Source organism: Castor canadensis, chromosome 9, assembly GCF_047511655.1.
Source record: "Castor canadensis chromosome 9, mCasCan1.hap1v2, whole genome shotgun sequence".
Taxonomy (NCBI): domain Eukaryota; kingdom Metazoa; phylum Chordata; class Mammalia; order Rodentia; family Castoridae; genus Castor; species Castor canadensis.
Window position 1 is genome coordinate 95,002,640 of NC_133394.1, and position 281,645 is coordinate 95,284,284.

Sequence of the window (281,645 nt, forward strand, 5' to 3'; positions counted from 1 at the left end):
CCAGCAGAAAGATTTAAAACATATTCTCAGCTCTGTACCTTGTTAATGATAATTTGATCTGGTCCATTACCACAACACATTTCAGTTCCATCTCAAATTCAAATATCTCTAGATAACAGTTTATAAAAAGTACTAAATCATGCTGGTCCATGCTACTAAAAGTGTGCCATAATTTAAATAAAAGCTCTATTTTCTAACATCTTGCTGTGTTGGAGAAGCAAATAATACATGGATTTTAGTAGCATCAAATTTAAAGAAACTTAGATTTAAGGGTATGCAGAGGTGTTAGAATAAAACAAACCTGACTTCCAATTTAGCTAGTCCACTCATTATTTGCCAAACAACTGTGGCCAGTTTTTTAATCTTGCTGCGTCTTAGTTAATTCATGTGTAAAGTGAGAATACCACAATTCTATAGGATCACAGTGACAACTGAATGAGAAAAACAAGAAGATGCCCAGAATGATGCCTGCCACATAGAAGATGCTCAGCAAATGTCAGTTTCTTCTCTTCTAACCTGACACATCACACTTATCTCTTACTGAGTAAGAGAACCACATTTCCTTTTAAAAGCTTACCAACCAAAAACTAAAGCTACATTAACATAACAGATTTCTTAAAGTTTATATCTAGCTCATTTTTTCAATTAGAGAAGCTTTCTTTTTTTATTCCTAATAATTCTATTCACATTTGTATGTTGAAAATTATTTTAACCATTGATTTGTGTGATGAATTGAGTATCATTTTAATACTATCTCCTGAATTAAAGGAATTTAGAGTTTGAAAAACAGATTTGGAGAAAAAGGCTACTTATGAAAACAGGCATTTTTTTATGAACTAGGGAAGACTAAGATCAGCCAAACTTAAATATGGAACAGAAAAATCAAATATAAATATTTACTTGTAGTCATATATTTTTCTGTTAAATTTGTGAAACAAAAATACTTATATAACTATTTGTTGAATTTATAAAGCAAAAGTATGTATATACCTATTTTCTTTGTTAGATTTTTTTCTAACAACACTTAGACATTGTTTTCTACAATGTTTATAATAAGAGATATTTTTGGAGTGATTATGTACTGTTAGTTAAAGTATTTCATTCTAAGTAAAGATGACAGGAAATGAGATCATTTGGCAGAAAATAATTTGCTGTTAGAAATGATGGTATTAGTGCTTGTGCTAATTGTACCTTGGGAAAAATGAGACCTACACCAAGCAATTAAGTGAAGTGACTAGACAAAGGTTCAGAAATGATAAGTCAAGGTGGTATGATTTTACAGTGAAAATTTTCTTTTGTCCTTAAATGTTCCTTCATTGTTTTGATGTATTGATTGTATAGATGTGGTTTGTAAAATCCGAGTTGAGATGAAAATCAGCAATTTGAAGAAAGTGGTGGCTTAAGTGGAAAAACAGATCTTATGTTATAATTTCTACATTTTGTTTCTTGTAACTTTCCCTTTTATAATTTTTCATTTTCTTCTGAGTTTTTATTTTAAAATAAAAGTTTCACCTTAACTATTTCTTCTCTCTACTCTTGCCTTACAAATTATTGAAGTTTTCATAGCAAAATTTGATCCAAATACAAATTCCACCTTAATGGAGTCCATGGTACCTTGTGAGACTACTTTTGGATTTCTACCTCACTGACTAGACTGGAAATTCCACAGTCAGGGACAACATCAACCTTATTTACACTGGCTGCCAACCTCTAGCACAGGTGCTTTATAAACATTTATTGAATGAAGGCACAAATTTCCCAGTTCTCACAACCTCTTCAACCAAAAGAAATATTAACAAAAGGAAGTGGAATTGTTTATCTTTTGTTTGTTTCTTTTTTCCCTTGGGAACAATTATTTTATTGAAACAAATCCAAGGGGATTTAGTATGGAAAGTACAGTCTTAGTTCATACTCTAATTTAGTAATGGTGGACAGATAAAATAGTAACCACAACAGCCAGGATATAGTTTCCTCCCTTGGTGAATTAACTATCCAATTTCTTCCAGGGCTAGGTAAGAGATAATGTGGTAGGATCCATTAAGATAACAGATGGAAAACAGCATTCATAGGCTACAAGTAAATAGGGCCCACTCCTGGAAAAAGGTTATAAGGCTTCCTTCTTCCCAGAATCCACATTTCACAGACCATGCAGCCCAGGGAGTGAACATGAATGATGTTAGAGTTAGTCTAATGAGCACAGTTGACTATGATTACACTGAACAGATTAACTTTCCTTTTAGGTATGTTCTCAAGTGTTTCTTAAGCCTTTCTATTTTAACCATTTAATTCTGCAAAAATATTATGAAAGCTATGCATCTTATGCTCACCCCCAAATCCAGGTAAGCCCAAAGGTATAAAGTTGTGCATAGAGTTTCCTGGTCTCGTGAAAGGAGTAATTTAGAGGTAAAATACTTAAAAATAATGTTAATGTTGAGTTTGCCATTCTTAAGACATATTCACTGAAGAAGAATTGGTATCCCACTCTTTCTGCATATGTCCCAGACAGAAACTTCAGAAAAATATTTTTCAAGTTTTCAAGACTAGAAATGGAGATGAATAGGAAGCCCTCTGAAAAGGAGGAAGAGAATGTTCATATTATATAAAGTCAAGATTCAAATAACCTTTCCTTTTCTCATCATCCATAGGCATAAACTCAAATCTATCAAGAAAAGATAAACAGTGAGAACTGCTTTCAACTGACGAAGACTCTTCAGTGATCTGCTGAAAACCAGTGCAATGGGAAAAGGTGGCAGAGGGTACAGGTGAAATTTTAGTCCTACTTAACTCCCTTCAGTTCCCTCAAATAGATAGCTAATTCAAGAAAAAAATATATAATCACATTCACATAAACAAAATAAGAAAATAACTCAGATTGTGTATGTACTTAGAGATGTGTGCCAGTCTCTCAGTCCCCCAAATTTATTGCAAAAAATAAAGGTTGTAAAATCTTTCTCACTTTAAATTGGTGCCCCATATTATCTGATTTCCAAATTTGAGCCTCTTTGGTGCTTAGGTGGTTAATTCTTCCATTTAGCATGATTTACTATTTGTCACAACTCATCTACAATATATCTTTCTTGACTCTACCACATTACTTATTATAATAAATCCCTCCTCGTGGTTCCTAAACCAGGAAGGAGGAAATCACTGTCCACAGGCTGTAGTGGAGTTTTGAAACAAAGAAAAATCTCTCTACTCCGAAGCTGACAGATGAATTTGCCGTGTACTTCCTTTGCCCTAATAGTGAGAGGCAGACCTGGAAAACACCACTGGCACCATTCCTTAGAAAGTTGGAGATAAAAGCAAAACAGAAAGGGTAGGGAAGAGATGGGTAAGAAATAATATATACTCAGCCAGAAAAACAAAACTATGAAAGTACACTGTTAAGAAACAAACGGAAATAAAGTAGGTGTTAGAGAGTCAAGGTTAATGAGAATTAAAATTGCACGTTGCTTTTCTGGGTTTGACCTACTTAGACTTTAGCAATGGGTCCAGAGAGTTGTCACTTAAGAATAGTTGTACTAACAGGATCATATTACTGAGCATATTACAAAGCATATCATGTTTTATTTCTTGTAATATTCATAACAATCCTTTATTTTTGTATTGTTCATTCTCATAAGTTTATTACTAGATGAGAAAACAAATGCAGAGAGGTTGAGTAACTTCCAGTAAGAAGTTTATGTACCAAAAAGAGGAGGCAGAGTTAAGATTAAACTTAAACAGGGAGTCCAGACACTCCACACTGCCTCAGAAAGTTTCTCTCATATATCTGTAAGTCTCACAGACTTTGTTTAGAACACATTTCTTTGTTCCTCCTAACCTCTTCTGCCTGGTAGGATGTAGAAGGCTGAAAAAGAAGATCTTGATTCAGTTGCAGGGGGGAGCATCCTAATCCAGCAAAAGGACCAGTCCCACCTCCTGTTGAGGCCTTGGGTTTTACATGTTCAAAATAAGGGCATTTATCTATAAGTCTCTTCTGACTGTTTTATTATTCTCTGAAGTTTAGTGTGTGTGAAATAGATGGAGAACTTCCTCTGGAAACCATGACCACTGTGTGATGGGAGAGGACACTTGCCCAACACTTAGATTTAGAAAAACTGTAAGGGAATTTGTATTTGTCCTTGAATGTGGCTTACTAAAAAATTGTCATTGACAAAGTTCTCCATCCACTGAGAGGAGAAGGTCATGGCCTTAACGCTGTAAGAGGCACTAATGAGAGGCCATAAAGTGGTAATATTGACCATCATATGTTGCCCCTGTCTCCCAGAAATGGAGGAAATATTTCCTGTGCTCTTCTCTTGCCAGACACCAGCTTCCTCTTACTTGGTTTCCTTGTGACTCTTAGATAAGCTGTAACTGTTTGACTCCTTGTTGTGAAACATATAATGTGGTTGGAGTAGGAAAATACTTAAGAAGAAAAAAAGAATATCCACCGAGTTTCTCCAACTTAAGGGATATTGCTTGAAAATATATGTAAAAAGGCTTCAGTTTACTATCACTGATCCACTCATCAGATATTTCCGGGGTACTTTCTAGATACCAAATAGTTTTCCATCTTGAGAAATGTTAGTGAATACCATGAACAGAAATGCTCCATCCTTAGAAAGTGTCTTAGGTGAATAACTGTTATGGAAGTAAAAAAAAATGTAAAATGTCAGGTGGTGAGAAAGTGACCAAATAAGGCATTGGGAATTGGAAGATGCCTCCTTGAAAGATAGCCATTGAGTTGAGAATTGAGTGATCTAGAAATTGGCTTAGTGACTCTGTGGGGTATATTCCAGGCAAAGGGACCATCAGAGTGAACAGTTAGAGATGGTGCATGTCTGCCATATTTGAGGAACAATTAGGAGGCTAGTTAGGGTAAAGCAAGAGAACTAACACAAAGGAAGACTGAGAGTAAGGAGCCACATCAGATAGGCGTTGTGGTTGTTTGTAGGATTTGGGCTTCCACCTTGGGTGGAGGCCATTATATTGTCTTAAGAAAATTGGTGACATGATCTGATGTCTGGTTGCTAGGGGAAAAGAGTTGGCAGGGAGCAGGGAGACAGGCGACAGAAGAAAGCCAGAGTGACCAGTGAGGAGGCATGGTGGAAATTCAGGAGAGGGATTATAAATGCCCACACTGGACCAGTGTGGAAACTGGTGGTCAGATTCTGGGTTATTGAAGGTAGACACTGGATGTGGGGTGTGAGAAAAAGAAAAAAGTCATGGATGGTGAAACCTTTAGATGTGAGCAATTGGAAGGATGGCATGTCTGTCACTGTAGACTCTTGAAAAAGTATTTCAGCTGAAGTTGCAGTATCATTTTGGAGCTCTTCAAATAGGTCCCATGGTTGTGTGAAGTGGAGCTATGGCTGATGGCACAAATAATCAGGAGGCAGAAAAAGGATAGAGGGCAGGGGTACATTAATATCTGTTGTATACAAGTCACAAGATAGTTCATTTATTTCTCACCATGCTTATATATTTGGTGCTATCTCCATTTTACAATTGAGGGTACAAACTCTGAGTATAGCTATCACAGACAATTAGCAAAGAGCTGGACTCACATCTAAATTCAAGTCCCAGGACTCATTTACCTCAAAGCCTGGACATTTTCCCCTCTGCAAAGTAGGCCATGTTGGGAACGGAGTGTGGCCCAACTCTTAAAACCTGTAATTCAATAAGATTCCTTGAACTTAAAGTATAAAGGTATGAGGAAAAGCTTATGATGGGTCTAACGTTTCCATTGTCTGTGGTTTGTAATCAGTTTGTCAAATGGGTGAAGTGGGAGCAATATATCTATCTAAGGCTTTGCAGTCACAAAACCCTCAAAGCTATTCTTCAGTGTTATTACTAAATAAGGTCATACTCCAGTCACAGAGATGTCCCGATTAGATTGAAAACAAAAGATACCTACCATTCATTTTGAACATTTATCCCATCCTCCACACAGTCTGAATGTACTATGATGTATGAATATTGTTACTAATATAAATATATCACAGAATATTCATGAAATCGAAAAGTGTTCACTTGTTAAATATAGACAGTTAATTTATTTTTAAAAACTCATAGTTTTGTTTCAACATTTTTCCTTCTCCTTCTTGTTCTTAATCCTATTCTTCATGTTCTCCTCTTCTTTCTTCTTCTCCTGTCTTTCTTCCTTCTGCTCTTCTTCTTCAACATACTGGTATTCTAAAAAGAAGAAAGAAAGAAAGAAGAAGAAAAAGGAAGAGAGCGATTCAGGCCCTCTTTGAGTCCCACAGCACAAAGTCATTACCTTCTTTCATAAACAGACTCTAGTGAGGTAAGGGAGAATGAAATTCTGGAAAAAAAAAAACAAACATTTTTTCTTTCTTCTGATAAGTAAGGGTCCCAGATATAGGTCTTTACACTACACCTGAATTCCATACTGGGTGTACTTGGGATCTTACAGCCTGGTAAGGTAATGTATAATAAGCCCCTAATCCTATCTAGGTAGCAAGGTAGAAAGATTTCTAAATTGGAAAAGACTCAAACAAAGAATCCTTCTGCCATTCAGCACATTGGGATATATACATGTGCTGACCACAAACCTTACCTTGTGGTCAAAAAGCAGCAACTTCATTCTCTCACACACAGAACAATTGCCAACAGGTAGGACTGGGAAAGTTTCAGGAAATGCAGCCAGGATGTTGTCCTGTTTCTCAGCTTTCCTCATTTCTCTAGAATGGGATTAGTTCACTGCTTATTTTCTCTCTGTTTGTATGTTTGCCTGTCGCATTGAAACACCTGCATTTGTCATTTGCTGGATCTTTCTCCTGCTTCATCTTCATTGGAATGTCCAAAGCTTCTTCAAAGTCAGGAGTTCCAGATTAAAATAAATGTGCTTCTGCTTCCATTCACAGTGTCAGAGTGAAGTGACCTTGTTCTACTTTTCCTCAGTTAATGAACACCATGCCTTGAGGACTCCAGCATGCCTCAGCAACACAGCTGCACAGAGGGAGTGGACAGTTTGTCTTACTGTCTGTTTGGGGTAAGGAAAGGTGAAAGGAGGAGATGAAAAGGGAACATATTTTTAAGGTAGGAAAGGAAAGAAAGGAGAGCGAGAAAGGCAACATATGCCTGGGGTTCCTTGAGTCAGTTTAGGGACAGCATTAGGACCCTCCTGTTTTTCTCCCCCAAAAGCAGACATTTGCCCAATGTGGAAGTCTGTTAAAATGGTCACATCAAAATATCTTTGGATATTTGGATATTCCAGCACTCAAGAGGGTGAGGCTGAAGGATCACTAGCTTGAGGCTAGCCTGGGCTACATGCATATATCTTTGCAATGTGTAGCAATATACGTGCAATAGTACACACTTCGCACAATATAAAACATGTCATCTTATCTGTTTTTAAATGTATAGTTCAGTAATATCACATGCATTTACATTGTCGTGCAACCAGGAACATCATCCATCACCAGAACTCTTAGTACCAATGTTTAAATTAAAATTTTCTTGGTTCATGTTGAAACTCCAACACTTAGCATACCCACTTAATGTCTGAAGCTTCAGCTCAAACATTTCAATGGCAACTTAAAAAACAAAATAAATAGGGTTGTTATAAGGATGAAATAACATTTGTAAAATGAGTAGTATAGTGATAAATAATAGTAGTCATTGTTATTATTATGATTTCCTGGAATTCTGACCACTATTCTTGCTCCATGAACAACATGATCCCAAATCTTCCTAGTGTCACTCCATACAGCTGCTTCCCTCACTCTTAGGCCCTTAGCAAACATTCCTATTGAACCATCGATTTCCCTCAACAGTTTCATTTATTAATTTTTAGAATTGTGTGTCACCTTTTGTGGCAGTGAAATGGGTCCAGAAAAAAAATTGCAGCTGCCACAACAATCGAGGACCAGGTCTTTAGCACCACTTGGATCCAAAACATTCGAACTGCCAAGGTACCTTCAAATGCTCTGAGTGGACAGAGCCTGGCACAGGCAGGGTCTGGGAGCCGGTCATGGGCACAGTTTTGCCATGACAGACTCCAATAAAGTCAGACTCAAAGAATTTCTTTCCTTGCACACATGTCCTTTCTTGTGAGAGCAGTGTCTGAACCAGTAGAGAGGCAAGGAGAGCACGATCAACCATCTCCCCTAGCTCCAGCCCCCTTCAGGTCTAGTCCCCCTTTTTGCTGTGCCTGAGCTCTTTATCATGACTGTCAGGCTTATTTAGGAGGAGATTTTTAAGATAAGTTAAGTTTAAAAGGTGCCTGTGAGGGTTATAATTTATATCTGTGGAACCAGTCTAACTTAGCACACATACACTTTCAAATATTACCCTCCCACCCTCCCTTCTTTTCTTCCTTTTCTCCCTCCTTTTTTTTCTTTCCTGCTCCTTTCCTCTCTCCCTCCTTAACACTTGTAATTTCTAATTATAAATATAATTTGCTTTCAGTGTAGAAAATTTGGGAAGTAAAGAAAAAACTTAGAAGGAAAGAAGAATTATCTATAATCCCACCACCCAGAGATAAAGAATTATATGTTTATTTGTGCATATATTTTGAAATTGACATTATACATCTAATTTCATATTTGATGGATTTCACTTTCCATTCTTGTCTGCATTTGCTATCAGTCAGTAAGGCCTCTACTTGATGACTTTTAACTTCTGTGATTCACAACTCCTTCCTTGTTTGGGATTCTTCCCTTTCTGAGCCCCACTGTGCTAGGCTGAGTCCTGCTTTCTCTGGCCCAAGATCACCATAGAAAGCCTTTGACTGGCAGGGCTTCCCTAGCTTTAATCTGTAGTTGCCTACCTTTTGCCAAAGTCTTCAGGACATAATTTATACTCCTTCCCCCAGATAAAAGTCCTTCTGCATTTGACCCCTTCTGATCTCTCCAAACTCCGCACTGGGTCTGTCTTCCCCTACTTCCATCATTGACTTCAGTCTTTCAATTCTCGACTCCCAGAGTCCTGTTGCACTCCATCTGAAACACCATTCTTCTATTCCTCCCTTTTTGTCCTCAGCAACAGTACTGATCCTTTGAAAGCTCCAGACAGCACCACCTTCTTAACATTGCGCTCAACTGCCCCAGATCCACGCTCCCTCCTACTGTGAGCCATGCTCCTAGTGGGATGCATTGTCAGGCTTCACAGTGCATCAGAACCACGGAAAGGTTTATGAGACACAATCTCTGAACTCCACTCCCACAGCATCTGTTTCAGGAGGTCCAGACCCCCCCAAAAAACCTGCTTTTCTATCAAGTGTGGGGTGATGCTGATGAAGCTTCTCTAGGGACAGAATTTAAGAACACTGTTTTAACTTAGTGTGTTGTTTCACAAATGACTTCTCATGTTTCTTTCTCCCTTCAGATAGTGACCTCTGTGTAACAGGGTGTGAATTGAGTTCCACAAGCCTCCTATAAGGGGAATAGATGAAAAATTCTTCTGAGAGCTGTGGGGATAACTCAGTTGTAGGGTGCTTGCATTGCATGTGCAAGAGACTCTGGGTTGGGTCCCAAGTACTGCAAAAAATAACAAAAAAAATAAGTAATAAAAGTTTTTAAATCACCTGAATAGAGGAACTGTACCAGGAGTCCTCTGGACTAGCAACCATCCCCAGTCAGCTTCCTTTTTTGGGCTCAGCTCCAATCTCAGATTCCTGACAAATGACTCAGAATAAAGTCCTGTGCAATATCACCGCTGTCATGCTCCAGGAGTCATGGGTATGAGCCCCTTGACCACGTATGGAATTTCCCAAGGATCTGAGAAATCTCCCTTTAAGTCCCCTTTCTTCAATCAATTTTCCATCACAGATGTCTCAAGAAAAGGAGTAACAAGGCAACTGTTTTCGCATAAATTATCAACTGCCTAAATGTGTCTCTTTAACTTTGTGTTCAGGAGAAAGAGAGAGAGACAGTGAGGGAGGAAGGGGGGAGGGAGGGAGGGAGGAAGGAAAGAAGGAAAGGGAAGCTATAGGATGTTTGTCTTAAAGTTTTAGGAAAATTTTTGTTGGTTTTTTTTTTGTTGTTGTTGTTATTATCATTTGTTTGAGAAAGGGCCTTGCTATATTGCACAGGCTAGCCTGAAACTCTTCGTCCTCCTGCCTGAACCTCCCGAGTGCTGGGCTTATAGGTCTGTGCCACCAATACCCAGCTCTTGGTAAATATTTTTTACATGAAAATTATTTGTGTCTGGTAGAGTGTAGGACATGAGAAATGCAGAACTCTATGTTAAGGAAAATAAAATGTCATAGAAAGAAAAGCCCCTCTAAGCATGACCTAATAGAAGCTTTTTATGGGAAAAATTTCTGTTCTGTCCACTACCCCACTAACCACATCTGCTTTCATACACTGCAAGTCCACCTAAAAGGAAATCCACCAAATTTAGGAAAACGACCACTTATTCAACTTCCCATAAACATGAAGCCAGGAACCAAAGTACTGCTTCCTTCAAAAGTTCTGGTTTCATTTTCACATATTAAACTTCTAGGTGTTAAGGCAGTCTTTTAAAATGCACTGCAGTTAGTATATCAGTAATTTCTGCAAAAAGTATTAATAGCTTTTATAGTAACAATTTCTATAGTATAGCAAATGAAAGAACTCATGCTGGCTCCATGTTTTTGAAGAACCCTGAAAAAGAAATTTCAATTGCTTAGGCAATCTTGGAAGTTTAGAAGTTAACTCTTCTGTACTATAAAAGACTAAACAAGCCAGGTGTCAGTGTTCATATCTATAATACAAGCTATTCAGAAGGTGAAAATCAATAGGATCATGGATCGTGGTTTGAGGCTAGCCTAGACAAAAAGTTAGAGATACCCTGTCTCAAAAAAGAAATGGGGTATGGTGTCTCCTAGCTATAATCCTAGTTATGCAGGAGGCATAGGACAGTCCCAGGCTGTCCCAGGCAAAAAGTGATACCCTCCATAAAAAATAACTAAAGCAAAAAGGATCAGAGGCATGGTTCAGGTGGTGAAGTGCGTGCCTAGCAAGCACAAAGCCCTAGTTCAAACTTCAGTATCACCAAAAAGAAAAGAAAGCAAGATGGGAATAATCCAGCTCCCCCATCCGTGTCTTCTATTAATTTCTTAAAATTGTTAGCTAGTCTTTATGGCGCCCCCAGTTTTGATCCTTTTCTTCATTAACACCATAATCATCAGGGCACAAATGACTTAAAACTTAAGGATATGAATGCAGCTAAAAACTAACAATTTAGAATTACACGCCTCATGGAACAATTACTGGAAGATGCATAGATATTTAACCATCAGAAAACAAACAGAGCCAAAAGAACAAAGTTCAACTAATTTCTGTGTAAAACAATATGAAGTATGGAGATGAAGCCAACACTGCTCCTCCTCTCCTGAAACAGACAGGAGGACAAGATTTACCTTGAATTACTTAAATGACTTCTACTCGACTTGTAACCTCTTACTAAACCTGCGTGGCAATTCAATAACCAATAAATAAAAACTCGGGAGTTCTAGCCTGTCACTCTAGCAGAAAGTGGGTAATATTAGCTCTCAGCCAAAAATAAAAATAAAAACACACTCTTATTAGCATTATTCAAACCTGACTGACCCAAAAAAGAGACCCTAAAAAGTTGACATAGAGGTGATATGACAGTTACCAAAGTAAAAAATAAATCATCTCTATGTAAAGCAACAAAACCATTTTTTTGAAGTTTTAGAGATTTAATTTTACTATATTAATTTACCAAAATATACAAGAGATTAAAAAATTCCATGAATTTACCTGAAACATAACCATGGCAGTGTTTTCTTTCATATTTAATGTTTTTTTGTTCTCTCTTGGGTTTTCTTGGCAGTACTGAGATTTGAACTCAGGACCTCATGCTTGCTAGGCAGTCACTCTACCACTTGAGCCACTCCACCAACCCTTTTTCTGATGGTTATTTTTAAGATAGGATCTCACTTTATACTCAGGCGGGCCTGGACCACAGCTCTCCTATTTTTGTTTCCTGAGTAGCTGGGATGACAGGTGTGCACCATGCATGGCCATTTGTTGGGAAGGGGTCTTCTGAACTTTTTGCCCTGGCTGGCCTTAAATTATGATCTTCCCAATCTCTGCCCCCAAGTAGCTAGAATTACAGGCTTTAGTGACAGCACCTGGTCCATCTTTAATTTTCTTAAAAGGGATCTTGTGATTAATTTGCTCTTTATCATATTTCCTTCATTCATCCATTGAATTAATATTTATTGAGTGTCCCTTAAATACTGAGTGTGGTGTTAGGTACAGATGAATTCTTGTTAAAATTTGCCAATGCCTTCCACTAAAATTTCTTAATAAAAATATCTAAATATTGAATTAGAAAATATTTGTAATATCAACATTACATTAAACACGAACCTCACATTCAGAGTGTACAAAATATTAGTTCGGTCTGGAAATTATACAAATAATAACAAGCTTCTCTTGTTGCCCAATCAAAAGCAATCACATATCATTGCTATTTAAAACTCTGATATCCAGATTGAGGAGAGGAGAGGGTTGTAGACAATATTCTTTCTGTGCTTTGATTTAGCTTTGTTGACTTCAAAAAGATTAAAAGCACATTCAAGATTCATGTTCATGCTTCATAGAACAGAAAAAAAATAATAAACCTATAAATATTGGGTCTCAAATAGTCATGTCCAGGCCCTACAGGCACACTTGACAGAGGTATGTTTCTTAAAGGGTTAGCATCACCATTCACCTCGTACATGAACTTAATTTTCCCCTATCCATTCCTCTCCCTGTCAGTAATTGATTCACATGGTGTTGGGATGTCAATAGGTTGCACTTATTGTGTGGAAAAGAAAGGGTAGGTCACTCCTCTTGCTTCCTTCCAGAGCATGAATCATAGCGTTTAATAGAATGTAGGCAACTTGTGATGATGAATGAAGACATGAAATAGGAAAGGTTGCAGGCTTCCATACCCTAAGCACCAGATTGGGGCACCCTGATCCTGGCGTTACAAGGCATTACATCAGAGTGTACAAGAAACCGCAGGTTCAATGTGGGCAGCAGCCTGAAACACCAGCTTTCATGGCTATAAAGTAAATGAAAATATTGCTTTCATTGTCCATTAAAATAAACAAGGAAAAGTTACCAAGTAGAAAATATTTCTTGAATCTATAAATTAAACAGATGCTTTGAAGAGAATATCATGCTTGTGCAACCATCAGCTCTCTGCAGTGCCACTGGAGATACTTTGCTGCAAGGAGAACTGGCCAACTGTGTTCCCTCACCATGATCTCCCCTGTGGTCTCTCATGGTCTTCCCTGTGGTCTCTTCTGCTCATTCCCAACAACTCCACTGTCATTGGAATACTTGCTATTAAAATCCCCAGGCCACTTCAATTCCATGATTCTCTTCTAGAGCCCAGGGCCCTCGTTTTCTCTTGTCCTTTCCCTTTCTTCAGTCTGCCTTTTTTTTTATCTTGGCAATACTGGAGTTTGAACTCAGGGCTTTGTACTTGCTAGGCTGGTACTTTACAGCTTGAGCCAAGCCTCCAGCCCTTTTTGCTTTGGCTATTTTGGAGATAGACTCTTGCTTTTTGCCCAGGTTGGCCTGAGCCACAGCCTTTTATTTTATGCTTCCTGCCATATCTGGGATAACAGGTACATGTCACCATGCTGGGCTTTTTTCCATTGAAATGTGATCTCACAGAATTTTTGGACCTGGCTGGCCTAGAATCACAATTCTCCCAATCTCAGCCTCCTAAAACCTTGGGATAACAGGTGTTCACCACTGTGCCCAGCTATTGGTTGAGATGGGGTCTTGCAAACTACAATCCTCCTGTTCTCACCTTCCTGAATAGCTAGGATTACAGGCTGGTTTGTCTTTTATTATATGATATAAATGATTTTCTAAAGGTTAAATATTCCTTCTAATAGAAAAATGTGTGCTATGAAGGGGAGCAAGTCCTAAATCAAAGGAAATTTCAGGCATCAGTTAGTGGGTGGAAATTATTTTTGTCATGGGCATTCCTAGTTCTCCTACAGTAACAGGATATAGAGGATTACATATTTCAATGACTTATAAAACCATTTCTAGAATGACCCTGACCACATGAGTCAGACTGAGCTCACTCTTTTTCCATAAAAAAGTGATTTTCAAATTCCAAAATGAACTGTCAGTACCAGATGGCACTATACACACTGTAGAACTTACTACGTGGATCTGAACCTAGACAGATAAAATTCTATTCTTGGAAATGTAAAAACCTCATTTGATCCTGATAGGTCTTACTTTCTTCATCTATGAAATGAGAATCTGGGGTGGTTATATCAGAGGATATTTGACAATGTGTTTTCTATGTGCCAATAACAAAGCCTTGTGCTTTCCATGTATTAAATCATTTTAGTGTCACAACAACCCTATGTCAGTACTATTATTATACCCATTTAAGATGAGCACACTGAGGTAGAAAAGGTTATGCAGTTCATCAAAGGTCCCACAGGTTGTAAATAGAACAAGATTTAAATTCTGATACCAAATTCCAGATTCTGCATTCTTACTCACATGCCATAGCTACAAAGCACTTCCAGGACTAAGAACCAGGTTGCTCTCATTCATCCATCATGGAGATCTGACATGACAGCATTAGCCCATGAAGCTAAGTAAGGCTCTAAACATTTAAAAAGATGTTATTAGCATAAGAACCAAGCTATATGTCAAGATCAACAGCTGTAGGGAAGTCTTCCCCAGTAATCTGGCTTGGATTTTGGATCTTATCTAAGAACCAACTTAATCATTTGATCCTTATTTTTCTTTCATTGAGAGATCTAGGTCACTTTTTCACAAAAAGCATTTGTAAATTATTTTATTCAATTTCTCTAAAGTGCTTTCATGTAGTTTAACCTGACCACATCAGAGAACTGGGCTCTGAGCACTTGCTTAGCTGCTAACTGCTCTAGACCTGGAAAACACTCAATTGGCCTAGAGGCCTGGATATCAGATCCTTCATCTACTAAAGTAGAAGGTTAGTTTCATCTTCATCATTCCTTTCTACCATTATCCTAGTGATGAATTTACATATGGAACCTCAATAGAGCTGGACTCCTTTGAGAGAGCTATACAACTAAATGTCATAACCTTTAAAATTCCTCAAATCACCCACAAAAAAGTTGAGGTTTCTCAAAGTATAGATATACCAATGCCATGGTCTGCCTTGCTTTTGTATCATCTCTATATATAAAATAGAAAAAGGTTAAATTTGTATATTTCAGAATTTAAGTTCAAATTTCTGATAAGTATGTATTTGTTTTAAAATCAATACATCCTTCAAATATAAAAACTGCTAATGAATTAAGCCAAATGTGTTGTTCTAAAGGATAACCAAGCATTGCCAGCCAAGTTTTTGTTAATCTCTAACTGCATTCAATCTAAACTTGGTATTTACTTGAGCTACCACATCAGGTCACCTTGACTTCAGTTTACTGGTGTGTCATTTTCATGTTTTGCCCCTTGGCTCAGAGATAAAGCTTAGAGGAAAAAAACCCCAAAGAAATAAAAAAGAGAAAGATTACAGTAGGTCTTGTAAAGGTTAGCTAAATTAATCCACAGAATGGATATAAGTATAATGAGGAAATAATCATCTCATTATCTTCAATTTTGAGCAATTGCTAAGAGTACAAATAATGTGATTCCAGGAAGAGTTTTTATGAATCATTTATTGGTGGTTCTGAAATGGATTTTCAAAATAGATTCACCTCAGTGGGCACTGTATTGTTTGAGCTTCATCCTTAAAGGGGAAAATCATCAGCATTCCTCAGATAATAACCGGTTTTGATCAGGATCCATCAAAAGGGAAGATAATGCCAGATATGTGTCATGGGAGACTTGAGATGCTTCTATTTGGTAATAACACTCATCCCTAGCATTCTCCCTCAGGTTAACCTGATCCTATTATTGGTGTTAATCTTGGGCAGCCACTGAATCTGCCAAACCTATCATTACTCACATCTCTTTCTACCTTGAGCTAGGTACCCAGAGTGACACTGACATATTGAGCAGTTTTCTCTTTAGAAACTAAGCATACCTACAAAGTAACCTACTCTTTAAACTTTGTACATCACATTTTCTGAAAAAATACACAATTCTCCTTTCTTCTCTTGTCACCACTATATCATAATAATTTGATAGGATTGTCATGATGATCCTCAAGAGAAAACAATGCTGGATAAAAATAGAGCTGGGTGTTGTAGAATGCACCTGTAGTTCGAGGTAATGGGGAAGATTACTTTAGTCCAAGAGTTCCAGGTTTGCCTAGGCAACATAGCAAGACATGTCTCAAAATTTAGAAAAAGAAAGAAATAAACAAAAGGTTTCAGATACTTAGGCAACATGCAGCAACGTGCAATAAAATATGAGTACATAGAATAAAAATCCCAGATCATTCATCCTCTGTGTGACTTTGACAAGGTTTAAAGTCTCATCTCTTCACATTCTCATACATAAAATGGGGCTGTTTTAAGAATTGAATGAGACAGTATAGGTAAAAACATCTAGCACAGCACTAGCTCTACTACACATGAATATAATTTCAGTCAACATGGAAATAAAAAATGAACTACATGTATGGAAAGTCGAGTCTCATATAGGCAACCTCATTCTGAATTTACGAAAAAAAAAGCATGGGATTAAATTGGGAAGATGAAAATTGGTTCACTGTACAAATTATATAAGAAGAAAATAAGCAAACAAAAAAATATGGGCACAGTTTATTTTTGTGCTGCTTTATTCAGCACTACAAACAATAGTGATAAAAGCATACACTGTATGATCAAACAATGCTGTCTCTCAATCCTGAGAGTGACATACTTTTCACTGGTGTGACCTTCAGCAGGTAATTTCACAATGGATTCTCCAGTTTTTTGTGTGCAAATTTGGAATAATTTTAACTTCCTTGAAAGACTAAGTGATCTGATGAATGCGTGTGGAGCAACTAACCTCCATAGGCACTGAATAAAGAGTGCAATTATCATCACTATTGTTCATGAGAGAATTACTCTTGGTTGCTTATTTTAACAACCAAATCAAATTAAATCATAAGTTAGCATCCAAGGAATGAAGAGTAGCCATGAGCAGTTCCAAGCAATTTACGTTATTTGGAAATAAGATATTTGCAGTTTGCCAGGAAGTTGCTAAAGAAAACAACCCTACATGGAGAACAACATCCTCTTATTTCACACGTTATTGGCACCGCCATGAGACAGCATTTTTTATGATGATTTAGAAAGCTTGTCCTGAATGTGAGAACAAAAACACTGTCATTTTGAATTAGGTGTGTCCAAAGTTCTGCTAGAATTCTGTTATAGAAAATGTAGAAAGTCATGACTTATCCTCTTTGACACTATGAGTTTAACCTTAAAGGTTAACAATGGGCTAGATTTTTTTGCTTCCTTCTTCTCTTTTTTATTTTTTTTAAGATTTCAATATTTACTTTAGTATCATAGGCATTATCACGTATTTTATCGTATATCATTCTAAAAACTCTATGTGACAGACATTATTACACTCTTTCATTGACATCAACTATTCGAGGGCTAGGAGCTTCCATGGGAAAAGATGAAGTACATACTACCCCAGATGTGAGCCTTTCTCCTGTCAGATGGGCAGCTGTGAACCATCATTGGTCAGTGCTTTTAGTAGCTTGCAATGAGTTTACCACCTTGGGAAAGGGGATAGGATGCATACCAAAAGAGTCTACTATATCCCCATTTTGCAGGGACAGGGAGAACAAACACAGATTAAAAATTCAAGTTTTACCATGTTTTATATAGCAAGGAGTGAGAAACCAGATTCTGAAGCAGACTGCCTGAATCTAAGTCAAGTACTCTTTCTACCATACCACTGGTTTACCAAAGGATACTAGAAGGACAGCTCTGAATTTACATATACCTTTTCTGAAGTGGCAAGTTAGAAGAATGACTTCATTTAGTGAATTAGTCACTGCAAAATTAGCAGTTTCTTTCATATTCCCTACATTTATCCCTTCTTGACATTAGCTGATGCCCCCATCACTGTTGTTTTCCGGGAAGGGGGACAAATCCCCGGGTAATCTACCTGTCATTCATAATTGCATGCACATTGATTTTAAGTCTTCTCCTAAATTCATTCCAATCTTAAGTCCTGCCCATGGAATCTGACCTCACAGAGAAATTTTTATCTCGTTGGAATGGTCAAGTTTAGTGCTTTCCCATGTAAAGCCTGATATTAAATAGACCTGTTCTCATATGGCATAGTCCTATAGATCCAGGCTAGGTGACATCTACAGTCAGCACTTCAGGTGTGGCTATCATGAGGCATCACAATGTTAGAATCACCAGCATCTCAATTCCTCTTTTTTTAATCTTAAGTGCAACATCACAGGCTAGCAAAGGCCTATAACATCACAGGTTTTCCCTTTCCTTCTTTCATTTCTCCTTCCTTCCCACCTTCCTTTCTTAACAGTTGCTTAGGATCTCATATGTGCCCATTCATGTTGGAACTACAGCACTTTCAGCTAGCTGAACTTCCTGTTTAGAAGTAGTAAGAAAAAAAGAGGGGATAAGGAGGGATGGAATAAGGAAATCCTAAATGTCAACTATCATTGTATTAGTGGGTCTGTCTGAGAGAACCACAGGGAAAAGGGAGCTGGAAAGAGAATGATAGAGTGTGAAAACTATTGAAACACATTACATTTATGTTTGAAGATAATATAACACAATGTACTATAAGCTGTTAAATAATAGGAGGGCAGGGTGATGTAGAGTAAGTCATAGAGGGGGTTAACCTGATAAAAGCATGATATATACATATCTGAAATACCAAGGTGAAACCCCCTTGAATATTCAATATACACTTTAAAAAATGAATGGCAAGAAGATAAAACAGGTCCTGTCTAGGGAAGGGTGTCAGTGAGCAGGAAGCAAAAGGAGAGGGTGATGGAGGGTCAATAGGGTCAATATATTTAGTATTTTTTCATGAAAATAGAACAATGAAACACGTTACAATTGTTCTAAGAAACAGGGGAGGGAGAATGAGGGAGAACAATGGAGGGGGTCAATCGAATTAAGATATATTGTAAGCATATATATAAATACTGTAATGCATTCTTCCTGTACAACTATTTTATGCTAATTTTTAGAAAGTAGGCTTCTCAAAAAGTCACATGAATTGAATGAGTAAATCTCAAAAAAAGAAAAAAGTGTCAATCATCAGAAAGCATTCCCTGCAGAGAGGGGAATCATCATAAAATTCAGGGTTCTTCAGAGGTGAAGCAGGAGAAAGAAAGAAGAGGAGTAGGAAGTAGCATTTTAAGTGCTTTTTTAAACTGGGCACTGCAGCAATTATTTTGCATGATCGTTATCTCAATTTAATCCTCTCACATTGCAAGTTGGTGAGTTTCCAAGTCACTCAGAATAAAAAACTGCTTCCTTTTGTCATATCCATCCAAACTCAAGAGTAGTTCAACCTGGCATTTAAGACACCTTTGAGTCCTAGCTGACCCTTCCTGGTGGCCAGCTAGCAATGAAACATCATTACACTTATGAGCTTAAGAATCAGAATGGTTTTATCTTTGTATAGTTGAATAGCATGTAGAGCTTGATTTGTGGCTGGTGAGGTAATGATAGAAAATGTACTATTTATTTCTGTATTTATTGATTCTACTGGAAGGTACATCAGGTATGAAATCTGAAAATGTGAATTCAATGAGATCATAAATAGCTCTGAATGCCTTGTGAAAATGGAGTGTAGATTTCATCAGAAGCCATGGAATGTCCGTGGAGGCAAGATCACGGCCTAACTGTTCTCTCTTCAGGAATTTCACTTTATCTAAGGCTATAAGGGAGTGGGGTATAAAAACAGGCTTGCAAGAGACTTCATAAATGCAAAAGATGATTCTAACATGTCATTAGCTATTATCAAGCAACTGGCTAGCAGAAAAGTGGAGAGTAGGGCAGAGGACAGCATTCAGAATATGAGATTCAAATCTTTATTTTGGTTTAAAAATAATAATAATGCACATAGTTTGCCATAGTCATTCTGAGGATAAGCGATGCACTATATGGCAAACACAACAGTGCCTAACTCATACCATCCAGCTGGTCTCAATTATGCCATAGGTGGAATGGTGTTGTCCAAATCCAAGGAACGGTGGGATCCAAACCCATAGGTGGAATGGTGGGGTCCAAACCCAAAGAAATGCGCCCCTTTCTCTGCTCAACTATATCCTCACCAAACACTTTGTTGGATTAATTATTTTAAAGTTCACTATTTAACAACAGTATAGGCCAGTGAGAGAGAAAAACGCAGCTTCTGTTCTCACAAAGTACATTGTTCAGTAGACTCCACATTCATCCCTTCTGTAAGATTATGACTGTCAAAGCCTGTCGACCTGCATTTCCTGAGCAGGTCCACAGCATTTCTCTATCCATTGATCTACACTGGTGAAAGTCAAAGGCATCAAAATAGTTTATGTGAGTGTCGCTGCAGCTTACAATGGATTGAGACCTGGCAGGCCTCTAAAATGAAGCAGAATGTATTGTGCAACAAGTATTTATTCAGTAGCAACTCTATTCTAGATGATGGGGATTACAATTTTGGAAATAGTAGACATATTTACATTCTAGAAGGAGCGATGTTTTTTAAACAAGTCATTAAAATATCATGTGAAATACCACAGATTTCATGAATAGGTTTCCCTCTCTCTTCCCCACCCTCATAGTACAAAAAGCACAGCATAACCCAAGCACACTATAAATGTTAAATGTGCTTGTAGAGTTGCACAGTTTCCACAGTATCTTATGGATACTGGATCCACCAGTCACTAGAATTATTAACATTGTCTATATTCAATCTTTCTATACATCTCCACATAAAAACACCTTTGGACCATTTCTGACAAATGGACTAATCTTCGAAACATTTGCGATGTCACATGATGAGTATCTTCCTTGGTAGGTCAGGCTCACCTGTTCTCAGGTGTTGTGTGTGGATATAACAAACCAAGACTAAAGATCCTGATACCCTTCCTCTGCCTGCCAAAAATCTTTTCCTGGCATCTGGCTATGTGAGTGGAAGAAAGCCATTTGGTCCTAGATACGTTCATCTAAGAAATAAAGAACTTGAGTCAAAAGAGATAGAAAATTCAGATTTACTTACCATGTTATTTCCAAACTTTGATTGAACATATGGTTGATGACACTGCTGGGGATAATGCACATCTCCAGAATTAGTTATTTTGGGGAGCAAGTAAACAAATAGTGTCACTATTAATTAATGTGCAGATTGTTTGATATGCACAGATAAAGGACTGGGTTGAGTATTACACAGTTTAAGTATGAAAAATGTCTTGTTATTCTTTTCCTTTCATTGTCCCTCCCTCCCTCTTGCTGTCTCTTGATTAATAAAATGACTTATCCCTAAAAATTCAACTATGAGACAAAAGATTTTCTCACTATTACATTTTATGAAAGTATCAATTATTTTGATGGGAAAAGGGAGTCTAACATAATCTTTTGTGAAATGCCTCTAAGAAATTTTTTTAATTTCCTCACATTTTAAAAGTTTCATTGCTTTTAGAAAGATTAAAGTCATAATACTTATTATTAGATAAGATGTCTAAATGAAATATGAAAGGGATTGAATTTTGCCTTGGTTAAGTCCCTAGTAGATTTTTAAATTTTTTAAACTTCATTTTAAATAATGAGGCCAAGCATCGAGTGGAATGTTGTGCAAGATACTATGCTGTGGCTTACAGCTAATATTTTACTAAAGTTATGCAATAATGCTGTGAGGGAAGTATTGGCTTATTAACAGCATCAGCATTTACCTTATAGCTCAATTCTTCTTCCTCTACTCGTTTCTTTCTTTGACTTCCGGAATACTACACCTTCCTGATTTTCCTCTTCTCTTATCATCCTTCTGCTGATTCCTCCTAGACCTCTAAATTTCCAGACCTCAAGCCTTGGAACTCAGATGTTTTCCCTTCTCCATCTGTACTTGCTTCTTGTGGCTTCAAAAAATCTTCAATATGTGACAACTCCCACATTTATATGTCTAGCCAGCTCCCCACTGCAGACTCCAGAATAGACAATTCAACTGGCTCCTTGATATCTCAGTTGGGCAGCAATAGGAATCTCAAACTCATTTTGTCCAAAGTCTATCTATTCCTCCCCAAGAGTTTTCCATTTTAGTAAATGGCAGCTCCATCTTTCAGATCACTTAATCTGAAAACTGTTGTGATATCCTTAGCTCCTCTGTAGTTCCCATGTCCTCCTGACTTCCATTCAATCTGTTTCAGCCACATTAATTTTTTTCCCCTACTCCAACCAGAGAAGTTCCTACCTCAAATCCTCTGAACTAGCTCTTGTCCCTGAGGATAGTCTTCTGTCAGATAATTGAATGCCTCCTTTCTTCTCCCTCCCTTGGATCTTTTCAGTGAAGATGTCCTGACCATTCTATTTACATTCTTAACTCTGAGCATCCTCAGCTCCCCATCTCTGCTTGCAGCAGGTACTCCCTCCCACCTTCCCTGCTTTCATTTATTCTTTGATACTTATAAACATTTGACATACTATATATTTCACTTTCTCATTGGTTTGTTACTTGACCCTTCACATCCTCCCTTTCTCCTTCACACACACACACTAGAATATAAACTTAACAAGGGTGAAGGTATGTGTCATCTTCTTCACTACTGTAATGTAGTTCTTATCTGTTGAATGAATCCTTACTTCACAGTTGAAGCAACTGCAGCTCAAATTTTGGCCTTGGTATACAGGGTGTGAATAATGGAGCTTAGATTAAAGCCCAGTTCTGTCTGTTTTCACACTCCCCAACCTTGTCCTGTAGGCATCATTTTGCCTTTAATATCTGCTTCTCATCTATCTATCTAGCTATCTAGCTACCTATCTGTCTACCTACCTGACACCAGACTTCAGTATCCAACCACTACCTTGACCTTTCACTTGGGAAACAATATGAAATAATCTCAACTGTGACTTGTCCAACATCAAATATTCATTTTCATTGACAGACCAACAGTTTTTCACTTTTTATAAGCAGCCTCTGAGAACTAGGGGCTGTCATGGTTCTTCCTTTAGAAATGTTAGGTTCTCTGCTTTAGGAAAAGGAAAGGACAGAACCAGACCTCCTTTCTCATGGGCCCAGGGGATATGGTGCTTCACTTGCCCTCCTGCCATCACAGCAGGACTGTGCATGCTTCATGCCCTACTTTTACAAGATGACTTGTTTGCACATTCTTAATGCTTCAAGGAAGTAGTCATATGCAAGTTAAATTCCAGGAAGAAAGATCTATGAACTATAGAATATTTGAGTAATAGGTTTCATCAGTGTTTGAAATAAATCTTCCTCTTTCTCTAATTAAGATATATGGAACAGTCTACATCTATTTTTTATTATGACTAAAGACTCTATATGGTAAAAACAAAAACATGAATGTAAAAGTTGGATGAATGATAAAAGCCTGTGCGTGTTATATGGATTTTTTAAATATGTAGAATAATTCTTTAAGAGTTGCACACATACTTAAGTCATCCTAATTAAGTTAATAAATCGAAGAGACATAATTCCTCATAGGGAATTGTAGTTTAAAGCATGTCTTTGGGGCAGAATGCTTGGGATTTAACTCCTAGTTTCACTGCCTACTTTTATGTAATCTTGGGGGAGTTCCTTAATCTCTCTGCATTCAGTTGCTAATCCACAAAATTGAAATTAAAAAAGCACCTTCTTGGAGTGTTGTGAGGAATTGTATGCTAAATAGGTGAAGTGGTAAGCAAGTGTTTCTATAATTGTCATGGGTCTTAATCTCCATGTGTACAAAGTAACTGGAAAAGTGGGTCGATGATGTCATGAAGGGGCTGTGTAAATGTGGCAGGAGAGTGCTTCAGAACATACATTCTAAAGTCAAATATCGCTGAGCTGAAAACTCATTTCTCAAAAGTACCATTGATGCCAACTTGAGCAACCTCTTATCCTTTCCATATCTTCTTTCTCAATCTAAAAAAGGGCCAGTAATACAATACCTACCTCATAATATGATAAAGAATTAACTTTGGAGAGAATGAAGTTGAAACCTGACAAGCCTTCAGATCGAATCTGCTCCACAATTATATAACTAAATATATATAACTAAACTACCAAATTAAACATTCAGTCCAAAGAATTGTCTGATGCATGTAGCCATGTGTTATCACCCTGTTTAAAACAACAACAACAAAAGGCTTTAAACTTTCTATTTTGTGCAACTCTGCTTTGTCATTCCAGGCCCGAATGAGGTGAAGTACTTAGGATTCTGATCACAATTGGAATTCAAGAATTCTTGGTAGTCTGGCAGACTTGTTCCTCAAATGTAGTCAGAAAACTCATTTCCTTTTTTACAATGACGTAAATATGGTTCAGTGTCCGGCCAAGAAAACAAAATGTTGTTTAGGTGAATAGCTATGCCACTAGTGTCACAGTTACTCACCTAAACATGAAAATGCATATTTTGGAATAGCTTAAGCAATTGATGGGAATCAGAAAGGTCAGGCTTTCCACTGAGTGGATCTGATCCTTAGAAATCTTACTAATTTTTTTAATCTTCTCTAATTTTTTTCATCATAACTTTAGTGTATATATTCCTCTGTGACATCTGTGGGGTCAGGACAGAGGCAGCAGAGCACCACCTCCCCACCTCCAGGGCTGGAACTCCACCTCTGCGTTTCTCAAAGTTTCCTTTTCTTCCTCTGTAAAATGAGGAAATAGTAGTAGTTCAAACTCAGATAGGAGCTAGAAAGATTGAATTTTATAGCCCTTAGCCAAAATCAGGCCATGGAATAAATATCAATATTGGTAGTTAATATTATGAAAGTTGTCAGAGGCCTAATTTATCTTCTTCTTAAATAAACAATCTAACAATTTTTTGGTAAACTATAATCTAAATAAACATAATGTTCCAAACTAAATCCTTAAATCCCCACTAGAGTTCTCTATTACAGTTTTCTATTTAAAAATGATCATAGTCAGAACTTTTTTATTAGCATACATTAATAATATATTTAATAATGTAAAGAATAGAAAGAACAAATTTTTAAAAAAGATACAAGATAACTGATCCTTGTACATTTTTGTATAGTTTCAAACTCTCTCTCCCCTGACCAAAACTTTTTATCATTTCCTTGTTCAATGAAATTGCATTTTACTTATACACTTACCTAAGGATTCTCTGGTGGTTTATTTATTGTGTGTGAGTAGCCAACTAGTCCAGCTGACAGATGTCAGGTAAAAATATCAAGTAGTTCTGATTAGAATCCCAGATGCTCAGCTTACTGTTTGTATCCAGAGTACTAGATTATCTTTTCAGTCCAAGTTATTTTATTGATAAAAATATGACTAATAATCTCTGCCTACAATATTGGAGTGAAAATTAAATAAAACCACATACAATATCAGCACATTGACTAGTCCAAAGAAAGTTCTTCAAACATATTTGAATATTCACCCTCTCTGTAACCTTTGCTCTACTCTAACTTCAAAACTCAGTAATGTAGACATCACCATATATGCTTATAATTGCTCACATCAGTCAAATGCTTTTGAGTTTACAAATTGTTTGCATTTATATCATTGGAAACTGAGGTCCTGAGAACTTGTTTTTTTCAAAGTTACTGAGGCATATTGCTGAGACGGAGCCCAGTTCTTCATGTGAAGGATGTATCTCATTTTCTGGTTCAGTGTCACCCACTCCCTGAAGAACTTTTGCTAAAATGAATTGTGAGGGTAACTAATTTGAGAGCTGCATTTTTGGTTTTGAATGCTGCAGAGTGGAAGCACATGTTTTGTTAAGTCAAGACCTGCAGCTCATGATGGAACAATCACAGATAATTATACACAAGTCAGACATGGGGTAAGTTATTCTCCAAGAATAGGTAACCTGGTAGACTGGATAAAAGCTAGTGGAAAATATGTTTATCCTGAGAAGGAAGACTGCTTGATTCTCCTGTAAATGCCAGATGAAACCCTTCAGATGCAGTGACTGGCTTGTGATCCATTTAGGACTGGTTTTATAAATTTAATTTGTTAAATGGGGAAAAAAAAGGAAAACAAAGTTTCAAAAGAAATTGTAGAAGAACATCATTTGTGCTTTCCTACTCTAGTCCTTTCTTTATCAGAGTACATCTTCCACCCAGTTCTTGTAACATGTGCTTTGTTACAAACAGCTTGCTTATTTTGAGTGCTATAAAGCATTGTGGGATATGAAACATCATGGGGGTATGGTGGTACATGCCTGTAATCCCAACACTACAGAGACTGAGTCAGGAGGATCATGAGTTTGAGGCCAGCCTGGGCTACAAGGCAAGGCCCTATCTCAAAAAAAAAAAAAAAAAAAAAAACCAAGCATCTGCTAAAATGCAAATTCTCGTGATTTAGTCTGTTTTATTTATAAATCCAGATTAGTCCAGAGTCGTAGCTGGCACATTGTAGGAGCTCATTATAGATTGTTTTAATGAGCAAATTCTATGACTTCACATAGAAATCCCAGCCAGTCATGATCTGGCCCTTAGTCTGAACATCTACTAAGAGTAATTGACCGGGTGTTATCTGTCTCACCTCATCTCTCTATGTGGACTATAAACGTCTAGGGTAAGGCTCAGAATATTCAGCAATGCATTATATGGACTACATGGTAGCTTCTCATTAGAAATTATTTTTGTCTAAATTATCAGTCATTTTTATAAACATAATTGCTATCTAAATGAATCTGGACAATTTAGTTCACACACAGTGGCAGAGGTAACATTTTCTTTTGGAAAATCCTGAATGACAGTATCCTAGTCTGAAATCCGGCCAACAGAATGTTGATTTGGATAAAAAAGCAGAATCTGAAAGCAAAGGTGGTGGAGGGTTTGAGGAGCAACCCAAACCCAGGGTCTCTCCCAGGGTCAGGGAGAGGTCTCCCCACAGAGAAATCACCTTCTAGCACTCTCATTGCTAGAATATCTTTCTTTTCTACTCAGCTCCTTCTTTATTCTATATTTAATGAGTTAATTAGTTTTTAAACAAAAATATTTACAGGAAACTGACAATGTAACCTCTTAGCAAGAAAAATTATAATTAAAAAATATAAGAATTTCCCTATTGGTTTTGAGTAAATTTCTGCTTTAGTTTCCTGTGTTTGTTTTTCCAGTGATTGCCTTTCTCTTAGAAGAGGCCCAACCAACACCTGCCATGATTATTGTGACCACATCTTCAGAACCAGCGTACCTGGTCATAGGTAAGCACAGATAAGAGCTAGAGGGTTTTAAGTTGGAATGCCCCAGAAGACAGAAGATAACATGTTTACCACATTTGTAGAACAGCAGGCAGCTAGCCATTTCCAGGGCATCATCTCATTGAGTAACCAGACCACTAAATGTCAAAACCATACATGTTTTTCTTGTCTTCTATTTTCCAGTTAATTGTAAACTCCAGAAGACCAAGGACTTTGTGAGGATCCCCAGCACCTAGGTCTGTGTCTAACGTAGAGTAAGCTGCAGTTGTAGATACTGGGAGTCAAAACTATTTGTTGAATTAAATGCATTTTGTCGCAATCCTTATAATAATGTTAATAATGATGTAGTTAAGAGTACCCAAAAGTGGAAATAAGGGCCTTAACCGTCACCAACAATGCACTTGGAATGAGTAAAGCTCTCTAAACATCTCTTTGCTCATCAAAAAACTAAGACACATAGGGTAGGTTACTTTTTAAGGTCCTTCTACTTGTAAAATGCTATTTCTTGCTCTCTTCACTTACAGTCATGTTATGCATCTTCCCTTGGTGTGTGCAAACTTTGGTCATTGATTGGAACTCTGCTTCCAGAAAAAATTAAGTGGCAGAGTTCAATAAAGAACCAGAGCCTGTCACTGAATTCCTACTTGTATAGAGAACACTAGTCCAGGACATTTGAGAAGAATTGTCTAGCTCATGAGGAGTAAATTCTTATTCTTCTACAATGTATTTCTCAAGCCATGACTGTGTCAAAAAGACCACACTCACCAACCAGTCCAATAAAAGAAAAACTCTTAGGATGAACATTTTCTGCCAAGAAGCTTCCTGAATGGGAAAAAAATAATATGATTGTTTTGGGGGTGGAGGGATGGAACCACCCAGTAGAAGACCATGCTGGTGGAAGCATATATCCATTCCTATAGCATAGCAGATGGAATTTAGAGGGTCTGTAAGTAACACCTGGAAACACCTGCTGACCATCTATGAGCTCCTGTAGGATGAAGAGACTAGTTCTCCTGCTGCAGAACACTTGTTTTTTCTGGATGCTTTATTTTAATGGAACTTAACTTCTTAATGGCCACTAGCACTTCTGCCCCTAGTTTTAGATGGCAATTACCATTCCCTCAGTAAACCCTGGCCACTCTGAGATGAGTGAAAAAGGGTGAGGGAAAAGGAATGAAATGTCAATTAAACTGTCTATCATTCTCATTTTCACTCTCTCCCTGTCTTGCATCTTATACCTTGGCCTTTTTATGAAATGAATGTCCCATGGCACTACTTTACAGGAAAATTGGAAACTAGACTCTAAAATAAGCTAATGTCATTTTTACTTCTTGCCAAGAGAAAACTAGGAACTATTTGGCACAAAGAAGTTATCTTTAGGAATTATTTTTCATGCTATATTTGCATAAAATTGTCATGGGCCCAACTTTCTATAGAAAGAGGAAAACAACATGACCTTGTGTCTGTTGGCATCCTGTTGCCCTTTGCAGCCAATGTCAGGCTGTTTCTCCTCTTGCTTCATCTCTACTCCTCTTAGTGGACTAAAAAGGCAGGTCTGAGGCTACAAATGATTACATTCAATTTCGTATGTGCTACGAGTGAAAAGGCTGAATTGCAAAACAAAACTTCATTTGGCAAATATTTCAGTTTGTTGAGTCATAAGCCTGACAAGTAGCTACAGCCCATGAAGCAGCATTTTCTGAATCAGTGCATGTGAGAAAGACGTGGAAGTTAAAGGTTCATTCAGCTCATCAGCATTGGGCACATCCTTTTGACTCCACAGACTTATTCTGGGATGTAGATTCCTCTACTTAAACCAAAGGCATCAATTTCTATAAATTCAGTATAATTCTCAGGCCTTCAGGACCGTATTCCAATACATATTATCAATAGCACCTGGTGCTATTGAGCACTTCTGCTCAAACTGTGAAGTGTCCCACCAGGAAATGACAGTAACTGCAGCCTATTAATTCATGAGCAATTTGATGCCTCTTACGTGATAAGTACAAGTTGAGAAATGAATTTCCTGTTGCTGAAATTCCCAATACCTTAGAAATTCTTCAGTGAAGAAATACAAGTTTATTCTTTGCATTAGTAATAGAAGACAACATTTTCATAAGACCAATCAACTTAAGTGGCGTGACACATGTCAGCAGAGTGGGTTAGGTTCCTAAACCATAAAATGCTGGCTCTGGCTCCTGAGGCAGTTTTTCAGCCATTGAGGAACCAAGATAAGCAAGGCCATGATGCTTCATTTTTCCTAGTCATGTCCTATTTTTCTGTGTTATTATAAAATTATTTTAAATAAAATGTTATTCCAGTAATTGCCCAAGAAACCATACTTGAGAGAAATACGCACTTACACCTTGGGTGTAGATATCCCCTCTATAAATCTTGAACACTGAAATTGTACTCCAATCCCTAATTCCCTCCCTCAAATGTCATCCCACCATCCCCAGTTCTTTAGGTACTTACTGAGTTGTAAGCACTATACTGTGGAAGGTATAAGAAGAACAATTACACATAGAAAGAAAACTTTTTTAAAAAGATAATAAAATACAAATAATAATAACTTATTTTTACAACTCAGTCCTTTGACTTTTTCTCCTAAGACTCCCTCCCCAATCTCTTCTTCCTAGTCTAACACTCTCCCATTTTATCCCCTCCTCCTCCGCCTCCTTCTTCTCCTTCTCCTCTTCTTCCTTTTTCTTCTGGTGTTATTAGTGTTTTTACTCAGAGCTTTGTACTTGTGAGACAGACACTCTACTGCTTGAACCATACCTCCAGTGCTTCTTTTCCTATTCTTGATTACTTATTTTAACTCCTAGATATACTCTTTAAAACAGGGGTCATTTTTAGTCCTTTCCTTTGCCCCTAAATTCTGACCCGCAGCCTGGGTAAGATGTGTCTCCTCAGCCATGCTGTGAGATCCCTGACAGAAGGAACTGTCTCATCTGTGACACCCAGAGCCCTATTCACATTACTGATGCTTAGCATGTGCTTGCAGAGTTGATAAACTGAACATAAGTGGAGTCCCCAGAACATTGTCCATATTGAGGATGATAGGGAACAACAAAGTCCTTGTTCCCCATGACCTAAATGTTTGTCTCACAAATAGCTGAACAAAGTATAAAAACATAAGGTGGGAATGACTTGGGAGTTCAAAATGGTTTCTGGGCCTTATTTTACCATCTTGGCCATACATTTCTCTTACTATTGCAATTCACAGTTTCTGACTTGAAATTCACCCAGTTGATCATTTCTTGAAAGTTGCTTGTGGAATTTCAGACCCCTTCCTCCTACTCTTTACTTCCAAAGCCTGTTTGTCTTTTGAACCCCTTTGCTTTCTAGTAGTTCCCTCCCTTTGACCACATTACCTACCTTTCATCTCTAAATCTCCTATACCAAATCACATAGGAGTAAAAGAAAATAGGGAGCTATGCTGGTGCTGATGGGAAGTGTTTACATGCAAGATGATTAGATCTTTCACCTTATTTGATTAATGATTTTATTACCATGTTAAAGGGTATCTGTTTCCCCTTGTCACCTCAGCCTTTATGAATATAATCCAGGAAGAAAAAGAAGACTTTTTAATGTTTTTATTAGTTTGTAATAGTTGCACAGGTTTCAGTTGTGACATTTCCACATGTGCATATGATGTACGCTATTTGTCACCTACACATTTTTCAGAGTAAACAATACCATCACTGCCCTTCAAAGAATCTCAAATTTCCTTGTAGGCTATAAACTGATAATTGAAGAAGGAGGAGGAAGAACAGAAGGAAGAAAAGGAAGGGGAAGAGGAGGGAAAAGTTAGGGAGAAAGGAAGAGGAAGAAGGAGAAAGAGGAAGAAGAAAAGAAGGAAGAGGATGAGAAAGAGAAGAAAGAAGGGGAGAAGGGAAGGAGGAGGAAAAAGTATGTATAAATATGGCAATACTTATACATACATACCCTTTCTTTATAAAGTGCTAAACAGGAAATAACATAATATTCCTATTCAAGTCTTTGGAAACACCTTTCCATTCCTGAGCTACCCCAAGGAGTAAGACTATACTTGTGTGACTAAGTATGGGGACTGAGATTAACTGTCTAGAGGATGTAGCACCTAGAATAATAAATGAGTGCAACAAAGATCAAAAAAAAAAAAAAACCTGCTTTTCCCCTCTAATCTCAGAAAGTAAGTTTTTGTTAGTTTTAAAATAACTACTTGATCTCTGCTTCCGAGCAGTATGCATTCAGAAACTTGAGGTCTACTTTATTTTTTAACATATCTGGATTTGTTTTGCTTTTGAATGTTTAGTTTAACAAACAGGAAATTCAAACACTGGGCTGTTGCAATAATGGACATGTGTAGCTACTGGCCTGTGGCAGCCACAGAATAAATTTTTGATGAATGACTATATAGTGAGGCTTTAATCACCAAATGACAGGATCATTTTCAATATAATTCACTAAAAGAGCTTGTACATAACAGGCTGTATACCTGATGCACATCCCCCTTGTCAATGAGGGTTTTATATGTATGCTGACAGTTATGGGGTTTGAACTCAAGGTCTTGTGCTTGCCAGGCAGGTGATCTACCACTTGAGCCACAACCCCAGCCATAATGTAGGACTGCCATTGACCTTTTCTCTGTCATAGTGGTAGTGAATAAGATGCTTTTACCATATAATATGACTCCATCATGTCCAAGAACAGAAAGAATGAACTCAATAGAAAGAAAATTTATTAAAGTAAAAATGAAACACAAAATTCTTTAGTATTTTCAGAAATACTAAGTAAAAGATGTGAAATTAAGTCCATAAAGTTGGATTCCAAGCTCCTATGGTGTGGAAAAGGTAACACAGATGGAGTGCTGACAGGACTGTCTCAAGGCTGGGTCATATGGCTCCAAATTAGTACAGTGCTGGAGAAACTCAAGTGCTAAGGAACCAACTGAGTCTATTCACAAGGTTTTCTATTCAAAAGAAAATGTTTTCCTTTGTTATAAGGCTTATGTCGTGAATTAGGTTTTATTTCCCCAGAACCACCTTTGTCTTTACTGAAAGCACCATTACCCTGAAGTCACGGTTCAACTCAGTGAAGCAGAAATGTGTTTCCTCCTTTAGGATTTAATCTTCTGAGTAGCTGTTATTCAGTGATCATATGACAGGGCTCCAGACCTCGGGAATTTAAATAGGTCAGTAGGGCATTAGGGAAGTAGGCCATCCTGGCTGCATTCCTGTAAGAACAGGTCTGCAGAATTTACTGCTGTTTCCTCCAGGCACAGGTGACAGTTTATGAGTACTCCTATGTGCAACTAGATGCCATGGTAAATTTTAGTAGCAAAGCTCTATCTTGATGGAGCTGAACAGCTGAGAACACTAAGCAAGGGGCTTTCAGGGTGCAATGTATTTATTGCTCTCCCTCAGTGCACAGATAACTGAACAACAGGTTGGCCAGGCAAGGCTTAGGCTCAAATCTACATGGTGATGGCCTTGCCAAATGTGGAGGGATACTTTACAGAGCTATGCTATGTTTTGTGCTCCCTGTATCCTTTGTACTCTCTTACCATCGAGGAAGTTGTTGGGTCTAAAGAAAAAGATGTCGAAGGGCTAGCATTTCTTTTTTCTTTCCTTTCCTTTTTTGGCAAAAGCTTAAAGCAATTCTGGAGAGGAGAGTGTCTTTGGGTAGAAAGAGATCTGAGAATGGGAGAGAAGATGCATTAGCTAAGACATAAACATCTGGCTTTGCACTAGGAATGAGGAATCCAAACCCCTCTTGTCAGGTCCCCAGAGAAGTGACAGGACTCTGGGAAAACAACTGTATTTTATACATAGGTATGTTAGGCCCAAGATCTGGAATTTCCTACCGGCAAAGATTTCTCAACTCTGAGCATGGGGTATTACAGCTTTCTGTACTCCAAGAATGTAGCCCTGCACTTCAATGGATAGTGTGAGCCCACTTTAGGGGTAGCAAGACCAGAGGGATGCTCTCCAAATGTTTCCTTTGTATCCTGGGGGCTTAGAAGTCTGTGGGAAGTAAGGTGGTAGAAACCAAGAAGCCCATGAATAACTGAAACTGAGTATCATATTATTCTAGTGGAATAGGGAATAAAGGTCAAATTTGATTTAACTTTTGGAAAAAAAGGAATGTAAATTTTTCCATGAAGTCTAGTTTTTAGTGTAAGATTCATATTAAGTACACAAAACTTGAGAGCACAAAGGGACCTTAGGTCGAAAAATTGTTTGAAAGATGGGACAGAGATAGAGATGAAGTGTTTCATCAAGGGTGAGTCAGAAACCCAGAATTTAAACATATACTACAGATTTTTCTGTGGTCTTTAATCTTAAATATAATAGACATTTGATGGAGAAGATGACCCTGCATTCTCTCACAAAATATATCCCATTAACCCATGTATGCTTTTACGACTCAAAGATGGGTAAAATTGTCTGTAACAAATGTGTCAGGAAAAGGCTGCACTCCAGATACATATGTGTGAGCAGAGGAGATTCTACCACCCGCAGTTTTCAAGCCTCAATAAACAATTCATTTATGTAAACTAATGTCCATTTAGACAAAATTTTATCCCCAAATAAAGGTTTGGATCATCAGTGGTAATACGTGCAAGTCTTATTTGACCTATAGGATTATGACAATGCAAAATCATCCATCAAAAGACAAAACAATAGAAGGGTGTTTATGTGTCATGAAGTTAATGGAAAACTGGAAATTTGCCATTTTTTTCATATTTTAAACATTGGACAAATTTTCTGGTGTGTTTTCCTGAAAACAAAGGTTATTCATGCAATAATCTGAATCTAATTCTGAGACAACTATATGAAAAAAGTAAAAGAATCCCTTAAAATTGTTACAGAAGAAAATGGGAAGTGTGAAGAAAAGTTATTGGACCATTGCTAATAGTATGAAGCACCTAGAGTTTCATCTTCAGAAACCCCTATTGAGTCATTTACTTTGCAAAAATCAAAATACTTACAATTCACTGTTCCTTCATCTTTTCCACTGGCCTTTACTCCTCTGTTCCATTTTGTTTCTGCCAAGCTTAGACTCATGGGCAATCAGTTTAGAGTCTTCCTTGTCCTTTTTCCTTTAATTAACCTTTCTGTCAATGCCCTAACTCCAGGTTAATTCACCTGCAACTTGACCACCTGACTATGGATGGAGAAGAACACAAAACCGTGCTAACTGCTTTCTTTTTAAATTTATGACCACTAATCTCAGGGGCCCCTCAGGGAAACCTTCTCTTTTCTCTTTATTGCTCCAACACTGGGTCTGTACTTTCTCACACAGCCTAGGGATTGTGATTCCTATTTCACTGAATGAACAGAAGCCATCAGAAGAGAAATTGGTTCAGCTGCCACCACATCTACCCACATGCTTGTTTCTGAATCCACATGTTCATTACAACTAATCAATTACTTTCTAGGGCCAGCCCTTCAACCTCTTTGTGGAATCCTTTCCTCTTTCAGCATTCAAGGCCCTCAATGCAGCAATTGACTTTCTTCCTTTGGTTTTGCTAACCTTCCTCTCAATAGGGCTAAGCTGTCCAATTCTGTGGCCACTCACACATGTGGCTATTTAAATTTCAATTAACTCTAATTAAATCAAATGAAAAATTCAGTTCTTCCATCACACTAGCCACAGTTCAAGTGTTCAATATCCATAGGTGATAAGGAACTACTCAATAGGAGAGCACAATTATAGATGTCAGAACATCTGGAGTATTATTACACCTACACATACATTCTGTAATCTAGTATCTTAAAAAACAAATGAAAACAGAAAGCTCCTTTGGCAACTCTTCTATCTCTACTTCTGTGCAGCATAATGCTTCAAAAGAGGGTCTATATGTATGTGCTGTCTTGCCTTTTTCTTCTCTTTTAGCTCACTTTATTAAGTCTTTCATTCTCACTATTCCTTATAAACATTTTTTGTCAAAGTCACCAAAGACCTTTTTGCCCATTTCAATATCAGTATCAGTCCTAATGTTAATCAACTAGAAACACTGTTTCTACTCCTCTGCTTTACTCAATCTTCATCACTTCATTCTGTTCTCTGTGCTAATAACCCCCTTCAGAGAGGTCTCCTTACAGCACTAGTAAAAAAAACGGAATAAATAACAATTCCCTAGGACTCTCTATTCCTCATACCTTCCCGTGGTATTTGAACTACAAATGTCCTCACTTGGGCAACACTTGATTTTTTTCCAAATGAACCAATGAAGCCATCAAGATTAAATAAACATTTTACAACCAGCTAATAAAGCTATCAAAGAAATGTCATACTTCCTTATTGTCTCCATTTCCCTCTTTCTCTTATTACCTACAAACCAACCTGATCTGTTATTACTCGCCCCAACTGTGTTTTTTATTCTAATGTTCACACTCAGTCTTTTGGGCTTTCATTTCTGTGCATTTCTTATGTAGAGCAGGTGGTAAACTACTTTCTTCTCTCAAATGTAAAAATAGGTACTTCTCTTATTAAAAGTAGGTATAAGCATCTGTCTGATTCATTATGTATTCTGTTGTATTCATTCCTGAGTTCATATAATAAAATGTGTATTTCTTAACTATAAGTGATTTTCCTTATTCCTACTTACAGACAGGGTATTGTATTGACTTCAATTTGATTATATGTGCACAGAGATTATATTACTTCTACATTTCATTCTTACATAGTAGGAAATAATGAAAAATGTTTATTACAACAGGGAGAAGTTTAGCTCTTATGGTTGAAGAAAACTGTTATTGAGGATTTTTGCATCGATGTTCATTAAGGACATTGGCCTGCAGTTCTACTTTATGGAGGTGTCTTTGTCTGGTTTTGGGATAAGTGTAATACTAGCTGCATAAAATGAGTTAGGCAGTTTTCCTTCCCTTTCTATTTCATGGAACAGTTTAAGGAAGGTTGGTATTAGTTCTTCTTTAAAGGTCTGATAGAATACAGCTGAGAATCCATCAGGACCTAGACTTTTCTTTTTTGGGAGACTCTTTATTGCTGCTTCAATTTCATTTTGTGTTATAGATCTATTAAGGTGAATCCTCTTGGTTCAGTTTTGGATGGTCATAAGAATCTAGAAATCTGTCCATTTCTTCAAGATTTTCAAATTTATTAGAATATAGTTTCTCAAAGTAGCCTCTCATGATTTCCTGGATTTCCGTGATGTTTGTTGTTATCTCCCTTTTTGCATTTCTGATTTTACTGATCTGGGTTTTTTCTCTCCTCATTTTAGTCAGGTTTGCCAGGAGTCAGTCAATTTTATTTATTTTTTGAAAGTACCAGCTTTTTGTTTCACTGATTCTTTGTATGGCTTCTTTTGTTTCTATTTCATTGATTTTGGCCCTTATTTTTATTATTTCTCTCCTTCTGTGTGTTTCGGGATTTGCTTGTTTTTGTTTTTCTACGAGTTTAAGATGTAGCATCAGGTCACTGATTTGAGATCTTTCTGTCCTTTTAATATATGCACTCACCAATAAAATAATGGCAAACTGAATCCAACAAACATCAGAAAGATCATTCACCACAACCAAGTCGGATTCATCCCAGGGATGCAGGGGTGGTTTAATATACGCAAATCTATAAATGTAATACAGCACATTAATAGAAGCAAAGACAAAAACCACTTGATCATCTCAATAAATGCAGAAAAAGCCTTCCACAAGATCCAAAACCACTTCATGATAAAAGCTCTACAAAAACTAGGACTAGAAGGGAAATACCTCAACATTATAAAAGCTATACATGACAAACATACAGCCAACATCATACTTAACAGTGGAAAACTGAAACCATTTCCCCTAAAATCAGGAACAAGACAAGGGTGCCCACTATCCCCACTCCTATTCAACATAGTATTGGAATTCCTAGCCAGAGCAATTAGGCAAGAAGAAGAAATAAAAGGAATACAAATAGGTAAAGAAACTGTCAAGTTATCCCTATTTGCAGATGATATGATCTTATATCTTAAAGACCCAAAAAACTCTATCCAAAAACTCCTAGACACCATACACAGCTATACCAAGGTGGCAAGATACAAAATAAACTTACAGAAATCATTAGCTTTTCTATACACCAATAACGAACAAACTGAGAAAGAATATATGGAAACAATTCCATTTTACAATAGCCTCAAAAAAAAATCAAATACCTAGGAGTAAACTTAATAAAGGATGTGAATGACCTTTACAAGGAGAACTACAAACCCCTGAAGAAAGAGATCGAGGAAGACTACAGAAGGTGTAGAGATCTCCCGTGCTCATGGATTGGTAGAATCAACATAGGAAAAATGGCTATACTACCAAAAGCAATCTACTTATTTAATGGAATTCCCATCAAAATCCCAGTGAAATTCATCACAAAGATTAAAAAAATCTACCCTAAAGTTCATTTGGAAACACAAGAGACTATGAATAGCCAAGGCAATACTCAGCAAAAAGAGCAATGCTGGAGGTATCACAATACCCAACTTCAAACTATACTACAAAGTAGTAGCAATAAAAACAGCATGGTATGGGCACAAAAACAGACATGAAGACCAGTGGAACAGAATAGAGGACCCAGATATGAATCCACACAACTATGCCCACCTTATTTTTGACAAAGGTGCCAAAAATGTACAATGGAGAAAAAAACAGCCTCTTCAACAAATGTTGCCAGGAAAAGTGGTTATCCATCTGCAAGAAACAGAAACTAGATCCATGTTTATCACCCTATACTAGAATCAACTCAAAATGGATTAAGGACCTTAATATCAGACCTGAAACTTTGAAGTTAGTATAGGAAAGAGCAGGGAATACTCTGGAAGTAATAGGTATAGGCAAGGACTTCCTCAATAGAATGCCAGTAGCTCAGCAACTAAGAGAAAGGATGGACAAATGGGACTTCGTAAAATTAAAAAGCTTCTGCACAATAAAAGAAATGGTCTGTAAACTGAAGAGGCCACCCACAGAATGGGAGAAAATATTTGCCAGCTACACATCAGACAAAGGACTGAAAACCAGAATATACAGGGAACTCAAAAAACTAAACTCTCCCAAAATTAATGAACCAATAATGAAATGGGAAAGTGAGCTAAATAGAACTTTCTCAAAAGAAGAAATTCAAATGGCCAAAAAACAAGTGAAAAAATGCTCACCATCTCTAGCCATAAAGGAAATGCAAATCAAAACCACACTAAGATTCCACCTCACCCCTGTTAGAATAGCCATCATCAAAAACATCACTAACAACAGGTGTTGGCAAGGATGTGGGGGAAAAGGAACCCTCATACACTGCTGGTGAAAATGCAAGCTAGTGCAACCACTCTGGAAAAAAATATGGAGGCTTCTTAAAAATCTGAACATAGATCTGCCATATGATCCACTAATCCCACTCCTGGGGATATACCCAAAGGAATGCAACACAGGTTATTCCAGAGGCATCTGTACATACATGTTTATTGCAGCACTATTCACAATAGCCAAGTTATGGAGAAACAGCCAAGATGCCCCACTACAGAGGAATGGATTAAGAAAACGTGGTATTTATACACAATGGAATTTTACTCAGCCATGAAGAAGAATGAAATCTTGTCATTCGCAAGTAAATGGATGGAACTGGAGAATATCATTCTGAGTGAGGTTAGCCAGGCTCAGAAGACCAAAAATCATATGTTCTCTCTCATATGTGGACTTTAGATCTTTAAGGGGAGAGCACATATGGAAGGTATGGGGATAGGTAGAAAACACAAAACATGAAAGTGTTTGATGACCCCACTGCAGGGGAGCTAATACAGTAACCTTAAAGCGACAGAGGTCAATATGGGAAGGGGATCAGGAACTAGTGAAGAGTTCAGGTAGAGATGAATCCATTCAGATTGTAATATGCTTGCGCATGGAAGCAATGCTAGGAATCTCTCTGTATAGCTCTCCTTATCTCAACTAGCAAAAACTCTTTGCCTTTCTTATTAGTGCTTATGTCTTTTCTTCAACAAAATTAGAGATAAAGGCAGAACAGGTTCTGCCTAGAAGCAGGGGGAGGGAGGGGGCAATGGGAAGAAATGGCCCACACAATGTATGCACATGTGAATAAATGAATAAAAAACTTAGAAAAGAAATAACAATCCAAAAAAATAAAAAATAAACTTGCTTTAGCCAGTGGGGGAAAAAAAGAAAATTGTTATAACAAAACTCCTTTGTCAAACACATAAGGAGCAGAAACTCCCAAAAATAATGATGCTGGCAACAGAACAATTTTAGTACAGGGATGTGAAGTGATTCTCATTCCTCCTCCTTTTAAACAATGGACTACTTCAATATATTTTGGCTTCCAAAGCATTAATAGAAATACCTATTAAATTGCCCTTCTTGTACAAGAATTTTTTTAAAGGGAAATGTTAATCATAATTAGATTCCTTAAAAGTACATCAATGAATATATGATGGAGAAAAGACAGCCTCTTCAACAAAAACTGCTGGGAAAACTGGTTAGCAATCTGCAAAAAACTGAAACTAGACTCATGTTTATCACCCTATACCAGTATTAACTCAAAATGGATCAAGGACCTTAATATCAGACCACAAACTCTAAAGTTGGTACAGGAAAGAGTAGGAAATACTCTGGAATTAATAGGTATAGGCAAGAATTTTCTCAATGGAACCCCAGCAACTCAGCAACTAAGAGATAGCATACATAAATGGGACTTCATAAAAATAAAAAGCTTCTGCTCAACAAAAGAAATGGTCTCTAAACTAAAGAGACCACCCATAGAGTGGGAGAAAATATTTGCCAGCTACACATCAGACAAAGGACTGATGACCAGAATATATAGGGAACTCAAAAAACTAAATTCTCCCAAAATTAATGAACCAATAAAGAAGTGCGCAAGTGAACTAAACAGAACTTTCTCAAAAGAAGAAATTCAAATGGCCAAAAAACACATGAAAAAAATGCTCACCATCCCTAGCAATAAAGGAAATGCAAATCAAAACCACACTAAGATTCCACCTCACCCCTGTTAGAATAGCCATCATTAGCAACACCACTAACAAGTATTGGTGAGGATGTGGGGAAAAAGGAACCCTCTTACACGGCTGGTGGGAAAGTAAACTAGTACAACCACTCTGGAAAAAAATTTGGAGGCTTCTTAAAAATCTAAACATTGATCTACCATATGATCCAGCAATACCACTCTTTGGGATATACCTAAAAGAATGTGACACACGTTACTCCAGAGGCACCTGCACACCCATGTTTATTGCAGCTCTATTCACAATAGCCAAGTTATGGAAACAGCCAAGATGCCCCACTACTGACGAATGGATTAAGAAAATGTGGTATTTATACACAATGGAATTTTATGCAGCCATGAAGAACGAAATGTTGTCATTCGCAGGTAAATGGATGAAATTGGAGAACATCATTCTGAGTAAGGTTAGCCTAGCCCAAAAGACCAAAATTCGTATGTTCTCCCTCATATGCGGACATTAGATCAAGGGCAAACACAACAAGGGAATTGGACTTTGATCACATGATAAAGCAAGAACACACAAGGAAAGTATGAGGATAGGTAAGACACCCAAAAAACTAGATAGCATTTGTTGCCCTCAACGCAGAGAAACTAAAGCAGATACTTTAAAGCAACTGAGGCCAATAGGAGAAGGGGACCAGGAACTAGAGAAAAGGTTAGTTCGAGAAGAATTAACTTAGAAGGTAACACACATGTACAGGAAATCAATGCATGTCAACTCCCTGTATAGCTATTCTTATTTCAACTAACATTGTTCCTTCCTATTATTGCTTATACTCTCTCTCTAACAAAATTAGAATAGTTTCTGCCTGGTATTGAGGGAGAAGGAGGGGGTGGGGGGGAAGGGGAAAGAAATGACCCAAACAATGTATGCACATACGAATAAATAAAAATTAAATATTAAAATAAAAAAATCAAAGTATGTCAATGAAATTTTAAGCCTCATTGAATTCTCTGAAATAAATTCAATTCTTCATCTTTTTATAGAAGCCTATAATTTAAGAGACTTGATCTTTTATGAGCATTAAGTATATGAGCTCATAGTATAACTTTAAAAGGGGCTACCACACACAGTCATATTGTTTCTCTGCTGATTTTAGGGTTTAATTTCTGCTGTTAGTGAAGTTACTCCATGGGCGTTCTTAAATTTCAATATCAAATATACAGAAAATGCTCATGTGGTGGAATTGTCTTTGCTTCCCATACAGTAACTCAATACTGCAGACATGAAAGCAAACGTCACCTAAAGAGCACTGCAAAATAGCAACTTTTCAAGTTTTAACATTGTAAATATGACAGTGTCCACCAAACAAAATATACAAACTAAGCCCCAGATTGTAGATTAAGACGTATGCTTATAAAAACGGTATTAGTTGAGGGCCTTGCATTATGGGGAGTATATAGCAGCCAATCTCAAAATGTATTGAAACAAACATTTGTGTAAGATAATCTCAAAGGTATCTGAGTTTCACAGCATGTGAAAATATAAATTTGTTTATCATCAAGTAGATCGTGTATTTTGTCTTTGTTCATACATATGAGCGTTTCCCACAGATGTCAGCAATATTTGTGCCTGTATTCTAGCATGAGTCACAGAGCTCTGCATTAAAGTTACTTGGATGTGTACCTGGCCTCATTGTAGCACACATATGCTCAGTAAGCAAATATTAATTGAGCACCTTCTGGATATTAGGTGAGTATGGAAATAAACATGAGGAACTTTGACCCTATACGCATGAAGCTGTCTGATCTCGAAACATGTCTTTCATCAGTGTTCCCCTATATGATGGTTTCATGTAACACTTGGCACAAATTAGCAAAAGGTAAGAATAAGCACAGTTATGAAGGCAACAACACACGTGGAATTTGCAGCTGGATCCACCAGATCTGTCACAGCCCTGGAGCCTGAGGACCTTGGGTTTTTTATTGTTTTGTCTTATTTTTTCCAATTTGTCATAAATATAAAAAAAATTGGAGTAGGTACTGAAAAATTCCACCTCCTTCTCTGAAAGACATTAAAATAAGTAGAGAGTAGGGCATTGGTAACTTATACTTGTAATCTTACCTATTTGGCAGGGGGAGATCTGGAAGATCACAATTCCAAGACAACTCTGGATAACAAGTTCAAATGACCTCATCTCAACCAACAGCTAGGCTTGATGGTATATTGCTGTCAACCCAAACTACGCAGGACGCTGAGATTGTGGTTCCAGGCCAGCCTGGGCAAAAATATTTGCAAGACTCCATCTCAACAGTAAAAAAAGGTTGGGTGTGGTAGCAAATTCACTGGGATGACAGGAAGCTTAAAATAGGAGGATTGTGATCCAGATTGTCCTGGGCAAAAAGTGAGAACTTATCTCCAAAATAGCCAAAGCCAAAAGCCAAAAGGGCTAGAGCCTGGCTCAAGTGGTAGAAGCCCTGAGTTCAAACTCCAGTACAGCTGGAAAACAAATGGAGTAGAACATTGTAAGTCATCTCTGAATCCTCCTGTATCTCCTCTAATTTCCTTTGAAATAAGTGTTGATGCCACCTTTCCTCTTCACCTACTGCTGGTAATCACTCTCAGCAGATGAGCTCAGAGCCTGTCCATTGCTTTCTCCCTGCTGATCTTTTAAATTAGCTTTAAGAGGAGATAAGAGGGACACCCCATGGCTCTGGAGACCTTCATTTTGGAGAGTGCTTTGGGTTCTGCCAGCTGATCTCTGATAGCCTTCCATGGCCCCTTCATTCCTAAAATCAACTCATGTAACAGTCTCCAAACCCTATCAAAAACTTTTTCCTAAAATATCATTTGAGGTTCTCACCACCTATATAGTGGTAAGTGCAACTGCTCTCAGCATTTGAGAAACTCCTAGAGGACAGTGAATCTTCATAGTGATTAAAATAGATAAGATGAGTCTGTATACAGATCCAGTACTTTTCTTCTTTTTTCTTTGTATGACTTCTCAGGAACACTTGGCCTTGGTGTCTCTACCCCTAGTCTCAAATGTCTTTCTTCCCCCCATTCCTGCCATTATACAGTTCTGATCACACTATATCCTCTGTGACTACACTATCTCAGTTAATTCTTCAGAATCTTCTCTCTTTTCCATTTAAAACCAAAAACTTGCTGTACTTCAGGTTTCTAGCTTGGAGTTTTTCTATATTCATCGAATGTTCCTTACTCAAATAACCATCTGTTTACTAATAACTCCAAGACTTCTCCTCTGAGTTAACAGCTCAGAAGAGATGTTTACAGCTGTTATCTACTTTCTTCTGGATATACTTACTCATTTTTATGGCTTATGACTCCCCCCAACTAAGTAAATCCAAAACTAATGCATCCTTGGTTCCAGATATCCACTTTTGTTAATAGAACCACCAGCTACTTCATTGTGCAAGAGTACTGGAATATCTCTTCAACATGTCCCTCCCTCTTAACCCCCAAATCTTACCAACAACCAAGACTTTCCACTGATATTTTACTTGTCCATATACCAACCATCTCTTTCTTGGATTGCTAAAAAAATATCAGTAGTGCCTTAAGTCCTGCTGTACTACCATTCTCCACACTTCAGGCAAAAATGATCTTTCTAAAACATAAAACAGATCATTTTTATTTCTCATCTTAAAATTCTATAATGGCTTTCCATTTGTTTTGAGGATACAGACTAGATTTAAGTTTGAAGTTACAAAGCCTTCCATTAACAAGACCTACAATGTGCTCCATCTTCTACCACACTGCCCACTTATGTTCTAAGATCTAGCCATATCAAACATCCTTCAGTTCTTAAAAGTGACATGTTTTCTGTGGCATGTGGACTTCCTTCCTGTTCATTTAAAAATCCAGTAGTTACCATAAGCATGCCCCATGACCCAGAAATTCTACTCTGGATAAATGTACAGTAGAAATGCATTTTTCCAACGAAAGACCCAATTAATTATGAGAGGGTTTTGTCCTTTCAAATTAATTAAAAGCAAATATATTAAGACTTTAAAATAATTGTTACCAGATAAAAGCTATCTGGACCTCTCTATACTACTTTTTGCAATTTCCTACAAATGTTAAAAATGTAAAACTGTAATAGCTGGTGATACAAATATTACCTAGCAACATCCAGTTGGCAACTGAGTGTATGAAAGATAATGAATTATTGATAAGAGGTCTTCAGTGTTACCTTATAGTTTAAAACAATTCCTTTAAATGAATGATTCAAGTTATATTTATTGAAACATAAAAATCAAAAAGATAAGAGCTGAACTATCAGAATAACCACTTTTTTCATAGATCTCAGTGTACCTAGAGGTTCATAAATTAGGAAACGTTAATGACAATTCAAGCATGACAGTATTTTAAAGATAAATAAGGATTGCAGAAAAAAGAATGTATAGAGGAATGCATTGGAGAGGAAGGAATGAACTTCTCAGGGGCACGTGGCAGATTAGGGGCTCGATTGTCCAGAATGGAATTCAACATCAGCCATCAACATGAGTACACATCCACCATATTTCTTGGTCCCTCCTCTCTTCACTCCTGTCTCCTTCTTGTCCAGCTCTCCCCATTTGTCCAGTCAGCCCATCAGTCACACAGTCACACTTTGTAAGTGAAAAGTTTTATTAGCCATAATGGTCCACTCAGAAGTCCTACAGGTTTCTGAGATCTTTGATGCGCTCTGTAAACCTGCTCACACCCAACACATCCTCATCTGGGCACATAATATCATTACCCACCGAGCTGCCAAAATCAAGAGCCAAGAATTTATCTTCAATTCTTCTCTTTCCCTGCCACTTGATCCAATAACAAATCCTCTTTCTTTTACTTTCAAAACACATCTCAAACTTGTCTACTTTCCTCCATCTTCCATGCACCTACATATGTCAAATATCATCTTCCTATATGGATTACTAGAGAAGTTTTCTAGTAGTTTCCTTGCTTCCACTCCATATGACAGCTAGGCTGATCTTTTTTTTTTTAAAAAAAAATCAAATCACATTGCCACTCTGCATAAAAACCTCCAAGTTCCCATTTTACCTAGAATAAAATACAGACTCCTTACCCTGTCCCCTCAGGGTTCTCAAGCTCTGATCCAGTTCTGATCCAGCCCCTCTCTCAGATGTCACTGGCTCTGCCCCCACTGCCCATGTTTTTTTTCTGATACAAGAAGCTGCATTCTAATTTAGGATCTTGTGCTCTGACTGAATGCTGTCCCCAGAGCTTCAAGTCACAGCTGGAGATCATCACCAAAGGAAGTATTTTCTGAATACCCAAGCTAAATTAATCTCTAGATGAAATAATTACTGTGTTTGGTACTTTTTTATTTTTTTATTTATTTATGTATTTATTTATTTGATAAAGGGTCTCTCTGTGTAACCCAGGCTGGCTTCAAACTTTCCGTGTACCCCAAGCTTGCTTTGAATTCATGATCTTCCTGCTTCAGCCTCTTAAGTACTAGGATTACAGACCTGCACCACCACACCCAGCTACTGTGTTCTGTGTTCATTTATTTACTGTCCTCTTCAATCCCATTGAGTGGGGACAACTGATTCTCCTGGTGCCTAGAACAGTCTGGCACATGATAGACTCTTAAAAGAATTCATTGGCGAATTTTTGTCCTTATTTTTTACCAAGATGACTAAAATATGAGGAAAAAAGTTTATAAAACTAAGGTTCTTGGGTTTGGGGGCATAGTTCAAGTGACAGAGTGCTTGCCTAGCAATCATGAGCTCCTGGGCTTAATCCCCAGTAGCACAAGGGAAAATAAAAAGCAAAAAACTGTATTCTTAAGGGGAATTGAACAATTCTAGATTCAAACATTCAACATGAAATGAAATAAGGAGAAGGATGTAGCCAATGAATGACATCCATGCAAGTCATGTGCAGTCTGAGTTTAATGAAGGCGTCTATTGATTTTTGGTTAGCATAATTTCTATGCAAACATTTTTTGCTTGCTTTTATTATAATGAGTATTATTTTCCATTGACACTATTACATAGAGTATTATCTATGCTCTACAGAGAATTACCATATTATACTTGAGCTAGAAAAAATGAGATCAAAGCATTTCTCACTTGGTAACTGCTGCCATGCTGCCCAACTTCTTCCAATTGCAGTAGGTCTATTTCCATCTGAGGTATCAAAACTTGTTTTTACTTTAAAAAGAGACCCCTAGAGAAGGAGAGGGGGAGATTTAAGTAACCATTCATTAAACTTTGCATACAAATAATGAATGTATATTATAAATGGATTTGTGACCAAGATGCACCTTAGGACTAAGGAATTTCACTTTCTGGTTTTTAAATGGGTATTTTTATGAGTCATATACATGAAAAGACTTCATTATATACTTGTAAGACTCCATTCAAGGTGATGAGTCAAAATATTTTTGTTTTGTTTTTTGAGGAGAGGTTTCTGTTGACTAAGATGTTGACCTGTTTCTATTAAAATGAATAGCAACTTTGTTACCTCATTAGCCAATTCAAATAAAAGAATAATAGACTCTATCTAATACCACTCTGTGTGACCATCAGGAAAGAATTTGGTTATCATGTTAAAATCTCCTCTGAGAATATAAGGATGTGTATTGAAAGCTGTTGAAAATGGGGGTTGGGAGATTATGGAATAAGGGAGAATAATGAAAGGGGTTGAATGGACCAAAGTAAAGTATATCCATAGTGAGCACACACTGAGACACTCCTTTGAACATCAATTTAAATATTAATAACAAAAAACAGGATTGTACAATAGGTACATTGAGTGGGGGATAATTAGTGAGGGATGGAGGGTGAATGAAGGAGATTAAAGTGATGGCATACATAGATGGATTTCATATACCTATTGGAAACAGATCTAAAAATCCTCTTGCAGTTGCTTTAAGTGGGGTGGGGGGTGCTTTAAGGGGGTCGATGGGGGCAATGTAACTAATGCACAGTGTAAGTCTAACAGAATTATCACTATGAATCCCACCCCTTGTATAATGAATATATCCTTAAAAAAATTACAAAAAAAATACCCAAAGAGGGGAAAAAAAATCTCCTCTGAGCTGTTTTATCAGCCACAGGGGTCTGATCACCTGTTATTGAAGAATTCCAAGCAGATTGTTCTTCATCTAGAAAAGCTACTGGAATTTATTTAAAACATTACCTGAGCCATAAGTATAGTAAAATAGAAAGCAGGCATCTTCTGTTTGTCTGAAATAACTATTTGTTTGGAACACAAATATATCTTCCTCATCTAGTCTCAACCTTGGGCTAAATTATGACCCAAAAGTCTAGTAAAAACAGATCTGTTCTCTCTAGGATTTCTGATTTGCTGGCAGAAGTTTTATTTCTACAGTTCCTGCTTCAGAAAAGAGAAAATGCTTCTGGAGTATGAAGTAATAATGAGAATCCAAGCAGGGCAAAATGTTATAATGGTGCCAGATGTATTGCTTCATGCCTATAATCCCAGCCCTCCAGAGACTGAAACAGGAGGATCAAGAGTCCAAGGCTAACATAAGCTACATAGGAGGATCCTGTCAACAAAGAAACAAACAGGAAATTATAATGGAAAAAATTCCCAACCCAAGGATCAGGAACCTGGATTCTAACCCTATATAACTTTTTGGGATATCAAATTACAGAGTATAAAACAAGCATAGGGATCTTATAGGTTCCATCTAGCTCTAAAGAGAGAAAGAAGATAGAAGGGAGGAAAGAAGGAAGGAAGGAAGGAAGGAAGGAAGGAAGGAAGGAAGGAAGGAAGGAAGGAAGGAAGGAAGGAAGAAAGGAAGGGAGGGAGGGAGGGAGGAAGGGAGGGAAGGAGGAAGGGTCACTACAGTAGAGCTTTCCTTGGGCAGAAGATGATTAAAATTCTCTCTGCACTGAGTTATCAGAGGAATAATGGAAGAATGAAGACATTTTGTTATTAAGCAGGATCTCACAAAGAATTCTCTGATGATTGTTGGTTTTGACTGAGGCTGAAAACCATTAAAATGCTATTTGTCAAATGTGATTTCAACACAGAAAGTGGTAAATTTGCACAAGATAGCTAAATGAGCTGCTTCCAATTCAGTTCAGCACAAGCATTATTTATTGCCACTCTAATTTGTGGGGAGCAATAATTTGACCTTGGACAGCACCACAGAGACCTGTGTTTCTCAATATTGTGAATTTATTTCTACAACTAGGAACAGCAATACACACAGTAGTATACACAGAGCTCTTTCTCAGGGCACTTGTTCATAATCTACACATGCCAATTCAGAATATTTGAGCCAACTGTACTTTCTTCAAATCCTCACTACCCTTATGTGCTTAGATGTGTGTGGAGTAAGAGAACTAGTTCATGTAGACAGGAACTCTTTACACCAAGTTTCAATTAACTGAAAAGAAAAAAAAAAGCGAGGACAATCTAAAAGGAAACCGCAGCCACAGACAAAGAAGAGACTTTGAACTGTCCAGACCTCAGAGACCAGCTCGAAGCTCAAATGTCTGAAATCTGGGACAGCATGGAACTCCCTTGACAATGAGGTTGGAGTTTTGCAGCATACACAATATTCTCCAATGCATGCTTGGCTTAACATACGTATACAAATTCAAGAACTCTTCCTTTTTATTTTTTCTTTTTCATGTCACCCTGTTTTCTGCCAGTGCTTGCCCACCGTGGCACCTTCTATACCAATTCTAGCTGTTCCCATAGCACTGCCACCAGATATTACCGCCTAAGTGCAAAGAAGGTCTCAGCTCCTTGTGCTACCATGCCACACACAGGGAATGGCTGCATGGCTTTCGCATATGTGATTCTCTTTGCTTGGAATGTTCTTCACCCAGATATACATGTGCTCCTTCCCTCACATCTCTCCAGTCTCACCTCGACTCTGCCATAATCATAGAGACCTCTCTGTCCCCTTTTATATGATTTTTGGATGGGTTTCACCATATTACCCAAGATGGTCTCAAACCTGTGGGCTCAAATGACTCTACAGTCTCAGCCTACCAAGCACCTGGGACTACAGAAGTACACCACCACGCGCGACTCTCCTTCCCCTTATTTAATTGGCATTCCACTACGGAGCTCCATCCACTTTTTTATAGTCATCTTTTCAGTTCTGCTAATCCCTTCACATATATAGTCATCTAAGTACATTCATTCATTTCTATTTTTTGCTTGTATCTGTGACTAGAATTCAAACCCCATGAGAGTGAGGACTTTTACTTGTTCCTTGTTGCATCCCAGCTCCTACAATATGTCTGGTATAGAAGGAGGTACTTGAAATGTGTTTATTTAATGCATGAGTTATGTATACTCAATGCATTTGAGCATCCTTACAAGTAAGTCAAAATATTGGACAGATGGAGAAAGAGTCATGGCCATATTCTATCACTGGATTTTTCCCCTTCTATCTTTTCCAGAGGCATGGCAATAGCCTCCTCTCAGGAAAACAATTATAGACTGTGGGCAACGTGGAGCTGGAAGTTCCTTAGATTCTGGAGATGACCATAAACCTATAATTTTCTCAGAGGGTATGTTTATGCAACATGTTTTACACATTTAATTGTCCTGAGAACAAAGCAGTGGCTAAAGTTTAGAATGGAACCTTGATGAGGATGTAGCTAATATATATAGTAACCTCTTTCCCTTCTCCCCTTTCTTAAAAAATCATTTCCAACATTTGATTTCATTAATTTGACTGAACTTGTCAGGTTCAAGAAGGTTGCTTACACTTTCAAAGTAATTGTTTTAAAATCTAACAATTATTATTTCCTTCCTAAACTTACTCTTTCTTCTCCAACATAATTAACTAGAAACATTGTCCTTGACTGCCCCCTCTAACCTCCAGTTACTAACCAATACTGAAGTCCTAATGATTTTTGTCCTTATAATATTTCTTAATTTTCCCCTTTCAATTTATTTCTGCTATCTTTTAGATAATTTGATAATTAATTAATTAATAATTAAATATTTCACCTGCAAGCTGGTGATATGGATGATGCCTAAAGATGTTATAGATGCTATCTACATCCTACAGATGCTATCTAAAGCCAGGCATGGTGGTGCACCTGTGATCCCAGCTACTCAGAAAGCAGAGATCCTGAGGATTTTGATTTCAGAACAGCCTGAGGAAGAAGTTAGCAAGACCCTTTCTCAACCAAGAAGCCAGTCAGTTGTCATGGACCTGTAATCCCAACTATGCAGGAGGCATAGGCAGGAAGATCACAGTCCAAGGCTGGCCCCAGGCAAAAACATGAGGACATATTGGGGGGAGGTGAAAGATGCTATTTAAATACACATCTCCTAAGGTGAGGGTTTTGGAAGTTTGCCACCCTTCCTGATCCTTTTCCCTGTGGATCAGAAAGCAGAATTTGCAGGACTCTCTCTCCTACTTGAACAACATATTCCTTTTTTAAACAACAATTTCACCACCTAGACCTGCCCCTTCAGCCCCTTCCAAATTGCTGCTTTATTGTTATATATAGGGAATTTTTTATGGTTCTGGAATTTGAAATTAGGCTTCATACCTGCTAAGCAGGCACTCTACTGCTTGAGCCACTACACCAGCCCTATATAAGGGAAGTTTGCATGGAGAATCTTATACCTCAAAAGAAAGTAACTTTGAAGTTCTGAAGATGATATTGAAGAAAGCCAACTTGTAGTCTGTTCACCATCCAAATGTCCTTCAGAGAAAGTACCAGGTCCTAACCCCACCAATTCTGTAACAGCAGTCATGGAAATGAAAATGAAAGAAATGTATCTTTCTTTTTCAGTCTCATGTCTACCTCATCATTCATTTGCCAAAATTTTAAACATTTTTATGAATAATTTGGCATCTTTTGATTGTCTTCTTTTCTTCTAAACCTAGCAAAGTGCCAACTTGATGTCTTGAACTGAAATGTCTAGATCTTGGCTTGCAGAGTTTCCAGAAATCTGCTAAAAGGCCCTCCTGAAAGAAGACATGAGGCCCCAGGTGAGGATTTCCTATGCTCTAAGAACTCAGAATAACATACTTATAACATGAACTGCTTGAAGGCTAGGAGTGGAACCTATGGACCCCTTTAGCCACACAAGGGAAATATTCCTGCCCTAAGGTTTGAATAGTTCCACCTTATTTCAAAGGCATCATTAGGTCAACAGCAGGCTTGGTCATGGCCTACCACAGAGACAATGATCATGGTTTGTTTTCTTTTGTTTTTGTTTTTGGGGCTTTGTTTCCCCTTCCTAGGTCAACAGATGACAATATAAAGAAGATAAGATTAAATTACATGAGAGTAAAGGAATTGATTCAAAAAAATCAAAACTGAGATATCATTTTTAACAGAAAGCCATTAACATTTAAAGAATGATAATCATGGCCATTCACAAAGCATTAGGATATAGATGTTATCATTATATTGATTTTGATAGTGAAGAAAGTTCAAATAACTTTCCCAAAGTCAAGTAGCCTATAAGTAGTGGAGCCTGGATTTAACCCTGAGCCTATAAGCTGAACCATTTTTACCAGGGTTTCTCAAAATGTTTTCTGTAGGAAAGAGCTCTAGTAAAAAAAAAAAAAAAGTGTCTAAAAAGCTTATTTGAAAATACTAAATATTTCTCTTTATTGATTAAAGTAAATAAAATGTATTTAATTTTTTTTAAATGCATCCAGAGTCATATAAATTACTTTAATTCATGGCAATTTCCCATGAAGACTGTCAAATAAAGGTTTTTAAGGGACTTGTTTACCTTAGAATTACACAGACATTCACAAACGTACTACAGCATGGCACGCTTTTCTGTGTAATCCTTGACCCCAGCAAACACACATTGCATAAATGTCTGCTCACCATGATGGCAGAGGACAAGACCTTGGTCTCCCTTCACATCCTCTCTGGCTCCAGACACTGCCTATTATAGAGAAGCTTGTTCCATATTTTCCAAGTGAGTCACAAAATAGAAACTCTTTGTCATGAGTCTCTAAACATCTATGACTGATTTGAATGTGGTCTTTGGTTTCCCTTGACATTATCATTTAGATGAGTATCCCTCAAAAGTCCATGTGTTGAAGGCTCCTTCTCCCAGGCATGTGCTACAGACCTGCAGGAGGTGGGATCTAATGGGAGATCTTTAGGTCATTGAACTGTGTCCCCCCAAAGAGATTGCTAGATCCTAGTCTCTTCCTCTTCCTCTTCCTTTTTTACTTCCTCACTTGTGATGTAAGTTTGCTTAGCCACAGGCTTGGGCCATAATATGTTACCCTTGCCAGAGGCCTGATGCAATGGGACCACCTGATCTCAATCTAGAGCCTTTATAATTATAAACCAAAATAAAACTTTTCTTCCTGTAAGTTAATTACCTCAGGTATTTCCTTATAGTAACATGAAGCTGACTGGTACACCAGGCAAAAAGATCCTCCAGGATAGGCCTATCAAAGTCAGTATGCATGATCACTAAGAAAAGTGCTAAACATGGGTTAGAACTGCTTTATAGCTTCCTAAAAATGAAAAACTAAAATTGCAGTACACCAAGCCCAACTAACTACCCTCTGAGGTCAGCCAAAGTAGGCAACAGTAAAAAACTAGTGAGTTCATAGAAATAAATGATCATCTTAAAATAAGAAAAAGGAGAAAGTCAGCAAATGTAATCACCCATTTAAAGAGACAACAATTTTTAGGTGTGAGTTCTTGCATCCTTTAATTTAGAAACTGCAGAGCACATACTGATTCCTATGAGTTCTGTGCATTTGGACAAATGTACACCTCTCCTTACTTTAATTTCCTTGTATAAAAATGAGATAATAAAAGTTCCATTCAAAAAGATTATTGTGAGAATTAAGCAAGATAATGCATTTAAGGTGCTGAACTCAGAGTCAGCACCCAGGAAACACTCATTAAAGTTGGCTATTATTAAAGCAGTCAAAGCAGTTGTGCTGGACTCAGTTCTACATGGCTTTAGGCAAATCATTTCTTCCTTCCAGGAGCTTATTCGCTAGCCTTGAGAGTTCCTAGATACGTAGCCTACAGAAAACAATGGGAAGGTGGTGGCCTCATTAAATGGAAACAGTATCAGAAGGTGATAGCCTGTCCCAACCTGACTCACAAGTTCTGACAGAAACAGGGTGAGTACCCATTTCCAGTCTCACCAGTATTAAAAGCATTTAACTGAAAAACAAATTAGAGTTCTCTGAACAAAGCAAGTCTTGGCACTAATCAGGAAAAGAATTTTCTTCGTCATTGTACTGTTTACCACCTTAGGATCAATGTAGAAGTATCTACAAATGAATGAAAAAGCAATAACTAAAATGTAGTAGCTCTTACTGTAGAATTTCTGGGCTAAACACTTGATATACATCCTAGTTGATACTCATCTCAATCTAATGATGTGAGCACTATTTTTACACTAATTTTCCAAACAAGAAAATAGATCCTTAGAGAGCAAAGAACCAAGCTGGGGTCACATGTCTAGTCAGTATGTTGTGCTTTGATCTTTGTCTAAGTGCTTTGATCTAATTCTGGGGAGTCCAATTCTATAGCCACTATTGTTAATTTTTTTAGTTTTATGTTTTTGAACTCATGGCTTCATGCCTGCTAGGCAGGTGCTCTACCACTTGAGCCACTCCAGCCCTGGAGCCACTACTTTTAAATCATTTAAACCCACTGCCCTGCTGAAATAATCCATTCTAAGTGGCCTACTTAGAGATGTATATACATTTTATATATACATGGGATCCAAATATATGCATGTACACGTGATGTATACACAGGTTTTCAATAGCCCAAATGCTATCTTTTAGACAAGGGTATACTGCCATCTTTCACCAACATTTTGCCCACATTGCATGGGTTTCTAGGTATCAGAAACTCGTGTGTTACTTGAATGATGTCAACTGTATATTTCATTACTTAAAAAGAAATCCTACCTGCGTATGACCTGTTCATGAGTCTTCCTAATCCCCGAGTTAAAATAATTCCCAAATACCATAATCTATGCTTTCCTCTAAACCAATAATAATCCTACCATTCAATCCTCTTTATAGTGAGGGACAGCAATGAGATTCAAGCATCCAAAGCCAAATAAATGCCAAGTGGGGAGATTATGTAATAACGTAATCAGTTCGTTATGCCAAAAGTAATGAAATCAGCCTAGAATTTAACTCTCCTGAAACCAGGGGCCTTGCAACTAACAAGTTGGTTAGCTATTTGGTCTGACATTATACATGTCTTGCCTTTTGGTAGATATTCTTTTTACTCTGAAAAGAATCCACTTTTACTTCACGTAGATGTAGCACTTCTGCCTTGTGTATATGAAGAAATTAAGAGAAAATCTTACAACTTGAGAATAAAGAAATAATACTAAGATACTTAAGAAAATTTAAAACAAAAATGTTAATGCAAAATAGGGGCCACAACCAAATGACTACACAAATTATTTTAGCACTTCTTATGTAAGCCAGTAATTTTCTAAGTTGATGCTACTTGTGTTACAAGCCCCACTTAGAACTGCTAACATTAATCTATGTCTGCATTGGAATGGATGCAAATGACGATACTTACTAACAGTGCTTTCTAATCTCTATTAGAAATCTCTATCTAATCTGAGATTAGATTAATCGCAGATTAATCTCTATTACAGCTCTTGGATGGGATGGATGGAAGTAAGGAAACTGAGGCAAGGAGCAAAAGGAGTTGCAGCAACTTTGCCTAAGGTCACAGCTGCTAGTGGCAGTCTTGACCCAAACCTGGAACATGTGGCTCTAAACTCTGAGCTCTGACTCGGTGTTACTCCCCACAGGTTAGCTTCAAGCCCAAGGCAATTCTTAGTCATAAAGAGCCTTCACTGAGGAAATTCAGGCCCTCAATTTCCTTTCAGGAAAGATTTCAAGAGCTCCTGAGCCTAAGAATGACTGGAAAGACACCAAGTAACTAGCCTAATCTGAGTCTGTCAGAATGGACAGACTTCACAGTGCTACCTCCTACCAAGAAAGGACCAGGCCAAGGCACCTCCTAGAGGGGCTGTTAAGTCCAAACAGTCCTCTGCCCTGCAATGTTCACATCTCAGGAGAGATGGGTCTTTGGTATACATGAGGCCCCTCACCCTACCCAATGTTGGCCCTATAGACAAAGTCTCACATCCAGTGACTGATGGCAACCGAAGGTAGAGAGCCATAGTTCTCTACAGTCCAGAAAATCACATTCTAAAGTTCCTTACTGGCAGCTGTTCTTGATTCTCACTTCCCTCACCTTGCCTCAAATGATTCAAGTATTTCATTTTCAAGAAATTTTAGTATTACACATCGGTTTTGTTTTTTCAAACTGAGAAATGAGTTGTCTATAAAGTTAATCAGTCAACCCACAAAAAACGAGCCAAACAAGTTCCCGTGGTCCTGTGCACTCGTGCACTGCTCTGACTCAGACACATGATGACCAGTGTCCCTCAGCTAGAGACTGAGGCTGACGTGACCAATGAATTTCAGGTTCTGACAACAAACCAATCCCCACACTTTCTCTGTGTATGCCAGGTAGTGTCAGTTCATGAGGTGACCTGCCAACACCACTTGATGCATTCACAATGAGCAGGAAGGTGATTGCCAAAGTAACTAAAGGTATAAAAATGAGAAAATTGATAAATGTTATTAATACAAGGACAGGGCCATGCTGTGTAGCCTATGTTGCCCTTCAGGTTCTTGTGCCTCAGTTTCCAGAGTGCCACCATGCCCAGCTCCACAATTAGAATTTTCTCTTCTGAGAATGAATTATGACTGATCTAAGTCCACCATGATAATCCTGTTTTGCCACTGATTGGTTTAAGGATTCACCTGAAATTTTTTTCTCCATTAGTTGACATGGATGTCTACAAGGTACGCTCCTGGGAAAGTCTTCCTTCCCTGATAACATAGAGACATATGAGAGGTACATGATCTTTCTACTAAGGACATTGTCCAGTGAAGGCATGGTCCTTGGAGTTAAGACAGCTAACTTGTAACCAGGATGAATGACATTGTCCATGTGATAGGATCATAAGAGCCTAGATAACATGGTTAAGCTGCTGATCCACTCTTAGAACCATGACTTCCTGTTATGTGAGATCATAATAAACAATTACTTATGCAAATAAGCAAAGCACTTTATCCTATGCTCAAAGAAAACCAACAGGAAAGGCTGAGATTTCAAACCCAGATGTATCTGACTCAAAAGCAACTAACTAGTCCATTATGCCAGGCTTAAAGAATTAAAAAACTAAGAAGGCAAGAAATGGATATTCAATATCCTGGCTACCTCACTTGAAAGGTATCCTGGCACACTATTACAATGAATATCCCTGTGACATATACTGATAAGCCCCAGATTTTTCCAGAAGTTTCTGCTTCTATGCCCAAAGTCAAGATCAATTGTAGAGCAACTAGGAATAGACCAGAGAAAGTTAGCCATGATCCACAGAAGACATTTTGGTTTCAAGATGCTTTAGGAATTCAAATCCAAATGGCAGAGGCACCAACAGTTCTTGATAGTTTTCAATAGGAACAAACACTACCCAAATGAGCATTCTTGATTTTTGGTTATGCAAAATAACTGCCTTTTAAAACTTTCCAAAGCAATTTTGTGATTGCATTCCCATTATTTCAAATATTTTAACAGTTTCTTTTTCCTGGTAAAATTTTGATCATCTTACTCTAAAAGCAGACATACACATTTCTTACAAGTCAAAATTAATTTAAGAAGTGTAGAACAGGGCAAGAGATGAGGCTCCTGGAGAAAGGAATGACATTCTCCTCTCATGGATTAAAATGACTGTGAACCCAGGAGAAAAGAAAATACTTAGGGATGGGAAGGAGGAGAGGAAGTACTTTCATGAAAAGGTTTTTCCTAGGCCTGGGTGCTGATAGAAGCAGAAAGGAGAAAACAAGTGTCTTAGAATCAGTGACAGTTCCATTTAGACCCTGGCAACACAGTGTGATCCAAGCCACATGGACTTTATCTAATGGTGAAAATGCAGGACCTCAGGCCCTATCCCAGAGCAACAGGATCAAAACAACAAGTTAGCAAGACTCCAGGTGATTCTGATGCACACTGCAGTGCAATTTGAGAAACAAGGATTTAGAGCAATGTTTCTTTGCTTTGGCTACACTTTGGATTTTCTGCAGAGTTTTAAAAACCCGGTGATACCTGGCTCAAGCCCAGAACTTCTGATTTAATTGTGTAGGGGTTCATTTGAAGCACTGAGGTCTTTTAAAGTTTGGTAAGAGATTACAGTATGCAGCCAAGGCTGAGAACCACAGAATTAATGGGTCAGCAGAAGAGAGTCCAGCTTATTTTTTCTCCTCAGGGGGATGTTTGTAAATTTCTCTTTTAGACTTGAAGCCATGAGAACCTAACTCTTTATGATCACATGTGAAACTTTCAACAACAGGTCATGGAATTCTGAGTTCTATAATAGATATTTCCTTACAAATATATGTGTGAAATACATTTTTGTAAACAAGAACAATTTTCATGTTTTTAAAATATCTGTCATACACTGTCCATGATTTCTACTCATCACATAAACTCCACAAAGAAGGTATTTTTATCCCTCTTTCACAGATTTGGACACTGAGGTAAAGAGATGTTAAGGTATTTTATAAGGTGGCATATTTGGGAAACATTGCTGTCAGGATTTGAGGACAGATATTTTTGTCTCCGAAGTTAAAATGTTTTCCCCTGACCTAACACTTCCATATAAACACAAATTGTTTTTAAATTTCACCAAATTTATCAAGGCACTAAATACATGAGAACAACGATCTTGCAAAGCAAAGATTTATTTGATACAATCTCCCCTCACTTACCTACCTTACACATTATGAAGCTGATTCAGATTTTTCTCAAGGAGTATCATCCAAGCCCTCACATGCATGCATTTTAAGGCAAATAACTAGTTATTTACTTCACCTCCTTTCTCCCCATTGCCCACTATCTGTACCTTACCCCAGAGTCTTTCACAAAGTGAAATTCAATTGAAATGAAATAAAAGGGTTATTGGCCAAACTGAAATCACTTGGGTTTTTTTTTTCCATGTAAGTATAATCAGCTTTCCAATTTCCTGAGCCAAAGGAAGTAATTAAAGAATAATCAAAACATTAATGCTCTGTATTAATTTAGTGAGTCTTATGTGGTTAATTCTACCAGTAGGAGCATGTAGCTACCCAGTAAGATGCTCCTATATGCTGCTCTCATACCATTTAAGAATATTTACTCTGAGAGCGTAACTCAAGTGGCAAGCAAACATGAGGCCCTGAGTTCAAACCTCACACCACCCACCCCTCCCAAAAAAAGACAAAAAAGAATGACATTTTCTCTTCATAGGGAATGCCCCATTGGGAATTTTTGGAGGGACTTCTTTTTGAACATTTATTAACAGTGTACCACAGCATGTTCTTCTGTAGTGTCAGAACACCCTCCATTCTCTATGTCAAAGAACTGAGTCTGCCTTATATGAATCGGAAGCTAACAAAAATGGCAAGGATGGGATAAGAAGTTTCAAAAACATCCTGTGAAATACACAGATGCGCAAGCATGTAAGAGAGTCCATCAGTTGTTTATTTCACATGCAAATATTTTGTTCTAATACAAAGTGACAAGCTTTATGGGACATGCTCTATATGCATTATTCCACTGAATCCTCACAGAAACTTTTACTTAGATGATTCTATTAATTTCATTTTTGCAAGTGGAGATGCTGAGGCAGGAAAGGATAAGTGCCTTGCATAAAGCCACATGGTTAGTAACTGATGGAAGAATTCAATGGCTACATCCTCAGTCCAGAGCCTGTGTTTTTACCACAATGCTGCCACCTATCGATTGGATGAAGTATAACTGCTATAAGTACACCATTAAAATGGAAAGTCCTGGACAAGCCTGAGCAGCCTCTGTTCTCTCCATTCCCCTCCACAACACAACAGTGATTTTCCTTTAGGGAAATACCATTGTTAATATCAGGCAGTAACTATGTTTGAGTGTTCTGATTCACCTCTAATTCAAGGCAAAAGTCATTCAGCATATCTTCACGCCCTTTGCAAGAATGGCCAATTTATCTTGGTTCAATCTGAACAAAGATCTGGAAATATCATTGTTGTTTGTGAGAAGGAACACAATGTTTTTACCATGGAAATGGACAAGGAGGCATGTAACCTAGTTGCTGTCAGTGGCCATCTTTTTTTTTTTTCTTTTTCTTTTTTTCTTTCATGGTACCGGGGTTGAACTCAGGCCTTGCACTTGCTAAGCAGGTGCTCTACTTGAGTCATGCCCCCAGTTCTTTTTGCTTTAATTGTTTTTAGTTGTTTACTTTTCATCTCTCAATTTTTCCTGGGTGATCTTCCTACCTCTGCCCCCATGTAGCTAAGATTAGATATGTACCACCTCATCTACCTTGTTCTTTGAGAGAAAGACTTGATAACTTTTGTGCCTGGGCTGGCTTCTAACTACAGTCCTCCATCTCTGACCTGCAAGTAGTTAGTGGTAGTCATCTTTGTGACTCTGAAGTGATAACCAGGCTAAGGATAAAGCCAGAATGAAGAGTGAGACCCAAGATCTTGATGAAAACATGTCTGATGCTGTATCTTTATAAAGTGGATTTTCACTTTTAGGTGTCAAAAAATCTACATTATTGCCTAATTCTCATTGAATGGGGTTTCCTGAATCTGGAAGCTCCTGATATATAGATACCAATACTGTATATTTTATTTTCTGCATATTTAATTTTGCTCTGTGTCATTTTGAATGAAGAGTTTATTTCCTACTTGCTATAATTTTAATGAGGGCTTCATTGTGAACACCTTTCTGAAGATAAAGATATAAAATTGTCTCTAGCACCGTGCAGTGTTCAGATAACATTTCTGCACCTCATCTAGATTTCATAATTTAAACTTTACCAGAAACGATTAAAATGAATAAAGGCACTCACACTCATAGTGAGTCAATTACAATTCACCCACTTGTGTAACTGTATGAATACAACTTATGTCAAATTCAAGGAAAATAAGCTTCATTTCCTGAGCATTTGGTGGAAATGTTACCAGTCATTTCTACTAAGAGTAGGAAATTACATTGAGAAGCAAAACATGACCAAACTGATATCTTCTCATTCTAAACCAATTCCTCCAAGAAGTTTTCCTTGAGAATTCAGAAAATTATGTATGTGTAGCATTACTCAATCTTTCCTCTAGCCTTTCCTCTGAATGGTGGCAGAATTGGCTCCCCTGTACTGGATGTGATACTTCACGACACCTCTTATCATCAGAAAGACCCCTTTCCAACTCAAATTCCAATTGCATCTCCATATGTTTCCTGTTGGTGTCCACTTGTCTTTCTGCTAATTCCCGGATGGTCGTTGTATCAGCTGTACTCAAGTTAGGAGGAAATTCCAAAATACCAAAATGCCTGTAAAAGAAAATAGAAGAAGTGTCCCAGACAAAAACTGGTTACCATCTCTCCATGGGCAGTTCTATGATAAAAATATGATTTAAATGAGAAATTAATCCATTTGTATATATGAATACACGTATATTAAAATTTATTGAGGGAAGAAAAAGTTTGTTAGGCATTTTTTTAAAGTTCTGGTTGTCCTATTTCTTTTCTGAAGGAAAGCACATTGGAAATTGAGGAAAATTAGGAGAGAAAGTATTGTACAAGTTAAGAAAATTAAGCTAGAAGCCTAGATTATGATAAGTCAACCTTAAATTATTTGTTGGAATTCATTTCCAGAAAGAGCTGTTTTGCTCTTCCAATTAACATAGCTGAGTTAAATTTAAATTACTAATAGACAAATTAAAGAACTTGTCAATGCTCTCCACCAGGACCTCACCTGTGGTTGAAGAAGTTAGTGTGTATGACTCACTGCAGGGAGAAAAAGAACAAGGACACCATGGAGAGGGGTCACCTTAATGTCACTAAGAGGACATTAGAAAGAATTTACACAATCTGGGCTTGTATTAGGGAATTGGGGGAAGATTTAGCAAGCAAGGCTTGCTCTGGATTGAATGTTGTCAGGAAGTAATGTAATTATATGATTGGGTCTTCCATATCTTATCTGGAAGGAGGAAAGACTAAACTGAAGTGAAACTATCATAGTAAAGAAACAGTAGTGAATCTCCTTAACCAGGATGGAGTGAAGGGTCATTTTTGTGGCTTACACAATGTTCGTGTTTTGTCAGTGTCCAGACATGGTTATGGAGTGCTCCTTTTTATGTCCTGATCCATCATGGTCACAGAGTGGCCTTGTCTGATATCAATGTTCTATGAAATTATTTATTTCAAGAGGAAAGCATTAAGTCTTAGTAGGAGTGCCAGGCCAACTCCTAGATATCAAGGGCAGCTTTCTCCTTATCAAAAGCATGCAGGTCTTTCAGTCTAATCATACAAGGCAAATATTCTCACCAAACAAAGAAGACCCAAAAGGCTTATGAGAATAAATTTCTCATATTCCTCATACAAATTTGGATTAAAAACTTTAGATTTTATCAATACAAGGCTTCAAAATTAGCTAAACAAATTTTCTTTATGCTAAAAAAAAACCTGAACAGAATTTTTCAGTCCACAAATACCCAAACTAAAAATGTTTACAAAATGTGGGTTATATAGATGTACATATTTTGATGTGTACACTAAAACCCTCCATGAACCTTTTCAAAACAATTTGGCAATAGAAGCCAAAATGTATAAAAAGATACAGGTGTTTTAAGTTAGAAACACTGGTCTTGAAATTTTATCCTATGTATATATTCTTCAAAAAGAGAAAAATTGGGGTTGGGGTTTTAGTTCAATGATATAGAGCTTCCTGGGATGAGGAGAGAGAGAGAGAGAGAGAGAGAGAGAGAGAGAGAGAGAGAGAGAGAGAGAGAGTAATAATATGCTTAAGGTGTTACTCTCAGATTATACACAGTAATGAAAATTTGTTAGCATCCAATAGCAGAAACATTAATTTGCATCTAAATCTCCTAAGTCATAACTTACATAACCATTAATAGAGTTGTAATAGTTCATCAAAGTTGTCCGGTTCTAAATCAAATGGGTCTTTATACCTACGCATTTATTGGTCACTAGGTGTAGGCAGAAGGACATGACCTTGGGTAAGTGACTACATTTTGGCCAGTAGCTGAGAGGTCTGAAAACTGGAGCAGTTGCTGCTGAAACTGAGGCAGCAAGGGAGAATCGGGGTGGAGAACTCCACAAACACTGCTGCCTACCACAGCACTGCAGGACCCACTCACATTCATACAGGGAGCAGCTCTTCCAGCGTTCTATTAGTCTGTCTTCCAGAGGAAACTTAAGAAAGTTCAGTGGGAAAAACACAGTACCTGCCATTGCAACACGTATTGGAACTGCAAGTGATTATCTCTCTTTGTCATTACCCATTGCAGACACCTTTTCTCTTCAACACATCTCTGCTCACTTTAGAGACTTTCCTGGTGGCATGAGATGGAAACTATCCTGGAACTGCGTAAAGCCCTGATTGCCATACCATTCTCAAGCCAGGATGGCTGCACTTGCCAATTCACCATCAAAATCTTCAAGAGAGTGCTAAGAAGCAGCAACATGGATCATATGAGTAGGATCCACCGGCATGAGATCCCACATAACAACCTAATCAGAGGCCATTCACTAGTATCACCTTCTTCTTCAGGAGCCAAGCCATTAAATGAAATACGACAGGGTATGCTTTCATGTCTTTTAGACCCTTAAGAGTGGCACTAATTTCTACCACCCCTCCTGTAGGATAGTACTTTTTGTGTAAGTGGGGTATGTGGATTGGAGGACTATAGCCTCCAAGTGGCCTTTCCCACTTTGCCACTAGTGCTCTTGTAGTATTTCTGCTAACTCTCAAGTATGCCTAACTGAATTCTATATTTGGAAACAGAGGACTGATTCTCAAGTGAGTCAACTCATGGGTTCCAATACTTGATAACAGGCTTAAGTCTGCAAACTGAGCAAAGCATCAAGATTTTTTACTGGTGCAATTGCATGTAGCCTCCTCATCACCAGCCCTGGTTCTTCTGGGTGTCCCCTTTTTTTGTGTCCTGTGGACATACTATATCCTCTTAACCATCACCACAATTCCTGGCAGGTCAGGATCTTACAGCTGCTACTCTGATCTTGCTGTTCATGATATTAATCATATTGACTGGTTCCTGGTGGTTAAGTGACACCAGATGACCTCATGCATCAGCTCAGGAGCAGGTGAGACACACTGTTGAACTTGGTGTCACTGGTGCCAATCTCACCAGCGCATTGATTGGGACTTCCCATGGGACATAATATCTAATGGGGACTGCAGTCTTGTGCTCTGTATATACTGCAGTATGTCGCTCTCTTGGCTCCCTGTTTTTTTATTTTAAAAGTTTCATTGAGATTTAATATACATATGATAAATTAGCAAATTCATGAATACAATTTAGCCAATTTGACAAATTTTTACAGTTGTATAAACATCACAAATATAGACCATGTCACTCACTCCCGAAAGTTCCATTGTGCCCCTATTACCCAGTCCCCTCACATCACCCTCAGCTTCTGAAAGCCATTTTTCTGTTTTCTATTACTACAATTCAGTTTTTCTAGAATTTCTTATTATTTCTTTGGAGTCTTAAAATCATTGTCCTCTGGGCATGGCTTCTGTTACTATGAATAATTTTTTGAGATTCGTTCATGAGAGTAAATCAGTGGTCTACTGTTTGTGAGAATCAGCAGTTTACTTTCATATTGTTAATGAGCCTTACACGAAGTGGGTATGCCACAATTTTTTTAGCCATTCAGTAATTTTTGTACGTTTGAGTTGTTTCCATCTGGGAAATACTATGAATAAAGCTTTTATGAGCATTTTCATCCGTTTGTATAAATGTTTTCATTTTGCTTTTTATGAAAAGATAGATCAGCAGAGTGGAATCTGAAATCATCATTGCTCGTGGCCCTGTGAACTCTAAATGCAAAGACTCTACTGTTTCTGGGCCAAAATAAAGGCCACAGACAGGGTGATCACATATGCTAGTTTGTTTACGATAGCTCAGACTTCCACCTTGTGACATAATTGTTGGTAGCATCCCCTTTCACTCTCCACAGTGTCGCTATTTGGGATGATGAATTATATAGTCCTCTGGGTCTTGGGTATCTTTGCCAAGCCTGGAGGCTCCCAGGTATTTAGCACCTCCCCCTTGCTGAAAGCACTGAGCGGGGATGAGACATAGCTACTCCAGGATTCACTGACTCTGTCTTATTGATAGTCTAGGAAAACATCTCCTCTCATCTCCTCACATGCCCCAAAGCTCTACTCTCCCTTTCTTCTCCTCTTCTCCAACACAATCTTTTCAATGTCTTAGGTTCCAGGAAAGCAAAAACCTGCACCAGTGCTACCTCTAGTAACTTCTATTTTCTACCACTCCTTAGACAAAGGAGCTGGACTCTAAGAAAGAAAACCATGAAGAAATATAAGTATCCCAACAGATTACAATATTTGTAGGGCAAATGTGGTAGCCATGTTTGTATGATAGTCTATTACCAGTGATTGGTCATCAAACTGAGAAAGAAGAATAATAAATCATTTCATGGATTTACCACATGAAACCACAATGAAACAGACTCCTTCAAACTTTTATGGTTTTTTTTTTTACATCCCCAAGACATCCCACCATTTTTCTGACTAATGGGCTCAATTCAGTAATTGAACCCATTTGCCCTACTGCCTATCTGCAATATAACCTTGGACCTCTTATTGAATCTTACTAATCTTGAGTGATAATGATATCTACCTGATTGATTGTAAGAATTAAATGAAGACAGTGTAATAAAGTACAGTAAGTTTCATCATCCTCAACAAATTTGTGATAGAGGAAAATGGATCTGCTATGAGACAAAATGGCTTAGTGATGTGTACACATGAGCTTGTTCAGTACATTCCCTTGGAATCTGAAGCACAGTAGGTGCCCTATAAACATGCTTTAAATTGATTATAATTATGCATGTATAGTTTTAGAAATAAAGAATTTTTTGTTGCTAGGATTAGAACCCAGGGCCTTACACATGCTACAAAAGTACTCTTCTACTGAGATACATCCCTGTTTTTTAAGAAAGGTCATATTGTATAGTTCCAGCTGAACTTGAACTCATGATCCTCCTGCTTCTGCCTCCCAAGTGCTGAGATTACAGGCACGTGCCACCACAGCCAGCTGGAAATAAGGATTTTGATCAATATCATTCTCCTTGTTTTATCTCTGAACAGCATAGGAGCAACTGCTCTCAACAATGAAGGGGAGATGGCTCTGTGTTGGAGGATGCAGTTTTCTATTTCTATTATACTCTATTTTTATTCTATTCTATTTTATTTACTTTGTTTTATTTTATTTCAATCTTCATATGGTTTCTAACACTCCTGTATTTGCCATCCCAGTCTCCTACCTACAGGTTGGAGAATTAAGTTGATTACTAATTTCTCTTTATTTGTCATAAATCAAAAGAACATGTACTCATGTATATAGATGGAAAAATCGACCTGTTGAAACTATTCCAGGAATGGGGTAGGGGTTGAATTTAACTATGTTATATTGTAAGAACTTTTGTAAATGCCACAATGTACCCCAAGTACAACAGTAATATGATAATTTTTAAAATGAAAAAAAAAGAATGTGGTGAAAAAATCAGTAGTATGGGCAGCAAAGTTAGTTGCTTCATCATTAGATCAGATGGAAGCTTGTGAAGCCCAGGACCTCAACTGTGTTATAGCACAGCCAGCTGGACCTCTGCAGCTTTCCCCTTTCTGTGTTTGTTGACAACTTTCACCCAGCTGAAGGTGCAGCTGTAGTCATCAAAGCCTGCCAGTTTCTGTCACTAGTGGGTGCTACAGTCCAAGGTCTACAATGAAGCTGGCCTGAAGCTACAGTGCATTATACCACATTGCATTTTTCTAGATTGTACTCTAACATATTGAATACATTAATTTATATGGCATTTATTGGATTGCCTTAGAGAAAGTGTTCTTTATTTACTATATCATTTATGCTGATAGTTATTTTTTTAAATAAAAAGTGATTGGAATTGCTTACACACAATAGTGTAAGCAAGAACATCATACTTGAGAGATAAAATTCTATTTCACATATGCAAATTAATCAAAGAAATACTGCTCAAAGTAGGTCCTCTGATTACCCCTAGTTGAATTGTGTGCTTATTTAAAACACTGTTCCTTAAATGACTTGAAGCCTCACAAATCAGGGCTCCTGTGAGGTTCTGGTGGGAATCTCCATTTTTAATAAGCATCCCATATGGTGTATTCAAGTTTTAGAACTACTATTCTACCTCTCGCCCTGCCTCAGTGCAGTTTTACTATTTTTAGTGTCTTTTCTCTATGTAGGTATTACTGAATTAACTCAGTCAACTTTTTAGTACATGGGATGTGGTGGTGCATGCCTGTCATCCTAGCTATGTGGGAGACATAAGGAAGAGGATTGTGGATGGATGGAGGCAAGGCCAGGCAAAAATACAGGACCCCATCTAAAAAATTATCAAAGCATAAATGGCTGGGGCTGTAGCTCAAGGGGTAGAGCACCTGCCTAGCAAGGGTGAGACCCTGAATTCCAATGCCAGTACCAAAAACATGTTTTTCTTTGGTATAGGTGCTTCTATGAAGTCATAACCACTTGTAGAAGATAGAAAGTGTCAGTGCTAGATGTAAAAGCAATGCTCATCTAGCAAGAATGAGATTCCCATTCATCACTGTCTAGTCCTTTTAGGCTAAAAGTTCCCCCTAATATAATATTTGTCTAAAATGTTTCCTATGTATGACTAGAAAGTACTCATCTTTATGTCTTGGGGCCTTCAGAAGAGCTTCATTCCATGTTTGGTAAATTGCAAAATAAGTCAGTTATTAGCAAAAACACTTCCATCTTTAATAGAGAATCTAATAATATGAAGACTGATTAAAATAAAACTTAATGTCATATCCTTTACCTAGCAATATATCTTAAAATAAATATTCATCTAATCAATCAACAATTATTTGTGAATATCCACTATATTCCAGGCACCACTGTAATCACTAACATTACAGCTCTGTCTTCATAGAGTTTATATTCTAGTGAAGTAAAAGAGCAGTAAGTTTTATGCAGAAAATAAGGCAAGGAAGGGAGACAGACAGTGGTGGGGTAGGGCTGCAACTTAAGTGAGCAGCCAGGGAAGGAATCTCAGACAGCTGTAAGTGACAATTAACTTGAGATAAGCCATGTGCATGTCTCATATGGGGACAGATATACAGGGCAAATGGAACAGTACTGCAAGCACCCAGAGAAACGACACGGACTAGTGCAGTCTGAGCAATAGGGACAGTCCTAGAAAATGTGATCAGCTGTGTGGTGAGGAGCCAGACTGCAGAGCCCGAGGGACCTTGACTTTTGCTCTGTGAAATAGAAAGCCACTTGAACTTTTTTAAAGCAGCATGAATGAATGATAGAACTTGTATTTTAAAGAACTATTTTGGCAATAGTGCTGAGAACAGACTGTGTGAGAGTTACAAAATAGAAGCAGGAGAATAATCATTAAGTTTTTCAAACAATGCTGTCTCTAATCAGGTGATATTGCAGAAGTGTTAGACACTGGACCATCCTAAGCCAGGTGCCAGTGACTTACACCTGTAATCCTAGCTACTTGGGAAGCTGAGATCAGGAGGATCACGGTTCAAGGCCAGCCAGTCAAAACTCATCCAGTGGAGCATTTAAGATTTTTGCATTTCACTCTATATAAATTATAATTCAAAAAGAGAAAAAAATTGTTCACACAAAAATATTGAATTCTAATAAAGTTAATTGTTCTGGGGTGAAGTAAACAGATTTCTGTAATTGGCTTTGAAAGAGATCGAAAATGAGGTGACTTGAGCCAGGCATGGTGGCACATGCCTGTACTTGTAATCCCAGCATTCAGGAAGCTGAAGCAGGAGCATCTGGAGTTCAAGGCCAGCCTGGGCTACATAACCAGACTCTGTCTCAAAAAAAAAAAGATGATAACTTGATGTAGAATGGATAGATAGAAGGATGGATAGGTCTATGATTTTTTTAAGTATAATTGTGCAATTCCAAAGTATATTGGTGTTACTATAAAAGTCTTTTTACTTTTCTATATATTTGAAAAAGGTTGTAATAAGCTCTTTAAAAAGCCAACTTCTACTTTATATGCTAAAGCTTCAGTCTAAGATGTAAGACCCATGGGACCAAGGGCTTTATTTTCTTGCACACTGCTTTGACACTAACATATGTAACACAACATGTTGGAACAAAATTCATGAAAGAGTGGGGTGTCCCCATGACAGGGCCCCTCTGGAGAGTGTCGCTCTGGACTTGTCCAGGCTGAGCCTCCAGCAGTTCACCAGTGACATTTGTGTGTTCCCCCTCTCTGACACTGGTTCTCACTGTGGTTTCCACTCATGGATTTCTACTCCAGTAAATAAAAATTTCATCACAAAGAGTCACAAATTTGGGGGATAGCAGTTTGCCCAGTGACCTCACTTCTGTAATGGATCTAAGCAGTTGTTGATTTTCTCAGTCTGTGTGACTTTTTGTTTGTTGTTAGGACAGAGTGACAAATTCTAATCTCCTTGCATGCCAGACTGGAAACCAGGAGCTGGGACTTCATTCCTTGGATTCCCAACTGAGACTTGTGACTGAAAAGGACTGCTGAGGCAGCGGAAGGGCTTAACTTCACCAGGAAGTACTCTCTGAAATCTTCATGAGCAGTGCCATGTGAGCCTTTGGCAATGTGACTAAGAGAAGCAGAAATCTCTCTTCATGGATGTATGTGCACTTTGGCCCCTCTGGGGACTGATAGTTTTAAAAACCTAGGATAAAACACCTCAGCCTCAGGCTTGGACATCAGCCTTCCCATAAAGAACACAGAAGCAGTGAAAGTGATGGAGCAAAGTGGGGGTAGGGAAAAGACTACAGAAATACTTGGTGAAAATCTCTATGAGATTCTAGAAGCTTTTGGAAGAGAGTTTCTGGGTGTTGAGTTCTGGTATTAGATAGTTAAGGGACAAATGCCAGTGAAATGTGGACATCACCATTCACCAGCTACAGCCACATTTCACCCCCACAGGAACGTCCACATCTCCTTTTACAGTGTTTTCTAGTTTAAGACAAATAGGGCAAAGAAACAGGAATGTGGCAATTCTTCATGGTAACAAAGAAGGTATACTGAAGTTTTTAATGTGAGGATCTGTGACTGTCAGTTCTCAGATAATAACATGTTTAGAAAGAACAGATGTAAGTCCTAGAACGTATGGCTTCAACACCTTAAGGCACAGGTTCCTGCAGCTTCAGGTTCTCCAACTTCGGAAAAGAATGGCAAAGAAGCTGGACTCTCATGGTGAGAGACTGGGCAGAAACAAGGAGACCTTCTGGTAAGACTGCATCTTGGAAAGAAATCTTGAGTTCCAACTTCGAGCTCAGCCTTCTGCAAGCAAAGGTGGCCAAGGAACCTTTGCTGGACACACACAGCTAACTGCTGGCACAATGAATGCACTGGGTTCCCACCTCCTATCCCTGCTGTCTTCTTTACCTACTTAATCTTTCTGAGGTGGGTTTCAGAGCGTGGGGAAACTAGTAGGGCGAATGTGGATTGAGTTCATGTATGAAATTGGGAAAGGCAAGAGGAGATGCTCTCCAAAATAATCTTCCTCCACTCCTTTCTACCTCATGCCCTGACTTTTAGGAAATAACAGCAGTCCCTAGAAGATGCTGCAGTAATTAAAACAGTGTTCTTCCTTTTTCATGTTGCCCTTAACAACTACAGTATCTGAAAAATAATTAAATTCAAAGCTCTTAATTGTATGCAACACCCTAATAATATACATATCCCAACATAAAATCATAGTCTTTTGTGTGTGCATTTATCTTTGTATTTCTATACATATGTGTATAGATGTGTATGTGTATATGTTGGAAAGAAGGAAGAATAAAACTGGTAAGTACCCCAGGCATAATAATACCAGTAACACTTCTATGTGCTTACTCTGTGAAAGGGTAAAGGCTTCCTTCACAAAGTCACTATGATTGCTCATTTAATCCTCACAACAAACCTGTGAAGCAAGGATTACTATTTTCATCTTTATCCTTGTTCCTCAGATTAAGAAACAAAGACACAGAAAAGTCAGGAGTGGAGACAAGATTTCTATTGAGACTGTGAATGGTATGATCCCAGGGCTGCTGGGCCTCTCCCCAGAGTCCATTTAAAAGGCACCAGACAGGCGAGATGACCTGCTTCTGCAAATCAACTTGATTCTGCTGATAATGCTGGAAAACATTTTTCTACAGTAGCTTCCTTGTTTAGATTTTTGCTTGTAGGAACATGCTGGGAGGTGGGAACTTTTGCCTGCAGGATAGAAAATGACAGATTGAGGGAATGGAATGTCACATTTCCAGACATGTCTAGGGGTGGGGGGATATTTAGAACATTGACTTTCTTCAACTCCTTCCCTCCTTCCTTTTAACTATTCCTTTCCAACATACCTTTTCTCACTGACAGGCTTCTACATAGTCCAAGATCAAAAGAAAATACCACTCCCCTAAACACATACACACACACACACACACACACACACACACACACACTTTTTCTGCTAAACTTTAAGTCTGCTGGGCACTGTAAGGACTACTGAGATGCATTTGTTAGCCAGTGGTCAGTCTTACAGGGTGAGTGCACTTAAAATACTAAAGAGAAGGTAGATCTGACACCATGCAGTTCAAGGAACTGTCTTGACCTCAGCAGTGATTATGTAATGATATCAGTAGTCATCATTTAGTGAGAGTCTACTATTGGTAGGACAGGATCAGAAGATCTCACAAATCCACAAAATATACCTGTGTAGCATTAATGCCTGATTTACAGCAAGGTAACTGAGGCTTCTACATGCCTCTCTTGCTGTCCTCATTTTGGCTACACTTGTTTTATCTGCATCTTTCAGTTTTTGTTCCTTCTTGACACACATCTTTTGCACAGGCCATTTCTTCTGACTGCAGTGGTTTTCCTCCCATTCAACTTATCATACAGTTTAGAACTTACTTCAGCGTATGGTTATACATTCATCAGTTTCATTTTAAAATAAAATCTGTCTCCCAGTTGGTACTCTAAGGTCCACAAGAGCAGAAATAATAGGTACCTTTTTGTGACTATCACATCCTGAGAAATTAGTACAATACCAGGGACAGATTGCATTAACTACTTTGACCAAATTGGCAGAGCTAAGGGTCAAACCCAATTCTGACTAAGTGCAAAGCCTGACCTCTTTGTATTGTGTCATGATGCCGCCAACATATTCCTATTACTTTAGGAAAAGAAATGAAACCCTATAAAGCAATGCCAAGAAGACAGAAACCGGCGAATGACAACACCATGGTAATTGCAAAACATGGGCCTTGCACTGAGTGATATTGCAAGGTTTTTTTGCCTTTCAAACTTGTGGATATGCTCTATCTACCTGCCTTCTATCATATCTATCTAGAAATCTACACTATTGGCTTTCACCACTTCTTCACACACACACACACACACACACATACTTAATTTCAGCTCCCCTCAGTCAATGTCTGTCAGAGGGAGAGAGAGAGAGAGAGCGTTATAAGAGAGCTTTCTGCTTTTTGGAAAAAAATTTAACTGGTATTTGAGTAACAATGAAAGAAAAAAATCTTCAGACTGGATTTTATTTTAAATATTGCTTCCATTGTTCACAGTCCACTTTCATTTCTCCTTTAGCTCCATCTCTCAGTTATAACTCTGAAGTTCAATCCTAAAAACATAAATTTTTAGGATTTATGTTTTAGGAAACATAGTTTTTGCCATACCAGTTGCCACTTACTGAGCACCCACATGAACAAGGCAGGGAGTGCCTCACTTATATCTCCTTCTATACTATGACTCCCATTAGAATTCTCTATCCACGCCTTCATTTTATAAGTAGGAAGCTTAGGCTCTGAACACTTGAGTAACTAAGGTAGCAGATCCAGCATGGAGCAGAGCCAGAATTCAAATCACACTTTGATTCTTGTCTCTAGTATTCTTTCTGACACAGCACAAAAATAGTTAAAACATTTAAACTCAATTTAAAAGACTTCAAGTTGAATAAACTGATAGAGTAAGAAAACTAGTCATCTCCAATAGAAGAGACCCTTGAACCATATGAATTCACTAAGGACAAATGTCAAGATACTTTTCCTTCTCTTCATTATCCCTCTCAATTAAACTTTCTCCCCCTTTCTCACTTCCCTACATGAAGAAAAGTAGTGGTATCTGACTAAATAGTTACCTGGAAAATATCTAAGAAAATGATTCTGTATTATCCCTTAGACGAAAGATATTTTTTAATGTATTGAGTGCCTAACCTTATGCCATTATACTTTATAAATGTTAACTCACTTATAACAAAGCATAGACTATTATTCACATTTTGCAGGTGAGGGAAACTTGGATAGGTTTAAAACTCAGGGTGGAGTTACAAGTTCTTCCTTTCTCTTAAGGGCAATAATTCATCCGTGTGTATATGTCAATCTCCAGCTAAATGCTGATGACATCTAAATCTCATCTTCCAGGTCCTCCTCATCTCTTTGTTCCTAACCAGCAATTCTTATTTATGGACTTCACTATACTCTTCAGAATTGCTGATGACTCCAGAACTTTTGTTTATATGAATAATAAATGTTTACCATACTAGAAATTAAAACTGAGAAAAGTTCCTAACACTTATATATTAATTTATTTTAAAAATTAATAAAATCATTATGTTAATCTTATATTTTCCAAAAACTATATTTTCCAAAACAAACAATGTACTAAAAAAAGCCCATTGTTTTACAGTTTAAAAATCTCTCTAAACCAGGCACCAATGGCTCACACCTGTAGAAACTTGGGGGTTGGGGTGGGCAGAGATCAGGACCATCAGAGTTTCAGGCCAGCCCAGGCAAAAAGTTCACCAAACTCCATCTTAACCAATAGCTGGTCATGCCTGTCATCCCAAACTATGCAGGAAACTAAGATGAGGAGGATTGGGGTTCTAGGCTATCCAGGGCAAAAAAATGTTTGTGAGACCCCATCTCATTGGGGGAAAAGGCTGAGCATGGTAGCATGCATGTCATCCCAGCTATGGTGGGAAGCCTTAAATAAGGGAATCGCAGTCCAGGCCAGACTGGGAAAAAAAACAAGACTCTTATCTCCAAAATAACCAGAGCCCTGGAGGCATGGCTCAACTATACAGTGCCTGCCAGGCAAGAGCAAGCTTTGAGTTCAAACCCCAGTACTGCCAAACTAAAAGAAAGAAAAGAAATTAAAAACAGAACTATCATATGGCCCAGTGATCCCAGTGATACTTCCTCAGGGATATATTCAAATGAAGTGAAATCACAGCTTTCCTGTAAATATACCTGCACTCCCATGTTCATCACAGCATTATTTACAAAAGTCAAAATTTGAAGTAATCTAAATATGAGTTGACGGATGAATGGATAAAGAAAATGCCACACACACAAAATATGAGGGCTGAATACGGCCTTGAAAAAAAAGAGATAAACATGGACAAACCTGGAGTACAGTATGTTAAGTGAAATAAGCTAGACACAAAAAGAAAAATATTGCATGGTCTCACTTATATGTGAAATCTAAAAACAAAAAAAAAAGATCAAAATACAAAGAATAAAGTAATGGTTGTCAAGAGGAAAGAGATAGGGAGGTGTAAGTTAAAATATACAAAGTAACAGATAAGTAAACTGAGCAAGTCAAGCAATTGAATGTACAGAACAGTGAGGAAGCTGGTCTTCTCCCTTGGCCATTCTATTGTTGAAAAATACACTAAAATAAGAAACTATCTGTTGAAGAAGAAAAAATGCTTTGGAAATGGAAATTATTTTTATCACTTCTCAATTAATACAATTATTTTTCATTGTTCAAATTGCAGTAATAGCTGTGTGGTACTTATTCTCACTAAGACAAATCATATCCTAACTCAAAAGTCAATTCAGCCCTGCAATATAACTTCAAAAGGATGGGACTTCAAAAAATATCCATCAACCATCTAAATGTTTTAAATGACTTGTACCTCAATAATAGCTTTGTTTTAATTAAAGTTTTGGGAAGATTTTAAAGGACATTTCTTCTCCTTTATCTTGTTTTATCAACAAAGATTTTTTTAAATTCAGAGTTTTGAAGTCTCTGCTGTCATAGAAAAGCAATTATATGTTCCTTAATGGAAACAGAAAGTGATGTTTATTCTTCACATTGTGAATAAAATCTCATTGGGACTTTTTCAAGAAAATTAAATCTATGACAGTTGCTATAATTTATTAAAATCTTTGTGGCAAAAATTCCCAATTGTAAAATATATTTATTGTAAGGTTTACACATTGGAAAAATAATTTATCACGTGGTCTCATTGTGAAAGCCAGGTTTCCTCATCGAGGTCATTTCCCAGTTGGGTTCTTACTGGATGTCCTCTCATTGACCACAGTTAGTCTGCTTTCCTTTTCACTTCCCATAGTGCCTGGACTTCAATCCCAGCCTCAGAAATGGAATGAGGTGTAAGTTTATGAACCAAGTTGACAAGAGATACCCATGGCATTTGGATCACATGGTGTTAAAATAGGCGTTGTTTGTTCTTCAGGTTTTTATTTTTTAAGTTTTAATGATCTCTGAATATTTCTGAAGAGTGATTTCATGGTTTTTGGAAATGATAACTCAAATCTCTTTCTTTCCTATTCTATTTCTATGTGTGATTAGAACACATTCTAATCCATGTACCTCTCTTATTTCTCAGTTAGTAATATCCTTGTGTACATAGACATTTCTGTGTATGTAAAAATACACCAGATGTATCAGTTAGCTTCTGCTATGCATCACCCCAAAATTTAGTGGCTTCAAATAACAGCCATTAATGTGATTGAGCATTCCATTAGACTGACAATTTGGACTGTGCACAGATGGGCAGTTTTGTTGCTGTTCTGAGCTAGACTTGTTTATGGGTCTTTAACCAGCAGCAGGTTGGCCCAAAGTTCTCTATATTTAAATGTCAGCTGAGGTAGAAGTGCAATGGGGTCTAGAGTCCTTATCATTTCAAAGTTCATATGATCGTTTGAAAGTTTAAGAGCAATGAAAGGGTAAAGTCAGTACATAAGAGATTTTCAAGCTTTTCTTTGCTACTGACTTGTTGGCCAAAGCAGGTCACATGGTCAAGCCCAGTGTAAGTAAATCCTTTTAAAAGAAATACAGAGGCAATACCAGAGTCAATCCAGCACTCACTTCAACAACCAAGAAAAATTTCTCCCCTGGACCTGAAGCCATCAATTGTTATGTTGCTGGCCTAGAAGAGTTTTCCAATGAGAAAGCTTTATGGTGAAGTCACTAAATATACACTTAAATATTATTGGTATTCTATAGTGAGCAATTATTCATGATATTATAAGGTAAGAATAGTCAAAAAAATTGAGAAAAAATAATGATCAGACTTATCAGCCAGATCTTAAATTGTGCTACAAAACTTATAATACAGAATTAATGCCAGTATAGATCAGAGAACAGAATGTAAATTCTAGAGATATATTAAAAATATGTAGGCTAGAGGTGAAGATAATCAACATACATTACTGCACATATAGAAATGCCACAATGAAACCCATTACTATATATAGTATTTTGAAAGTAAAAATAGTTTCACAACTCATTTAATGGCAACTAGTAATCACAAAATTTCTCTGTGTAGGTTACACATTCTTTAGATGAGTCTGCACATTAGCACAGACTACTTACAAGTTTTTACATTAGCTACTGTCATTTTTCTTAAGGTCAATCAAAGATAACCTAGAATTTGAGCCATATGTTCAACAAAATTATCATATACTAAATCAGAGCTGGTTTATCACCAGTATTTATAAAACCAGGCCTAGGGAAAGTACTAGGTGAGGATATATGCATGGTCTTAATAGGGCAAATGTTTAGCCTGTCCTGATTATTATAAAATCAGAATGGCAAGAATATTCACAGTTACTATATATAATTTAATATACACCAAAATAAAAGAAATGATATTCTACAACTATATATTCACACATTTTTATCTAAGAAATAGTTTGCATCTTATTCATCACAAGTAAGTCTTTGTTTTCTCTCTTAAAATTCCTCAGTTTTTCTTTGTCACATCAATACACATACACACAAACAACACACTTCATACATGACACCTGCATCAGCATAGGGCTGTACACACATCTATGTCAATTTTTTTCAGTAGAACAAATTTGGCAGGACACAAATATAAAAATATGTAGGTTCTTAGTAATTGATAAAAGTGTCATTTCAAATCAGGAACCACTATGACCATTTATTTATTCATTACATATTTATTATCATCATTATTTATTAACAAACCATGGCAATGTTTCTGGAATTTCTGACAAGGGCCTGGCATTGTTCTAGGCACTGAGGATCGGGCAGCTAGCTCAGAAAATAAATGCAGTTATATAGTAATAATTGCCATAAGCCAGTAACATAGGGGGCTGTAACAGAGAAAGATTGGATGCTTTCTTCAAAATAGAACAGTCATGGGAAAGGCCTCCCTGAGGAGGTAATATTTCAAGAAAATCAGCACAATGAAAAGAAATCTGCTACATCCAAAGCAAAGCTTTCTTGGTAGGGATAATGCCATGAACAAAGGCAGTGAGATAGAACTAAGCTTATTCTGTTCCAAGAGCAGAATTCAAACCCAGGCAGCAATTACAGACTTAGTATCAGGGAAACAGAGTATCAGACAAAGTAGGGATGAGCCAGGCCAGGCCTTGGTAAGGAGTTCACATTTATTTTATTCCAGATATATGGGGAAACTACTAGAAAAGCTCGTAGCAAAGGTAATTACACTGATATGATCTGAATATTGTTTGTAAAAGATTATATCAGCTGGGCATGGTGGTACATGCCTGAAATTCCAGCTACCTGAGAAGCAGAGAATGAAGAATCTAGAGTTCAAGTTCACCCCAGGCAAAAAGTTAGAGACCCTATCTCAAAAACAAAAGGACTTAGGACATGGTTCAAACATTAGAGTGATTGCCTAGCATGTGCAGCGCCCTGGGTTCAATCCCAGTATGGGCAAATAAATAAATAAATTATATATATATATATATGTACATACAATGCTGGTTGGAGGTGAAGAATGAACTATAGTGTGACAGGGAGATCAGTTATAGGAGGCTATTTGTTCTGTTCAAACAAGAGATGATGCTGTGTAGATGTAGGATGGTAGCAAAGAAAATACAACCCCATGACTTGCTAATCTACATGGAAAGATGAAAAGAAAGGAATCAAGAGAGCCATTAAACATTCATGCAACCTGTCCATCACTGTGCTAAACTTAGGGTATGAACAGAGAATAAGATAAATATAGTCCTTGCCCTCACAGGGAGTTTGTAGCTTACAATTATTTAATAAATGTGACCTGACTGATAGACTAATAGTTCACAAAAATTACATTAGATTTAAATTTCATAGCTTTTAACATAATAAAGTCCAGATGGGTTAAAGTGTTTAATTTAATGAATAAATAACATCTAAATACTAGAAGAAAAATACATGTTTACTTATCTAAGGATGGAAAAGCTTTTGTAAAACTGAAGTACAACTGATTAGGAAAAGTAATAAATTTTAGCATTAAAATTTGAAATTTTTACACCAAAAATACCAAAAACAAGACTAAGAGGTGAACAAAAAGTCTAGGAAGTAAAGTCACAGCATAAATGATGAAGAGCTGATGTACTTCATATATAAAGACACCTGATAAATCAACAAGAAAAAGAGCAAAGAGTACAAAAAGCAGAAGTACAAGGTAAGTGTAAAGAAGGAGCTCAAGCTCACAGGTAATCAATAATATACACACTTAAAATACCATAGCAAGTTTCTTTTTTTTAATTTTTCAAGTTGATAAATGTTTAAAAGAAGCATAGTAACTTATGTTAGTTGCTTGGAAGTATAAATGTGACAAATTTTTGTTTTGTTTTTGTGGGGTTTTTTGCTTTTGTTTTTTTATTTTGCTTTCCCTGTTTTAAAACAGGGTCTCCCTCTGTAGCCCAGGCTGGCCTTGAACTCAGGAACCTCCTGATTCAGCTTTTCTAGTGCTGGAATTACAGGTGAGGACCATCATACTTACCTTGACAAAAATTTTTGGGGGACTGAGTTTTTAAAAATGCACATTCCTTTTCATCTGGCAACTTCTCTTTTTATTAGTATATATTAATTGAACAGAGGTTCCATTTTGATATACCCATACATGTCTATAATGTACTTTAATCAAATTCACTTCCTCTGTTACTCTTGCTCCTCCCCCCTCCCCCCTTTAAACTATTTTAACAGGTTTCATTATTCTATTTCCATATGTGTGTATAAAACACTGATCACTACCCCTCCCTTTACTGTCTCCTTTTGCCCTCTCCTTCTCCTACCCACAAACAGCTGGCATTTTACACTCATCATTTGCTTTGTTTTTTAAGTCTAAAATTTGCATATGAGAGAAAAATTTGATACTTGTGTTCCTGAGTCTGACTTATTTTGCTTTAACATGATGATCTCTAGTTCCATCCATATTCCTGCAAATGACATAATTTCATTCTTCTTTAAGGCTGAACAATACTCCATTGTGTATAAATACCTCATTTCCTTTACCCATCCATCAACTGATGAGCACCTGGCTTATTCCATAGTTTGGTTATTGTGAATCATGCTGCTATAAACATGGGTGTGCAAGTACCTCAATGGTACGATAACTTACAGTCCTTCACTTTTTAACATACATCTAAACTAATTGTGGATATTGCAGTTATATATAAACATTTATTGCAGTATTGTTCAGCAACATAACTTTCTCATAATAAGGAGCTGATTAAATAAACATTGGTCTATACATATGGTGCAGCTAGTTAAAATCATATTGCAGAAAGAAACCTGACTTGACATATGGTAAATTGTTCACAGCATCTTTGATGTCATAAAGTAGGTTATAAAACAATAAACTGAATATAACAGCATTTTTGTAGATTTCCATAGGGAAAATATGTTAACAATGATTTTCACCAAAGTGATTATAATAGTTATATTTGAGAGATAAACTTGTAAGTTTTTCTCAACATTTCTGTGGTCTTTGGATTTTTCATATTGCACATGTGGAGTTATATACTTTTTATATTGCAAAATAAAATTTTACATGTTTACAAAACTATAAAACATTTTAAAAAACCCACTAAGCCTCTAAGTAAAGCCAACCAGTTGAAGGCATTAATCAGTATAAAGCCTTCAAAGATGGCTTCAGATAAAAAATGCAAAACAATATTGCTCTGATAGTGATAATAAACAAATTAGACCTTGAGCTACAGAGCATGGGGCTGGAGCACTGATCTGAGCAAGATAGTCTGGAACCCAGGAGCTGTAAACACTGCAGGTCTTCTTAGTCATCATCCAAAGGTCGGTCCATGACAGCCACCACACACCAGGGATTTTGGGCCAATGTGGAAACAGAGCTCATACACATAATGCCAGGTCACACCTGTTCTTTTTTATTATTATTATTGTTGTTGTTGTGCTGGGTGGGGGTATATTGTGGCATTTATAAAAGTTCTTACAATGTATCAAACATATCATACTTGAACTCACCTCCCCCATTGGTCTCCTTCATCCCCTTCCCCCCCACACACACACCTGTTCTTATATTTTACAAAAGTGTTGAACTGAGGCCAATAGGAAAAGGGGACCAGGAACTAGAGAAAAGGTTAGATCAAAAAAGAATTAACATAGAAGGTAACACACATGCACAGGAAATCAATGTGAGTCAACTCCCTGTATAGCTATCCTTATCTCAACCAGCAAAAACCCTTGTTCCTTCCTATTATTGCTTATACTCTCTCTACAACAAAATTAGAGATAAGGGCAAAATAGTTTCTGCTGGTCATTGAGGGGGTGGGGGGAGAGGGAGGGGGCAGAGTGGGTGGTAAGGGAGGGGGTGGGGGCAGGGGGGAGAAATGACCCAAGCCTTGTATGCACATATGAATAATAAAAGAAAAAAAAAGTGTTGATTGTGATCTAGTAAGCCCCTTTCTCCAAAGAATGACAAATCTCATCGTTCCTGGTCTTCAGACACCACAGGTTAAATAAACTGACCTCTTGCAAATGCAGAAGCCTCTCTCATACAGGTGACCTGTAATTGTAGAATCCTGGTCAGTCATTCTATTAATCCTGTGTTTGAACCCAGAGGGCACCAAAAATCAACTGACTGCGGAACTCAGTGGGAATCATACTGAATTCCTTAAGGTATGTACTGTGTTACCCTTGAAAAACAACTTATTTTTTTTAAATAGGTAATTTCTTTAAATAGGAAACAGGGAAGTACCAATGGCATTAAAAATGTGTGAGTGTGTGCATAAGTAAAATCACTTTGTATTCCCACAGCATCTGTCCTCTGGCAGTCACTTTTGGCGTTCCTTTGCCATTAAAGATACTAAGAAAAAGCAGAATTTCCACATCCGGTGCAGCAGAGTAACAACGTAGTCTTTTGTTATACTCGTTTTTCAAACTTTGATGTCCGCCTGATTCTTCTGTGGAGCTAATACAAAGTACAGCTGGCTGAGTACCTGCCCCAGATCTCCTAAACCCCAGTCTCCCGGGTGGTCATGCCCAGGGGCGAGCGGGTTTTGCAAGCTGCCTGGGTGGTTCTGGCGCACCCTGGGGTGCGAACTCCCTGCTCTGGGTGCAAAGGTGCTGGCAGCGAGACGGGGTGGCAAAAGACCAAGGAAAAGAAGAATCAAGTCTCAAGTTGAAAGATAGGTTTTTCTAAAGACCTGAGCAATGGCGTTTAGTCCTAATTGGTATCATTTCTCACAGGGAGTCCAGTGGATTCGGAATCACAGAATCGAGGTGAGAGGTGCAAGTTCGTGGTTAAAGTGTTACCGAGATTGTCAGGGATCATCTCACCAAGTGTGTCAGGGAGCAAGGAGTGCAGCCATCACAGGCTCCTAAGAAAGTAAACACTCCCAACATGCACTGAGGCGCTGGGAGGGGCTGGGTTTCTCTCACTTGCCTGCGGAGGTGAGCAGGAGTAATAATTTACAGCCGCTTGGGGTTGCTAATGGTGCGCGGGCCGCTGCAGGCGCGGAGCCCCAGGTGCGCCGCGGGAGCGCGCGCAGCACTCCGCCCCGCAGGCGAGCGGCGGGACAGGGGAACGGCGGGGCAGGCGAGTGGCCCGCGTGGGTGAGTGACTCTCACAGCCCCAGGACGGAGAGGCGGAGAGCAGCCTTTCCTGTGTAAGACTCAGCCCGGGATTCTTCGATCCGCAGCCAGATCAACCCAAGAACTGCTCACCGTGTGAAAACCAGGTGAAATTGGGAGCAGGGGAAAGAACCCCGCTAATCCATGTCTGGGGTGAGGTTAAGGGCAAGTTATTAGAAAGCAGAATCCATAAGCAGCAAAGGCAAATGGGTGTGTGTATCAGAGCAGCCTGAACCTGAGGTCGTACTTTTCCCTTTTCCTGACTAAGATAAACTTGTGGAGTGCATGGGATGGGGGTTGAGGGAGAGTAGGGAGAGAGAGGGGAGAAGGGCTTTGACTAAATGTGGCCACCCCCTCCTCACTTCCTCACGGGAAATGGCTCCATGAAGCTTTTACCTGGATGTGCTTGGATCTTACCCTTGCAAAGACAGACATTCCCCTTTCTCGCCTTGTGTTGAGTCATCAGATCAGAAAGATCTTTTTAATTGAGGAAATCGACTTTTTGTTTCCACAAAGCAACAGAGACCACCCTCAAATAATTGAAAAGGATTTTAGATATAATTTAAGGCCTCCCCAAACAAGGAAAGCATAATCATAAATAATCAAATAGGGGTCCGTGAGCTGCGAATACAAATCCTGAAGCAGGAGAATCATATGTTCAAATCTTGGCTCTGTCACTTACTAGGTTGCCCCTTCAGAAGTTACTTAGCATATCTAAATCTCAAAGTTCCGTCATCTCTAAAACAAGCATCAACAATACTTTGTGCCAAATAGGGCTTTGCTGGGAATTAAACACACAGCAGGTGTTCCATAAATGGTACCTCCTATTACCATGAAGAAATAGGCAGCTCTGCCAAAGGAGCAGTGTCAGGGAGGGTGAGCTGAACTGAGCTGAGCTGAGGTGGGCAGACCAGACAGTGTGGGGTGCTGGAATCCAGCTGGTTTCCAGACAGTGGGTCCAAAACATCCAGCAGATGGGCATCCAGCATTTCTCTGAGTAGCATGAAATGACCTGGCTTCTTGCCACTTTTCAAATACACAGATGGCATGGTAGCAAATTTAAACTTATCTGCTACCCAGTCAAATATATTTTGGAAAATTCATTTGTATTTCTTCAAAGAAAATAAAATTTTATAGTTGGAGATTTACACACTATCTCATGCTGTGGATCCCATGGCGTTTAAGTTTCATAAGAGAGACTGCATTTGAATGACTTTCATCAAATTAAGCCATCTAGTCCACTACACTGTAACACACTGAATTGGTTCTATTTAAGTGATGTTGACTTTCATTTGTGCTCCTGAACAAGAAACCTAAGAGAATCTTAGGCGTATTTTCAGTCATTACCTCTTAAGTGTCTTAAATTGCAGGAAAAGTGGCTTTAATTTTATGAGGTTCACTTAAAAGGCACTTTTGTAAATATTGCTAACTTTGGCGAGGGACAAGTTTAGTAGCTAGGATCAGTAATTTCCACTGAAGTCATTTTATCTTTTTATTAATATGACATATTTAAATGGCTCAAAGCTGACTGTAACTTAAGATCATCATTGTTTTAAAAATAATCTTTTAAAACAAGGACTATTTTTTCCAAGTTACACAGTTTAAATTCTCCATTGTACTTATCATTAGGTATTGACTGAGAATTGTGGGTAGAATTCTAAAGCAAAACTAATTGAACTTTACTATATACTGTTCTGTGGGGGGTCTAACAGTGTCTAGTGCACTTTAGCTTATAAAATAATTAATTATTAATTATTAAAATATCAATTTAAAATTAATTAGAGTACCAGTATTTACTAAACATTTTTCAGATTTTATGCTGAATATATATCTTCAAACTCAAATCAAATTATTTGATTCGATATTTCTTAATAGGATATGTCTATATAACAAACAGTAGCCCCAAATGTGATACATCTATTTAACCATATTTAATATTGAGGTTAATCTATTTAATCACATAACTAGGTAAAACTTCCTAAACTAGGAATACATGCAAGTTTTTCTCCATTCCTAATGTATAACATTATGATAAACTACTGTTTTCCTCAGTGAGAGAAAAATAGCCATCAATGATTAAGAAAACAGTAACTTTCCAGTTACATTCTAAGTAGTGTAACATATATGGCAGATGTATTTAACATGTCATTGAAAGTTTTATATTTGACCTTTGTTTTAATTTCCTGAAATGTTTGACTCCCAACCACTACAAAAAAAGTGTCCTAAAATAAGGAACATCCTGTAATTTAACCTAAAAAGAAACCCACTACCAACAGCCCATTTTATTGTGTAGATTCATTGCTTGCAATTTAGATGGGAAATTTAGAGTTGCTAGAGATGCATGGACTTTATATGGAAGTTTAAATTTTAAAACATAATTCTAATGTAGCCCTACTGAAAACAGATTATGAGAAAGGACTTCTTAGTACTTTCTTTCTTTTCTAAAGTGAAGGGTTAGAGAACAGTTCTGATGCAAAAATTAATCTAGATCTTTCAAACTACCAACTATAATGATTTTCTCACTTTCATAGCATAAGCTCAAGTGTAAAACTAGTCAGTACCACTGCTTTCAGAGGGTGACCATAGAGCTTTCTCCTCTTTACATCATGAGAGTGTTATCTTAGTAGCTTGGTTGGTTGAAGGCCAACTTCTGCATCATCACCCAGAGCCTAGTAAAAGGAACACAGAAAACATTGGTTCTGATTTTTTTCCTCAGTACTGGAGATCGAACTCAAGACCTTGAGTTTAACAAGTGCTCTACCACTTAACCCAAAAGCTCCAGTCCCTTTGCTTCTACCACTGCCTTCTGAGTAGCTGGCATTATTGGCTGTGCTACCATACCTGGCCAAAATATGAACAGGAAAAATGAGTCATGACCTTTGTGTAGTCAGCTTTTAGAATTGCTTCTTGGAAACTTGGAGCCCTTCTGCTGCACCGCAGCAGCAATTGCAGAAAATTCTCTTGGCAGACTAAGCAGCTCCCTTGCAGACCGAGTAGGGACAAGATGCCTTAAGACCTAAAGTGGCTTGATACCAGTTTTCTTCTCCTACTCCTGCTTTCCTTACTTCCCTGAGGACACTCTGGACAGAACAAAGTGCATTACATTAGCACCATGCAAATGTCCAATGGCATATTAGAGATCTGGCATTTCAAATGAGATTGCACTTGAACTGAGAGCAATGACATGCTTGCATAGAAATCTGGTTATTTGATCCATGCCCTGTTTAATCCTGCCATAAATTTAAGAATTGAAATAAATTTTTATTTGTATCTCAAGAATTTCTAGCTGCAACCAATACTGCTTAATAAAGTGGTAGTTTATACTCCAATTCTCTGCCAACTCTGCAAATGAGGCATTCTTCAGAAAAAACGTGGACTCAAGTGTTTCTCAGAAACTATACCTCTATTAATTCTTTTCTTTTCTTTTCAAAGTGGATAGTAGATCGAATTGTATATAGCTTATAGCTTTGTCTCATTCCCCTTAAATGATGTAATTGCTTCTGTCTCTACTCTTCCCTATCCCAGGTTCCAGCTCAGAGACTTGAGAAAACAGCCTTATTTTAGGGCTAAATACATGTTTTTTAACTTTCCTTTGTTCTTCAGACTGTACCAATGTTTTCGTTTAAAAAAAACATGTTTATAGACCTTCATATGATCTTACATTAAAATACACACTTCGTATGTCAATGTGATACTTTCCTCAGGTTTTTTTTTTAACTTCTGATTGTTTAGTTAGTTATTGTGGATACATGTGTGATGTATGATATATCCTATATGTATGATTTAGAAAGAACATATGAAATAAAAAAGGAAATCAGCATTCATGTACATTTATTGTTTTTTATTGTTATTTATTTATGTCACTTTTATTGTTAATATTTTAGAATTTCCCTGTATAGTGAATACATTTGACATTTTATCAATTTTTCATGTCCATACTTGCATATACTTACTCACTCTAGAAGATAGAAAGTGAAATAACAATAATTCTATCATAAAGGCTCTAGGAGTCAATTAAGTAAAATGAAACATGGTTAGACAAGAGGCAGAAATCAATTAGAAAGCTGCAAATAATTTGCTACAAGAGTTAGATGCTACAGAAAGTCTGGGAAATTAGGAGCTGTTTTCTTTTTTATTTAAATAAATATTTGTTTATTAGTACTAGTAAATTAATCATTTTCTATTAATATTAATGAATCAATAATTTGTTTACTATTAATATTAATATTTGTTTCATTTGTAAAATCCTGACCACTGTGATACCTCACGTCAGGAGACCTCAGGAACAAGGGACTAGAGATTAATGTATAGGCTAAACTTCCTGTGCCTAACACAGCTGCAGGTGCAGAGAAGGAACTCAATAAATATTTGCTAGATATACAAAGGAGTGAGCCAAGTTTTCCACTTTTAAATCAGTAACCATTTAATTAATCCATGGTTAGGCTCAGGAAGGTGTTTTGAATGACTGACCCATTTGAGTTTTTTGGGCTTGAATTCACCTTCTATCCACAAGCTTCATTTGTTCACAAGGTAACTAAGAAATCCAGGCAAACCACAAATGTGGGAGTACAGAGCTGTGGAAGGTGAACCACTGATGCACTATTTTTTCTTAGGTCCCAGCATCAGTGCCCACACACTGGTGTCTTCCTGTCTCTGAAGGCTCTAGATCCCATCTGCCTGCTATGAACCATTCTCCCTTCCTGGGCTTCTGCATTCTTTGCTCTGCTCTGTCCAGAACTTTAGCACTGTTCATTTTTCTAGGACTTTAATACTGACCTGTCAAGTTTCCTATCTCTTTAACTTCATTCTATCTAGAGACAATCAGAAAGTAAATTACCAAACTTATTAAATAAGTCCTCTTATTGTATGTACAATCTAAGTCAACAAACTTCTGCCCCAGGGCCTGGTAGTTGCTTATGTGATTCATCCTCCAAGCAAAGTACCTGTTTGTAGCAACCATCCTCCTCCTCAAGTCAGTTTATCCATTCTACCTAAAGAACTGAATATCTAAAATAAGACCTCACGGTTTCTGGACTTGTATTTTTTCCTTTTTTTCTTTTTCATAAGTCTTCTTCTTTTCTCCCATTCATGACCTCTATTGTTTTCCACCTAATGCTTTGAGAAAACTAATGCAGACTCTTAAGTCTATCAAGTCTTTGTAAGATTGTCACAAAAACCAGGTTTAGTATGCCATGAATAATAGTGAATGGCAATGGGGAAATAGGAAGGAGAACTACTTGAATTCATAGATCTATGCCTTACTTTGGAAATTATTAATACCAATGAGTCTTTTACCAAATAGTTTTCTTACTTTTTAGGTCTTTGAACTGTCTGAATATTTTTAGTCAGTGTTTAGATCAGACACACTCAATATTATTTTCTATCCATTTAACAATGAACAAAATTTTTATCTTCTGTTCATTTTCTTTCATTGAACTCCATTCAACTATTTTCCTTCCTAAGGTCAGAGAATAATGCAAGGGCATTCTTTGACAGTCTTTTACCTCCTCCTGCAGTCTCCTAAAGCTGGCTATGATTTGCTTTAGCGTAGATCATGGTTTGAAAATTGTTCACTCTCTTTAATGATATTTTTTATTTTTTGTAAATATAAAGAGAGAGAAAAATAAAGAGAGGAAACCTAATGGATCTGATGCAATGAATCTTCATCCCATTTGCCAATTTTCATTTCCTAGGAAACTTCCATGGGTGGTTCTTCAATTCCAAATATCTCTGCTGTTTGTTGAGGACTTGCTGCCTGGTTCACAGATGGCACCTTCTCCCTGTGTCCTCACGTAGGGGGAGGGGTAAGGCAGCTCTCTAGGTCTTGAACTCGGGTTATATTTTAAAAGTACGGTCAGTAGGAGTTACGTTTTTATTACAATTTGCTTATGGTGAAGGAGGAAAACTCAAGACCAAGACTTAGTTTTAGTGCCTAGTTGGGTAGATGGAAAAAATTGTGGACAAGAGAAACCTGGAGCATGAAGAGGAAGCCAGTGTTTCTGATTCAGACATATCTATCTTGAGTGTGAAACATCTCAGTAGAGAATACAGAGGGAGCAACATGAGTCTGGGAAACACCAAAGGGGCTGAGTAGATTAACAGATGCATTTATTTACCTGGAAGAAAGTATAGAAAGAGAAGAGAGGATGGAATGAACTCAAACAAGCCAGCATGTAGGCATCAGATAGAGGACACTAAAATGTTGAAGTATGTGAGACAGGAAGAAAATAGAGCAAAGCCATTGCTGCTTTGTATCAAAAGCCCCAAGAAGAAAGTGTTTCAAGAGGAAAGAAAAGTCAATCTCATTGAATGCTGCTGACAAAGTGAGGCAGAGACAATGAACTATTTGGCAAAGTATAGGGCATTGAAATATGGAAAAAGAGGTGCAAGGGAAGGGTAAAGTAAAGGAATAAGTATAAATAATTGAGATCCAGGAACAGGAAGGTAGCATTTGGGCTCCAGGGTCATGACTAGGGGATCTTAGTATGGGGCATCTACAACCCTTTTTGTGGGTTATAAGACTGGCAAAAATTGAAGCAAAGTTCAGATTTTAGAATCTAGTGTAAGCGCTGTGTAACTGGCCATCACAGATCAAATCTTGTGCATGTGAAACTGGGATGCTTCGTGCTCGTAGAACCTGCTGTGTCTGTCCTGGGACAGCTTAACCTGCCCAGGTTGCTTCTGACCTGTAGATTATGTTGGCTAAGCTTTCATCTCCTTGGCGTGAGTCTCACATGTGTCCTCCTGAGACACACACCTACCACCAATGTGTTGTCAAACAGGGTGACATTCCCAGCTAGAACAGCAGCATTCCTTGAGCAAGAGATAGAAGCAGAAAAGGAAATTGGAATAAACAGGTAATGGCAATAGTGGAACATAGAATCACAGTAGTGCAGATCAAAAGGCTGTGGGGAGATTTAAAGAGTGTCCACCTGAGTGGGGACTGGAGGACATACAGATCTGGACCTGCAGTGCTGAGGGTCTTTTGATCAAGGGGAACTGATGAGAGGAGATTCAATGGTATGAAATTTCATTAGACTACGAACCTGGGGTTGAAGAAATGCTTCAATTTTGAGTATGCAAAGATAGGTTCAAGTGCACCTGCAGAACGTGGTCTACATTTACTAAGATCCCAGGAAAGTTTAGGGCTAAGAAGGTGATGTGATGGTAAGAATGATGAAAGCATAAAAGGAAACTCCAGTCAAGCATCAAGCTTAGAACCTAATGCAAGATGCATGGTGAAGTTAACAAAGCAGTCTAAGGATAAAAAGATGTATCAGGGATTTCATGGCAGTAGCAGAATAGCTTTTATTTTTTTCCCTCCTTGTATCCTACATAATTAGAATATTATAACATCTTCCATTTATCATACCCAATCAAGATAACCTAATTTTAAAATAAGAGAATATCTTATACATACCCTTTTTTTTTTTCAAGTAAACTGAACTTTTCTCTCCAGCCTACCTTTTTCTTCTGACCATATCACTTATGGTTCTATAGGCTTGGAGCAATAATAATTAAATATTGAATTTCCGAAAAATAGAACATGAAAATACTATGTTTAATGCTTCATCTCACACCCTAATGCCATTTGTATGAACTCATAAAAGAGGAGGTTATTCATGTCCAACCACAGTTTCCAGCGCCTGAAGGAGAATGGGAGGATAGTATAAAATCCTTAATCAACCCTTCGAGTCACAGCTTGATTTTCACTACCTGGAATCTTGAAGTTGCACTCACCTGACAAGGACAGGGTCCTGCCATTTGGGTTAAGTTGCTGCAATAGAAAAAACAATATGACCCCTTACACAGATTCATGCAGGAGGAAACTCTTTCTAGAAATACATAAAAAACAGACTTAGCAAATTTCTCAATGCTTCCTTGCCTTGAGCTACTGTATCTGTAGTTTTTCAATTTACCCAATACATTTTTCTTTTTTGCTCACACATGAGATATTACCTCAAGACTCCCCAAATCATTCTTATTCATTACAGATACAACAAAATATTCAACTTAAATAAACTAATTTACAAATACATTCCAGGAACAAATCATTAATACTATTCTAATGTTTAGGGGATCCTCAGACCATCTTGAAAAGGGACAAAAGATGACTATGATGGCTCACCAGTACCCTTCTTGGATCTTCATCAATGACAGGATGTTTATAACCAGGTAATCATATATCTATGCTCTGTGTTATCTGATTCACCAGTCATTTGCAGAATATACCTTTCAGAGTTTCCTAAGCATGGTATATGATCAACAATATCAATAGAATTAAGTCACCAGATAAGATACTGCATAATGCCAGGCACAGTGGCTCATGCCTAGAATCCTAGCTAGTCAGAGGTAGATATCTGGAGGATTGCAGTTTGTAACCACCGAAGGTAAAAAGTTAGTAAGACCCCATCTCAACCAATAACTGGGTTGATGGTATGCACCTGTCATCCCAGCCACTCAGGAAACATAAATAGGAGGATTGTGGTCCAAGCCAGCTTGAACGTAAATACAAGACCCTGTCCCAAATATAACTAAAGTCAAAAGGGCTGGGGGGCTGGGGCGTGGCTCAAGTGGTATATTACTTCCTAGCAAGCATAAGTTCCTGAGTTCAAACCCCAGTACCACCACCACCAAAAAAAAAGCTACATTTCTGTTACAATAATTGGAACAGTTACAAAGAGCAAGATTACATGAAGGATCTAAGGCTGCTCGTAAAACACACACCTCGCTTCTCCCTTTCTTGCCCTTCATGACACATTATTTTTACTGCTCTTTCTTGACATTAGGTTATGTCATGTATGGCTAACATCCATAAGTGTGGTCTTGTACACAATAAATAACATCTTCTTTTGCATTGGGGAATAATAGAGCAGGGATTTAAAACCTGAAGTAAAGATGAGAGTGTCCAGGTATGGTGGTGCAATATTGTAATTCCAGGCAGAGATCACAAGGATGGTGGTTCAAGGCCAGCCTGAGCAAAAGTTACTGAGACCCCCATTACAACCAACAAGAAGGGCCTGGTGATGCACTTGTAATCCCAGCTAAGAAGGAGGCATAGATAGGAGAATTGGAATCTGAGGCCAGCCCAAGCAAAAATTCAAGACCCTGTCCAAAAATTAACTAAAGCAAAAAAATGGATGGGAGCATGGGTTCAGTGGTACAGTGCCTGCTTAGCAAGCACAAGGCCCTTTTTCATACCCTAGTACTGAAAATAAATAAAAAAGATGAGAACTAAATCAGGCTGAGCTAGAGCAGAAGCTGAGGATATGATAAAATAGTAAAAAATTAAGTAAGTACTAAAACATGACCCAAGCCATAGAGGGAGTGGGAAATGAAATAAAGCCAAATACAGACAGAAGTGGGAGTAGGTGGTGCAGTAGGAAAGCAGAAGGAGACAGAGATGCTCAACGATGAACTAAAGCCACAGCTGGAGGATAAGAGTGAAATGTAAGGGCGGGAGGAAGCCAACAAAAAACACTTAAAGAGCAGAGCAATAGAGGGAATGAATATAATCAAAGTATTTATGTATGTGTGGAATTACCACAACGAAACCTCTCATTTTGTACAATTAATATACCCAAATAAAAATAATAGAAAAACAGACTTAGAGATGGAGGATTCTTTATCCTTCCTCACATATTTACTGACTGCTCACTGGAGACAGGTTCTGTCCTAAACCTTCAGCATTCAGCAATGAACCAAAGAAAACCCTTCCTTATATCCTAAAGTGTGGGGTAGAGGATACAGTCAATATAAAATATAAATGCTGAAAAGTGAAGAATAAAAATAAAAGAGGTGGGAGTAAATGATACTGAACGTAGAGGGAGTAGAAACGGTTCCAGTCTGGGCTTCAAATAAGATGTCCAAGGAAGACCTCAGTGAAGAGATAGGAAAAACCTGCAGTTTGTGGCTTTGAACATTCCAAGCGAAGAGGACAGCAAGTTCATAGTCTTGAAGCAAGTCCATATGTGTGAGCATTGACTAGCCCACTGTAGAGGAAGTAAACAGACAGTAGGGAAAGGTGAGATCAGAGACAAAATGTGGGCAAAACATGCAGAGTTTGGAGACAGACAGTCACAGCATTAGAAAAGAATGCACTAAATCATTTACTTATTTTCCTGCCTCTCAGCTCTGCTTGACTCAGTTCAGCTCACAGAATTCTGATTCCTGATACTAGGAAGTTGCTACACTACCCCTGGGGTGTCATTTGCAATCTGAGGTTACAATCCGTTTTGTTCATTCTACTTCAGCTGTGTTATAGAAATTCTTTGTCTTCTCGATTCCCAAGGAAGCCAGGGCCTTTCTCACTCTCATCTTTAGACCTTCCTTTAATCCATTGGAATCCACTCTGTATAGACACCAGCCATCCCCAATTGCAATTATTAGTTCCCTGACTGCAGTTGCTCACATCTCCATGTACCAGGGCTTCTCTCCCCTAACAAAACCCCAGGAAAAAATGTAGTGGAGGAGCCCTGTGCCCTTCCTAGTTTCCTCTCATACCTTGAATCTTTACTTTCTCTAGGACAGCTTTGTCTTCCACTTGTGTAGAACTACTGGTTCTGTTCTAGATAGATGTACATCTATCTCATTTGTAGCCATGACCAGCCAATGGTAACTTCTCATCGTGGATCACCACATTCCCTTCCTTTGCTCACCTGTGTAATACATGAGCTTAGGTCTTGCTTTTCACTGCAGTAGACATCTATCTATCCATAAGCTAGAGGTCACTAAGTTATCTCGTCATTTCACAGTATTAATAAGTTTCCCAGTTGCAATACCTCACTTTTCCTGTGAAATCCTCCCTGAGCCTCAGCAAGCTCTTAACTAGCCCCTGTTAATTACTTGTTTATTTGTTATTTTAAAATATTTATTCCCTAATTATAAAAGTAAAATTATTTTATAAATTATTCTATTTTACATTAGTATGTTACATATATTTATGTAATTATAAAAACTGAGAAAAATTTTAAAACATATAAATTGAAAGAATAAAAAGTATCCCTACCAAACACTCAGAAAAACATGCACTGCTTAATTTTTAGTATATTCCTCACCTTGCAAAGATTCTGTTTTGCAAAGCTGTGATCACACTATCTTCTTTTACAGACCTGGCATTATATTGCAAATATTTCCTCATAAAATTAAAAAAGTCTTCCTAAAATGATTTAATTGATGTAGTAGCATTCAATGATGTAGAAATGCCATACTGTAATCATTCCCTTAATTTTATTCTTCAAGATGTCTCCAGTGTTTTTAATAAACAAGGCTAATTCAGAGAAGTATCCCTGGATCAAAGTACACAAGTAAATGTAGCGTTTTTACCACAAATAAGCTTCCCAAAAAAGCTAGATGAGTTTACTTCCCCACCAGCAGCTGGAAGCCTCCTGGCCTCTCGTGCTAGTGCAGATGCTCAGTTCTCCTGGGTAGAATGTAAACCCTTTAAGGGTAAGTCCTAAGTATCTTTGGCATGTTGTTTCTGAAAGTGGAGCACCAGGATGATTTTGGTGTATGAGATGATTTTAATTGAAACACGGATGATCATTTTTTTATTCAAAGACTTACGTAAAGTATTAGGAAAATATAATAAATACATACAATCTTTGATTTCACAAATATTATTGCTTAGGACAAATGAAACATATTTAAATGAAGTGAATTAGAAAATTATTAAAAATAGATAATACTCTGAATTATGAAAGCAATACACAAATAATTAAATAGCATGGTTATAGCCTTCAGCCAGAATACATTAATTTTTCTTACAGATAACTTTAAAATATGATATAAAAACCTCTATATACATATTTATTTATTTGTTTATTTTTTGGCAGTACTGAGGTTTAAATTCAGAGCCTTGCACTTTCTATGCAGGTACTCTACACAACCCTAGCCCTTTATTGAGTTTAGTTATTTTTCAGAGAGCGTCCTGCATTTTTTTGCCCAGGGCCAGCCTCAAGACTATGATCCTCCTACTTATGGCCTCCCACATAGCAGGAATTACAGGCATATGTTGTTGTACTAGAGGTACACTGTGACACTTACAAAAATTCTTATAATATATCATAGTTGAATTCACCCCCTTCATCACTGGGTCAAATTCTTGCTCACAGTACAGGCACTGGACTCCACCCCAGAACTAATCAGGTGATTCTGATGTGTACTGAAGTCTGAAAACTGCTCAGAGGAGGAAAGGGTCTGAGAACTTCTGACTTCCTGACATAAACAAAACTCCTGGAACCAAAGTAAATCTCTGCAAAACTGTTACCAGAAACAGCAATACCACTGGCCACGGATGATACCACATATGACTTAAGAAGTTTTTCAGCCGCCTGTCTGCAGTAGGCCCCGTGGCAAATAAAACAGAAATTATCAACCCAGTAATAGGTTTTAGTTTTTCTACACATAAGTACATTTAAGTAACAGAAATTTACATTACAATAGCTTCTACGTAGTTGAAATTTTGGTTTCAGCACATTTCTTGAGAATGTACATTTTTCAGTACAATAAAAAGTCTTGTATATCAAGGACACTGTGGGCCAGACAGCACTCATTTCTAACTAATAAATGAGAATTCTCTAAGGCCAGAAACTTCCTGGCTAAAGGGTGTTGGCATATATTAGCTTCACACTCAAATGAGTACGGTTCCATTGCCTGGAGGCATCACTGTTTGCTGCTTCACGTGGCAAATATTCTGAACTAGAAAATGGTTCTGTCTGGTTGCTTTCAAAGTACTTTCATTTCAGGCTGAAATCAGGTGAGGTAATGCCAGCCTTGTATTTAGAAAACAAAAACAAAACAGAAAAAGAAGTTCAAATCCAGTTTCAAATGTAGCTCAGATTTCATTCTCAGAACCTGTCAGACTTTTTTCTGTTACTTAGGAACCTGATATAAAAACTCTTGCAGACTATGACTCTTTTAATAGCAGCTCAAAAGGCACATGTGCATTCCCGTCCTTGGTAAATATGTTTAATTAGTATGATGTAATAAATTTTAGCAAAAAGTGCATTATTCCAAATAGTTTCTTTTTCTAAGGGTGTTGGTTAGCACCCTTTGCTGAAACAAAAGAACCAGCCACCTACACCTCCAACACAAATTAAACACAAAGAGCCAGTGTTCCTGAAGCTGCCTACTACCTGGCCCATAGAGCCAGAGGACATTGTTTGCCCAGGAGTCCAGGGTCTTCCCTGATCAAAGGAATAAGAACACTGAACCCCTCAGCCAGCCCAGAAAGTAGGTTTATAAAGAGACAGTATCTTGACACCATAGAATATCTGACTTTAACAAAAGTTAAGAAGGCCTCTCTGACATTTTATAAGGAGTCAAGAGTTTAAAGTAAGAGGCAAAGGATTTGAAACATGTGCTTAGAATCATCTCCTTTAAAAGTTAGATTTTTTTTTCTACATTGAAGATTGTTCTTAAAAAAAATCACATTATTCTTAGCTGATGATCTAGTGAAAATAAGAGAAATTATTATAAAAATTGGATGATTCATCTGTCACTATATCATGAAAAGGTCAGTAGCATCACCCTCAGATATGTGAAAAAGGATATTTATTAAGCTTTCTTTATTTCCAATATTTCCAATAAACATGTATTATCAATCATCATTGAGCATATCAATACAATAATCTGTTATTCTCAGTAAAATTTATCTACTGAACAATTTCCTATTTTATCACTTAACTTGGTTTAGAGCAGTAAGGCCTTTCCAAGATACACTGAAAATGTTTCCATAGAAAGTCTGTTGAAATCAAAATTCAAAGACTACAGCAGTATGGAATTTACTTGAATTTCTGGGTGTGTTAGTTAACACTGGTGGAAGGTCCTCTCCTCACTCGCAAAGTAGATCAGGATTCAATTTTCTTATTTTATTCCCTAAACAAATGATTTGAGAGCATGCCATGAGCCAGAAGCTGTACTAGAAGAGCAGCTAGAATATTCAATTTTGAGCAAAGAAGAGATGAGGCTCCTTCTTTTGTAGTTCAAAGCATGCAGATCTCAGCCTTGGACCTCCGGCAGAATTACCTGGAGGGCTTGTTAAAATGCGGAGCTCTGGGCCCTTCCTCAGAGTTTCTAAGTCAGCAGGTTTGGTAGGGTGAGTATTTGTATGTCTAAATTCCCAGTGCTGTGGGTGCTGCTGGTCTGGGCATCCCACTTTGAGAACTATAGGTCAAAGGCCTGAGACAAACTGAGGTGAATGTTCTAGGGGAAACAAACCTAGCTCCGGGAAAGAATACAGACCCGATTCTCCCTAGAACCTACCTTTGCACTGAGATCTGAATGCGGAGGGAGCCAACAAGTTTCAGGGGAGTGAATGGAAAAGAACAGAGCTTCAGCAAGTTAAAGTGCTGAGGTGATAAGTTGTAGGACATGAGAAAGCCTTTCTTTAAAGGAGGCTGAAAAGCAAGTCAAGAGAAGGACTAGTAGAAGTATACCTGCTGTGTTAAAGACTTGGGGTTTTATCCCAAGAGCAATGGAAAGACATTTAAGGTTGTTAATCAAAGTACCTGATACGATCAAACATATTCTCCAGATATAGTTTGGGCAATAGATGGAGGACACTCAGAAAAAAATAAGGCTGCTAAGTAATGATAATATTGTATATTATATATGTCATAAAAAATGAAGAGAATCAGTGGCCAAAGTCATAGAAGCATCACTGAACAGCAAAGCAAGAGTCAGTGGATGTAAGAGGCTGTGTGTCAGGAAGGCTCCTGTCTGTAGCTCATGCTCACCTCCATAGCTGTGAGACTCACTGGGCGTCTGCTATGTTTCACACCCTCCAGGACCAACACTGGTGAAAGATTCCCCGCCGGGTAGACTGGAAGGCCTATCAGTAAATAAGTGAAAGACTTCATTAAATAGACTACATGGATTATTTTCTCCTCCCTAGGAAACACGAGCATCAGACTCTGAAGCTATCTATTGTCCAGAAGAGCTATCTATTTTCAAGAAGCACAAAAGTCCCTATCTGTTTATACACATAGGCTCTTGTTTTACAGCAAACTTGTATCTGCTCCAGCAATGCCTCGTGATATATGGCACACCTATGTTTGTTTTGCGATTGGCCTTTTAAAAAAATCTGTAAGGCTTATAGTAGAAAAACATGAAATGTAAGAGTAAAACAGGGATAAATGAGAAGCAGGACTCAGGTATGAGCTAGGTTCCAGCCTAATTGCTCCATTCTTTTTGTCTCTGTGTTCAGCCTAACAGCATGCCATCAGCTCCACTTCCAAAATCCAACTGTTTTAAACCACCCAGTGGAAGCTGCCATTATCTCTTGCCTGGACAACTGTAATAGCCCACCTCCTCAGGCTGCCTGCTTTCATTCCCTGCCCCTGAGGTACATTCTCTCTCAGCAGCTAGAACGTCTCTCTCCCACATAAATCACACGTAAATCTCTTTATGCTGCCTGAACCCTTCCAGGGTTGCCTGTTGTACTCAGAATAAGATCCAAACTCCTTACCATAGTTTCTCAGGCCTAGAGGATCTCATTTCCAACCACTCTTTTCTTTTTCTTCTCCTTCAAACATGCCAAACTGGGTCCTACATACAAGACTTGACATATGCATTTCCTGCCTGAAGACTGTCCTGATTGTTCCTAGGGCTGGCACCTTCCCAATACTGAGGTCACAGTTTAATATTTTGGACTTCCTGACCACTTTCTCCAAAATGTTCTATTCCAAAACACCATAACACATAATCCTATTTTATTATTCTCATAAAACTTTTCCTTTATTTGTTCTTTTGCTTTCTTTCATTGTCTTCTACTAGAAAATAAGTCTCACCATGGTCAGAGCCTAGTGGTTTTGTACACTGCTGTACCCTCAGCATGTATTACATCATCTGTTACATAGTAATCCCTCAATAAAGTTTTATTGAATACAAATGCATATAGAAATAACCAACCTCAAAGAATTCAGTCAAGATTTTAATATGATTTCACATGTGTCCCCTGAGCTATCATCTTCATATCAAGGGACAAGATAATTAGCTACAAAACATTTCTCTCTAATTAAATGTAAATACAAATTTCTAGATTGATTTTAAGTCATCATTTTAAGTTCTAATTAGAAGGATCACATATTTTAACCTGTAATCTGCCAGTAGAAAGGCTTCCCCTTTCGTAAAAGAATAATGTCTCCTAGATTTTCAGTGCCCTAAGATGTAAAAGAGTGAATCTCCAGGTGTGGTTCCAGGGCTAGCACTAGGGGACCTGGCAGAAATGCAAATTCTCAGGGCCTACCCTCGACCTCTCTGTAGGCCTCTTTGGGGATGCAGCTCAGCAATCTGTTTCCATCAGCGTTTTGGGTGATTGTAATGCTGGTTCAAGTTTAAGAACCACTTATCTAATGTGCTGCTGATTTGCCTTTCATGTTGTCCATGAAACCCAGATATTTCTTCAACTTTCAAGCAGGGTTTTCTCAATCACTGTTTCTCAATCTGTTCCCCCCAAGGCAAACAGCTACAATAAAAATCAACCTGACATTGTTAAAAGTTTCAGGTCTCTAGATTAGTATCAAAATAAAAAACTGTTACTGATTTGTGAACAGCGGGAGGGTATGGAACCAGCCTTCTTCTATGGGTCTCAGGCCAAGGGAGGAGATGTTTGAGAATAGCCTTCCCTCTCTTTCCTGTCCACTTGCCGCATAAGTTGCCCCAACTGGGAAGTCACCTGCTTATGGAGACAAAAAATGAGGTCTGATAGGGAAGCAGCTCATTGCAGCTGCCAACTGGAACAACAGGTTGTCCACTTAAACTTGTTTTTTTTTTTTTAATTTTTATATTTTTATTATTCATATGTGCATACAATGCTTGGGTCATTTCTCCCCCCTGCCCCTACCCCCTCCCTTACCACCCACCCCGCCCCCTCCCTCTCCTCCCACCCCAGAAACTATTTTACCCTTATCTCTAATTTTGTTGAAGAGAGAGTATAAGCATAATAGGAAGGAACAAGGGTTTTTGCTGGTTGAGATAAGGATAGCTATACAGGGAGTTGACTCACATTAATTTCCTGTGCATGTGTGCTACCTTCTAGGTTAATTCTTCTTGATCTAAACTTTTCTCTAGTTCCTGGTCCCCTTCTCCTATTGGCCTCAGTTGCTTTTAATGTATCTGCTTTAGTTTCTCTGCATTGAGGGCAACAAATGCTAGCTAATTTTTTAGGTGTTTTACCTATCCTCACACCTCCCTTGTGTGCTCTCGCTTTTATCATGTGCTCATAGTCCAATCCCCTTGTTGTGTTTGCCCTTGATCTAATGTCCACATATGAGGGAGAACATACGATTTTTGGTCTTTTGAGCCAGGCTAACCTCACTCAGAATGATGTTCTCCAATTCCATCCATTTACCAGCGAATGATAACATTTCGTTCTTCTTCATGGCTACATAGAATTCCATTGTGTATAGATACCACATTTTCTTGATCCATTCGTCAGTAGTGGGGCATCTTAGCTGTTTCCATAACTTGGCTATTGTGAATAGTGCCACAATAAACATGGATGTGCAAGTGCCTCTGGAGTAACCTGTGTCACAGTCTTTTGGGTATATCCCCAAGAGTGGTATTGCTGGATCAAATGGTACATCAATGTCTAGCTTTTTAAGTAGCCTCCAAATTTTTTTCCAGAGTGGTTGTACTAGTTTACATTCCCACCAACAGTGTAAGAAGGTTCCTTTTTCCCCGCATCCTCGCCAACACCTGTTGTTGGTGGTGTTGCTGATGATGGCTATTCTAACAGGGGTGAGATGGAATCTTAGTGTGGTTTTAATTTGCATTTCCTTTATTGCTAGAGATGGTGAGCATTTTTTCATGTGTTTTTTGGCCATTTGAATTTCTTCTTTTGAGAAAATTCTGTTTAGTTCACTTGCCCATTTCTTTATTGGTTCATTAGTTTTGGGAGAATTTAGTTTTTTAAGTTCCCTGTATATTCTGGTTATCAGTCCTTTGTCTGATGTGTAGCTGACAAATATTTTCTCCCACTCTGTGGGTGTTCTCTTCAGTTTAGAGACCATTTCTTTTGATGAACTGAAGCTTTTTAGTTTTATGAGGTCCCATTTATCTATGCTATGTCTTAGTTGCTGTGCTGCTGGGGTTCCGTTGAGAAAGTTCTTACTATGCCTACTAACTCCTTAAATTTGTTTTTAAAGTTTTGGGAGCCAAGCATGAAGAGAAAGGAGAAGGTGAGCGCCTCCTCTCTTCTCAGGTAGGAAAACATGCTAGGGCACAGCATACCAAATATTGATGTTTACCTTTATAAAGAGATCCTCTTAAAAATAGTCAGAGCCAGGTATGGTGGCACACACATACACTCCCAGGATCAGGGAAGCAAAGGAAAGAAAAATCACAAATTCAAGCCTAGCCTGGGCCGCATAGCAAGACCCTATCTCAAAAAAACAAAGCAAAATGGTCAAACTAACAAACAAAAAGTCATATATCAGAACTAGGACACATTTCTGGTTTCTTTAGATGCATTAGCGTTAAAACAATTGTGCCATCCTCCTTTGCCTCCCCCTTTTAATCCTTCCCATGCCTTATCATTATCTAGTGACCCTAGAGCACGTGCTCAAATTGGGGAGTTTGCATAGTTAACACATTTTGAGCGTTTTCTTGGTTTTGTGTCTGCTGACTAGACATCACCACTGCAAATTCCTTTTTAATATTGTGGCATCATTCCTTAATCTTTAATCCCTTTGCTCTTATTTGAATCCCAAGAGTTGAGGATCTGAGAGAAGCTGAGACTTCTATTAATGAAGGGTGGTTTTGTGTTGTGAATAAGACAAGTATGGATTTAATTACCTCATTGATTACATAACTAATAGATTGAGTGAAACTCCTGGGTGCGTTTTTTTTTTTATCGGCAGTCAGCATTGAAGGATTAAGATCTAAGGACAACTCTTGTAAGAGCAGAGCAATAAATCAACCCACCAACCCCAGCAGTAATTCATGATACTCTAGCAGAGTTGTTGGAAAAGTGGGAAACTTTTCCTCTTCAAAAAGGACAGAGCCTTTGGTGCATGTGCCCCTCCTCAGCACTGTGAGGTCAGGAGAGTTAGGTACAATGTGGAGCTCCTTGAAAATAATATTAAGGTTTGCATTCTTACTTTGGCCAGAATAGCCCTCCTCTCCTCCACCTTCTCAGTGTTTAGATTGGGAAACTAATCCCTTTGTTCGCAATGGAAAAGTGAAAAATCTACTTCCCTAGCTGAGCAAGGTCTCTATGCACAGGTTGAAAGGCACTGTTCTTTCTTCATCAGTTGAGCCAGGACAAAGGAAAGAAGACCTGGCACCATTGTTGCTTATGGAAGAAGAGCTGTGAACCTTCACAATCTTAATTCCAGGATTCAAGTAGTGAAGGAGAAAGTGGGCTCAGAAAATTCAGCCACTGCTTGCAGACTTCAGTAATATGAAATGAAGATTTGTCTTGGCAAATGAATTAACCATAAGGCTTTTCTTATTCTTTTCTATTGTCCTCACACTTCCTAACTCCACCTTCCAAAAACAAACAATAGTCTATACTGAGTTTTGTGGATGTTAAATTATGAAAAAAATCATGACTACATTGCATACTCATTATGTAATTCGGAAAGTATACAGCATTATAACACATAAGTTAAAAATCATACACTTAATCCCAGAAAATAATCAATTTGTTACCTTTACATGTTTAATTCAGTTATTTTATAAAAACATAAAGTTTCAAATTCAGTTTTTGAGCCTAACATGAAATTGTTAAATAATTTAATTGCTAAAATTTAACATTATGAACAAAGTCAACTGGTAAAAGAAAGCTAAATATGCAACAGAACAAGTGAGCGTTTTTATTTTGCCTCAGTTTTTCATCTGTCAAAGAGATTCTCTCAAGTGTTTCCGGTCCCTACTCTTAAACACGGCAACACATGCAGCAGTTATTCCTGATGCTCAGCCAGCCATGTTGCAGTTCAGCGGTTGCCTGACTTAAACATTTTCCAACAAGTCTCCAAGAGGCAGGAGTAACACAAACCCAGGAAGTGCAGCCAAGTGTGGTCAACGGCCAAATGTGCCTTTGGCAGCTAAATTGGGTTGTGTTTTCCCCTGAAGTTTATTTGTGTCACATGGCAGACTTTGAAGTTAGTGTCAGGTTACAGCATGTGACAGTATTTGTACTTTGCCTGTATTGGGTCCACATTATAAGAGTCAAGAATTGGACAGAATTCTTTAGTTTCCAGGGAAGGAGTAGGATATCCACTTAATTATACTGTAATCATAAAAGCAAGGGGAAGCACTCTAATTACAACTAATATCTGACATTCATGTACCAATGGATATGAGGCATAATTCACTCGCACTCATCATCTTGCCCCATGCCCATGTTTATTAAAGTTTTACAAAATCAAATAAAAAGAGTTTCTTCTGGCTAGCTAAATAGCCTGATAAGATGGAGGAACTCATTTCTTGTTAAATCCATTACTCACGGTAAACATCATGACGTGGATAATTCCCATCTGCTGAGCAGCTGCAATTCAGGTCACAAAGTACAAAGTACACCTAAGCGTTTTACAGGTAACTCTGGATCTGCTATTGCTCTCTAAAGCTGAGCTGGAACCTTAACAAACAAGTGCCCTGAGACCTCCTCTGTGGCCTTCCCCACACCTGCCACCCCCTGGAGGGGTCAAAGAGAGTTAGCTCTGTTTCAGAGGCTGTGATGGAGAATTCTAGGCATCCATCAGAATCTACTAGGATCTTCTCCGTGCCCTGCCAGTGTCAGAGTGCCAGCTTCTATCCTGGAGAAGCTGTTGGTCCTGTGTTTAGTTAAAAGTTCAGGTTAAATGGAAGTTTGGCATTACTCAGTTTAAAACACCTCAGTAAAAGCCCCACCCATCTGATAAAGTGTGTGATGCTGTTTAAAACAAATCCTTATTGTATATTGTGATGTGATACTTTGTGCTTCTCCTGCCCTCCCCCGTCAAAAAAGATCTTTTCTTAGAAGATCAGTGTCTTATAGCTCACCTATAAAGTATGCTTGAACCTTGTGTCTATTTCTTGGACCTTGCTGTGGTCTCTAGATATCCCTAGTTTATAAACAGAGAAGACTGGATGTGGAAGCCATTTCTTGGAAACCATTTAAAAACTTTGTTAGGGTAATTGAGCAACCTGTGCTAAGAAGCTGGTCTACACTGGGTAAGAACTCTTTAGAGGCTAAGGGAGACAGAGGCATATTTTTTTTTCCTTTATTAGGAGGTGGCTCTTTTAAATAGACTGAAAATTCTGTTAGAATAACTACTGACAGGTCATGTCACAGTATATATTGAATCAGTGTCCCCTTTCCTGACAAGGAAAAGCCTTGATAATATTTTGAGTCTCCTAAACCATAAATCCCTATACTGTAGTTATTTGAGGTCCCTTATAGACTTTAGATCCTTGCTTATACATGGAACACTTAATCATCTTTCTGTGGAACACCAGCCTTGTTCCTGCCTCTCTACCCTAGATTGCTGCTGCAATGGTTTCACCCACCTCACTACTTCCGTCTCGTCTCGTGCTGAAATTCATATTCAACTCTCTACCTAATGGGCCTTAATATCATCCTGTCTTACTCTTACCTAGAACCTTCAGTGGCTACCCATAACCTGCAGAGTGAATTCTAAGGTTCTCAAGTTATGCATAGTGCTCACTCTCATCTTTCCTGATTTTACATGTAGTACTGTTAGAATCACAACTCTCCAAGTTTTCTGACAGAAATGATGGCATGTCCTTCTTTGTGTTGTTTCTCTTGCAAGTTCACCATAGGTATCTTAAAGCTCTTATCCACCTTCCACATATGATTTAGGGTTCCAGACTGTGCTCACGTAGTGATCCTGGTGTGTATGAATGACCATTCATGAGGCCTTCTGTTAGCAAGGACAATTTGAATCAGTCAACAGACACAAATGACCAATTGGACAGCTCCTTGTGGGCCAGGTTGCCAACCAATCAAGTTAGCATGTTGCAAGCTGACATTTTGTTCCTATTTGATATTAGATCCATTAGTTTATCAGGTGCATAATCTTTTTTCACCATATTCCTTCTTATATGCATCAAAACTCATACTGCACAGTGAGTTCTGGGTTGCACCTCTAAAAGAGGAGCATAAACTTGATTAATCATCTTCAAAAGTATCTCTGGTAAGAGACACACAATTAAAAGGCTCACTTTTGGAATTTGTTCACCATTGCTATAGTTCTAAATTTTCCTTCCTGACCTCTTACTTCACCTTACACCATTAACTTACCTAATCTTATTTCAATACTTGAGTTTACTGAACTCTAAACTTCCATGCTCCAAAATTCATCAAGGTGCCACAATAATCAGAAAGATCCTGTTCCTAGTGAGAAAGAGGTAGAAGACTTCGGTGGTATCCAGTTACCCTGTGTTACACAATACAGAATGGATTGGCAGGCTTTCTCTGCTAAGGGCCAGATTATAAATATTTTAGGCTTTGTGGACCATGCAGTTGTTGTCACAAACACTCAGCTCTGCTTTTATAAAAGGAAAGCAGCTATAAACAATAAGCAAACAAATTAGTACGAGTAGACTCCAATAAAACTTTATTTACAAAACAGGCAGTCCAAGACCACAAATGTCAACTCCCTGGGTCACTTGGAGCCTTATTTCAGTAGATTTATCAGACTCTGTTCAGGTACAGAAACATTTTCCAACTTTAGAAGGTCCTGGAGTAAAAACATTGAAGGTTACTTGTACTATATTGTGTAATTCAATTTTATCAGCGACAGAAGCTGAGGGAATAAGATTATAGAGAGCTTCATTTGCTTTCATAATAGCTCTCCCAGCTCAGCATATCAGGAATTGCATCCCAAATGAACCCGAAATTTCTATGTGGTGCTCTGGCCCTCAGTTTTGAGAGCTATAACAGTGCTCTCTGGCTCTTTATCAGTAGTACAGTTTTTAGGAAAATATCCCATAGTCATGAACTCAAGGAAACAAAATCAGTGCACCCAATGATATTTAGAACAGAAATATTCATTATTGTTAAATCTTTAGAATGACCCATTTGGGAAATAGAACAATGGCAGAGAAGACTTCTATAGAATCTTTTTCTATGGAAGTTGTGTGGTATTTATTTTCCTTGGAAATGCGTACATGTAAAATTGCAAGTGAGAAAAGTCCAGCATATTTACATGATATCAAACATATAAAGTCAATATATGGAAATCCTGTCATTTAATATTCATTCAGTTTTTATCAAATACGAGCCTACTATGAATAAATTTCTGCTCTAAGCACAGGGAACATAGTGGTGAATAAAATTGGCCAAACTTCCTACCCTACCCTCGTGAAGCCACAAGTCCAATGAGAAGGAGATAGAGATTTGAGGATCAAGGGGATTCTTGCCATTGAAATACTTGAATTTTCATGTCATGAGATTTTTGATCACAGAAATGCTGGTGTGAAATTGTTTTTCTCCCTTTGTTATTGGTTATTAGGAAGAGAATTTTCAGATAATTTCATTCAACCATAATCTATTGAGCTCCTGCTATGTACAAAATATTCTAGAAGGCACAGATGTAGTATGAATAGAACCTGTAAATATCCCTACCCATGGAGCTGCATTCTAGTGGAGAAAACAGAACACAAAGATAAATAAGCAAAATTTGTAAAAGGTTAGATAATGACTCGGGGCAGAAGTAAAGTAGGAAAGCAAGATACGAAATGTTGGAAGAAGGCAAACTTTTAGATTTGGTGGTCAAGAAAGACTCTATGAAGCCAGGCCAGGCACGGTGGCATATTCCTGTAATACCAGCATTCCCACGCAGAGGCTGAGACATGATGATAGTAGAGAGAACAGCCTGGGCTACATAGCAAGTTCCAAGCCAGACTGAACTGTTCCAAAACAACAACAACAACAAAGACTTAACAGAAGACAGACTCCTTGAAAAGGTGGCTTTATAAAGAATAAGCTAGCAAGGAGATGGTGAGAGGAGGGGGTCATTCTGAATGGAGAGACTGCAGGTTTAAAGGCCTGAGGTGGGAGTATGTCTAGAGGTGGGAGTATGTCTAGAATATTAAAGGAAAATCAAGAAGGTCTCAATGTGGTAAGTGAAGGAAGGAGTAGTAGAGAATGACATGGAAGAGGTGACAGAAAACCAGCTCACATCTATCCCTTTACGTCCTTGCAAAAACCTTGGATTGTATTCTGTATAAAAGGATGGCTTTGGAGAGATCGGAGCAAAGGAGAGAGATGGTTACGGTTGCATTAATACAATTCCTGCAGTTAAGAACACACAACAGATACAGGGAGGCCATTGCAGCAATCCAACTGAGAGACACTATGTATCTCCAGATGTGAGCAGAGAGAGGACAGAGGTGTGGCAGGAACTAGTGCTCCTGCTGCCAGAGCCCACCTGCCCGTAAGGGTGAGGTTCCTCAGGAGTAACGACCATTCCTTAACCATTGCTGTAACAGTGTCAGGTACCTGCTAGGTGCTTAATTCAGGTTGTTTAAATGTTATAGAACGAAACGAAAAAATGTAAAATCAAATTGGCTTTGTGGCTGCCCCCTGCTCCAGCATGCTCTCCATACCACTCTCATCCTCAATCACCTTCCCTGCTCTGGTTTTGATATATGAATTAGCATCTTCAGTGTTTATTGATATTATAAGTCTGCTTTGATTGTCAGTGACCTACCTTAAGTTTAAGTGACAGCATAATAAAGATTCCATCAAATCATTCTATCACATATTTTTATGCACTGAAAGTGTTATTACTGTCTTTTTTTTTTTTTGTCTTTCTTTTTTTGGTGCTGGGATCAAACCCAGGGCCTCGCATATGCTAGGCAAGCATGTACCACCGAGCTACATCCCAGCCCTATTATTGCCTTTTAATAGTAACTGATTATAACTGGATGTGATATTTATTTTTCAGGGAACAACTTAATACTTTATTGAAGACCTATAACATATTTTATGAGAACCAGAAAAATCTGCATATTTTATATGGACAGGTAAGCCCCTGAAATACTTTGCCTCAGAAAAAAGTTCTATAAACATGCAGAAGAGTGACTTAGAGTCTATAATTTAGCTACGTAAGAGGTCTGGGAAAAACAGGTAAATCTTTAACTTGATTCTGTTATTCTGTTTGTTTTTAGACTACAGCACAAAATACTAGGCCTAGAACACATGTGATTTTGTAGGCATTTTTGATATTAAAAAAATTTTAAAAATAACTGCAATGACCTATTTACTTTCCATATTAAAAATGGAGAGTTTCTCAAACAATGGAGAATGATTTGAACAGCAATTTCATTAGAATGCTATCATAACTTTCTTACAAATGCACCGGGATTAATATAGAAGAGTATTTGTTGTGACATTTTTTGTAATGGAGGAAATGTGATGATATCTTAAGTCTCTACACATTAGGGATTAGTCAAACAAATCATGATGTACCTGTAACATCAAGTTTGGTTTGGTTGTTAAAATGGATCAGTTAAATTCCAATGAATGTGCACTACACCAAAATAAAAACAGATTTTAAAATGTTAAAGAAACAGTTCAGGTAATTCTGAGTCCAGAAAGCATTTTTAAGGATGCAGATGGTTTGTTACTATATACTGACCTTAGCATTCCATTTTTATTCTTTTTGTTTCTCTTTTTTAAGTGAAATGTTTCTTTCTCCACAGGTCCCTTTACTCAGTCTTATATTCTGATGGGGTTCATTTTACATATTTACATTATCTTTCTGGCCCCAGAGAACATTAGATTTTTCTACCCCTGATTTATCCTCAAGTTTGATGGTACATCATAGAATTTAGGCCACCATAATCTGGCTTAAATTTACAATTTGAAAAGAAAATTTACAAAGCTCTCTAGCCTTTACGACAGAGTTTAAATGATTTAGCTCAATTGTGCATTTTAATTACTTCACAAATTTAATAATATTAAAGAAAATAAGCTCTTTATAAAGAAATGTCCCTACTTTAAAAACATTTCAGGCTTACTAGCCAAAGAAATAAGAAGCAATAATACTTATTGAGCACCTATTGATTTCATTCTTAAAAGTTAGGGATTATTATAATGTCCACTTTTCAGAAAATGAAGCCTAGGCTTAAAGGTGGTCAGCAGCTTGTCCAAGATCACACAGCTAGGAAGCAGCAGAGCCAGAATTTAAAAACAGTTCTGTCTCTTTCCAGAGTCAGGAGTTCTCCTTGTGTTCTCAAATAAGAATTGAGTTATTTATGGTGTGTAACAGTCAATTTTTCATAGGAACAGGAGTTGGTAGATTTTATATTAATTGACCAATTGGTTAGTTTCTATATTTCCAAAGCTTCTAAAACAATAGTACATTACTAACAGAACAGGTGTTTTAGGTATAAAAGAGAAAAATAGATTAGAAAATAAACTCTGTAGCAATATGTTTTATTAATATTTTTGTTAATATTTCTTTATATATATTCACTTGCTCATTTTTCTTTGCATGGTAGTTCCTTCTTGTGTTATACTATTTCTAATTTAAAATTCTTAAAATGCTATTCATTTTTCACAGATATTATTCATATATATATATATCATTTTATAGTCTTTTCCCTTACACTATTTTACTTACTCTGCATAACTTTTTAAGTTAAATTCGTTCTGTTTACTCTTTTAGAAATGAATATACAGCCTCTCAGTCTCTCAATAGCTGTTTGTTCAAATTTCTAGTTCAGTTCAGTTTTTACATCTGCTTTAATTTTTTTATACCCAGAGAATCCATGCTGTTAATGATACACTATATTACCAAATATATATATTATTTGTCATCAACTAATAATCTCAGTTTACAATCAGTTTTACTGACTGAGAGGGTGGTGAAGTAAAGTCATCTGTTCCACTGCAGTCAGTGGTAGCAGCCCATTTCCAAGAGTAGATTTTGGAGTCATTGTGCCATCCAGTATTGGAACGCTCCCAGTTCAAGCTCCCTTTCTGCCTCCACCAAGGTTGCTTTTAACCTGAATCAACCTAGGAAGGACAGTGTCCATCACATTCAGTTCTTCCATGGAGCAGCTGCAAATGAGTCCTACCTTTGCTCCCAGGGCTGGTCCCACTGTCTAACCATATCCAGGCCAAGGAGTCCTGACCTACCTCCTCTTCCACAAATGAAAGCTTCACTTTTTATCCTGACTCTATGGTGGAGAAGCAGGTGTTGAGGTGAGTCAGTCCACATTTCCTCTGTGCTCGCCCTTCAGGACGTGACTGCTTGTGGCCTGGAGCAAATTATTAATGCTCTGAGCAGCCACTGGAGCATTCATTACTCAGCAGCTATGGGAAGCACCTATTTTGCAGCCAGTGCTGAGCTGAGCCTGGGAAGCAGAAAGGGTTGAGGATAGCTGGTAGTGGTGTTGGGCAAATGGTTTTTGCCTGGCAAGGGAGAAAGTCGTCTGATGGAGCTTTTCAAAATACAAAGTTCCCAAGCTGGGCAGGGGCTCTACCTGTAATCCCTGCACTCAGGAGGCTGAGGCAGGAAGATCCTAGAGTTCCAGACCACACTGGGATACATAATAATACCCTATTTGAAAAGCAACAATAAAATACAATGTTCCCTCCCACTGAGTCCTGATATCTGCTGTAAATTGTGGGGGCTGAAATAAAGGGAGGTGGATTTGGGGAAATGCATTTCAAAAAATCTTTCCCAATTATATCTCACCTTCCTCATCCCCTCTCACATCACCATTGCCCAACCTGCTATCCCGGGTACACTTGTTCTTTCATAATAAATCCGCCTTAATTTAAAACAATTAAAGCATTAAAATTCCACTTTATCCAAGAATCAGTTCAGAAAACATTTTAACATACTCCACCCTCTTGTGGACATGCCATTGTCATTTTGACTTACTTTGCCAGGTACAGCTGCTTTCAGAAATAAAAGAATGTTTCAAAAATCAGAATTATTTTGCAGAAAATTGAGAAGTCAAATGGTCCCCCAAGAGAATTTTTTGGCCCATTAGGATTTCTTATAGACTTAATTTCCTCATCTTCAGTTAAAGCATTTACCTTTTATAAATAATTTTTAAAAATGAGAATTATTGGTTTCTTTCTTAGACTGAAGATGGGAAACTAATTGTTGAAGGAATATTGGACATTTCCTGGGGAGTAAAACGGCCTATACAGCTGAAAATACAAGATGAGAAGCAAATCTCTTGTTTTACTCTGTCAAAGTCACCCGATGCCTTTTCCAGCAAAGGGTAAGCTGTCTTTCATGCTTTTAAGTCTTTCAATGATCTTCATATCTACTTTTAGTGTGTGTGGTCTTAAAGGGAGCTTAAGCTTGTTATGTACAGCTCAATCTCACGTGATTCCTCCAGCAACTCCAGGAATTAGTTATTCAGAAACCAGGGCTCTTTGAAGTGAGGCAGTTTGTGCAAGGTGCCCAACTTCTGTGCAGAACCACAATGGACCTTCATTCTGTGGGCTTTCAAGCCTGTGTTTCTTGACCCCCCTCTGCTGTATGCTTTCTCTTGCAAGACTGCATTGCTTCATTGAAAAAGACAATTGTAAAGGCCGTATTTGGTTAGCTCTGGCCTGGTCTCCCAATAAAAAGGAGGATAAATTTTAAAATTCTCCTCTTTGGAACAAAGTACTCTTCCTGTTTTCTGGAAGGAATGATAAATTATGCTCTATCTGTTTGTCCTGAACCTGTTCAACAGAGCACAATAAAGTACATTTGAAGCTGAATAAGAATACAAAACAGTTCCCTGCATTGGTTTATGCAATTGTACCTTTAATAACTCTGTTGTGTTGATTTTTGTCATTGCTATTTATAATTTTTAGAAAAATGAGATAACATTTCCAGTAGAAATTACAAAAATTCCTTCCTTCCTTCCTTCCTTCCTTCCTTCCTTCCTTCCTTCCTTCCTTCCTTCCTTCCTCCTTCCTCTATTCCTTCATTCCTTCCTTCTTCCTTTTTGGTTCTTAGCTTTGTAACTCATCTCCCTTTTTATATACCTTGAAATGCTAAGCCTTCTCTTCACACCTTTCATCCTCATTACTGGATGAGTTAGGGTTCCATCAGAGGTGAGAATGGAGAAATAGCTGATAGGATAATTTGCCCTATCTGATCTTTGACCACAACTAAAGAAAACTAGTTGTCACCTCAAGAGAAGTCTGCTCTTTTTTTGGAGAAAATATTTAGGCCCACCATGACTTTCTCAAATATTATGCTCCAGCAATACTGAACATTTTGAATTCCCTAATCACATCACATCATCCAGTGTCTTGCTCACTTAGCTTAGCCTGGAAGTTGGCATGCTTTTCAACACCCATTTGCCTGACTCTTCTAACCATTCTTCAGATTCAGGTCAGGTCACACATTCTCCCAAAAGCTTTTCATGATCCCTCAGTCCATACTAGGTACATTGACCACTTTTCTATATCACCTCTGGAGTATGCAGTTCATTGCATTTTTACACGTGTATCTCCCCATCTACAGTGTCATCTTCTGGATGGTAGAGAACACTCCTTGAATCATCTTTGCATCCAGGTGCCCAGCAAAAAGAGGGGGCTAAATATATAGCACCAAATGAGGTCCCCAGAGACCTGTGCTTAAATTACCTTCTCTTTGGGTGACAGCCGTCTCCTCCACTTCTGACTAGTCTTCCATCCAAGCCACAGATTACCAGTGGGCAAAAGGTTCAGTGCTTATAAAAGAGCAGAAGTTGGGGGAAGAGGGAACCACAGTCTTAGGCAGCCTCATAATGTCCTATATCTTTACCTTCAAGTATTAGATGACTGAGTGAGCCCATTATTTAAATAACTAGGAGCATCATTTAAAAGTAGTGACTGAGCTCTGATTATATATATATATAGGTAGATAGATAGATAGATAGATAGATAGATATACACACACACACACATATGATTCACAAAATTATCTAGCATATATCACATTACCTAATAATTCATGGCAAAGTTCTCTGAGCAGCTAGCTCCTTTTGATGTATTTTAACTTTTTTGATTCATGAAAATTTAATAAGTGTGAAGATTTGATGTCTTGTGTAGTGAATGTGCCGAGATAGAAGTATATGGTGTGTACTCAGCTGTAGGAAGTGCTGCAATCGTGTGTCTTTCAGCTTACCCTTTGACAAGACCATAAGACTTGTCATAATAGCTTGTTTTAATTACATTAGAAATGAGTCACACCAAGGAAGTATAGGCTGATGGGAGTGGTAGAAGCTTAAAAATAAACCACTTTATTTGAGCTCTAAGCACTTGTAATTGTTTATGGAAATGATTCTATGGGCACTTTGATCTCTCATATCTGGTCAAATGTTTTCTCTTGGAAACTTTTCATTAACATAAAACCCAGCCTCATTAAGGTTGTTTGCTTGCATTCTTTTTCATTTCTGTTTTAAATATCCTTCCGAAGTCAGCACTGGCATGTTATGGACAAGTCATGGCAGAATGAGGAAAAGAGTAGAAACTGGACAGGTGCACATTTGAATAACATCAATAGTGGATTTTTTTTCTTAAAATATGGATGAGGAAATGACTGCATTCTATTTGTCTATCAAATTTCTACCTCCATTTTATTTTGCAACTCATTTAGAAGACTCCCTAGAGGTTAAATTTGCAAATGGTATACATCCTGTCACTCTATTTGGTCAGAGCAACACAGGCAGTCCTGCATTTGGGCAAGTTAAACTATTTGATACTAAAGTTCCAACCAGTTCTCTCTTGAAGGCTCTGGGTAAACTGCCCTTATGCTTAGCCAAGTTCACAGCTCTGTGGAGTGGCCCTCAAATTACACAATCCAGATCTAAAAAGTAGTTGTCTTTAGTTGTAGATGGTAGAAAGGAAAAGAGACCAAACACTGACTACATTGAGCCATGTGTGAGCCCCTCATTTGTCTGACAGTTCTAAACTATAAGAAATTGGAGGAGAGCAACTGTCAAGTTTGCCAGAGTCATCAAGAGTTTGTGCTGTGCATCAGTGGTCTGGCATTCATGGGAACTCTCATATTCCTTCAGATTAATAGCATCAAGTTGCTTTACCTGTTTGCTTTCTACTTTTCATTGGTATTCTGTTTTTTCTATTGCTTACCCCTCTTCTAGAATAATTAACATGTCTCCTTTTTTATTATAATTCTGCTATAAGTTGGGGAATGCATAATTTTATACACTGTAACAATAATTAGATCCTGAACTAGGACTCGAATATTCTCCTTTGAGTTATTACATAGAGTTTCTGGACTTTATGACATTCATTTTGACTGGCTATATTATAGATAGTAAAACTTGCTAGAAATTTTCTTGTTAACAAATATATTAAGATCATGCTATCTACTTCTTACAGGGATTGTGAAAATCAAATGATATAATAACTGTAAAAGACCTCAAAAGAATTGAAAGATCAAGAGAAAAAAATGATGTTTTTGCACTTTCACTACCTTTTCCCACCATCAGTAACATTTGAGTAAAGTTAGTGTCACAAATTCTCAAATAGTGAATATTTTTTGTTCATAGACTCTTAATGGGACTAAGGCTGTTCCCATAAATACTAGTCTCCATTTGCCTAAAGAGACCCAGGCATGCCTTGGACTCCCCACTGTGCCTGACCAATTGTGACACAAATACAGATGATAGAGATTATGATGTAGTGAAGATGAGGGTGATTGTGATGTTTTTAGATACATATTTTATTACTTTTCAGGAGAATGACGCGTTGGGGGGAATTTGATGATCTTTATCGTATTAGTGAACTGGACAAGACCCAGATTCCAGTGTCTGAAACAAGGAATTCCCGGGAAGGTCAGTATCAAATCTTATTAATGTACAGCATGACTCCAAAATGCTTGCATCTTTCACACCACTATTCCATAAACTCTTGGTTTACATACATACTTCTCAGGAAATTCCAAGGAATGTAGTGTCATAAGTCATTATAGTGCTGATGGGATAGTTCAAAACTTTACTCTGAACAGTATGTTGATTATTAAGCTGGTCACTTAGCTTTATTAGATTAGGGAGAGCTAATGGTTTGGATAAAGTTTGCATGTATAAAATTATTCAATATTTTCCCAAGAACTAGGATAATATATTATTCTCATTAGCTTCATCTGTTAGATCAAGCCCCTTAGACCTAATTCCACATCTTTGTAGAAGGTGAACATTTTAGTTAAATAACAATGCTGCTCAGAAAGAGACAGGTATGCTGCAGTTACTTTTCTATTGGTAGTTATTTCATCGTTTTAAAGACAAATCAACTTAAATATCAAGTGCTCTTACATCAAACTTAACCACCCAATGGAAAAGACCAGTTCCTGTAACATGTGACATTAGTGTTTGTAATAATGATGCTGATATATGATACTGTTAGCAGTAATATGATGATTGTTATGACTTGACACTGTTAAGTTAAATGCCAAGAATTATACTTTATATTTTGCATGGATTTTGTTTCATGTATGGACATGTATAGAGATCTAGGGGGAACTGATGGCTGAAGCTGGGGCGAGGGTGACAGGGATCATGCACCTGACTGGGGCTGTGACATTCCCAAGCCAACTTACAATTGATCAAGGGAATCCTGTCGGCATTACCTTCATCATCTTATCAATTGCTTCCAATGTTTAGTTTTCGTTTTTATTTTCAAACCATTCTCAATTCTCCCTCCTCTACTGTCTCCATAAGAGTGTAGATCCTATGACATACCTGATATTCCTTCCAGAATTCTCTTATTTTTATCTTATAGGATCTTGACATCTTGTTATACACAGACCTCTCCAATTATCCCTTTGAAAATACCCATTAAGCCCAAAGGAACCCCAATATCTTAGCACCAAAGACACCATAAAAATCCATTTCTATTTAAATACCTGTGCTAGAGAAAAATGAAAGAGTTCCTACCTATTTTGTGGTGCTGTAATTACAATAGGAAATCATTTAAAATTCCAAAGTAAGATAGAACACAGATGCACCAGGTGGCCCCATTCTTGCATAAGATGATGCTTAGTTGAGGAAATCAGAGAAAGTGCAGAAAGCAGTTTTGAATCTTTATCTTAGGTAGAAATACATTGCAGCTTTAGACAGTGCCATAGAAACACTTTACCCACCCAATAGATATCAAGTCAGTCCAATGTTATACTATGATTTTATATTCTAAAATCTGCTATAGAAATTAGAATAACACAATAACCAAATTTTGATTAGTAGATTAAGGATCATCGTTGAACCCATAGTAAAAAAATATTGGATAATGGTCAATTAAAGGGAAAAGTTATATGATGTACCTGGAATGTTCTGAAAAGAATATATTGTGAATGGTCTCTGTGTCTATTACAGTTCACACTGTCCACAGCATATTACTACTTTTGCTTTTATAAAAGTTAGGAACAAAATCTTGAGGCTCGACATACCATATGAATGGCTTCTCAAGAATCTTTCTATAATCTTGTAGGGAAACTAAGGCCCAATGTCCATTTTCTCAAGAAAAATTCAGTAAACTTAGAATCAAGGTAAAATAAGGATCCAGCCCTGATTCCCTCACGTACAAGTACTGTGTTCACAGCAAAGCCCTTAAATTCACTGTGCTTTTTTATTTTACCTATATGAGTTCACACTGGTAGAGTATCAGGTTTCTTCCAGCTCTTAACATTCTGAAATTATTCATTGTCCCCATAAATTAAGATTGAAAGAATGCTCAAACCCCAAACATGTGATCATTTTGATCATTTCCTATGAGATATAATTTACTGGCAAAATTTTCTGTTCAGTCAATCCCAGGCAACATTTAGCAAGTAAATATATAGCCAAGCAGTAGACTACAATGCTTTTAAACAGCCAGTAAAAAAGCAATATTCCTAAAATTAGTGAAAACATACCACCCTACTTAATATGCGAGGAGATAGGCAGCCAAATTTTATAGGTTTATAATCTTTATTCTTCCCAGATTATGTATCTTATCACAGCAGCACTCTGAAGCCATACCGAGATGAAGAACCAGGATCCCCATTACTCTACAGAACCATGAGTGAAGCAGCTCTGGTGAGAAAAAGGGTAAAACCTCCAACGATGGACAGAAAAGACAGGCGGAACCATAGGGCCTCCATTAATGGGCACTTCTATAACCACGAAGTGAGTTACAATTCCACCAATGTGACTTAAAGTAATGTTGTCTATTGTACTAATGATACCACTCAATTCAACTCACAGTTAAAAAATAGTCATGATAAAAACGGTAGTAATATGACAAGCACTGATGGGTCACATCCTATGTGCTTAAAGCTAGTAAGCTGTGTATCTTAAATAGATTTTTAGAAGATTTTTTAAGACAGATTCTTGCAATGTAGCCATGATAGTCTGGAACTGGCTGTGTAACCCAGGCTAGCCTAAATCTGTTGATTCTCTTGCCTCAGCCTCCCCCAAGTACTGCATTGAAGGCATGTGCCACCACACCTGGCTTTAAATAGATTTTAATGAATTATCTCATTAATCACTAACACCATCCTATGTGTAGGTGCCATTATCTTTCTCTTTACATATGAGTTGAGGTTCATAGAGGTTAAGCAATTTGTCTTAGGTCACCAGATTAGAACCCAGAATCCAAGTTATTAACTGGAGTGATGGATGAACTCCACCTGAGTGGCAAGCACTGGAAATACACGGATGAATCGGTTGATACCTCTGCCAGCTGGGAGCACAAAACTTGGGCAGGGAAACCAACACAGCAACAAGTAACATCAGAATAAATTAAGGGCTGCAGTAGAGGATGGTTTGAAGGACGTGTGAACTTTAACATTTAACTTAGAAATTTTTTTGACAATACTGGAGTTTGAACTCAGGGCCTCATGCTTGCTAGGCAAACACTCTGCCACTTGAGCCACACCGCCAGCCCAAACTTTAACATATAAATAAAAAGAAAAAGTCAACCAAAGTCTATTTATTTCAGTAAATTGAACTTCTCCTTTTCCATGTTCCCTTTTAGGTCTTGGAGCCATACACAATATTTTATTATTCATATGTGCATACAGGCTTGGTTCATTTCTCCCCCCTGCCCCCACCCCCTCCCTTACCACCCACTCCACCCCCTCCCTCTCCCCCCACCTCAATACCAGCAGAAACTATTTTGCCCTTATTTCTAATTTTGTTGAAGACAGAGTATAAGCAATAATAGGAAGGAACAAGGGTTTTTGCTGGTTGAGATAAGGATAGCTTTACAGGGCATTGACTCACATTGATTTCCTGTGCGTGTGTGTTACCTTCTAGTTAATTCTTTTTGATCTCACCTTTTCTCTAGTTCCTGGTCCCCTTTTCCTATTGGCCTCAGTTGCTTTTAAGGTATCTGCTTTAGTTTCTCTGCGTTAAGGGCAACAAATGCTAGCTAGTTTTTTAGGTGTCTTACCTATCCTCACACCTCCCTTGTGTGCTCTCACTTTTATCATGTGCTCAAAGTCCAATCCCATTGTTGTGTTTGCCCTTGATCTAATGTCCACATATGAGGGAGAACATACGATTTTTGGTCTTTTGGGCCAGGCAAACCTCACTCAGAATGATGTTCTCCAATTCCATCCATTTACAGCAAATGATAACATTTCATTCTTCTTCATGGCTGCATAAAATTCCATTGTGTATAGATACCACATTTTCTTAATCCATTCGTCAGTGGTGGGGCATCTTGGCTGTTTCTATAACTTGGCTATTGTGAATAGTGCCACAATAAACATGGGTGTGCAGGTGCCTCTGGAGTAACCTGTGTCACAGTCTTTTGGGTATATCCCCAAGAGTGGTATTGCTGGATCAAATGGTAGATTGATGTCTAGCTTTTTAAGTAGCCTCCAAATTTTTTTCCAGAGTGGTTGTACTCATTTACATTCCCACCAACAGTGTAAGAGGGTTCCTTTTTCCCTGCATCCTCGCCAACACCTGTTGTTGGTGGTGTTGCTGATGATGGCTATTCTAACAGGGGTGAGATGGAATCTTAGTGTGGTTTTAATTTGCATTTCCTTTATTGCTAGAGATGGTGAGCATTTTTTCATGTGTTTTTTGGCCATTTGAATTTCTTCTTTTGAGAAAGTTCTGTTCAGTTCACTTGTCCATTCCTTTATTGGTTCATTAGTTTTGGGAGAATTTAGTTTTTTAAGTTCCCTGTATATTCTGGTTATCAGTCCTTTGTCTGATGTATAATTGGCAAATATTTTCTCCCACTCTGTGGGTGTTCTCTTCAGTTTAGAGACCATTTCTTTTGATGAACAGAAGCTTTTTAGTTTTATGAAGTCACATTTATCTATGCTATCTCTTAGTTGCTGTGCTGCTGGGGTTTCGTTGAGAAAGTTCTTACCTATACCTACTAACTCCAGAGTATTTCCTACTCTTTCCTGTATCACCTTTAGAGTTTGGGGTCTGATATTAAGATCCTTGATCCATTTTGAGTTAATCTTGATATAAGGTGATATACATGGATCTAGTTTCAGTTTTTTGCAGACTGCTAACCAGTTTTCCCAGCAGTTTTTGTTGAAGAGGCTGCTATTTCTCCATTGTATATTTTTAGCTCCTTTGTCAAAGACAAGTTGGTTATAGTTGTTTGGCTTCATATCTGGGTCCTCTATTCTGTTCCACTAGTCTGTTTTTGTGCCAGTACCATGCTGTTTTTATTGCTACTGCTTTGTAATATAGTTTGAAATCAGGTATTGTGATACCTCCTGCATTGTTCTTTTGACTGAGTATTGCCTTGGCTATTCGTGGCCTCTTGTGTTTCCATATAAATATCACACAAGGTTTTTCAATCTCTTTAATGAATGTCATTGGAATTTTGATGGGGATCGCATTAAACATGTAGATTACTTTTGGGAGTATCGACATTTTTACTATGTTGATTCTACCAATCCATGAGCATGGGAGATCTCTCCACTTTCTATAGTCTTCCTCAATCTCTTTCTTCAGAAGTGTATAGTTTTCCTTATAGAGGTCTTTCCCATCTTTTGTTAGGTTTACACCTAGGTATTTGATTTTTTTTGAGGCTATTGTAAATGGAATTGTTTTCATACATTCTTTTTCAGTTTGCTCATTGTTATTGTATAGAAATGCTAATGATTTTTCCATGTTGATTTTATATCCTGCTACCTTGCTATAGCTATTGACGATGTCTAGAAGCTTCTGAGTAGAATTTTTTGGGTCTTTAAGGTATAGATCATGTCGTCTGCAAATAGGGATATTTTGACAGTTTCTTTACCTATTTGTATTCCTTTTATTCCTTCTTCTTGCCTAATTGCTCTGGCTAGGAATTCTAGTACTATGTTGAATAGGAGTGGAGATAGTGGGCATCCTTGTCTGGTTCCTGATTTTAGAGGGAATGGTTTCAGTTTTTCTCTGTTATAATGCTGGCTGTAGGTTTGTCATATATAGCTTTTATAATGTTGAGGTACTTTCCTTCTGTTCCTAGTTTTCTTAGAGCTTTTATCATGAAATGGTGTTGGATCTTATCAAAGGCTTTTTCTGCATCTATTGAGATGATCAAGTGGTTTTTGTCTTTGCTTCTGTTAATGTGGTTTATTACGTTTATTGATTTTCATATGTTGAACCACCCCTGCATCCCTGGGATGAAGCTTCCTTGGTCGTGGTGAATAATCTTTTTGATGTGTTGTTGAATTCAGTTTGCCATTATTTTGTTGAGGATTTTTGTATCAATGTTCATTAAGGAGATTGGCCTATAATTCTCCTTTTTGGAGGTGTCTTTGCCTGGTTTTGGGATAAGTGTAATACTGGCTTCATAAAATGTGTTTGGCAGTTTTCCTTCCCTTTCTATTTCATGGAACAGTTTAAGGAGGGTTGGTATCAGTTCTTCTTTAAAGGTCTGATAGAATTCAGCAGAGAATCCATCAGGTCCTGGACTTTTCTTTTTGGGGAGACTCTTGATTGCTGCTTCAATTTCATTTTGTGTTATAGGTCTATTCAGGTGATTAATTTCCTCTTGGTTCAGTTTTGGATGATCATATGTATCTAGAAATCTGTCCATTTCTTTTAGATTTTCAAATTTATTTGAATATAGGTTCTCAAAGTAGTCTCTGACGATTTCCTGGACTTCCATGGTGTTTGTTGTTATCTCCCCTTTTGCATACCTGATTCTACTAATTTGGGTTTTTTCTCTCCTCATTTTAGTCAGGTTTGCCAGGGTTCTATCGATCTTGTTTATTTTTTCAAAGAACCAACTTTTTGCTTCATTAATTCTTTGTATGGTTTTTTTGGTTTCTATTTTGTTGATTTCAGCTCTTATTTTTATTATTTCTCTCCTTCTATTTGTTTTGGGATTTGCTTGTTCTTGTTTTTCTAGGAGTTTGAGATGTATCATTAGGTCATTGATTTGGGATCTTTCAGTCTTTTTAATATATGCACTCATGGCTATAAACTTTCCTCTCAGGACTGCCTTACCTGTGTCCCATAGGTTCCGGTAGGTTGTGTTTTCATTTTCATTGACTTCCAGGAACTTTTTAATTTCCTCTTTTATTGCATCGATGATCCATTCTTCATTAAGTAATGAGTTATTTAGTTTCCAGCTGTTTGCATGTTTTTTGTCTTTACTTTTGTTGTTGAGTTCTACTTTTACTGCATTGTGGTCAGATAGTATGCACGGTATTATTTCTATTTTCTTATATTTGCTGAGGCTTGCTTTGTGCCCTAGGATATGATCTATTTTGGAGAAAGTTCCATGGGCTGCTGAGAAGAATGTATATTGTGTACAGGTTGGATGAAATGTTCTGTAGACATCTACTAGGTCCATTTGATCTATTGCGTATTTTAGATCTTGGATTTCTTTATTGATTTTTTGTTTGGATGACCTATGTATTGATGATAATGGGGTGTTAAAGTCTCCCACAACCACTGTGTTGGTGTTTATATATGCTTTTAGATCTTTCAGGGTATGTTTGATGAAATTGGGTGCGTTGACATTGGGTGCATACAGATTGATGATTATTATTTCCTTTTGGTCTATTTCCCTTTTTATTAGTATGGAATGTCCTTCTTTATCTCGTTTGATCAATGTAGGTTTGAAGTCTACTTTGTCAGAGATAAGTATTGCTCCTCCTGCCTGTTTTCGAGGGCCATTGGCTTGGTAAATCTTCTTCCAGCCTTTCATCCTTAGCCTATGTTTATTTCTGTTGGTGAGATGGGTCTCCTGTAAGCAACAAATTGTTGGATCTTCCTTTTTAATCCATTTCATCAAGCGGTATTTTTGATGGGTGAATTAATTCCATTAACATTAAGTGTTAGTACTGATAGGTATGTGGTGATTCCTGCCATTTAGTTGTCTTAGTTGTTTAAAGGTTTGATTGTGTGTACCTAAGTTGAGGTTACTCTCTACTGTCTTGCTTTTTCTTATCCTGTGGTTTGGTGCTGCCTGTCTTTTCATGGTTAAGTTGGGTTTCACTTTCTGTGTGCAGAATCCCTTGAAGAATCCTTTGTAGGGGGGTGGCTTTGTGGTCACATATTGTTTTAGTTTCTGCTTATCATGGAAGACTTTTATTGCTCCATCTATTTTGAATGATACTTTTGCTGGGTAGAGTATCCTGAGGTTGAAGTTATTTTCATTCAGTGCCCGGAAGATCTCACCCCACGCTCTTCTTGCTTTTAATGTTTCTGTTGAGAAGTCTGCTGTGATTTTGATGGGTTTACCTTTGTATGTTACTTGTTTTTTCTCTCTTACAGCCTTCAATATTCTTTCCTTAGTTTCTGAACTTGTTGTTTTAATGATGATATGTCGTGGAGTAGTTCTATTTTGATCTGGTCTGTTTGGTGTCCTGGAGGTCTCTTGCATCTGTATGGGAATATCTTTCTCTAGATTTGGGAAATTTTCTGTTATTATTTTGTTAAATATATTATGCATTCCCTTTGCTTGCACCTCTTCTCCTTCTTCGATGCCCATGATTCTCAAGTTTGGTCTTTTGATGGAGTCGGTGAATTCTTGCATTTTCTTTTCACAGGTCTTGATTTGTTTAATTAATAGTTCTTCGGTTTTTCCTTTAATTTCCATTTCATCTTCAACTTATGAGATTCTGTCTTCTGTTTGTTCTATTCTGATGGATTGGCCTTCCGTTTTGTTTTGCAATTCTGTTTTGTTCTTTTTTCTGAGGTTTTCCGTATCCTTGCTGTTTTCCTCTTTAATGTTGTCTATTTTTGTCCTGAGTTCATTTATCTGTTTATTAATTGTGTTCTCTCTTTCACTTTGGTGTTTATACAGTGCTTCTATGGTTTCCTTTATTTCTTCTTTTGCTTTTTCAAATTCTCTATTTTTGTTGTCTTGGAATTTCTTGAGTGTCTCCTGTACATTTTGGTTGCCCCTATCCAGTATCAACTCTATAAAATTCTCAATGAGTACTTGTAGTATGTCTTCTTTTAAATTATTCTTGTGGGCTTCATTGGGACCTTTGGCATAGTTTATCTTCATTTTGTTGGAGTCTGGATCTGAGTACCTGTTTTCTTCATTCCCCTCTAGCTCCTGTACTAATTTTTTGCTGTGGGGAAACTGGTTTTCCTGTTTTTTCTGTCTTCCCGTCATTGTCTTTGGTGGTGTTACTGTCCCTGTATTGTGTGCAATTAAGTATTTTCTAGCTTGTAATAATAACAATGGTAATATTTAGAATGGAAGGGTGAGCTGAGATGGAAAGCAAGAAGTTAAAGAAATGGGAAAAACAAATATACAGACTGGAAGGAGAAAACAGAACAAGGTATCAGACAAGAAGATTGCAAAGGTATAAACAGGGAGCTTTAGTGTACTAATCGACAGTAAGCTGAACAGACATTAGAGAAACAGAGAGAGGATTGAAAATCAAAAATAAAAAAAATAAAAGTAAGAATAAAAATAAAAAATAAGTAAATGAAAGAAAAATCTATTTGTAAAAATGTATTAAAATAAAATGAAAAAATAGGAAATTTTAAAAAAACCAAAAAACCAAAAAACCTCCAAGTTCAAATGCAGTGAAGTCTCAGTCTCCAATCCTGGAGATGGTGCCTCAGATGTTGTTCTGTAGTTGTCTCATCAAAGGGGACGCATAAAGTAGAACAAAACTACACACACCTGCACAAAAAAAACCCCACCTAGTGTCACAAGTTCAAATGCCATACAGTTTCAGTAAGTTTTTCAGCTTGCAGGTGTAATTCGGTTGTTCTCTCATCAAAGGTAGGGAGAAAAAGAGAAAAAAAAAAGAGTCTGGAGACAGTTCTGAGAATGGAATCTGCAGCTGTGGCTTGCCTGCCTGCTGCTGTCAGTCTGCTGTTGCTGGAGGCGTTATTTATGCAGATCTCTGGGGTGAGCTTAGTACTTACCTGGCCCTGCAGGCTTTGTTTACTCAGAGTTCTCCTGTATGCAAGCCTCTGCTACAGGCTTTCCCCTTTCCAAGCACTGGGAAAGGTGATACTGCACCCGCATTGTCAGGCCTGCATGTTTATTTATAGTTCATGTGGAAGGTGGGTCTTCCCCTCTCTCCTGTGCAGTTGTCCTCCCACCTCCGCTTTCACAAGCTTTCCTGCTCCTGATTACTGGGTGGTGCTGCTGCTCCTGCCAGCCGCCATGTTTGTTTACCGTTCATGTGGGAAGTGGGTCTTCCCTCCTCTCCTGTGGAGTTTTCCTCCCTCCACCACTCTCACAAGCTTCCCTGCTCCTGGTTGCTGGCGGCCCGGGGTCCCTCCTTGTTTCTCCATTTAATGTGAAGTGGAGATTCTCTGCACCGGCTACAGGTGTGGAAGGTCAAAGTTATGCCTTTTCTCAGTGATTATGCCTGCAAAATGTGTCTCCATTGTCTCTCCAAGATTTCACTACAGGAGGCTCGCTTTCGGCTTCCTCCCTCTAGCCTCCATCTTGGAATCCCTACACACAAAATTTTAAACAAGTGTGGTTGTAGTTTGAAAAACATTTGCATTCTGATTTTTCACTAATATTTGTAAAAATTATATGTGCCTTTCCATAATAATAGTAAAACATTTCACTTTGAAGGCAAGAAATATATCATCATATCTTCTTTTCCAAAATTCAAGTATTTTTCATGTCCTGTGCTTTAGCAATCATTCATATATTCATTTAACAAATACTTAGGAAACATTTACACTATATTCTGAGCCCTTTAATAAAAATACTCGTTTCTCTGTGGGCTTTTTCTTGCAGGGTTTTCTATATTACACCTTCTTTTCCACCCTTGGGAAGGTATCAGTACTGAGCCTTTGGAGCCTGGTGGAGAGAAATTTCCCTTCTCAATTCTTTGTCCAAATTGCATATTCTTTCTAGTTCAAGAATTATCCTCCTGGCTAAGAAATAGCATTGGCAGGCCCTGCAGAGATACAGCTTCCTCTCTTTGGAATTATGCTACAGGTCATCATCTTGTAGGCTCATTTGATTTACAGAAGGAGATGCACATATTGCTCCAGATTAATGGATTCCAAGTAGATCACTTGTGCTGAGAATGAAAATGGCACTAAATTGGCCCCGTGGAACAGTGGTTAAATGATTGGGCTCTCAAGTTTGACAAACTGATTCAAATTCTTGCTGAGCAAAGTTAAAAAGTCATTCAATCCATGGTCTTAGTTTCTTCATCCTTCCTACTTTAATTTCATTGATGGGATTAAATGAGATGAAGTGGGTCAGACATTGAGTACTGTACCTGCACAAAGGAAGAACTTGGTTTATGTGAGCTGTGTTGTTGATTGAAAGAGATTAAGCTGAGATTATAGATATCTGATACAAGTGTCATTTACTACAATTTAATAACTATCAGGAAACAATACAAATACAAACTGAAAACCAAACCCAAAGCACTCTCTCAATGAGCGTGCACTGATGGACATAGAAGAATTTCAGTTAATGTTTTATAAGTTCCTGTGTTTGTAAAATACATTTCACTATGAAATCCCTTGATAATGCCAGTATTGGTTGGCTATAGAGAACACCATACTGAAGGCTTACTGTGATTTTGGAGATATGTTATGATGAATATGACTTGACTAGTGGTATATTTCTATCCATGTAGCAATAAATGATTTTATAACAGGGTTCTAGTGCATGTTTTGGCCAACATCACTGATCTAAAGGATGGGATTTTAAAGAACAACTGTGAGAGTTGGAGGTGGGTGTGGCTCAAGTGATAGAGTACCTGCCTAGCAAGTATAAGGTGTTGAGTTTAAACCCCAGTGCTGCCAAAACAACAATAGAAAGAAAAAATGTGGCTCTGAAAAACATGATTTCAAATTCATTGTACCTTGGCACTTTAGAAGAGCTCTTAGAGAGCATCTGGTTCTACTCTCTTATTTTATAGATGAAATCATTGGGTGCTCAAGATGCTAAGTGAGTTGATAAAACTGCAATTAGTGGATTCTAGAACCTAGTGTATTCTGAATCCTAATCTAGTACTATTCTTACACTCCAGGAAGTCTTCATATAAACGACATGAAGCTACATGTCTAAAACGCTCTCACCTCACCTGAGTACAGGATGAACATATGACTCTCCAGGTCTCCAGAGAGCCCATAAGCTCATTAGGGTCACAGAGTGACTCGGCCATGCCTTAATATGTCCACAAAAATTGAATATTTTCATATTTATAAAAATTTATCCCTGGCATGCTCCATCTATCTTCCCAGAAGCCTTGTTTGCATATCCAGATTTTTTACCCAGCAAAGTGCCATGCATATATACATATATTAAATATTTTATATTTAATATAATAAAGTATATTGAATAATGTATAATAATTAATACATTGATTTTTTTTTCCCTCATCTCTCTGTTTGGGGTTCAATGAGGTCTAACATTCAATTGAGCCACCCCCAAAACCACCCGTATCCACATCTGAACTCACCACATTTCTACCAGGTCTTAGAACACTTGGATATTCCACATATATAAATGAAACATAAGGAAGCAAACCTTTAATTAATACTCTTTTTGTTTTTAAATATACAACTTAACACATTCTTTCTTACTTTCTGCTATTTAATGAGTAAACCCTTTGCCCTTTTTTATGTTCTGGCACATATACAGTTGTATTTCCTCCAAGATGAGTGTCAGAAGGTATGCATATACCATCAGTTACCTACTTCTGAGTTTCAATATTGTTTCTTTTTTAATGTTTGAATATATAACACTTGTATCATAGAATCTAAAATTAATTTTGCTCTTTATTGCCCTGAAGATTAATTTAGTTAATATTATAAAGGATTTAGAATAGTTTTTGCTACATAGGACTATGTTAAATCAATAATTATTTGAGAATCTTAGGATATCCTTTGAAGTAGTGTCATCATTTATATATTCTGCCTACTTTAGGTTCAAGATATTGATTACTGTTAGTTTGATAAAATCTGAAGAACTTATATGACTTTCTTCTTTTCAGACATCAATTTTCACCCCAGCCTTTGGATCAGAAACTAAGGTCAGAATAAATAGTAACATGAAAACTGAAGAAGTAATAAAACAACTTCTCCAAAAATTTAAGGTAATCTTTTTTTTACTAAACTGTGCTGTAAAAATCTTGAAATATTTTAACTGTAGAGACATAAATGAACTCTTCTGAAAAAAAATGAAGACTTAAATTTAAGTTATATGTACAGTTCAGAAGGACTCTTTCCTCCAGAAAATTTGTGTTTGGTTGACTTAGAAAACATCAAATAAAAACAAATAATTATGTTTGTTATTTTTTTCCATTGATAGATTGAGAACAGTCCTCAGGATTTTGCTCTTTACATTATTTTTGCATCAGGAGGTAAGAAAACTTGATCACTCTTTGTATCCAACTCCAGTGTGTTACAGTTTTTTGTGTATGGGGAAAAGAGCATTTTACTTTATTCTGTGAAAAAAGGAAAAAAGGCAGGGAGGGAAGGAAAGGTAGGAAAAAGGGAAAGAGTTTTTGTTGTTGGTAGAGATGGTTGGTTCTGGGGACGAAACCAAGGACCTTGTGCATGCAAATCACACACTCTACTCCTGAGCTCCAGCCTCGGCCCTATAGGAAATGATTTTAGAGTATTATTTATATCCCACAATATCAGAGAAAAATAACCTAAGAATGAAGTATCCTCATCAAAGAGTTCATAATGCTTTTGGCCAAGCATTAAGTTATCTTAATGGAGATCTGAACCCTCAGGAATCCATGGAGGGGTCTCGAGGAGCTGTTGGGTACTCATGTCTGTTACCTCTGTACTTCTTTGGTCTGGCTTTCCCTTCTTACACCAGCTTTTGTGGGAGTTATCACTACATAACAGTTTCTCTCTGGCTTTGTTATTGCCACTTTCTTACTCAGCACAGAGTCTAAGGCATTGGAGGAGTGTTATCTCTTCCACAGTAGAGAACTGGGTTCAGAACTTGGTGAACAATCTTGAAATATGCATTTTCAGTAATAATTCCAGATGATAATGAAGCAAAAAGCTCTGTGATATCAAGAATGGATCAAACTGAGGCTATAAAACCAAGTTAACATTAGACCTAGAGGTCAGAAGAGGATTCTGGTGGGTTAAGAAGTGCAGCTTAACCATCAGAGTTCCCTGTTGGTTCAGAAAGGGCCGAGGAGTTAAAACAGTAAGCAGGCTCTGTGGAAACAGGAAAGGATAATGTCACTCTAATTGTGGGAAAGCCAAGTTTTTTCATTCTAGACCCCCTCTTGACTTTTTTACCTGGGATAAATCCAGGGATGAGAACAGTTTTGACTATTCTTATTTGAGGAAGGAAGGAAGAGGAGGGAAGAATGAGGAAAGAAGATGAATGTAAAAACACTGTTTTTTATTTCGTGCTTCATTTTGATAAAAATGAAATCCTAGATGTGAAACAACATCGACAGGAAGCTAAAAGTACTTTTGAGGTGTGGGTATTTATTATAACTTTTAGAAATTTAAAGTTCTGGGAATATACCAATTTTTCTTTCTCTATTTCATTTTCATGGCTGAATGGATGAAGCACACAGATAAATGAAATAATAAAAATATTGAACTCAAAAGCATTTTCTATCTATGTTAAGGACTAGCCACAAATTCAATGTGAGAAAAGAGAGAAAGGAAAAATTTAAGATAATTACAAGGTTTTGTTCTAAACAACTGGAAAGATGGAATTATATTAACTGAGCTTGGAAATAAATATTTGTTATATGAGTGACTGAATAAATGAAAGAAAAATTATGAAGACTTGATGTGTTTTGCCTTATAAAAGGCATAAATAGGACTGGAGATTTTTGTAAACAATCTAGTCATCAGCAAGGTTGAATTCTTTGAAATATCAAGTCAAATCTTATGGTATATTAATAGAAAGAAGTTCACTTATAGTTTAAAGATTTTATTTCAATTTACAGTGATTTCCCCCTTAACAGAAGTCTTGCTTTCCGTTGTTTCAATTACCTGAAGCCAACCTGAGTCCAAAAATATTAAATGGAAAATATCAAATTAGTGTGTGTTCCTGAAATAAACAATTCATAAGTTTTAAGTTGTGTGCTATTCTGAGCAGAATGATGAACTCTTGTATCATCACTTGCTATCTAAGCCAGGAGGTGAATCATCCCTTTGTCTATGGTACCCACATTGGATACACCTAGTAGCCTCTTGTTTATTTGATCAAATGCTGAGGTACTGTCGTGTTGATGTTCTAATAACCCTTCTTTTGCTTAATAGTGGTCCCAAAGTACAAAAGTAGTGATCCTGACAATTTTATTAGGATATGTTGCTATATGTTCTATTTAATTATTGTTAGTGTCTTACTGTGTCTAGTTTATAAATTAAACTTTATCATAGGTATGTATAAATAGAAAAAAACATAGCATACATTGCAGCACTGGGGTAATGGAAACCCTGCCCATTGATAAGGGGAGACTACTGTATTCTTTTGAGTGCACCCTGTTGTTGGTTCTTTGGGGGTCTTATTGCTTCCAAAATGAGGTAAAGATAGAAAATAAATGGGAAAATAATCTTTCTTATTTTTCTCTAAGATGAACTGCTTACTGTGGTCAATTCTTATTTATTTGCAGAGCAGAGACGCCTAAAGAAGACAGATGTTCCACTCCTGCAGAGGCTTCTACAAGGACCTTCCAAAAATAATGCCCGCCTTTTCCTCATGGATAAAGATGCAGAAGAAATTAGCAGAGATGTAAGGATAACATCACCCTGAATCTGACTTTGAATCTTCCTGCCTGAATTAGCAACTCTCACATAAATTTTTTCTGCTTTCTTTTTTGTTTTTCTCTTTCTCAGGTGGCTCAATACATTAACTTTCATTTTACTTTCTTGGAATCCATTCTTCAAAAGTTAAATGAAGAAGAGAAAAGAGATATTCAAAGAACAATAACAAAGTAAGTCAAGAGTATACACCTGGACACTTGGACCTTCAATTGGTTCAATGCACAAAATGTGTCCAATTTTTAACCCTCTTCTTCTCCTTATTTTCAGGTTCAATACTGAGAAGGCCATTATATTAAAATATCTTCAAAGTAAACAGTTAGTAAGAACAGAGACAACAGTTTAGCAATACATCTCCATTGCTAAAACATTACAACATAGAGTGTTTACTATTTCATGAATACCTTAGATCTGTACTTGCATTCAAATATATAATGACCTTGAATCTGTAGAAAATTGAATGCCGAAAAGGCTTATTTCTCTTAGTGAGGAAGCTAACTAGGGTTCACAGTTGGACTGAAAATGACATTGAACCTAGTCTCAGTAACTGAAATAAACTTGGTTACTGTGTATTCCAAGAATCTTTACAGTAAAGCATGCAATGATCGTGAATTTAAGTGGCCTTTTCCAATACCATGCAGTTTAAACTTCTTGTAGCTTGAACTCTCAAGACAACCAGAACATCACTGATGGACTCAGAAATGTCTGGAAGTAAAAGCTTCCAGTTAATGAAGTAAACTAGAAGCACATTCTTACACCATCAAAGAACTTATGGAGATAGTGTTCCACAGCTTCTTGAACTCTGGCATTTTCATAAAATTTAGAAATATATTTATATGGGTTTATGACTTTTGACTCTGTGACATCAGAGCTATCTGTCCTTCAGAAAGGAAAAAATTTTGGACTCTGTTAAGAAATCTTAATCCCAGTTTTCCCAGTGTGGGCTTTTCTTTTTTCCCTCCTCTCTGTTTACTGATGACTTTCAAAACTATTTTTAAGCTGTTTTAAAAGTAAATTGAGCTCATTTTCTTTATTTTTCAGACAGCTGTATCACAGAGACTTAATGCATGGACTAGTTAAGACAAGTCTTGGCCACACATACCTATTTGTTAGTGAATAATTACAGTGGATAAACCTGAGTGCCATAGCTGAACCAGGCAGGGTGTCAGGACCTCTTCCCTTGGAGCATCCTTGTCATTCTACAAGATGCTCTCCAGGTATTTGCAGGCCTGCTCAACTCATTTGAAAAAAATACTGAGTGACTTCATTTATTAACTCTGTATTAATTTGGTTTTATAGAACAGCCTTCCATTCCCTAAACTGCATTCTCTAAATTGTATTCCTCAGCAGCATTATACTAAATTGTTTGGTTGTATTACCTATACTAAGGAATAAGGATGTATATAATAAACCCAGTTAGAAGATTAATTATTAACATTAAAATGTGAAGCATTTTCAAGATAAAGGTATTAACTTCTCAGTATCACCAAAACCTAAGCACAATGGAAGCAAAAGTAAAGTGTATTCTTTTTGTGCTAGGAAATCTCTCTTACTGAGTAAAAAGAGGCTTGCATATTTATCCTTCACCGATTGATTAATAAGAAAATTATTTCATTTTACTAAACTAAGGCAAATGTAATAATAGTTAAAATTCAGAATACTTATAAAAAACTCTAAGGTAATATCAAGTACCTTCCAGAAGCAAAAAAACAATCTTTAGTATATTGGAAGTCTGAAAAATGGCAAAGAAATGTACCAAGGTTTGCATAGAGGACAAAAAAAGTAACCGGTATGAAAAAAAAAATTACAGAAGAAGAAATGGAAATGACTACTAAGTATATGAAAAAAAGCTCTATGGACAGTAATAGATACACTGTGATTGATGATATTAACCTGCGTGCAATCAGTCGACAGAAACCATTCACTAATTTAAGTGGGAAAAGTGTAGTGCAAAGAATTATTATGCACTAATAAAAAATTTAAAAATTTTAAAACCAAAGAATTATTAAGCTATCATAGAACAGTAACAATGAAGATTTAAAGAGAACTTTAAAGGGTATTCTGAAGCTGAGGAAGAGAATCCTAGAAGTAAAAACCATGGACTGGGGATTTCAGCATTCATGGAGGAAGGTATGGCCTCAGCCTACTGGGTGGCGATTTACTGGGATGTCCAGGCCAAAGCATGACCACATTTGCCAAGCAAACTGGAGAGGGGACAAGCTGATGTGCTCAAAGTGCTGGGGTTTTGTTAAAGGCAGGCACAAAGAAGGACTTGAGGATGTTGCTCCAGATTGAAATGGGAACTGGAGGGGGCTCTTTTCCAGGAACTTGGTATAACTGTGTATCGTGTGGACTAGTGAACCCTTGAGGCTGTGCAAGACAAGGGTCAGGCAACAGGCTAACTAGATGGGTAGCCCCTTCAGTACTCATATCTGTGCGTGTAAGCCAAGATGAGCAGAAGATACACACAACAGCAATTTGAAAAAAGCTAAGGGACAGGCCTGAGCTGTGCTCCAGGTTAGACTACACTGTCCAAATCAAAAGCTAGAGAAGTAGGTGGACAAACCACACTTGACAGGTAACTAGCACTGGGGAATCCAGTCTGGGCAAAGTAGTAGAGGAAAAAAATCCTATCTCTGGGAGCCCAGCCAGCCAGCTCCCAGAAATCAGTGAAGACCCCTTCCTTCTGTGATGTTTCTCCAGCGCCCTCTGCTGGCAGAGCATATTACTCAACCTGTCAAGGAAACTTTAAGGGCCTGTATTCATTTTCATAGAGAAGCAACAAACTGAATTTGGAGCCAATAGACAATAAAGTAATGACTATCATGTCAACACAACGAAAAGCCTATTATAAAAGATTAAAACGTATTAACTATTCAACAAATCACAATAAACCACTCCAACACCTAGTAGAAAAAGAAATGGGCAGTAATTTTTCTTGAAGACAAGTTAGTAGTAAGTTCATCCTATAATTGTATTTTTATGATCATATCATATGAAAATAATAAGAGATACAAAGACATTCTGCAAAGATATTTATTATGTTATTTATTGTGACAAAAGGAAGTAAAAAACCTAAATGTTCAATGAAAAGAAACAGATTAATTTTACTCAGAGGATGTTATATAGTCATTAGAAATATGTTCGCAAGTAAGTTTTAATTATTGGGCTAAATTCTCCTTAAATGTCTAAATAAGAATATATGTATACATATGCAAAATATTTATTATCCATATGATATGTACTAGTGTATGTATACACTAATATTTGCACATATACACAAAAATGTGTTAAATGTGGTTATGTGTGGATTGTGGAATTATGGGTGATTCATGTTTTTCTAATTTCTCCATATTTATTAAATGTCATATAATTAATTAAATAAGGGACTAAAAGTTGTGATTTGGGGGGAGGAGGGAGCAATGGAAATACAATGGAGGGGTGAACTTGTTCAAGGTAGACTGTACACATTTAGGGAATTATCACAATGAAATCCCCTCATATTATTAATGTATGCTAATTTAAAAATAAGATTAAAAAAGAAAAGTTGTAATTTGAAAGTTGTCAACAAAAAGTAGCAAGTAGATGCACAAAAATTTTCAAACTAATTATTCAAAGGTACATTAACATAGTTCTGTGAGAGTTTTAATGTATACCCATAAAGTCTTTGATTCTTTTCCTTTCAAAAGATGGAGCTTATTCGTCCTCACCTGAAAATGGACTGGACTTGATGATTTCTTTTTATTCTATTTTTATTGAAAAACAGTAATATGTTTGGAGGATTCCTTGTGATATTGTATGTATGCATTGTGGAATAATTAAATCAAGCTAATTAATAGATCTATCACCTCATGTCCTATTTATGATTAGAATATTTAAAACAATTCTTTTAGCAATTAGTGACTTTTAACAAATAGAGGAGAGCAAAAGGGAACATGCAACTTTGGAGATTAGGTTATAGATGTTTACAGTGGTTTCCTCCTTGCTTGCTGTCTCTTAAATCACTTTACTCAGGGGAAGCCAACTGCCATGGCCTGAGAATCCCTGGTGAAAGGCCTTGCAATGAGGCACTGAGAGCTTCTACCTAATACAAGCAGGCACTTGGGGAATCCCATCAACAGATACATGAGTGGGCCATCTTGGAAGTGGATTTTCTAGCTTCATTCAAGCCTTCGGATGATTGGAGCCTTAATTCTTTTTTTAAAAAACTGTTCTTTTTGCTTGGGGCTTGTGTGTGTGTGTGTGTGTGTGTGTGTGTGTGTGTGTGTGTGTGTGGTACTGGGGTTTGAACTCAGGACCTGCTAGGCAGATGCTCTACCACTTGAACCACGCCACCAGCCCCCTGTCTAATTCTTGACCAAAGCTTTGTGAGAAACCCTGAGCCAGAAAATCCAGTACAGCCTCTCCTGGATTCCTGATCCTCAGAAACTGCAAGAGAAGAAACATTTGCTGTGTTATGCTGCTAAATTTTAGGGTAACTTGTTACACAGCATTAGATAACTAATATAATTTCTGGAGCAAGAAATCTGTCTGTTTTAGTTATTTTTGCATAATATGAGACCATAAACTTTTGTCATAAAACATGTTTTCCTTGTTTTAGGTGGTCCAAATATTTCATTACCAGTCATATATTGATTAAAATTAAACTCTAGATGATATATTGTGCTTACTAATGGTAGAGAACCCATTACTCTCATGTCTGTGTACCTTTTGGACATTATATTATGTTGTGTACAGAATGTGCTCAATAAAAGTCAGTTGGATAAAGGAATTATAGTGGGTAAGTTCTCTGAAATATTTTTATAAAATCTCTGTATATGTGCCTCATTTTTCACAAGTCTGATTCAGTAGCTAAAGAAATATAGAAACAGCTGTATGGTTTTCCTTAGCATGAAACTATATTTTAGTATCTCATTACTCTATGAAATACTCATAGACAGTGTTATATATTAATTGAAACTCTAGACTGTGGGATCTGCTTTGGGGCTGTTCACACTGGTTTCACGAACTGAAGAAGAGTCATGAAAGTGGCAGTTGACAAAGTGGAAAAGATAGCAGGTGTAACTATTAGGTTATGGTATATATATGGGAAATAAATGAGGAATGGGGACAGCAAAATCCTTTAATGGCACCCATTTGTACCCTAAATTAATAGTATTTAATATCAGTTAGATTGAGCCACTAGAAATTAGCAATATTTGATCTACAAAACCTGCAATTTTGTGTGGTTCTAATATCATTCACCATTTGATACACACTAAGTACTTTACATATATAATTCATTTAATGCTCATTATAATCCCACAAAGAAATTCTCTTTTTGATGTTGCTGGGATTTGAACTCAGGACCTCATGGTGGCTTAACAGGTGTTCTCACTGATTGAGCCACTCCACCAGCCCAGAAATTATTCTTTCAGCTTCATTTTATAGGTGAAGAAAATAAGCCGTGAAAAGGTTAGGAGATTTGCTAAAGTCTTAAACTGAAGAAATAGGTCAGATTTGAATGTATGGTTCTAGAATCCATGCTCTTAACAGCCATCCATGATGGGGATGTTATGAACATGATTTCTGGGGGATTGGTTCCAGGACCGTATTCACACATCAAAATCTGTGGCTGCTCAAATCCCTTATATAAAATGAAGGAAGGAGTATTTGCATATAATCTAATCTTCCATGCACTTTAAATCATCTCTAGGTTACCTATAATAACTAATACAATGTACATGCTATGTAAATGGTTGTTATACTATATTATTTAGGGAATAATGACATGGACATGTCATTATAGGAATAATGACATGTTTACTACAATCATAATTTTTCCTCAAATATTTTTGTTCTGTGGTTGGTTGTATGCATAAATGTGAAACCACAGACAAGGAGGTCAAACCATATCTACTTCATTAGATGGTTGTGAGAATTCCATAAATAACACATGTAACAGCTGGCACTTTGCACACAAGAGGTTGGTGTGACAAATAGTATCTGTTAAATTAAAACATATGCCCCCACCAACTATTGCAGCCTTCCACTAAGTCTTGCTGGCCACAACTACTCATCCTTACCTTAAAACCAGCCATATGGATCACGCCCATTTCCTAAAGCACCCTCAGCACTTCTCTGTCTGGTGAAGTCATTCCTACTTTCTAGTCAAGGGCAGAAGTCACTTTGCCAATGACCATTCCTGGTCTCTGTGACAATGTGTCATCTCAAATCCCTGTGTACCACAATCTCAGCTCTGCTCTTGTGACACCAGAAATTTGAAATTTGCCTTTTATTATAGTTTGTTATGTTCTTATACCTTCTATAAATTGATTTGCAGTATCAAGCACAGCTTATTGAATGCATGACGCCAGCAAATATTTGTTGGATTTCATTTACTAATGTGTATGAGCATGTTGAAATCACTAGAGCAAGAAAAAAACCAATTATTTAAAGTCAAGTAAAGAGCATTATAATGAGAATTAAAAATTTTGTATTTCTCCAATCAAAATATTTTACTTATTTAGTAAGTACTAAAATATTACTGTCTTTTTATTGCCCAAAAGAATCTAGAAAAATTAAAAATAAGTCCAAATTTTAAGTTCTTTATGTCACTTATGGCAGAATTTCTAAGGAAAAACCTCCTGATCATTTAATCCTCAAATTAATAATAATAGATAAATTATGAGCCCTCAGTGCCATCAACAGCATGTATATAAGGGAAAGAATGGAGGCCAAGCAGTTATGAATAACTTTATTATAAAGCATATCTAATTCAGCTCATCAATAATCATTTTCAGTAGTGGTACAGGCAGAGTTCCAATCGTCCTTGGGGTCTCTTTCCCTGTGGAAGCCCAACAGCCAGTTCTGAGCAAGATGAGGCAGCCGATACCTCTACCTTGGGCTTTTGAAAGCCCTAATGCACTTGAAAAGTGAGAGCTTATGGAGAGAAGGGGAATGCGTGCAGGTTGTCTGAGAGTCAATAAGTAGCTGGCTTAGTAGGAAAGGAGAGACTTAGTGTAGACTGTCTGGACAATGTTCTTGCATAACACTGTGAGCAGCTAAAAAATTATTTTACAGAGTTTCATTTTCAATATTAGATGTGTGTTTCATTATTCATGAAAAATAAATGCTGATCCCAGCAAAGATCTTACACCAGTGCTTTCTGGGATCATTTAGTCTTCTAAGAGAGACTGACACTTCTTCATCAGTTTGGACCCCTAGGGAAAAAAAACAAATATGCTTACCAGAGAGAGAGAATAATCTTAACAATTATGATCCCCAAATAGAAAAATTTTCATGACTTCTGTGTTGTGTGTTTGAGATAGGCTCTGCTAATCCATTTCCTCAAGGTGTTAGGCTTTCCCACTGGCCTAGTACCTTAGCTTAAAGACTCAACTAAGTCTAAGTCCTCTCCCATTTTTAGAACCCCAGATTTGGAATAAATATTTGCTTCCTCCTCACGAAAATGTTGGACTCTCTCACTGCATAATAAAAACAGATAAGCAGCATCTCATTTAATTTTGAAACTAGTCTACACTGATCCCCACCACTGCAGTCTAAAATACCGGGACTCGAGAACAGGCTGCCAGCACTGAATCAGAGAAACTATCCTGATGCACAAACTCCCATAGCCAAGTCCCTCAGTATTACCCAGTGTTCACCTGTATGGTTTTGTTCAAATAAAAATCATTTGTGGAAGCCCAGATAGGTAGATAAATGCAAACTTGTCTTTAGTTAAAATGGAAATAAGACCCTAGAATACTACTGCTATGGCATGTACACACACACACACCCCACTTGAGGGACAGCTGACTGACATTCCTAAGAGCCTCTGGGATTCTGTGAAAAATGGTTAGAAGTCTATTAATTGAGTCTTTCCTCCCACTCAGACAGTCCCACAGTAAATCATTCAGGCAGATTAGAATCTAGTTAGGCTTGTTTTTTTAAATGCCTCTGGAGTTTAAGATATCTTTGCTTCTTTGGTTTTCTTTACTTTTCATGGGAAATTTTCCCATAAGCTTAATCCAAGACCCTCAAATTTAACCTCGTTCATTTATCTCCAAACCTAATAGCAATGGCAGTCTTCCATATCACTCTTTTCTGGCCTCATTTATTGTATAATTCCTAGGTAAATTTCTAATTGATATGGTAACAAATACTGAAAAGATGTTTCTAGCTAAGGTAAGGTAGGGAAAAGAATTCTAGGAAACATATTTTTCTTTTCTGCAATGGTGGAGCTTGAACTCAGAACCTCGTGCATGCTCTTTAAAACTGAGCTACACTTTTAACAAACCTTTTAACAATGAAGAAGGCCCTAAATGAAACGAGAACAGTGATAATAACTGCACAGCTGGAGATAGGGCCCACACAAGACATTTTTATATAAAACAGGGACTCATATGATGGGATGTGGAAAGCAACAAAGAAGGAACAAAGATACTCCTGACACTGAGCCCAAATTTTCCCCTCTTTGACTTTGTAATGTTGGTCCTGCTGGGAGACTGGTAACATGTCACCCAGCCTAGGATTTTGGAAAACATTACCAGTTTACCCTTCTGAATCCCTGGAAACACTGTTTTTAAACCTCTCTCCATTCTGTATACTCTCCAAGCATGACAATTTACTGATATCTTTTTAAAATGTGTTTCTCATCTCTTCTGAAATAAGTGGAATACCAGTAAAAAGTACAGAGAATAAAATCTTAACAGTGCTTTAGTTTTTTAAGCATTGTTTTTGGCTGCTGCCAAACCCAGGTTTCAAACTTCTCACAGATTCTTGAATCCACAATAGTCTTTCAATAAATTCATCTTGACTTAGCCAGAATTTAATCCTATTATTTACAAGTAAAGAACTCTTACTTACATATCAACAGAAGACTATGTGAATATATGGACAAAATAATCTTTAAAAATATAAAGACTGAAAAAGTTATCTGTTCTAAAGAAATATGTGCATACATTCATAAGACAAGCATAAAAAGAAAATGTAGCCCAAAAAAACTAAAAATTTCAAGGGAAAACACAGCATAGGATAATAGAAATAGTCTAACTTACCCAGGATTATAATGAAAAGAAACCCCACAAGGACAGCCACTAGTCAGTCTAAAAATCACTCAATCCAAGCTGAAAATGAAGCCAAATGACTTTTCAAAATATTGCTTTAAGATGCTAGAATTGGGCTGGATTTGGTGGCACATGCTGGTAATCTCAGCAATGCAGGAGGCACAGGTAGGAGGACCATAGTAAGGCTCACCCACACAAAGGTCCCAGACCTTACAAAAAGCAGCCTGTCAGACCTGCTAGGCAGGAAGCATAAGCAGGAAGATCACAGTAAGGCCAGTCTGGTCATGTAAGCAAGACAAAGAGAGAGAGATGAAGAGAGAATAGCGGGGGAATACCTCAAGTGGTAGAGCACCTGCACAGCAAATACAAGACCTGCAGTTCAAACCCCAGTACTTCCAATGGAAAAAAAAAGTAGAATATTTTATTATAGAAACTGTGTAATAAAAACCTGAACATTTTTAATGGTGTGATAAAAGTAGGTGTTTTGTGTTTTACTTATCAACATGACAGTAAAAACAATTAAAAACTCAAAAAAGGATATAGTAAGAAATCATAGTTCCAACATAACAAACTAAAAAGATATAGCATGACTTTATGTGGGTGTTAGTAGGTTAAAAGCAACAAAGCTTCATTTAATTTTGGTATCAATAGTATTTTCTTTTGAGAGAGCGTTAAGAGGATAAGTCATTGACCAGGTTAATCCATTTATGGTGCTGTTGTAAATAGTATTCCATGAAAAAATGCTCACTATCTCTAGCCATAAAGGAAATGCAAATCAAAACCACATTAAGATTCCACCTCACCCCTGTTAGAATAGCCATCATCAAAAACACCAACAACAGGTGTTGTGGGGAAAAAGGAACCTCATACACTGCTGGTGAAAATGCAAGCTAGTGCAACCACTGTGAAAAAAAACTTGGAGGCTTCTTAAAAATCTAAACATAGATCTGCCATATGATCCAGCAATCCCACTCCTGGGGATATACCCAAAGGAATGCAACATAGGTTACTCCAGAGGCACCTGCACACCCATGTTTATTGCAGCACTATTCACAATAGCCAAGTTATGGAAACAACCAAGATGCCCCACTACTGAAGAATGGATCAAGAAAATGTGATATTTATACACAATGGAATTTTACTCAGCCATGAAGAAGAATGAAATCTTATCATTTGGAGGTAAATGGATGGAACTGGAGAACATCATTCTGAGCAAGGTTAGCCAGACTCAGAAAACCAAAAATCATATGTTCTCCCTCATATGCAGTCTTTAGATCTAGGGCAAACACAGCAATGTTGTTGTACTTGGGTTACATGACAAGGAGAGAACACATACGGGAAGTATGGGGTTAGATAGAAAACCCAAAACATGAAAGCATTTGAAGTTCCCACTCCAGAGGAACTAATAAAGAAACCTTAAAGCGACAGAGGTCAACATGAGAAGGGGATCAGGAACCAGTGTAAAGATCAGTTAGAGATGAATCAACCTAGGTTGTAACACATTTACATGGAAGCAATGCTAGGAATCTCTCTATATAGCTGTCCTTAACTAGCAAAAATGCTTCATCTTTCTTATTATTGCTTATTTCTACTCTTCAACGGAACTGGAGAAAAGCGCAGAACATGTTCTGCCTGGAAGCAAGGGGGGAGGGGAGGGGGGGGCGGCAGGGGAGAGAAGTTACCCAATGTATGCACATGTGAATAAATGAATAATAATAAAAAAAAATCTTAATACTGATTCTCTCTTGGAAGTGGGAATGTACCCTTTACCTCTATTCAAACTTTTATTTTGACCCATTACATAGTTGTCAAAATTATGTAATTTATCAAAAGAAACTAATAATCCAGAATGACCTGGCCAACTTAAATTTATATTATCACCTTTCTTAATCTGATCATTTTCTCCTTCAGAAATTCATCCCACAATTGTGGTAATCTTTGTAGAAGACTCTCCGAGCAGTAGGGACTCATCTTAAGTATGGGCTATTAATCCAACAGACCTTTTCATGTGAAGTTGTATGAATTCACAGCTAATACAAAAACTTCATCTTTTTTTCTTGTTAAATTTCATGTGTTGTTTTTCAACTATCATTTCAGCCTGTCCAAACTTCTGTTAATTCAAGTTTACTTTGTTCTCTTCTCATATTTTATCAATTGGTAGATAGTTAAGGCCATAATTATCATTCCTCACAGGGAATTTTCTGTGAGTAGACTAGAGAATTTTTGTGAATAGAATTTTCTTCTTGAGCCTGCTAATGACTGCAATACACATTGCTTCCTGAAATGTGTAATGCCTCTTCCTCAGACGATTCAAATTCATCCTGGTAGAGGGGTAAACAGGCTATACACTATAGGAAACAGACTGAAAGCCCACTTTATTTCTTCTTTTTCCTTATTACTCTTACCAACATTCAGACATGACTTTGATTCTCCTAAGAGCTCTCCTTCATTATGGGCTTGCTTCTTAAAATATGTCTTCTGTCTTGTCTAAAACTTGCTTTCCTCTCCCACAGCTAGAAAGGCAGATTCCAAGTCTCTCTACTTTCTCTTTTAAGAAGCAGAACAGCCTTCCTATTATTGCTTATACTCTCTCTACAACAAAATTAGAGATAAGGGCAAAATAGTTTCTGCTGGGTATTGAGGGGGGGAGCGGGAGGGGGTGGAGTGGGTGGTAAGGGAGGGGGTGGGGGCAGGGGGGAGAAATGAACCAAGCCTTGTATGCACATATGAATAATAAAAGAAAAATGAAAAAAAAAAAAAAAAAGCAGAACAGGTTCACATAATTGACTGTTATTATCTCAGAAAAAAAGGCAAATGAAATGCCTTGTAGGTCCCTGGAGAAGTTAGTCTTTTATAGCCCTTGGAGCATCCCCAGACTGCCAGCTGGCTGGGCTTCCTCATTTCTGGGGTCTTGATTACATGGAGCCTGGGAAGCTCCGAGGTATTATTCCTTTCACTAAATCCAAACCCACACTCCTCTCAAAAGCACAGAAGACAGAGGCACAAATTTTACTGATGCATTCCAAAATATTTTCATCGTCTATTGCTACCTGTTTTGCTAAGCCTTTTTTATATACTATAAGATTGTTTTAAATATTCTTATCTTGTTATACTCATATTAAATATCCCCAAATTCTTTCTTTTTTCATAAGTATGTTATTTGCCTATTGTTTCATTGTTTCTGTTTTCATTCCTTGTTTCAATTTCTCACCGAGAATTAGACATGTGGAATCCTGGTCAGGAAATAGGAAACAATTATGGCTGCCCACCTTCCCTTAACAAAGTGGTTCCTAGAGTGTGGTCCCCAAGTCAGCAGCAACAACAGCACTGGGACTTGTTAGAGTGAAGGTGTAGCTCAAGTGGTAAAGTATCTGCCTACTAAGCATAAAGTCTTGAGTTCAAACCCTTGTACTACCCAAACAGAGATACATAAATAAAAAAGGATTTAAATAAATAACTTTACTCTGGAATAGGCAACTATATTTATTTTGTGCTAATGCAGGGGTCAGCAAACATTTTCTGTGAGGAGTTAGATAGTAAATATTTAGAGCTTTGTAGTACATACATCTTCTGCCCTAACTTTCTGTTCTATTTTTGTTAACAGAAAGTAGCCATAGACACTTTGTAAATGAATGGACATGTATATGTCTTACTTTGTTTCATGTTGCTATAACAAAATACCTAAGGCTGAGTAATACATATAAAGAAAAGAGATTCATTTGGTTCAAAGCTTTGGAAGCTAGCAGTCCAAGATCAGGCATTGCCATCTGTTTACCTCTGGTGAGGGCCTCATAGCAGATGGCATTACAATGGTGTGAGTAGGTATGAAAGAGATATCAAGGCAACACAGGAAGTCAGAGAGATTCACGGGACAGGATTGTTCTTTTTATAACAACCTGTTCTTGTGGAAACAAACCAGAATCCCATGAGAACTACATTAATTCCTTTAAGTATGCTATGGTCAACAGCCTAAGCACTTGCCACTAGGCCCTGTTTTGTAAAGTTTCCACCATCTCAACACTGCCACACTGTGGACCAAGTTTCTAATGCATGAATCTCTTAGAGACACACTCAAGCCATTTCAAGCCAAAGCACTTGGCTTGCCATTAAAACCGTATTTACATAAATAGGAAGTTGGGCTGACTTAGCCTGAGGGTATAAGTTTGTCTACCTTCCCTGATTTGTAGTGGTTTGACATGGTTTTTTGACTTCATGATAGTGTGAAAGTCAAATACATTCAGCAGAAACCATTTTGAATTTTGAATTCCGATCTTTTCCCAGGCCAGTGATATGCAGTACTGTAATCTTGAGAGAGTGACCAGTGGCAATAAGCCACAGCTCCCAGAAAGCCACACAATCCCCAGGGCAAACCACCATACTCTATGTGTACTATGTTGCTAAACTTTGATGTCTGGTACATTAGGGGCATTGCTTGCATCTTGACTATGATTATTTTCAACTTATGATAGGTTTCTTAGGACAAAAACCTCACTGTAATTTGAGGACCCTCTATAGATATATGACTTTTAACATAGCAATATGGAAAGTTTAGCTGAATAGGTAGAAAGGACCTATTGCAGGTAATTAAGTAATAATGAAAATTACCTTTGAAAATATTTCCCAGGGCCATTGCTAAACTTAACCCCAGTCCTAACCAGCCCCTCCCTGTCTTGACAAAGCACAGAGATGGGTTTTTTCCTTTTTCTAAACTACCCACTCTCGAGAAAATATTTGCCAACTGTGCATCAGACAAAGGACTGATAACCAGAATATATAGGGAACTTAAAAAACTAAATTCTCCCAAAACTAATGAACCAATAAAGAAATGGGCAAGTGAACTAAACAGAACTTTCTCAAAAGAAGAAATTCAAATGGCCAAAAAACACATGAAAAAATGCTCACCATCTCTAGCAATAAAGGAAATGCAAATTAAAACCACGCTAAGATTCCACCTCACCCCTGTTAGAATAGCCATCATCAGCAACACCACCAACAACAGGTGTTGGCGAGGATGCGGGGAAAAAGGAACCCTATTACACTGTTGGTGGGAATGTAGACTAGTACAACCACTCTGGAAAAAAATTTGGAGGCTACTTAAAAAGCTAGACATCGATCTACCATTTGATCCAGCAATACCACTCTTGGGGATATACCCAAAAGACTGTGACACAGGTTACTCCAGAGGCACCTGCACACCCATGTTTATTGCGGCACTATTCACAATAGCCAAGTTATGGAAACAGCCAAGATGCCCCAGCACTGACGAATGGATTAAGAAAATGTGGTATCTATACACAATGGAATTTTATGCAGCCATGAAGAAGAACGAAATGTTATCATTCGCTGGTAAATGGATGGAATTGGAGAACATCATTCTGAGTGAGGTTAGCTGTCAGAGACAAGGCTCCCTTTGTGAGCCATTCTGTCTTGACCTTGCCCTGGAACATTTTGCGGTTGTTTGTCCCAACTTCTCCATCTCCAGCACAAGATGGCGCCGTCCCTGCTTCTCTTCCGGGAGTTTACCTTGCCGCCGGCGCGAACGGGCACCCTATCAGAAGTCCTATAGCAGAACCAGCCAACCAGCCTGCACCTCCTCATACCCCTCACTCCCTCAGCACATAAATACCCCTGTGTGAACAATAAAATTTTGCAGCTTGATCAGAACTCCTGTCTTGCTGTCTCCTTCGTGTCTCTTGTCCCTTCATTCTTCCCCTTCTAGGTTCGCTACCCACGCTGATGTGTCCTGCAGGACGGGACATCTGACGCCCAACGTGGCTGTAGCTATTCCTTTGATTGCGGGGAGAACACCGTCCTCCAGGAAGGCTTGGGCCCAAGCAGAGTTCGCGATCGCCTCAGCAAACGCAACCGAGAGACAGATCCAGGAGGAGAGTGAGGACGGCGAACGGTGAGTGACCCACCCTGGGACAAGCAGTGTCGTCACATGATTTGTTTCTTTCAGGCCTCAAGGAGGCCCTCAAGACACGAGGGGCGCGTGTTAAGAAAAAAGACTTGAGGTCATTATTTTGTTACATAGGAGATTTATGTCCTTGGTTTCCTCTCGAAGGAACCATTGATGGTAAAAGATGGCTCCGGGTCGGAGACTGTTTAAAAGACTATTATGAATTTTTTGGCCCCGAAAAGGTCCCTGTGACCGCCTTTTCTTATTGGAACTTGATTAATGACATTCTCAAAAGTGCACCCTTTGATAATGGTACTTTAAAACTTGTTAAAATTGGGCAAAATGCTATGCAGACGGCTTCCCGCCCTCCTACAGGGGTCTCTGACAGTGGAGGACCCACGGATGCTGTCAAACATCTTCAAATAATCGAGCTTTTAAAACCCCAAATCCCTGAACTCACATATCACCCCTTAATGTTGCCTAAATCTCAGATTCCAGATTTAGATCCCAATACATTAGATATTTTGGGAAGTACCTTCTCCTTGCTTAACACTTCCAACCCCACCCTTGCTAAGGATTGCTGGCTTTGCATGACCACAGGAGCAATAATGCCCATGGCAATACCTGTTAACTCCACCGTAAATAATCAGGATACCTGCCAATCTGGACTTCCCTTTAAAGTACAGCCTATGAATGCACCTACAGTATGCCTTCAAGGCAGGATGCAAAATAATTCTTATGATATTGACGTTGGGGTTAGTTCTTTTGGAAATTGCTCATCAGTTCTAAATTATTCCTCACCCACCCCAGCTCTTTGTCCCCCCAACGGTACAGTTTTTTTGTGTGGAGGAAACTCAGCCTTCCCCAGGCTTCCAGCAAATTGGACTGGTGGCTGTGTTGTTGCCTTATTACTCCCAGATATTACTGTTGTCTCAGGAGATGAACCTCTGCCCATTCCTAGCTTAGACACCTTAATTAAAAGACATAAACGGGCAATACAAGCCTTACCGCTCCTTGCCAGCCTTGGAATAACAGCAGCTATAGGCACAGGTACAGCTGGCTTAGGCACGGCTATACACTCTTACCGTCGCCTATCTCAACAACTTATAGATGATGTACAAACTCTATCTGGAACCATTAAGGATTTACAGGACCAAATAGACTCCCTGGCAGAAGTGGTCCTTCAGAACAGGCAAGGCTTAGATCTGCTAACAGCCAACCAGGGAGGTATCTGCTTGGCCTTAGGGGAAAGATGCTGCTTTTATGCCAATAAATCAGGCATAATACGCACCAAAATTAAACAGCTTCAAGAAGATTTAGAAAAGAGACGAAGGGAGCTATTTTAAAATCCCCTCTGGACTGGGCTTAATGGAATTCTACCCTACCTTCTTCCACTATTAGGCCCCTTGCTAGGTCTACTTTTAATTGTGATCATAGGGCCCTGCATTATAAACAGGCTGATACAATTCATTAAAGAACAAATTAACACCTTAGCCTCTAAGCCTATACAGGTCCATTATCATCGCCTGGATATGGAAGACCGTGCTCCTGAGACCTTCCTTTCAATAGAAACTCGCTAAATGCTCCATCTGGGTTTCCAAATTTTCTCTCTGCCACCCCCTCTTCTTATATAACATTCTTGACCACTCATCGCCCATTGGGCCCTCCTCCACTGGGCCCCTCTGCTTGGGGGAGGCAGCACCCAGGGAGAGTGATCATAAAGGCTTTTCTAAACGAGGGTGCAGGTAAGACTGCAGGAGGGTGGATCCTAGAATCCCCAGACCCAAGACCTCTGTATGACATGCCCTGGTGCATGGCGGTTGGCATGCTCCTAAAAAATCCGCCTCCTCAAAAAACATGCCGAGGAGATTCTCTTGAGAACTTAGCAAGGACGCTTGCTTACAAAGCAAAAATGATCTCCACCCTGAGGAACTGGGCCTCTGTCATCCCCTCTCAATAAGCCGACATATTCTGGTCATGTTTGTATAAGAATAAGGGGGAAATGTTGGAGACAAGGCTCCCTTTGTGAGCCATTCTGTCTTGACCTTGCCCTGGAACATTTTGCGGTTGTTTGTCCCAACTTCTCCATCTCCAGCACAAGATGGCGCCGTCCCTGCTTCTCTTCCGGGAGTTTACCTTGCCGCCGGCGCGAACGGGCACCCTATCAGAAGTCCTATAGCAGAACCAGCCAACCAGCCTGCACCTCCTCATACCCCTCACTCCCTCAGCACATAAATACCCCTGTGTGAACAATAAAATTTTGCAGCTTGATCAGAACTCCTGTCTTGCTGTCTCCTTCGTGTCTCTTGTCCCTTCATTCTTCCCCTTCTAGGTTCGCTACCCACGCTGATGTGTCCTGCAGGACGGGACAGTTAGCCTGGCCCAAAAGACCAAAAATCGTATGTTCTCCCTCATATGTGGACATTAGATCAAGGGCAAACACAACAAGGGGATTGGACTATGAGCACATGATAAAAGCGAGAGCACACAAGGAAGGGGTGAGGATAGGTAAGACACCTAAAAAACTAGCTAGCATTTGTTGCCCTTAACGCAGAGAAACTAAAGCAGATACCTTAAAAGCAACTGAGGCCAATAGGAAAAGGGGAACAGGTACTAGAGAAAAGGTTAGATCAAAAAGAATTAACCTAGAAGGTAACACACATGCACAGGAAATCAATGTGAGTCAACTCCCTGTATAGCTATCCTTATCTCAACCAGCAAAAACCCTTGTTCCTTCCTATTATTGCTTATACTCTCTCTACAACAAAATTAGAAATAAGGGCAAAATAGTTTCTGCTGGGTATTGAGGGGGGGAGAGGGAGGGGGCGGAGTGGGTGATAAGGGAGGGGATGGGGGCAGGGGGGAGAAATAAACCAAGCCTTGTATGCACATATGAATAATAAAAGAAAAAGGAAAAAAAAATAAATAAATAATACACTACCCACTCTCATTCCTCCACTCAGTCACTGTCACCTACCTTATCAAATTTCTGCCCCCAAAGTCACATCCCTTATATAGCACTCTGCTCCAGGTGCTCTGCATTGATTCCCCTTGGTGACCTCACATGAATTTGCTGTGCCAGATCATACCATGATATTCTCAGCAATTTAAGTTACACAACTTCACCATCTTATGAAAAATCACTTGTTAACTACACACAATTATGTTAATGACAGAAAATAGTCTCTTCGTGGTTAGTTTGATGTGTTGCATAGACAGGCAATCTTTGGTCCTGTTGTTCTTTCCTCTCTTTGTTCTTTAAACCTCTATTTTCATGAGCTTCCGACTAGTAAGAAAATAAAATTCTTTTTGCCTAGTTCCCTGCTTATGCTTCCAAACCATAATTGATCACTCTTCCTGATTGTGTTCTAGAAATATCAAGGAAAAAATTCTAGTTTTCCCAGACAGGTTTTTAAACTGTTAATTAAATTTTAAAATTTAAGTTTAAATTTTTCTCCATTTTTGAAGGATACCATTTCTTGACAATTACAAAAGGCATTCAATTCATCATTCTTCCTCCTACCTCTAACCCTAAGTATCCCCCAGCCCATCTAGAGTCATAACTGTAGTATAAAGCTCTACTTATGTCTATTTCTCCTAGTTTCTTCAAGTCCACATAAATATTAAAATATCCTAAGCCCAAATATACTAAATTACTCCAATCCATCTCTCAACTGTACATGATTATAATAGGGAATGGGTTTTTCTTGCAGTAACCTCTCTCTTTCTCTCTCTCTCTCTCTCTCTCTTTCTCTCTCTCTCTCACTTTAATAAGCCCTAGGAGTACTAAGAGAATAAACAAGGAAGCCAGGGTACCTCTTCTTGAAGACACTTTTCACTTTTCTCTGCATGGCAGCACATTCCTATCAGGTGCAAAAAATCCACAATGATTGATTGGAACTGCATCTCTGTCGCATATGGGTTCTGCTTCACAAGGCTGCTGAGGAGCCTAAATAAGAAATAAGGAGAAAAATATAAGGACTCCCTGAGTTCTACAAGGCCAGCCTGCAAACTGGTCTTACTTATTTAGGGCCACATACCACAAATGACTTTTTGTCACTCCCACTCTTACGGGTAAAGACACTGAAAATTCCCTGACATCCTTATAGGTTCACAATGTCAGTCTCTGTTTTAATGTTTATTAAACACTCTTTTTCTGCAAGCATACCTTCTCAATATAATTATTACATTAATTTTAATTGTCTGTATGGATAATCATTGCTAGGGTGAACATCTTTGGTTTCTACTATGTTATTGCATGTGAATGGACTATATAAATTAAATCTTTTCCTAGTTTTTTATGCATTCTAAACATCTAACTTCCAAATAAATATTACAAGTGCAACACACTTGGAATTTGAGGGCCTCTTGCATGTTGCTAATGAGAAGTCAATAAAAGAATTTGAAACTGTAATGGTTTAATCATCACCTCAGATTTCCCTCACTGAATTTCTCCCACAACTATAAAAATCAACATTTCAACCACCTTGAACATTCAAAATTGTAATCTGCTTTCTGTCTCCCTATTTAATAAATATACAAATCTTCTAATGCTAACATTGCTTATGGTTAGAGAAATTTTTCCTCTCTCCCTCTCCCTCTTCCCTCTCTGCTCTCTTCCTCTCTCCTCTCTCTTCTTTCCTTTCCCCCCTCTCCCCAACTGGGCAAAAGACAAAATATAAGACCAAAAGATTACAAGTTGGAAAACTCGTCTCCCACCCCACCCTGTTTTCCTGGAATGGACAGGTGGCAGATAGGGTTTGCAACAATTGTCATCAGCTAGAGATGTTGGAGAAGAGCAGCCAATAGCAGGGTAAAACAGGGTGGGATGTGCTGGGGTCAATTTCACTGTGTGCTGGTGATACTTGGATCCCAGTGCGTGCTTCTCTCTTCCCAACTGTCTCAACATGGGTAACTGGCCTAAAGCAAGGTGAGTCAATGAGACATTTGATTTCAGGACTGAGATGCCACCTACCCTTTGCTATCTACCACCAACTAAGTCTCCAATATATATGTGGCATCAGAGCAGGAGAATAGTCACCTGCAAGAGAAGCAGGTGCTTAGAGCACAAGGATCAGGCAAGTAAATACAGCCCTCTTGGGCACCCAGGACTTGCCTACTTAAATGGTGCCCATGGGGACTATGGCACTGGATGACCACAACTGTAGACTTCAATACTAAACTTTAGTAGTAAAATTAACCAATATTATAAAAGAACTAGATCATATAATTATTTTTCTACCTAACTGTACTGTACATATTCAGTCCTCATTGTTAATTAGACCTAAACTCATCCTCTGAAAGCACTATTTTTAAATGTCTCTATGCTATTCAAAGTCTGCATAGTTAACATGTATAGTCAAACCAGTTTATAATAATCAATTTTTATCAAATACAGACTTCTTCCCATTGGAATTTGACTTGATCCTCCCTACCCCTCCAGCTTCATTTCTGAATGTTTCTACTCCAAAGTCATATTGAACCACTCACTCTGCTAAGTCGGCTAGTTTCTGGGTGCAGTTTCCAATAGTTACCAGTAGAGGGAGGAGGAGCACAACCGCTGAGTTCCTGAAGCTCAGCCAGCCACAGTTTAAGGAAAGGAAAACAAATACATGTTCCATTGTAAGAGGACAGCAGGCAAACGCTTGAGAATAAGATTCAGGAAAGGAGAATCAGGGTGTCATGTTACTTCTTCTTGCCACTGCAAATATAAAGGCTGCCGTTTTTCTACAATGGGAGACTCTGTGCCACCTAGAAGCTGGACCCCTCCTCCACCCCTATGTCACACAGGTGGGCCACTTGGAGTTGTTTTAGCTCTACTGTTCCTTTTCCCTCCCCCACTCCAATCCTACCACCCTGACTGCGTTTATTTAACAATATCCCCCCTAATCTTTTCTAAATTTTAGTTTTAATTTACCATTTTTAACCTTCAGTCTCATTTTCGACCCTCAATACTATCAACTTATTTTCACTTTTACATTTCTAAGATATTATTCTTTAATTTTCACCAAATTGTTCATAATTTAATTTAAAGCTCATTCTACTTTTATACACTATTTTAAATGAATGTTTCAACTCAGTGTTTTTCTTAATTGCATCTTAAACTATTTCACTTTGAACTTTATCTCCTACTCTACAAGTTTTATCCAGGGCCTCACCTTCTGCTTCCTGTACCTGTTGCATGATCTCAGGGCATGTCTTCTTGCCTTCTCAACCCCAGTTTCCTCATAATTAATATGGAGTGACAAAATTACCTACCTCATAAATTTCTGGTAAGAATTCGGGTTATAATACATATATACATGGAAATGTCATAAAGAAACTCCTGTTTGTTTAAGCTATCTTAAACAAACAAAAACGTCATTTTTTTTTTCATTTAAAAATAGGAGAACAGGAGGGCAGAACAGTTCCTGCCTGGTAAGGAAAGGGCATGGGAGGTTGAATATGGCCCAAATATTGTGTACACATGTATGTAAATGAAAAAATGATACCTGTTGAAACTATTCCCGGAATGGGGGGAGGAGGAGGTAAAGGAGAATGGAATGATGGAGAGAGTGAATTCAAGTGTGATATATTTGATACATTGTAAGAACTTTTGTAAATACCACAATGTACCATCACCAAGCTCAACAATAAAAAATAAAAATAAATAAACAAGTAAATAAATTTCAGTAAGGATCTACTGAAATGACATCATCAAATGGTGCCTATCTATGTCTTGGAATTTTAGCTAGAAGCAAAGCCTACTCTCTAGAAGGGAAATGGGCTTCATTTTCATGTTCTCACAGCAAGCCTGGACTAAAGAGTGAGTGACTAATGTTACAAGGGTCTGTGGGTGCGTAGTGGAAACTTCTAAGGTTTAGTTTGTGAAATTTAGTTTTACCTTGGCAAATGAAGGGGTTTAAAGGGTCAACTGGTTTATGATTTGCAAGCACCATGATAAGGCAGAAAAGGTACCAGCCTTGTATTTACTGACCATGAGAATGTGGTCATTCCCAAGGTAAAAAAAAAAAAAAAAAAGAAAAGAAAGAAAAACAAACTTTGCCCCACTCAGCAAGATGATATTTTTGGACTAATAATATTTAGACCCTGCTTTAATCAAGTGGGTATTACAGAAAATAAGCTAATCAGAAATAAGCTCCCACTTCTGATGATCTTGGGGGACAAAGAACAAAGAGGACTCCAAGGTATTCTCCTAGGGACTGGAGCAGGGGTGTGCAAGAAGGGCACTAGGAGGAACTGCACCACTGTCAGATATTGGACTGCTGGTTCAGGGAAACTGGACCCTTTGGCTTTCCAACAACACTTTTGGTAGATTCCAACACTGGTCTCTTACATTGCCTCCATCACCAACGGAATCCATTCCTAGGGAGCATACTTCGCCATGGGAATACCTTGCTGTAGGTTTAGGAATGGGGTGGAGGTGGAGAGATGAAGACTGATGCCACTAAGTCTATGTTGGCAGCAGCAAAACATTTGTCGTTTCTCTAAGACTTGATAATAAGGGTTCCATTCAGCCCATCTATGAGAGTAGGTTAGAGAGAACTGGGGAAATGCCAGCCACTTACAAGATCTCAGTCACCTATGTTCTCAGTAGCTAAGAGTAAGAGCAGCTGCCCTAAGGTTGTGTGAGCCACATGTCCATCATGGCTCATTCACTTAGTCATGGTCAGAAATCTCATCTCCCAGATCATCCTCCTATGTACTTCCCTTCATACTTATGCTTTCTACATCCCTAAACTGACCCATCTCCCGTCATCCTGCTTTCTCTAAATCTTCCTCTGTTTCCTTTGTAATTTGGGACTTCCTCTCAGAAACTCTCCTTATCCATAGCGTCTTCTCTGAACTTCTCTTTCTTGCTCTATTCAAAACGTGAAGCTCCTGACTCAGCATGGTGATGCATCCCAGTAATCCCAGACACTTGGGAAGCCAGCCCAGTTAGTGAGTCTCCATCTCAACAAACTAGCCAGGTGTGGTGGCTCACACCTGCGGAAGGCCATATGTAAGAGAATCACAATCTGAGGTCTGGGGCTGGCTCCCTGAGACCCTACCTGAAAAACAACTGAAGCAAAAGATGACCTGGGAGTGTGGCTCAAGTGATGTAGTGCCTGCCTCACAAGGCAAAGCCATGAGTTCAAGCCACAGTACTGCAAAAAGCAACAATAAAAATAAAACAAAAAACATGAGGCTCCTGACAACACAGATTCCCCAAAGTCTCTCAAGGGGAGTCTGTTTTTTCTTGAATACCACTAGCTTTAGCACCTGGTTCCCTCTTGCTGCTTCAACATATCTCTCTTCTTTTGAAAGCTAGCACTTCTTTGAATTATAAATCATTTGACTTTAACGTCACCTGTCCCTCTTTCTGACACATGGAGAAAGCAAGCCTGCTCAAGAGCCCTCACTGTTTTATGACTTCAGACCCAGTTAATTGTCTTGATTTCAAACATGATCTTGATATTTTTATCATTTTCTATAATTTCAGCAACCATGTTACTGATCCACATGTGACAGACTAATTGCAAAATTGTACCCTATAGCCTACCTTTCCCTGTATCCACATCCTCTCCCATATGGCTGTTCAACAATTCTTCCTATCAACATATTAATCTGTCTCCACACCCCTTTATTCTGGACTGGCCTTGTGACCTACCTCCCAGCAGAATGGATAATTACTGAATTCCAAACCTGGCCTTCATGTGGTCGCTACACTTCTCCCTGTTCCCAGCTACCACATGAAGAAACTGGGCTAGCCTGCCAGATGACAGGGGACCACATGAACCAGATATGAGCCATGCTAAGATCAGCCAAGATGACCCAGCTCACTTGAGAAGCTGGCTGCAAACACAGGAGCAAGTCCAGCTGAAAATGGCTCCAGGTGGACCAGGCTAGGAAACTCATCCTCTCAACCCACAGATACTTGAGCAATAATAATTGGTGGTGTTTTAACCCAATTGGTGTGATTTGTAATGAGCAAAAACTAACTGGTAGATTGTATATGGAAAAGATGAGGAGAAAAACTTAATAATGAACTGCAGTAGCAAGAAAGAGGGTGGCCAACACATGGATGACTAAATCGTCTAATAGATGCTGTGAAGGCGGCAGTAGAAAAGATCATTGCATTGAGTTCTTTTGCAGACTTCATCCAGAAACTCTTTTTTTTCTTTTTTTTTTAACATAGAACACATGTTGGAAAGTCCACTAAAATGAAAGAAGTATTATTCTGGCAACATTTCTCTTTAATAGGCTACAGCACTGGTAACAGCAATAGCATAGGTATGGCATATTCTCAAAATGTTCTATTTATAAATGTTTTCATACATTACATGAATATGTGCATATATTATATATACATCTGTGTATTTCAATGGTCATAAAGAAGTTTGGGAAGCATTCTACAACATCCTTCTCATCTTCCCCTGGAGCTCCACCTGCAGATTAAGAGTATAAGAATCCCACCCCATCTCCAATTGTTTGTTCAATAATAAGGATCTGTTCTTACACTGCAACACAACCTATCTGTACAAGAATTTCTCTAACTTCAGAAGTAGAAATTTGGTTGAAAGTGACAAGGAAACAGATTTCTACTTAACAAAAATATGAACTTTTAAATAAGTAAGCATATTTAAAGATAAAACAGACTCCTTTAAGGAAATGATGATCTTATAGCTAGAATTTTTTTTTTTTTGGCAGTACTGAGGTTTGAACTCAGGGCCTCACACTTGCTGTGTAAGTGCTTTGCCACTTGAGCTACTCCACCAGCTCTGTTTTTCTGTTGGATTTTTTTCAAGACAGGTTCTTACAAACTATTTACCTCGGCTGGTTTTGAACCATGATCCTCCTGACCTCTGCCTCCTGAGTATCTAGGATTAAAGGTATGAGCCACCGGCACCTGGCTTCACTGGAAATATTTATAGAAAAACTTTCCAGTGTGTTTACAAAATATTTCCTAAACTTGTGGAGTCAGAAGATTAATTAATATCTAAAATTTCTCCCATTTTGATAATGCTTTGGTTTTACATCTTCACAGAAAAAATATGCAGTGTTTAAATGTTAATCTCTTGTGAGTTTCCTTCAGTATCTTATTTTCTTATATTCTAAAAAGTCATTACAAAGCTTTATCTGGTTCAAGGAACTGTATTATAAGAGAGCTCAGAGGGATAAGAAATCAAGGATTTAAGGAGTTAAACTCACAGTCATTACATTAGCACCCAGCTTGTACTCTCTATTAATCACCTGAAAAACAGACAGTCCTAGAAGTGGTAATAGATGTAATTATACACCATTAGGTGATGCACATCATTCTAATGGAACATTCCAGAGCACTTTCTTATCATAGAGGTTCTGCAAAAGCCTGGTAGAGTCTATGGCCCAAATGATATTTGGTTAGAACAAGCTAAACAGATTTCTTTATTACAAGCCTTCTCTAACATAATATTTTTAATTGAAAGCATTACTTTCCAGAGGAGAAAGGAAACAAAGTATTCCAAGACTTATTTAACCACAAAATCCTTTTTTCATGAACACCTTATAAGACTTATGTTCCAAAGTTGACAGTTAGAATAAATACATTAATATACTCCTATTAATATTTCCTGATCAATTTGCTTCAATTCCATTATTGAATTGTAGTAACCATAATAGCCATATTCACACAATTTATGAATGTTCTTAATTCTATTTGATTGCCAACATTTAGCTGCTGTACTCATTACACAATAATTGTATTTGCACCTAGATCAATTTTTTTTTACCAGTTTCTTTGTTGGTGGCAAAAACCAAAGTATACAAGCATCCTTACTTTTGCTTTGCAATTTGGAGTTCCTCCTCCTGAGCTTTGCACAAGTCTTCTTTAAGGTTGATGACTTGGTCACAAGATAAAGATGGAGAAAGGTAAGCACCATCCACTTGCAGATCATCAAAGCATGGCTTCCTGAAGGCATAGGAGTGGTCACAGCAGTGCCCCACACCAGCATTGATGGGCTCAGCCTCATGTCTTCTGCACAAAGCTCCAAGAATTAGCTTTGCCTTTCCCAGAAGAGAATTAAAATAGAGCCATAAGGTTTATAGCCATTTTTTTACCCATGGAAAATAAGATTATTTTTATATTCTCAAATTCTAATCTCTTCTAGTTCTGCCTGGCTTCCACTTTTAAGGAAAGCAGAAGAGTATCGGCTAGTTCCCAGCCTCGTGCTCCTCCCCTCCCTCATCTTGAGGTAGAGTTTCACTTAGACTCCATCTTCAGGTTCCTGCCTAGTCCAGCTGATAGACCAGTGCTGACTTGAGGTAGGGGTTTCTTATGCTTCCCCAAATTATAATCAAGTCTCAAATAATGTGACTCAGATATAAATCTAATGACTGCAGGTCTTAAGAAGTTCAAATCCAGTTCTTCTTATAACTTTATATCTGTAACAACCAAAGAATTTGGTACATAACAGATACTCTATGAATATTTGTTGAATGAATGATGAAAGAAATTCTTGAATCTTATTTCAGTTATCTGCTTCATTTTCTTGATCCCTTTTAGTACTGTCACCTTGCCTTACTCCCAGCTTGGTGTGTAGGACACGAATACTATCCTGATGCATTGAGCAAGTCTGCCTGTGTGCCTCTCTGAATATATTGACCACCCTAAATCCCTGTCTCTTATGTATATGAAGATGAAATGATTTGAACTAGTTTACATCAACATTTAACGTATGAGGTCATCCATTTTAGAAGTAACCAAAGAGATGGTCCAAAAGCAAGATTTTAGGAAAACAAAAGTCTAAAGACTTGCCTAAGGTATGCATGAGTAGATAGTACAAAATTTAAAAAATAAAAAAGAAATTGGGGCTAGATAATTTTTCAATCTACAACTGAGACAATTATATTTTATCAGAAGAACAAAAAAAAATTCCATAAAGGTTATGATCTATCATGAACACAGGGCAGAGGAAACAATCACTAAACATGAATTCTGAGAGTGAGAATCATGCTCTGTGGAGAGATTACTTCCATTTATAAAGAAGGAATAAATTATCATGCCTCTCTGTAACCTGAAGGACTATCCTTCAAAATCATCCCAGCTCTTCCTTTGAGTTTGTTTATACTAATATTCATGTCCTAAGTCAACCACTCAAGTATTTTGAGTCTTTGGGTATAAGTCTTATTCTTATACCCAATTATTCCTGCCATTGGATAGAAACTGCTCCTAGTAAATGAAAACACTTATATTCTCCCTAATAAATATAATACTTGTGAGTTTAAGTAGAGTTAATTCGTTTAAAATAAGCACTATCTTTAAAGTTGCTGGCAAAATCACTTTTTTCAACTTATCCTAACAACAGCCCCTGGAATGTGATCCAGAGAAAAGCCTTGTGAATCTAACAACTTACACCTTAGGGAAGGGACATGTCCCCCTGCTGCTACTTAGACAACTGACATGAGCTGACCTGAAAGAATTTCTCCTGAGAACAGAATGAGAAGACTCCATTAACTCATCAAGGACATATACACAGAAGTGAGACTGATTGCTAAGGACTGGAAATTAGAACTTTCTAAAACAGGCAAATGTAATGTCACAGATGTGCTTACCGAGTCCTCAACACATATAAACTGTTGCTCTTCTCTCAGTGGACAGCATTTGGTGGCAGCATCTGCCATCTTCTTTGTGAACACAACCAGCTCTTGAACTGAGAGTTGTGGGGCTTTCTTAGTGTAAAGAACTATGAGCCTAAAAGAAGAGTGTCTTCTTATTCTTGGCAATGGGTATATGCCTAAACATTAGTTCTACTGTTTTTCCAACATTATCTCTGATATAGGTAAATCGAGATATTAAACTGAGTTTAATTATATCATTTCTGTTCTGGCTCCAATAACTCAATGACTTACTCAAATATACCTGGAATCCTCATTCATCATGCATAACATCCAATAAAAGTGACAACCTAATCAGGTAGCTGTCAAAATGTGAACTCTGGATGAGCAGTATGAGCACCACTGGGAACTTGCTACAAATACAGATACCCAGGCTCCATCCTAGATTAATGAATCAGAAACTCAGGATGTAGAGTCTGTGTTTTAATAAGTTTTTTGGGTTACTTTTGATGCACCCCAAAATTTGAGGACAGAGATCTGTGTAATCTTTACATAGCATTAGCAACTAAGTATAACATAAAAGAGGTTATAAGCCAAAATTTCTGCCTAAATGAACCAGATTACTTATTCTAGACATTTAATTTAAGTTCAACATATGAGATAGCATATCAAACTGGACTTTTCGTTAATACTCTGCTTCTCAGTAGATTATCATAGTAAGATCTTATAAAATTCTCTTTGGGGTTTTGACACTTAATCTTCTAAATACAATGGGGTTTACCAGGTTCTCTGTACACAAGGAGGGGTTTGTGTCCCCTCTGTCAAATAACTAAGGTACCCAGTTATCTCTATTCTTGCTGATGAAACTACTAAATTTTCTTGATGAACCTGTCTTAAAACTGATGAAGGGATCCTGTGATAGATCTCTGTCATAGTTGTGATTCAAAATCACAAGTAAAGCCCAAAATCACAGGTAAAGCCCCAAATAAACATTCAGGTGTGACAGATTCCCATGAGATTACAGGAGAGAAGACAGAGCCTCCTTTTCCCCCTAACCCTTGGGCATTGACTGGTCTGGAAAGCAGCGTGGAAGCCCCCAGAGTGTGTAGACATCTGTCATATCAAGACAAAGAGCTAGGTTAATTCTGAAGTGACTTTTTCCTCAGCCTATAACATGTTTAAGCTTGGATGAAAACTCTTAGCATCAGAAATCAACTAAAGGTCACTGCAAACACTAATCTGAACAGTGTCTTACAGGCATACCTGTCATGAAAGTTGCTAGCTCCTAATTTCTCATGTAAACCACAGTGATTTTTTACACGGTCACGGCTTTCACGTACCACTCTTTGGAACATCTCATTCTGAAAAATAGAGATAATCAGTATTTATGTTAGGTTGCAACAATATAACTTGTGGTAAGGTTGCAAAAACACCTTCAATAGTTTATATAAATGTTTTCCTAAACTCAGGACTTTACTCATTTAGTGAGTTCCCAAATTTTGAAAATTATGTTTTGCTGAAAGAGAAATCACCGTGTTCTTCATTGCAAAAAACTGGGACAGCAGGATTATTATTTGGTATCCAATAATATAAACCCATTTTATGGGCTTAAATGGCATGTCGTTAGTTATTTTAACACCAAGCCTTTGTACATATATAGATATAGGTACAGATGAAGATATTGCTATGTAGCTATAGAAATATAGATGCATGTTAAGAAATTATGATTTAATAACAATATATACCAACATAGTAAAATATGCCACACTGAAGTGAATCAAATGGGATTTTCACAACAAAAGGAAATTCAAAGAGTTCTTAAACCACAAAAATAGATTTCTGGGAGAAGGCACTAGTGACCTTGCAGGCTTATTCTTGGGTAGGAGTACTGATTAGCATCTTAACTGAGCAGACCTAGTCACCTTATCCTAACAAGCAGTGCTCATTATAGAGAAAACTCCATCAGATTTGCAAGCTGTTGGCCTAGATTTTATCCTTAGCTCTTGTCTTCACTACCTGTGAGACATTAGGCAACTCATCCGAACCTTCTGACATTCAATGTTGCCATCTATAAATATACTTAGTAACTCTAGTATTACCTATCTTACCAGACTACTGTAAGGATCAAATAGGACACTATTGTAAAGCTGCTTTGTAAACTCTAAGCATCCAGTGCTCCTACAAAGTGCTCTAACTATAGATTATCATGGTAACCACGAGAGGGTGCTCACCTACAGGAGACTAAATCACCCTCATTTACCCTTCTCTTAAAGGCAGAAAAATCTAGGTGTACCTCTTTGAGTCTAGACAGAGCAAGACATGCCTTGGCCCTTCATCAACACACCTCCTCTGGCCTCAGTCCTTTCAAGTACATAAGTCATTGATAAAAATAACAAAAGCCAGAACTGGCTAGACATGGCTACCCATGGATAACTATCATCTGGTTAGGCCACCAGCTTTTTCATATCAAATACACAAGGGCTGCTGCCTGTGAACAGTAAGATTTTGGGCCTGAAAAGGGAACATTTTCCAGGACTGCACAGTGAAGTAGTAGACCTCCCACAAGGTAATAGGCCATGTTCTCATGCTACCTGCTACTGCCAAGCAGATACCCACATTCACTTTGAAGAGGAGACTGCAAAGGTTTCAGGAAACACAGAGTCTATAAGGTAGTGACTCTCCCAGACAGAAGCAACAGTGTGATGATACGACCTTGGTTTAATCAGAAATCATATTTCTTGTCTAGTGCTTGCAATTAGCAAAAGCATGTATAATCATCATACAAAAGTATGGCATTGCTAACAGCACTGGAATTTTTCCTGTGTTTGCAATCACTTATAAGAAACATGTTCAAAAATAGGAATTTACCCCACGGCTATAGCATTCCCAAGGGTTTTCTAATGTACAGCATTTCCCCAGTAAATTTCTGTATATTGTATCCACTCTTAAAATCACTGGAACTGCCAACTCTGAGTGTCTTCTTGAATATTCATAGAGAAACCTGCATCATGTAAAACAGAAGGTAAAAAGTAGAATTCAGAAGCCATGAATTTTCTTTCAAAAGCCAGTTATGACCATGAAATTTAACTAACCTTAGGCATTTGGAAGCCTTAGAAAGCTGGTAGCGAGGTTTTATTGTCAATATTTTAAGACAAGGAAACCAAATCAATAAAATTATATGATTTTTTTCCAAAGTCACATAGTGGTGAATGGGAGATCTGGACCTTAAACCTAAAACCTCCTGGTTAACTAACAGCTTATGTTTCAGAGTCTACTTACTTTTACTTCAGATTAATTTCAAGTGTTTGAGTGGGAACATATGATTCCCAGTAATCTTGGAGGTTAATTTTTTTCAGAGAAAGTGCTTTCTCTGAAAGTGTTTTCAAACCATTGAAACACACCATCTTTCCCTCTTTTTCAAAACAGCCTTCAAATGTGAGTAGTCCATGCATAATCTATGTATTCATGTGGGCCATAGAAAGAAAAAAAAAATGAATTCTAGACTATTTTCAAAGCCTTGAAGTTATCTTGTCCAATTTACAATGGAAACACAATAAGCCTGAAGAAATCAAGTGACTTCACTATCTTCCACAGCTTATGCATGTCAAAACCAGGACTGGAGTTCAACTCTCCCAACTCAAAGTCCCATGTACCTTTCAAAGGACACCATGCCTGTTGACTTCTCAGTACCAAATGCAAGTTTAGGAATCTGTAGTGGGTAGTTTCAGGTAATGGCATTTGCTTTTATGAGCCAATATCAAATTAATTTTCAAAACATAAGTCAGGTCATTCTATAATTAACTTTGAAGAAAACTCAAATTCTCCTTGCTTCCCAATATGTCTTTGAAAATATTTCAATCACATAGTAATATTGTCTTTATATATTGAAATAAATTTGCCTTGTCACAAATTAATATGCACTTCTGAATGAACACTAAAGATGTTAACACCCCAATTCCCTAATCTTTAAATGGTACACCTGGGTTTGATAGTAGATATTAAGTTAATTAGAAAAGCTGACCAGGTATGCCAATCTGAAGCTCTTGCTCATCTCTGAGCAAGCTTACAAACATTTGACCATCACTGTGCTCTTTTTTAACTCTTATATTAGTGGTCAACATTTGACAATCAAGAAATTTCTACCTTCTTTTCAAATGCAATAGGCCCAATCACCCACATTGCCACATGGCAATATGACTGAAGCTGAACAGCTACTGCCAACTTTGGACTCCAAAGCAACAACTCTTGGCTACACTTTCTAATTTAGCCACTCAGTTTCATCACTGGTTGGACCCTGTTGTCATTCAAGTTTACACTATTTCCCAAAGAATTCATACATAATCACTAAGATATTACAAAAATGTTCCATCACTAAGATATTACTCTTCTAGAAAGCTGTCTTGCTTGCCAGTGAATTGTTTGCACACAGATTGGTCTTCTGTAAACCTTCTGAGGGGCAGAGGTGAAAGGTTGGGTTTGTCATCATTTTCCAAGTTGATTATGCATTCCCCTCGGAATGGCTCTGGTTGTTCACAGCACTGAGTAGTCTTGCTGGATAGGGTAACCTGTTTAGAGCAGGTATAGTTCATAAGCTGGCTCTATAAAACATAAAACAGAACAGTGATTTTGCATGATTTCATTCTTAGCTTACTTATTTTTATTGTTATTTATAGAAAACCAAAGAAAAACTTGGTATCTTGTGCTACTTATTTTTTTTTAAAGAGGACAACAAAAATGTATTTTATTCCTTATTTTGCAGTATTTTTTGTTGTTGTTTTTTCTCTTTTATTTATTTTATTGTTTTATTATTCATATGTGCATACAAGGCTTGGGTCATTTCTCCCCCCTGCCTCCACCCCCTCCCTTACCACCCACTCTGCCCCCTCCTTCTCACCCCCACCCCCTCCATACCCAGCAGAAACTATTTTGCCCTTATCTCTAATTTTGTTGAAGAGAGTGTAAGCAATAATAGGAAGGAACAAGTGTTCCTGGTTGAGATAAGGATAGCTGTACAGGGAGTTACTCACATTAATTTCCTGCTACTTATGCTTATTTCTTATGCTACTTAATCCTTTATAAACTGAAAGACCAAAAACATCATTTTACAGTACTCATACGAAAAACAAATACACACCTATTTGATATTACTGAAATGTAACAAGCTCCTTTACCAACTATTAAAGAACATATGAGGAAACAGGCTGTATAATTGTTTCAATGTTTAACCCCACAAAAAAATACAAATGAATAGTTTTACTATCTTTTCATTGTTTTTCTTTTTTAATGGATTAATTTCTTCATTTTTTTTGTTGTTGTGTTATGTGGGGATACATTATGGCATTTACAGAAGTTCTTACAATATAACAAATGTATCATATTTGAATACACACCCTCCTTATTCTACTTCATACACCTTTTCCCCCATTCCTGGAATAGTTTCAACAGATACCATTTTTCCATTTACATACATGTGTGCATAGTATTTGCACTATATTCACCCTCCTTCACCATTTCTCCATCTCCTCCCCCCTCCACTGGTACCAACCTCCACCCCAGGCAGGACCTGTTCTCTGATTTTGTATAAGAGAAAAAAAAAATGACATTTTTGGTTGTTTAAGATAGCTACACAGGGTGTTTCCTTCTGGCACTTCCACATTTACATGTATTATAACCTGATTTGGTGCATCTCTATTTTTTTTCTTTCTACCTTAGTCCATTTCTTATGGGTTTCAGTCAGTTTAAAAATTCTATATTTATTCTTGTATAGAGAGTACACAAACCATATTTACCTTTATAATTTCCTTCTTTTACCCTACCCTCTTACATGTGACCTCCCTTAGCATGGCCTGTTCTTCATAGAATTGCTGTGTTTGTATTAGGTTTATATTCCACATATGAGAAAAACATGAGACTTTTGGGCTTCTGCACCTGGCTAACATCACATAAGATGATGTTCTCGAGTTCCATCCATTTACCTGCAAATGACAAAATTTCATTCTTCTTTGTAGATGAATAAAATTCCATTGTATTTAAATACCACATTTTCTTAATCCATTCATCAGTAGTGGGACATCTTGGCTGTTTCCCATAACTTAGCTATTGTGAATAACACTGCAATAAACATGGATATGCAGATACCTTTGTTGTTACCTAACTTATATTCCTTCAGGTATATCTCTAGGAATGGAATTGCTGGATTGTATGGCAGATCCATTTTTAGTTTTTTGAGGAGCCTCCATAGTGTTTTCCATAGTGGTTATACAATTTACCACATTCCCACCAACAGTGTATGAGAGTTCATTTTTCCCCACATCCTTGCCAACATTTGTTGTTGTTTGTGTTCTTGATCGTAGCTATTCTAATAGGAGTGAGGTGGAATCTTAATGTGATTTTGATTTGCATTTCCTTTATAGCCAGGGATGGTGAGCATTTCTTTATGTGTTTTTTAGCCATTTGGACTTCTTCCTTTAAAAAAATCTCTGTTCAGTTCTTTTGCCCCTTTCTTCATTGGGTCATTGATTTTTTGGGAGTTTAAGTTTTTGAGCTTCCTATATATTCTAGTTATCAATCCCTTGTCAGATGTATAGCTGGCAAAGGTTTTCTCCCATTCTGTGGGCAGCCTCTTCAACTTAGAGACTATTTCTTTTGTTGTGCAGAAGCTTTTTAATTTCATGTAGTCCCATTTGTCAATCCTTTCTCTTGGTTGCTGAGCCTTTTGAGTTGTATTGAGGAAGTCATTGTCTGTGCCTATTAATTCAAGTATATTCCCTGTTCTTTCCCATACTAGTTTCAAAGCTTCAGGTCTTATATTAAGGTCCTTGATCCATCTATTGTTGTTCTTGTTTTAGGATCCCAATTTAGGAAGCATTTTGTCTTTAAACCACATCACAATTTGTTCATTTATTTTATAATATCTACTAGACTCATGTATTTACTTAAACACACGCAAATAATTGTGTGTATTTAAATAATCTCTGCAGTTAAAGAACTCATAATCGAGTTGAAGAGCCAAATAATTAACAATAACAATCATAATGCAGCATAACTTAGAAGCTATAAGAGAAATACACATACGATTCTTTGGAGGACAAAGAGAAAATGGCTATGAAGACTGAATGGAGGTCACAGGAATAACCTTGAATGATTTAAGTCATGAAGGACAAATAGAAGTTAATTTGAAACAAGTGAAGAGGAATAAAATTCTAGAATTATTCATCTTTACATATAAATAATCTTAGAGGTAAGAAAGCATGCATGTAGGAAATGGTGTATGTACAAGATATTTGGAAGTTATGAGAAAATTTAGTTGAGGAATAATCAGGTATTGGACCAAATTAGTGAAGGATAGACTTAAGCCCTACCTATAGGTAGAATTAAGAAAAATTTAATAAATAATAATTAGGTTGGAAGCAAAAGGGGTGAAGAAAAAGGATCCAGAATGATAGGAAAGAGTGGGTTGATGATAGTATAATTTACTGAAACCGATATTCAGGGAAATGAACAGGTTTGAGGAGAGTGGCTAAAAAAAAATGGAAGCTGAAGAGTTCACTACATGTATTCAGAGTTTGAGATGATTCAACACATCTATGAGGCATCTTCAAGATTTCCTCTAAGCACTAGGGGGCATAAATTAAGTGTTCAGAAAAGAAGAATAAGATGAGGATCTAAATCTGAGAGTAAATTATGGGTTCAGGTTGAGACTGTTAAGGGAGAATATGTGTATTAGTTAGGTGGCTTTCATGTTCTCAGTTGCTCAACAGAATAGAGTTTATTTTCCTGTCTAAAGGCCTAGTGGGAGAGCTGTGTGGCTCAAGCTATAGAGCACTTGGCAAGTGTGAGAACCTGAGTTCAAACCCAGGACCTGAACAAACAAACAAACAAACAAAAAAGCCTGCTGGTTGGGGGAGACATTTCTCTCTGGGAAGTAGCTCCAGAAAGTTGTACGACACAGGCAAGAAATGCAGTTCATAGTCTAGCAACTGCTATAGACTGTGGAAGAAGAGCATGAATGATAAGAAAGGAGAAAAATAGAAGGATAAACCAATTCAAGATATGATAAGCATATACATGGAAATGTCTCAAGAAACTCCCTGTACAGACAGAACATTGCCTTTTGACCACAGTGGGGACGATGCGCATCAGATAACACAAACTTTTTGTTGCTCTGAACATGCATAAATATGTGAACAGTCATGAAAGTGTTGTTAATATTGATTTTGTGGTTATGACTGAATTTTGAAAAGTAGGTGAATTCGTAATTACAGAATCCGTGACTACTAAGAATCTGCTGGAAAAACCTTAAAACTGTCCCATAGCAAAAGAAATGGGAAAGCTGTTACTCTAATTTCTTTCTCTATCTCAATTTCACTTTTATGGACAAGTTCAAATCTTCCCCAAACAGATAGGCTCTATACTATTTAAATGATTTTAGAGAATTCAATGGGGAAAAAAATCCAATTCATTTTTTTAAAGTTAGCATAAATGAATTCCAAAACCTGCTGAAGCATGTGCCAAAAAAAGTGACAGTTCAATTTCACATCTTAGCACAGTTGTATATATTTCTCAAGTCCAGAGATACAGTAAAATGAAATTATAAGGCTGGTTAAAAAATTAAGAAATCTTAGCTGGCACTGGTAGCTCATGCCAGCAATCCTAGCTACTTAGGAGTCTGAAATCGGGAGAATGATGGTTTCAGACCAGCCCGAGCAAATAGTTCACAAGACCCCATCTCCAAAATAGCCAGAGCAAAATGAACTAGAGGTGTGCTTCAAGCATGAGAGTGTCTGTTTTGCAAACACAAAATCCTGAGTTCAAACCACAGTCCTAGCCAAAAAAAAAAAAAAAAAAAGAAGAAAGAACTCTGTTAATAAAATTCACCAAAGGATGGAAATCAAATGAGCATGTTAAAATGAGAAAAGTATATTTAAATTTAGTATTCAGAATCCATGCTTAGTAAAAACAAACAAAACCCCTCTTAAAAAGCCAGGTATGGTGGTATACCCTATCTGTAATCCCAGATACTTGGGAGGCAGAAACACAAAGATTGGCAGTTCAAGGCCAGCCTGGACAAAGTTAGGAACACCCTATCTCAAAAACAGCACACAAAACAAAAGGTCTGGCAGCATGGCTCAAGTAATAAAATGCACAACACCCTGGGTTCAATCCCCAGTAACACACACACACACCCCATCCTCAAAAATAGAATGAAAACTCTTTTAACACATAAATAATTCCTTTGTCAAGCCAATAACCCTAAACTTGTTTGGATTACAATCTGAATGAAGAGAGGACCACCCAGCAGTTTACAGTTATTTAAAATTATTTGTGAATGATAGTCAATATAAATGACATAACTGTAGATTGTTCCAGCACCCTGCGACTGTAGTCCAGACTACAAGGGGAGCAGTTCTAGAGTTATTAGTTTGACATGTGTTTTGTTCATGTGCTAAGGGATTTTAGAGATTTGTTTTGTTTTACTTAGTTTTCGTTGGAGTGGTTTCTGTCAGGGCCCAAAACTCCCTTTACTTTTCCACTAAATTCATACAGTGTTCAGGCAAACAGAATTCTGGCTGTCCTAAACAGCCAACACGCCTTCTAAGTATGCAAGATAGTTTAACTTTCAGTGTCCATTGAGATTCTTGTCACTAAAAAGCAAAAAATTTGATTCAAGAAACAAGTTTAAATTGTCTCTCTCCGGGAAGGAGTTGGCAGTGGCAACTGCCATTCCTGAGAGGCACCGCTACTGTGATGCTGGCAATGGACTGCAATGGTGGCTGGGGAAAGCTGTCTGACCCCAGCTCTGTCCTAAGAATAGAAATTTGAGGACTTAGAATACTAGGGAGTTTCTGAGTGTTCTATTCAGTGTGTTTCTGTTTTCATTTCTGTGGTTACCCACATCTTTTAAACTGTTGTTTAATGAGACTAAAACTTGGGGGACCAGAGTCTTTGCGCAAAAGAGTTATGGGTTTTCCCATGAAATGTTGCTGTTAGGTGTCCTTAGTTCTGTTGTTATTTTTGTGCTGTTGTGATGATGAAAATTACCCAACTTTCAAACTTGCAGAAAGAATAAGAACATGGCTTGTGACTTGTGAGGATTTGACAGTCACAGTTCTTTCCTTTTCTGGGATGTGAGGACCATATATTTGGGTGTGAAGCAGGTGAGTTCCATGCAGTCCTTGCACCCATGCTCCATGCATTTATACCACGTTTCCTCTGTTGGTTTCCTTTCCCATCAGTCTGATGTGGTATACAGTTCTAGGTCTTGTGCAAGAAGCAAAAATGATGAAATATAGTCCCAATTTCTCAGAAAATTTCTGAAATTTTTGGAGACCAGCTCCAAAAACTTAAGGAACCAAGCAACAAAGTTAAGTAGAAAGGAAAGAAGAAAGAGAGGAAAAATTCTTGCATGAGTTGGGAACAGAGAGAAGATACCATTCTACTGGTGATTTTGAGAAATGATCTTTACTTTTCTAGCTTCATCATTAACCACTGCACTGTTATTTAAGAATTTTAAGTTTTTTAAACATTAAAGTGAATTTTGAGAAGAGAGACTCTTACCCTGCCCAGTGTACATGCCACTGCATTTCCCTCACAACAAATCTTGTGCAGATTTTTAATATCTGTGGTAAGTTTGGCAATTTCAGAAAAATTAGCTTTAGGTTGCTTTTTAGTAAGTAGAACCAATTCTCTGAAAAGAAAAGTAAATACATTTTAAATTGTATTTTGGATTTAATCTTTTTGAAAACTAGTTCTAGTTCATTGAATAGCCCCCCCAAAAAAATATGAACCTAATTTCAAATGTGGGGTGAGAAAGAATGTTACAAATGAATTCTGTTTCTTCAATGATAGTACCCAGAGCCATACAAAGATCAAATCATAGAACAAGCACTTTGAAATACATAAAATATGTTCATTTCCATTGTTTAAGCTATCTCTTATAAAAGTTGAGTTGCTTAGATAGGCAATGAAATGAAAGGTTACCTAGCCTTGAAATGTTTCTGGCCTGACTTTCCTACATAAACCTCCTCATTATAAAGACAGAAATCATGAGGGGAGAAATCACAAGTCTCCCTTGCTTCTGCTGATAAATGAACAACATCCCTAAAGTTTCTCTGGAAGTAGATCCACTTACTCTTTCTATTTTACCTGGTGTTAGAGCCAAGAGAAAGGAGGACCTTTTATCCTTCAGTCTTTACCATGTGGAAAAATTCAGTAAACTCCTGCATCTGAAAGTCCAAAGTCTTTTGTGCACTGAGAAAGAGACTATGGGATTTGAGCAGATGGGAGAAATTGAGGCAGGAGGTAACGGGGGCAGTTGAAAATTGTGCAATTTTATCCATATCTCTGTGTGCTGTGTGCCCTGTTTGAACAGGCAGGCAGCATATGTGTAGAGAAAGAAGCCAGGCTTGTACTGATTAACATTGTTAAATGAGGCGTAAACAGCTTTTCAAACAAGTTTAGTCAAAAGGGCTGACCCAAGAGCAGCAAAGTCCACAAATCTAAATAGATAACTTACACTGCTTTTGCTACATTGTGGTTGAATTTAATCCCGATATCACATAAATGATGATGTCTCAAAGATATCTCTTTAATGTATTTTCTGATGGGATCTAGCTGTAAACAGAAAAAAGCTCATCAAAGAAAAATGGTAATAATAGAAAAAGTTAATCTCATCATTAGTAAAGGAGAGAAAAGGAAAATTTGTATACCTCCTCAAAATTAGAAAGTGCTCTATTGAATTACTTAAAAGAGGCCAATATGCAAAAGCATAACATGGCATTGTAAAATAGCATTTCACTTCCCCAGATCACTGTCTGAGAACATCAAACATTGGGAATATAAATGTGAGCAATAAAGAAAGTGAACAAACCAAAGTCCAGAGAACTGCCAGAATAAATCTCAGCGTAATGCCTTACAGTTTTATTTCGCTTTTATCTTAGTTATTAACTGTGCCATCAGGGGCATATCTCCTACTACTTAACTAAAATATATGTTCTGATTCTGCAATGTATAAATTAACTTGCTCAGCTCTGAATGTTCATTTTCTTTAACTGCAGATTTCTCCTTTTTAAACTATCACAAGTATTTTTAAATAAATTAAAACACAATTGCAGGCTGAGGTTCATGAAGCTCAAGTGATCGAGCACTTGCCTCATACACAAGGCCTTGAGTTCAACCCCCCGTCTGCAAAAATAAACAAACAAAACAAGAATGCAACCTGATGCAGGTGGCTCACACCTATAATCCTAGCTACTCAGGAGGCAGAGATTAGGAGGGTTGCGGTTCAAAGCCAGCCCAGGTAAATAGTTCACAAGACTCTATCTCAAAAATACCCAACACAAAAAGGAATGATGGAGTGGCTCAAGTGGTAGAGTGCCTGCCTAGTTTTACTGAATTCAAATCCCAGTATCACCAAAAAAAAAAAAAAGCAAAAAGATGTACATAAATTTTCTTGTGACAGCAAAATTTTGATGGAAATAAAATGATTCAACAGAGAGTGGTGGTTACATAAGTAATAGCACATTTTTAAAAGATTTATATTTATAATGAAAAATAAGTATGATTAAATCTTGTCAAAATATATATGCAGTATAATCATAAGCATGCGTAAAACAAAGTATGTAAATAGAAAAAAATTATTAGAAAGAAATATACCAAAATTTGTATGTCTATATGGGAGAAATATAAGTAATATTTAAATTTTTCTGAGCAGTTCTATATTTTCATTTAAAACATTATATCAAACATATATTATTTTTTTCTATGGATAGCCATACCTTACAGTGACATTTTTAAGAACAAGTCAGAAAATGTAAAGGCAACATGCAAACTACAAAACTGAAATCATAATTATAATTTTATTTAATAAGTATTATTAAATACAACTTAATTATATATTATAACTAATTATGAGTTATTATTATTTTTCTTTTTGTTGTATCACACTCATTCAAAATCAAACAAGTTTATCCACTTCTTCATGAGAGTCTCTGAGACCTTAATTGAAAGGTCGCATTCTCTGATAATAGACAATTTTTACACAACTGATGATGTAATTTTTCTCTGAAGAAGGTGCACTAAGAACAGACAGCAGCAGCAATACTGTGAATGCCATCATTGCAAAGTGAGGAAGAGAAAGAATGAACTCTGAGCTGACTTGTAACATCTGCTTATGTTTGACACTATAGGGGTGTGTTATATACCTAGGAAAAATTTCCACTGAAAAAAGATAAGATGAAAAATACTTTATAATTTAAAAGAGTAAGTACAAATTATGTACAGAGCTCACTTCTGTGGCAGGGGGAAAAAATCCTCCTTCAGAGCTATTGGGCAATGAGATGTAAATCTGTACATGATGACTGGTTTTCACTTTTTAATTCAAATGAACCAAAAGGGGGAAAAATAACTACATTCTTAGGAATTGAGAATTGAATTCTAAAGGAATGGGAATCTACCAGGAGGAGGTGAGAAATATATATAAAAGCTTTTTACCTAAAATAAGTAAAAACAAAGTCAATGCCAGACACTTCAGATACATTGTTTAATTTCTGATTGACAAGAAGGAGCACAATAGCAGATAAAATTCTATGGGTTTGGAAGAAATTAAATGACTTCTCACTGAGAATATCAAAGAAGATGGCAAGGAAAAAGTGGCAATTCATTTAGTATTGAGTAATTCATCAAGAAGATTATGAAGCTTCTAGTAATTTTCAGCCTGAGTTTTGGAAACCCCACCTGACGCCCCCTCCAGTAAAATAAAGGTGATTATCTTATGTTAATATTTAGAACCTTTAATGAATATGACAAAAAATACTTTTATCCTGGAACTAATCACTGATTTGCATCTATCCAATGATGGAGAAAGGGGCACATGATTAAAATTGTTTGTTAAATTTTATTTTCCAAAGGTGGCTACAATATCTCCTATCCCTTATTTTTCCAACAATCCTTTCACCAAATTGTAAGGTGTGTATATAGTATCCCCTTCAAAATGGTGAGGCTTAATGGTATTTAAACCAATGCAGCATGACTGAGTGAATTTTGAGGCTTGATCATAAATGGCCAAGCAATTTCTGCTGCATCCACTAGAAGAGAAAACTCCTCTTGAAGCCTTCACCTACATGGAAGCAACCCAGTTCCTCCAGCTTCCATGCAGTGAGGAAGACCAAGGCAGAGACACTACACGGAAATATGGTTGAGATTGTATAAGAAGAAAGAGATACTGAGTCAATGACACGTGCTTCAGCACCTCCCCCCAAGAATTCCATGTCCACACTTCATCTGATGGCAACCACATGAAGGATCATGAGACAGAAACCCCAGATGAACTATTACCTAAATTCCTGACCCCCTGAAATTATGAAAGGTGATAAAACAATGACCATTATTTTTGGGTGTTTTCTTAGGCAGCAATGTTGATATATTATTTATTATAAAGTATTTAATATAAAGTAATGTTAGTACTAAATCAAGCTTCTCAAATTTTAATGACTATGTAAATTGATTGGGTACCTTATTAAAATAAAATCTGCTTTGTAGATTTGGAGAAGAGTTTGAGAGTCTATGTTTCTAATAAATTCTGAGATGATACATATGCTGTTGGCCCAGAGTACACACTTGCCATGATGGGGCCCTAAGCAGTAGATGGTATATGCATATTATACCTTTATCTGCAGGCATTCAGTTTTATTTTCTTCTTGACAACATGTCTGAACAGCTGTCTCATAGCAAGCAGACATGGTCAGGATAGTGGGTCCATATAAGAATGGATGCCTTCTAGAAATTTCATAACCATACCTACAATTCAACAAACACAAAATTATATGATTTGGAATTCAAGAACATACACTGACACTATTTCTTAAAAACAGGAATCCTTCAGTTTTGTTGATCTGAAACTTCTGGAAACTCATGGTGGGTGATTTAGTTGAGGTAGCACTGTGCTTAAAGGCATCAAATGTTCACTATGGACAGATTACTGTGGGGTTGGTCAGATATTCCCTGAGTGCCCATGAAGTGACCAAGACTGATGAAGAAAGAGCACCAGCAATTAAAACCTTCATTTTCTTAATAAAGAAAGTCCACAAGTCTAAGCAAATTATAAATGCAGGATTGTATAGCTGGTACAGAGGAATTAAATTCAGAGGTTTTGATGGGTGAAGATAAGTCTCTCAAGACCATCCAGAAGTTGTTTCTAGACTAAGGAAGTTAATGCCATTGTCTTCCAAGATGTGCCACTCAGCATTTTGGTTGGTTACTAAGTTTTTAGTAACCATATCTCCTCATAGCAGTCTTCAAATCTTACTCAAAACTTACTCATGCATACATGGATATATACTCAACACTGCAGACAGAAACTTAATTAATGCTCACACAAATCCATTGTCTCTTCTTGTGTGCACAAGAAGACTACTTTTCCAGACTCCCTTGCAGTTAAGTTGGGAGAATGAAACTGAGTTCTGACCAATAAAATATGCATGGGCATGTCACATACCACTTCTAGACTTGGCCAATCATAACTTTTTTGCACAATTCCTGACTGTTTTTTGGAAACGTAGGCTCCAGGCGGTATAGCCCTTAGGTAAAAACAGCTTGGATTCCTGAGTTACTGGCTAGAGAATTGTCAAGATTTGAGCTAAGTTACCAGAAGTCAAAGTATCCAAGTAAGGCAGGAAGCCAAAATGAAACTTCAGTTTTACCTTTAATGATTTATTAGGGTAATAAAAGCAAGAGGTAAACAGAAAAAAGTGCCAACCCCCCTGTTTCATTTTCTCTGTGGATAAAACCAAGGATCAGGAGAATTGGCACAGAAATGAGATCTACTCATTCCTGAGGGCTTCCTGTCCCCCTCAAAAGACTTCTTCTGTTTTAGGGGGCAAGGGAGAGGGAGAGCTGAAAAGGCATGGAGTAGAAAAGTCCTGAATACTGACTCAGAGTGGAGCAAAGTCTCCTCAAGTTTCCTCCTTCTTCCCCTTCCTCCCAAGTTAAAAGGTTTGAGCAGAAGTCACCGTGGAAGACCTCTGCTGAAGATCCTCTAAAATCAGCCCTCCAAACAGAGGTACCTGAGAAGAGGCAGCTATGCACGGAAGCATGACCAGGAGGCCTAAGAACCTGTCTGTAGCTCTCCTCAAATATTGCCGTGCAGTGTCTATGCATCTCATTTGCGTGGGGAGGGATGCTTTAGGCTTGCCTGACATCAGGCATGAAACTTGCTGTGCTTAATAACAGCATGTATATCACTTTAATAAGTGAGGAGCTAAGCTCAGATTTTGGTTCCCAGTTAGTCTCTTTAACATCGGGTATGTTGGAACCTTCCAAACACCAGTTCCCTTAGTCCTTTTCACTAATTGTCTGGGACTAATAAATTCCTTCTTGATTGTTCAATGATCTCTGGGGCAGTTCTGTCCCTGTGTGGGTGAATTAACGGAGTTTTGGCTATCCATCATCAAGTTGCCCTGTCCTCTCGTGATCTGATCTGCATGTCTAAAATCTAAAATTAAATCATCACCATTCTCCTGTACTTGGACTAGCAAGTGAATCTCTGTCTTTTTCCCATGCCCGAGCCTGACTTGAGTAAGATAGCCAGATCTCCATTTCTTGAGAGCAGAAGCTTGCATTTTTCTTGTCCTTTCCTGGTAACCCCAACCACTTGCTAGCACCAAACACCAAACCTTCAACAGACACAATACCATGCTAACTGGGATTCCAAAATATGAGCTTGCCAATACATGTTTTAGTGCTATCAACTCTGCATGGGAACTACACAATGTTTTTGACTTGAAAACTCATCTCTGCACAGCATGGTGGTAATCCCACCACTTGGGAAGGTTGTGAGTTCTAGGCCATCCTGGGGTACATAGTGAGACCCTCAAAAAACAGACGAAAGAGCCGCATTTCTGTCTAATCTACAATTATTGCTTGTTTTTAGGCCCTAGCTCCATGTTTGTCATTATCCATTGATGAATATCCCCTTATGCCAAGTCCTGTTCTCCGTCTCCAAATATTCTCGTTTAGTATACTTTGCCTGCTTAGCTGCCTATCTGTGTTTTTCAATATCATTTGTTACTAGTCCACCTAATCTAACTCTCAAGGAAATGAGTCCTTTATGGGTCCTTGTCATTTTTCATCTTTTTCACATTTTTCATGCCCTATTGGTTCAATAGGTTGGTAACTGTCATTCTGAGGAAGAAAAAAATGTATTACAGGTCAAATTTTCACTCTAATTCCATGTAATAAAGCATTGTGTTCTCAGAGGATCTTATATTTTAAAAAAAGATCTGTCTTCAAAATTGGAAAATATTCTCTTCAAAGGCAACTACAAGGAGAAATAGCTCACCATGCCTTCATGGACATTTGATTCTCTTTGTCCATTTCACAGATCTGTTCAGGCTTTGGAATTTGGAATATTTCCCTATAATCCATGTCATCTTTTTTATAGGATAGGAAGCACTCGAGTCTTTCTGTGTTGTTTGTAGTACAACAGTCTGTAAACATGTGTTTCTCCACCATTCCTTGGTTGCTGCAAATATACTCCAGGAAGGTAGTCATCTATGGGAGAAAATGATGACTTAAAGGAGAAGTATATATGATTTACATTCCTAGCCACAGGAAAGTTAAGAAATAAAGTAAAGGCAGCTAAGCATATAATGTAAAACTCTGGATCCAATAGTTTCTGGGCCTGGCTCTTTTAAGTAGAAATCTTTTAAGTTTTTAAGTCTAAATGCACACATACTGGCTATTGACCAAATAGAATTTATCACTTTCCCCTTTCCTATGCAGTAACTTCATTTTTTGAGCAGTTGAGAGTTACTAAAATAAAAATATAATCCAGAATACCAAGGGCAAGATATTTTTCTCTTTTTTTATTAACATATAATAACTGTACAAAGGATGTTCTTTGTCATATTTCCATACAAAAGGCAATATACTTTTAATAAGAACTTTTCTTAAAAGTTCTTATTTTCTCTGCCTTAAAAAATCTGGCAATTTGCTTTCCTTACTTCGTAATCATTTTTAGCTTTATTTCCATGGGAATTTATATTAAGAATTGAAGTTTGAGACAATGTGTATTCATTACCAAATAGTCAATTTGTTTTCAAATACTTTTGGTGGCAGCAAATGTCTGAAGCTCAATGGCATGTGTTTTGAGATTTGGAGCATAAGGACAGAAAAGGTTATCTTTAGAAATGGAAATGAGTAGGATTCAGTATAAAAAGTAAGACTGGCCACTGGCAGAAGGACTTCATTTAAAATGTTTCCAGTCAGGCTGATGATTTCTCTATGTCTCTTCAGAGTCTAGCAAAAAACAAGTATGTATTAGCCCCAAGATGAAAATTTTAAATCCACAAATAAAGAAGAAAAATTATTCACTTATAGTTTAACTTATTTGACATGTCAGTAATGGATCCAAAAGATATGTATTGTAAGAGTATGTGTTTATCAAGAATTTCCCAAAAGAATACCTATTTTCATGAAATTTACTAATCACAGGAAAGAGTTTATAATGAAACAATCATAATTCCCATGATTTTCTATGACTGGGAAAGGAATCTATGAAATATTCACTTCTTTATGTTCTCTAATGAGCGTTTTAAAATTAGTTCTTAAATTACGAAGATTCATTATATAAAAATGTCAGATAATAGTATTCTAGTGACTCAGACAGAGCAATAACTGTGAAGTAACACATTGGGATTTACGGTTACCATTCATTCTCTTGAGTGTTTGCTCTTGGAATCTGGTCCCCTAAGAGTAAACTGATAAAATGTAAAATAATGTTATAAAACTACAAAGACTATATCTGAGGTATTACTCATTTACCCTCTGCCTAATTATTCAACCAGCCCCTTCAGAACAACATCTTTTGTTTATAATCTAGATTAGAAAAGGGAAAGAAAAACAAAAAACAGAAAACAGATGATCCACCTACCAATTGGTGAGCACATTCTAAAGGTGACTCGGGTGATTTAAGACTCTTGCACTGTTCTACAGTATCTAACAACTCTGTAACTATAGTTTGCACTTCTTCATAAGTCGATTTCTGAAGAAACTGAGCAACCATAATGCTAGTGCTGAAACATAGTATTTGCAAGTGTTAAAGATAGAATCAAACTCGTTTTTTCCATCATTTTTTCTTAGGTCACTGCTATGTCATTCCCCCCACCAAATGATGTATTTTCAAATTTCAAACAAAGGAACATTGATGATAAAACTCACATGTCTCTTAAGTTCTCCTTCAGATAATTCTGGCTCTTAATATTCTGCATGACTGAAATAAAAACAGTTTTGTTTGCTTCTGTGACCTGGATTCTTGAATACCACATATTGAAATCCTGACCCTCAAGGTGATGGCATTAGAAGGTAAGAATTTCTAATAGTTCAGAAGGGTGTAGCACTCATAGGTGGAATTAGTGCCTTTATAAAAGAGACCTAAGGGAGCTCATTCATCCTTTCCACTATATAAAAAACATATTAGACACGATTTATGGGCTACAAAGTAAGTTCATGCTGAATATAAGAGCCCTCACCAGAAACCACATTGGCTGACATCTTGACCTTGGACTTCCCAGCCTCCAACACTGTAAGAAATAAATTTCTGATGTTTATAATCTTCTCAGTTTATGGTATTTTGTTATAGCAATCCAAATGAACTAAGACATTTGCATAACATGAAACTTTCTAGATTGAAACCCCTCTTTAAATTCTGCAATCTATATATATTTGCTAAATCTATATTTAACATAATAAATACAAATTACTGGATATGTCTTTACTTGTATTTAAACTGTTTTCTGTGGATAATTTATTTATATTCAAAAATATGTGTAGCTGAAATCTATCATTGGTCTGCAAATAAGCTACATGTAGTTGTGTTGAAACTTCTGAATTAAATTTGATGATTTGGTTATTTAACTCTTTAATTAGCATACTCAAAAATAAAAGTAAACATTGGGAGCAAAATTACAAACATTAAGACTTTTCCAGGCTTAATTTGGATTTGTTCATCACCTCCATCTTCTTCATCACCCCTACTCACCCACAAGCCTGCGCATGCTCTCTATTGAAAACAGTGTCTTCCTTCTTATGCTAATAGCATCTACAGAGCTTTGCAGCTCTACTATCTGCTAAATAAGAAATCCGTTATTATTTGCTATACAGAATAAAAAGACAGCTATTCTGTGTTCAACTTCTATTCATAGAAATAGAACAACAATAACTTCTCTGCGTTTCTATTTCTCTATCTGCAAAATGTAAGTTTTACTGCATAGGGTTGCTGTTTTAAGATTGGATGAAAGCATCTATACGTGAAGTACTGAGCATGGTGCCTGGCATATCAAGGCACAGAATAATGGAGCTCATAATATTATTCCTGCTGTTGTTCACACTGTTGCCCTGTCTAACCTCATTTATCCAATTTCAAATACTGGTTTGAATGTAACATTCTCTTAACCTAAAATGGGAGTTAGGTTAAAGTGAGGTATTTCTCAATGAGTTGCCTCAATGTATTAGCTCTGTTTCTGTATTCATTCCACACAATGTAGCTAGCAATTATCAGCAACTATTGACAGTGATGATTGAGAAAGATAAGCCTTTTCATACACTTTAGTAGTTATTAGGTCTACTTACCCTGTCCTTTCATGTAGTATATATAGGTTGCAAATAGGAATTCCTACCTGCATGTAGTAAACTTGTCTGAAGAGTTTGACATTTAATGTAGCTAAAGAAAACAAGAAAAGATAAGAGTTTAATAGCCTTCATTATTTCAGATGAACTTTAATGGAAGGTGTTCTATGATTTGAGAGAAATGAAGAATTTACTCATATTCTTTTCAAGTAATTACTATTAACAATTAACTTTCCTGGTGAATATTTTTTTAAGGCCACTGTCACACTGATAAAAGTGAGGATATTCATGACAGTGAAGAAACATTGTGATGGATTGCATTCATTAATGAATACTGAATTTTAAACAAGTTGTGTCAGTCAACTTGTTTTTTCAAGATTGCAACATGGCAAGTCTTGTAATAATCAATAAGCATTTTTGGTAAATATTGGTCTACAATATCTCATTTCATAGAAATGCTTGTTGACATGTACAAAGTTCTCCAGAGGCAGAGGAGAAAGTAAACAAGTACTACCCCAGGTCAAAGAAATGGTAGGACTCAGGTGTCAATGCTGAGCACACTTTTCAAGTCCCTGTGGGAGTGGAGACATCAGGGTACATGCATTGAGGGCAACCCCAAGGGAGTGGGACGTAACTCACTGAGAGCTTACTGTGGACCTGGAGTTTCATATGACTTGACTTTCAGGTACACAACAATATTATTTCTTGAATGGGAAATTAAAACTCAGATTCTTATCATTTCCTCATGGACTCACAGATAAAAATTCAGGTTCATCTGACTTCAAAGCCCATACCACCTAAGGGGTAGTATTAATAATGTTCCAATAATTCTCAGCTATTTTCTGCTTTGGCTGTCATCCAGTTCATGGGAATGAGCAGAAAACAGGAAATTATTGACTAAATAACAAGTGTAAGACAACATGTAAAGGCCAAAATTTTGGAACTAGGGGGATCACTGGTTACTACTTTAACCATTTCTGGCCTGTTTTTTTTCATGTACCAAGGAGCAGCAGGGGGGTTGAACCAGAATCTCTGGTTGACAGTCCATTACCTGATTCTGCTATCCAAATGGTCCCATTTCTAGTTCCTAAATAACTATATATGTTGCAAGTGAGAGATTTATATTTATCTGAAAAACAACCCAAAAATCTGTTATCATTTAGATTTTGGACACTTTGGCTTATGGTTAAGAGTATGGATGTCTCTGTTTGATAAGAACCAAGGTCAACAAAGGGAAGATTATCTTTGATAGAGAACCAAGGTCAACAAAGGGAAGATTATCTTTGGCCAGTTTCCACCATACCTTTGGAGGTCCTCTAAAAAGTCTTAATACACAGAGTATCTTTTTTATTTGTTTTTGTTTTTCTGAGACAGATTCTCAATGTGTAGTTCAAGCTGGCCTCAAGCATACAATCCTCTTGCTTCACCTTTCTGAGTGCTAGGATTACGGACATGCACCACCATATCAAGCTCATCATCTCTTCTGACATGCATCCTCAGAGTTGTTCCCTTGAAATCTTACTCTAAGATTCCTGTAACTATCAGAAATGGGCTTGGTACACTATCCCCAGTCCTTTGGATGAATGCTACCAGACTGCCATCCACTCCCATCATTACTAACTGAGCTATGGTTGGTCTTAGAATTATTCACAGTATGGTACCTTGTACAGCCACTCACTATCAATCAGTTGGAGCTAACACTGGAAAAAAAAAAACTGTTGTATGTGTGCTAAATTTTCCTTTTTTAAAAAATGGCCAAAATTAACTCTTCAGGGGAATGCTCCTTTTAGAGATATTTGTAAGTACTAGTAAGAGATTCTTGAAAATATAAAAAGTATTAAGTCCTCCATAAGTGACTAGCAGTAGGATTTCAGACCAATTACCAGCAAGAGATTCTTGAAAACATATAATGATAGTAAGTCCTCCATTAGTAATTAACAGGAGGATTTCAGACCATATGAAAGACAAATAATGGAGATTACTTAAGCAAAGGAAAGGGGATGGGTTTTGTGATACCACTCAGTAGATTCCACAGAATTTGGTATTTAAAAGAGGAAACCTCTTCAGGCTGGTCTTCAAGATAAAAATGGAAGGTATCCAATTATGAGGCACAGTGATGGTTTTTAATAAATATGATTTGCATAGCAACCTAATTCTTGCACAGTTCTAGAAACAAGAGTTCTATGACCTTAGAAAGACCAGGAGTGGATTCCTGGATCCCACAAAGACCTGGGTGATGACTTTTTATATAAATGCAATCTGAGCATTCATTATTACACCATGAGGCTTACTGCATTTAGGAGCAGCTCTAATGTTATAGACTTCTTCCTATGTCAAGTCCAAGTATGTTCTACTCATTGACATGAGTTCTACATGAGTAATAGAAAATAAGTTTGACTTGCCCTCAGTCCATATCCTCTCTACTCCAGGAAAAATACGTCTTTTGAAGAAGTTGTTCTTCTCTGTCTTTTCTTCACATCACATTGGTTACCTGGTTTGTTTAGTGTGTTCTCTGGCATGGTAGTGGAGAAAGTTGGATGGCAGTTTCCTCTGTGACAGTAAAATCTACATGTTGGCAGTGGCTTCCATGATCTTGGGTTTCACGTCTGCTGTTCTTAGCAGAGTATTGAACACAAAGAGGAATCTAATATTAGGTATGAAATTGAATTTGCTAATTGTGCCCTCTTTCTCTTCCATTAATCAAATCTGTTATGTATTGCTTAAATAAAACTTTCTTCTTTGTTATTCTCACTAGTAAATCAAAATGTTTGGGAGAAAAGTGGACAAGGGACAACTCTATGAATTAAATATTATTATCTTTTGGCTGATGTATTGAGTAAGTTATATAGTAATTTAATTCATTTCTCTAAAGATTTTGTGACATAGGGATTCTATCCCATCATACACAAAGAAATTGAAGTCATAGAGTGTAAGGACCTTGGTTGAGGCCCTATGGTCAGTTAATGGCAGTAAGAACTTGAAGGTTTCTGGCCTATCATTGAATGTCTGAGCAGTGTGCACTGCATTGTCTCCCCACTCAACAAGACAAAGGAGCGCTTGCTGGCTGGCTCACATTTTTCTTCAACATGTCTGACACACAGCAGGATTCTGATAAATATTTGTTAAATAAATGAATAAGAATTCAAATGATTGTATTCTAAACACTATGCCAAAATGACTCTGGATATGAGTATGTATTACCTATTATGTGGTTATCATCTTCAGTTGTAGAAACTGAAACAAGAAAATTCTTATAATAGAGAACAGTCAGGACAATCAGTTCATGAACTCATAACCAATATTTATTTCTTGAGTTCCCCTCTCTGTTGACATCATTGTTAAGCATTTATAGCTCCAAACAAACAGGGATTTCAGTAGGGGATCCATCCCACTGGATGGAAGGAATAAAAGTCAAACTGTTGCTGATGGCTTGCATACTCCTCCCCCTTTATGCATAACAGATTTTGTAATGCATATGACATGACCATATCTAGGAGAGGGTATGGACTGTGGTTGAGAATATTGTTATGGAATTAAAGGACACAAACTTAAACCTCAGTTCTACCAATTACTAGTCATACTGCATTGAACAGTTTAGTTTATTTCCCCAAATCTCAGACTCACTGTTTGTAAAATGAGACTATAAAAAGGTATTTGCTCATAGAGTTGTCAAGACTAAACTAGACAATGCATGCAACGTACCAGGAACAATGATTGGTACACTGATAATATTCAATAAATGCCAGCTGTGAGTAGTAGCAGTACTCTTGGTATCCCACACACATGCTCTGGACTCCCCATTTCCTTCCTATAGTGGTGAGTACAGGACCTGGGAGCACTCTGCCCAGAGTTCTGACTTCCATGGAGGTGGGCAGGCTCAGCCAGTGTGCAAAAGATGTTGATGGAATAAACTAATCATGATTGCTTAATTTTGTAATCAGGTTGATAGATGATATCAGTCTGAGAAATAACTTTATAATTTTGCTTTATTGCTTGCAGTAGTCATGCAATTTCAAGTAAAGGGTACAGAAGAATCTTTTCACTTCATTCTTCTCAGAAAATAAAATTCACCACAGGTCAGATAGGAAGCCCTTAAGTTGGTCTTTGCTGAAAGGAAAAAAATAGTATTTTATGTATCAAAAGACTCTGAAACATTATAACTCGGTAACAGTCTTAATAGTTATGTGTTGCCTTTGTAGTTGCAATCCTACTCTGTTGTAGTCCACATCTCTCTCTCCTGACACTGTACATGATTGCTGCTATCTAGGTATTACTTGTACCTAAAGTTTGTTACAAATCCTATGTAAACTACAGGAGAAAAGGGTATCCTTTATGTATCTTTTTGAAATCACAAGCTTATTTCTTCTTTTAACGTAAATACTTGGGTACAACTCTTAGTTTATAGATTGATTATATCTCAGTACAGTGATTCTTATTGAGGCTCTCAAAAAAAGACTCTTGGAAGAGGGTAACTGAAGCCTGTCTGTATAGCCCAACCCCGAAGGATTTACCTCTCCTCTTTGCATTAACGTTGGGAGACTCAACTGTCTCTTTTTTGTTCAGACAACTGAATGCAATAATAGAATCAGTGGAGTGGCTGCCTTTTGGTTATTTAGAAAACTTCTTGAAAAGTGCTTGTTCAAGTTCAGCATTGTATCCCTCAAAGAGCGCTTAGCATCCAGACAAACACTACAGGACCAGTATCAGGGACCAGTATCAGGGACTCAAGGCACATGGGATGGATTTGAAACATGAGAGGGAAAAGGCCAGGGAGACTGAATCAACTGCAAGGACCTCTGACAGCTGATGGAGATAGAAGGGATCACCTCTGATGCTCTTGACTTTGTTTTTCAAGTGGTCTGACTTAGTTACCAATTTCTGGACCCTGAGAGGAAAGAAAAAAGAAATAAATCTACACAGGAAGAAAAGTTTAAGAGACTAGTATTTAAATTTAGAGAAGCATGTTACCATGAATTTTAGAATAAAAATAAAAGTCACTTCTTTATTGTATAAAGAAACACAGAACATTCTTTCTTTAAGTTAACCTTGAAACAGACACTAAAGGTCTTCTATGAACTACCAATATATCCATCCCTCTCTTTATACAGTCCTAATGCACACACTCACTTAGGTAGATGCTAGATATCAATTAATACCTTCTAATAAAATTATGTTTTTAAACTAATTATTTTTGCCAAGAAAATATTCCCATAGATTAAGCAGTTTCTCAGAAAAATAGAGGGCTCTCAACCAAAAGGAAAACTGTGTGCCTGTGAGTTTGCATAAAGTGTGTGAGTCTGCATGAACTTTAAGTGAGTTTTGGAGTGGAATGTGTGTGCTGAAAAAGACATAACAAGAAAGGAAACCATGAATGACCAGCCTCTCACACAGCTGTCTGTTGGATCTGACACGCACAGGTAATAGGTTCACACCACAGTGATTGCTACAGACTCCACAGCCATGGGAGTAAAGGGAAGCAGAGGACATTTTTTCCTTCCTCCCCACCCCCTGCTCCCTTGCCCTAAGCTGTTTCCTGAATGCTCAACTGGAGGATGTTGAGAAGGTTCCAGAAAGGGAGACAGTCATATCTGAAAGGCTTCAGTTCCTAATACACTTCTCTCTTTCTTTTAGATCTGATTATGATTTTCTTTACAAGATTTTTTACTGTTTTATTAAGATGATGAATGATTCAAAACAGAATGGTAAGGACCAGTGGTATAGTTCAAGGCTAATCATTACCATCCTCATTTACAGGTGATAAAATGCAATTCAATTTAAATTGCACAGCCAAGATTGCAGGTATTAGAACCCAGGTTTCCTTGGTAGCCCTGGCAATGAGGAGATGGTGCCCAACACACATCAGAGATACATCTGCATTTTAGTTGTGTAGCAATTGTGCTCTCAAACACAGGACTCATGTACATTCCAGGGAGGAGGCAAAGTCCTATGGGGAGTTCTAGTTCCTTTTATTTGACTAGGAACACCAGATAAATTCCAGTGGAAAAGAAAGACTACCTCTTCATTAAAACAGACTTCAGGCTCCTGTTCTTTGCAGCACTTCTCCACTGCAACAGTGAAATTTATAAACAAAGTCTTCAGGTCCTCGTTGGTGAGTTCAGGTTTCAGCTTCACTAAGTTGACAAGAAACCTATAACTCAGAGATATCAAACAGAATTAATGATTTCCTTCTGAAGCCCCACTTCTCCAAATGCTTGTTATATTACCAAATCTTGGGGTTTTGAAAAGGCAGAATGTAAAGTGTTTAAGTACTCCATTTTTGAAAGGGTCTTCTGAAACTTTCTTGTTCATAAAAGAACATTTTAGAGGGTTACAAAATTGCAGACAAAATAGTATAGAAATATGAACATATGTCTGGTATTTTTATACATAGCATATGGAACATAGACTACTATGTTTGATCTTTCTAGAAAATTCATGTCCAAAACAATCCCAATCCTCCTTCCTCAATAGCTGAAGGCTGTTTCCACAATAGTTGATACAATGTCTAAATTCAAAATAACAGGCCTTCTTCCTTAGCATTTAAAGTACTGCTTGAGAGAAAGAAAGAAAAATTCCTATCCCTTTAGGTCTCTCCATTTTTCGAAACACTACATGATATTCTCAGAACAAATATCGATGTCATTCTCTCAAGAAAACCCAAAGCTGTCCAGGAGCCTCTTTGCTAGCTGCTCTAACCCACCTTTTCAAATCACAGTCTACTGGACATTCCAAGTCCAAAGCTTATCCAGGAAGACAAGCTTTTACTTATAAATAACGACAGCAAATATTCAGTGGAGGCAGATGACTGGGCAAAAGGATCAGGATTGTCAGAACAAAACCAGTTACCCTTCTCATGATACATGGTGTGCCTTCAGGATGGAGGAAAGGGAATGGAAGAAAATGTTCACACCTGATTTTCTTCTTCTGAAGTTCCTCATTCTGAGCCTGACACCAGTCTGCATGAAAAGTAGATGAATCTTGAGAGACTGGTGGAGGCACATACATTTTATCAGCTTTCAAAGCCTCAAAGCAGGGCCTTCTGAAGGCAAAATTCGCCTTACAACAGTGGTCCACAGCAGGGTTGATGGTTCTATTTTCATTTATTCCACATAATTCCCCAAGAACTAAATCTGCCTGTACCAATGAGAAATGGAAAGAAGATACGATTTTAAAACTTAAGAGGAGTTTTGAAAAACGTGACTAGATGAATGATTATATTATTCTAAAATCACTGTTAACCTTACTCAGAAAAACACATACACTCATAATACTATGCTATGTATAAAGAAATGGCTGGTGTCCTAAATGGCAGAATGACAAAAATTCAAGGAACAGCAGTTTGAATGCCCAAAGATTTATTTCTTGTTAATAAATAAACAAAATTTTAATTGTTTGCAGAGAGCTACAAATAGCCAACTCAAAGTGACAACTAAACACTGTGGTCCCTGGGTATATTGCACTCCTAGATACTCTCCACTCCAGTCCTTAAAAAGGTTAGGGTGGAAGTAGCAATTCTCTTGTTGGGGCAAGAGAGAGAAAATATGACATTACATAAAATTATAGGGTTTCCAGACTGATGCTGTAGCTCAGTGGCAAAGAGCCTGTTTAGCATGCAAAATAAATAAAGGTACTGCAAAGTAAATTAAATCGATCTCTCTTGTTCTGAAACAATATTGTGATTTCTAAATTAATTTGTCCTAAAAAATAACTTCTAATATGCACAAGATATAAAAAAGATAATTTAGAGACTCCTTGCAAATATTTAAAATATTTTTTTGCTTCTTATAACTTTCACAAAGTAGACAAAAGGAAAACAATAGTCTTTCTTTGAAAAAGTTAAAGACAAGGAAATGAGAAAGGTTGGTAGTAACTTGAAATCAATGAGTTGTACTATTTCCTTGTTCAAAGAATTGTCAGGTATGCAGGTCATACTCACCAAATTATCAACACAGGCAAACTCTTCACTTAGCGTGCAGCAGGTAGTCAAAGCTGTCACCATTTCATTGCCAAGAGACATCAGTTCTTCAGTAGAGAGCTGGGGTGCTATCTTTGTGAGTTTGATAAAGTAGCTGAAAGAACAGCTTCTGTTTGGTTCTGAACAAAAGCAGATACCGTTTTCCCTTGAATAACTGCTGAAACCCAGATTCTTCAAGGCTTGGACAAATCAACTTAAGTTCAATGTGAACCTCAGATTTCATAAAATGAAAGCAAAATATCTCTTCACTCCTTATTTCCCTGTGCCCTAATGCTTACAGTTTATCGTTTTTCTCTCTTTCTAATTCGTGTTTGTATCATAAACTTTTAGATTTGCCTGTACTATCTTATCTGTAAATATAGCTCTTTGGCAGGAAATACTTTGGCTATTAAAATTCTGCTCAAAGTCCTTTGTGTAGGTAGTAAATATTTTAAAGGGAGAATTTAATAGATATATGAGACACACAGATCGTGGGAATGAGATGAAGGAAGCTAAAATCCTTATTGGATATTAGCTGAATTTGAATTCTCAGCTAACAGCAAGATTGCAGAAATAGTGAAATCTTGTTTTTTAAGCTACATATTATTTTGATTTAGAGATATTTACTTCAACAAACATTACACTAATGTGATAAGAAAATCTGAGTTAGCAGCATACCATTCATTAATATTCACAGAGCACTAAGAGAATAAACACTACAATGGTAAGCAAATCCAGTTATTTCTATAAACGCAGTTAAGAGGAAGTTAAATCTTGGGCAAATCATCCATTTCCTAGTAACAACCTAAAGTTTAATCAGTCCCACTATCAAATAGGAAAGAATTCAAGGATCTTGATTTGGGAGTGAGAAAGTCAAGCTCAATCAGAAACCAAAGCGTGAGAATATTAATTTGTCTACAATTGTTTCTTTAGTTTCTGGCTTTATTTCTGGACTTTTGTGCATTTATTCCTTCTTAGAGTTTATGAATTGGCCATAACTGAAGACTAACCTAATTTTTATACTTTAAGAGATTGTTTTATCTTGATCATGTGTTTTAAACCTAATTGTGCAAACAACCTACTGGTATTTCAAGCCATCCTTCCCCAAATTCTGGAAAAGTTGACATTCTTGTTGTACCATCTTGAGGCTTTTCTCAGTTGTCTCATTGAATTTGTCTTCCTGAAAATTAAGAACAATCACAGCTACAAACATTTCATCTAAAATTTACTCTTAAGCTTTATATCAGCTTATCAAATAGCTTTTTATTAACAGAATATTTTCAAATTCTTATTAGATATTACAAAATTGAGGGCACTTTCACATGTGTGTAAGAATTTGAATTTTTCAATTATAGATGCAGATATGTTTTTGGATTTTGTCAAAATTTAAAACTACCTCTTGCACATTTTTCAGAGCTATTGGAGTTGCAAAGCATTGACCTGGGGACTCAAGTGGTAGAACACTACCTAATAAGCATGAGACCCTGAGTTCAAAACTTAGTACTGTCAAAAAAGCCATGGGGGAGGGCTGGAGATATGACTCCAAGAGTGCCTACCTAGCAAAGTATCATTCAAACTTTATATTGACAATGACTATATTTGATTCTTACTTGAAATGGCAGAGTGACTGTTAGCACCATTTTTAAGTAAAGAAAGTTGTCCTTGTGAAATTAAGTGACTTTAAGAGAATGACCCAGTTAATAAGTATTGATATAAAACATTTTAAATCATGTTTATCTTTGTCTTTATCGTTTTTCATCAGTTAGATCTGAAACTGAAAACCTCCAATAGTTATTTTCAAATATTTGGTGGACTCTCTGCCATGGCATACAATATTGAAAATCTGCTGAGTGGTCAGCAGAGAGAACCACACACAGTGGATGAATGCTGTGGTACTAATTGTGTCTCAATGTAAAAAAGGGAATTTTCTAGCACTATGATTCAGTTAAGGGTCAGGAACAGACTTCCTTCTTAAGAACAGTGACAGTATAGGAATGGAAAAACTTAAGGGTTCTTACTCCATTGATCAAATCTAAATGAGTATAAACTGACTTTTATAGCAAGTGGAAGACAATTTTAAAATAAATCAAAAGTAGCATATACCAAAGAAATGAGAAACAAATTAAAAATGCCAAAATATTTAAACCCTAGTACCACCAAAAAGTAAAAATACTTAATTTCTATAATATATTAGGAGCACACAGTAATAGATATGAAAAACATTGCTTTCAATAGTAAAATGGGTAATAGACATGAACAACTTGTTTATAGAAAGTTTGCAATATTTATAAACTTTAGCTAAAATCTTATGTGAAAATTAACGTAATTTTTAAAATAAAAAAATGTTTGTTTAGAACACAGCAACTATTTTCACATATAAAATCTAACAATGTTAATTTCCACTGTACTGTTGGCAAAGGTAGGTTGAAATAAGCATACTCAGTGCTGTGTGACTGGCAATTTGTGTCAAATGTTTTTTCAAGATCCATATATTTTGCTGGGTGCTGGTGGCTCACACCTGTAATCCTAGCTACTCAGGAGGCAGAGATCAGGAGGATTGTGCTTCGAAGTCAGCTTGGGCAAATAGTTCATGAGACCTTATCTTGAAAAACCCTTCACAAAAATAGGGCTGGTGGAGTGGCTCAAAGGTGAAGGCCCTGAGTTCAAGTCCCAGTATCACACACACACACACACACACAAACCATATATTTTGACCCAATAATTACCTCTTTGATATTCTATCACCAGAAAATATTCATAAATATTAATATAAATAAATGAAGATTCTCAGCTCTATAAAATTAAAATAACCTTATAAAATTAAGGTTATAACACTTACAAAGATTAAAAATAACCTAACTAAATATCCACAATGTCTGACACATTGGAGAGGAGTTTAAGCAAATTATTCACATCATGACAAAGGGATACCATCACTTAAAATGAAGTCTATTTTGAAGGTTGTTTATGACATAAAGGTTTTCTGTATTAGAAACTGGGAGAGTCAAAGAAGAGATTGTCTAGAACCTCCACAGCCCTTCCAACACTTTGATTTTAGCTCCGTAAGACCCATTTCAGACTTTTGGCCCCCAGGGAAAGAATATATTTTTGTTATTTTAAGCCACTATGCTTGTGTACATAACAGGAAACTAATATAAAACAATTTATAACAACAAAAAAGTTTTTCTATGATACCAAATACAAAACAGGCCCAAACATTTTCTAAGAAAATATTATTCCAATCTTTTGTAGAAAAGAGATGAAAAGTTAATTATAGCTATTTCTTATCGATAGAATCAGAAAGTCTTTTTGTTATTTTCTATGTAAATTTTGACGCTTTCCTAACCATTTGCAATAATTATTTATTTCTTTTACAATCATACCAAAATATGATTCAAGAGTTAAATAAAAGGACAGAAATCAAGGTGGAAATGGAAAATATTTAATGGGAAGAGCTTTTTAAATCAACACACTTAATTTGTAGCTCGAAACAGTGTACATAAGCCAAGTCAATGATATTGGTCTTCCCAGTGAGTGGTCATCATTCACTGAGTCATCTAGAGTAGACTCAGGTCAATGAATCACATTTTCCACACCTTAGACTAAACTTGACTATCAATGTTTGAGTGTTATATCACTGTGCTTTCCCAGGGTTTTGAATCTACAGCAATGGAACTTACTGCATGGCGGTAACAATCTGGAGGGTTTTCTCTGTTGCAGCAATCTCCCAGGAGATCCTCGTATACTCTACCAATTCTTAGAAGCTCTGGTGTAGACAGGTCTTGATGTCTCCTTGAGTACTCATAAATAAACCTTAGATTCATAAAATATTTGGTACATTAGAACTGAGAGAAAGAGCAAAACACCCGACCCCAGTTTCTTTTAATCCAGTCAGATCTACTATTGTATTTGCTTTAAAATACCAATTTCCTCCTCTGGTTCATCTGTGGGTAGTGTAAAAGGACATTTTCACTACGGATCATTTTACAAAAGTTCTCAACTAAAAGTATTGATCCCGACTCCATTCTTTTTATACCAAGCTAACTCTTTTCTCAGGAGAACTGATTTGTCCAAGTACCTCAGCGGTGCTATTTATTCTTCTTAAAAGAATCTCATCTATTCATTCAAAATAAGTTAAGATCATCTGTGTTTTGTAAGAGTAACCCCTCACAAATGTTTTTCATGACCAGGCAACTAGTTTTATTCTCTTTTGGTTCTGCCTTTGAACCTCTTTGATTAGTCTTGTTTTTACTGACATGCTCTCTCCAGCTTCCCATCTGCCTTCTTGATTCACGTCTGGAATATATCCCCATCCCTGAGGCAAAGGTGCTTAACCTACAGAGAATCTGGACTCCTCTTAATGTCTAATGTAAGCCATGAACCTTTACCTGGGGGGATACCTGAAAACACATTCCAAAAATGTTGCCAACAAAAACCCTAGGTTGGGGGATCCATTGTGGTCTTGCCTTAGATACTCACATCCAGAGACTGCACCTTTAAACTCTGTTCATCGATACTCTGTCATTTCTCCCTATTAAGCTATTATGCCACAAAAGTGTTTATAATGTAGAGGCTGCTCCTGATAGGATGATTTCTCCCATTTATTGAACATTTATATCAGGTACAGTCAATCACTTTGTTTAATTTGATTGACTCCCTGTAACTCCTTAGAAGCAACACAACAGGGTAGTTATAAGAGCAGTAACTATAAGAGCAGGAATCTGGACTCAGAATGCTTGCATTTGAATACTAGCTGTGCCACATATTAGCTGTGTGATTTTGGGGCAAGTTACTTAATCTCTCCATGCCTGTTTCTTCACCTGTAAAATGGGAATAATAAAAGTACACTAACTCAGAAGGTTATTTGGGAAATCTAGTTGTTCAATAGATGAGAACTTAAAATTTAACTGTTCAATAAACATTAGCTGTTATTATATCCCGCGTCTTCAATGCAGACCTTTTCCCACAACTCCAGGTTCTGTATAAAATTGTCTTCTTAGAGTCTCATTCACTCTATGGGCACCTAAAGTCAGCCTGCTCAGATCCTAAACGTTATCTTTCTCACAAAAGCTGCTTCTTCACCTGTACTTTCCATTTCATTGGAGTGGGAAAAACACTCCAGTCATCTAAGCCCCAAACCAGGATATATTCCAGGTGAAGTTTCTAAAAAATATAAGTGATTTTGTCCTTTCTTATTCTTCAAGAAAATGCTCAGTGGCATCCCATTACTTACCATGCCTGTCTGGCTCCATCTACCTCTCACTACCCTGGTCTCTCACTGCAGATCCCTTACTCACTAAACTATGTACAACCAATCCATGCCATACCCTCCTGTCAATGTCACCAAAAATCCTTTAGCTGTTACTTCCCTACTAAGCCTTTCCAGGGTCCCCAGATACAATTGACCACGTCTTCCTCTGTTCTCACATCACTGAGCACCGAGTGCTGTCAGACATTTTTTGCACTTACTCAATTGTAAATATCACATTCCCTAAAAATAAAAGCTTCCTGGAGGTAGAAACCCAGTAAACCTCTCAGATTATGTTTCATTACCCATAAACTGTGAATGAACAAATATTCTTATTTGAGTTTTACATATGATAATGCTTAATTTGTCCCTGTGACTCAACCAAGACTCAGATTTAGTCCTTGTGGCTCCCAGACAACTGATCCCCTAAACAGCAGCAGGGTAGCACAGTAAGGCAGTGAAGCCTGCAGCTTCTTAGGCCAGACTGCCTGGGGTTAAATCCCTACTCGCCAATTTTTAACTATGAATCTTGAACAAGCCTATTCACTTCTTTGTATTTCAGTTTGTTCATCTGAAAAACTGAAAGTTGTGGTTATTTTACATGATTGATTTTAGAATTAAAATGACTGACTTTAGGTGCCTAAATAATCTGTACAAAGTATTTAGCCCATAGCCTGGCAAATATTGAGTATTCAATAAATATTAGTCATCACTATAATAATAGTTACTGTTCCTTAAAATTATGTCAAAACAGTATAGTCTATAACTGTGATTTTTAAGAATTATATAATACCCAGAGAATTAAATGGTTTCCTTATTCACCCCCCAACTTAGCCAATGTAGAACAAATCTATTTGGTTTCTTACTATTTGCCTTATAAATTTCAATAGAGAAATATTACTCAGCAAAGAAGTTGTCTGGGTCAGTATCTCGTTCTTGACACACATTTTCGCTGTCAGTAAATTTTGCTTCTCTGAGTGATAAGTCCTTTGGTCTATCATCTTTCTTTGAGTTAATTATACAATCTTCCCGTTCTGGTATTTTCTTTTCACAGCACCCTTCAATTTTGCTGGAGATAGAATCTTGTTTTGAGCAAATATGGTTCATAACCTGGTTCTATACCAAATAAGAATGAAAAATTATTTTCAAAATTTCTTCACGAGGGGCTTTCCTTCATAATGAAATGGTTGTATGCAAAACCAATCATGAACATAAAATCTGGAATCTCTTCCTCGACTAATTTGATAGATAACATTCACTTAATATACCTGAAGTTTTACATTAACACAAGATTTTTTCCCCTCAAGATTTAAGGTGATATAATCATGAAAATAAGCTCTATTATAAATTCATGTTCATTGTTAAGTATTAATATTTTAAATACTTTATACCCATTCTTTTGACATATTGACATCTTATATTTTAAATGCTACTGGTTTTCCATGAGAGTCTACCTGTGCTTTCAATGGTGATGATCAAAGACATGTCAGCGTGTCTATATCTATAAACTTGGTCTTCTATTCTGCCTTGAAACTATATTGCCAACTACATAGTAAAAATTCAAGAAGTATTTGATAAATGAATGAGAAAATGGTAAGCAAATGAAGCAACTATAAGACAATGACTCCCCAGATATAAGAAGCTATCCTACTCATAGTTTCATTCTCCTATAGATGCTGTCCAGATGATAAAATAATGTGAAAAATAGAAATCTTACTCTGCCCTCTTTCCGACCCCTCATCCCAATTCTGATCTCTACATAGAGTTTTGGGACCAGGGAGAGAGTGAGGTTATCTTATTTATTCATTGGTTGGATAATTTTTAGATACTTATCCATTCCCGGTCCCCTCCAGACTGTCTAGAACAAGACTGCACATTCTTCCTGCTCTGTTCCAGTTCTTCCTGTTCAGTAGCCTTTTCAGGCTTCCCTGATTTACTGACATATTCCCACTACTTGGAAATTTCTGGTGAACATTGAGGGTGAGGAATGGGATGAGGTCCAGGGTTGAGAAGAAATATGGAATGGGAATAAGCACCATATCTCTAACAAACTATATAGAACCAGGATCCAGTTTGCAAATATTCCCACCTGAAGCCATCATTGTTCTAGGCAAAGCATCTCTTACTCTCTGAGAATTCACTTTGTGAATTCAGGTAACTACAATTGATTTCTCTTATTTCTCTGTAAAGGCATTAAATACAAGGAAATTTTTTGTTTGTTTAGTATTTGCTGGTCAAGCACACAGCTGATAATCTTGAAGGGAAAATACATTAAAGGCATATATACAATTATAGACGTTCTTTTTATACAGGTAGCATGGGAGATACATTTTATTACTTTTTACATATTCTAGAAGAAATTCAAATAAAGATAAATAGATTCAGACTGGTTCATAAACTGTTCTGGTGGTTGAGGTCCTTCATTTTATTTTTTGTGATAAGAAAATCCAAACCTATTAATGTTGACTTTCTCATCATACATTCATCTAAAAATACAGTTAAAAAAACTTATAAAGGAGGATTGTAGATTGGTTAATTTAAGGTGTTTAATAGTGGCTTACTTAATTCACTGCTGGGGATATCTGCTGGAGAAGGGAAAAAATACCTGGAAAAAATTCAAGCCATTAGATTTGGTAAAGAAACAAACTGAAACAAAAGAAAAAGTGGTTTCAAAGGAAATACAAGGAAATTTGAAATAAGATATAATTTGTTACACTCAGCTCCAAACTTCACAGAAAATCTCAATTATACCCCAATTCAGTACACCAGACTTAACATTATAAATGCCCATTTCCATAAATAAAAACTACAAAAAGAAACCATGAGTGTGAGTCCTTTAACTGGGTTACATTTAGGAATATGATCATTCTTAAAGACATCTGTTTTCCATTGCTTGAAAGAAAATGGATGTTTCTCAGTACTCTAAAATTCAAGTTATTCAATTAGCATTCTGTCTTCTTTGTGAGTCTAAAGCAGTTAAACAAATTAAAAGTCATTCAGATCAAGCCTACTTTTAATGGAGAAGAAATCAGTACAATTAAAATTAAATTGTATTACTGTTGAGTTCATGAACAATTTGAACTATGCAACAACACATTTACCAGTGCATTCTTTTAGGGAATCTCAATAAGGGGAGGGGAAGGGTATTGGGGATATGTTGACCAAAGAACACAAATTTTCAGTTTCATGAGAGAACTAATTTCAAAAGTTCTATTGTACATTGCAATGACTATAGTTAATAACAATATATTACATACTTGAAATTGCTTTAAAAAAGTAGATTTTTAAACTGTTCTTACCACGAAAAGATAAGTATACGAGGAAATGCATATGCTAAGTAGCTTGATTTAGCAATTTCATAATATATACATATATCAAAGTATCATTCTTACACCATAAATACACACAATACTTAAATAAATATACACAATAATTGTAAGAAAGAATGATTATTTGAAATTATTTGGAAAGACCATATCCAAATAGTCTGAGGAGGTCAGAGAAAGCAGCTCTTTCATATCATAATGATGATAAGTTGTTCCCTAAGCTTTACTACAAATTTCCAGCATCTCTAAAACTGAATTGCGGAAGTAAAGAAAAGGTTCAATTTGGACTAAATTTTCAAAAAGTATAAATTCATGAAGTTTTATGTTGAGACATTTAGCCATGTAAAACACAATTTGCTGAGTGACCTTTAAAAATTCATGTATTTTTAAAAAAACTTTTATTTGGATTTATTTTTTAAACATTTTATATCTTCATAGTTTGTTATTATTTAGCAATGTACTGACATTCTAATTTCATCCTAGTAAAGTAACCACACATGAGGGTAACTTCAGAATAAAAAATGGTGCTCCCTGAAAAACAGTGCTAAAATTCAAATGGAAACACAAAAAATCCAGAATAGCCAAAGCAATTGTAAACAAAAAGCATATAGCTGGAACCATCACAATACCTAGCCTCAAAACATACTACAGAGTGATAGTCACCAGAAGAGCATGACACCAGCATAAAAGCCAATGGATGAGAGGAACAGAAGAGAGATCACAAAAATAAATTCACACATCTACAGCAAAGTAATTCTCTACAGGTCCACAAAAACACCCATTGGTAAAAGGACAGCCTCTTAAATAAAAGGTGCTGGGAAAACCAGGTAGTCATATGCATAAGAATGAAATTTAGCCCCTATCTCCGACCTTTTACAAAAAATCAACTCAGAATGGATCAAACATCTATCTAAGATCTGAAACTATGAAACTGATAGAAGAAAACATAGGGAAATACTTCATGACATCAGTATAGACAACAGTGGTTTTTTAGATATTATCCCCCCAAAACCACAAACAAGAAAAGCAAAATAGACAAAAGGAATTATACCAACTGAGCAGTTTTTGCATGGCAAAGGAAACAATCCACAAAGCTTAGACACAGCCTATAGAAAGGGAAAAAACATTTGCAAACTATTCATCTGAGAAGGAATTAATATCTAGAATATACAAGGAATTCAAAAAATTCAACAACAAAGAAACCCAACTTACAAATACACAAATGATCTAATTAGATAACTAAAAGAGTAAATATAAATGGCCAATATGTATAAGAAAAAATACTCAACATTCCTAGCCATCAAGAAATGCAGATCAAAACCATGATGTGATAATATCCCACCCTAGTCAGAAAGGTGATGATCAATAAGCAAAAAATAGAAAATGCTGGAAAGGATGTGGAGGAAAAGGAACTCTTATACACAGTTGCTGGGAACGTAATTTAGAATAGCCATTGTGAAGATTCCTGCAAAACCTGGAAATATATCAGTTAACCATTTATGGGTATATATCCAAAGAAAATGAATTAGCATATCAATGAGATATTTAAATTCCCATTTTTTTATTGCAGCAATATTCATAACAACTAAGATATGGACTCAACCTAGTTGTCCATCAACAGAGGAATAGGGAAAATATAATATAAAATATTATACATACATTTTATATATAATATGTTATATTTTTCTCTATATATATGCCTATATATATATATATATAAAACAGAATATTATTCAGCCATGGAAAGAATGAAATCCTATCATTTCTGTCAAATGGACTGAACAGGAGAATATTATGTTAAGTGAAATAAGCCAGGCGCAGAAAGAAAAATACCACACATTTTCTCTCATACATGAAAGCTAAAATCATTGATCTCAAAGTAGAAGAGAACAAAACAGTGATCACTAGAGGGTGGGAAGAGGCAGGGAATAGAAGAGGGTTGATTAACAGTTACCAAAATATAGATAGAAAGAATAAGTTCTAGCATTCTATAGCACAGAAAGATAACTGCATAGTTCACAGTAACTTATCATATATTTTATAAAGAACTAGAAGAGGGGTTCAAAGTCTCTAAACATAAAGAAATGAAAAGGACATGGAAATGCTAATTACCTTAATTTGATCAGTACACATTGTGTACATGTATTGAAACTGTGCATCCATAAATATGTACAATTATGTGTTAATTAGAATTGAAAAAGTTAAAAATAAGTGTTGAAAATCATTCTTTTTACCAAATTTTAGAGACTATTTACCTGGCCACGGATGCATCGCACAACATCCCCTTCACAGCACCCATCATACATGGCAGAAACATCTTCTAAGAGGGAAGTAAGTTCCTTGAATTCAATTTGGGGGAATTTTTTACTGAACACGGCAATGTTTCTGGAGAGAGAATTGATAAACCACTAAAATAATTTGAACATCAAGTAAAACAAGAGGGGGGTTTTTGCTAACAAAATATAAATAGCTCTAAAACCATTGATTCCATTGATTTTGCACAGATGTCTTATCAAATAGATAGGTGATATATTGCACAGGCTGTGTGACCACTTTGAAAGTCCTGGGCTGATGTTTTGCCCCTCCCCCCAACTCCCAGTCCTGATGGAAGGAGCAAAAAAATGACCTGAGAAAGTTGCTTTCTTCCATAATTATAATGGCAAAACACACTGTGTAAGGGCAACTGCTTCCTGTTGTGAGCCTATGGCAGGCATAGATGATCCACCAAAGACTAACCAAAATATATCTCAGCAGTAGCCCCCTTTCTCTTTGGGGCTTCCCCCCCCCAAAAGTCTTCTCCCATCCTATCCTAATGACCTGGTTTTGAGTGATCCATGTGGACTCACCCACCTGAAAACCCATAGGGAACTGGGAAGAATACTAATAAAGACATCCTCTGTTTAACAAAAATAGAAGCAGACAAGAAAATACAAGTGGAGGCAAGATATATAGTGAAAAACTCACATAGAGTTTAAGACTTTGAGTCCAAATTTCAAATAAGCTCCACAGACAGTTTTTTGATAAGAAGACAATGCTTTCAAATATTGTGTGATGGGGGCTGCCTGAAAGAGAAAGAAAAGTCTGTTGAAACAAGGGCAAAATCTCTTTATTCTCTTAGATTTTAACTACATGTCAACCAAACTATTACAGAGTTTTATCAGAGACAGAGAATCCATGGGATTTTTATTTTAGTAAATTTACATATTGAAAGAAATGTGTGTTTGTAGCACAGTGTGGAGATGTGGCAGTAACTTTGATGACTAAATTGCACTTTGTAGGAAGCTACATGATGGAGCAGCATGCTATGGGCTTGGCCATATCTACTGGGATGATTCCATTTTGTAGTCAGTGTCAAAAGAGAGCTTGTCAAAGACAGAAGATAAAAATGTTGTCTTTAACCACAGATATTCATTTACTAGGGTTTTCTTCCAATTTGAAAGGAGAACAGCCAGAAAAGAGACCCTGATAATTTTTGATGGTCTTGTAAGGCTCTCAGGTAAAGGGATATTTATATCACCAGCTAGTGACTAATGGGCTGAAAATCAGTGAATGTGGTATGATAGTTGCATATATCATATCAAATCATTTGCTATAATTTAAAGTGAGAGTCTGGAGCTGTGGTATTGGGTTATTCCTTCTCCTTTTAAATGAAGCAAAAGAAATACACACCTTTGTTCGAAAGCAGTTGGCTTTCTGTTCCTCTTCACAGCATATTTTTGCCACCTCCTCAAAACGTGCAGCAACAATTAGAAGTGCAGGGGCAAAGACAAAGGGGTTCCTTCTAGCAACTTCATACATATAGCTATAAAAATATTAAATACTTTTAAAGGAGAAAGAGGGAAGAAGCAGGAAAAGAATGATAGAAACAAGAAAAAAAAGGAAAGGAAAAAAGGGAAAGAACAGGACAAGAAGAGCAAGATGTGAAAATGAAGATAAAAGGAAGAGAGGTTTCCCATTATGGAAAAGTTCAAAATGAGGCAGCTTTATCCATTCAGAATCCTTTACAGTCCTTCGAGTTGGCATTGCTAACTCAAAACTAAGGGTGATGATTGCAGTTTTAATCCTGAACACTGCAGGGTAGACAGATCTCTCTTCCATATTCACAGATGACTATCCATATACACCTCACCAGAGATGCAAGAATCATGTTTACTTATGTTCAAATAAACCTGTTACAGGTTTCGAAACACACCACTTTTCCCAAAAAACTCTCAGCTTCTGTAACTATTGCACTATTGAAAACAGATTTTTTGCTAAACATCCAATAATTTAATGCCTCCCCAAGAGAAAAGCTATGACTTCTCCTTGGGAAGAAAATATTATTTCCTCCATTATGTTTCTTATCACGTTAATACTGGGCACACACTCCTGTCTTAGAAGATACATGTCAATAATGCAGGGGTCTTAAAAGCAGGGTCCATATCTTATTCATATCTACATCCTCAACACTGAGCACAGAACCTAACACAGTGCATGTTGAATGAGTTAATGAACCACTCAGCTAATCAATGAACCCAGCCATATTCCTCTCAAATTTGTATTCAATTTAGCCTAAGAATAATACCTCAATTAAATCATTTTTGTACTAAAATTAAACTTACTGATTTAGAAAAGATTCTCTGTTATTTTTATAAGCCTGGCATTTCTCCTCAGGATCCAGAGTAGGGAAAGGAGGTAGAAATTCTACATTAGCTTTCTTGTTGTATAAGAAACAGAGTCTTCTTTCAAAGTCAACTTTACTGCAGCAGTGTGAAAAATTGTGCTTCTGGGGTACTCCCTCCAGAGCACATATCATTTCCTGTAGAACATTATTCTGGACAACAGAGGGGGGGAAAGGACAATTTTTAGTCATGGTAAAACTATTCGGGTTTCTGAGAAGATGCAATGGACACAATGAGATCCATGTTACCTTTGGGAAAGAGATTGCAGTTTTTACACTATTTCCAACAGAACATCTTTATACACACCCATGACCACCTTCTCAACCTTCTCACACTTTGGGAAACTTTCTGTATCCTAACACAAGGTCCCTTGACCTGCTACTATTTCTTTAGTACTCAAATTTTCTTTCTTTTATGGCTTTTCTCCACATCTCCCAAGGTAACAAGGTCAACATGGGTTTGGCAATGGTGTTTAGTAGATTTTAGAGATGCAAGTGATGTCTCTATTAGGAGGATGCCCAGAAAAGAGACATAAGATAATAGAGTACTTATTGAGAGAAGCAGTCAAGAAGGGTGCCACTTTCACATGCATTTTCAAGATATTAACAGCCTCCTCCATATATACATATAGCATATGTGGCATGCTGTGTACATAGTCATATGCATGCATATTGAAAGTATGTAACCATGTCTTCCTGGGCATCATAATACAGAATTGCACTTGTACTTTATACTACATAGTAAAATTAGGAAAAATAAAATTGATGTGCATAGGGCATCTTTCTTAAACCTTATTGTATAACATTTGAAAGCAATTTACTTACAGCTATTTCTGAACACTCTGGAAGTGTCTGATTGGCCAAGCATCTATCCTTATAAGCCTTCATGTCTTTCACCAGCATTTCCATTTCATCAATCGTTGCTTCCTGAACATACTGAGCAAACGCAATGATGGTTCTGTAACGGTCCACATGAGTCCATAATCATCATCTGCAGAACTTCCAATTACATCTAACAGAAACTCCAGGACACTCACTTGCTGAGTAGCCCAGGAAATTATCTCAATATGAAGTCTGTGAATTGTACAGCCTCTCGACAATTTAATCATTGCATTGGAATTTTATAACAAATGTATTTATTTTATATGGTTTCTATTTAATTAAATTATCTTACAGAAATGTTAACATTCTTAGACTATATCAGATAAAATTACAATAAACATCATTATCAAAAGGAGTCTAGCACAACTCACAAGGATCCAGTGTTCTCTTCTATAAATTTCTGGATATTACTTGAGTCATCTGAAAAGCGAGGACATTTAAGTTATTATATATGCTGCTATTTTAACATTTTACCAATAATTAACTATGCATGGCATTTAAATGTCCAAAGTGTAAAATAAAACACTTATGCTATGAAATAATTTGTACATTTAATACAGAAGAAAGACATCATGAGAACATGCTGAGATATATGAGATCTTCATCACAGTTGATTATGCTGAATTGAAAAGATTTGAATTAATCTCAACTGACCAAATTTTAGATTTGCCTTTGATGGCTTCCCTGAAATAAATATCAAATACAAGCATCATTTCTATGCCAACTGGTTATCATTTATGGCTAGAAAAGCCACATGATAATTGACTGATAGGTTAACTGATAAGTGATATAGTTCCAGACAGGGCCTAACAAAAGATGCCACAGTGTGCTGATGGTCAGCGTAGTTTATAGTGCTAATCTCACACAGATATTCAAGTGATCTCCAGGCTCACTTAAAATCAGATATTCTCTCCTAGTGAGCAGACACTGATCAGAGAACATTGTCATTTGTTTACAAAGTATCATGCTTGAGATAATCAACAATAACCAAGAAAGACATCTCTCCTGGATCTTGGGTTTCTGAGCAGTGTCATAGTGGAAGTGGCTTGTGCACACACATAATCAAACTTAGAATGTGATTAAGTATTTGTCAGGAATGCTTTGCAGTTATTGGGTGATGAACCAGAAAAAAGATCATAGGAGCAGTTGAGTCTAAAAAATGTGAAAAGTTCAGCTGCTAGAAAAATAAGGAACCCTTTCTTTCTGTGTGGAAAGAATGATGTAAAAGCATAAACATGAGAAATCTTGAGATATATTTGATATATTTTGATGAGCATGTGGGTCATAAAGGGGAATCACAAGACCTATTTAGGATAGTATGGGCCTAGGTTCAGATGATGGGGATCTTGTGTATAAAGCTGATGATTTTGGGCCTCAGTTGGAAATCATGGGAAACCATTGAAAGTGCTTATTGTGGGATAGTACAATGGCCATGTGCATACACTAAGAAATACTAGTCAGGTACTGGTATATCTTGCATGCTGGGTCTTCCCACAGTACCTAACAAATAGAAAGTGATAAGAATTATTTATCAAATAGATAGAAGAATAAACAAATAACAAAAAGTAAGAAAGTTATTAGGGGACTTTTCCTGTTGAAAATTCAGCAGGACCTTACTTTTGGTAGGAGTAATGGAAATGAAAGGGAAAACATAAATGCAAAAGGCATTAAACAGAAAAATTAACAAGATTTTGAAACAGGTTGCCACAAGGGGAAAGAAAGGAGAAGAAGACATCAAGAATGATCATTCTCTAATTGAAGCATGAAATGAAACAATGAAACCTGTTGAATTTGTTCCAAGGGGCAGGATTGAGGAGGGGGGAGCAATAGGGGAGATGGGTTTGGCAGGGGTACATTATACCCATGTATGGAATCATCACAATAAACTCCTTTGTACAAATAAAAAAATTAACATTCCCATCAATCCCTTGACTGGTCTCACTAGAAGGCACATTGGAGGTTGTCAAACAGAGTAAAACATAAACCACACCTTCAGGGCCATTGTGCCATATAGGTCGCTTTGTGCAAGTTACAAAAAGGAACAATTTTTAGACCAGAAGAGTTACAAAAAGACTCTTCTCTGGACAGGTGAAGTTCAAAGTTTTCCCCCTTTGGATATAAGAAATGTAAAAGTCACCCCTTCTTTCAATCTTATACTACTTCATGCAATCTTGAGGGAAAAGTACAAAATGAACAGTTGAAGGAGGAACAGAATCCAGATCACCCTGACAGTTTTTACCATCTAGTTGGGAGATATGCTGGACAACCAAAGAGTCAAAAAAAAAAACTCTACTGTCCATTGTTGCACCATTACCATAAATTATATACATTTCAAAAAGTAGTAATATTTTGAAGTCTGAGTCGTATCTCCCAACAACACTTTCTATCATACCATAGGTTGCGCACCACTTTCTGAGCATGAAAACTATCTCTGTCTATAATTGGTTAATATGACCACAAAATATATAAATTCCGGAGAGAGGTAGTTTAAGGTAACAGATCAGTATCTATTACCCAGGAAGAGGGAGAGAAAAAAAAAGGTGAAGAATTGAATTGGAAAAAATAAGGCTAAAGAAGAGTAATTACCCAAATTTAGTAATTCCTTACTGATATACAAGTAAATTCCTTACCTACATCCTGAGGTTTTGTGGATAGAGTTAGGGATTCTGTCAAAAAGAATAAGAAAAAAATAAAACCTGTAAGTTTTAACTGCTTCATTTTTTTTAAGAATTCACATTCACAAAATACTATAACTAAGGAAAAGCAACTCTTTATATTATTCTTTGACACAATCAGTTAAAAAGTAACCTGTTTTACCTATTTCTGAAATACCAAGTATTTCAGTTTTACCTGACACTCGGCAGAATTTTTTGCTAATTATTAACTGTGAAAAAATCTGTTGAGTTAGAAAAGAGGTCCACAGGCTAAGTATGCACAATACCTAATTAAATAGACAACTAAAAGAAAATCTTGAAATACTGCAAATGTTAATAGAAAAGGGACTAGAATAGATAATTCACCAAAGAGGAACTATAACTAGAAAAACATTAAGTTCATTGATAACAAAAAAACAAAAAAATAAATGTTCTGTATCTGCTAGGATCTGAATAAGTAAAACATTGAAAATATATAATTCTAGAAATATATAGCAAAGCAAGTACTCATACAATCAAAGTCCTCGAAAACAAGTTTAAAAAATAAAGATTTATAATCTTAAAACTATTCTCAGCATTTGAACCAATCACTCAAATTCTGTGACTATACACTAAGAATATGACTTTACATATGGAAAAGTTTTTCAGTACATGATGTTATCTGTGAACTTGTCGTCTGTGGCCTTTATTGTGTTTTAGTACCTTCTATACCTAATTTGCTGAGAGTTTTGGTCATGAATTCATGTTGATTTTTGTAAAAACACTTTCTCTCTTTATCAAGATGGCCATATTTTTTTCCCATTATTCTATAATGTAGTATGTATCACATTTATTGACTTGTTCATGCTGAAACACTCTTTCATGCCATGGGTAAATCCTACTTGATCATAGTGAATGATCCTTTTCATGAGCTACTGAATTCAATTTACTGAGAAATTCTGCTGAGAATGTTTTCATCTTTAGTCATCAGGGATAATTAGAGTATAATTTTTTATGATATCCCTGTCTTGCTTGGGTGTCAGATTAATGCTGGCCTCATAAAACTAGTTTGGAAATATTTTCTGTGCTTCAATTTTTTTGGAAGAGTTTCAGGATTGGTATTAGTTCTTTAAATTTTGGTAGAATTAGGCTCTGAAGCCCTCCAACAGAATATGTACTCTGTTGAATGGAATATTCTGTATATGGCTGTTAGGTTCATTTGGTCTAAAGTGTAATTATAGTCCAAAATCTTCTCACTTATTTTCTGTCTGGATAGTCTGTTGTTGAAAGTGGGAAACTGAAGTCCCCTTGTATTGTTGTATTGCAGTCTATCTCTCCCTTCAGATCTATTAATTTTGATACATTTATGCACTCTAAATTAGGATATATATATATATATTTATAATTATATCTCTTCCTTTTGAGTCATCCCTTTATCATAATCTAATGACTTTCTTTGTCTCTTTTTACAGTTTTTGACTTATATTTTGTCTGATATAAATATAGTTACCTTTTTCTTTTTTGGTTTTCATCTGCAAAAATATAATTTTTCAACCTTTCACTTTCAGTCTATATATGAAGTAAGTCTCGGGTAAACAGCAGACAGCTGGACTTTAATCCATGTACCTTCAGGGAAATTATTGAAAAGTAAGGACTTAACTATTGCAATTTCATTATTTCCTGGTTGCCTTATGGGTACTTTGTTTCTTTTTTCCTCTCTTGCTATCTTCCTTTCTGGTTTCATGGTTGTCTGAAGTTGTAGAGTTTGAATCTTTTCTTTTTACCTTTTATGTATGTTACTTTGTGATCACCATGAGGCTTACACAAAACATATGACTGTATACTTAAATTTACCAGTGAGTTATATACTTCACTGTATTTCCATGTTACTAAATAGCGTTCTTTTCATTCAGCTTGAAGAACTTCCTTTAGCATTTCTTAAAAGGCAAATCAGGTGGTGATGAACTTTCTCAGCTTTTGTGTGAGAAAGTATTTCTTCCTCATTTCTGAAGAACAGCTTTTCTGAATAAAATCCTCTTGGTTGACAGTTTTTTCTGTTAACACTTTGTCACTATTACTCCATTATGTCCCAGCCTGTAAAGTTTCTGCTCTGAACTCCATTGATGGTTTATTAAGTCTCCCTTGTATTGTGTCATGTTTGTTTTCTCTTGATTTTTTCAGATTATTTACCTTTGTTTTGATAGTTTGATAACAATATGAATTCGGTTAGGGACCTTAGAGCCTCTTGTAACTGGATGTTGTCATCTTTCTCCACATTGGAAAAATTTTTAGCCATTCCTTCCCCCACATCTCTGAAACTGGGGATTGAGCCTCACACATGCTAGGAAAGCACTTTGCCACTTCTATGTTCCCAGCCCTTTTAGTTTTTTGGTTTTGCTTTTTGTCTTTTGTTTTTTGTGGGGTTTTTTTGTTTTGTTTTATTTTGTTTTGAGATAGAAACTTGCCAACAATGTACTGGTGGTCTTGAACTCATGATCCTCCTGCCTCTGCCTCCCAAATAGCTGAAATTACAGGCATATATCACCATGTCCAACTCACTACTTGCTTAATATGCTTCAAGAGACCTTTATTTCTCTCTCTTATCCTTCTTAAAATTCTATTGTGAAAATATTAGTAGTCTTGTTGACATTCAATAATTCCAATAGGCTTTCTTTATTGTTCCATTTCTTTTTCAATTATTTGACATAGGGTCTTACTACGTAGCCCAAACAGACCTGAAACTCCATATCACACTGTGTTAACCTCCTGAGAGATGCGGTTTGGGGCATGTATCAACATGCCCAGAATTCCCCTAGGCTTTCAAAGTCCTGTTTTTGAGTTCATTGATTCTTCTTCTCCTTGGTCAAGTCTGCTATTTCTACTGAATTTTTCAATGCTGTTATACTATTAATCGCTAAGACTTCTTCTCCTCTTCCTCCTTCTCCTCCTATCCTTAATCAGATTTTTCTTTTCCTCACACAGGGTCACCAACATTCGTCTCAAACTCATGATCCTCCTGCCTCTGCCTCTTGAATGCTGGGATCATAGACATGTACTACCATACTCAGCTTAAGTCAAATTTCTTGATTTTTTCATGTATTGTTTTCCAAACCTTACTTAACTTTCTTCCATTTTTCTTGTAGTTCATTGAATCTTTTAAACATGATTTTTCTGAATTCTTTGTCAGTCAATTCATAAATCTCCATTTATTTAAGCTCTACCATTGGAGCTATATTAATTTCTCTTGATGATGATCTGATTCCCTGATTCTTCATCATCCTTGTTTCCTTTCATTGTTATCTAAGCATTTGAGGAAGCAGCTGTCTCTTCCAGACTTTACACATGTTCTTTGATAGGGCTAGACTTCTGATTAGTCTAGCCTGGGATTCTGGACAGGCCAGCTGGTAATTACCACAGGTAGCAGAGCTTGCAGTAGGGTCCTTTGTTAGGCTGAGCCACTGCCTTTGCTCTGAGAGAAGACTGGGGATGCTGGCTGAGCTCTACTGGTTGGTGAGAACACTGGCAAGCCTCTAAAATTAGGCAGAGCTTCTGGCTAGGGACAGCAATTGCCTCTAATCAGTCAGGGTTGCAAGCTCTACTCCCCAGTCATGTGGTGTTGCTGTTTGGATGCTACACTTGGGTAGAGCTGCAGTTTGAGCTCCAAAGTTTGGTAAAGTTTTTGCTTGGGGCATTCAGGAACAGAAAGTTCAATACAGGAACAGAAATTACAATAGAGTCTTGCCTCCCTGCATGGGAAAGTCTTGGGGTGTGCTCTGAGGCTGGGGTGAGTTGGATTTTGGTCTCCCAAAATTGGGCAAGGTCAACCTCAGTGCTCTACAGAAATGCACAGAGCCTTGAATTAGGTTCTGAGGTTGAGTGTGGTAGATGACTATCTATGGACTCAAACCAGGTAAACTTCTCACTCTACTTCTGGAATCAATAAGTTCAGCTTTACAGGTAGGCTATGCTATTGACTGGTGTCTCTCCATGATCTGATGCTGGTCCCTGTGAGACCTGACCCATTTCTTTGTTTCTACCTGACTCCAGTGTTCCTCATGAGGCAAGATCATGTGGGTCTCCTGAGAAATGTCTCAGAGCTAAGTAAGCTGAATGTTCATCTCAAGCTCTTTTCCTACTGTCATATATGTAGACTCAGAAGAATCCCTTTGTGTTGGAAGTGAAACTTTTCTCTTATTCTTATAATGTTAGGTTTCTGTCATTGAATTTGAATTTTTGAGTTCTGTGATCCAGGCAGCATCTCATCTCTCTCTCTCTCTCTCTCTCTCTCTCTCTCTCTCTCTCTCTCTCTCTTTTTCTGTTAGGACTAGAGTTTGAACTAAGGGTCTTATGCTTTGGAGCCAAATGCTCTAACACTTGAGCCACGCATCTTCCAGCTTTTTCCTACAGTGATTTTTCTAAGGGATCTTGCTTTACGTCCAACCTAGATTGGGATTCTCCTATTTATACTTCCTATGAAGCTGGGATGACCAGCATGTGCCACCATGTCCAGTTTTTTATTGCTTGAGAGGAGGTCTTGCAAACTTTTTGTCAGTCTGGGGTCAAACCATGATCCTCCTGATCGCCACCTCCCAAATGGCTAGGATTACAGATATGAGCCACCATGCCAAGCTAGTCTCATTCTTAAGTTTTGAGATTTTTATAAGAGTGTCCATGTCTGTAGACAGTTTCTATTTGGACTTTCTCATGAGGCATGTGGGGGATATGTGGATAGTAAAGTCTGGCACCTTCTGTCTTGAAATCATGCGCTGTTACTCCTCTTTCTTAATTTTTCCTCCCATTATATTGCTATAGCTCTTTATGTAAATCCTAAACTCTTCCAAAATTATTTTTGTTCATGGGCAGATGTTGGTCTTTGTAGAGAAAAGAAAGACTTAATTTATTTCTCTGCCATCATGCTGACATAACTCCTCTGCAAATAAATCTTAAACTTCAAATAGTCTTTAAGTTTTTTTTCTTATATTATTATTTTGACACTATTTTCTATACCATACAGGACAACTCAAATAACTAATTAGGTTACTTTTTAGAAATCTTAATGTTTTGTGTATAAGAAAAGAGATAAAAGTTGAATTTGGCAATTTTTTCCATGAACTTTATGAAAGTTTTATTGAAGTGTAATTGCTGTACAATAAGCTTCATATATTTAAAGTGCATAATTTTATAACTTTGGACTTGAAATCATCACTATAATTATGATAGTGAACAAAGCCATCACCAAAAAATGTTTCCTCAGTACCCTTTGTAACCATTCCCTCCAACCTCTAGCAATCCTTTCCCTCATCAAGAAAATGCTGATCTGCATTCTGTCATTATAGAGAAGTTTTCATTCTCTAGACCTTTTTATATAAATGGAATCAATTAAACATGCACTCTTTTGTCTAGTTTTTCATTCATTAGAAACAGAGTCACTCACACTGCAGGATATGTCAATAGTTTGTTTTTTATTCCAGTGCATGGATATACCACAACTTGATTACACACTCACCTGTTGATGTACATTTTTATTGTTTCCAGTTTGAAGTTATTACAAATAAAGTTTCTGTGAATATTTGTGTATAAATCTTTGTATGAACATATATTTTTCCTTTTCTCTGGGGTAAATATTTAAGAGTAGAATATCTGTATAATATGAAAGGCACATGTTTAAATTTATGAGAAACTGTCTATTTTTCAAATTAGTTGAATGAGTTTATAGTTCCATGAGCAGCATATGAGTTGCAGACCTTCCAGATTCTCTGTGACAATTAGTATGCTCAGTACTTGTCATCATAGCTGCTCTAATGTATGTACAGGTATCTCATTGTGCACCTAACTAATAATTACATTCAACATGTTTCTGTGTTATTTTTCATCTGTGCTTATTTGAAACATCTTTAATGATGTGTTTATTCAAATACGTCTCTGTTTTATTGTGTCATTTGTTTGATCATTATTCAGCTTTGAAAAGTTTTTTAAAATGCATTCTGGATACTAGTGAGTTGTTTATCAGATGTTATGTTTTGTAAAGATTTTTTTTTCCCAGTCTTTACTGGGGAAAACACAGCTTTTTTTATTTTAGTGAAACCTATTTTACCACTTTCTTTTATTATGGACCAGACTTTTGGTGTTTTATCTAAGAAGGACTTACTTACCTTAAAGTCCCAAATATTTTTTATTGTTTTCTCTAGAAATGTCATAGTTTTAGGATTCATACTATGATCCATTTTAATTAATTTTTATATGATATAAAATATAGCTCTACCACTGAGCCGTGTCCCCAGTTACTTCATCATTTGTAAATGTCTTTTTTAATCATTCTCAAAAACAGTTTATAGCTTTCAGTATACCCGCCATTCACATTTTTCATATTTGTCTCTAAGAGAGATATACTCCCTAAATCCATTCATTGTGTTGTGTCAACACAGTCCCTTTGGCCAGGTTTTCCTCTTTCGTGACATGGCCTTCTCTGCTGGAAATGATGAATGCCCCTTATCTTCCCAGATGCTTCTTAAATGATGGCAGCACTTTCCCAAGTCAGGAAAACCACCCACCCTTTTGGTCCCTCAGTTATTTGTTGTCAATTCTTTGTGATATTGCTATTTATTTTCTTCTTTCTCTACTGAAGCAACTGAAGAACAGTAACTAGATCCAGAACAGAGCTTGCTATCCAATGATTGCTCAGTAAACGCTGGGGAATTTAAAAAATTGAAAAAAAAAATTCATTACATTTACCCAAAGCACCTATACCACAGTTAACACATGCTTTTAAATGTCTATGAATTTAAACCAGAGGCATGGCTAAAGTGGTAAAGTGCCTGCCTAGCAAGTGCCAAGTCCTGAGTTCAAATTTCAGTACTGAAAAAACCCCAAAAGTCTATTAATAGAGAAGTGAACAAGATTGAGGAAAATAAAAACACTAAATTTTCATGGATCCAATAAAAGCATAAGAATTTCTTTTCTCATCACCAGATAACCTATCTGAATGCTTCCGTGTGCTGGGTGCTAGTGGTTCATGCCTGTAATCCTAGCTACTTGGGAGACTGAGATACATAAGATCATGATTCAAGGCCAGACCAGGAAAATAGTTCAAGAGACACCCATTTCCAAAATAACCAGACCAAAAACTAACAGGAGGTGTGGCTGAAGTAGTAGAGAACCTGCTTTTGAAGCAAGAAGCCCTGGATTCAAACCCCAGTCCCACAAAGGAAAAAAGAAGAACTTAGGTGGTCATCCATAGAAAATGTGCCCCTGGCAACACCAGTGTTTATCTTGGGAATGTTTTCACAGATAACCAAGGGATAGAGCCTTTAGTGTTCTAAATTTATTCTTGTGTGGCTTTTAATCTCCTACAATAACCACTACACAATGATTTGTTAATGAATCTGCTTCAGATAATGGCACATAAAACTATTTTTTAAAAATTTCAAGTTTTCATAAATAAGCAAATCAGGAATAAAGAAACATTTGAAAATGCTTTATTTCTATGATAGGGAAATTTCACATGAAAGTCTTCATCATTTCATTAAAATATTGTCAGTTATAATTAAACAGAAGAACTCACTCCAAACCATAGACTCATTTTGTCTTCTTCTCTTCCTCCTGCAATACAAGTAAAAATTTATATTAAGTACTAATTAGATGAATACATACAGAAGGTAATGGGTCTATTGTTTTATATCAGGAAAATGTGAGATACACAGGGAAGCCTTCTGGTGGCATTCTCTAAAGCCTCTGGAGTCAACTAAAATTTTGTTCCAGTTTCTTAAAAATAAACCCTTTTTCAAGCAACTTTCATTTTTAAGAAAATTAATGGCACTGCTTAGAATCTGATTCACTATGGATTGGTATTTGTGGAGAATCAACATTGTATTTAGCCTTGCCTGAATTTTTTTTTTGGTACCTGAAGTTATTTAAACTCCCAAAGCAGCACGAGTTTTTGAAATCAGTTTTGGACCCTGAAAATTAAGAACAAATAAAAATAGTCAGATATGGATGATTGTGTTGGTCCTACAGGCAACTTCTCACAGCCTAGTGTGAATTCAACATTTTTTAGAATAACCAAGTTAAAAAATAAAGAAATTAAAGAAACACATCTCTGATGTCAGCAAGTTTAGACAGTATAAGCCAGAGAAGAAATAATCTACTCATAACAACAGTAGATTTTTTTCTGTCTCAATCACCAAATCCTTGTCTGTCCTCACTCCACTTTTCCCCTTCCCTTACAAATCACAGGTCACTAGAAACTGACAGGTTTGCAGAGAAAGCACAGCCATTATTTGCTAGTACTCGCTGCACCTCAAAGTCTTCTCAGATCAGAGGACATTAATCTTTTTGTACATATTTATCAGAAATAGTTTATGTCTATTTCATCAATGTTGCTTTATCTGATTGGTTGTCTGTGCCTAGTTCCCATTCTACCCCACCAAAATCACAGACATGTACTGACAAATGCACCCACCCGAGCACTCCTAATTATAATTTGTAGAAAAACTCATTTCTAAATTTTATCTGGCTTACAGTTCACTCATAATAAAACATCCAAACTTGAACATTATGACACTGTCAGATAAAATTGACAAAAATGCTGAATTAAAGAATATCTTTTAAAAATACAGTGAGTTATATTGAAACATATTCAGTAATACAATCTCAGGGTTTACAAAATGTAGCCAATTAGCTTAATTGTGGTAATCACTTTATAATGTGTGCATTTATTAAAGCATCATGTTGCCACATTAAATATACACAATTTTTAATTGTCAATCATACCTCGATAAAGCTAGAAAAAATAATTTTTAAAAATGTTATGTAGAATTCCCATTTTAAAAAAAGTGGCCAATTATACATCCAACTAAAATTACTAAGTAACTGGGCCAAGATAATTCCTGTTACTACTCTGCTGATATACAAAGGCATTCCCCTAATGAATTTAAAAAGCATTTCCTATTAATATTTTCCTAAAATCCTGTCTATGCAATCTACTATTAAAGTCTTTTAATCCATTTAGCTAACTTGATTAATTTTAGGCCAGAAACTGACTAAATTATAATTATTTATATATCACTTAATAGTTTTTCTCTACTAGGCAATAAGTCAAAATTACTAATTCCCTTAGTACATTTTAAAATTATAATTCTTCCTAGTATTTAGGGAGAAAAATGTTATTGTTTCTGAAGTCTCATAAAATCCTTCAATCTATTTCTAAATGAAGTTTACGTCTCTCTAACGTTATCTTGAAGCTATAGGTTTGCGTATATTTTCTTTCTTCCCTGCGGGTAATCCCCGCAGGCACCGCGAGCGCGAAGTGTGCTGTGCGTACCTCTTCTGCAAAGCAGACCTCCTGCTCCTGCCCTCGGCAGCACTTCTCCAAAAGGCCAGAGAAATCCGCAGTGACAGCCTCGTGCTCGTCCTCTGTCATTTGTGGCTTTTGCTTCACGAGGCTAATGAGAAGCCTATGATTTAACATGAAACAAAATACAAAAGAATTACCACGATACAACGGTAATTTTCTAGAACCTTTCTAGCAGAGGATTTTCAGAGTCCTGGCAGCCCTCACCCTAAACTGTCACTCCAACCAACCCAGGACCAGACTTAGCACACACAGCTTGTCGTCAGAAAGCTGCAAACATGCCAAGCATTCCTTTGGCCTGGACTCATGCAGATCATAGATGAAACACTATTTCATGATTCTGCCACACTTCTACGTAGTGAAATATGGCCTTTTTCTTACTTTCCTGGCCTGTCTTCTAAAGTATGTCTAACCCATACGCAAAGGCCCAGATTTCCAGACCCTGCCATCCATCACCTCACTTTCATGCGAGCCTTGGTAGCAGGAATTCCCTGCACTACTCATTTTTTTTTTCGGGGCTGAGACCCAGGGCCTTGTGTGCGCTATGCAAGTGTTCTGCCACTGAGCTCCATCCCCGTCACCTGCACTACTCATTTAGCAATGTTTCCATGTTGAGTTAATGTGGACAGTGCAACAGGGAATGCTGCCAGAGAAGGCAGAATTCTTATTGTACTTTGAACAATAAGAACAGTCTGAGTTTTGAACTCGGACTGTGATGGATAAAAAAGAGAACAGGTTTTTCCAATGAAGGAAGCCCATTTACAAAGCAAGGGAGTATGAAAATGCATGAGTGTTTGGAAAACATGCGTGTTTTCCAAAAAAAAAAAAAAATACGTGTTTTCAAAAAAAAAAAATGAGTGTTTGGAAAACATTGACTTGCATTACCACTACCATTGTAGAATGGCTTCTACAGGAAATTGAAAGTACATTTCATTTTTTAACACCATACTACATGATTGAATCAGATATGACTATTCTTTTCATAGCACAGTGTAAAAACGATTTGATTATATGCTTCCTGTGCTTGAAATGGAAGTACCCAAACTCACTGCAAAGATATACTCTAATACTCCAAGATAGCGTGTTTATTTTCTCTCAGCCCCAAGTGCATTGCAACAATAGTTACAACAGAGACAATTTTTACAAACAGGAAGTAGTCTGCCCTGGCAAATTTTCCAGACCCACTTCCCAACAAAACTGTGAGAACATTGAGACAGAACTATTCTTGAAAGACAGTTTAAATGCTTTGTGGACCATAATGATCTACTAGTGAGCCCAAGAGTGTCCAAGATGGATATCTCAACTACTGTTTGTCATTGTTGATTTTCTCCATGCTAGAAAATAACAATTTCTTACTCTTGCTTCATTGTTTGCAGTGCTCTACCCTGAGCTTGGCACAGATCCTTATGGAAGATGAATTTGTCATCAGAGAATGGTGGAGGGATGTAAGTTTCATCCACTGCCAAACGGGAGAAGCATGGCCTCCTGTTGGCATATGAAGAATTGCAGCACTGACCGATACCAGGGTTCACAGCAGATGCTTCATGTCTGTTACATAATTGTCCAATAATAAGGTCAGCCTGGTTAGGAGAATGAGAAGGAAATAAGCAAGGAGATTGGACATAAGCCGCAAAGTTGGTTCAGGTTCCCAGAAAACTCATGCAATCATTCTTATGCCCAGAAACTTATAATTAATATTAACAGGGAAATTAGCTGATTACGTAAGAGCATGTGTTGCTATGTTGTAGATTTCAGAATTTACCCATTTGTTTGGGATAAACCTCAGCATATAGTGACAGATGTTACATATGTGATGTTGAGGACAGTCCTTCAGCTATCTGTGTCAGCTATTTGAAACATGCTTCCAACTACATACATACTTACAAAAGGGGAAAGGTCTTTTCCCTGACCCATAAGAATCAGGAGGTGGCTTGTTTTCTGTGCATACTTAGTTGAACTTTACTTCTGAGATACAGAGAATCACTTTTTGTTTTTGTTTTATTTTGTCTGGATTTGGGCTTTGGTGGTACTAGAGATTAAACCCAGGGCCTTACACTTGCTAGACAAGCACTCTATCACTTGAGCCATGCCACCAGCCAGAGAATCACTTTTTGAAGGTAAGAATAGTGCAAACCTGCTGGTGGAGTGGTTCAAATAGTAAAAGCACCTGCCTGTCAATCATGAGGCCCTAAGTTCAAATCCAGTGCTGCCAAAATATGAAAAAAAGGAATAGTGCAAACCTACCCTTTCATATCCATTCAGTCACACTTACATGTATACATACATATAGCTAATAGAGAAATAGGGTCAGTGTGTGTGTGTGTGTGTGTGTGTAAGGCTTTCCTAATGTAGACTCCAACAACTTTCTACACTTCAGAGATATTTCTTATATACGTAGTAATAACTCTTAATAAATGTTAACATGTTGTGTGTCATTGTATGTATCGGGCTGATGCTTTGGGTGTTATTCAGATTCCCTAGTTTAAGACAGCCATCCTATGACAGTGGTATACTTTTTACTTTTAAATCCTAGATGGAAAAAGCTCAAGCTCAGTGATAAAAGGTCCATTTCCAGTGAGGTGTGAGTAACAAGTGGTGAACATGGGATGGGAATAATGTGGAAAGCAGCCTCTAGAACCTACACTCCCGAATCATTCCACCATCCCGCCTCCCTGCAGCCATCCACGTGAGGAATTCGATCACTGATAAAGGCGATACCTAATCACAGGAAACTTTTTGCTCCTAACTTTTAGTGAAAAACTCCAAGACATGAAGACTAACTAGCGAATAAGTCCTATTATCAAAAAAAGGAAAAGGGGAAAATAGATGTATAATTTTGTTCACAATTCTAACTTTAAAGGAAAAAGTAATGAAAGAAAATTCATTCTGTAATCATATAAATGACATGAGTAGTAGAGACTCAGCATTATTGACATGCTAGTTGGAAAGTCGATTTACTCTTCAGAAAATCATGCTTACCTTATTCTGTACCCTGCACTCTGTCAAGTGGAACAATTGCCCCTCATATCACTATCATAATAAAATTATACAGCAAAAGGTGAAAATCTAAGTATGGAAAAAAATGACTAATTGTAGAGGCAAAGTTTTTTCTTTTTTTTTAATATTAAAATATGAATTAAGTAGAAAATAGTGAGCTGACATTCTCTTTGTACATGAAAGTTGCTCAGATGTTGTTCAATAAATTGAGCGCACTTCTACCAGCATTCTATAAGGACAGAAAGCCTGGCCTCAGGGCACCCACAGAGCGCTGATTTCTCATACCACCTCCACCTGTAACTAACTGAACTTTCCTATGTAAAGCCATTCTCCTAGATGGAACTTATGAGGCTACTTCAAGTGAAATAAAGCAGAAATGAGATGGGACTACAGAAAACAGACACTCACCGCTCCCTCACCACAGGACACCCGTTTGTCCTCACTGAGTGGGCAACACGTGGATGCTGTGCTCACCATTTTCCTAGTGAGGTCTATCAGCTCAGCTGAGGTCAGCTGAGGGGCTTTCTTTGTGTAAGCAATGAGGAACCTGAAAGAAGCATTTTTCACAAGATCCTGCCTAGTTAGTTACTCATCATTTAGGACTCTTTTTTTCCTACCCAAAGACCCTCTTTGCTGGGTACCAGTGGCTCACACCTATAATCCTGCCTACTTGGGAGGCTGAGATTGGGAGGATCACAGTTGGAGGGCAGCCCAGCAAAAAGCTCCCCACAGCACCCCACCTGCAAAGTAACCAGATGGCTGGGTGTGTGACTCAAGGGGTAGAGTGCCTGCTTTGCAAGCATGAAGCCCTGAGCGCAAACTCCAGTGCAACCAAAAAAAAACAAAAAACAAAAAAAGTGCTCTCCAGTGTCAGAAAACATGAGGTATTTCGACCAGTTTTTGAGATGTGTCTATTCTGACCATCATTCTCTGTGCTCCCATCTTCCTAATATGTAACAATGGGAAGGTTGACTTCTCCTCCCAACCCCAGAGCTTCATTGATTTTAACTGTGGTCTTTTGGTGTTTTAACTGTGACAGACTGTGGCAGAATGGATACCTTCACTGCAAACATTTTCAGGGTTTGGGAAGCCTAAAGCCAGTTCCACAGATCAGACTTTCCAGGCCATTCTTGCTGCTTCCTAAAAGGTGGAATGCGGAAGGCTACCTTCTCTTGGGGGAAATTAGGTAGTCAGAGTTATACTGGCTTCCATCCAAAATAGGACATGGGTACTTTAGAGTACCCAAGAGCCACTAATTCAGATTTGTATTTCCTTCACATGTATGGAATTTTAAATCACTGAAAATACTGTTTACAAAAACATACTCATTTTGTAAGTAATAGTCTCCTAATTTCTGGAAGAGGCCACAGCTTTGCTTTGCAAGTGCTTGAGAATCTTGGATATATTTCTGTAATTCTTCTTCCTGTAATTACAAGCATTATTACATACATTTTTCTTTCTTTTTATAACTTTGTATATCAAATTGGCCAGTATCTAATTCTATTATGAAACCAATCTTAGAGGTTTTTAAAATATTAATGATAGCAAAGTATAAATTTTGAGATTTAAAGCAAATAGACGGGGAGATTGTTTAAAACTTTGTGAATTACACATTACTTGAGGGCAGAACTCAGTCTTTGGATAAAGTGTTACAGTTCTTTCTTGCCTTTCTGAAACTGTGCAAAAAATAAGCATTACCATTATTCTTTGCATCAGAGAACTTTTGACTGAAATTTTCACTTCCTAAATTAGCCATTAGTTGCTGACTACTAGTTAATAACTACTTAATATCCAGATTACTCATTCATAGCTCTAACTAGCTAACAACTAGTTAACAACTGAATTTTTTCACACAAACAGTATTAATGGATCATATCAATCCAATTTTTCAGATTCTCCCTAAAATTCTAGAGTAACTTACCACATTGTCCTGGCATTCAAGAGGGTTTTCAGACTGGAAACAGTTCTCTAAGAGCTCCTCATATCTTCCAGCCATTCTTAGAATTACTGAGACAGCAAGCTTAGTATGCCTTTTTGAATATTCATGAAGAAAACTGAAATATATGGGGAAAATATCATAGATTATTCTAACTAAGACAAAATGGAATCATTTATTCTTTAATCATTCCTGAATAAAAATAGAGTTAAAAATCAAATAAGTAAATAAATCAAGATGAGCAGCACAAATGAGAAATAGGTCATCTAACTTAAGTAGTGATAAATCAATGAGAAAAAATAAAGAGATGGAAAAAAGGAAAAGAGGTGGTGACACCTTAAGTAGAGGGGCCAGTAATTTAGCATGTGGTCAAGAAAAGCTTTCCTGGGTAGCTGATCTCAGAACAGAGACCTGGGCAAAGGAAGTTCAAGTGCTCCAGGGAAGAACATTCCCAGCTGAGAAAACTTCTATAGCAAAAACTTTGCAATTGAAGGACTGCTTCTCATAAGCAATTGGTTGTAGATGTGTATTAATGTATGAAATTGAAGATAATCTTGACTTTTCTAGCTATATTCCCAGGTTATAAAAACTAGTTATGTTTACTTCTACCACTAATAAAATGTCAAGATGTGTCTTTTTAATCTGGTCTTCATTCTAGTTTGAATAATTTTATTTAGCACCAAAAACAATGTGCTATCTAATTTTAATGCAACAAAAGAGTAATATATTCAGGAACTATTAAAAAGAAAATTGAACCATATTTTATTATTGCACTAGAATCAGACTCTTAAATTTAGAAGGACCCTGGGAGATAATTAAGTATAATGTCCTAAGAGCTGTACAAATCCCTCCTCTAATATGTTTCCAAGGACACATACAATAAAGGAAAATATATTAATTTGACTTCCTTCTTCCTTAAAGACAAATAGAATGAGAACATGCTTGTCAATTATAACAAGCAGTATTCTACAAATGTCTTTAAACATGGTTAGATTGTCTTAAAAATTAAAATGTGTACTCAATAAATAACAAACTGTTCCAATGAAAGACTTACCTAGCATTATTTGTTAAGTTATACCTGAGTCATGACTCAGAACATGCTAACCAAACATCTTCACATATTGGGCTGAAAAACCATAGCCATCACTCCCCATTTCAATGAAACAAAACCATTATGTGAATATACATTTTTTTTTCATTTTTCTTTTATTATTCATATGTGCATACAAGGCTTGGTTCATTTCTCCCCCCTGCCCCCACCCCCTCCCTTACCACCCACTCCGCCCCCTCCCGCTCCCCCCCTCAATACCCAGCAGAAACTATTTTGCCCTTATCTCTAATTTTGTTGTAGAGAGAGTATAAGCAATAATAGGAAGGAACAAGGGGTTTTGCTGGTTGAGATAAGGATAGCTATACAGGGCATTGACTCACATTGATTTCCTGTGCATGGGTGTTACCTTCTAGGTTAATTCTTTTTGATCTAACCTTTTCTCTAGTTCCTGGTCCCCTTTTCCTATTGGCCTCAGTTGCTTTAAGGTATCTGCTTTAGTTTCTCTGCGTTAAGGGCAACAAATGCTAGCTAGTTTTTTAGGTGTCTTACCTATCCTCACCCCTCCCTTGTGTGCTCTCGCTTTTATACATTTAGAGAGTGTGTTACCTCGCCAAGAACATGTTTTTTTCCTCTGAAGAAAATTGGCTGAAATTTCTGTCTCCTAAAAACCTGTTTAGATTTAGAGATTGGCCTTCAGGTTTGTCATCATTTTCTGCATGAATTATGCAATGGCCAAGTTCAAGCATGGGCAATTCACAGCATTCTGAGATTTTGCTTGACAGAATATCTTGCCGAGAGCATAGGTATGACATAATTTTTTCCTGTAATGAGAAAAACAAAGAAAAAATCTTACAGGTTTATTCTCTAAGGTAGGACCTCAGAAAGGAGGGAGGAAGGGAAAGAGGGATGGAGAGAGGGAGGGAGGGAAGGAGAAGGAAAAGGATTTGGAATGAGGGAAGAGGAAAAAGAAATGGAGGGAAGAAGGGAGGAGAAAAGAAAGGAAGAATAAAGAAGATAGCTTGTCTCCCATTTTAGTGTTTTTTCCTTAGTTTTGCTTTTCCTCACTCTTCTGCAATTACCTATTGGTTCAAGTCCTCTTTCCATACTTGTCATCTAAGCCCTACCTTTTATTTTAATAGGAAACCTTGAAAACAAGAGGGAAATGTTCTGCTCAAATCAAATGGCATCTTGCTATGAGTATTCAAGTTTGCTAATAGGCAACATTTGAATCTGGTGTTATAATGTGGAGAGCAAGCTTGGCTCCATCTTTAACAGAACAATCTGCAGTAACCAACTGTGCCCTCCAGGTGGCAGTCTATAGACAAAGATCTGGCTCTGCACCCTGGATGCCAGAGAGAGGCAATGCTTTCATACCTCTGTCATGGGATTGAAATTCCAGGCATTCTCAGCAGAGAAAATTAGAACCTATTATTCAGCTGTTAAAACCCAATTTACAGAGCATACTAAAATTAATTTTTCTACTTTACATGAAAAAGAGAGGTTTGAGCTCTGAAAATAAAAACACTTTTTAAATGGATATGAAAATCAATAAAATTATTATTTACAGTTCAAGAAAAGTGACCTGAAAGATCAGCAAAATAGTTCTTAATAATGTTCCTAATATGCAGATAAATTCTTCCAGGTGAGAAAGTACATGAAGCATCAAATAATCCTAATACGCAAATAAGCTCTTTCAGGTGAGAAAACAAGTGAAGAGCAAAATCTGTCTCACTCCACGGTTCTCTACCTGCGCACAGGGACTCTCACTCTTAGGCATCCCCTGCAGCCTCAGATTCTAGCTGACTTCCAAGTCTACCTCAGTCAAATACCCATGGGTGTGGCTGAAATTAACATTTCATCTTCATGGTCAAACTTCAGGAAGCCATGTTCTTGTTCTGGTTCTCAAGTCACTTGAGGATCTAAGAGCAGTGACTTCAAGCCTCCTTGGGGAGGAGATTGTGTCACATAGGAGCAGAGGGGGAATAACTGGGGGGTAGACAGGCCACTTGTGCAATATCTAGGAAGTCTGGGATTAGCCCAAATTAGCCATACTGCTTCTATCACCACTGACTATAGCAAACTCTAGGAATCTGTTGCTAGGATTTTTTGGTTTTGTTGTTTAATTCTCCTAGAGCCCTTGATTCATACCTCTCTTTGGTATGGCTAGTTTTTACCTTGTGGAATAGTTTCTTGTGTTGTTTTTGTTGTATTTTTATTCATTCAACAAACTACAACAGAATGTCTTCCATGTACCAACCATTGTCCTGTAGAGATAACAGTAAACAAAATATAGTTCCTAACTCCAAAGAGATCATTTCCATCTCTCTCTTATCAAGCTACAAATTCCTTGACATCAATTAATGCCTTTATAACCTGTCCCTCCCTGTGATCAGCCAGTAGAAATTCCTCAAAATGTACTTGTCAAATGAAGAAATAAATGAATGTGAAAACAAATGCATTTCAAAACAGCTTGCCATGCAAGACCCTATGTGGAGCCTCCAGAGAGGTTACATCTTCTTTAGAAGTAAGAAATGGATGGGTCCTGGTCTCATTTAGAAATGACAAATCAAAGTAAAACCCAAGGTCAAAATAGATGTTTTAAGTTTTACCATCAAGAAGTCTGTAACTTCATTTGATCACCTACCTAATTACCAGAACCTGTGACCAAGTCAAAAAAAAAGAAAAGGGAACAGAAATACATCTTTTAGGAACCGAGACTCCTCACCCCATCCTGGAGGCACTCCAGCACATTTCCTCTGCAGCATTCCTCATGTATGTGGACCACATCCAGGGCCAGTTTCTGGATTTCAGTAAAATTCGCTTTGGGAAACTTTTGACTCAGCTTGGTGACTGTTCTGGAGGAGGGGAGAAGGATTTAAAAATCAATCTTGGTTATCTACCTAAAAGAAATAGCACTTATAAAGTATCAGTATGGTAAAGCTCCAAAGAGAAAGAACTGAAATGTGTTGTTGTTAAAGGGGGGGGCGGGTATTCCTTAAGTCTTGTCAATTTCTACTTGATTTTGCAAGGTAGTAACTCTGTAAATTGTGAACTGGTCCCCAAAATGGTTTAGAAGTAATTTCTCTTTCGTAAGACCTTTCTTGGGAATCAGGATGAATTCTACCTTTGTCCTTCATTCTTGATGTTGAGCATTGTGGAATCATTGTATTGTATGGATGGAAACATTTTTTAAAAGGTATAGAATTAAGAAAATTCCATGAGAATGATACTTGTTTTTCACTAGAGAGAGAAAAAAAATCTTATGAGAATTCAGGGAGGGGTGCAGATGTGAAAAATCAGTGAAATGGGAGAAGAAAATGCAGCAGACTTAACATTGCAGACAAGTTATCAGACCAAGACATACAGGGTGGCCAGAAAGGAGGTGAAAAATAAAAATTCTGGTTCTTTCTGCATATTTCAGTAATTTTCTTTTTGGTGGTACTGGGATTTGAACTCAGACCCTCATGCTTGCTAGGCAGGTGCTCTACCACTCAAGCCACTCCACCTGCCCATGTTTCATTAAATTTTAAGAGATATCTGTGTCAAGACACTATTCCTTTGAGCAAATGAAGGAGGATTTTCTTTATAAATGAAGAAGGATTTTCTTTATACATGCAGAACATGTAATTCTAATTTCTTATAGAAAAGTTGAAAAGTCATTTTAATCACATTTCCATTTCCATTTTATTCCTAAGGTATACTTAAATAAAGTAATTCATGAATTAATCTTTAAATTTCCAGTAGAATTAGAAGGAAGTTAGAGAATAAATATGACCTCTTTTAAGAGAAATTTTAGACAGACTTTGGAACTAGCTTTATCATTAAAACTTTCATATAGGTCTTCAGTCTGCACAGTACTTTTTAATATGTCATTTAACAAACAAATAAACTGAACTGCATGTATCTATTACAATTTGATTAGGAGCTCAGATATCTTGTTGCACTAGAAATATTTCATCCTGAAAGAGTTAGAGTTAGCGTAAACCAGTTATAGAATTTAGAATTTTCTTTCCAACTGACAGTAGATTCTAAATTACTGTCTCAGGGGAATATTTTACTAGGAAGCAACAATTGACATAATGGACCTCACAGCAGATTAGGAAGCACAATTAATACAAAGAATTTCTGGTTAAGCCATAAGTTTGAAATGATTCTCAGGGAAGACTGACCTACTTTGTAGGGGACCTAAGAAATACAAGGTCTAATAAGGAGGTATGATTTGATTGTAGGCATGAACTTAGTGTCTAGAAGAATGGGCAAATAGAATAAACCTTAAAATTCTCTTCTAAGTATTATCTCAGTGAGGCTTTAGCAAGTGTTAAACAGCAGTCTGTTAGCTTCCTTCCAGTCTTAGGATTTCATGACTCTAATTACAAAGTCTCCTTGTCAATGGAAATTCACTCTATAACAGTGACAGTGAGAAAAATGAACCTGAATTACAAAATAGTAACTATACAGATCTCACCTCCTTCCCTGGATAGAGCTCAAACTTACATGTCTTGGAAGGTTCGGGGTTTATAATGTCTCATTACTGAACATACATGCTGATTCAACAAGCTGTTTTCTCTTAATTCTTTTGTAATTGATGCTGCCTAGATATGGAAGAAATACAGTGTTAAAACTTCTGTTTTCTTTCTATAAGCTCTAATTAGAAAAACAGCAGTATGGGTAAAATATGAAACTCTATAAAATATTTTTACTAAAAATTATAAATGCCATATTTTTTTGGCACAATAGTATTCACCTATTCATTTGTTTAGCTATTTTGTATGTATCTGTGATACAGACTTATTAAAAATACCTCCAAAAGGAAACATTGTAACTTTGATATTGAGTTCATTAATGAGCAACTGTACCTTCATACAGCCTAAAACAGACTGGTGCCTGCTAATTTCTGCTCACATACAAAATATCTCAACCTGACATTGAGAAGAGTCACCATTCTTAGGAAATTCTTTAAGACTTTTGGTAGCAAGTAGTTAATTTTAATATAATTCTAGCTCTCTGAACCTAAGAAAGATAATACCTTCTCTACATTTAAATTTCTTTCTTTGCTGACTGAGGATAATATACCTCAAACTCATTCTAAGGACTAAAAGAATAATGAATACAAAGCATTTACCACAGTTCTTTTTCACTTTTTTCTCTCTTTCTGCTCCTCCTTTCCTCCCCCTTTTTCTTTCATCTCTTTCGTCCACATTATCATCGCTTTGTCTATCTTTCCATCTTTATCCCACCAAAATTCACTTCCTTAATAATTATTGATCAAAAGAAAGAAAGAATGAATGAAAATCAACACATCCATTTTTTTTCACACAAAGAGCCTGAGACTGCTAAAATAGACACTGCTCTATTCTGAAAATGATACTTCACATAAAGCACACTTCCATTTTCAACTTTGGTCTTAATAAGCCATAGCCAGATCACATATTGATTCAGATATCCACACCAACATAGTACCTTTGTCTGGAAGCATTCAACTGCATTTTCAGCTTTGCAACAGGATGGAATCATTTCATCATAATGCGCAGCCAAAGAAAGAATGGTAGGAGTATACAGGAAGGGGTTATTTCTTGATACGTCATAGATGTATCTGTGAAATGAATAGAGATGGAAGAGTCATAAAAGTATAAAAATGGGACTATTACTTCCTGGAACGGAACTCTGGAATTTGTTTAAATATTCAGATTAACAGCAACAGCAACAAAACACACTGTACTTTTGTCTTTACTAAGATGAAATGGTCAAATTTTTTCCAGATGCTGTCAGAAATTTCCCTCACTAAGATCCTTAGAGAGAAAGAAAAGACCTAACAGACAATGCCAGATTCTATTATAGAAACAAATAGGCAGAAGTGCTGACTATGAATCTTACTAAAATGTCCTTTTCACTACATCTGCTCAGATATATTTGGGGAATCAGCAAGCCAAGACCTCTGCTAAGCAAGGCAGAAATTTGGACTCTTTTTATCTTAGTCAATACAGAATGGTGTTAAACTCTTTGACACTCTCCACTGCAGGGATATAGGCAACTCTCTCTCTCTTTCTCTCTCTCTCCTCTCTCTCTCTCTCTCTCTCTCTCTCTCTCTCTCTCTCTCTCTCTGTCTGCCTCTCTCTCCCTCCTCCCCCTCTTATTTAGGCAGTAACATGGAAGATACATGATGAAGAGGTAAACACCAACCCCACTGAGAACCTAGGTTCAAATGTAGTATCAGCTTGCTCTCAGCTTGTTGTCATAGCCTTCTAAGCTTTAATTCCTTCATCAACAAAATAGGCAAAGGAAGAAGAATAAAGGGTGAGGAGGGGAAAGAGACAGCATTCTTTGTGCTAAGCATATTTGTTCCTACAACTTCTGAGTGCTTAATAAACCTTGGCCACGTTTATGTATCTTAACTGGATCTGGATCTCCATTTTTTCAATTTTCAGTCGATTTAGTAAATATGATACATGAATATTTGGCTCTGGAAGGAGTCCATGCAGTACTAATATATTCTTGGGCAAGACAAAATTGAGAAATTAAGGGGAAAAAAAGAGAGAGATGTCTCCAGAGACCAAAGGAACTACTAATGGATTTGCTGTGCATCTAACAGGCTGAGCTTGAGAAGGTGCATAGGTGTGTTCCTGAGTGCCTTGTGCAGGCCTCAGCAGACACAACCTCATGTGTCACTCCCACAGCTCCATACAATGGAGTACAGCTGCAAACTGGAGAAATATGAAGTTCTGCTTAGTGCTGTTCCCTTTTTCTAGGGAGCGGTTTTCCCTACCTGTTTAAGAACGTCTCTCTGTGTTCTTCATATGCTTTGCAACTCGTAAGAGGTTCTGGAACCTGGGAGGACAGAGTGGGTGCTGCAGCAGCCTTCTTCTGTGCAAGGAAGCAATTATGTCTTTCCTCTCCACCTTGGCTGCAGCAGTCTGAAAGTCCATACTTTTCAGGAATTTCCTTCTCATGGCAAATTTCTTCCAGGAAGACAGATAGCTGTAAGAAAGATTTTAATTTTAATGGAAGGCAACTAACTTTCTTTAAAAATTCTGTAAAACACATTTGAAGTTTCTGATGTCCAAAATCAGAACTATAAATTGAGAAAATTCCCCATACACATTCCAGAATATTTACTTTTAATCTGATAGGATAGCCTTCTTTGCTGCCTTTTGGGAAATAGAATTTTAATTTCCAAATTTGAGTAATACTCATGACTATTAGGCAAAATTATTTTGTTTTCAAAACAGAAAGACTATGAAATATTTTGCCTCCTTCCCCCCAAATCGTGAATTATTTTTTTTTTCCTTTTTATGTTATCAACAATTTGAGCCCAGGATAGATATTTTGCTTTCCTTTTTTATGTAAACCATGTTTCAGAAATAGAAACTCATGGCCTTCTTATGGCAGGAAGGTGATTGAAAAGTGGATGTTATTTTCAGTTAAAAATAAAAGTGATTTTTTTTTTCTGTGGTATTGAAGTTGACCTTAGGCTCCCATACTTGCTAGGCAGGAGCTCTACCACTTGAGCTACTCCTCTGGCCCTAAAAGAGATTTTGAGATGGAATAAAAATAGAACATTATTTATAATTACAGATTTATTTTTTCTAATAAGTAATTTTTTATTATTGTTGTACTGAGGATTGTAACTACAGATTTAGCTAAAATATATTTGAAGGTACATACTTCTCCTGTGGTGCCTTCATTTTACCAAAATCAGATGGCATGGCCATTAGTCTGAAGAAAAGCCTGAAGAAAGAGATTGAGGAAGACTATAGAAAGTGGAGAGATCTCCCATGCTCATGGATTGGTAGAATCAACATAGTAAAAATGTCTATACTCCCCAAAGTAATCTACATGTTTAATGCAATTCCCATCAAAATTCCAATGACATTCATCAAAGAGATTGAAAAATCTACTGTTAAATTTATATGGAAACACAAGAGGCCACGAATAGCCAAGGCAATACTCAGTCAAAAGAACAATGCAGGAGGTATCACAATACCTGACTTCAAACTATATTACAAAGCAATAATAATAAAAACAGCATGGTACTGGCACAAAAACAGACATGAAGACGAGTGGAACAGAATAGAGGATCCAGATATGAAGCCACACAACTATAAGCAACTTATCTTTGACAAAGGAGCTAAAAATATACGATGGAGAAATAGCAGCCTCTTCAACAAAAACTGCTGGGAAAACTGGTTAGCAGTCTGCAAAAAACTGAAACTAGATCCATGTATATCACCCTATACCAAGATTAACTCAAAATGGATCAAGGATCTTAATATCAGACCCCAAACTCTTAAATTGATACAAGAAAGAGTAGGAAATACTCTGGAGTTAGTAGGTATAGGTAAGAACTTTCTCAATGAAACCCCAGCAGCACAGCAACTAAGAGATAGCATAGATAAATGGGACCTCATAAAACTAAAAAGCTTCTGTTCATCAAAAGAAATGGTCTCTAAACTGAAGAGAACACCCACAGAGTGGGAGAAAATATTTGCCAACTATACATCAGACAAAGGACTGATAACCAGAATATACAGGGAACTTAAAAAACTAAATTCTCCCAAAACTAATGAACCAATAAAGAAATGGGCAAGTGAACTAAACAGAACTTTCTCAAAAGAAGAAATTCAAATGGCCAGAAAACACATGAAAAAATGCTCACCATCTCTAGCAATAAAGGAAATGCAAATTAAAACCACGCTAAGATTCCACCTCACCCCTGTTAGAATAGCCATCATCAGCAACACCACCAACAACAGGTGTTGGCGAGGATGCGGGGAAAAAGGAACCCTCTTACACTGTTGGTGGGAATGTAGACTAGTAAAACCACTCTGGAAAAAAATTTGGAGGCTACTTAAAAAGCTGGACATCGATCTACCATTTGATCCAGCAATACCACTCTTGGTGATATACCCAAAAGACTGTTACTCCAGAGGCACCTGCACATCCATGTTTATTGCGGCACTATTCACAATAGCCAAGTTATGGAAACAGCCAAGATGCCCCAGCACTGACGAATGGATTAAGAAAATGTGGTATCTATACACAATGGAATTTTATGCAGCCATGAAGAAGAACGAAATGTTATCATTCGCTGGTAAATGGATGGAATTGGAGAACATCATTCTGAGTGAGGTTAGCCTGGCTCAAAAGACCAAAAATCGTATGTTCTCCCTCATATGTGGACATTAGATCAAGGGCAAACACAACAAGGGGATTGGACTATGAGCACATGATAAAAGCGAGAGCACACAAGGGAGGGGTGAGGATAGGTAAGACACCTAAAAAACTAGCTAGCATTTGTTGCCCTTAATGCAGAGAAACTAAAGCAGATACCTTAAAGCAACTGAGGCCAATAGGAAAAGGAGACCAGGAACTAGAGAAAAGGTTAGATTAAAAAGAATTAACCTAGAAGGTAACACCCACGCACAGGAAATCAATGTGAGTCAATGCCCTGTATAGCTATCCTTATCTCAACCAGCAAAACCCCTTGTTCCTTCCTATTATTGCTTATACTCTCTCTACAACAAAATTAGAGATAAGGGCAAAATAGTGTCTGCTGGGTATTGAGGGGGGCAAGGAGAGGGAAGGGGAAGAGTGGGTGGTAAGGGAGGGGGTGGGGGCAGGGGGGAGAAATGACCCAAGCCTTGTATGCACATATGAATAATAAAAGAAAAAAATAAAATTCAACCTAAAAAAGAAAAGCCTGTGTTAATATTACAACATCCTTTCATTCATCTCAGGAAGCTTTCTATTTAGCTTTTATAACTTCTGACATTTAGAGAACCCTGGAAATCTTAACTAAGACTTCTAGCTCCCTATTCACATTTTTCAAAAAATAATTACCAATCTATAACATTACCTTGAACCTCTAATTGGAAATAAATAGGAAGCATATTTTGAATAATTTATAGGCAGACTTTTAAAGGGTTATCAGAGAAAGCCAAAAATCGAGATCAAAAAATGAGATTCCTGTTAATTCATGTGTTTCATTATTGGAAAGCACTTTATATGTTAAAAGGTTATCTATACAATGTTCAGACACGTCGCCTTTTGACCAAACACTTCAAACCCACCATGGCAGAGGGATCTCTGGGCACTTAATTCCGTATTTAGGTAGCTCTAACCAATATAAGTTTCATTTCTATATTGATATAAAATAAACATTTGTAACTATTATTTATTGAGTTTCTATACTGGGACAATTTAATATTTAAAAATCATTGTTTACCTAAAATTCAAATTAGGTTGAGTATTGTGTTTTGATGTCATTGTTTGTTTGCCAAGCCTGGCAACCCCAATCATGTGCCACAAACCTCACATTTACTATGGTATAGTGTAATGAGGCTACTAAGGATGTGAATTCTGGAGACAGGTGGCCTAATTTAAGCTCTGGCTCTTTCATTTTGTGATTCCCTTGAGGAAGTTAATTAATGTCTCTGTGTCTCAGATTCCTCAAGTAGAAAATTGTCATATATATCCTAGGATTATTATAAAAATTTAATAAATTAATACTCATAAACAAAGATTATATTCTGCCAATAAGCTTCTGCCAGGGTCTGTCGACTCACTGCACAGACATTCTGATTCATCAATGTTGTCCTATAATAAGATATTTTTATTACCAATGTGTTGGTAGCACTCCCTAAAATAATACCAGCCTTATTGTGTGCTTAATAAAAATTATTTCAATCTCCATGATAACTCTGAATTGAGCCTAATATTATCCCTTACATTATAGATAGGAAAACTGAAGCTCAAAGAAATAAATACTATTCCATAGTTACACAGGTACTCTCATTCAAGAACCTTAATTCTCACTTTTTCATCTGCACTCTTCAGCAATTCAAATTCATCTAATCTGTTACACACAGCTCTTCAAATACTTAGTGCATGCCTTCCCTGCATCTTCTGTGTGCTAAATTTTGATCAAATATCATAGCGCTATTTTTAATTATTTACTCACCTGGTTTTCTAAACACCCTGCAGACTGCTCACCACCAGTGGGTTTCTCAATCACAGTCAATACATCATTTACCATTTTACTCACTTCTTCATAAGTGGCTTCTTGAACAAACTGGGCAAAAAATATGGTAGCTCTAAAACAAACACACATGCAAATACCTAAGAAACAGATTCATATTAAGCTTCTTTTCTCAAGTACAGTTATTTTTTATTTTTCTTTTTCTTTATTTATTTTGCCATCTTCCCCGTAAATAGGCTCACAGCTGCTAAAAAGTGAAAAATAAGTGGGTTTCCTAAAAGAGTGTTTCCTCTTACTGTGGCCACCCATGCATTGTAATGCACCTGCAATTGAGGGTAACTATATTCTTTACAGTTTTCTTTTTTTTAATGTAAACAAAGATTTAGTCATTGCCTGTGTCTACCCCCACCATGATCAAAGTCTGATCAAAGAAGGTGTGTAAACACCAGCAGCACATGCCTTTAAATTCCTTATTAGAAATTTCAGAAATGTGAGAAGGGGAGACAGCATTCAAAAGAATAATATACTCGCCCAAAATAACAAAAACCCAGATTTTTTTTGCCTTCTGTGATTTGCTACTGAACTATAAAAAGTATGCAAATAGAGAACATTGTAACAGCACCTACTGGTATTGATGAAAAACTTCCTGATTTCCTACATAGTTGTATCTGATCAGAAACTGTTTTTCAGTTTTGAAAATCTTTTTTGTCTTGCCTCACAAAATTCCAAGTAATGTAAAGGTTAACAGCTCAGGCATTGGCAAAGTTCAACCTCTTCAATATCAATTTGATATTCAGTATAAATAACCTTTCTTAATCTTGAACTTATAGACAATTTGCTTCTGCAATTTAAAAACACATAGGGCTATCCAATTTATTTAATTATCCAACTAAAATTATATTTACTTTGTATATTTAAAGTACATTTATAGAAACAAAACTTACAGGTTAGCTAAATTCTTCTCTGTAGAACATTGGGAAGAATCCAATTTGGAAGCTGGAAAACAAAAGAAACTGATGGAAAGTGATGCTTTCAAAGGCAACAAGGAAGCAATGATTGCCACATGTAAACATTTGTATTTAAGTTACAACTACACAGTTTTAGAGCTGGGCAGATATTAGGGATGAACTATGCAATCACCTTAATTTCATATTTGAGAAAACTAGAAAGCAAAAGAATGAACTTAACAAGAATAATTTATAGTATACCTAACACTAAAATCTAAAGTTCATGTTTTCCAACTGTTTGGTTTTCTCCTGTACTGTAACATAACTGGCTCATTCCAGTCATCCTTTGAACATGACTGTATCACAGTTTGCTCATTCATATACCAATCACAATACTGCTTCTTCAGTCAAATAATGTCCACTTTTCTGAGTTAAGAGCAAAGATGCTTCCAATCAGAGGGGATTTTATATGTGAAGGAGCCAGGATTATGGCCTGAGATTTATATACATAAATATATGTACCAATTGAATAAATAATGTACAAAAAATTAATTCAGCATGGAATATGCAAATCATTTATTGATTATACTAAACACTGCTATAATTTTATTAACTTCTTATAAAATTATAAGTTTATATTTCATTTAAATAATCTATGGGTTAAATAGTTTTCCTCTGTGTAGAACATTACATATGAGACATAGAACAAGATAAATGAATAAACGTAAGAATTTTGATATACAGAAATGACCCAAAAGAAAAGAAAATTGCAAAGTATCTCACCTATTCCATATGCATTTCTATGCAGTGTTCTGGATTCAGTAAATTTTAGAAGGCAAATCAAAAGGATTGATACCACCCACTTCATGGTTGCTAGTTATTTCGTTGTTGGCAGTTCTGGGAGCAGGATATTGAAAACCCATGCTGAAATTCTTTTATACCCTTCACCAGCAATGCCTGTTATCTAGTAACCTTTTGTTGGCATATGCATTACTTTATTCCATATGTTGAAACAGGGACAATTTGCCAATTATTAACAGCACAGAGGTTATTTGTATTTTACGTTCAAGGACACAGACTTCTTCAGAGTGGAAAAAGGGTAAAAATTAAAAAACCTTGCAAATTCATTCAATTTTGCAAACATGATGATTATTCACGTGTTCAAATAAAATTTTTCCTCAAGTTGTAAAATAATTAATTCCTTTCAAATTTAAAATTTAGAGAAAGTTAAAGATATCATACTAAATATAAAACTCAACTAATTACATTGACTTTTAAAATATTGACTCATTTTTTTTGCAAGTAAAGCCAGAGAGTTTGAGACATAAAACTGTAAAATGTAGAGCCCCCAGAGTTGGAGTTCACCCAAGAAAGGGTGGCCCTTAACTCAATATTTAAAATACTGACTAAGCACATTATTTGATAAATTCAGACTCTTCATTAAAGAATACGATGCTTAATTATTATGTTGTTATTGTTAGTTCAAAATACTTTTCACCTTATTTGCATGCCAGTAGGTACACTTCAAAGTATTTCATATACTATATAAAGCTTAACATAGAAATATTACAAACCCTGATGAAAAAAATTTTCTGTACTGATTGTCTTTTTTGCAGAGTAATTCACATGCGTCATGAGTAAGTGGCTCAGCTGCATTATCCACTCAGCAACATGAGGTGATGACATTATTCCTATTTAATGGGCACTGATATACTCCTGATTCTAGGAGTGGATCATCCTGTTATGATCCTCTCTGTGAGAGATATCAATCTTGGCTAAACATTAGGATGACTGGGGAAAATTATTAAATTCCCATTGCCTAATCTGTAACCTATATCAATTAAATCAGGATTTGTGTAGTTGGGACCCAGGCATCCATATTTTCTAAAACCTTCACAGGTGATTCATTATTCTAAAGGCAAAGGCATAAAATCAAATGGCCTATACTAGGAAATAAATATGCTTCATTCAAAAAATGGAGTGAGGCAATGTATCCCCTACCCAGCACAACAACAAAAAAAAAATGGATTGAGGTCTGGGGCATCACTCAAGCAGTAAAGCACCTGCCTGGCAAGCATAAGGCCTTGAGTTTAAACCCCACTTCCTCAAAAAAAAGAAAATGGAGTGATATGTAACCATGGAAACAATTTTGTGGAATAATATTTATTAAGATGGAAAGATGCTTGTAATATATTACTAAATGGAGCACTGGAAAAAATAAAACAATGTATATAGGATGATCTCATATTTGTACCTCCCCTAATTGATTGAAACAGGAGTTTTCTCTGAATAGTAGGATTACAAATTAATCTGTCTGTCTGTATCTCTCTGTGTCTCTCTGTGTGTGTGTGTTTGGTTTTATCTCTCTCATTATTCAATGGAAGAGTGATATGAAAATATGCATAATACTAAAAGTGATTAACACACACATTTGCACAAAAGGTCACTACCAATAGCGCTTCTAATAAATACATTTACATAGCATGAACAAGGTCTTCAATACTGGATAAATAAAATTCTCAGCCATGCGTTGATCTTTGTTGATTTTTCTGCTAGTAGTAATCAGCCTACATTTCATGTCCTAAGGACATGGGTACAGGAAGAGGCCCTGCTCATGTATGCTCCAGTAGGAAGGACCGGTGACCTTAAAGACCCATTTGGACTCCGGAACAGCATATAAGAGTTACAGCTCTTCCACGATCCCTGAAGGGGAAATTTTACTCAAATATACTAAAACAACATCATTGGTTATAAAGAAATTCTGAAAAGCATTAGTCATGAAGCACTAGTTATAAAAAATTGATATATGATGTTATGAAGCAAACTGCAGAAAACTTGGCTAAGCATGGATAAAGTATCTCAAAGCCTTTCACAGAGGCTAGTCCATTATCAGGACTCAGTAACATTTGCTGAACAGATAATGAATGTATTTATTCAAAGATAAGCATTTAAGGTAGAGGAAGAGGTCCCTTTGACAGATCCCAGATCTATATAGCCTAAAATCTTTGGTTTTTCTTATTTGTTTATTTGTTATTTGGGGGGTAGAGTTGTTGTTTGATCTTCTCTGACTCTCTCTCTCTCTCTCTCTTTGTTTTTTTGAGTCAGGATATCAGACCCAGGCTGGTCTGGAACTCATTCTGTAGAACCCAGGCTGGTATTAAACTCATAATCCACCTGCCCCAGCCTCCTGAGTTCAGGCATGTGTCACCACAACCAGCTACTCTGAGATATTTGTAACTTTGCACATTCTATTTCAAGTTTTATTTATGCAAATAAATGTACAATCTGCAAGGTTAGATAATACAATTTCCTCATCTTACCAAAGTTAGGAAGGACATATGAGATAAAGCCTAGCAAATAGAAGGCCTTTACTAAATTACGACTAAGTATTATCAATACACATATAAATAGACACATGACTGCAAATAGCTGTACACATCGAGCTAGAGGTATGTGGTGTCAGCCCCCAAACCATTGGGTTGCTGATGAAACTACACCAAAATGAACAATTTATGGTCATCCCAGTTACTTTTTGCATCTTTACTCTGTTATGGTGATGGTTTGTGTCATCCTTTAATCTTCTTCTTTATTCTCCCTTACCAAGCAGATTTCTGCTGTTCCAAGACAGGCAATCAGAGAGGCAGGACAGTGTCACCAGTTAAACATGTGGATTTGGGGACTAGGTTAGAATTTTTGCCCTGCCACTTATTTGTTACACAACATTGTGTAAGTCATTTAATATTAACTGCAAACACTTCTAAAGCCACATGTGTCATTGCTCAAGGTTTAGTCTTAAATACAGAGTTCACATCATACACTTTTCCATTGCTCTGATCCTGTTTGCTTTTGCATAAATCCACAGTATTACTCAGAAGCAGTATGGCATGGCAAACTGGACTTTGCTGTAGGAAAGATTCTAATCTTGGCTCTACCAATTGTTTTCCATGAGACATTAGGCAAGCAATTTAATTTGGGCTTTAACTTATCATCTATAAAATAATGATAATAATCACACCTCCTTCAAGATTAAGTGAAGATCAAATAAATTAGCTAGTATAATGGCTCAGAACAGGACTTGGCACAGAGTATAGAAGTTAATAGATGAGGGTTTTATTAATTAATTAAAAAATGTTAGGTCTGCATACCAGACACTATTCATTGATGGGAATCTTCAGCAGCAGCAAGAAACTGGCAGCACCTCTGCTCTGGATGAGCCAACATGTAATAGGAGAGACAGACAATTGCAACAGCTATCGCCACTCAGTCTGATGGATGCTGTGTTAAGTGAAATGAAAAGAGCACCTGGCATCTTTGGAGGGGTCATGTAATATATCCTGGAGGAAGTAACACTTTTGGGGAGACCTGAAAAAAATGGAGGTGGGCCAAATAAAGAGGGAGGAAATCATACTCCAGGTGTCTTGATGGCAGTGGAAAGGCCCATTGGTAAGGGAGAGCAAGACACATACTTAAGGAATAAGAAGAAATGAAGTTTCAGTGAAGTACAAAGTCTAAAAATGATGGAACTCAGTCTACAGAAGGAATTTCTGGAAAGGTTGACAGAGACCAAATCTCAATAACCTTTTAAATCAAATTTAAACCTCATCCTAGGACAATGGGAGACCACGAAATGAAGCTAATAAAAATCATATTTGTATTTTGAAACTGCCTCTGTTGTTATAAAAAGGGACAATGCTGTGACAAGGAGATCATTTAAGAAGCTGTTTTACAAAAATGTGATCCAGTAAGTAGACTTCATGACAGGAATGTTAATGGGAAATGAAAGGTGTGGATAAAATTAAACATAAATGAGATAAAATCAGAAATACCTGTTAATTGAGAAAATATTCAATATACTCAAAGGGTGTATTGAGTTTGAGATAGAGTGGCCAGTTTTTCCCAGTCTTGGTTATCTGATGATTTAGTGTAAGCCAGACTCCCTTTTCACTCTCAGGAACAGTCTAGTTACAATACCCTGGTTTGCATGTTGAAGTGTATGGGCTATCCACGTAGAGGTGTCTATGGCATTTTAATTCTGCTTCTTGTATGTCCCAAGAACAAGGTTGAGGAGATAGAGATTTGATTATCATCAGCTTACAGAGCGTGGTAGCCCATGTGAGAGGATGAAAGATTGTAGTGAGAAATGGAGTCCTAAGAAATGCCAAATGTACCAAGACAAGAGGAGATAAAGAGGAGCTCTGAACCAGAGTTTGCTTACAAACTGCAAACAATCCTAAATCCATGTGTGTCATTGCTCAAAGTTTAGTCTTAAGTACAGAGTCCACATCGAATACATTTCCACTGCCCTACTTCTGATTCTGTTTGGTTTTTAATAAACTCATGAAACTGCTCAGAGGCAATGGCAAACTGTACTTTGCTATAAGAAAGTTTCTAATCTTTGCTCTAACAATTATTAGCCATATGATTAATATGATTCTTAGTTTTCTCACTTCATGAAAATAATATTTCCCATCAAGTTTATTTGACATATTGATGAAATAATGCATTTTAAATACCTGATACCTACAAACATTTTTAAAAGATGAATAATTATTATCATTGTTAAGGTTGGTATTAGTGTAAAATATTAGATGTATCCTCTCTCAAAGCAGTTAATCTGTACATGTAGGTTGCTAGAAAATGATTTCTCCTTCACTCTTTCAGGTACTTTTCTGTTTGGATGCTTGATAGCTTGAGACTATATTTTTATAATTTGAATTCCATTTTCCCATCAATGTTTATAAAAATTGTACCCACCCTAAAGGTCTCTATTCTCCATGGGTATGTTTTGGATTATTCTGTAACTAGGGAAGAGCCCTCTTTGATGACTCGTAACTTTTTAGATTGTTTTCTCATTGAACTTTTTGACCATACATTGTAGTCATGTGTGGGCTATGTAATTCTTCCTAGACAGTTACTTTTAGGATTCAATGACTCATCTTTGTGATTATTGTGGTGCTTAGCACAACCATTGGCATAAAAGTAATCTTTATAAATAGAAATTGAATGAAAGTGAGTCAAACTGTTGTAGTCAGAATTTGTGCATTACTTACCATACTCTTGACATAAATGAATGATACATCTGTCATGTTGTCCTTGTTACAGAAAAACATTGAATGTATAATATTATACATATATACTTATGTATGTATGTATATGTATATGGGTCCAGAGGCCCATAACAGATTTGGGAAGGGTAAAGTACCTTCCTTAAGAGGAAGCCAATAAGCCTGGCTGCCTGTTGCAAAGCTTAAAATGAATCCCACAGAGAAGATATAACCCAAAAGGTTGGCAGGATGGAGGTTCCCAAGGTTCTTCAGTTCAATAGGGTCCCCTTGTTCCTTAATATTTAATTATAATTAGCACAATGCTCCACCACCCTGTGTGGAGCAAACAGAATTACCACCACTACAGCTCCATATTGCTAAGATCCAGGACAGGAAGGACTGACTGCCTTCATTTATTGTTGATGTCTTTGACTTTTTTTCCCCAGTGCTGTTAATTTCTCCTTACCCATTCTTTATATGCTTTCTCTTTCCTATCCTGAACCTTATATTGAGAACCTCCAATCACTTTTTCCAAGAACCCCAACACAAGTTTTATCAAGGAACTAGTAATCAAACATGAAAAGACCTTTTCAGTTCCTGTAAACACTGTCAGACTCCTTGCATCCAGCCCTAATCAATCTCTCCTTTCTTAATATCATCTAAACCTGGCTTTCATACTCCTTCCCGTCTTAACTGGCTTTAGGCAGAACAAATGCTCTCTCTTCTGTTTAATTTGAGCTCATCTAGATCATGCTCTGGAGGAGGAGATGTCACCTTTAACCCTTGCTGCCAATGTATTTTATTCCAAAAAGAGGAAGGAAGAGAAAGAGGAAGAAGAGGAAGAGGAAGAAGAGGAAGAGGAGAAAGAGGAGGAAGAGGAGGACAGATGGTCTAGTTCAGTGGTAGAAAACTTGCCTAGAGTGCTCAAGGCCAGTTTGATCCTCAGCACTTCAAAAGAGAGGGGCAGGGAAGGAGAGAGCAAAGGATGGAAGGAAGGAGAGAGCAAAGGATGGAAGGAAGGAAGAGAGAGAGGGAGGGAGGAAGGAAGGAAGGAAAGGGGAGGAAGGGAGGGAAGGAAGGAGGAAAGGGGGGAGGGAAAGAGGGAGGAAAGGGGGGAGGGAGGAAGGGAGGAAGAAAGGAAGAAAAAGAAAGAGACAGTATTGTGAACTATTTGGACTGTTTTCCTTCATCAAATAGATTTTTACCTTTGGTTTTTCAGAGGAGAAATCTCCCTCTGAGAGGGGTCAAAGTCAGATTAGGCAACCAAACTGCCTGCAAAACATAAAAGGATAGAAGTATCTCAAGGTCAATAAGGTGAATAGGACATCAGCATGGGTAAAGAAGAGATATAGGAAAATCAATTTCACAAAAATGTGTATTCCATTAACAGCATTTGCATTTGTCTGGGTTAGCTGCCTATGACAGGCTAGGCAAGCATCCTTAAATAGCTGAACTTGTGCTCTCAAGTATGTAATTATATTCAAATAAATTATAAACTACTTGAGAGAAATACCATATTTTGAGAACATCTCCTAAAATTCTTATAATAACTTGCACAGAAACATCTTTTCCTGAATTTACATTTTGTGTTGACTTTTTCAAATGGAGTCTTTCTCTTCTCAGCTTCTCTAGCAATGATAAAGTGAGGATAAGAAATACCACAAAAACCAGGTTCAGAAGGCCAAAAACTGCATGTTTTCTCTCATATGTGGAATATAGACCCAATACAAATATAAGCAATATTGTGAAAAATAGGTCATACAAAAGGGAGGTCACATACAAGAGAGGGAGGGTAAAAGAAGGAAGCTAAGAAGGTGAATATGGTTGATGTACTTCTTATACAAGAATGAATATAAGATTTTTAAGCCTGTTGAAATCACTATAAGAAGAGAACTAAAGTAGAAAGCAGAAAAATAGAGAGGCTGAACCAATTCAGATTATAATACATACATACATGGAAATGTCACAATGAAACATCCTGCATAGCTATCTTAAACAAACAAAAATGGTTTTTTGTTTTTGTTTTTTTGTCTGTTTTCTACAAAATCAGGAACTGGAAGGTAAAACAGGTCCAGTCTGGGGGCTTCATACCAGTGGAAGGAGGTGGAATATAAGGAAAGGGTGTAGGAGGGTGAATATAATGGAAATATTAAGTACTCATGTATGAAAATGGAAAAATGAGACCTGTTGAAATCATTCCATGAATGAGGTGGGCAGTGGATAAAGGAGAATGATGGAGAGGCTGAATTCAACTATGATATATTGTAAGAACTTTTGCAAATGTCACAGTGTATCCCCAGTACAATAATAATAAAATTTTTTTAATGATAAAAAAGGAAATACCACAAGGAGTGGCCCACCCACATTCATGTGCTGCAAACTAATATTCAGTGTGGCAGTGAGTCATAGGACATTTTGGAAGGTGATTAAGCCATGAGGGTTCTGTCTTCATTAATGGATTAGTGCTGTTGTCTTATACCATTATCAGTCCAGTGCCTAATGTTCCTTTTTTCTTGGTATCTTTGTTTGTGCTGCTATAGCAAAATACTTGAGTATGGGGAATTAATGAACAATGAAAATATATTTCTGTGTCCTGGAAGCTGATCCATCCAAGAACAAGGGGCATGATGAAGGATCATTCCTCATAGATGGTTCTATTAAAGTGTTCCCCCATAGCAGATGGGATATAAAAGCAAAAGGGAACTATACACACCCTTTGACCCCTTTTATAAGACCACTATTCATAAAAGAAGACTCCTTATAATTTAATCACATCCTAAATGTCCTATATCTTACTATCACATTAGGTATTAGGTCCCAACATATGAATTATGGAAGGACATATACATTCAAACCAGAACACTTATCAAAGATGAATGTTGTCCCATTGTTATAGGTAGTTCAGAAAAATCTCCTCATTGTCCAAAGATTTCACACTCTATTATCATACCCTATTATGAACTAGATATTTGGGTCTCCCCAAAATTTATGAATCCTAAGACCCTGATGTGATGACACTTGCACATGGCACTTTGGAAAGTAATAAAAATTAGGCTGTCAGGGGAAAAGAGTGCTTTCATAACAAAAGACACCAGAATATTTGTTTGCTTTCTCTAATGTGGAATGAATAGTAAGAAGGATGCCATATACAAACCAAAAAGAAAGCCTCACCAGAAACAGAACTTTTCAAGCATCTCAATCTTAAACTTTTCTATATCCAAAACGTGTGAAAATAAATTTCTGTTTTTAACTCACCTAGGCTTCAGAATTTTGTTACAACTTTAGCAGACTGTGACACATAAGCACATGTACTCATATAAGTATACACCATTCTCATGGCAAATATATGAGCTTAAAACTGGAATAATTATCTATTCTCATTAAGCAATTCCTGCCACTTTCCAGAATATAAATTCTATTTCTAGACATATCCTCTAAATTTGCAAAAATGATCTCTTTTATGGATATATCTGAAAAAAATAGTAACATATTTATTCTCTACTAACCTGTGAAGGATAAGAAAATTGAGATTTTACTGTGGCTTCATAATTTCTGCCATGAGAAAATCAATAAAATGGCCCCAAACACATCTCTACATCTTTCAATACCTCCTATTTATCCTTGCAGTAAGTCGATTTTGACTCAAGAAATGAATCTGTTATCCCACCTTCATTACAAAGTTAAGAAGATGAGTTTTCTCATTAAAGACCATTGGGAAGAGGAGGATCCAAGATGGCGACTAGAGTGCAAAAGCAGACAGCGTGAGTTCTATAAATCTAAAATCTTGCTGAGACATTGGAGCCACACTTGGCAGAAAAAAAACTCCCAAGAAGAATCAAAACTTCAACACTGTGAACCCCCAGCCTGTACAAAGCTTCTCCATGCCATGTTACACTGAGAAAATAAGAGGGCTCCCATGCCACCAGAGGCCAGCTCCAAACCTGCTTGGGAGACATTCAGCATACCAACAGGTGAGCACCAATTGTCATGTGGTATTCCCACAGCCACCCCTGGAATAAACCAGCATGTCCCCTGGACAGACTGACCCCCCTGCCCCACAAAAAAAAAACCTGAATAATAAACAAAGAACTGAAAAGGCACATGCAGCAGAGGGGGCAGGGGGCACTGAGTGTGCCAGAGAAGGGAGGAGGAGCAAGGAGCTGATTTCCATGCAAACTTTCAGTAAACAAAGACTGGAACGGCAGAAGGGCTGACAGCAGGTGGAAGATAAGCCACTGCCAGAAATAGGGCAGGTAGTGGTCAACAAAGCTCATCTCCTGAGACAGTGAGCAACATCCCAAGTCAAACAATGCTGCAAAATTGAAAAACAATCAGCAAACCATCATAACATGCTGACTGCAGGGATCTAGCTGACAGATCTCTGACCTTGCCCCAGAGAAAGGGAGCAAGGCAAAGAAACAAGTCCCCAATAAACCAATACAGCAAAAATCCAACTCCAAAGCAGGACAACTGGTGGGCTACAGAGCTGATCTCCAGAACCTGAGGACAATATACAAACACAAACTGCCAAACCTCCTGAGGTAGGAGCTGACTAAGCAGCTGCCTCTGAAAGACAAGAAAAAAAACTGGTGAGACTCCCCAGCCACCTGGTGAGACTAAGACAGAGGCTATGCTTAAATACCAACAGCAGGACTGGATACTGAAGGAGTAACACCAGAACTACTAAGACTGAAATTCTATTGTTCCAGAACCTGGAATTTGTGTGTGTGTGTGTTTGTTTTGTTTCCTGTTTGTTTATCTGTGTGTGTTTGTCCACCTCCCCTTGTTGATTTGGTTTTTGTTTGTTTGTTTTGTTAGTTTTACTATTGTGAGTTAGCAAATACTAAATTACACTCAAACCAGGGACAGAAATAGCATACATACACTAACCTAAAACTCAACACACCCACAAAATAAAATTAAACCAAGGGAAAGAACACAGGTGACTGAAACCACCAATACCTTATCAAGAACATAGTTATACAGTATCAAGTGGAGCAACGATAAGACAAAAAAATGGATGGAAACCATTCTCCCCCCCAAAATAATTTAATACAGGATTCAGAGGGAAATGAAGAAAATGGATACTCAGTTCAAGACTACAAAAAAACAAAGATAGACTATCCCAAGGAAAAAAGTGAAGCCCACAAGGATGATCTGAAAGAAGAAATCCTGCAAGTAATCACTGAGAATTGCACAGAGATGTTACTAGACCTGGTCAACCAAAATATACAAGAGGCACTCAAGAAATTCCAAGACACCAAAAATAAAGAATATGAGAAGACACAAAAATAAATAAATGAACTCATAGGAGCCCTAAATGAACACCAGAGTGAAACAGACTATACCATAAATGAGAGATTAATGAATTAAAGACAAAAATTGACAATACTAAAGCAGAAGGGACCCATAATATGGAAAAACCTCGGAAAAAAGAATGAAACAGAAATACAAAACACAATGGAAGACCACTTCAGCAGACTAGAACAAGCAGAAGATAGAATCTCAGAACTTGAAGATGAAATGGCAATTAAAGGAAAAACTAAAGAGCTATTAGTCAAACAACTCAAGACCTGTGAAAGGAATCTGCAACAATTCACCAACTCCATCAAAGACCAAACCTGAGAATCACAGGCATCAAAGAAGAAGAGGTGCAAGCAAAAGGGATTCATAATATATTCAACAAAATAATAACAGAAAATTTCCCAAATCTAGAGAAATCTATGCCCATTCAAGTAGAGGAAGCCTCCAGGACACCAAACAGACTTGACCAAGATAGAACTATCCTACAACATATTATCATTAAAACAGCAAGCACAGAGTATAGAGAAAGAACATTGAAGGCTGTAAGAGAGAAAAAACAAATAACATACAAAGGTAAACCCATCAAAATCACAACAGATTTCTTAAAAGCAAGAAGAGCATGGAGTGAGGTATTCCCGGCACTGAGTGAAAATAACTTCAACCCTAGGATACTCTACCCAGCAAAACTATCATTCAAAATAGATGGAACAATTAAAGTCTTCCATGATAAGCAGAAACTAAAACAATATATGATCACCAAGCCACCACTACAAAATATTCTTCAAGGAATTCAGCACACAGAAAATGAAAGCAAACAAAACCATGGAAGGACAGGCAGTACTAAACCTCAGGAGAAGAAAAGACAAAGAATCAGAGAATAACATTGATTCAGCTGCACACAATCAAACCCTTAAACAACAAAAACAACTAAATGACAGGAATCCCCACAACCTATCAATAATAACACTGAATGTTAATGGACTTAACTCCCCCATCAAAAGACACCGTTTGGAAACTGCATTAAAAAGGACGATCCAACAATCTATTGTTTACAGGAGACTCATCTTGTTGACAGAAACAAGCACTGGCTTAGGGTGAAAAGTTGGAAGAAGATTTACCAAGCCAAAAACTCCCCCAAAACAGGCAGGAGTAGCAATACTTATCTCAAAAAAAATAGACTGCAAACTTACATTGATCAAACAAGATAAAGGACACTCCATATAAAAGAAGAAATACACCAAAAGGAAATAAAAATTATCAACCTATATGTACCCAACATCAGTGAACCCAATTTCATCAAACATACTCTGCAGGACCTAAAAGCATATATATACTCCAACACAGTGGTAGTGGGAGACTTGAACATCCCTGTATCATCAATAGATAAGTCATCAAAACAAAAAATCAATAAAGAAATTCAAGATCTAAATCACACCATAGATCAAATGGACCTAGCTAATGTCTACAGAATATATCATCTAACTTCTGTACAATACACATTCTTCTCAGCAGCCCATGAATACATCTATAAAATTGATCATATCTTAGGGCACAAAGCAAGCCTCAGCAAACATAAGAAAATAGAAATAATCCCATGCATTCTATGTGATCACAATGCATTAAAACTAGAACTCAACAACAAAAACAACAGTAGAAAACATGCGAACAATTAGAAGCTGAACAAAACATTGCTCAATGATCAATGGGTCATCAATAAAATAAAAGAGTAAGTTAAAAGGTTTCTAGAAGTTCATGAAAATGAAAACATGACCTACCAGAACCCGTGGGACACAGCAAAGGCAGTCCTAAGAGGAAAGTTTATAGCCATGAGTATATACATTAAAAGGACAGAAAGATCTCAAATCAATGACCTAATGCTGCATCTCAAAATTCTAAAAAAACAAGAACCAGCAAATCCAAAAACAAGCAGAAAGAGAGAAATAATTAAAATAAGGGCTGAAATTAATGAAATAGAAACAAACAAAAAAAACCATACAATGAATCAATGAAACAAAAAACTGGTTCTTTGAAAAAATAAACAAGACTGATAGACACTGGCAAACCTGACTAAAATGAGGAGAGAAGAAACCCAAATTAGTAAAATCAGAAATGCAAAAGGGGAGATAATAACAAACATCATGGAAATCCAGGAAATCATTAAAACTACTTCAAGAACCTGTATTCTAATAAATTTGAAAATCTTACAGAAATGGAGAAATTTCTAGTTACTTATGACCATCCAAAATTGAACCAAGAGGATATTAATCACCTGATTCAGACCTTTAAAGAACTAATACCAACTCTCCTTAAACTGTTTCACAAAATAGAAAGGGAAAGAACACTGCCTAACTCATTTTATAAAGCTGGTATTACACTCATCCCAAAACCAGACAAAGACATCTCCAAAAAGGAGAACTATAGGCTAATCTCCTTAATGAACATCAATGCAAAAATCCTCATAAAATAGTGGCAAACTGAATCCAACAACACATCAGAAAGATCATTCACCATGACCAAGTTGGCTTCATCCCAGGGATGCAGGAGTGGTTCAACATATGCAAATCTATAAATATAATGCAGCACATTAATAGAAGCAAAGACAAAGACCACTTGATCATCTCCATAAATGCAGAAAAAGCCTTTAAGATCCAACACCACTTCATGATAAAAGCTTTAAGAAAACTAGGAATAGAAGGAAAGCACCTCAACATTGTAAAGGCTATATATTGCAAACCTATAGCAACATCATACTTAATGGAGAAAAACTGAAACCATTTCCCCAAAAATCAGGAACAAGACAAAGGTGCCCACTATCCCCACTCCTATTCAACATAGTACTGGAATTCCTAGCCAGAGCAATTAGGCAAGAAGAAGAAATAAAAGGAATACAAATAGATAAAGAAACAGTCAAGTTATCCCCATTTGCAGATGACATGGTCCTATATCTTAAAGACCCAAAAAACTTTACCCCAAAACTCCTACACACCACACACAGCTACAGCAAGGTGGCAGGATACAAAATCAACTTACAGAAATCATTAGCTTTTCTATACACCAATAACAATCAAATTGAGAAAGAATATGTGGAAGCAATTCCATTTACAATAGCCTCAAAAAAAAAATCAAATACCTAGGAGTAAACTTAACAAAGAATGTGAATGACCTCTACAAGGAAAACTACATACCCCTGAAGAAAGAGATCAAGGAAGATTACAGAAGGTGTAGAGATCTCCCATGCTCATGGATTGGTAGAATCAACATAGTAAAAATGGCTATACTATCAAGAGCAATCTACATGTTTAATGCAATTCCCATCAAAATCCCAATGACATTCATCACAGAAATTGAAAAAACTACCTCAAAGTTCATTTGGAAACACAAGAGACCACAAATAGCCAAAGCAATACTCAGAAAAAAAGAGCAATACTGGAGGTATCACAATACCGGACTTCAAACTATTTACAAAGCAATAGAAATAAAAACAGCATAGTACTGACACAGAAACAGACATGAAGACCAGTGGAACAGAACAGAGGACCCAGATATGAATCCACATAGCTATGCCCACCTTATTTTTGATAAAGGTGCCAAAAATATACAATGGAGAAAAGACAGCCTCTTCAACAAATGTTGCTGGGAAAAGTGATTATCCATCTGCAAAAAACTGAAACTAGATCTATGTTTATCACCCTGTACTAGTATCAACTCAAAATGGATCAAGGACCTTAATATCAGACCCGAAACTCTGAAGTTACTACAGGAAGGAGCAAGAAACACTTTGGAACTAATAGGTATAGGCAAAGACTTCCTCAATACAACCCCAACAGTCCAGCAACTAAGAGAAAGAATGGATAAATGGGACTTCATAAAATTAAAAAGCTTCTTCACAACAAAAGAAATGGTCTCCAAACTGAAAAGACCACCCACAGAGTGGGAGAAAATATTTGCTAGCTATACATCAGACAAAGGACTGATAACCAGAATATACAGGGAACTTGAAAAACTAAACTCTCCCAAAATCAGTGAACAAATAAAGAAATGGGCAACTGAACTAAACAGAACTTTTTCAAAAGAAGAAATTCAAATGGCAAAAATACACATGAAAAAATGCTCACCATCTCTAGCCATAAAGGAAATGCAAACCAAAACCACACTAAGATTCTACCTCACCCCTGTTAAAATACCTATCATCAAAAACACCACCGACAACAGGTGTTGGTGAGGATGTGGGGAAAAAGGAACCCTCTTACACTGTTGGTGAGAATGCAAGCTAGTGCAACCACTCTGGAAAAAAATATGGAGGCTTCTTAAAAATCTAAACATAGATCTGCCATATGATCCAGTCATCCCACTCCTGGTGATGTACCCGAAGAAATGCGACACAGGTTACTCCAGAGGCACCTGCACACCCATGTTTATTGCAGCACTATTCACAATAGCCAGGTTATGGAAACAGCCAAGCTGTCCTACTACTAATGAATGGATTAAGAAAATGTGGTACTTACACACCATGGAGTTTTACTCAGCCATGAAGAAGAATGAAATCTTATCATTCTCAAGTAAATGGATGGAAATGGAGAACTTCATTCCTACCAACATTTGCCAGGCTCAGAAGACCAAAAATCATATGTTCTCCCACATATGTAGACCTTCGATCTAGGGCAAATACAGCAATGTTGTTGGACTTGGGTCACACGCTAAGGGGAGAGCACATCAGGAGCAATGGGGATAGGTAGGAAACCAAACCATGAAAGTGTTTGTTGTCCCCACTGCAGAGGAGCTAATATAGAAACCTTAAAGTGACAGAGGTCAACACGAGAAGGGGATCAGGAACTAGTGTAAAGATAAGTTAGAGATGAATCAACTTGGGTTGTAACACATTTGTACATGGAAGCAATGCTAGGAAACTCTCTGTATAGCTGTCATTATCTCAACTAGCAAAAATGCTTTGTCTTTCTTACTATTGCTTATGTCTTCTCTTCAACAAAATTGTAGAAAAGGGCAGAACAGATTCTGCCTGGAAGCAAGGGGAGTGTTGGGGGGAGGGAGGCACATATGAATAAATGAATAAAAATATAAAATAACATATAAAAGACCATTGGGAAGAACCAATTCTTAAGGAAGTAGGAAGAAGTAATGGAGCTGATATTTAAACATTGTTGGTGATGTTCTACCATATCTTTTTCTTATTACAGTTTAAAAGACCAAGAAATCATCTTTCCCATACCATAGAAGCAACTTAATTGTGTTACATATTCTTCTTGACAGTCATTGGAGCTACACTCTGTACTCTGTTCCTTGTAATCTCTGCTCCAGCGCCTTACTTAGCACCTCACCCAAAGACATGAACTAACTTTACCTAAAACTTTAGAGTTTGTATCTGCTGAGCTAATGACCCCTCTAATCACTCATAGATGTCTGTGACTCATATGTGTAGCTCTTCAATCACCAACCAATTTGCTCTAGTGTAGGTGGATGAAGGCCTCTTCACACTCATATAGGATGGACTCCTCTTTGTTATTTGCAACATCCCAGACGTGTAAGTCCTTACTCCTCAGTGATACTGCTCCTTAATTCCATCCTTTCCTTGAAGTGTTGTTTGTTTTTTTTTTTTCCAGATAGTGGTGTTTGAACTCAGAGCTTCACACTTGCTAGGCAGGTACTCTACCTCTTGAGCCATGCCACCAGCCATTTTTGCTCTGATTATATTGGCAATAGGGTCTTGCATTTTGCCAGGATCCTGGAGTATGTTCCTCCTATTTTATGCTTCCCAACATATCAAGGATTACAAGTATGAACTATCACATCCAGCCATTGGTTGAGATGGAGTCTCACAAGTTTTTTTGCCTGAGCTGGTCTTTAACCATGATCCTCCTGATCTCACCTTCCAAATAGCTAGGATTACTGGTACCAGCCACTGATGCCCAGCTCTTTGAGATTCTTGAGGCCAGTTTTTTAAGGAACTAATCTCTAGGGACTATATATCAAATGATTAAGTAAATAAATAAAGAAATTTGAAAAAAACAGAGCTATTAACCGAGTGGAGATACAAAGTAAATATGTAAAAATGGCCTGTCATTTGCATGCAATACTTTTAAGTTATTGGCCAAGTAACAATTTTATAGACTAGTGTTGAAGAAATTATACAAGTTTCACATGAATTAAATAAAATGGACAAATAGCTATATTTGTCCACATATCCACCAACCTCATACGCAAATTTTTGCTCATCTTTCATTAGTCAGAGAAGATTATTTCTCTCCCAATATATATCAAAATGCCAAAGCACTTTCTTTGAATCCATGCAAGTTTTCATCTATTCATCAGTTCCTCACATAAGAGAACTGGGGTAGTCCTAAATCAAGTCAGAGTGATGCAAAAATGATACAAACGTATGTAACATGGCTAGATTTGCCATCTTTGAATATGCAGATCTTGATGCATTTTAATTTCAGAGGAACATTATTCCATGTTTTAAATAAAATGAATATTTTTATCTTAAAATATAAGCTTGTGTAGTTTAAATTTGCATAAAATTCAATTTACTATATTTCCTACTTGGAAGCCTGGGGTAAATCATGAGTCAATGATGTATATGACTCTCTGAGTTTGCACATGTCTGCACAATGACATTATGACAGTTATGATATCACCAGGCAATAGGAATTTTCCAGCTCCATTATAATCTTTTGGGACCACCATGGTAAATGCAGACTGCTCCTGACTGAAATATCATTATGCAATATATGACTACACTATTTTATTTATTAGTTAAATGCACTTCATTCTTCACTAACTTTGTATCTCTCATTTCAAGAAGAAGTTAGCAATGTTGTTATATTTCATGATTCAATGGTTCTTTGGGAGCTCTTTGTATTGACAAAAATGAGACTTCTTATCTTCTATTAGCACTTTTTTACTTAATCTTGGTATGTCAATATTTATGACATTGCATTGTGAATTATGTCACCATGAGTTCTGATTTCCAGTAGCTCTGTTTCTTTCATGATAACCACAAATGCAAGTCTCTGGTGGTGCTAAATTTATCATTCCTGTTGTTTAGCATAGACATAGAACAACACATCATCAATAATTTGTTCCTCAAAACCCCTAGTCTATCATCACCACATTTCTAAAACATGATCTCTTTCAACATTCAGTGCACTCCTGACTTACACAACTACCAAAAGGGAGAATAGGTAAAAGAGCTATGATAAAACAGTAAGAGTGATCACATCTTGCAACAGGTATTTGACATGGCTTAAAACTAACCTAGATAGGGCTTGCAGAGTGGCTCAAGTGGTAGAGTGCCTGTCTAGCAAGCATGGGGCCCTGAGTTCAATTCCCAGTACCACCAAGAAAAATTAAAATAAAAAAAGACTAATCTAGGGAAACACAATGTACCCACATTTATGAAGGGAAGAGAGGACACAAACATAAAGAACCTTCTGTCATGGCAGGACAATGACATCCAAAGCACTTGTAAAAACAATCCCTGAAGAATGAAACATACTTGATGTATACTTTGTGAAGAGACAGGAGTGACTATCCTGGGATACATTGTTAGGCAGTGCATTTGGCAGGGACACCTGCTACCACCGCCTTTGTCACCTTCATACAATGTCAATAGAGACTACTCTAATTAAAACACAGGGAAGAGTACTCAGTACCCTCACACATGATACCAAGAATCAGTCGAAATCCAGAGCCTGAATTCATCTCATGGTCAATCTGTATCAGTTACCTAAAATCACCTGTCAAAACCTCATTGAAGAGGATTGGGCAAAAATGGAATCAGTCAAAGTAACTTTGGAAAACAACATTTTGACTGACAATATTAAGGTTAAAAACAAAAGTACCTGCCCATAAACACTATATTCTAGTTGATAACTTTGATTTTCATGAAGGTATGGGTCTTAAATTTGTCCTAGGATCATTTGCTTTTCCAATTCATTTAACTACCTTTAGTCATCTCTATCTCTTTTGTCCCTCACTGTTTCTTACAGAGTCAATAGTCATTTATTACCCAGCAGTAAGGAAGAGTCAAACTTTATATGCCTTACCTATGCATACTTTTTATTATTCCATTGAGAATTATCATGAAGTTAAAATGGTACTTTGGATATTCATTGTTCACAACTCAGAAGAGTATTAATATTTATTTTCAACAATTAGCCAATAAGGAACTAGAAGTCCTATGTTGAAATAGGCTAAGAGAAAAAAATTGAAGCTTTCTCAGCAACACACCTTTGGAAAACAACAGTCTTGGACCACCGTATAAGATTCTATTCATTTTTATTAATTCCGGCACAGAGAAAAGAGGTCAAACAATTTGTTTTCTTTAGACAGAGTGTTGATTTTATACCAACAGAAAAGAAAAACAGATAAGAAAGTTCTGAGTCTTCATTTCTCTTTCATCTTTTCTCAGGGTAGACTAAAAACAAAAGGAGAAATGTAAGCGATTTTTGTAAAAGGGCTATATTTTTCAAATCTATTAGGGCAAGTATTGAACTTCTTAGACTGTCTGCAGTTTCCAACAGGGAAAACCATTTAAGCCTGTCCTAGTCATAGCTGAATTCAGTGATACCTGGGCAAGGGCAGAGTACACATTGATAAAAAAACCCTCTTCCTCTGTGGTTCCATCAGACTCCTCACGTTTCAAAGTCAAAGTCTACTCATCACTCCTTGTATTTATTCACTTACCACCTACTGCTGACTTAAGTTATTAATAGATAAGAGATATTTTCTCAAATTCAGAATTCTGGGAAGAACATTCCACATGGAATTAAGTAAATCACATTTCAAAATAACCAAACTTTTGGAGATACAAAATTGCTATTCCTCCTTGAATGCAAAATAAGTAAGTATTATATGAGTAAACAGCTGCTTCTTTTGGGGAGGGGTGACAGTACTGCGACTCCTGACCTCCAGCTCACTAGACGGACAGGATATCACTTGAGCTATGCCCAGTCCCAAACAAGTTGCTTTTCAACAACTCATTTTATCGTTATTCTATTTTTTAAATTCCTGTTCAAACTATTACAAACAACTCCAGTGTTTAAATATCTATTTTTTAAATGCTTTGTTTTTGTGATAAGAGAAATTCCATTAAAGCTTAGCATGTTGACACACTGGAAATATAGTAGCACATTATTCATTGTAAACTAGACATTCACATAAGGTAGATCTACTGTATTCTCCAATGAAGTGAACTTGTTGAAATACTTGGTTGAACCATGTGAAATCATTGACATTCCAACAGTTGTTGGACTATAAAAAATGCTCTTTCATTTGCTTCAGCCTAATACTAAGAGTATCCTTGTGGTGGGGCAACACTAACTTGTATGACATTGTGCACTAAGGTATATGAGTCAAAGTAGGACCACAGTGATGTCTTAAACTAGGTTTTGAATTTTGAATTTTCATTCCACCTTGTACTAGCTTTTTGCCCTTCAGGTAAATTACTTAATTTATGCTTTATCTAAATGTTTAATTTTCTCATCTACAAAATGGGAATTATCCAACTCAGTGACAATTTTGACAATTATATACATATATATTTAAGAACAGTGGTTTGTGTTGGACTGTATAGATCTTGGTGAAGTGGTCAATCTGCTATTTTGATGATAATGAGTATAATTAATTTTAAAAAATACAAAGTAGAGTTACCTGAGATGCTTGTGACTGTGATGTTTTTAGGCCAAGGCAGCTCGACTTGCATCAACAAGCTTTGGACCCTAAATAGAAAGAAAGCACAGATGTTGGCAAAATATTAGCATTATTGTTAGAATTTTTAAAAGCATTTTTACTATCACTGGTTATTACCAGGATCTCTGACCCTATGAGGAATCACAACATTTAATTCCAATTTATAACCAGAATCTCTAAAAGGAATCCCCCTGACATCAACTGTCTCTAGAAGAATGAAAAATTATTGCCAGGCCAGAGGGGCATAAGGGATAATAGTAAAGGATTCAGACATTTACTTCTAAATTTACCCCACTAACCTGTAAAATCAACCAAGTAGAAACCAGCACTGTTTTGAAAATATGATTAAATAAATTAGTGTTTTGTTTTACTGATTGAAAGCCTTATAAATATTTCTATCTATATTCATAAACATCATAAATTTGGAACAGAGCAAGCATTATAAGTTAATATTATGCTGTAGGACAGCAGAACAGTAAAACCAAGAACTACTTAAGTCAATTTATAAAACAATTATACATAGAATAAAATCTCTGTTCCACATGTCCTTCAATATATAAATTCCTAAGCCTTAACCTGACCAAATGGACAAATGGAAATCAGATAAGTGAAAATGAACAAACTCCCATACATCTTCGGAGAAGCAGGCCTCCTTGTCATCAGCCTTACAGCACTTTTCCAGAAATGCTGCGAAATCTGACAAAACAGCATGCACTTGCTCCTCTGTTGCCTTAGGCTTGTGTTTCACCAGCTCAGCAATTGCCCTACATTTGGACAGAAAAAGGAAGAAATTGCAAGGAAAAGTTTATTCACATTAGGAAAATGGAGATGGTAAGGATGGTAGTGCCATCATTTAAGTGTATAAGTCTTGGAGCCAGTCAACCCTGGGTTTAAAGCTCAGGCATACCACTGTAAGCCTCGGTATTTTCATCTGCCTATGAGGATAATAAAATCCACTCTCCAAGGGCTGGTGGGAGGAACAAGTGAGATATTCAGTGCAAATCACTCAGTATTTTTTTTGTGGGGGGCAACTGGGTTTGAAGTCAGGGCTTCATGCTTGCAAAGCAAGTGCTTTACTGCTCGAGCCACACCCTAGACTGCAAATCACTCAGTGTTTTGTGTATTTCAATATATCTCTAGAAAGGTGCACTTAGCTATTAGTCAGATTTTAGAAGTTTTGCCAATATGGGTTTTATAGCCAGTTAAGAATGAACTAATCCTTAAATTTTTAATCTTAGACTTCATTTTAAAAGTTTTTCATCTGGAGATCATGTTTGAAGTGAATATTTGGAAGGCTACAAAGAAACAAGACAATTCAAAAAACTGGAAGCCAGTGGCCCTCTTCATTGACATTTATAGCTAAAACACTGTCATTAGAGAGTTGTTTGAGTGTGGTAGGTTGTGGGATATTATTTTTAAGTCTGACCATGATAACAAGACAACAAAAATGATAACAAATTTCTATTGCTATATTTCACACTCTTCTAACCCTTATGATAGACATGGGGAATTAAGCCAAAAAATTCACATTTCTAGCTGGTTTTTATCCAAGTTCTATACTCAAAGTCACACCGAGAGTGTTTGTCTCACCTGTAGAGTCCTCAGGATAGAGCAACTTAAAATAAACATACATGCCCTAAAAATACATTCTCTTATGATTTCCACAACTAATTTGCTATACACACAAATTAACTAGGTTTTTCTTTTGTTTTGTTTTTTAGCATTACGCCTTTTTCCACTGGGCCTAGCTTAATATTTTATTCTATAGTGGGTTTTATCCACAAATTATTTGAACAATTTTTAGGCATGATTTTAATATTTTATTGCTAAGAAAAAATGCATTTATTTTATCCTTGACACTTTTATCAGCTTAAGACCATACTTAAATGCTTTTCTCTAAGGAATGTACCACTATATCAGAAAAAGTTATGCATTTCAACTAGCATCTATAAAGTCTACAAAACCATGAAATAATGAAAGAGTCCTCACAATTGTTTCTTGAATTGTTTCTCCTTGTCTGGAAGTGTGCATATATCAGCATGGAAGGTGAATGACTCAGCGTTAAACTCTTTGGGAACATATGATTCATCAGGTTGCAGGGCAGAAAAGCATGGTCGCCTGTCCACCAAGGACTCTGTGCAGCATTTGGTGACTCTCTCGCTCACTGGGGTTTGCTCATGCAACACACACAACCGGTTCAGGACCACGGACAGCTAAAAAACAGGCAGAAGAGCAGAAATCTGAAGAAGTTGGAAGTTTTCCATGAATGTTCACTCTCCAATTAACCAAAGAAATTTTATATGTAACTCACAACTTTGATTGGGAGTTGATGGAGGCAGTGATTTATCTTTGGAACTAAACACAAAGGATCTTTAAAAGTCATCTTTGTTTTTAATTGAATATATTTACATACTAAGAAATTAATTTGAGGTGATGTATACCTGTGTGTGTGTGTGTGTGTGTGTGTGTGTATTTATGGTGGTGTTGTTATAGGAAGGAAATAGTATTATATTAGCATAATAAAACAGAGATCCAAAGAAAGTGGTAATCTAGAAAATTCCAGGAAAAAATACTGAAAATTTAATTACTTCTTTCAAAACTTGTTATCTCCTTTGAGATCTTAACTAATTTTGGGACTCAGGACAATATATACAAACGAGTCCTGAGTGCCTTTACCATGTACACACACACAGATACACACAACCTTAGTCCACACCCACTTCTGGAAATTAGATTTGTGAATATCTAAAAACAAAAAGATCAGCATTATATTATATTATATTATGTTATATTATATTATATTATAAATGACTCACAGAGTCTTCAACACAAGGAAGTCTCTCTGCTTCAGAAAGCTTACAACACTTGCCGCCCACACTTCCTAGGTTTCTTGCAACCTCCACAAGAGTTGGAGTTGACACTTGAGGTGCTTTCTTGGTGTAACGAATTATAAGCCTATAAAAAAACAATAGTCCATCTGTTTTTATCCAGACACAAAACTGTCATGATCTAATATCATAGATCAAGAAGAGAGAATTTTGCCAAAATCTACTAAGTGTTCTTATTTTCCATTCATCAAATACTCATCTCAAAGATGATGGTATAGTGTCAGGAGTACTATGAGCAAGAGTTAGCATGGCTTTAAATACCATCTGTAACATAAATTCTTAATTTTAGATCTGTACTTAAATCTTAGAAAAGTAAGTTACCTTATTACACTTTACTGGCATTATTATATTTATTGTTGCTTCTTCTATTAATAAATTCTATTGTGAATTTAATACACATCAGCACTGTGATAAGCTTGAATGATAAAGATGAAAAATATGAGGAAATATACCACACTCAATAGAGATGGTGCAAGCATTAAACTTAAAGAAAAGAAGTCTACTTAATCTGGCAAGTTATCTAGTATGCAATAATTGTTTATAAAGGATACAAATCATCACTGAATGTCAATGTATGACTGTAATCTATTCAATTAAGGAGCTATGTTTTGTTCATTGTTGTTACCATTAATAACTATACTTAGAAGAGTTCTAACTGTGTATAAGAATGGCAAAATGAATGATGCACACTTCTCACTTCCTGTCTTTACCACCTTCTAAGCCTCTATTAAATAAGGACATTATTCTATCAGATATTCTGTCTCTATCTCTTCTAGGAAGGAAATTCCATAGGAAAAGAATGTCATAACCACAAAAGTTAAGGTATATCTACTGAACATCCAACCTTTCCCCAGATTTACCATTATGGAGGCAATATTCACATATGCAAAGAAATCTTTCTGAATGTGTCTGTGATCAGATTTTATATTGTCACTTGAACTTCACATTCAAGGAATCTAATCCCTGATGAGTAAAATGTTGCTATATTTTATTTCATCATAAACTATACCTTAACCTTCTAAGGACATCTCCACTTGTAATATACCCACACTTTGTATTAACTTTTCTACCCTACATGCTCTCAAAAGACCAACTTTTTAAACTGCACACAGATATAGGCCTCTCCAGCACCACTCATTTTACCCTTTTGAGGGGGGGAGGACTGGGGTTTGAACTCAGGGCCTCACACTTACTAGGCAAGCACTCTTACCACTTAAGCCACTCTGCCAGGCCCTCATTTTACCTTTCCTTTAAGGACATTCTTGATAAAGAAGGATTGGAAACATGTAATGCATTTTCATTATTAAAAGGCATTTTCTAGGAAGCCTATAATTGTCTTAAAACAATCACAAATAATCAAGAAAAAACAACTAATAGGTGGAAATACTTACTCATTTTGGAATTTATATTCTCCAATCTGCTCAAACTGTGCACACTTTTCTTTGACTAAGTTTTGAGGTTCATCCACAAGAGGTTTAAGTTCATCAAACTGGAACATAAAAGAATTGTGATTATAACATTCCCCAGAGGTGAAGAGGGAGATCATTTTCCACTTCTTCCTCCTTTCTGTACAAAGCCAAATGAGTAGATCTACAAAACATCTGTCACATTACATTCAAATTGTTTCTTTTGTTAATTAAGGCTGTCTAAGGTAAATAATGAAGAATCTTCAGACTCTGGAGTTCATTGCCTGGCATTGGAGCCATGCCATCTGACTCATTTTCTATTTGAACCATTTCACTTACCATCTCCAAACTTCAAAAACCTCATTTTTAAAATGAATTTGAAAATAGTTCTCACATTCACAGAATTGATCTATAAATCAACTAAGCTAATGAAATTTAAAAAGTACCCAGATCATAGTAAAAAAAAAAAACCAGCAAATGATGGGTATCAGCATTATGATTATTACTAGGTCATTTCTCTGATTGGATCCTGAAATCTCAATGAGAAATTCTACCTTCAGCATCAGCTGCCTGAGGTATCCAACTCTCATCAGCTTCCTGGTAAGAATGACTTTCCTCTGATTCCAAATACTTAGGAACCATTATATGTTGCTGTTGACCCTAAAATCCTCTAGGATCCATTTCTTCAGATTTAAAGAAACCATCTCAAAAAGATTTTAAGCTATTCTAAAAAGAATAGATTTCACAGCCTTCCGTAAGATTAAATCTTGTACTTGATATACTTTGAGATCAGTTAAAGTCCTCAATTTACATTTAAATTTATTTTATCTTATTTTTTTCTCAGGAGTGTGGAGAAACAAAAAAATGGTGTCAAGGTTTTGTGAAGTTAGAGATTGCTGTCTTCATATCTTTCTTTTCTAGACTAATATTCTAGGATTTATCAATCATTCAATTCATGGTTGTTTTCCATGGTTGTTTAGGAGCAGGCACTTGAGTCCATTTAAAGAAATATCTAAATTGCAGTATAGATCATTTCACATTTTTGCATTGCTTTTGTTTCCATTATGGGAATCACCACACAACACCTATAATTTCTTTTCTGTCAAGAGACCCACCACTTTGCTGTAGCACGCAGGTGGATCAGCTTCAGCACAGCACCTCTCCAGTGTGGCTTCATATGCCTTGGCAAGTCTCAGCAGCAAACTGACAGAGTAATCAGGGTGCCTTCTTGCATAGTCATACAAAAACCTATATAAAAAGAACATAGATTTAGTTGAAAAAAATGAGCAAGAAAAAAATCACATAACTAACCTCAAAAGTAACTCATATTCCAAAAGACTGAATTTGCCTAATCCCCGTGCAGTAAAGCTTAGTGCAAAAGGACATGGAATCCATAGTGAAGGCTCCTGAGTTCACTTGTTTCTGTCACTTAATTTACTTTAAATCTTAGGCACTTTATTGAAATTGTCACACGGTGAGTTGTGAGAAATATTGTCATAATATATGCAGAACACATACTCTGCCTGGCACTTATTAAATGTTTGATGAATGATGCCTATTATTTTTGTCCATGTTCACTTTTACTTGAACTACATCTCAAAAGGATTCGACCAGATAGATGGATGTAGATATCTTAAATTTCTCTTCTTCATATCCATACGAATTAAATCTTATAGCATACATAATTTTATTAAATATTATCTGTGCACAGGATATGATCATAATACAACAATAAAAATGTAAAGTATCTCTCCATACAAACTGATGGCATGTAACCATTTCTCATTTAATAGTATACAGCCTTGTCATGCTACTGAAATTCTGGTCTTTTCAACCAAATATGAAGCTGCTGGTATCAGACTCAATACTTCTTTTCATATGTCTTTGCTGCCATCATATTGATGGGAAGATATAGATAAATAAATACTACATAGATGATTGATAGACAGTATATATTTACATCTATATTCTAGAAGAAATGCCCTTAGAAAGAATGATTGAATGAATAAATGATTTATATAATTTATATACACACAAAATATTTTTAGTGACATACTCAGAAATACCCCTAAAGAACAAGGAACATTGGTGCTGAGAGCATTTACTGTTTTGTAACACTATTTTAAACAAATTTTTTCAAACAAACTTTAAAGACTGGGAGAAGGAAGGATGAAGATTCATTCTGAGCAACATGGAAATTGTAGTAACTCCAAAAAAAAGCCCACTATATGTTCCTGAATTGTGGAGCTACATAAAAGCTATAAAAGGATAATTCCTTATCTACTTACGTGCCCAGGAAGACATCTTTTGCCTCAGCGTAGTTTTTGCAAACTTCCTTATCCTCAACATAATCAGCAGCTAATGGACTTAAGTCACCAGGCAAGTCATCATTTTCTATTTGAGCAATGCAGTGGGATTTTTGCAACACGGGCTTATCACAGCACTCCTTCAGTTTACTGGAGATTGTATCTTTGTTTTCACATATATACTTGGCAAGGTCCGCCTGTCAGCAAGACAAAAATTGTTCATCATTAATGGACAATGCTACATGTTCCCCACAGACCTTTATTTTGTATGCATATCAATTTTATTGTGTCCTAAGATCATACAAAACCAAGGTACATAACATGTACAGTACATGAACTTATTCTCAGTCAATGCTCCTAATAACTAAAGCATTTCCATTCAAAAAATCTAGTCAGTACTCAGGAACCAGAGATAGTAGTATCACAATTTGAACCCAGATCACACAAAAATTAGTGAGACCCTGTCTCAATAACTATGCCATACATAGTGGTAATCTGAGCTACTCAGAGTAGGAAATAGGATGATCACTGTCCAAGGCCAACCCAGGCAAATATACAAGATCTTACTTGAAAAACAACTTAAAAGCAAAAGTGCTGTAAATATTCTTCAAACAGCAGAGTGCTTGCTCAGGAAGCATGAAACCTTGAGTTCAATTCCCACTACCATAAGACAAGTAAGAAACAAGTTATTATTTATATATTTATTTTGATTATTCAATTTTAGTTATTTTATTTTTGTACTATTGAGATATTTAATATTTTTTCCATAAAACACAGTGGTATTCTTCCAAATACTCACTCCAAATTAAGTGCAAGCACTGTGACATCAAATAACTAAATAAAGTGTGAAAGATTTTTGAACAATGAGCCCAGATCACAGTCACAGGTCTGTCTTGCAATCATAAAATATCTGCAATAAATTGTCTAGGAGGTATCACAATAAATGAGGAATCTTGGATTTGGTCATATTTTTAATCCTTGAAGAAATGACAATAGCACAAGACTGGGAAAGAGAGATATGGTAAAATTTGTGTATTTAGCATTGAGATTCAATGGAGACAGAGTGCAGAGGAGGGAACAGAACATCATTTCCAAAGCTCTCTCTAGTATCCCCCTTCTCAAACCCCTCTATCTCCCTAAAAGTACCTTAGAAATCTACCTTTGTAGCTCTTTTGCCTCAGATTAAGCCTTTATTCTCAGGTACAGTATGACTGAAAGAGGTTCCAAATCAGTCAGTGAGCTTCTCAGGTCATTTAGTAATTATGAAAGCCAGGTATTATAAAAGCAACAAAAAGCAGGAAACCTCGGAGACAGAGTAAATGAAAGCAGAGAGTGCCAGCCACTATCACCTATCACCAATGACACCAAGCCTATTCGCTCTACCAATGCAAGCTTGTAAGTGACCAAAAGGAAATCAATGACTTTTTACCCTGTCATCTGCACATTCGAGCAGGTCACCATGGCAGCATTCTTTGTGGATTTTGGTAAGATCCATTACTATCTTGGAAATTTCTGCAAAGTCAGCTTTGGGAAATTTCTGGCTCAGACGAGCTAATGACCTAAAAAAAAATTCCTCCATCAAAATATTATCACTATGTAATATTTTATTCAAGAGTACCAGAAATTACCATTTATAGCAAGGAAATTCAAGGCAGATTAAGATATATAAATACTTAATGTATTAGTAATTTTAAAGCTAGATTTGAACTAAACAGTTATCTTTTTTTCTTAGGGAGAATTATGAGCTATAAGAGTGTGTGTGATGGCTAGTGATTCATAAAATCAGAAATGAAAGAGGAATTCTGGAGAGGCAACACTCTGTGGGGTATCAGGTGTGGAGCTGATCTGATTCCAGATCTTCCTTTATCCCTTCATAGTGCTGTGACCCTAGGGAAGTGACTTATCCTCTCTGACTTAGGCCTTTGCTATGTCACCAGAGTCAGCAAAATCAAAGGACTCCTCTGAGGATTAAATTAAATGGTGCTCATGAAAGAATTTTATAATCTGGGAAGGATCAGAAAAATCAGCAATCTAGGAAATATCATAAACACTCCAGAAATCTTTTTTTGTTAATTAACGTATTTTCTGACTTCTAAAGAGCTCTTTTTAAAAAAAGAAATTTTACATTTCTATACAATGAGGGAGCTTAAAACACATTTTTACCAGAAATTGCTCTAGCACAGGCTCTAATCTCTATGATAAGATGAAAAGGCTGATGTACTTGTCCTTTCCAGAATCATTTCAGAGTTGCTGAACTCTGATAAAAGGAATTTATTTCCCAAAACAATCACAGTCTTTATAAATGTATTGTTTCAAGTTGGGGTTGCTTTGTTTATCGATTCCATTGGTTTAGTGGATTGGATAGTAAGAATGTTGGACAAAGACGCTTCAACTGACATTTCTAGAGAACACACAAATGTCTATCATCTCATTTCCTCTTCCATATATTGACTCGGGGATGACCGACAGGTGAGGAGTTGGAAGGGCAGCTAGTATTTTTCCTGGCTCAAATATTGAAGGATGTTTCCAGAATCAGCTAAGTAATACAGAAACAGAGGTCCAAGCAAATGCATGAGATGAACAGCAAGGTTAGAGCCATGAGAAAATTCAAAGTGTAATTTCCACTTAGTTGATGGCTGAATTTAATTATCAGGATGAAAAAAGACAAATGCACCCATTCAGATTGGGGACAAAGATAAAATTAAATGAAAGACCTTGACTAAAGAACTATAAAACGTGACCATTAAAATAAAATTCTCTGTCTTTATAAACAAAGAGATTTAAATATGTCTTTTTGGGGACAAAGAAGACAGTGTCTTCTAAATTTTTTGACAATTTAGACAAATAACACAAAACATTATGTCAGATTACTAATGTTCTTATTTCATCTCTCTCAACTTTCTACCTTTCAGACAAAAATCTGTATTTGAAAGCAATGTTTAAAATGCCATGTAAATATATACTTTTATCAACTGAACAATTATGACTGTATAGTTATGAAGATGTAAACTGTTAAAAATACTTACCATGCTTTAAAAGCTCTTTCTCCGAATTTCTGGATACTGGTACACTTGAGTCTCTGCTGGGCAGCTGAAGTCAGTGCTTTCTCCTTCAAAGCACCATACTACAAGAAGGAATCAATTTCAAAAAATTTAGAAAAGACTTCTACATAGTGCAGACATTCATAAAGATAGGTTCATGCCAGATCAAGTTTTAAAGAGATAATTTACACCTAAATCCCCAACTACTACCTTTGGTTATAAACCAGCATGGAGACATTCCCAGGAAATGGGTTCTAGAAGAAGAAGTGTGCAGCAAAATCCCAGAAAGTAAAATATTGCTGACTTCTTAATGTCATGTATAATTCATTTCATTCCCTCCTCCAAAAACTCTCATGAGATCAATAAATTCTCCAAGAAACAGAACACATGGCAAACAATTGCAAAAAAATAAATGAACTCTGTCTTTTAGCTACAGTAAAACTCTCCACTTTGAATTCCCTCCCCCAGAAAAAGTCTCATGAAAACAAAAACTGTGGTCCTTTGATGTACACTTGAAAAATGTATTTCATTATCATGAAGAGTGGCAGGATATCTGAATACATGCACAAGGACTCACTCTGTCAGACCAGCACTGGTCTGTTTTAGGAGGCAGGAGGTATTAGAGGCCTTGAAAGAACATGAAAGATCATTGGCACATATAAAAACAAGTCCAGAAAGTCTTTGACCATTTTCTAGGTTTCCTACACCTAGGCATAAGGTGGTCAAAATCTGAGGTTGCTTTATGAACTGGTTCTTATTCTTCTTTTGAGGATTACCTTTGGACTCAGGCAGGCATCTTTATCAGCAGCCTGGCAGCATTCTGTCAAAATGTCTTTATATTTTTCAGCATAGTAGAGGAGTTCTGGAGCATAAAAGTAAGGATGTCTTCTGCCAACTTCATATAAATACCTAAATTTGGGGGGGGAATAGGTAATATTTTTTTCCCAAGACACTATATCATAGAAACAATTATAATCAATAGTCTCCCCAGAGCATCCAAAACCTAAAGACTTGTAACATATCAAGTAAGCTTAATTTGTACCTGATAGCCTTGACTTTGCCATTCTTTATATCGGTAAAAAGGGAGGTTATCTTTATGTGTAGGCACATACATGCGTGTATTATATGTAAAATTTTGATGATCTAATATGGCTGATTAATGAAATGAACCTGAGAATACCTGTACACATATTTATTTATGTATCTTCAGATTTTAAATCATGTCACTCTCATATTTTTATATAGATCATACCCTATTTCAAGATCAAAAGATCACTGATGATATTTTTGGTTGTGTAGATTTCTGAGCTATCAAATATTACTTCTTTAATAGTCATTGTAATAACACAACTTCCAAGTCTTAATGTTGAAAATATTTTTAGATGTGGTGATTGCTATAATAGTGTTGATCTACAGAGTTATTCCTTGGTTTTTAACTTTGGAACCTAGACATTTGATTACTTACTTTCCCATAAGCTTGTTTTCGTTTTCTTGAAAGGAGGCACAGAGTGCGTCAGTCTCTGGTTTCACCAAACGAGGCAAGTCAGGGTTGTCATCTTTGTGTTGCAAGAAGCATTCATTTCTGTCAGGTTCTTGTTTGTCACAGCAGCCAGCCAGTTCACCATAGTGTTCACGAAGATTTGGAATGGCACATAACTTATCTCCAAAAAGAGTATGCTAAATGGAAGATAGCAGGCTTCAAATAACTGGGAAAAACCTCTTCTTTATAGCCACAGAGCAGTATAAAAATCTGATACATTGGTAAAGCTTGGTTAAAAAATCATATACATTGTATGCATATTCATATATGATGTTTTATGTATTGAAATATCACTTGGCATCCCATAAATATATATAATTCTATGTTTTATGTACTAGTTAAAAATAAATTCTAATATGGAAAATAATAGAATAAAACATCTTAAAAATCCACCAAGAGAAAGGAAATCATAAAGAATTCATCCCCAGTTTGCAATACACATGTGCATGGAAGCAACACTAGGAATCTCTCTGTATACTGTATCTCATCTTCTCTTCAACAAAATCGGAGAACAAGAGGGCAGAACAGGTTCTGCCTGGAAGGAGGGGTCGAGGGGGATAGGGAAGGTGGCCTAAACAATGTATATACACATGTGAGTAAATGTAAAAACGATAAAATAAAGAAAAAAGAAATTCATCCCCAGGCTTAGTTTCCCTCAACTTGATTATCCCTCTTAACTTTTCAAGATGATCACTACCATAGTGTGACTTGTGATGAATAAAACAGAAGCTGCTGCTCTAAGGAATGTTTTCTCACCCTTCCTCCACCTGACACTAAAGATTAGGAGAGCAATCATTATAATGAACATTGAGGAAAACCAGACCTGGGGTAAGCAAGTGATTTCACATTAGCAATCAAGGGTTCAATTTCTCATTTGATCTGCCCCTTTTGAAGAGGCCCAACTTTTTAATAGATACCACTTCAAAAGAGGAGAAACACAATCTGCTGTGCATTGCTGCTGCATTAAAATATAGATTCTATTTTTGAGAAATATTTAACTCAAACTACTTCCGTCATTAAATTATTTCTTAACTCATTAATTTTTATTATAAAAGTCACAATAAAAACATGCTATCACTATCAGTCTCTGCAAAAAGGAGTCAAGTTTCAAATTTTGAAAAGAGATTGTTGCAAATGACAAATTGCCATTTAAATACAGTATGACTGTGGTGTGTGGTCTCAATGAAGAAATGATTTTAAAATTGCGCACTTAGCTAGAGCCTCTCTGCACCAGAAGAATCAATAGCTTAATCTATAAGCAACTTTGGGATGGTGCTCACAAATTTGATCAATTAGGAATAAATTTTTAGAATTGGAGGTATGGCTCAAGTAGTAGAGCACCTGTTTTGCAAATGCAAAGCCCTCAGTTCAAACCCCAGTCCCACCAAAAGAAAAAAAAAAGTACAATTTCTAAATGACAAGGCAGTTACCTATGAAATATTCAGAATTACCTAAAATAGAAGAAAGAACCCAAAAATAAGAATGTACTGACCAGGTCTTTGTCACAGTTTTCAGCTGACTCATCAGCAACACATGTTTTTGCAAACTCGTTTACTTCATTCACTAATTTTACATGTTCTTCAAATGGGCACTTCTGGAGATACTGAGAAAAGGCAACCAGTATCCTGAAACAAAAGACATGGAAACATGTGGCACAATATGACTTTAAGATAAAACAGGTTGCTATGCTAGGGATGAAAGCATGTATGTGTGTATACATTTTATGTATCTCTAACAATTACCAAGAAAGCCTATTTATAACTGGTATTCTCTGAGGCCTAGCCAGGCACATGTGTTTTCCTGAGCAAAAAGAATTTGTGTTTCTACCATGTTTAAATGTCTATGTGTGGATGATACTGGATGCACATATGCAGAGCAAACAAGCAAGCTGTACATTAAATGGGTCGACCTGTCAAGGCCAGGTATTACATATGCCCCCTGAGTTATTTAAAACACAAGTAAAACACACACGGCTCATTTAATCAGGCTATAGGATGATAGAGTGCTTGACTAGCATGTGTGAAGCCCTGAGTTTGATTCACACACCAGAAAAAAATATTAAAATATTCTCAAGAAACCACAGGACTATTTGCTATTTAAAGGGGAATTAGTGAGTAAACTGCCAAAGGATCCATATTACTGAACTTTCTGCCACTGACAAAAAATCCAGACTTTCCAGGTTGTATGAGAGTTTTAGAGTTCCATTGTCCAACACAGTAGACATTACACTTGTGTGAATATATAAATTAAGTTAAATGCAATTTGAATTTTTGTTCCTGAGTTGCACATACCATATTTAAAGTACTCAATGGCCACATGTGGCCCCTGGCTGCTATACTGGTGAGCACAGATACATCTGGCCATTTTCCTCAGTGTGCAGAATTCTATTGGACAGCCCTACTGTACAATGTGGATTCTGAAGGCTGCAGACTGTAAGGACTTCAGAATAGTTACCAATGCTAGCAAAAACACTACATTTGACTCTTAAATATTTTCACTTACAGGCCTTTGAAATGTTGTTCTCCAAGATCATTAAATCGATGAGCAATCTCACTCTTGTCTGGAGGGGAGAGAAAAATCACAAGATGTGTTTAACCAATGAAGAAAACAGGTAGTCAAAATGCTATCATTTTATTTCTTTCCACTTAATTTAAGATATTCATTGGCTTCAGAATATTAGGTTCTGATCCCTACAGAAAATCTTAGGATTATGGTAAACTATTTCTTCTGCATTGAAGGAAGAGATATTTATCACCAATGACACTGATTTTAAAATGTTCAATATTTATTGCCTCATTCAAATTTGAATAAGATGTGATGAACTTGTAATGTCTATAAACAGCTACTAAGAAGACAAATTGAAATAAAAATAACTATAAATGCAAGTTCTATTTGTAATATTAACAACATAGCTTTTTTAAATAATGCATTATGCAATAGATAGGTATTTCAGATAATAATGAATTCTATCTTCAAACCTACTCCATATAGTTCAAGTTACTCTCCCAGCTTTGGTCCTGTGCAAAAGAAAATTATAGTCACTAAATAATTCTCATCATTTTTAACATAAGGATGTTAGATAAGTATTAATAACCACATAAGGAGTTCACAAATAAAAAATATCATCACATGGCAGAAATAAATGCTAAAGTAAAACTTAATTATTTAAAGATGCAGAGTTTACTAAACCTTTCCTTTGCTAAGAATATAAAACAAAAATTGAACAATAAAAAAGTGGAATTCTTACGTGTATCTCGACGATACACTCCCCTGGAATAGGCAGAGCTGAAGAGAAGGAGAAAGGAAATAAAAGTCACCCACTTCATTGTGCCAAAGGCTTGTGGGATTGATAGAAAAGAAAAACTAGGGTGGGTGGAGGGAAATTTGCACTAATATACTTCTTTAACCAATAATTGTAGATTATTAACTAGACTAAACTGGTATTTCATTGGCTCCCAAATGATTACAAAATCATAATTATTCCTGCCAAAAAAAATTTTTATTTGACTAAATCCCTTGTGTATATTTGGCATTTCGAAGTGTTTCCCCACAAGATTTTGTCAATTCCTTAGTTATATAAACCATCTTATCAAATTTTACATAAGAGTTTAAACGATTTGTACTTATTATTGAGTTCCCTGTTCTTTATCTGCTATTTCCCATCTAAACAGTTTAGATTTATTTTTGTGTGTGTGGAACTGGAGTTTGAACTGAGAGTTCTGCACTTGCAAAGCAGGTGTTCTACCATTTGAGCCACATGTTCAGTTCTCCGACTATTTTGGAGATGGTGTCTCACGAACTATTTGCCTGGACTGGTCCAAATAATGATCCTTCAGGTCTCAGCCTCCCAAGCAGCTGGGATTACAGGCAGGAGCCATGGGCCCCCCTCTAGTTCAGTTTTGAATGTTCATAAAACTGCAGCCAAACAAATGACTTTGCCTAGAAATAAGACACTAAAAAAATCACAACCCAAACTGCATCTATTGTCAATTCTAAGTATGCTTTTATCTGTAGATACTAAAGGTTTTTCACATGCATAGATACACACACATGGTGGTGGTGAGAGAGATTCCATATCTTTTTCATTCTTCTGAAATTGTTCTCTCTGAAAAAATTAATGGTGCCTCAAAAGCAAACTAAGAAAAAGCCAAAACAACAATAACAAATATAATTCATATTTTTCCATCCCAGCTCTGCCCTACATGTGATCCAGGCCCAGAGGTGGAGTACTTTTATCCAATGTGAGGAATTCTTGGGATTTTCAGGTAAGGAAACATGGTGAAGAAAATGGACACAAATGACAGTGATGACTCTCTTTCCACCACAATAAACACAAGGACAGATGAGTCTTTATTGCACATTTGGTGGTTATGAGAAACCTAGACCCTCCTCATAGGCATCAGAGACTTTCCATTCCTATTTCACAAATTTTCCTTTCTCATGTTCTTCTTTAATGTAACTTTAAATTTCAAAATATATTTAATACTATGACTAAAAGCAAGGCAAAGCAAAGATAATATCTAAGAAAGTTTTAAAAGTATTCCTTCCCCACTTGCTCCACTCATGGAGATCTCTATCACAGAAGAGCTAACTCTTCCTCTGTCCTTTTGCCATGAAAATGAGTAAACTGAATTTCACCAGTAGGAAAACTGACATTCTCTGACACTACAGAACAATTGCTAGTATCATGCCAGTCATTTCATTTACCTCTCAGTCAAAAGTGTCATTCAATTGTCCATGGGCTCTACAGGTACAGATTCTATTAACTACTCAAAAAATTTATTTTTCCTATACAGTCGTATAATAAAAGAAATATACTTGCTATGATTTTAGCTTATTTCATTTCATCTTCTGGAAGGGGGCAAATTAAATAATCAAACATTGGAGAGAGAAAAATACATGAAAGAGAGGTGTTTCTCTCTTTCACTGGTTTGAAGCCAGCCCAGGCAAATAGGCCAGGAGACCCTATCTCAAAAAAAAAAAAGAAAAGAAAAGAAAAGAAAGGGCTGGAGTGGCTCAACTGGTAGAGTGCCTGCCTAGCAAGCCTGAGGCTCTGAGTTCAAATCCCAGTGCTCAGAATAAAAGGAATATCTGCCTGTGGAATTACTATTATTGCTGCCTGAGAAAATGATTTTTTATCAGAAAACCTACATTGAAAAAGAAGAAGGGGAACTATTCTAGCTTTCCCTATAAATAGAGAAGATAGTTTTTTCTTGGATAAATTATTACTTTTTCTTTTCATTTCCCAGAAAAAGTAGGTACTACTTATTTGAAATCAGGGGCCAACCTTAGCCTTTTCCTGATATGAGTCCTAAGGCATAAGGAAAAATGCATTTGTTATTATTAAATATATTTGCATTACTAATTCACAAATTCAGTCATTTGTCATTCACACAAATAGTTGGTGCATATTATTTCATTTAACAAATGAAAAGAGTATTATCTACTCTGTATCGCAATATCATGTTGTAGTAAATTGGTAATGTCAAAAAGCTAAACAAAAATCAAATTCATCATGACTGAATAGAAGCTTTGAAATTGATTTTCCTATATTTAATTAAGATTCCACAGTTTTAAGATACAATATTGATACAACCTGAAAGAATCTTTCCTTAACAGAATGAACATGGTATTTTGCATGTGTGTGTCCTTATCAATTATTAGTAGATGGTTGAGAATTTTAAATATTAAATTCTTACTACTAATTGTATGCTTAATTTGTGTGTGTGTGTATGTGTGTGTATGTGTTTGTGTGTGTGTGTGTGTGTGTGTGTTTGTGTGTGTGTGTGTGTGTGTGTACCTAGGGCCTTGTGCCTTTAAGGCAAGCACTCTACTACTTGAGCCAAACCTCAGCCCTTCTTGTTTTCATATTTTTTTTTATAAGATAAGGTCTTGCTGATTTTGTTCAGACTATACTCAAACTCATGATTCCCCTGCCTCCATCATCAGAGTAACTGGGATTGCAGATATGCACCACAATGCCCACTTCAAAATTCATCTTAATAAGATATCCTTGAACATTTGCCTTTTGTGAATTCTCAATTTTCCTGCATTTTCTCTGAAAACCCTGGCATTAATTCTGCATGTTAATGCTATACTGAGAGGAATGCAGCCATATAACTGTTAGTTATTCGTAAACATCCTGTCCTTTAATATGCTAAACTCTGTTTAGTCAGTCACCGAAGATCTTCTGTATAAGGATAAGTACAAATAAGATAAGAGTTCTAAATATACCTTAGAGAATCTAGTTTCTAAGCAAATAAAAAAAATAACTCCAGTGATCTTTAAGTGTTTTCTCATGTCTGTGGGAGAAATTTTAAAATAGAGAGTAGTTAAGGAAATTCTTTCCTTGAAAAGAATAATGGTATGCTAATTATTTAGAAGAGAAAGAAATACTCCAGTGAACATGCAAGTACAACTAAGAAGTAAGCCTGAGCCTCCTCCCTTCATCTTTTGTTGTTCATTCATTTTGACAAGGTAAAGAGGCAAAGTTTGAAACAGATAAATCATCTCATTAGCTAATCCCCCACTTCCTTGCCTTCTCAATCATAACCTTCCTCCTCCTCTGGCATACCTGAAGTCTCTCAGACTTGATGCTACCCTTAATTCATTCTCAGATGCACACAGCTATGAACCAAATAAAATGTAACAGAATTATTAATGAGATAACATTAAGTATAAAGCTTACACTTAACAAGCTCTTTAAATAGGGAGTTTAGGTATTTTTGTTTTACTGTCCTATGGAGTTTGGACAAGACTCTGGATTCTGATGCTAGCTCATCTTTTAACCACTGTGCTAAGAACTCACCACAGTCACCATTTACAGTGCTCTCTACTAATAATGGTTATACTGTGCTACAGAGAAAATCAAAGTAGTTATGATCTCCTGTTTTTATATTGAAACAAAGATTCTTCACTATATGATAAGAGTCTAAGCCATTTTTATTCACTAAATTAGAGAATAATATTTTAAGGAAATTGGAAATTGACCTGTTCAGAGACCAACTTTATGTATTTTATAATATTCTTTTATGTATTTTCTTTAACTAGCAGGAATGAAAGACCCATGTCAGCAGTGGAAATTGAGGTCCTTTGGTCAGCATACCCTGAGCCCATACTTGTAACTAGACAAGCTCCAGAGCCTCGTGCCCATGAAGCTCAAATGCCTACCAGGCTTCCTGATTTGGCTTTCCTTCAACTGTTCTTTTTTAAAATAATTTTCTATTGGATAGAAAACAGTGTTGGTCTTTACTTAATGACATTGCAGACTGTCTGATCCATTTGCAGTCATTGTCATTTTCTTCCTTTTATGTAATGCAATTTTTTCCATGTGTAGTGTAAGAGTAAAGAGACATTTCAATCTGTAGTGTAGACTGGACAGCAGGTGCCCACAAAGCTGCACCTGGTCAGTTTCTGTGCACTGAGCCCTGTCCCTCCCCTTTTCTTTTTTCTTCCCTTTCCTTTCCTTTCCTTTTTCCTTTAATTTCCTCCTCTCCTCTCCTTTTTCTTTCCTTTCCTCTCCTCTCTTCTTCTCTCCTTTCCTTTCCTTTCTTTCTGTCTCCCATTGGGAGACTAGAGAGTATTCCTAGAGTCACTTTTTTTGTCACATCTACTAATGTTAGGAACTCTGATCATAGGAAAGGCCACTGAAAGTAGACAGCAGTAATAAAGGGAGCAGGTGACATTTCAGAGTTCTCATTTTCTACAACAGGGCTTGAGATGGGAAACATCTTAATTTAAGGATGAGATGGAGATTTTTTTTTTACTTTGCTGTTTTTTGGGCCAAAATATAAAATTAGATAGTCAAAACTATTAGCTATGAATGTGTATTGCAGAAAACAACCTAATGTTCTTGCTAACTTTACTCCTACGCTATTGCATAATTTTGAGTGGTCAAAGGCTGTATTTGTATTTCAGTACTAGGAACTGCACCTAGAGCAATGTGCATGCTAGGCAAGAGTTATTCCATCTGAACCATGCCCTGGCCCTTGTTTTCATATTTTGTTTTTGAGACAGAGTCTCACCTTCTTTCCTCTGGCTGGCCTGGAACTCAAAATCATCCTGCCTCATCCTCCTGAATAGCTGTGATTAGAGACATTCATTGCCACACATGGAAGAAAACAGTACATTTATACTAATTTCACTGTATGAAGCTCTCACCAAGAAAAGTGTTCCATGACTTCAGGGTAAATTCTTGCAGAGTCAGATATTTGGGTTATTTTGGCATTTATTAACTTTGGTACATAAAGCTGTAAAAAAAAAAAGAAAGAAAGAAAAAATCTCAACTGATCAATGAAAATCCTCCATATGGTGGAGTGGAAGTGCTAGCTAAGGTGAGCTGCTACCTAATGGTAATGTTCGGAGGGGAGACTCTGTGACAGTTCTTTGTTTTGTTTTGCTACACTACTCTAAACATAAACTTTTGCGAAAGGTAATTGTTCTTTTTAAGAGATAATCTGTGTGGATTGAAAAGCATTTTGGTTTATGCTTGTAATCCTAGCACTCCAGAGGAAGAGTCAAGAGGATCACAAGCTTGAGGCCAGCCTGAACTCCATAGAGAAACTATGGAGGAAGGGATGGAGGGAGGGAGGGAGAATGCACTTGGAAAACACTTTTCATAGCAGTTTGGTATTCATTTATGCTACCTTTTTTCAACAAAGAACTATTTTTCAGATAGTAATCACACATACAATTACCACCTTCAGCTTGTCTCACTTCTTAATTCCCTCTCCCCCACAGTTCCCTTGGCAAAGGATCTCTTTTTCTGCCCTTGCCACCTACAAGGTTGAGCCTCTGGAGTTTATGTCCATGCACTCAGATTTCCTAACCATTCACTTCAAATTTCCCAATCATTTACACTGCAGTTTAAGTCAACTCAGTGTCAGTTTCCAGCTGCAGATTTGGACATTCAGATATGTGTGTACCTCCATGCCATATGGGTCAAATAAATGGGCTACATTATCTAGAAGTATACTTCTACCTTGAATGATCTGTGATTTCATGCTTTCCATGGGACAGTCTTAAAGAATGAGAAAAAGTTTTCAATGGGAGGAAAAAATATATAAAGTTAGAAAATTGGGGTCCAAGAATAAATTTACTCTTATTTGTTTAATCTGAATTCATCTATATCATGCTCCAGAGGAAGAGATTTCACCATTTGTAATTATTATCAAAGTATATCCTTAAAAAAATAATGAAACATAAAACACTTTTCCTTTATTAAAGAGGTTTTTCTTTTGATTTTTTAGGAAGAGGAAACATTTCTTTCTCTCTCTACACCAGGTACAAAGTGAGAGGGGTCAAAGTCAGATTAGGCAATCAATCTACCTGCCAAACTTTAAAGGATAGAAGTATCTCAAGGTCAATAAGGTGAATAGGACATCAATATGGGTAAAGAAAAGACAGAGAAAAATCAGTTAAGGGCCAATTGGAAATCAATTTCATAGAAATATGTTTTCCAACTGGTTAGCAGGCTGCAAAAAACTGAAACTAGATCCATGTATATCACCCTATACCAATATTAACTCAAAGTGGATCAAGGATCTTAATATCAGACACCAAATTCTAAAGTTGGTACAGGAAAGAGTAGGAAATACTCTGGAATTAATAGGTATAGGAAAGAACTTTCTCAATGGAACCCCAGCAGCACAGCAACTAAGAGATAGCATAGATAAATGGGACTTCATAAAACTAAAAAGCTTCTGCTCAATGAAAGAAATGGTCTCTAAACTGAAGAGACCACCCACAGAGTAGGAGAAAATATTTGCCAGCTTTACATCAGACAAAGGACTGATAACCAGAATATATAGGGAACTTAAAAAACTAAATTCTCCCAAAACTAATGAACCAATAAATAAATGGGCAAGTGAACTAAACAGAACTTTCTCAAAAGAAGAAATTCAAATGGCCAAAAAACACATGAAAAAATGCTCACCATCTCTAGCAATAAAGGAAATGCAAATTAAAACCACGCTAAGATTCCACCTCACCCCTGTTAGAATAGCCATCATTAGCAACACCACCAACAACAGGTGTTGGCAAGGATGTGGGGAAAAAGGAACCCTCTTACACTGTTGGTGGGAATGTAAACTAGTACAACCACTCTGGAAAAAAATTTGGAGGCTCCTTAAAAGTCTAAACATTGATCTACCATATGATTCAGCAATACCACTCTTGGGGATATACCCAAAAGAATGTGACATAGGTTACTCAGAGGCACCTGCACACCCATGTTTATTGCAGCACTATTCATAATAGTCAAGTTATGGAAACAGCCAAGATGCCCCACTACTGATGAATGGATTAAGTAAATGTGGTATTTATACACAATGGAATTTTATGCAGCTATGAAGAAGAACGAAATGTTATCATTCTCTGGTAAATGGATGGAATTGGAGAACATCATTCTGAGTGAGGTTAGCCTGGCCCAAAAGACCAAAAATCGTATGTTCTCCCTCATATGCGGACATTAGATCAAGGGCAAACACAACAAGGGGATTGGACTTGGACTTTGATCACATGATAAAGCGAGAGCACACAAGGCAGGTATGAGGATAGGTAAGACACCTAAAAAACTAGATAGCATTTGTTGCCCTCAAGGCAGAGAAACTAAAGCAAATATTTTAAAGCAACTGAGGCCAATAGGAGAAGGGGACCAGGAACTAGAGAAAAGGTGAGATCAAGAAGAATTAACCTAGAAGGTAACACACATGCACAGGAAATCAATGTGAGTCAACTCCCTGTATAGCTATCCTTATCTCAATCAGCAAAAACCCTTGTTCCTTCCTATTATTGCTTATACTCTCTCTTCAACAAAATTAGAGATAAGGGCAAAATAGTTTCTGCTGGGTAGCAAGGGTATTGGAGGGGAGAGAAAGAGGTTGCGCGGGGGTGGTAAGGAAGAGGGTGGGGGAAGGAGGGAGAAATTACCCAAGCATTGTATGCACATATGAATAAAGTAAAAATTTTTTTTAAAATGTGTTTTCCATTAAAAGCATTTTCTCCAATCTGGGTTAGCTGCTTATGACAACCTGAACATTAGCTTTTAAAACAGGAGAACAGGTCACATAATCAAGTAAATTATAAATTATTTAGGGAAATACCGTATTTGAGAGCATCTCCTAAAATTCCTAAAAACGACTTGTCCAGAGACATACTTTCCTAAACACATGTCTTGTGGTATCTTTTTAACATGGAGTCTATCTCTTCCAAAATTCTATAGCAATGACATAGTACAAGAAACACCAAGAGTGTCTCTCTGAGATTCATATGCTGGGACCTAAATCAAATGAGATAGTGAGAGGTAGGACATTTGGGGAGATGATTAAGCCATAAGAGCTCTGCCCTTATGAGTGGCTTTAGTGCTTGGCCTATGCCATCCTCTGTGTAATTGGTGGATAGTCCTTTTCCTGGGCAACTTTCTTTGTACTGCTATCACACAATACTTGACACTAAGAAATTTATCTTAAAAAATACAAATGTATTTCTATGTCCTGGAGGTTGGACCATGCAAGACCAAGGTGTGAGGAGATTTGGTATCTGGTGAGGGGCCATTCCCCACAGATGGTGTCATCTAGATGTCCCCACATGGCAGAAAAGATATAAATGCAAAAGTGACTAGAACACTACCTTCAATCTCTTTTATAAGAGCACTATTCATGAGGTGAGAGCCCTTATGACTTAATCACTTCTCCCAATGACCTATCTCTTACTATCACATTACATATTAGGCCCCAATGTAAATTTTAAGGGACACATATATTCAAGCCATAGCATTTAAAGTTGAGTTGTGGCCCATAGTTACCAGTGATGCAGAAAAATTCCCTACATAAGTTCAGAAAGTTCACACTCTGTGATGGAACAGATGTTTAGATCCCCACAAATTTCATATGTTGAAATGCTAAGATGCTAATGTGATGACTATAGTACATGGTTCTTTAGGAAGTATTGATAGTCACCTATCAGGGGAAGAACAGTGCAGTGCCTTCATAACAAAAGGCACCAGACCTTACTTGCTCTCTTTGATGTGAGAGGGCATAGCAAGAAGACCATATATAAGCCAGGAAGAAAGCCCTCACTAGAAATTCAATTTTTCCAACATCTTGATCTTAAACTTTCCAGCCTCAAACTGTGAGAAAATAAATACTGTTGTTTACATGCCTAGACTGTAGTATTTTGTTAACACGGTTCAAACAGACTAAGACACACATGCACACATAACCTTAGAACTATACACTATTCTCATGCTATTTATATAAACTTAAAATCAAAGATTGTTATTCAGCAAGTCATGCCACTTCCCAGAAGACAAACTGTATTCGTATTTCTAGGCAATCCCTATGCTTTTCAAAAGATGAGTTTTCTGTCAATGTGTCTGAAAAAATAATGAGAACATTTTTGTTCTCCCATTTTCTGTGGGCTAAAAGAAATTTGCACAATTTCATTGTGACCTCATAATTTCTGCCATCAGAGAAGTAATAAAATTGGACAAAGTACATCTCCACTCCTATCATCAATATCTCACACTCAATCTTGCAGTAAGTCAATTTTGACTCAGTTTGTCATCCCACCTCATCAGAAAGTTAGGAGGGCAAGATCTCTCATCCAAGACAGTTGGGAAAAATCAATCCTTAAGGAAGTGAGAAGCAGTGGGCTGATATATAGCTACTGTTTGTGATGTTCTATCATATTTTTACAAATAAAAATTTGTAAAACAAGGGATCATCTTTTCCATAGCACAGAGCATCTTAATTCTGAACATACTCTTCTTGATGACCATTGGAGCTACAGTCTGCACTCTGCTCCTTATAGCCTCTGTTCTGGTCCCCTAGTGCCAAACCAAAGATAGGGACTAACTGACCTTACCTGAAATTTTAGAGTGTGCACCTGCTAAGATGATGTTCCCTTCAATCACAGATGTTTGTACTCCTGACACTCAATAGTGTAGTTTTTCAAATCACTAACCAAATTGCTCTAATTAAGGTGAGTGAGGGTCTCTTCCCAGCGGCTACTCACAATACACTGGGTGTACAAATCCTTACTCTCCAGTGATACTGCTTCTTAATTCTATTCTGTCCTTGAGAATATTAAGACAAGCTTTTTAAGGAACCAGTCTCTAGGGTCTAAATATCAATTGACTAAGTAAACATATTTTAAAAAGTTGAAAAAAGAGACTTAACAACAAATGCAGTAACATTATTGGACATGGGTCACACACTAAGGGAATAACACATACAGGAGGAATAAGCAAAGGTAGGAAACCCAAAATGTGAAAGTATTTGATGTGCCCACTGTAGCAGAGCTAATATAGTAACCTTAAAATGACAGAGGTCAATATGGGAAGGTGACTGGGAAGTAGTGAAGAGGTCAGGTAGAGATGAATCAATTCAGGCTGTAAGACACATATGCATGGAAGCAATGCTAGTAATCTCTCTGTAGCTATCCTTATCTCAACTAGCAAAAATGCTTTGTCTTTCTTATTACTGCTTATGTCTTCTCTTCCACAAAATTGGAGAAGAGGGCAGAACAGGTTCTCCTGGAAGTGAGGAGGGGGAAAGGAAATGGGCAGGGGCAGGGGGGAGAAATGGCCCAAACAATGTGCACATATGAATAAATGAATAAATAAACCAAAACAAGAATAATTTTTTTTAATTGAAAAAAGAGACCTAAGTGACCTGAGTAGAGATAAATAGTTAATATGCAAAAAGACCTGTTATTTGCATACAATATTTTTGTTATTGGTCAGGCAACTGCCTTATAGTCTAGTGTTGCAGAAATTGCACAAGTTTTATATGAATTAAGTAAAATTGACAAAACAGTTATTAGTTTACCTACCCATCAACCATCATATCATTATATCTGTCATTTGTTAAAAGATTCTTTCCCAAGATACACCTCAAAATGCTCAAGCTCTTTCTTTGGTGCAATGCAAGTCTTCAGCTATTTATTCACCATTTACTCACACAAGAGAGGAAATTTTAGTCATCCTAGATCAATTTAGAGTGATGCAAAAATGACACCAACATATGGACTATAGCTAGGTTTTCCATCTTTGAATATGCAGTTCTTGGTGTGTTTTAATTTGGGAAGAATTTTCACAATTTCATATTTCTAAATAAAATGAATCATTATCATCTTAAAGCACAAATTTGCATGATTTAAATCTGCATAAAATTCAATTTACCATATTTCTTATTTTGAAAGTCTGGGATAAATCATACCTCTGTGATTTGTATGAATCTGTGAGTTTGTGTGACTGCACAATGACCTTATGAGAGTTATGACATCACTGGGCAACAGCAATTTTCCAGCGTCATTATAATCTTATGTAACCACCATGGTAAATGCAGACTGTTTCTATGAAACTTTATGTAACATGACTGTATGGTCTCATTTTTAGTCAGATACATATCATTCTTGGCTAATTTTGTGTCTCTCATTTTAAGAAAAAGGTAACAATATTTTTCTCAGGATTTAATATCTCTCTAGAAGCTGTTTGTATTGATACAAATAAATCATCCTGCCTTTATAGTTCTCTATTACCACTTGTTTAATGCCAATGCATTATTTATGACATTGCATCATCAGTTATGTGACCATGAATTCTGGCTGCTGACAACTGTATTACACGTAATTAGTGTGTTTCTTTGATGATAACCACAAATGTAAGTCTCTGACCATGTTAAATTTACCATTCATATTTTTCACATAGGCATAGAACAACACATCTTCCAACAATGTTTTCTTCTACTCCATAATCACTGAATTTCTATAATGTGATCTCTTTCAATGTTCAGTGCACCTCTGCCTTACACAGCTACTAAAACAGGACAGGTGAAAAACCTGTGGTAAAGAAAGAAGAGTGGACATTTTCTACCAGGGTTTTTTCAGCATAGTTTAAGACTAACTCAGGGAAACTTAATGTAACCACTTTGATGAAGGCAAGAGAGAACATAAACTAGAAGAACTTACTGGCATGGCAGAGCAATAGTATCCAAAACCTGTGGGAGAGATGAGCAATGCCATCTCTGAATACTGAAAGACGTGTGGTGTGGAATTTATGGAGAGACAAAAGTGACTACCCTGGGTGCCATTGCATACAGTGCACTGGGCAAGGACACACGTGCTACTACTACCCTTCCAATCTTCATACAATGTCAATATAGAGGCCACTCTATTAAAATACAGGAAAGAGGTTTTCATGGGCCCACACATGAAGCTTATACCCAAGAGTTAATCAAAATCCACAGCCTGAATTCAGCTTGTGTCCAATGTGTGTTAGTCACCCCAAATCACCTGTCATAACCTCACTGAAGGGGATTGGAGAAAATGGAGCCAATCAAAGTAATATTGGAAAACAATGCTTTGACTGAAAACATTAAGGCTAAAAACAAAAGTATCTGCACATAAACACTTTAGTTGATAATTTGGATTCTCATGAAGATAAAGGTCAATAATTCTGAAACTCCTGGGACAACAAATAAATAAATGGAGGATAGATAGGGGGAGAGAAGTTTTCACTGTCAAAGACAGAAAATACATTTAAGTGAGGAAGAAAGCTAGAATGAACCCTGGATTAGTCAGAGATATAATTATAAGCTCACATTTACCTATACAGATGTATAGATGAATAAGTAGAGGATAGGTAGATAGATGACAGATAGATATACACATAGATACGTAGATACACAGGTAAATAGATACATAGATATGTACATAGATACATACACAGACAGATGATAGATAGATAGATAGATAGATAGATAGATAGATACAGGGTCACAAAAAAACTTAGAGATACGTGTATATCCATACCAAGATTTCTTAGCTATGTTACTGAAAAAGAACAGAACTAAACCACACTAAGATTCTACCTCACCCCTGTTAGAATGGCTGTCATCAAGAACACCACCACCAACAAATGCTGGTGAGGATCTGGGGAAAAAGGAACCCTCATACACTGCTGGTAGAAATGTAAGCTAGTACAACCACTTTGGAAAACAACATGGAGGCTTCTTAAAAAACTAAACATAGATCTGCCAATGATCCAGCAATCCCACTCCTAGGGATATACCCACAAAGGAATGTGACTCAAGTTATTACAAAAGCACCTGCACACCCATGTTTATTGCAGCACTATTTACAATAGCCAAGCTATGGAAACAGCCAAGATTCCCCACAACTGACGAATGGATCAAGAAAATGTGGTATTTATACCCAATGGAACTTTACTCAGCCACAAAGAAGAACGAAATTTTGTCATTCGCAAGTACATTGATGGAACTAGAGAGCATCATCTTAAATGAAGTTAGTCATGCTCAGAAAGCCAAAAATCACATGTTCTCCCTCATATGCAGATTATAGACACAAAACAAATGCAGTAATATTATTGGACATGGGTCACACACTAAAGGGAGAACACACACAAGAGAAACAGGGAAATAAAAGGAAACCTAAAACTTGAATGTGGTTGATGTGCTCCCTGTAGAGGAATGAATAAAATAATCTTAAACTGGCAGAGGCCACTATGGGAAGGGAACTAAGAAATAGTGAAGAGGTCTGGTAGAGATGAACCAATGTGGTTCATAATACATTTGTGCATGGAATCAGTGCTAGGAATCTCTCTGTATAGCTACCTTTATCTCAAACTAGCAAAAATGATATGTCTTTCTTATTTTCTCCTATGTTTTCTCTTCAACAAAATCAGAGAACAAGAAGGCAGAACATGTTCTGCCCGGAAGCGGGGGATGGGGAGTAGGAGGGGGAAGGTGGCACAATGTATTCACAATGTGAGTAACTATAAAAACAATAAAATAAAAGAAAAAAAGAAGTAGTGATACTGCATAAACAATGAGCACAACCAGTGTTCAGATCTTCATAATACTATTCTCTAGTGAAAGCAATCCAGCCTGCCTAACAAAATGGCTGTTTTTAGGTGTCAATGAAGGCACCAGATTAACTTCCAGCATTGTTTATTTTCAGGAAATAAACAGTATTCAAAGACCAAGTATATGGGTCTGTCAATGAATAAGGAGCCAAACTGAAAGGAATCTAGCCAATGGCCAAAGCTAGAATAATTTGAGAAACAAAATATATAATGTAACACTGAATTACAGCCTGAAGTATAAAATAAATAAATATATATATTATATTTGTATTATGTATTATGTATTGTATATTTGTATTATATAAGTATTATGAATACTTATATATTCAGACAATTGAATAAATATGTAACATATATTTTCTTAAGAAGGAATTCTAAATGAATTTCTAAATGAAATACATAGAACTGCTTAGAAGTTCCCTCATTCATTCTGAGTATAAGCAGTATTTAATGACTCAATTATGAAAAGAAAAGAGTAAGGAAGGGGAAAAGTAATAACTTTACAGTGGAGAAACCTAGCCAATACTACCTTAACCAAGTGATCAATCTAACATCCCAGGGTAAGTCATGTTACCATCATTTCACGTACCCCATGATCTGATATGAGAAGGGCTTTACACACACACACATACACACATCAGTGGACCTACACAATTCTGATGGCCCAGTCTCTTCATCATGCACCAAAATAAATACCAGGACAGATAGACAGTTGAAGCAACTCGTCATCGAGGCTGTATTCTCTAAATCAGAATCAACCTGGGCTCCTCAGGCTTGTTAAATGTCTGAGCTCCTCCGAGAATTTGACTCCATGGGAAACAGAAGAAGTCAGGACTGAAGCAATACTACACTTGAGAGAATATTTTCCCAAAAGTTTTAAGTTCCCTGTGTAGACTGGGCGTCACCATGGCAACAGTATCATCCACCTAGGGCACCTAAACGTGGTCAAGTGTCTGTCCAGTTAAGCGTCAGTGCCTAACTCAAAATTTTCTAGGTCTGCCTCCCAGACCTTCCACCAGGCAGGGACCTCCAATCTCATTTTCTCTTTATGGGCTCTCTCTACCTTTGAAATGTTTGTAACAAATGTGGCACAGCATTGGAACATTTGATTAGAATCTACGAGTTGAGTGGGAATGAGGGTATTGGATGGTGGAAGTGTGGAACTTATTAAGAGGAACTTTTTTAACTTAGACCTTTTTGCATCATACTTAAAACTATAAAGCATTGTTTAAGACAAGTTGGGAAACACTGTACAGGATGAAATCAAGACAATAAAAATTAAATATGCAAAGTAATATGGGTATAAATGACTAAGCATGTAAATTCATAGAAAAAAAAACCCTGAAGGATCTGTAAATTCATAGATAAAAGTATGATATGACTAATTACCTAAGGAACAGGGAAAAGAGGCCTAGCATTCATTCATTATAAAGAAACTTTCACACACACACACGCACACACACACATACACCCCAACTCTTGTACTTCTCCAATTCAATACCCTTTAGTCACTTCTGCTGTGCATCCCTCAGATGGCCTAATCCCTTTCCCAATAATGCTCGCCAAACCTATTACACTCTTCATGTATGGTCATCCCAAACTGTCTTAAATTTCTCTTAAGCTCATTTTCTTTTTCTTATTAGCCACTTTTAATGTCATCTCTCTCTTTTGTCCTTCAGTTCTGTCCCAGCAGTTCCTCTCTTCAGCAATAAGGAAGAGCCAGGCTTAATATGCCTTACTCATGCAGAGGTTTTATTCTTTAATTCAGAGTTACCATGATGATAAAATGGTACTTTGATATTTGCATTAATTGGCCCATAAGGAACTAATGTCCTCTGCTGAAGTGGAGAGAGAAAAAGGAAATCTTCAGGGAACCTAGAAATTTTTCAGGAAACAAAAGCTTGTTCTACTATATCACATTCTTTTCATTTTTGTTAATTGCAGCACAGAGAAAAGAGGTCAGATGTTTCAAGAACTTTGTGCTCCTTAAACTGTGGATTTTACACCAACAGAGAAGAAAAAAAGATGAGTAAAGGTCTGAATCTTCATGTCTTTTTCATTTTTTTCTCCATGGAGGCTGAAAAACGAAAGGAGAAATACAAGTGCTCTTTGTAAATTGGCTGTATTTTTTAAATCTATAAGAACAAACACTGAAATCCTGAGATTGTTTGTCTGAAGTTCTCACCAGGGAAAGCAATTTAAACCTGCCTAGACTTAGTTGAATTCCCCATCAGCTGTGCAAGGACAGAGGACACACTGATAAATGTGAAGTCTCCTTTTCTTCACTGGTTCCATCTGACTTTTCTAGTTCAAAGTCAGAATCTTCTCATCACTCCTCACAGTTATTTACTTACCACCTACTTCTGACCCACTTTATTACAAACAAAAGGTATCTTCTCAAAGTAAGAACTCCAGGAAGAACATTTTTCTGCTTAGGACAGAAATAAATCACAATTTGAAATGACCAAATTTTTGGAGATACACAGTTCTATTCCTTGCTTGAATGCCTAATAAATAGGTATCATATGACAAACAACTTGCTTTTGGGGAGGAGGTATAAAGGAGGACAGCTGGATTTTCAACTACTGACCTCCAGCTTACTAGGCAGGCACACTACCACTTCAGCCATGGCCTTAGCTGCAAACAACTTGCTCTTTAACAACTTGTCATATTATTTTGCTTTGGTTTTTTTCTTTTTTAATTTTTTATTCATTTATTCATATGTGCATACATTATTTGAGCCATTCCTCCCCCTTGCCGCCTGTCCCCTTCCTCTCCCCCCTACCCACCTCACTTCCAGGCAGAACCTGTTCTGCCCTTATCTCTAATTTTGTTGAAGAGAAGACATTAGCAATAATAAGAAAGACAAAGTGAACAGCTTGTCTTACTGTTATTCTATTTTTTAAATTCCCATCCAAAATAGTATGAAAAAATAGGTCAAATATTCTCATTTTCAAATATCTCCTTTTAAATGCTGTGTTTTTGTCATAAGAAGTGTGGTTCCATTAAGGCTTAGCATGTTGATACATTTGAAATATAATAGCAGAGTATTCATTGTAAAGTAGACATCCACATAAAGTAGATCCACCATATACTCCAATGAACTGATTGTCCTGAACTATTAAGTTCAACTGTGGGAAATCGTTGATATACAACTGGCTTTGACCTGTAAAAATGCTCTTTCATTTGCTTCAGCCTAATACTGATAGTACCCATGTGCTGTGACAACACTAACTTGGATGACACCATGTACTGACTCAGAATAGGACCATGGACACAATAACAGAAATGAAGACTAATGGTATAGAATAGAAGACCCAGACATAAATCCATGAAGCTACAACCAACTGATTTCCAACAACAAAGCTCAAAACACATGATGGAGAAAAGACAGCCTCTTCAACAAATGTTGCTGGGAAAACTGGATTGCACATGTAGAAGACAGAAAATAGATCCTGTCTCTCACCCTGACCAATATCAACTCAAAGTCAATCTAATATAAAGCCTGAAACTTTGAAAGAACTACAGAAAGTAGTTGAAATTACACTGGAACATGTAGACCTAGGCAATGACTTCCTAACTAGAACTCCAGTGGATCATACCTATAATACTAGCTCCTCAAGAGGCAGAGATCAGGAGAATCATGGTTTGACTCCAGCCAGGGCAAATAGCTTGTGAGACACAACCTCAAAAAAAACTATCAAAAAGAAAGGCTGGTGGAGTGCGGTGAGCATATATATATTTAGAGAGGGAGAGAGCGAGAGAGAGAGAGAGAGGGATGACACCATATGATTTGAAGGCAAATAGATGCAATTGGAGGATGACATCATGTTAAGTGAAATAAGTCAGGTCCAGAAAGACAAAGGCCATATGTTTTCTCTCATATGTGGAA

The 281,645-nt window shown here is 37.0% G+C and overlaps 5 protein-coding genes and 1 non-coding gene across 16 annotated transcripts; 1 reads left to right on the top strand and 5 right to left on the bottom strand.

Annotated features, from left to right (window-relative positions):
• Positions 1-76,064: 76,064 nt before the first annotated feature.
• Positions 76,065-76,194, bottom strand: LOC141411221 (small nucleolar RNA SNORA72). Its single transcript, XR_012436037.1, has one exon. It is a non-coding gene; the product is annotated as a small nucleolar RNA SNORA72 (small nucleolar RNA).
• Positions 76,195-81,195: 5,001 nt separating this feature from the next.
• Positions 81,196-143,496, top strand: Rassf6 (Ras association domain family member 6). Of its 3 annotated transcripts, XM_074042019.1 has the most exons (12): positions 81,196-81,557; positions 89,527-89,625; positions 99,600-99,655; positions 106,350-106,428; positions 109,505-109,647; positions 113,111-113,208; positions 115,349-115,533; positions 125,772-125,873; positions 126,089-126,140; positions 128,382-128,500; positions 128,605-128,702; positions 143,296-143,496. In XM_074042019.1, exons 3-12 carry the CDS (start codon positions 99,615-99,617, stop codon positions 143,483-143,485), a joined length of 1,107 nt encoding a protein of 368 aa, XP_073898120.1. In that variant the 5' UTR covers positions 81,196-81,557; positions 89,527-89,625; positions 99,600-99,614; the 3' UTR covers positions 143,486-143,496. The 3 variants fall into 3 exon arrangements, with proteins under 3 accessions (XP_073898120.1, XP_073898119.1, XP_073898121.1); XM_074042018.1 differs by lacking the exon at positions 99,600-99,655 and having other exon boundaries at positions 81,230-81,557; XM_074042020.1 differs by lacking the exons at positions 99,600-99,655; positions 143,296-143,496 and adding an exon at positions 128,800-133,300 and having other exon boundaries at positions 81,248-81,557.
• Positions 135,251-176,869, bottom strand: LOC109678592 (alpha-fetoprotein-like). Of its 7 annotated transcripts, none has more exons than XM_074042013.1 (15): positions 176,724-176,869; positions 175,578-175,628; positions 175,267-175,318; positions 174,980-175,121; positions 173,387-173,598; positions 170,715-170,847; positions 167,567-167,664; positions 166,609-166,738; positions 160,498-160,649; positions 158,920-159,052; positions 157,315-157,412; positions 156,049-156,187; positions 154,274-154,500; positions 147,292-147,424; positions 135,251-135,731 (listed from the first exon to the last, which is right to left on the bottom strand). In XM_074042013.1, the coding sequence occupies exons 1-15, from the start codon at positions 176,806-176,808 to the stop codon at positions 135,687-135,689; spliced, it is 1,830 nt and encodes a 609-aa protein (XP_073898114.1). In that variant the 5' UTR covers positions 176,809-176,869; the 3' UTR covers positions 135,251-135,686. The 7 variants fall into 7 exon arrangements, with proteins under 7 accessions (XP_073898114.1, XP_073898112.1, XP_073898115.1 ...); XM_074042011.1 differs by having other exon boundaries at positions 160,435-160,649; XM_074042014.1 differs by having other exon boundaries at positions 160,435-160,649; positions 176,677-176,865.
• A 3,772-nt stretch (positions 176,870-180,641) lies between these two features.
• Afm (afamin) lies at positions 180,642-201,528 on the bottom strand. Of its 3 annotated transcripts, none has more exons than XR_012435780.1 (15): positions 201,374-201,528; positions 199,115-199,163; positions 198,687-198,819; positions 197,803-198,014; positions 196,871-197,003; positions 196,166-196,263; positions 195,457-195,586; positions 190,777-190,991; positions 188,308-188,440; positions 185,710-185,807; positions 184,610-184,742; positions 183,584-183,807; positions 182,689-182,821; positions 181,185-181,558; positions 180,642-180,780 (listed from the first exon to the last, which is right to left on the bottom strand). XR_012435780.1 is itself a non-coding variant. In XM_074042021.1 (15 exons), exons 1-14 carry the CDS (start codon positions 201,459-201,461, stop codon positions 181,538-181,540), a joined length of 1,800 nt encoding a protein of 599 aa, XP_073898122.1. In that variant the 5' UTR covers positions 201,462-201,528; the 3' UTR covers positions 180,642-180,780; positions 181,500-181,537. The 3 variants fall into 3 exon arrangements, 2 of the variants coding, with proteins under 2 accessions (XP_073898122.1, XP_073898123.1); XM_074042021.1 differs by having other exon boundaries at positions 181,500-181,558; XM_074042022.1 differs by lacking the exon at positions 181,185-181,558.
• Positions 201,529-208,829: 7,301 nt separating this feature from the next.
• On the bottom strand, positions 208,830-229,813 carry Afp (alpha fetoprotein). The gene is made up of 15 exons (XM_020154091.2): positions 229,415-229,813; positions 228,629-228,680; positions 227,667-227,799; positions 223,473-223,684; positions 222,170-222,302; positions 221,204-221,301; positions 219,435-219,564; positions 217,316-217,530; positions 215,644-215,776; positions 215,048-215,145; positions 214,131-214,269; positions 212,082-212,305; positions 210,696-210,828; positions 209,277-209,331; positions 208,830-208,975 (listed from the first exon to the last, which is right to left on the bottom strand). The coding sequence occupies exons 1-14, from the start codon at positions 229,497-229,499 to the stop codon at positions 209,287-209,289; spliced, it is 1,830 nt and encodes a 609-aa protein (XP_020009680.1). The 5' UTR covers positions 229,500-229,813; the 3' UTR covers positions 208,830-208,975; positions 209,277-209,286.
• Positions 229,814-248,257: 18,444 nt separating this feature from the next.
• LOC109678590 (albumin-like) lies at positions 248,258-264,273 on the bottom strand. The gene is made up of 15 exons (XM_074042023.1): positions 264,116-264,273; positions 263,371-263,428; positions 262,361-262,493; positions 260,794-261,005; positions 260,105-260,237; positions 259,314-259,411; positions 257,717-257,846; positions 256,270-256,484; positions 255,097-255,229; positions 253,967-254,064; positions 252,504-252,642; positions 251,677-251,900; positions 250,319-250,451; positions 249,649-249,716; positions 248,258-248,413 (listed from the first exon to the last, which is right to left on the bottom strand). Exons 1-14 carry the CDS (start codon positions 264,192-264,194, stop codon positions 249,675-249,677), a joined length of 1,827 nt encoding a protein of 608 aa, XP_073898124.1. The 5' UTR covers positions 264,195-264,273; the 3' UTR covers positions 248,258-248,413; positions 249,649-249,674.
• Positions 264,274-281,645: the final 17,372 nt, after the last annotated feature.

Coding starts and splice junctions, on each gene's coding strand:
- Rassf6 (XM_074042018.1), top strand. CDS start 89,561: ATGACTATGATGGCTCACCAGTACCCTTCTTGGATCTTCATCAATGAC. Junction 106,429..109,504: donor TGCATATTTTATATGGACAG/GTAAGCCCCTGA, acceptor TTTCTTTCTTAG/ACTGAAGATGGGAAACTAAT. Junction 109,648..113,110: donor GATGCCTTTTCCAGCAAAGG/GTAAGCTGTCTT, acceptor ATTACTTTTCAG/GAGAATGACGCGTTGGGGGG.
- LOC109678592 (XM_074042011.1), bottom strand. CDS start 176,808: ATGAAGGCTATTAAACTCTTATCTTTTCTTGTTTTCTTTAGCTACATT. Junction 173,599..174,979: donor TAGAATGTGCTCACCAATTG/GTAGGTGGATCA, acceptor TTTCTCCCATAG/ATGACTACCTTCCTGGAGTA. Junction 167,665..170,714: donor CTGAATGCCTGCAGATAAAG/GTATAATATGCA, acceptor TTCTGTTTACAG/CTAGATCCCATCAGAAAATA.
- Afm (XM_074042021.1), bottom strand. CDS start 201,461: ATGAAGCAGTTAAAACTTACAGGTTTTATTTTTTTCTTATTCTTTTTG. Junction 188,441..190,776: donor CCAGACAACTTCTTTGCTGA/GTAATATTTCTC, acceptor TATGAATCTAAG/GTTTATTTATGAGTACTCAA. Junction 185,808..188,307: donor CAGATTGTTACCGCCATGCA/GTAAGTTCCATT, acceptor CTTAATTTTCAG/GAAGACAAATTCAATGAGAC.
- Afp (XM_020154091.2), bottom strand. CDS start 229,499: ATGAAGTGGGTGGTATCAATCCTTTTGATTTGCCTTCTAAAATTTACT. Junction 214,270..215,047: donor GACTATTACTTACAAAATGA/GTATGTTTTTGT, acceptor TGCTTCTTTCAG/GTTCCTCATTGCTTACACAA. Junction 212,306..214,130: donor TGTCCTGTGGTGAGGGAGCG/GTGAGTGTCTGT, acceptor TCTCCTAACCAG/GCTGACCTTATTATTGGACA.
- LOC109678590 (XM_074042023.1), bottom strand. CDS start 264,194: ATGAAGTGGGTGACTTTTATTTCCTTTCTCCTTCTCTTCAGCTCTGCC. Junction 260,238..260,793: donor GAAAACAAGCTTATGGGAAA/GTAAGTAATCAA, acceptor CCCCAAATTTAG/GTATTTATATGAAGTTGGCA. Junction 259,412..260,104: donor ATGCCTGCCTGAGTCCAAAG/GTAATCCTCAAA, acceptor TCCTTCTTGTAG/TATGGTGCTTTGAAGGAGAA.